At 45.5% G+C, this 288,358-nt stretch overlaps 5 protein-coding genes and 1 non-coding gene across 13 annotated transcripts in view; 3 read left to right on the top strand and 3 right to left on the bottom strand.

Moving 5' to 3' along the window:
- The window catches only part of POLR1A (RNA polymerase I subunit A), a 78,124-nt gene extending 18,210 nt beyond the window's left edge, over positions 1-59,914 (bottom strand). Inside the window, exons 1-22 of the mRNA XM_060117017.1 lie at positions 59,741-59,914; positions 52,471-52,675; positions 51,235-51,384; positions 49,689-49,796; positions 47,840-47,925; positions 47,349-47,452; positions 42,698-42,784; positions 41,056-41,161; positions 40,638-40,800; positions 37,435-37,605; positions 37,179-37,301; positions 34,307-34,537; positions 27,250-27,504; positions 22,421-22,612; positions 10,411-10,560; positions 9,067-9,250; positions 6,637-6,719; positions 6,359-6,517; positions 4,256-4,354; positions 3,098-3,250; positions 1,728-1,810; positions 1-35 (exon numbers count right to left, since the gene is read on the bottom strand). The exon at positions 1-35 is cut by the window's left edge and continues 131 nt beyond it. Of these exons, the coding sequence (XP_059973000.1) occupies positions 1-35; positions 1,728-1,810; positions 3,098-3,250; positions 4,256-4,354; positions 6,359-6,517; positions 6,637-6,719; positions 9,067-9,250; positions 10,411-10,560; positions 22,421-22,612; positions 27,250-27,504; positions 34,307-34,537; positions 37,179-37,301; positions 37,435-37,605; positions 40,638-40,800; positions 41,056-41,161; positions 42,698-42,784; positions 47,349-47,452; positions 47,840-47,925; positions 49,689-49,796; positions 51,235-51,384; positions 52,471-52,675; positions 59,741-59,817 (3,004 nt within the window). The 5' untranslated portion in view covers positions 59,818-59,914. The remainder of the gene's footprint in view (positions 36-1,727; positions 1,811-3,097; positions 3,251-4,255; positions 4,355-6,358; positions 6,518-6,636; positions 6,720-9,066; positions 9,251-10,410; positions 10,561-22,420; positions 22,613-27,249; positions 27,505-34,306; positions 34,538-37,178; positions 37,302-37,434; positions 37,606-40,637; positions 40,801-41,055; positions 41,162-42,697; positions 42,785-47,348; positions 47,453-47,839; positions 47,926-49,688; positions 49,797-51,234; positions 51,385-52,470; positions 52,676-59,740) is intronic.
- A 337-nt stretch (positions 59,915-60,251) lies between these two features.
- Positions 60,252-92,033, top strand: PTCD3 (pentatricopeptide repeat domain 3). The gene is made up of 24 exons (XM_060117981.1): positions 60,252-60,387; positions 62,171-62,223; positions 62,333-62,369; positions 66,277-66,322; positions 71,229-71,297; positions 71,795-71,899; positions 73,452-73,575; positions 75,412-75,527; positions 76,056-76,126; positions 77,461-77,548; positions 77,932-77,992; positions 78,232-78,317; positions 79,341-79,485; positions 80,161-80,211; positions 82,365-82,454; positions 82,712-82,740; positions 83,638-83,744; positions 84,883-84,961; positions 85,060-85,150; positions 86,679-86,764; positions 87,224-87,372; positions 89,090-89,131; positions 89,553-89,711; positions 90,004-92,033. Exons 1-24 carry the CDS (start codon positions 60,284-60,286, stop codon positions 90,068-90,070), a joined length of 2,055 nt encoding a protein of 684 aa, XP_059973964.1. The 5' UTR covers positions 60,252-60,283; the 3' UTR covers positions 90,071-92,033.
- On the top strand, positions 88,516-88,651 carry LOC132502276 (small nucleolar RNA SNORD94). Its single transcript, XR_009534468.1, has one exon. It is a non-coding gene; the product is annotated as a small nucleolar RNA SNORD94 (small nucleolar RNA).
- A 3,512-nt stretch (positions 92,034-95,545) lies between the features above and the next one.
- Positions 95,546-141,635, bottom strand: IMMT (inner membrane mitochondrial protein). 3 transcript variants are annotated; one of them, XM_060117978.1, is made up of 14 exons: positions 141,470-141,635; positions 126,090-126,163; positions 125,060-125,249; positions 122,912-123,023; positions 120,683-120,820; positions 120,284-120,391; positions 115,487-115,623; positions 110,826-110,929; positions 108,004-108,139; positions 107,341-107,470; positions 101,463-101,686; positions 98,626-98,757; positions 97,518-97,647; positions 95,546-96,486 (listed from the first exon to the last, which is right to left on the bottom strand). In XM_060117978.1, exons 1-14 carry the CDS (start codon positions 141,512-141,514, stop codon positions 95,873-95,875), a joined length of 2,274 nt encoding a protein of 757 aa, XP_059973961.1. In that variant the 5' UTR covers positions 141,515-141,635; the 3' UTR covers positions 95,546-95,872. The 3 variants fall into 3 exon arrangements, with proteins under 3 accessions (XP_059973961.1, XP_059973962.1, XP_059973963.1); XM_060117979.1 differs by having other exon boundaries at positions 120,683-120,787; XM_060117980.1 differs by having other exon boundaries at positions 120,683-120,784.
- Positions 141,393-155,383, top strand: MRPL35 (mitochondrial ribosomal protein L35). 2 transcript variants are annotated; one of them, XR_009534402.1, is made up of 4 exons: positions 141,393-141,541; positions 151,293-151,482; positions 152,366-152,510; positions 155,038-155,383. XR_009534402.1 is itself a non-coding variant. In XM_060117982.1 (4 exons), the coding sequence occupies exons 1-4, from the start codon at positions 145,532-145,534 to the stop codon at positions 155,224-155,226; spliced, it is 567 nt and encodes a 188-aa protein (XP_059973965.1). In that variant the 5' UTR covers positions 145,489-145,531; the 3' UTR covers positions 155,227-155,383. The 2 variants fall into 2 exon arrangements, 1 of the variants encoding a protein (XP_059973965.1); XM_060117982.1 differs by lacking the exon at positions 141,393-141,541 and adding an exon at positions 145,489-145,574.
- Positions 155,384-158,554: 3,171 nt separating this feature from the next.
- Positions 158,555-271,694, bottom strand: REEP1 (receptor accessory protein 1). Of its 5 annotated transcripts, XM_060117985.1 has the most exons (9): positions 271,577-271,694; positions 218,223-218,295; positions 202,739-202,815; positions 194,721-194,841; positions 192,112-192,225; positions 174,771-174,948; positions 169,935-169,970; positions 163,601-163,752; positions 158,555-161,627 (listed from the first exon to the last, which is right to left on the bottom strand). In XM_060117985.1, exons 1-9 carry the CDS (start codon positions 271,606-271,608, stop codon positions 161,556-161,558), a joined length of 855 nt encoding a protein of 284 aa, XP_059973968.1. In that variant the 5' UTR covers positions 271,609-271,694; the 3' UTR covers positions 158,555-161,555. The 5 variants fall into 5 exon arrangements, 3 of the variants coding, with proteins under 3 accessions (XP_059973968.1, XP_059973966.1, XP_059973967.1); XR_009534403.1 differs by lacking the exons at positions 163,601-163,752; positions 169,935-169,970 and having other exon boundaries at positions 158,555-160,647; positions 161,560-161,627; XR_009534404.1 differs by lacking the exons at positions 163,601-163,752; positions 169,935-169,970 and having other exon boundaries at positions 158,555-160,513; positions 161,560-161,627.
- Between the last annotated feature and the right edge of the window lie 16,664 nt (positions 271,695-288,358).

Raw genomic sequence — 288,358 nt, 5'->3', positions numbered from 1 at the left:
GGACGACCAGCCCCTCCAGGTGCTTGATGATGCACCTGCACAGGGACCACTGGCTCAGCGCCCACCAGGGAAGCCCCCAGGACAGGCTGGCTCCCGTGCCCCAGGCTCTGAGCTACAGCGCCTCGCGGCCAGGGCCTGCAGCCACGTGTCTGAGGAGGTTGGCTGCCCCGCTCGACCCCGGCTCCTATCTCCAGCCCCAGCTGCTGGGACCACTGCCTGCTCTGTCGCGCCCTGGCACGGCAGGGCTCCCCAGGGACCAGTGTCCTTAGACCCAGGAGGCAGGCAAAGCAGCGGGGCTGTCTTCCCCGTCCAATGCTTCTCTCACCCCATTAGTCCAGAGACTGTCAGGGACAAAGCGGACCTTAGGAACTAAATGCTGACGTGATAGCCCTACCCCGGTGCCTTTTCTCCTCAGTGCTCCCAGCGGTCAGCTGCCGCCCTCAACCTGCCCCCTCTGCTGCCCTGGTGCTGGCCTGAGCTTACTTCTCTGGCCACCCTGCCTTGGTTTCTCCTCCTGCCACCTTCAGAGGGGGTTTCCTAGGAGCCACTGTTCCCCTGAGCTCCAAGGACAGAGCTCGCCACTGTCTTCTTGGCACCCAGCCCAGGGCCTGGCAAGGTTGCAGCTGAGCACCCATGTCCCCTTTGCTGAAGGTGCTGAGGTGCCAGGCACCGCACAGGGCTGCAGCTCTCAGCACCAGCCACGGCCCCGGAGGCTGCATCTCCAGGCCTCTCCCTGGAACGTGTCCCCTTGCTTATCCTGCCGCTGCCCCCCACGCCAGCCACACTTTCTCTCTCCCCTTGGCAGCGTCCTGCTTTCTGTCCCCCAGGCCACTGTGCTGCCACTCAGGCCTGACGCCTCCTGCCTCTTGTTCATTTCAGCCGGTTGCCCCACGTCTTTGCCGCGTCGGCTTCTCCCTTTCCACCGCCACCCACATGGGGCAGCCTTCCAACCCACGGCCCCTCCTGCCTGAAGGAAGGCTCTCGCCCCTTCTGCCATGACCCCCCACCGGCAGAGGCGCCCTGCGGACCTCTGTGCCCTTTGCCCCCGTGGCTGCCGCTCCTCATTCCAGCCGGGATCCCTGACGCCCTCCTCTTCCCGCCCCCACCCCCAGACTTCCGTGATCACTCGATTCCTAGCTTTTTCTACACTCCACAGGTATCCTTGAATGATTTAAGAGGAGGGAGGTGGGGCGTCACCCCTGCTCACAGGTTGATCTGGCCCTGTAATCCACGCCGGATGCAGGAACTCAGGGCGCCCCAGCCCAGACCTGCTTGTTTAATTTCCTCTCTGGGAGGAAAGGGAACACGTAGCTTCTCTGACTGGCCTGTTTGGGCAGGTGGGAGGTTGAAGCTTAAAACTGAGACTGGCCGGGCTCTGAGTGCTGGACTCAAGGGGCCTGGAATCCTCTCTGCCCCAACCGCAGAGCCCTCCCGGGGGGGAGGACCAGTTCATCACCACCCAGGACCTTTCCCCCAGGGAAAGGCGCACACGTGGACGCACGGGCCCTTCCTATAAACCTCTGAGCTCACACTTCACCGATCCTCTAGGAGGGGAAGGATATCTGCTATTTTCTGTCTTGGGCCACCCATGGACATTTCTTTCTAGAAGTTTTTTCATCCAAAGGGATCTTCAGTGAATTGTCGATGAAAATGTGAAAAAACTGACAGAGGTGAACGGACCTGCGACGCTGACGCCACCTGAAGGTGGCAGAACAGGTGCGCTTTACCTTTGGAGGTAGCCGGAGCGGCTGGTCTTCACGGCGGTGTCCACCAGGCCCTCTCGCCCGGCCATGCAGTGGAAGAAGAACTCCTGTGGGAGAAGCGGGGACCCAGGTCCCCGGGGTGGCGGTGAGGACAGTGTGCTTCCTAAAGGGTGGCCCAAGCCGGTGCCCCCGGCGGCTCTGACGTCTCCCACGGCCCCAGGGACTCCTGCCGTCCCCTGGGGTCGCCTCTGTCTTATGCTGCCCGAGCGCAGAGGGACAAACGGAACAGGAGTGACAGCTCCCATTCCCAGGAGTCCGTCCTCAGAGCCATGTCCCACACCCCACACGCACCCCACTTTCCAAACAGAAATGGCACTGGTACCTCACCACGCAGTGTCTTCCAAAATTCCACAACGAGAAACGGGTTTATAACAGTCATCGGCAAACACGTACACGCACACACACACGTGCCGATAAAGATAACATGACCCGAGCTAAAACTCTATGAAACGACCCCACCCCTCACTCGGATGCTTTCTTTACCACCCTACCCTGCTTCGCGCCATGAAGTCAATCCTTTCAGGACCCACGAAGGGGTCGCCGCCACCAGAGTTCAGAACGCTCCGGTCTACGTCAGCTCCCCACCCCCCTTTGCCAGAGGCCACGGATGACCACCGAAGAGTCCGTGTGGGACTGCGGGAGGAGCCCTGGGAGCGGCTGGTGGCCCCGACACAAAGCGTCGGCCCCGTCCACAACCTGGACTTAGCTGTCTGACCACGAGAGGCGGCCTTGCAGAGCCGCACTAGACCAGGGAACAGAAGGTACTAACCGTCGAAAAGCCATTTCTGCCAAGTGTGAAGAGAAAGCCTTTCTCTTAAGGGAGAGTTGTGCTGCTGACTGAGGAAAAACTAGACGTTTGCTACAGCTGGTCAATTTTCCCAAGGTCAAGGAGGAGCCAGGGGAGGTTCTCTTAGGGAAGCTTTGTGAAATAAATCCCTGTGACGCTCCTTTTGGCCACACAGAGCAAACCGATGAGGGGCCTCCCCGTCCCCAGCTGCCCTCAGATGCAGGGAAGAACCAGTCGAGAAAGGACACACAGCAGAAAGAGGGAGAGCTGGGACTGATCTCATTCACCTTCCCATTCATCAGCAATCCTTCCCGAGCACCCACGATGCGCTAGGCACCGGGCTGGGCTCTGGCATTATGATGGCAAACAGGACATGGCTGCGTCCTTTTGGTCCTTGCAGGTCCCAGGGTCTAGTGGTAAGCGGGGATAGCCTGGCACTTATTACTTGGCTGTCTTTGCTTAAAGCTGCTGGTGAGGGTCATAGGCCTCTTACTGTTGAGCTTAAGAGATGAAGATAACAGCCCAAAGGAAAAACCAAAATACATACAGGAGGCTTGATGCCGGTGAGGAATCTGCCAGTGACGAAGCCGCCAGCCCTGGGGGTGAACTCATAAGGCTCGAAGCAGGGCAGTGACTTGCCAGATGCCATCAGCGGGGGTCTCCGACCTTCCAGTTCGATCTGGCCCAGCAGGCACGAGATCTGGGAGAAAGGAAACCCAAAGGCAACTGAAGACCCACATGCTCGTTAAATGATGGTCTGTCCCAGCAGGGGATGGGGGGCCTGCTCTTCCAGAAAAACTGCATGGGATCCAAGTTCCTGACGGCCAACCTAGACTGCTAAACGAGCCAAGAGAGCTGACCTTTCAGGAAGATGACTATGCCTTCCTTTCCATGACGGCGACTTTCGCATTTGGACTCAGTTGAAATGGACGGTGTTTGTAAAAGCAGCCGTGTTTCAGGAGCATCACGTGTTATACTTGGACAGGACCCCCAGGTCCTAACAGGGAAACTGAGACTAGCAGAAAAAGTAGCTTACTGTGATCTTTAACATTCTCAGGTCAAAAGAGAATAAAACTGCCTATTAATGTTCTTGGGGGGAAAAGAGCAGTGAGTCTGGATTTTACTTAGTCAAAAGGGCTTCCCGACGGCCTCCGGCCTTTTAAGCCCATTCCTATTGCTCTCTGCTCACCAGATAATGAGCTGGTCCTTAAGACCCTCTCAAGGTCGTCAAGATTTTTTTTTAAAGTTGCTAAAGTTTGTGAAAATGCTGTGATAGCACTGCAGTAATTGGAGGAGGTAACAAGCCAAAAATTAAAGGTTAAGAAACCTCTAGGACAATGCCTATAATGTAATACTAAATGAAAAAAGCAGATCATGCAAAATTTCAGGATCTCAGCTAAGATCATAAATACACACACACTGCGTTTATATATAATGTGACTGTGTATAATAATACAGTATGTAAGTTTACAATATGTATCTGTCTGATACACATCAGTATCTGGATACTTGTATGGGTATCTGTCTATAACACTTCACAGTGGTTAGCGCCTGCACTGATTTCGACATACTTTTGTATTTTTCAGCACTTGACACATTTTGTACGGAATGCGGATCCTTTTAAAAATAGAAACAAATCTGAAAAGTGCCCCCTGCAACTACCCCACCCTTCCGCAAACCAGCCAGCACCCGCCCTGGCTCACACCTGCATGGTATTCACAGTTGAACCTTTGGCTCCAGACTGCACCATCATCTGCAAGTTGTTCTCTGGGAACTGTCTGTGCAGGCCGAAAGGCATGCATGCCTGCAGATGGAACACACACACTGGTCAGTGACTCACCCTCTTGGGAATCCCAGGTTCAGAAGGTAAATCCAGGATGCAGGAGCCAACACAGACTATTTATCTAGAGAGAAGCGCAAGATCCCACGCGAGGTAAGAAGTCTCATCCAGGGCCTCCCTGGTGGCGCAGTGGTTGAGAGTCCGCCTGCCGATGCAGGGGATACGGGTTCGTGCCCCGATCTGGGAGGATCCCATATGCCGCGGAGCGGCTGGGCCCGTGAGCCATGGCCGCTGGGCCTGCGCATCCGGAGCCTGTGCTCCGCAACGGGAGAGGCCACAGCAGTGAGAGGCCCGCATACCGCAAAAAGAAAAAAAAAAAAAAAAAAAAAAAGAAGTCTCATCCAGCATCAACCCTTCGGCTAGAAGCCCCAGAGAGAAGTCTAAAGGATGGCCCAGTACAGCAGAAACTTAGACAACATTTTAAATCAACTATACTCCAAAATAAACTAAAAAAAAAAAAAAAAAAAAAAAAAAAGAGGATGGCCCAGGGCGCTGCGTTCTCTTGACACCTCTGCCAGGAAGCCGGAAAGGAGATACAGGGGGGCGAGCATCTCCAGTTTGTGATTCTGAAAAGCAGCTGGTTAAAAATAAAACCTAAGGTGGTGCCCTTGGGAACCTGTCCAGCAGAACAAGGCCTGGCCCTGGACAGTAGCAATGATGACCAATGTCTGTGTCACATTCACGTTTCCCAACATGCTGCCCAAGTACCAAGCAGGAGGCTCACCTTGGCTCCTGGGCCAGCGGAAGCGGGCAAAGCCCCCAGGGGGACCAGGGAGATGCTGAGGTGGGGGGAGCTCTGAGTCTATCTAAGCTTCTGCCTAGGGTTGCAGAGACCCAGCCCCACACAGGAGAGGCAGAGTGGATGGGAAGAGATGGAGGAACAAGAAATAATCCTAAGATGCTTCTGAGACAATGCCCCACCTGCAGCATCCCCAGTCAGCCCTAGAAGCTGAGCCTCCTGGTTTTCACGCGGTGCTGGAGGGCTCCTCTGAACCACGCCTCTCAAGGACGGAACTGTACCAACAAGGTCTGCATTCTTGGCAGCTGAGGGGATGCTGGCAGCCAGTCAGAGGACTCCAGGAGCAAACACTGACTTCTGTTGGGCACTGGCCATGCCTCCCTCCCTCCTCCTCAGGTGGGGCCTCAAGGCCCAGGAGGCAGGGTGAGGGCCAGGTGGGTTCCTTCAAGCCGCAGGATTGGGAGCCCCAGCTCTGGGCTGAGAAGGCGAGAGAACGGGGTCTGCCATCCTGGCTTGTGCGGGGACGTCCCTCTCCTTTCTCAGCTGCGCAGGAAGGGGCTTTGGAGGACTGGCAGGGCGCTCACCTGCTCTTCCCATCCCCACCCCCCTGGGGGAGGACACCTGGCTCAGACCGTTCACATCACACAAGATATCACAGCAAGTCCGCGGCAGAGCCGGGACTCGAACCCAGGCCTTCACCCCTGGGTCCCCCATACAAGCAGCCCTGGTGGTTCTGATCCTTCATTCTGCCCCTCCATCCTGCAGTGGCCCCTGGGAAAGATTTCTTCCATCCCCTTTAATGCAGTTACCCCAAAATACAAACATTTAAATTGAAAAATAGTGGGGAATAGTGGTCCAGTAGTTAGGACTTGGTGTTTTCACTGCCAAGGACCTGGGTTCAATCCCTGGTCAGGGAACTAAGACCCTACAAGCTGTGCGTGGTCAAAAAAACAAAAAAACAAATAAACAAAAAAGGAAAAAAGAAAAATAGTGCAATGCCTTCTTTCTCAGCATTCATCAAAGACCCTTCCAGACCCCAACGGGGTGAGGGAATGAAGCCCTTGGCTTTTCAAAACGATCAGTTCTACTCGCCCCACCTCACGTCTCACCTAGTCAGCTATTAAACAGCCAAATTGCTCCAAAGAGCCCAGAGTGAGAATCAAAATGTAATTTTTTTAAAAACCAGCATTCAAAACGGTGGTGGTAAGTGCACACACTGCTGGACGAACCTTGTTAATTTCATTGCTGTAATGGTTCACTTCCTCCTTGAACTTCAGATCAATCATGTTAAAATCCCTCTGGTCTTTGCCCAGATGGGCATCCTGCCACTTCCCTCGGACCTCATCACACGATGCCACTTCTGGAAGGTTTAACGCAGCCCTGACAGCCTAGAATGAGAAAAGGAAAACGTCGAAGGCTGCAGCCAAGTGAGGAGGGTGTGGGCTTCATCTCGTTGGAGCCCAGCCAACCCTCTGCGGCAGGCAGTAGCCACCCAGGCCCTCCTCACCCGGGGTCCACAGTGGGTGGACTCTTCAATGATCCTGTGTCTCCTGACATCTGCCTTCGGCTTGACCAAAATGTCTTCCACGCCTGTGAAGTGAAATAGACAAGCTTGGATGCGACTCGGCCTGACTTCTCACCAGGCCGTGAACTTGGTGAGGTCAGGGCACGGAGCACGGTGCCACGGATGAGGGAGCACCTGAATAACCATGGTGACATTCCTAACACCATTAAGAGACTGCTACCATCTCTTAAGGGCTTACCATTTTACAAATGACAAAACTAAGGCTCGAACTTGAGCCCAGAGTTACAGAGGCAGAAAGTAAATCCAAGCCCACGTCCCAGACTTGTGCTCTTAGCCACCAGCTATACTCCTTCCATTCAATAAAAACATGTTGGATGGATGGGCTAGAGGTGAAGATGACGTTTTGGGTGAAAAACTGAGTTTGAGGAAAGAAGAGAGGGAGGGAGAGGACATCCTAGTTTTGACTCCCAGAAGTCACACTTCGTAGGGACCAGCCTATATGGTTGTGAGAATGTGTGTGCAGGCACACACACAGACATGCTCAAGCCTGGGTGACGGGGACCACCACCGCAGGGTCCCCTTCATTGCACTGGAAGGAGGAAAGCCTGGGTCACTTCAGTTAAGCCTGTCCTTTTGGCTTCAAAGGGCTGAGGAATTCCTCACCTTGGGCAAGAAGTCTTCCCACTCTCTCTTTCAATGAACTATCTTCTGTCTACATCTGAGAGCTACTGGACTCCAAAGTCCCTCTGCCAACGTCTGAGTGGGAAGGGGGACAAACGCTGCAGTGTTCCAAAGCTGGGCTAAGACGGCTGGGACTCCCACATGCAAAGTCCCGGAAGCTTGAAAGCCTCTAAAGAACTTGTGTGAGCAGGAGGGGAAAGAAACTGTCCCTCTGTGAGGAAGCCACAACCAGGAAAGTGGGCCCTTCCATGGGGTCAGCTCCAGACCGCCTTGCTGTCCCTCCAGTGACCTCCGGCTGCGAGTGCTAGAAGGCACCATGGCTAGCCCGGCTTCCCCTCCGAGCTCGACGCCCAGCTTGGCCCTGCGCCCTCTCAGTCTCTCGGCACCAGGTGGTCTTTGCACTTTGGCCAATTTCTCCTCGTACCATGTGCTAAGCAGAGCTGCTTATTAGGTTTGGTCCTCGTCACTGTCTGGGTGTGGCATCTTCCTGCACTTTTCGCTTTTAAAGATATTTGTTCAAGGGTGTTCATCCCAGCAATATCGTGAAAACCAGGAAAGAGCTTAAATGTCTAATAACAGGAACTGGTTAAATAAGCTATGGTACATCTACACAAGTAGAAGAGTCTGTAGCCACAGACCTGAGGATGTCGGTTTATATTTGCTCACCCAAGAGGGCATTTATAAAACACATCTGCAAATGGAGGGTGGGGAGCAGGTTACAGAACACTAGGTAGTGTAGGATCCCCTTTTTTCTGACTGTATTTGCACTTGGAAAGTCTAGAAAGACATACATCAAATCGACATTGGTGGTTATCTCTGGCAGTTGAATGCTGGGTGATTTTAAATTATTTTCACACCTGTACTACATTATTTTGACTTGTCCACAATTAATATAAATTATACAATTATGCAGGCCCCGCTGCAGGCCGACGAGCAAACTCCAGCTGCGGCAGGCCCCACGTCTACACGCCAGCCAGTCCACGGACACAGGGTCTCAGCCCCACCGCTGCTGGTCTCGTCGGCTGGACGATTCCCATGCTCACTGGGGCTCCTGCTCAGCACGCAGCCCGTCATCCATTCCTCACAGGAAACTGCCGAAGGGCTCGGACTCCGCTCTGTGCACCTGGAGACACGCTGCCCTGAATGAGCTCGGGGCACAGAAAGTATCTGCACACTTGTTTTCTCTACCGAAGGCAACTTCCTAAACAGCGGGCTCTCATTTCCAGGGAGGAAGCCCGGGAGTTCCTCTTTCTATCTTAGGATCACCTGACAGGTCTGCCCCAGCATGGTGTTTCCAACCTCACCTGCTGCATCGGGAGGTGCAAGCAGTCCTGACAACAGGGAGGACCCTAGATGGAGTGCGGAGGAGTCTGCACTGGAGGATTCTGGAAGGGCACTTGCAAGAGAGAACGGAGGTGAGTGTGACTGTGAACACATCGGTCTCAGGGACCGGAAACCAGAGAGGGTGGGGCTGAGAAAGAGACAGAGTGGACATGGAGATGGGGGTGCAGGGGGGTGTCCTTCTCTGCTATGTGAAGAAACATGGGGTTGGGGGGCGGGGGAAGCACTGAGAAGGAGCAAGGCTGTGAAGTGTCGCTGGTGGCCGAGTGAGGACGCCTTTGTGGAAGGAGCCCGGCTGTTCCCCCGGAGGCTGCTAGGAGAGCCGGGGAGACGTGCTGGTGGGCATGCTGGCCAGGGGAGGGGGCCCCAGGGCCACCTGCCCACACTCACCCAAAGTGAAGCCTCTGTAGAGCTGCAGGTAGGCGGTGAAGAGGCGGGCCAGGCAGGTGAGGACCTTGCCGCTGGTCTCCCCACCGTAGATCTCGTAGCAGCAGTGCACCAGGCCGTAGGCGGAGCTCCCGTAGTGCGCCTTGTCCAGCACCCCGCAGAGCAGTTCCCCTTCCCTGATGACCACCTGCAGAGGGACGGCCGCCAACGCTGGTCTGGAGGCAACGCCTCCTGTGTGAGGCCCCCAAGCCCACCCCATCTCGTGTCTTGTTAACCTTACTGTAACCTGCCTCAAGCCCTTGATGCAAAGTACACACACACACACACACACGACATTTCAGTGTGTTCTTATGCCCCCTGCTCCCTCCACCATCTGTACTGACTTAAAGTCAAGGATCTGGGCTTCCCTGGTGGCACAGTGGTTGAGAATCCACCTGCCGATGCAGGGGACACGGGTTCGTGCCCCGGTATGGGAAGATCCCACATGCCGTGGAGTGGCTGGGCGGGAGAGGCCACAACAGTGACAGGCCCGCGTACCACACACACACAAAAAAAGTCAAGGATCCTTGACAAAAACCTTGCGGCTGGAAATGAGAACACCTAGCGTCTCAACTTCATAACCGTGACCTTGGCCCAGGTACTCCCTTCCTTGTACCCTGGGAATAAGAAAAACACCACCTTTTAATATCATTTAAGGCCTGAATTTGCACTTCTGTAAAGTTGGGTTCAAGCCTTAGAAGCTAATTCAAGGTGCCACACACGTTAGCATATAATCTAGGAAGGGAGAGAAGATGGGCAGCTTGGGTTCCAAATGCAGGCGTGTTAATGCGTGTTAGACACCGTGACAAGGCACTTGTGAGCCGGGGCCCTGGGGATGCTCCCCCACCAAGAGCACACAGAGGCCTTGGCCATCTTTAGCCTGTTGCTCTCCTGCAGCAGCACTGTGCCCCCCCCCCAACCCCGTGTGGCTGCCCCCGAGGCCTGGTTCCTAAGCACGGAGCTGGGAGGTGTGAAACCTCACAGCAGCGTAATGATCTTCAGCCTGTCAGGGGTCTCAGGGGAAAACACAGGGTCTGCATTTCCAAGCTTTGCTGAGTCAAGTTCAGAGGCCTTCTGCCAGAGAAGCCTTGCCGTGCTGGTTATGAGTTTTACACTGAGAGTCAGATGCTAAGGGTCCACTCTGACTCTTTCCAAAACCGAAGTCGACACAGTTTGGGCACAACTCCTTCCCCTCAGGCACGACTCCTCTTTCTGTGCATGTGTCTCCATTTCTCTGTCTTAATTTTAAATCAAGCTGCCTAAACCCGGGACTAGAAGTCTCCAACCCATACAGCTGGGCAGCCGTACCTGGGACTCGCACATGGAGTCGGGGTTAAAGCCGGGGACAGGCCGAGGAGACTCCTTCACCCAGGCCTTCCCGCCAATCTTCGCCTTTCCTGACAAGTTCAGTGGGACGTGATCCTCTGGGATTATGTTGATGAGCAGCGTGGACACAACCTGGAAAGAAAAAAAGAAGACAAAGCTGATGGCGGGAAGAAAAGCTGAGCTGTTCCCTTTTGGGACCTCCTGTCCCTCTTCGTCCTGAAAGGCAGACAACTCCATTCTGATGAGCTGTAGGTGAAGCAGAAAACAACAAGCAAAAAAACCCCACCACCAACAAAAAAGGGACAGCTTCTTGTCTGTGGGACAAGATCTCAGTTTTTACTTTTCTGCTTACATGACTTAGGAGGGAGTTTAGGATTGGAAACAAACACATACCACTAAGAACTTCACTTCTTCTTAGAGTGAACAATCCCCTAGACTTGAAATTAAGTTCTGGAATAGACCAAAGGAAGAAAAGGAAAATAAACTGCTGTGGGATCACAGTAGAGAAAGATTTAAATTTGTATGTGGTTAAAAAAAAAAAAAAAAAAAAAAAGGAAAACAAAGACAGCAGGGTTGAGAGAGATGACGGGGCTCGTAACACTGCCCTCTGCCAGGGAAAGGCAGCTGTGAGCCCCAGGACTGAGGCAAAGGTCCAAGAACACTCGTCAGAGGCATCCTTCTCTCATTTTCAGGCCACATCAAAACAGATGACAATTATCACATACAGTTAGTAATGTCCTCCCACAGAACAGTGCTGACTTTCTGGTGGGCACCAAAGAGGAAAGGATATACAGACTAAGAATCCAGAGTTTTCCCTCTGAAGAGCTTCACAGAGGAGGCCCGAGGTATGTGACTGAGAAGCAGGCTGCAGTGAAGCTTTGGGGATAAGGGGGTGTCCCAGGGTCCACTCCATCACTGATGGGTCGTGGGCTGGGGGGCAAAGGGTTATGTTCTCTTAGCCTTAGCATTGCTCACGTGTAGCACAGAGATGAGATCCGTTCATTCATTCAGCAATTATACATCGAGGGCTTACTTTGAGCCAGGCGCTGGGGGCGTCATGAATAAAACAGTCTCTGCCCTCAGTGGAGCCTCCAATCCCGAGTGGATCCACACTTTGGAGGAAAATAAAGCTGGGAAGGAGGACCCAGAGCAGAGCAGGGGGAGAGAGTACCTGGGATTTTACGTAAGATAGGCAGGGAAAGCCTCACCACGAAGGAGAAGGGAGCCCTGCAGAGATCAGATCATGCGTTTTGGGCAGAAGGCTTTTCGTCTGAGTGAGAAGGAAAGGTAACTGGAAAGTTTTGATCAAAGGAGTGACGTGCTCAGACTTAACTTGTAGCAGGATCACCTGTTCCAAATCCATTCCTGGTCTGGACTTTGAAGCTAAATAAATGCTGCAAAGAATAAGCCTCCCAAGTGAGACTGATAAGAAGGATTGGCACTTTAGAAGCAGCTATTAAGGCATCCTGAGTGGGGAGCACATGGGACGTGTGTGAGGTCTCAACTTCGCCTATCACAGGGCGCGCTGGCGATGTGATTGCTCGGCCACCCAAGGGCTCCCACACAATTCACTTCTACACAGCTAATACCAGAAATAAATTGATTTGACTGGGATTAATTATGGCTACTGAAAGGCCGGGGAGTCCTTCCCCTGCCCAATTGGGCCCATCAGTATGGCCATCCACTCAATACACGACTGCCAGCAGGAGGCCAAGAGAGACGATTTCGCAAACAGCTGCTCCACAGGGAAGCCACATGGGGACAGCCATACCTGGGGATGACCACGGGTCAGCTCCACAGAGGCCAAGAGCACGCATTCCCAAAGACGCGGCAGGCTGGGGGCAGGCAGACCGGTCCGACAGGCCCAGGGCTGAGGAGGGGCTGGGAGCCATCAGCTGGCATCAACAGCTCTTTGTGTGCCTGTGCCCCACAAAGAAGTATCTATATGTGCACAATGGGGTCGGGGCAGCTACGAGAGCAGCTGTCTTTTCACGCGTGTGCTCTGGGAACCAGGGACAACTGGCAACAGCATCGTTAAAGAGAGCAGACAACAGTCCTTGTTACCCCTCAGAAAATGAGCAGGAAGGTCACGGCCCCCGCTCTTCACAAGGCTGGCACCGCCAGGAGAGGGGGTGAGGAGCAAAGGCAGGAGGGTGACTTCCCTGGGATGCTGACCACAGCTGCACCTCAACCACAGTGCCCCATGCCTAGTGGGGACCGCCAGCTGGGCACAGTCAGGATGGAAAATCTGAGAGAAAGGTAACGTATGTATCCAACCATTCTAAGGACAGGGAGATGTGACCTGCCACCTAATCTGTAAAATCAAGGGGGCAGTAAAAGCATTTGACAATCTCAATACCCTTTCACGATAAAAACACTCAACAGACTAGGAATAGGAAGGAACATCATCAACCTAATAAAGGGGAGGCATCAATGAAAAACCTACATCTACCATTTTCAGTGAGCAAAGACGACGCTTTCTGCCTAAGATCAGGAACAAGAAAAGAATGTGTGCTCCTGCCACTCTATTCAACAGAGGTTCTAGCCAGGGCAATCAGGCATGGAAAGAATAAAGCTGCTTTCAGATTGGAGAGTAAGAATGAAAACTACCTCTAATTGCAGATGACATAACCTTATGCAGAGAGAACCCGAAGGAATCCACAAAAAATTATTAGAGCTACTAAATGACTTCAGCAAAGCTAAAGGATATAAGATCAACATTCAAAAATCAACCGTAGGGCTTCTCTGGTGGTGCAGTGGTTAAGAATCCGCCTGCCAATGCAGGGGACATGGGTTCGAGCCCTGGTCTGGGAAGATCCCACATGCCACAGAGCAACTAAGCCCGTGTGCCACAACTACTGAGCCTGCGCTCTAGAACCCGCGAGCCACAACTACTAAGCCTGCGTACCGCAACTACTGAAGCCTGCACGCTTAGAGCCCATGCTCTGCAACAAGAGAAGCCACCGCAATGAGAAGCCCGCGCACTGAAACGAAGAGCAGTCCCCGCTCGCTGCAACTAGAGGAAGCCCGTGCGCAGCAACAGAGACCCAACACTGCCAAAAATAAACAAACAAATAAATTTGTTTTTTAAAAAATCAACCATATTTCTACACATCAACAATGAACCACCTGAAAATGAAATTAGGAAAACAATTCCATGTACAATAACATCAGGAAGAATAAAATACTCAAGAATAAATTTAACCAAAGAAGTCCAAAACTTGTAAGTGGAAAACAATAACATACTATTTAAAGAAATTAAAGAAGATCTAAGCAAATGGAGAGACATCATGGATTGGAAGACTTCATACTGTTAAGGTGGCAACACTCCCCAAACTGATCTACAGATTCAATGCAATCCCTAATAAAATTCCAACTGCCAGTTTTACATAAGTGACAAGCTGACCCTACAATTCATATGGAAATGCAAGGCACCCCAAAGAGCCAAAACAATCTTGAAAAAGAACAAAGCTGGAGGACTCACATTTCCAGATTTTAAAACTTATTTCAAAACTACAGTAATTAGGACATGATATTGGCATAAAAACAGACATATTGATTAAGAGACTAGAAATGAGAGTCTAAAAATAAACCCATACATCTGTGGTTAACTGACTTTTAACAAGGGTGCTAAGAACATTCAATGGAGAAAGAATAGTCTTGTCAACAAATGGTGCCGAGACAACTGCATCTACTGGCAAAAGAAGGAAGCTGGACCCCTACCTCACACCACATAGAAAAATTAACTCAAAATGGATCAAAGACCGACATGTAAGGGCTAAAACCATAAAACTCTTAGATGGAAACACAGCTGTAAATCTGTGCACCCTTGGATTAGGCAACAGGTTCTCAGGTGTGACACCCAAAGCACAGGCAACGGAAGAAAAAGTCAATAAATAGGACGTCATCAACAGTAATATGTGTGTGTTGAAGGGCACTATCCAGAAAGTGAAAAAAACCACCCAGAGGATGGTACAAAATATCTGTGTGTCATATATGTGATACAGATCTAATAGTCACAATATATAAAGAACTGTCAGAACTCAACAATTAAAAAGACGAACAACCCAATTAATAAATGGGCAGAGGGCTTGAATAGACGTATCTCCAAAGAAGATATTATAAATGGCCAGGAAGCATATGAAAAGATGCTCAATAGTTTTAATCATTAGGGAAAGGCAAATGAAAACCACAACGAAACACCACTTTGCACCCACTAAGATGGTTATTTAAAAAACAAAAGACAAATAAGTGCTAGAGTGTGGATGTGCAGAAATTGGAACCCTCATACATTGCTGGTGGAAACGTAAAATTGTATAGCTGCTTTGGAAAAACGTTTGGTAGTTCCTCAAAAATGTTAAACACAGAATTACCATATGACCCAGCAATTTCACTCTTAGCTATATATTCAAGAGAACTGAAAGTACACATTCATATAAAAACTGGTGCATGAATACTCAATGCAGCCTTATTTATAACAGCTGAAAAGTGGAAACGAGCCAAATATTCCATTTATCAGCTGACAAATGAATAAACAAAATGTGGTATAACCATACAATGGAATATTATTCAATCATGAAAAGGAATGAGGTACTGTTCACGCTACGACATGGATGAATCTTGAAGACATTATGTTAAGTAAAAGTACCAAGCCACAAAAGCGTACCTAACTTGTATGATACTGTGTATATGAAATGTCCAAAACAGGCAAATCAACAGAGACAGAAAGTGATTGCCAGGGAATGGGGGAAGGAGGAATCAGGGGTGACTGCCAATAGGTACTGAGCTTCTTTTGGGGGTTATGGAAATGTTCTGGAATTAGCAGTGATGACTGTACAACATAAAGAATACACCGAAAAAAAAACCCACGGAATTATATACTTACCAAAAATGGTAACTTTTCTGTTAAGTATGAATTACATTTCAATAAAAAAAACAAGGATGCCAGACAAGATGATTTGAGGTCCTTACCTACACTAATATTCTAGAAGTGCATAATTTACTTTCTGGTCATAAACTATGCTAGGGAGGAAAGATCATACCTGCAACATTCTTTTAAACTGTGAAGGGAGGCAAAATCTACAAGAATTATAATTATTTATTATTTAAATTATTTATATGAAGCCTGTATTGAACTTTAAAAAATGTTCTAAAAATTAAATGGACTTCTTTTTTAAAAATGTTTTGAAATGTGTATACCCTTTAAGCCAGCAATCACAATTCTAGGAATTCATTTAAAATATATACCAACGAAAAGTACACTAGTATAGATATAAGTGGGTGTCCACCACAGCACTGTTCAGAATAGTAAAAAACAGGTAACAATCTACACGTCTGCCAATAGGAAATTCCCTGGCGGTCCAGAGGTTAGGACTCAGCGTTCTCACTGCCGGGGCCCTGGATTCGATCCCTGGTCAAGGAACTAAGATCCCATAAGCCACTCAACGTGGCCCAAAACAAAACAAAAAAACCACAACAACAAAACAACTGGACACTCATTAAATGTCTGCCAATAGAGAGACAGTTAAATCAATTATATATATCCACATTATTGGGTACAACACAGAATGGGTTAAGAAGAATGAAGTCAATCTACACGTACAGACAGAATGAACCCCACGATACATCATTAAGTGAACTAAATATGTCACAAAGCAATTACAAGAAAGGTTCTGTCAACCTAGCACATGAAAACAGTTAAATAAACTTCATGCTATATTTGGAGTGTGTTAGGGTGGTTCAAATTAAAAATACAAACTGCCTGAAATAATGGGATTCCCTTTGGAGGACCTGGTGGCTCAATTAAAGTAAGCCGTCTTACAGACCAGTTAAAATTGAGGTCGACGTGGCTGAGGATGAGGTAAGTGCATGCCTCAGGCACCAGAATATCATGGATAAAGAAGTGGTCTTAAATACAAGCTCAAAATTGAATGTCAAAATTAATCATGGTTCACGGTTCTCCTGAGTAGGTATAATATGATTCCATTTTTATTTCTTTCCTATGACAGTATGCACATACATGAAAAATGGGATTGGACAGAGAGGAAATTTTCCCTTTTTCCTTTCATATTACTGTCTCTTTATTTATTTATTTTTATAAATTTATCTATTTAATTTATTTATTATTTTTGGTTGCATTGGGTCTTCGTTGCTGCCGCAGGCTTTCTCTGGTTGCGGAGAGCGGGGGCTACCCTATGTTGGGGCGTGCGGGCTTCTCATTGCAGTGGCTTCTCTTGTTGCGGAGCACGGGCTCTAGGCACGTGGGCTTCAGTAGCTGTGGCTCGCGGGCTCTAGAGCGCAGGCTCAGTAGTTGTGGCGAACAGGCTTAGCTGCTCCGCAGCATGTGGGATCTTCCCGGACCAGGGCTCGAAGTCGTGTCCCCTGCATTGGCAGGTGGATTCTTAACCACTGCGCCACCAAGGAAGCCATACTGTCTCTTTATTTAACAAGAAACTTCTACAGTTAAAAAGAATTTAAAGGGCAGAGATCTAATAAATGAAATCAGCAAGGTTGCTGAATCAAGGACAATATACAAAAATTAATTGTATTTCTATATACCAACCATAAACAATTAGGAAATTTAAAACATAATATCATCTATAATAGCAATACCTAGGAATGAATCTAATGAAAGATGAGCAAGACTTTTATGTCATCAAAAGACATACTGTGTTCATAATTTGGAAGATTCAACACTGGAATGTAATCTCAGAAGAACTCCTGGCAGGTACTTTTTTGCAGAAGTATACAAGATGACTTTGAAATTTATATGGAAATTCACAGGGCCAAGAATATTCAAGATAGTCATGAAGAAGAAGAAAGCTGGAAACTTTTACTATCGAAAATCAAAACTTACTATAAAGCTACAATAATTAAGACAGTGTGGTATTGGTGCAATGGGATCAAACTAATCAATGGACCTGAAATGAGTCCAGGAGTGGACCTACACATACACAATTAGTTGATTTACAACACAGGAGATACAACACAGGAGCAGAGGAAAAACAGTGGTCTTTTCACCAATGATGTTGTGTCAACTGGATAGTCCTATGGGAAGGAAATGAATCCTGACCCCTTCCTCACATCCACAACACCCACAAAATGCAACTCCAGGCAGACAGGAGACCTAAGCATGAATGGGCAAACCATAAAGCTGCTTAACAACGATACAGGGAAATACCTTAATGACCTTGGGGCAGCCAAGTAGTTTTTATACAGGACTAGCCATAAAAGGCAAAGCCTGGTGAATTATATTTCACAAAGAACTTCTGATCATCAGAAAACAGCATTAAGTGAAAGGGCAAAAAGGCCAGCCATCAAGCAGAAGGTATTTGTAATACATATATCTGGCAATGGACTTACACTAGAATATATTTCTAAAACTCTTACCTAGTAATAAGAGAATGGCATAGACTAAAAAAAAAGCAAAAGACTTAACAGGCACTTCACAAAAGGTGAGATCCCAGTGGCCATAAGCATATGAAGAGGTGCTTAACCTCAGTTGTCATTAAGGAAATGTAAACTAAAACCACAATAAGACACCACTACACACCCATTTCAATGGCTAAATTTACACCCATGGGGGAAAAGACAAAAAATAAAAAACACCCAAACGAAATGGGACAATAATATGAAGTTCTGCTGAGAATAAGGAGTAACCGGAACTCTCATGCCCTGCTGGTGGAGGTGTAAATTGCTACAAGCACTTTGGAAAACTGTTTATTAAACTATTTATTAGAGCTGAAGGTAGATCTTATGACTCAGCAATTTGATTCCTTGGCATTTACCCATCAAAATGCATATATATGCTCAACAAAAGACATGTACAAGAATGTCATAGTAGCCCTATCTGTAACAGCCAAATGAAGACAATCGAAGACAACCCAAATGTCCATCAACGGTAAAATGGACAAATATACAATGGTATATTCATATAATATAACACCACACATCAACAGAAGTGAACAAACTACGACCACATGTGATGACATGAGTGACTCACACAAAGATATGATTTACTCTATGATCCCATTTATGTAAAGTTCAAGAAAAGACAAAACTTACCTATAGTGTTAGAAGTCAGGTGAGTGGCTACCTTTGGGGAGGGGCAGAAATTGAGAGGGGCCTGGAAGGGTCTTCTGGGGGTGTTGGTGATATTCTACTTTCTGATCTAGGTGACGACTTATGTATTCACTTTGTGAACACTCATTGAGCTATATGCTCGAGATCTGCAGTGACGGGCAAATCTTCTTCCTTTACATGCTCATTTTCAACAAATGGTGAGAGACCTCCGATTCTTAGGTGGAAAGAAAACCACTCAAGAGGCTGTATAAAATGCCCTGGAGAAATAGCCTAAGACTTAATTTTCTAGGGCAGTACAAATAAATTTCCCAAGCTAAGTTCCTTATTTCCTGATTCAAAACATGGCTTCTCTCTGTAGAATCAGACTGAGTCACTAACAAATTCTTGCGCAGTGCGGTCACTCTTCCCCTTTTCATCTATTTGCAAAGAAATAACAGCTTGTACCAACCTCTCAAAAAACACTGAAAAATCTCAACTGCAACAGAAATAAAACCTGGGCCTATTTTCCAATTCTATTTCATTATAAAGTAAGCATAGGCCAGAAATGTTAAACAGTGAAAAGGAAATTATTCCTAACACAAACCAAATTACTCTATCACTTTGATCTTTTTTATGTCAAAGTTTTTGCCCATATACATTTTTAACATGTTCCAACTGTGATTACACATAGAACTGTGTAGTCTATTTCTTCTTTCAACATTATGTCAGAGAATTTTCCAGACAGTTACATAACTTTTTAAAACCACTATTTTAAACAACTACATAATATCTTAACAAATGGATATCCCACAATTTACTTAGCCCCAGGGCTGAGTATCTAGGTTTTTCTAATTTCCACCACTATAAACCACGATGTCATGGACTGCTTTTTTCAAGTTATCTTTTACTATACTTCAGATGATTTCCTTAGGCTGGATTCTCAGACTGAAGGGAATGAACATATTCGTAGCTCTAGATATACAGTCTTTGTCCACCATTTGGTTCTATTTTGAACTCACTGCTTATGTTTAAACAAAATCCTAATAATAAATTCTGGACACTTACTTAAGAATTAAAATCCCTTTATGTCCAAGATAACTTGAGATGACTTACAAAATAAAGACACACACAAAAGAAATAATAAAAAGAATATAAGTGGACAAATACATATAACCAGCTAAACTGGGGGCTAGCAAACTACAGCCTACAGGCCGTATCTGGCCCACCATCTGTTTTTGTAAATAAAGTTAAATTGCATCGCAGTCACGCTCATTCATTTAAGCCTTGTCTATGTCTGCTTTCACGTTACAATGGCAGAGCTGAGTAGTTGTAACTCAGAGACTGTATGACCAACAAAGCCTAAAATATTTTCTCTCTGGATGTTACAGAAAAAGCTCACCAATCCCTGAACTAAACTTAACTGCAAAATTCCCCATCTATTCTGTTAAATAAACTTCTGTTTCTGGCCAGGATAGAATAATGGTGACCTGGGTTCACATCCACTAGAAACAAAAACAATAACAACAAAAGCAGACATGAACATGAAACATGAGTATAAAACAAAGGTTTTCAATACAGGGACCTTAGGAAATGAAGGACAGGGATCAGCAAGGATACAGTACACTTGAACTATCTGTCACCTGAACCTAACTGATACTTACAGCGCACTCCATCCAACAACAGAGGAATACGTGTTACTTTTAAGGACACACAGATCATTTACCAAGACAGACTGTATTTGAAGTCATAAAACAAATCTCAATAAATTGAAAAGGATTCAAGTTATCCAAGGTATGCTCTCTGGCCACAGTGGAATTAAATTTGCAATCAGTAATACAGACATCTGGAAAACCCCTAAATATTTGGAAACTAAATCATGTACTTCTCAATAACTCAGGGGTCAAAAAAAGAGAAATTCTGAAGTGCATGTAAATGAAAATACAACATGCTTAGGGGAAATTTTATATATAAAATGCCAATATTAAAAGAAGGAAAAAAGTTTCAAATCAGTGACTTCTGTTTCAACCTTAAGTAACTAAAAAAGAAAAGCAAATCAACCCCAAAGTAAACAGAAGAAAGGAAATAAAGATCAAGGTGAAATCAATGAAACAGAAAACAGAAAACTAGAGAAAGTCAATAATAGCTGGTTCCCTGTGAATAATAAAACTGACAGACCTCTAAGCAAACTGAGCAGGAAAAAGAGAGAAGACACAAATTACCACTATCAGAAATGAGACAGGGGCCCCACCTTCAGATTCTACAAATAGAAAAGGAAAGTAAAGGAATATGATGAATAACTTTACGCCTATAAATTCAATAACTTAGATGAAATTCCTTGAAAAGACAAAGCAGTAAGGTTCCTCCAAGAAGAGATAATCTAAATAGCCCTATATGTATTAGAGAAATAGAAATTTTAGTTAAACAAACCTTCCTAAAGAGAAAACTCCAGGTCCAGATGGCTTCACTGGTGAATTCCACCAAACATTTAAGGAAAAAATAATATCAATACTACACAAACCCTGGGGACTTCCCTGGTGGCGCAGTGGTTAAGAATCCGCCTGCCAGGGGCTTCCCTGGTGGCACAGTGGTTGAGAGTCCGCCTGCCGATGCAGGGGACGCGGGTTCGTGCCCCGGTCCGGGAAGATCCCATATGTCGCGGAGCGGCTGGGCCCGTGAGCCATGGCCGCTGAGCCTGCGCGTCCGGAGCCTGTGCTCCACAACGGGAGAGGCCACAACAGTGAGAGGCCCGTGTACCGCAAAAAAAAAAAAAAAAAAAAAATCCGCCTGCCAATGTAGGGGACACGGGTTCGAGCCCTGGTCCGGGAAGGTCCCACATGCCGTGAAGCAACTAAGCCCGCAAGCCACAACTACTGAGCCTGCAAGCTACAACTACTGAGCCTATGTGCCACAACTACCGAAGCCCGCGTGCCTAGAGCCCGTGCTCCGCAGCAAGAGAGGCCACTGCAATGAGAAGCCCGCGCACTGCAACGAAGAGTAGCCCCCACTCGCCGCAACTAGAGAAAGCCCGTGTGCAGCAATGAAGACCCAACGCAGCCAAAAATAAATAAATAAATTTATTTAAAAAAATACTATACAAACTCTTACAGAAAACGGAAGAAGAGTAAATACTTCCCAACTCATCCTATGAAGCCAAGGTTACCCTGATACCAAAACCAGGCAAACAAATGACAAGAAAACCACCTATCAAAATCCCTCATGTACACAGAGGCAAAAAATTCTACACCAAAGTTTAGCAAATACTACCTCATAACCAAGTAAGGTTTATCTCAGGAATACAAGTTGGCTTAGTAACTAAAAAGCAGTCAAGTCCCAGGTCCGCAGATTTAAAGAACTGCAGAGCTGGGAGAGACCTTAGGGCTCATCAACCTGAACCCTTTTGTGTTACAAATGAAGAACTGAGGCTGAGAGGGCCGAGATCACATAACTGATTAAGTATAGTATGACGGTCTGGGTGTTAGAAAGTTCTGGGTTTGAATCCCAACTCTGGCTCCTATGGACTTGGGCATGTAACAGCTTCTCCAAACTTCATTATCCTCATCTGCTAAATGGTGATAATGATGGTTTCTGCAGCGCAGGTTGGTTGTGAGGGTTAAGTAAGATAACATACTTGAAGCACCCCCAACAAACCTTAACTACTGCTCCCATCAGCACCACCGCCTATTACCACCGTATCTGGATTCTGAGGACACTGAGTTTAAGTTAGAAGCAAAGGACAGAAACTACGCAGCTTACGCACAGCAGACACTCCCTTGAAACCATCTACACACAAAAACCCCATCAAAGAGAGAGTCAGACTATTGTTTGATTTGCCATTTCTGTTTCTGGCCTGGGCTCTCCTGGGAACAAGAACCTCTTTACTGAGTGGCCTGTTTCCGTTTTTTATAGCCACCATTTGTTTTCTCCCAATTACCTGCTTTCCTGTCCACAGCGGACAGGGCTTCAGGATGGCAGGAGGAAACAGCTTCACACGCCCCACTCTGTCTGTGAGTCCTCGGTACACCAGCTCCATATACTGCTCCCGGCTGAAAAAGCAGCCTCGAATGGTCATGTTGGCACCCGAAACCATGTGATCTTGGATCAGCCCTGCCAATGGCTGGCCATCCTACAAACCAAAACAGATAAGAGGAGAACAAAGGAAAAACTGAAGTCGCATTCTAATTCCTAATCCTGTGCTTGGGAGCTGCCCGCTAGCAACGGCCCTCCTTTACATCCCCGTACTGTCCTGTCTGTGAGCCGCACCAGGCCGGTGCTTGGGCTTCCCATCTTGAGAGCAAACTGCCTACCGGAGCACATGACCAGGGCTTCCTGACCAGCTCCCACCTTTGCCTTTTGCCCACTGTTCTGTATCAAAACTGCTGCAAATTCATCCAGGCCCCCTAGCCTTCTCTCTCCATAATCCTATCTGTTTCTAGTTACTCCAGCATATTTCTGGCATTTGTGCATAAATTTAGTCTGGCTGCTGTTAGCTGTGTCCTTGTTTTTATATTTTGGTTTTACGCTTTGGTATTTTTCACACATTTCTGGCCTGGTTCTCCTCTAAATCAGTCATCCATTCAACAAATATTTATTGAGAGCCTACTGTATGCCTAGGCACTGGGTTAGACCTTTAATCTACTCCAGTGGCCCAAGCAGACACGATCCTTCATGATGAGAAAGAGCTAGACAGTAAACAAATGACTGGACGGATCCAGTATCACAAGGAGTTTTAAATACGGGAGGAAAACAACAGGATGGGTCATCACGTAGATTTGGGGTGAGGAGGATGGTCAGGAACGGTGTCTCTGGGGGGCAGTACTGCAGCCTGGCCTGAGGAGTGACTTGGAGCGGGCCAGCACAGGGAGGGTGGGGTTTGGGCCGAGGCTCCTCAAGAGGGTTGTGGAAGGCTTTGACGTGTGTGACTGCACAAGGAAAGAATGCCTGCTGTCAGCATCTCTTCATAATGCAGCACGTATCCATGGTAGGCTGTTATTCACCAGATGTCAAAACAAGGGCCTTTATAAAGGCCTCAGTTGGGTGGGTACATTCATCTTTCCACAGCCTTTCTGATCCCCAGTCTCCTGAACCCTATCTGCAGGTCTGCCCTCATGGCAACATAAGGCACACTAAAGTAAAAATAGCTGTGCCCGCTGACATTCTCTAAGAAGCAGTTTTTGCAACCTTTTCACTGTTTATGGGAACTTGAGAAAAATCTGTGCCTCGGATCTACAGATTGTTATCATTTGCTGATTTGTTAAATACTGCCCAATATTATGTCCATGTTTCATAACTAAGGAACTCACAAATGCAGCCATGGAGAAGCGCCAGGAATTTAACCACATGCACTGATTCAAAGGCTAAAAAGGATGCTTGTCAAACAGTCTCAATACTGTGGCAACGGGCTTTATGTAAACGCAAAGATAATTATTACAGATGAGCTGAATAGGTGGTGCAGATGGAAGGCGAGATCAGATGGGGCACGCAGCCCTTCTTACGAAGCCTCTGAGTTATGAACGTGAATAAAAAAATTACACTCTGTGTCTTAGTCCAAAGACAAGGTCTTATTTTGCTTAGAGGAAAAACCCAAAACAGTATTAGGCATTTGACTCATCCCACAGTCTTTGGGGGCAGATATAGATTTTCCCTTTTGCTTTTTTCCTTTAAAGAACATAATTATCAGTTATGGGATCTAGTCAGTGCCTCTCTCCATCCAGACTTTTCCATGACTAGAAAATTACCTTAATGGCTAAACTGCTTTCAGTGCAATAATCATGAATTCTAGGGAGGAATACTGATTAAAGCAATTTACTAAGGGTCTACTTATAGTTCTGAATTTCCTAAATCTGCTTAGGATCAGAAAGACCATCTCTGAATCAAAAACCCAGGTGATTGTCAGCTATCCTATTCCACCTAATATCACAGCAAAATGACAATACAATTGATGTCTTTGGTCAGGATGCTTTGAGAATTAGGGTATTCTGTGACTTGAATTTCGTAGCTAAGTCACAGTCTGGAAATTATGTCTCAAGCCTTGTTTAAAAAACTTCCATGAAGCATTGGCCCTCAGTAGATACAACAAACTGAAGAAAAAAATAAGAATCCACACAGAAACATGTAAATGAAAAGTGTAACTGTTTTCTTGGAAAAGAAACAGCTAGAGTTCCATTCGTCTCCCATTTTAAGTAAGAAGACAACCTCCAACCCTGTTAAACACATATAACCAACAATAAAATGAACTTAAATCGGGTACTATGGTTAGTCAAGGAAGAGAACCTAGAAATAGAGAAGAAATAGAATAATGAACAAAGGGAAACAGAAACAAAGGGAAATAAAGACACGCCAAGAAAAATTACCCAAAAGTGGCTTAGGAAAACCAGCTCTTGTCCTTTTAGGACTTTGCCAACAAAGTACATGTTTCACTTTTATAACCATTAGCAAAAAAATAACGATTCCACCTCCGCATTCACACTGAGGACTAAACAAAATTTATCAAGAATCAAAAGCTCTTTACCTCTGACAAAAGAAATTGTCTGAGGGAAATCCCTGGCAGTCCAGTGGTTAGGACTCTGCATTTTCACTGCTGAGGACGCTGGTTCAATCCCTGGTTGGGGAACTAAGATCCCAACAAACCGCACAGGCTGGCCAAAAAAAAAAAAAAAATTTTGTCTGAAAGTAAAGTGAACCCTCAGGTCATCCCCTAGAAGTGTTTTGTTTGTTTGTTTGTTTTTTGTTTTTACTCTTTAAGAATTCAGTTTATTGATATAAGCTTATTTTTCTGTGTCCTCCCTGTCTCCTGACCTAAAACTCATAGGCAGGTGAGCATATGAGGAGGCACATCTGGATCTTAAATAGTCCAGCCCGTCGCAGGACATGCTGTAAGCAATGAGGTCACCGATTCTACCTTATTCGATCAAAATCAAGTATAGCACATTCAAATTCACTGGCCTGAGAACTTCGGAGCACCCCAACTCCCCATGCGGCTAAAGCGCAGAGGTCACTCTGCCGGCAAAAAATGAACCATCTGCTGCTCGCTGGTAGTGTCCCCCGTGGTGAAATGTGACACTCCCTTTAGAGAGCCAGAAGGCCGGTTCAGTCCTGGGAGCCACTCACGGCCACGTGCCCTCACCCAGGCCCAGCCTCGCCTGTCAACGGGGCTAATCACACACGAGGCTGAGCACACAGGCTTGGGGGATCAACGGTGCTGGGTTCAAGTCCCAGCTTCGTCACTGGCTGGCAAGTCACTGACCGGTGTTTCCTCATCTGAAAATTGCACCCACCTCCTAGGGCTGGTGTGAGGACTAAGTGAGGATGTTTGCCAACTGCTCAGAGCAGTGCCTGAGGCCCAGGGAGTGCTCAGCAGACGGTGGCTTTTGTTGCCACCACCATAGCTACCACGGATATTATTTACACAAAAAGACAAAAACCCGATTTTCAAATTAGTCGAATTATTTCCTTCTAATTATTTCTTCTTTTTCTTCTAATTATTAGTAAAATTATTACTAATGACTAATAAAATTATTAGTAAAAATGAATCAAATTATTTCTTCTAATTTCTGGGGGACCTGAGTGGGCCCCTAAACCCCTCCTACCTATTGTCAGGCCCATCACTAATCAACAGTCAGCTAAGGTGGGTGGAGAAGGCAAAGAAAGTTCTATACAAATAACTGAGTCCAGGATGAAGCCACAGTGGTGTGTCTGGTAGGCAACGAGGCTGGGACGCTAGGACCCTGGCCGCCTGCCTGATTCCCCAGGTGGGACTGACAGGGGAAGAGAAGTTCCCAGGAGGAGAGGTTACTAATCGATGAGGGACGTCTCCGAGCAGCCTCTGGTGCTTCCTGGGTGCAGAGGTCTCCCTCTCTGCTGTGGAAGAGCAGCAGGGCCCGCACAAGAACAAGCCACAGGGATCTGGGAGATCCTGGCCCTTCCTCCTCCTCCTCAGCTCTGTGTCCTGCGGTAAGTTACACCATTTATTTTTTTTTTTTTGCTGCGCCGCGCTGCATGTGAGATCTTAGTTCCCCGACCAGAGATGCAACCTGCGCCTGTTGCAATGCAAGCAAGGAGTCTTAACCACTGGACCGACAGGGAATTCCCTACACCATTTCTTCAGGTGTCAATGTGGACGTTAGTAGTACCTACCCCAAGGAGTGTGGGGAGGAGGAAAGGAGAGGCCTCCAACGTGCTTCGTAGTGTCTGACACTGAAAAAGTGTTGGGCATTATTATTACTACTCCACACTGCAGCCCAAATGAATGATCTGTCATTGTGAATCACTGTGACGCAAACAGCTTATAAAGGAAGGGATTCACAGAGGAGATTCCTCGTGGGCTGGAGGGGAATTTCATCTGGACCCTTGGGGTTAAGGTGTCTCTTAAAACTCCTGCTTGTCCAGACTCAAAGGATCAGAGTCATCTGTGGACCTTGGGGACCCTCACAGCTGGGATGCTAATGCTTGTCAGAGGCTAGTAAGTTGTAGAATCCAAACAGACTGGAAGACAAGACCTATTAGGCAGCTACTAAACTCAGCGTTCTGGGATGACTGTTACAGCTTCTTTCCTGCCACCTTAAGGGGCAGCAAGAGAGAACCCTTTCCCTGCCTCTAGCCACTAGAGAGCTGAAGACCCCACCCGGAAGAAGCCAAGACCTTCTGTTCCACATGCCCCTGCCCTAGAGCCACCCACTGACTCCAGGAGCTGGCAAGGGCCCGGACCTGGACTGCCAAGTTGTGCTGGCGATGACCATGGAACGGCCTCAAGGTCAGACCTACCTTGGGAACAAGGTACTGCTGGTCCGTGCAGGCCAGGACGTAGGCCTCGGCCCGGCCCAGTTCACTCTGAGGGAAGTGGGCGTTCATCTCGTCTCCATCAAAGTCGGCGTTGTAGGCCTTGCAGTTAGCGTAGTGGAGCCGCAGGACTTTCTCCTCGGGCAGGATGCGGGCGCGATGCGCCTGGATGGAGGGCCTGTGCAGGGTGGGCTGTCGGTTCAGGAGGAGAATGTCCCCATTCTTCACGTGTCGGCATACCTGGGGGCAGAGGAGAGAACAGGGGAGCAGCGGTGACTTCGGCAACATCGCTACTATTCCAAGGGCTCACCTTGGCCTGGGCTGAGTGTGCCTTCTGTCTGTCTCAGGTTTTATTCAACTAAATAAAAGGAGAACTTTTAGTCTGGACTGAAACCCTAGAAGTCTTTGAGACATAGCTACTAAGCCCCTCTGGTACTCTGAGAAATAGCTGCTAGCCCAGCATAGTCCTGTCCTGGCTCTGGGCACAGAGGCATAAGCCAACGAGGCTACAGGTCCCTGTCCAGTAATCTCTGTCTTCTTCAGAGATGCATGACCTTTCCGGAGTTTGAAGTCCTCTGCGAATTAATCTGAAGAAAGAAATAGACGCATCTGAAGACAGCATATCTACATATAACCATAAAACTCCTGGTCTGCCAGATCCTCTAGAATCCTCGCCAGGGTCGCATCTGAGTACGTTATTCGAAATGTGAATTCCACGTTTTAGAAATACTTGTCCAACCTCATCCAGCAGAGCCAGGACTGAAACACAGGGTTCCTGATTCCCAGTTCAATGCTCTCTGCAAATGTTTGATTGCACTTAAAAATTAATAAGTTTAAATTGCATGGTCTTCTGGGAAAGCAATTGCACAATAGATTTTAAAACATTTAAAACTTATTTCCTTTTGGCCTTTCAGAACAAAAAAGGTGTCAATGCAAGGTTCTAAGAACGTGTCTGTTTATGCAGCAGTGTTAACAGTGGCAAGAACTGGGAAAAACCTGGCTGCCCCACAGAAGGGGCATTGGTGGCTAAATCATGGTATGTACTATGGAATATTATGTAATGATGAATAAGGATGACTTAGCCCTCTAACAGTCCTGAAGCGATGGCAATAATGTATTCCAGTAAAAGAAAAACAATCCAGGTGCCACCTAAGGTGATAGGAGGAGGCAATTTAAAACCCAACCCAGGGGATTCCCCTGGTGGTCCAGTGGTTAAAAGACTCCCAGGCTTTCAGTGCAGGGTGCGTGGGTTCTTAGGGAACTAAGATCCCACATGCCATGCAGCACAGCCAAAAAACAAAAAATAAATAAAACCCAACCCAACTCTATGGGTTTATATACACGAGGGAAAAGGGTACTTAGATCCTCACTGAGCTGTTTCTATGCTCTCCTTGAGGCAGGGACACACGGGAGGAAGGGTAAGGCACAGATCATCACCTTTATCTTTATACGTCTTAGTGATGTTCGTGTTACAACGAGCGTGTACTACTTCTATGAAATTTCTTTAAAAGATCTTCAACTATTTCTAAAGAAAGCAAGAAAAACTGCACAAGTGATGCTTACTGTGGGGGAAAATACAGAAAATACAAACTTAAAGTAGAGAATGAAAACCACAAGTAACTTTACTCCTTAAAGACAACCGGCGCTCACGCTTTTTTGTTCCTTACCAACATCAATAAGCCACTGGTCACGTCCTCCTGACAGAACACCTCCTCCCACAAAGCTGACTTTAGTATAAGGCCCTTAATCTTATGCTATATTAATTACTGGGCTTCCCAAATGATGAACAGAGACGCCACTTTAAAAAACAAATGCATGGGAATTCCCTGGCGGTCCAGTGGTTAGGACTCCACGCTCTCACTGTGGGGGTCTGGGTTCAAGCCCTGGTCGGGGAACTAAGACCCCATAAGCCTTGTGGCACGGCCAAAAAAATTTAAAAAATAATAAAATAAAAATAAAAAAACAAATGAATGAGGCAACTGCTACCCCAATCATTCTGCAGGCTGCCCTTAGCAGCCCAGGGGAATTATGGAGACTCAGTGAGGCCTCCCCCAACCCCAAGTCTCCCCTAAGTTATCCAGCAGACAACTGGTTGGGGGGAAACAAATTACTCCAAGTCTGGTTTCTTCTTATGTCGTCCACATTATGAAGTTGCATGAGAAAGCTGGCTACAGAAAGAGGCTAGAGGTCAACAAGAGATGCTCCCCACCCACCTCCCTGCATCCCTGTTCGGCTGGGCTGAAAGTGTCCTCCAACTCAGGGAAGCAGGGAGCAAACCCCTCAAAGTCTAAAAGGCAGTCCTAAAAGCAGCTAGCGGGGAGGCAGTCTTTCTGCTCCCCAAGGAATTCAAACCCGTCATTCCGGGCTTCCCTGGTGGCACAGTGGTTGAGAGTCCGCCTGCCGATGCAGGGGACACGGGTTCATGCCCCAGTCCAGGAGGATCCCACATGCCGCGGAGCGGCTGGGCCCGTGAGCCGTGGCCGCTGGGCCTGTGCGTCCGGAGCCTGTGCTCTGCGACAGGAGAGGCCACAACAGTGAGATGCCCGTGTACCACAAAAACAAACAAACAAACAAACAAAAAACCCATCCTCCCCCCACCCCCATGTCCGTGTTTCCAAGGAGACCTGGATTCTGAGGATTCCCATGAGTGGCTGCCTAGGGCACTTCACGGAGCCTGAACTGACTTCCAAGGTCTATTTCTTTAGCTTCTCAAGGAGGAAACTGCCGGGACCTGTGGCTTGGGTCCCAAACCCCGGGCTCGCCTCGGATCTGAGTCTCGAAAATTCGAGACATCCTCCAGCGTGAGCAAACCCCACAGCTGGGAAGGCTCGCAGGCCTGGCCAGCAGGCACCAGCCAATCCAAACAGAAGCCCTGGAGCACAGGGCGCTCCCCTCGCCAACCCAAACCTGAGGCCCTTCCTTTCTCTTGTCTCTAAATAAATACCGCAGCAAAAATTAGTGTGCCCCAGTGCCCAGGTCAGAGTTCCCAGGGGCAGAGCCAGAGCCAAAGGGCTGCTCCTGGCTGACTGCTGGGCCGGGAAATGAGGCTTGGCCGTCCTGGCCACTTCCGACTCCATTTACAAGGCCCAGGAGAAGCGGCAGAGACTTCACCCCTCCCAGGGGAAATGGCTTCTTCCACTCACCCCTCCCCCTCCTCATCTAACCTGCAGTTTATCCTTTCCTGGACCTGGGTCTGTCCCTCCCGGTCACATCACCCGGCCCTCTGGCCCAGGTCCTGATCTATATGGAACACATTAACCAAAAAATTACTTTACAAATTACAAATGAATTGTAAATGCACACGTATCTGACTACATATATAAACATTACATACGGCATCACTGAGATTTTTGGAAACTAAAGATAATCACCTTTAGACCCAATATAGGTCCCAATATAAGGACCACTTTTGTTTCATAAGTTCCCTTCCTGTCTTTGCCCCAGGGCCACATCCTCAGGTCAAATGTGGCCCTCACACCTCAGAGCCTCCTGCACCTCATCCTGGACCCGTCCAGTCCACAGGGGTTTCCCAAGTGCCTCCTACATGCTGGGTGCTGGGGTGAGTGGAGGGCCGAACACCCTGCCCCGTCCTCACGGGGTTTAGGAACTCGAGGTCAGACAGATGGGGGTACCTGGAGTGACAACATAACGCAATGAGGATTGGGGGGGTGAGGTGGGACACACGGTGGGGGGGGACCCTATTCATGTTGTAAAAGTGGCAAACTGCAGGCCACCTGCTTTTGCAACTAGAGTTTTTTGGAACACAGCCGTGCCCATTCGCCTTGTACTGCCGTGGCGGCTTTCACGCTACATAGGCGGGGCTGAGCTGCTGCAACAGAGACCGTGTGGCCCGCAAAGCCTAAGATATTTACTAGCTGGCCCTTGGCTGAAAAAGGTTGTGGACCCCTGCCCTAGCGGAACGAAGGCTTTGCAGAATGACAAGCGGGCCACGGCTGGGGAGTGTTGGGGAGGACCAGGGACGGCAAGTTCAAGGCCTGACGGGGAGAAAGAGGCCACGTCGATGGGACGCCGAGAGGTGGGGCTGGGAGACAAGGCAGGGATGGTGCGCTCGGGATGTGAACCTAGGGTAGGCGACAGGCAACTGGGCCAACCTCACTCCATCTCCCGGCTGCTGAGAACTCATTTCCATCGCTTCCCGCGAGCTGACCTGAGTGTGCAGTGAGGCCCACCTGCCCTCTCCTAAGCCCACCCCCAGCCCCACAGACGTAACAAGGCCACGGGAAGGAAGCTCCCCTGTGCGTCTGCCCATCCGCACTCCCCACTAATGTCAGAAACCCCCGTATCCTTTTGCTTTTGCTCCAGTCATGGATGAAGCTACTGCTTCGCTGCCTCATCACAAAGGCCCTGAAGCCCAGTCCCCCCGCACTTTGTTCAAAGGGCTCTCCTGGGTCACACGTGACCTTCATGTGGACAAATCTGCATCTTCCTTCCGTTTCCTCACTCTTCTGAAACTTCATATTTAACTCCACGAACACCTACTAAGTGCCTCTGGGAGATGCAAAGACACTCTGGGGCTGGTCTTGACCAGGAAGAACCCCCCCAGCACAGGTGGGAGACAGATGCAGATACCCAGAGTGAGCCCTCTCTCCCTCGGCGTCCTCCCCTACCTGCCTCCCGCTTCCACGGGTCCCCCCCCACCCCCACATCTTCTCTCTGTTGTACTTTGTGCTCAAAGAGTTTAACTCTGATAATTTCATTTCTTTCTTCTTTTTTTTTTTTTTTTCACTGCACCACATGACTTGTGGGATCTTAGTTTCCCGACCAGGGATGGAACCCGTGCCCCCCCGCAGTAGAAGCTCGGCGTCCTAACCACTGGACTGGCAGGGAATTCCTGATAATTTCATTTCTTAACTCTATGCCCCCTAACCTAAGTGCCACATTTCTACCTTTCACAGGAGACTAGCTAGCCCTTAGATTCTCCACCATGACCTCAGTTCAGAAGGACCCAGACACACCTCCTTCCAGGGCACTGGAAACCACGCTTCCTTCTCACCTTCTCTCTTTTTTTTTTTTTTTTTTTTTTGTGGTACGCGGGCCTCTCACTGTTGTGGCCTCTCCCGTTGCGGAGCACAGGCTCCGGACGCGCAGGCTCAGTGGCCATGGCTCACGGGCCCAGCCGCTCCGCGGCATGTGGGATCTTCCCAGACCGGGGCACGAACCCGTGTCCCCTGCATCGGCAGGCGGACTCTCAACCACTGCGCCACCAGGGAAGCCCTCACCTTCTCTCTTTTACAGCCTTGACACCCAGCCTACAGCCAAGCCCCCCTACTTCAAGGTCCCCTTGAAACATACCCTGCTTTCACCCTCGGTTCCCCTGCAGCCCCCAGGCTGGCCCTCAACTGCCTCCTGATGACTCCAAACTCGCCCTGCACGCCCACCCTGCCCACAGCCCTCTTTTCTTCTCCAGCTTCATGTGGGTAAAGTCACCGTCCCCCGTCGCTGTTCCCTTGTGTCCACCACGCCACTCAGCAGCGGTGACACATTTATGGTCTCATTCCCTGGGGGTGCCCCTACCAGGCCGTCCACCCCAAGACAGCAGGATCTCATGCACGGTGCCTGGCAGAGTGCAGCACGGCACCACCGGACCCCGCTCTGCTCTCTTCTCTCAATTTTTTTCTCAAACTGTCCTACTGTGAGACTGTTTCACATGCTCGACTTGAGTTAGTACGAAGATTACCAGTGTTTGCCTTGCTTCACCATAAATTATGAAAAACACACCTTGATTTCTCCTGCATCTTTCTCACAGCTCCTAGCAAAACACTAGGCACTTAAAAATGGCAGAATAATCCTGTGAGCCTGAACACAAATCTCACTTAATGCACAAGAGAAAAAACAAAACAGGTGACTAGATGCGTGTCTGCATGTGCCCCCTGCCACCAAACCAGAAAACGCATGGCCTGTTCCTACTGCTTGACCTCGGGACAGCGGTGAGATGGAGAGGAAGCAAGAGGACAGGCCGCGGTGAAGAGCAGTGGGGACCAATGGTCACCGTGACAAGGCTTCCTCTCCCCCTCTGTCCTCCAACCAAAGTTCCTTCAAGGACCAACGGTCCTCTGTAGAGCTCAAACCCACCAAAAAGAAAACCTAGTCGGCCACTGGGTCTGAATGTATCAGAGGGCAAGAGGAGGTCTAACAAGCGTGCAAGTGGGTGTGGAAGACACAGTCATCCCCTGACTCTGGGCAGTCACCATAAATTAATCCCAAATCTAGCCCATTTCACTCTAGCAACTTCCGCCACTGTTGCCTGGTTAGGCATTATTTGCTATACCCCTCCCAGCAGGAATGGCTATTATCTGACACAGACACAAGTGATGTCACCCACCCATCTGTCCTCAGCAGACATTGCTAATCCATCATAGACTCTTCCCGGTGAAGCCCAGATAAAGCCTCAGGATCCCTTAACACAGTACTACAGGCGAGAACTAGCAGCCCCCCGAGAGTGAAGTATCAGATGAGACCTGTCAGTTGTCAGTTATCAGACACAGAATGTTCCCTTCCTTTAGGGCAGTTCTCATACTTTAGCATGCAGAGGAACCCTCTGCAGAGCTTATTAATATACAGATTCCTAGGTTCCATTCCCAGAGAGACTAATTCAGGGGTGGGGGGAGGGAGAGGGGAAGGAACGAATGTGCGTTTCCTACCAGCCCCGGGGATGCTGCTGCTCTGAGGACCACCCTTTGAGCAGCCCTGTTCAAGGGCAGCAAATCACCACGGAGTTATAATTAAAGAGCGTTTTTCAAGCCCCGACATGTACCCAGAATTGCGCTGCACTCATGGGACGGCCAAATGAAGTTTTGTTTTTGTTTTTTGTTTTTTGTTTTTCCGGTACGTGGGCCTCACACTTCCGTGGCCTCTCCCGCTGCGGAGCACAGGCTCCGGACGCGCAGGCTCAGTGGCCATGGCTCACGGGCCCAGCCGCTCCGCGGCACGCAGGATCCTCCCGGACCGGGGCACGAACCCGCGTCCCCCGCATCAGCAGGTGGACTCCCAATCACTGCGCCACCAGGGAAGCCCTACTCACAATTTTTGTCCCCTGGGGCTTAGGTGCCCCCATGGCTGGTGTCAGGAGCTGTTTGGCCACGGCCTCCCGCTGGGTTAGGTTCGAGGCGCTCAGGGCCGTGCGGCTACCATCCTCGTTGATGACCATGGAGGCTCCTGGGTGCACGCTGGGGCCGTTGATGACCGCCTGCCTCAGTTCCTGAACGTTCCAGGGGGTGACTGGCTGAGGGTAGGTCAGCTTTGTGGCAAACACCTGGAAACAAGGAGTGGATGTGAAAATTCAGGGTGGGCAGAAAGGTTACACGGACCCCCAGATCCGACTCAACAGGCTGTGTTACTTTTTCCCTAAGATGCAAAGGTACTCTCTGAGCCAAGGTCATCCTTCAGCAAGTAAAGCAGCATCCTCCCTGTCTTTTCCACATTTTTCCAGACCCGCTCCCTTAAGGAAAGAGATTGGGTCTCCTTTTCTAGCAGAGTCTGCTCGAAGAGAGTAATCTGAGTGTTGCAGTTCACACAGTAAATTTTTTTAACCCATTTAAAAATTTCACCATTTCCTGGTCTTCCAATACACTCATTTAGTCCCAAAAGACAGAAAATAGCATGCAACGCTAGCTTGAGAGAGACGGCAGGTACCCGCCCTCAAGTACCATCTTCTCCCGCCAACATTTCCCCCACGCCTCCAGCAGCCATCTCTAATTGATGGTGGCCCATGCCCTGAGCCCAGACATGCCATCCAAATCTCTTTACTTGGCCTGAGATGAAACTGATTTGGTCTCCTGATACATGAGAAAACTCAGTGCTCCATTTGACACACTGGACCTGCACCACACTCCAAGAAAAATGAATTCCCTGGTTAAGCGAGTTCTGAGCTACTGAATATGAAAACCCTTTGATGCTTCAAAAGGCACGTATTAAGTACATGAGCAACTCTGAGAAGTCCCAGGTAAAGGAACTTGCTAAATGCTGGCCAGGTCTCGACGTGAGTGGCTCTGTGTGAGGCCCTCCCCGCCCTGTGGCCCACTCCACTTCTGCCACTGCACTGACCACTGCCTGACAGAGTGTATATGTACAGACTGTGCCCGACTTAGGACTTGGGGGGGGCTTTACAATGGTGCAAAAGCAACACGTGTTCAGTAGAAACTGTACTCCCCATTTTGAACTTACGTCTCTTCCTGGGCTACTGAAACGTTGTATGATACTCTCCTGAAGCAGGGCGGGGCAGCAAGCTGCAGCTGGCAGTCAGCCCCGTGATCACGAGGGTAAATAACCCATACACTCAGAGCCGTCCTGTTGTTCACTTTCAGGACAGTATTCAATAACTTAACAAGAGATATTCAACACTTCGTTATAAAATAGGCTTTGCATTAGATGATTTTGCCCAACGGTAGGCTAACACAAGTGTTCTGAGCGCATTTAAGGTAGGTTAGACCTAAGCTATGCTGTTCAGTAGGTTAGGTCCGTTAAATGCATTTTTGACCCACGGCATTTTCAACTTACGATGGGGTTTACGGGGATATAACCCCATCCTAAGTCGAGGCAGATCTATACTTGTGTATCTGTTGATGCGTCTCCACTGCTGGAATGTAAGCCTCACAGGGGACTTGCTAAGTCTGCGTGGCCCCCTGCTGGGTCTCTAGCTTACGTCCCAGACTTGGCCTCTTCTGCTTCTGCTAACACCTGTCCACAAGGCTAGGTGGGAAGGGCGGGCCACAGGGGACCAAGAGGCAGTTCACACACCCTGCTTCTCGCGGCTGTCCTGCGAGTAAATACCCCCGGCCACCACGGCCCTGAGGCTTGGGGCAGGCTGGAGACAGGCAGCGGGGGAAATTCAGAGTCCTTCCATTACCAAACGGACCCGGATCCAAGAAAGAGAGGACCTGGGAAGGGGGAAAAGGAGCAACACTAAAGGTCCCTCCCACAGTCGGGGACCCTGGAGTCACCATGAGGCCAAAGCCAAAAGGGGCAGCCCCTGCCCTCTGTCCAAAGAGAGCAACGAAGAGGTCTCCTGCCAGGGCCTCGGACTCAGGAACCTCCCAATGCCTTTTCCCTGCCACCCGACCCAGCTTCCAGATGCAAAGACCCCTGGGTTCCCAGGAGGCCATGGGCACCGGACTGGGCGTTCTCGGACTCTTGTCCCCTCCCACAAGAGCCCTTGCCCAGGAAGCCCACGTGTGCCCGAGGGAGGAGGCGGCAGCAGGTGGAAGGCCATCGGAACACCTGGGCTCTTCTCTCTGCTCCTCACCGGTCCTCCCCGGAGGGCGGCAGGGGGGCCGTGCACGAGGCAAGGAGCCTCTCCATGGAGGGAAGTAAACCATCTTCTATTACTGACCTCAAGGCCCATTAAGGAGGAAGCCGATTAAGGGGCCGCTGCTAACGAGCACCACAGCTTGACGTGGTGGGGGAGTGAGAAAAGGAGGCTGGCTCCTCGAGGAAACACTAATGGGTGGATGGGGCGAACCGCCTACCCCTGCAGATCTGGGAGGATGGGCGATGCCCGCTCTCTGGGGCTCCTCCGCGGCCTGACTCCTGATGCCGGCAAGTACATGGGACGGAGACCGCCCCCCGCTTCCCTCCTCCTCATCTCTGTCATGTATTCAATCTCACTAGGAAGGCTTAAAGATTAGGCCAAGACAGGAAAAGAAGCTAGGTGGGAGGGATGTGCACCCCGCCATCTGCTCCCTGGTGGCCCAGGAGGTGGGTCTTCCTTGTGGGTAGAGGGTATTTGGAGACCTGGCAGGGAGTGAGAGCAACGCCACCCCACGGCCCCAGGGTCCCCTCCGAACAGCTCGTCCGGGAAGAGGCAGAGGCTGTCCCCACCCAGGCCACTGCAGTCGGCCACATGCCTTCTCCCCAGCCCTCCTCGCCACTCCCATCCGCCACCTGACAGCACACACCATGGGAATTCCAATTTCATTGGTGTTGATGTACATGTCCGGGCAGATGACTGAGCGGGCTGCATAGTCGACTCGCTTTCCCATCATGTGCTTCCGGAATAAACCATCCTTCTTCTCCAGGATCTTTATGGGGAAAAAAGTCCACAGAAAGCATTTAAAAAAAAAATCAAGTATGTTTATCATTTTCTTCCTTCAAGACAACATGTTTACTATTTAACCCCTTTGGCTAGCAATGGGGATCCAACTCACTGCTCACCTGTCTTATGCCGGGGTACTTTTCCATCATTAATTTGTCCATCTCACTATCAAACACAATATTGACGTGGCTCTGAAGGCGAATCCAAATGTTGTAAAGTTTGTCTGTGAGGGACTGGCCTGGAAGTAGACTCAAAAAGGACCGGTCCATAGCGATCGAAGGGTCTTTTTCCTGGCCAAGACACAACCAAGAAAACAGGCGTGATGGAAGAACATCAAAAAGGCCAGGCCTGGTTCCATTTTTCTTTCTTACTAGAGCTCTGACAAATGATGAGCTCTGGAGTTTGCCTTTATGTCTTCTTTTTTGCGGTACACGGGCCTCTCACTGTTGTGGCCTCTCCTGTTGCGGAGCACAGACTCCGGACGCGCAGGCTCAGCGACCATGGCTCACGGGCCCAGCCGCTCTGCGGCATGTGAGATCTTCCCAAACCGGGGCACGAACCCGTGTCCCCTGCATTGGCAGGCGGACTCTCAACCACTGCGCCACCAGGGAAGCCCACCTTTATGTTTTTTGAACTTGACAGATCAGTGGCAAAAGTGCTCCTAAATCTCTCTTGTCCATATGCATCAACAAAACGTCAGCCCCACTACCTATTTACCAGCCCGTATCTTTCTGGGAGTAAAATGAACTCAAATTTCTAAGAAGTCTCCTTCCTTTCCTTTTAAATTGACACACAATTATTATCTCACAGTTTCTGAGAGTCAGAAATCTGGGCACAGCTTAACTGGGTTCTCTGCTTCAAAGTCTCCCCCCAGGCCACAATAAAGGAGTCAGCCAGGGCTAGGGTCTCATCTAAAGATTCAACTGGGGGAGGACCCACTTCTAAGCAGACACGGCTGTTGGCAGGATTCAGTTCCTTGAGGACTACTGGACCAAGGGCCTCAGTTTCTAGTTGGTTGTTGGCCAGAAGCCACCTTCAATTATTTGCTGCATGGGCTTCTCCAACACGGTAGCGTATTCCCTCAAAGTGTGCAAGCCAAGAAGGTAATGGATGTATATGTGCTAGCAGCAGCTGAAGTCCCTTAGTATCTAACTCTTAAGGCAACCCTAGAAATTCTTCCCGTATCAATACTCTTCTCATGTAGCTCTGTTATCCTGCGAGGTAACTGAACCTCATATGGAGTTTCAGCTTTATTTATGGTTTTGGAAAAACTTAATCCAAAGCACTCATAAAAATGCAGGTGAAGTAATTTCTTAAAAGGAAAAATGTTTGCCTTATGATTTCCTGTGCCATCAATTACGATGAAGGCTATGTCAAGTTACTGGCTGATCTCCAGGCCTCAGTGAAATTTTTTTTTTTTTTTGGCGGTACGCGGGCCTCTCACTGTTGCGGCCTCTCCCGTTGCGGAGCACAGGCTCCCGACGCGCAGGCTCAGCGGCCATGGCTCACGGGCCCAGCCGCTCCGCGGCGTGTGGGATCTTCCCGGACCGGGGCACGAACCCGTGTCCCCTGCATCGGCAGGCGGACTCTCAACCCCTGCGCCACCAGGGAAGCCCGCAGTGAAATATGTAACCAAATCCTTTCAGTATGTCTGTCCCTGGCTCGGCCTCTTCCTCTCCTCCCACACCTGCCCAGGTGACAGGCCTTAAGGCAGTAAGCTGCCCTAGAGCACCACCTACTGACACCGTCTGGTCTCATGGCGGGGCTGGGTACGACACAGGAGAGAGACATACGGTCCTTTGTCCCAGTGCGGGTCAGATGAGAGAAGAAAGCTGCCAGCATTGAGGGGAGGGAAAGCGGAGGGTAGGGGAAGACCCAGCAAACGAGAATGTCTTGGAACCCATTAGTGATAAAGTGGGCTTGTCCTCAATCCTGAGGAACAGAAGGGTCTTCTCCATTACAGAGAGGACAGGCCTATTTTCTGTTCTGGCAGAAGGAGCCTCACAGGGCGAGATGGTCACCTACAGGATGACAGAGGCCCTGTCAGACTAACTCACCTCTTACGGCATCACCTGACTCAGGGCCACGTGACTGCTTGTGAAATGAGCGCGACCCTGTCTCACTTGTATATGCTCAGTGCCTGGAGCGGCGCTAGCCCACCCACACAAGGCATTCACGATTCGTGAGAGGGCCGCCACGGGAATGGGATGTTGGGCGCAAGCGTGGGAAGAAACAACACACCCTATTAATCAGATGGAAGGAGGGCGCTGTGACTTCAGGTAGCAAGGACCTCAGGAATCAGAGAGGACACTGTGCATTTCTGCAGAGATTTAGCTTTTTCTCTTGGACAAAAGGCTGCCCTAGTTTCAAGGGATGTCAACGTAAAATCCTTAGCCCTGGTCACTGGAACCGGCTCTCCTAAGGCCTTCTCTCTGAAACTGAACTAGGACCTGCAGATGGCAGATTTCGCTAATACTGAGGATTTTTAAAAGCACATTTGCCCCAGCAGATCAGAACACTTAAGCAAAACCAAAGAAACCCCAAGCAGAAAGGCCAAGTAACCCAGAGCATGGGTGTCCGGGACAGACAGTGGCGCCACCTGGTGACAGGCCTGTCCCAGCAGGGGAAGGGAGCCTGGAAGCCCTGACTATGTACTCAAGGCTGAGACAGTCCTTCCTATTTACATCCAGAGAGCATCTTAGAGCTGGGAAGGAGGTCAGTGATCTCAGCAAACTTCCTGAGCACCTGACTCATCTTTATACCCACCGAGGACCTGGCCCACTGAAGGGGCTCGGGTAATGTCTGCTGAAACAGGAAAACTGAATTCAGCTCCGCCATTTACTGGAGAGGAAGCTGAGGCCCCAAATCTGACAGTCCTATTCTGGGAAATTCCTACAAATGACAACACTGCGTTCCTGACCCCAATGCTGGAGACTTTCCTGAGCCAAAACCGGAGCTGGGTGGCATGGGCTCTGGTACCATAACCCAGGAGGGACATTCTTAGAGCTGAGGGCAGCAGACCGGTCTTTCTAGAGCTGCCAGGGAGAGCAGGTGGCCCAGAACACACCACATCTAAAATCCCACCCCAGACCACACGCATTTTATAGTGGAGACAAGAGCAAGAAGTTAAAGCCACTCAACCAAGGTCACCCCGGGCGTGATCGCTGGGGCCACGCGCAGACCCATGCTTTCCCCCAGACCTCGCCTGGTCCTCCCAAACCCACGGCTCACACACAGCTGTACAGAACTGCTAACAGGCATCTCCCAGGACCCAGAGCGTAGGGAGTCAGAACTACGACGTCGGCTCCAGGGCGGCCCTGACCTCATCTGCGGCGGGCGCCGTCACCTCACTCGGCAGCTCCTGTTCTTGGGCCATCAAGGCCAGAAGCTTTCGGATCAGAACCACGTCCTTCATGACAGCCTGCAGGTTCACCGTCTGGCCGTTGGTGAACATCTGGTCCCCGAGGCGGCTGACAGGGCGATACCTGTAGGAGGACGCGTGGTATCAGTGGACGCTCAGCATGAAGGGCGTGTGCCTCAGCCTCTCACCCACCCCTACGTCACCACCGCACTCAGGAAGAAGGGAAAGGAAAATGCTCCTACCGCCTGCCACCTGGCAGTGGAACAGATGCGCTACTTCTCAGGGCCCGTGACCCTTCCATCATCCTCTCCCAGAGGTCATTATTCAACTGTTCCAGAAACCTCTGTCAGGTGAAATAAAGCCAATGAAAGGGCATTACCTTGAGGGTGGCACCACCAAGAAATCCAGAAAGAACATACTGGGATTGAATCTGGACTCCATGCCAACGTCTTCCAGTCCCAGAAAAAGGTAATTCAGAAAGAATCCTGTGTTTGAAATAAACCAAAAGGATCATTTAAATCTATATGTAAGAGCATGGAAGGATGACCACGGAAATTTTACTGAGTGGAAAAAAAAAAAATCCCTGAATGCAGGACAATATGTAGAGTAAGATCACATGTGTCTTTATAAAAACTAATGCCCCCAAAAAAACAGTCTCTGGGTGCTGTGAGCCTACACACAGGGGAGATGATGGGTTTAAAGACGGGTGCTACAAGGATGACAGTGCTTAGCCCAGGGGCTGAGATGGGCAAGGATGGGAAACAAAAACTTTCACGTGCTTCTGGTTACATTCCCGGATCATCAGACTCACGCGCACGCGTGCACACACACACTTATTACTTTGGTATTTATAAGAAAACGTATTTGAAATAAACAAACAAAAATCAAATAAAAAAACAGTTAGTCTTCTGGGCTTCCCTGGTGGCGCAGTGGTTGAGAGTCCGCCTGCCGATGCAGGGGATACGGGTTCGTGCCCCGGTCTGGGAAGATCCCACATGCCGCGGAGAGGCTGGGCCCGTGAGCCATGGCCGCTGGGCCTGTGCGTCCGGAGCCTGTGCTCCGCAATGGGGGAGACCACAACAGTGAGAGGCCCGCGTACAGCAAAAAAAAAAAAAAAAAAAAAAAAAAAACAGTTAGTCTTCTTAAGATGGGTGGGATGGGGGGGTAGGTCCAAGAGGGAGGGGATATATGTACACATATAGCTGTTTCAATTCATTGTACAGCAGAAACTAACACAACATTGTAAAGCAACTATACCCCAATTAAAAAAATAATAACAACAACAACAACAAAAGGAAACAAAATAAAAAGCCCTCCACATAGATGCTACCAAGATCGTCTATGGATCAAAGCTGTGTTTCAAGTTTTCTGGTAACCCAAAAAAAAGCTACAGAGAGAATGAATAAAACATGTCAGGGCCAAGAACACTCATACTAACTTGAGTGCTATTTTTTTTCTGACATCACTTATCCCTTTAGCATGATTTTCATTTTTAAGTGCTTGTCATTACACAGCAGTTACATTCAGTGTTCCAGAACACACTCTCAGAGGGTGGGTGAGCTGTGGGCTTTTCTTATAAATTCAAACACTAATGGAAGACTTTCCTATTTGTAGGGAATTAAAATGTATGAGAATCCTAATTTAATAAAAACAGAGTTCATTTTTTGATTCACAAAAGGAATTCCCATAGAAACCTTAAAAAAAAAAACCAACTTTTATTTATAGGCATTTAAAATAAAGTGACTTACACTGAACCTTCGAGACATATATCAAACTGTATTAAGCGATGCCCACCTGCAGCTGTCATTTAATGACCGGGCTCAGTTACAGTAACTGTCAAGTTCATGCCTTCCCCACACTATAAGGTATCAACAACAATGTACCCTGAAGCCTGCCCCAAATCTACTGTTTGATTTCAGGAGAGATCTACAAGAATCACAATTTTGAAAACATAAAAATAAAAAGGCAGGGCAAATGAGTCCAGGAAAGCAAAGGGCCATTTCTTTAGGCTGGTACAGCACCTTCATTCTTCCAAAGAGCCGTGAGATGTTCTTGAGCACTGGTGGGTGTCAAGTATCCTCGTTTTCCCATCTGATCTTCCTCAATTCCTGGAGCCGAAGAGGGGAATCAGAGCACAGTAAGTTAATTACAGGCACTCCCTCCTTAATGGGATTTATCAATTCTTTTCCCCACCCTGCCAAGCCTGCAATCTGACCACAAAAATCAATCTCTAGGACAGCATACTCTCTGCTCTGAATTTTTTCCCCTTTAATCTAATTTCTAAAGTAATGAAAACCATATAACTAGTGTATGAAATCTAAAAAAGTAGAGTCAAAGGGGAAAAAAAAATCACCCACGATTTCATCGTGTTAACACTATTACCACTTTTATATATTCTTTTCTGGTCCTTTGGTTTATACAGTTTTAGATCATTATAATCTCAGGTGTGGATTTATTTTGTACTACTTTGCTCATTTAGTGTCATCTTGTGAGCATTTCTGCATGTTGCCCTATAGCTTTTGCCCTATAGTCTCACCATCATTTTTTTGTTGTTGCTAACCCAGACTAAAACCTAGTCCTTTATCTCTATTTTGTCTATTTTCCCTAGAGATGTCACTGTTCCAGAAAATAAATATTCTTGGAGTGGAGGTAGTCTCTCTCTTCCTAGTGGGATGTCTTCTTGGCTCCTTTCCCAAACTTGGCATTGAGACCGAGACCCAAGAACACACGCACGGTGCCCACCCACTTCATGGGGCTGACAGGGTTGGCGAAGAGGATAACGGAGGCCAAAATGGTGAAGGACTTTCGAGTTGTGGTGATCGTGGAGCAGGTCAGGGGACCAAAATACACAACTGTCATGAAGATGAAGCTCCGGCCCAGGGCCCTAGTCAGACCAATCACCATCATTTTTTTTTTTTTTTTCTTTTTTTTTTTTTTTTGCGGTATGCGGGCCTCTCACTGTTGTGGCCTCTCCCGTTGCGGAGCACAGGCTCCGGATGCGCAGGCCCAGCGGCCATGGCTCACGGGCCCAGCCGCTCCACGGCATATGGGATCCTCCCAGACCGGGGCACGAACCCGTATCCCCTGCATCGGCAGGCGGACTCTTAACCACTGCGCCACCAGGGAGGCCCAATCACCATCATTTTTAATGGCTGCATGATATCCCTCTGAGAGGATGTTTCCTGAGTGACTGAACCACACTGTAATAGTTGGATATCTGAGTTGATCCCAATCTTTTTACTATTATAAGTTACACTGTGATAAACAGCTTTATGCACATGGCTTTTTTTTTTTTTTTTTGCGGTACGCGGGCCTCTCACTGTTGTGGCCTCTCCCTGTTGCGGAGCACAGGCTCTGGACGCGCAGGTTCAGCGGCCATGGCTCATGGGCCCAGCCGCTCCGCGGCATGTGGGATCTTCCCGGATCGGGGCACGAACCCTTGTTCCCTGCATCGGCAGGCGGACCCTCAACCACTGCGCCACCAGGGAAGCCCTACTCTCCTGCTTTTTTCCACATCTGTAAAATCCAGCTTCATTCCACCTCCAATTCTCTAGTTGGTTTCTTTACCAGCTGCAGAAGACACGTCACTGAAAGTTTCTAGAGAAATCTGTAACTTGGAGAACAACTAATAGATGTACCGTAATTTAATTACTCTCTATTAACAGGCACTGAAGTCATTTCCAATTTTAAACGACTTAATACTGTGGGCATGCCTAATTTTTAGGATAAAATCATTAAAGTGGAATTGCTAGGTCAAGAGTTTACACGTCTAAAATTTTGATTCCTATAAAAGGAAAACATTTCAACCCATTAATGCAACCGAAGGAAGTGTGGAGAATGCGTTGAAGACAGGCTCTGACCCTCAGGGATACACCACAGAGTGAGAAAGCTACGTGCGTTCAGTGGGGAGAAAAGACCCCACTAACCTAAAGAATCATTTTGCGGGCACTTCTGGAAAGAAGCCCTCTCTTACTAAACTGGCTTGATGAGTTGAGGAAGATGAGCTGCATCCGGCAGAGCTCTCCAGCTCCTGACCCAGAGCTGCCAGGGCAGGAAGTGACCCCACCACAGTTTAGTCACAGACGAAAGCAGACTGGGGTTGTTCACTCACTGGGTTTGAGTCAGAAGAGACCTGTGGGATGCCACCTCCTCACATGGACCGCACCCTTCCTAACGGGACACTTTTGCAGCCTGCAAAAAATGAAATCTGCCTCGATGGGACCTCAGAACGGCCCTAATGTGTGTTTCGCTTAGCTCTAAGAGCTGCCATGTCAAAAACAAATGTCGGGAAGTCAAATAACTTGGGGAAGACAAGATCACAGTGGGCGGAGTACCTGGCTTTAAGAAGTCTCATTTGAAAATGCGATCATCTTGGGGCCTGAGGAACACTCTGGGGTGAACGTGAATTTCACAAGCTTATGGCGCCCCTCATGGGATAACCAGTGCGTGGGGATCACTGAGGCACAGGCCTCACTGCTTGGCCCCCTTCGAATCCAGGAACACGGCCAGACCCTTGTCCTAATGCTCACCTGCCTCCACATCACCTCCCCCTGGAGTTACTGACCTGCATCACCCGCAGCCTCCCCCAAGAGCAGAGGCCACAAGGTCAGGTCTCCACTTTGGCACTGGACCCGGCCAGAGGCCGGGTCCTGGGCACGAGGCTGAGTGCCCAACAGGTAAATGTCTGCTAAATACTAAAAACCCAATCCAGAAACTATCGAAGACTACAGCTGACTTGTTTCTAATGCACAGAATTTTGGGTGGCACCATCATATTCTCATAGCTGCAGTGAAGATTACTTCAAAGAATGGATTTGACAAAGGCTACCTAACTTTTAGATATTTGCCCCAAAGAAATAGTTATCCTCTAGATTTCTGACCATCTTTGTTCTCAATCTATGAACATTTTCTAAGGTGCCCTAAGGGCTAGAGCAGCAGTTTCCAACCTTAAAAATTATTTTAAGGGCTATATATAGGGTAGAAAAATCCACCCTCGTGGTTGTTTACGGTTAACCATTAAACAGGCTTTCTAAATGCACTGTGGTATACTGGATTGGATCCTGGAACATAAAAAGGGCATTACTGGATAAACTGGTGAAATTCAAATAAAGTCTGTCGTTCAGCTAATAGTGCACCAATGTTAATTTCTTAGTTTTGAGAAATGCGCCATGGTCACCTAAGATGTTACGTTAGGGCAAAGTGAGTAGAGAGGACACGGTAACTCTCTGTACCATGTCTGCAACCCTTCTGTACGTCTAACATTAGTCTAAAGTAGAAGGTTTATTTAAAAAGTAATAAGAAACGCCTTTGCTATTGCTATGGCCTCAATGTTTGTATTCCCTCAAGTTTCATGTGTTGAAATCCTAACCCCCCACATGGTGGTGTGTTAGGAGGTCGGACCTTTGGGAGGTGATTAGGGCACGAAGGTGGAACTCTCGTGACTGGGACTGGTGCCCTTATGAAAAGACCCCAACAGAGCTCCCTTATCTCCTTCCACCATGTGAGGTTACAGGGAGTAGTTGGCTGTCATTGAGGAAGTGGGCCCCCACCAGACACCGAATGTGCCAGCACCACAACCTTGGCCTTCCCAGCCTCCAGAACTGTGAGAAATACATGTCTGTTGTTTATAAACACCACTCGGTTTACGGTAGTTTTGTTACAGTGGCCCAAACGGGTAAGGCAGTTACCTACTCCAGGCCTTGCCATAGTCCTCAATGCAAAAGACAGATTATGCAACTCCAGGAAGAGAACTTATTTCCTTGCCTATTCTGTGTTCTTGAACTCTGGAGTAAGGTTTAGAAACAACATGCTACAGACTTTCGCCCATGAAATGAAATTTCCTCAACTCTGGGCAAGAAGTTTTATCGTTGCCTCTACATAGAGTTGGAAACCCAAGGTCCAAGAAGTGACCTTCTCTAACCCCTCAGAATAAGAAGCAGAGTGAGGTGTCCATCCCAGGTGATGCTTTTCCCACCCTGGCACATTGACTGCATAACAAAAAACGAACGGTCAATATCTACAGAGCACGGAAGACATAGCAGGCACTGGTCTCAGTACTTCAAATGGAACACCTTATTTAATCTTCACTTCCAAAGAAAAAACAAAAAGCATCTTTAAACAAACTTACAACTACAAAAATGAAAAAGCAGGAGTACCAAGTGTCTCAAGTTTGTTCCCAGGTTCCCCCAAGGGCAGAGCAGAGCTACTCCAGGGGTCTCAGAGGACAGTCAGAAGCAGCCTGCAGGAGGCGCTAACATTCTTTGGCTGCTCATGGCTTTTCTTGAAAATTCACCTACATTTTACTTCAAAAGAAATCCACATTTGTTCGACAACAAAATAGTGTGAAATACTGGCCAGGTAAATTTCTTAACTTCTTCCTCAAAAATCTTTCAGAACACCAACCACCTGTGGCAAGAGGTGTGTCATTCAGCCTGTGAGGAGCTGCCTCGCCCTGCAGCCCAGCCATCCGTTCTGCGCGAGAGGCCGGGGCTGGAAGCTCGCCAGGATGCCCGCCGGCCCTAGAGCCTGGACACCTACCATCTGCTGGCCCAGCACAAAGGTGCAGCTGAGAAACACGTGGCGCAGGGGACCAGGGATCCCCAAGGCTCGGGACACGTCTGATGGCCACACGTGAAAGACATGCCGATGGCCTCCTAGGGCCCGGCCTGCTTACCCTGGGGCTCAGTGTCCTTCTGGTCAGCTTTCCTGTGCACCATGGCCGGATACGTGATTGTCAGTTTGCTGTTGTGCTCCTTTCGGACAACTGACCGCCCGGTTCTAGACATGAGGACAGTTTTGAGGAGAGAAAAAAAACCAAACAATGTGAAATCTAAAATACGACACAAATGAACACATCTATGAAACAGAAGCAGACTCACAGATATAGAGAACAGGCTTGTGGTTGCCAAGGGGAATGGCAGGTGGGGGAGGGAAGGATTGGGAGTCTGGGATTAGCAGACGCAAACTATTATGTATAGGATGGGTAAACAGCACAGGGAACTATATTCAATAACCTGTGATAAACCATAATGGAAAAACTATGAAAAGGAATATATATATATGTATAACTGAATCACTTTGCTATATAGCAGAAGTTTATACAACATTGTAAATCAACTACACTATAATAAAATTTAAAAAAACAACAGAGGGGAAGGTACTCACTTGCAGTGAGGACATCGCTTAGCAGTCATATGTGTCTTCCAGAAGAAAGCAACGAGTTTGCTCCTGCTCTCACAGACATTTTTTACCTATTAAAAAAAAGCAAGGAAACTCAGAATGCCATTCTGAAGACAATCCAGTAGGTATTCATTTTGTGGTTTTCACCTTTTTGAAAAACCAGAGGAAGTCACCCCTTTCTTAAAATTTCCCACAGAACCGTAATATAGCAAAATGCTACCAATCACTGAGCGACTTCTTTCCTTAAGTTTCTTCATTCATAATATGGGAATGAGAATAACAATCACCTTACCAAGCTGTTACTAAGATAAAGACATCATGAATGCAGCGGGGGGGCTTGGAATACAGTAAGGATCAATAAATGTTACTTTAATTTAAAACCAACCTGGACTTCCCTGGTGACACAGTGGTTGGGAATCTGCCTGCCAGTGCAGGGGACACAGGTTTGAGCCCTGGTCCAGGAGGATCCCACATGCTATGGAGCAACTAAGCCTGTGCGCCACAACTGCTGAACCTGCGCTCTAGAGCCCGCGTGCCACGACTGCTGAAGCCCGCATGCCTGGAGCCTGTGCTCCGCAGCAGGAGAAGCCACCGCAATGAGAAGCCCGCGCACCGCAATGAAGAGTGGCCCTCACTCGCCGCAACTGGAGGAGGCCCACATGCAGCAACAAAGACCCAACGCAGCCAAAAGTAAAAAATAAATAAATTAAAAATAAATAAACAAATAAATAAAACAAACCTCTCTGGGGACTTCCCTGGTGGTCCAGTGGCTAAGGTTCCGTGCTCCCAATGCAGGGGGCCCAGGTTCGATCCCTCGCCAGGGATCTAGATCCCACATGCCACGACTAAGAGTCTGCATACCACAACGAAGACTCCGCATGCCGCAGCTAAAGATCCTGCATGCCACAACTAAAGATCTCACATGCCACTACGATGATCCCACATGCCGCAACTAAGACCCGGCACAGGGAGATCAGCTCTGTGCTTTGTGACCGCCTGGAGGGGTGGGATGGGGAGGGTGGGAGGGAGGGAGATGCATGAGGGAAGGGATGTGGGAACAGATGTATATGTATGACTGATTCACTTTGTTATAAAGCAGAAACTAATAAAAAAAATAATAAATAAATAAAAGTAATACGTAAAAAAAAAAAAAGACCCGGCACAGCCAAATAAATACATAAATATTAAAAAGAAAGAAAGAAACCCCTCTGGATGCAGCGGCTGCTTCCCTTGAATGGACCTCAAAGTTCCGAGGGAAGGCACATCCACAGCTAAGCTACACTAGTGGTTCTGAACTGGCTGCAAATGAGACCCACCCGGGGGCGGCTTTCGTACCCTCCCCTGGGGCCCTACCCTAGACCAATTAAATCAGAATCTCTGGTGTGAAACTTGGGCATGAGGTGCATCAGATCTCAAGATGAGCCCTGCAGGTTGATTACCTAGACCATTCATTCCCTGAAGAAATGAACCCTTACACGGGTGCGCTGTGGGGATAGGGAGGCAGCCGTCATTTAGCAGCGTTGGAAGGAGAAAGAAGCACAGGGCACGGGCCTTATTCTCCAGGCGAGACCGTAAGCCAGAGCCTAAGCCTCACTGGGTGCTGTACCCAAGCCACTGATTTCACCTAACCTTCTCCTCAGTCCTACAGGCAGGCATCAAAGATGAGGACCCGGTGGCTCAGGGACGGTTATGTAACTTACAAGGTCAGAGGCCTCACGAGCAGCAGAGCTCGGATTCAAACTCTGGGAAGCTAAAGGAGACGCAATGCGGAGGCAACTGTGATAATTATGCTAAAAACCGAGTGTTTGGGAAACAGAGAGACAGGGTAACTCACATGTGCGCCGTGGGATCCCAGGAGGTTGTTCTGTAGGATTTTGGTTGTGTATCGTTCTAACTCTGCCTGAATTTCGAAGGCAGTAGCATCAGCATTTTCTTCCAGAAACTGGAAAACAAAGAAAAAAACTGTATGATCAAAGTAAAGCAAGTGTATTATGAGCAGCACCAGGGGGCAGCCTCTCCGAGGATGGGAGAGTTTTGTTTGAGGGGAGAGAAGGACACCGCATGGCTGCTGTGGGGCATTTTCAAAACAGGCTGGCCACACTGCTGCTAAAAAAAAATACAAATTTAGACTATTCTGCTTCCAGTCGTGGTCGGCTAGATTATTCGGACCAAACCGAAAAGCGAAAAGAACCAAGATAGGATAAGATATGTTAAAAAATGTCAAGCTCCGAAGAACTGACAGGACAGTGAGGGAGACCCAAGGCCAAACTGAAGGGAAACTGGGAAAATCCACATCAAAGAGCACAGGGGCCGTGGCTGCTCCGAGGCAGGGATGCCGCACCGCACAGCTCTGGGGCAACCCTCAGGGTAGCTGTGTCCCTCCGGGGGAAGATGCTGACAGACTTGTGATGCTCCCTGGAGCTGCACAACATGTTAGCCTGGCCTTGGAAACATTCCACAATCCAAAAAGTTTGAACTTTTCATTCTGAAGGTCTTAAATGATAAAGCGGAGAGAAAGGAAAGCTTAGAGTTAGTGCAAGGACAGGAATCTAACAGGATATCTTCCTGCCATATCGCACCCCACAGACACGGGAGGCTGGGGACCCTAAGGGCTATGTCCTTGGGAACTAGACCAGCCCTGGAACAGAACCACCTGGCTTCCCATAGCCTGCAGTGCAGTCCAGCCTTGAACATGGACTACGATGGTCCCAGGCCACCAAGCATATGGCAAAAGCAATGAGAACCCTCCTCTGGAGGAAGGCAGCCAGCACCCCAGACCTCAAATTATTCCTACAAAGAATGTGCTAAGTACAATGACAAACTGTCAAAAATAAGCACATAAGGAGGATAAAGAGAGGGAGCTCCTGGAGACCAGGACAATATCTTCATTAAGATATCTATTTATTTATTTATGGCTGTGCTGGGTCTTCACTGCTGCGCGCGGGGCTTTCTCTAGTTGCGGCGAGCGGGGGCTACTCTTCACTGCGGTGCGTGGGCTTCTCATTGCAGTGGCTTCTCTTGTTGTGAAGCACAGGCTCTAGGCGTGAGGGCTTCAGTCGTGGTGGCACAAGGGCTCTAGAGCAAAGGCTCAGTAGCTGTGGCGCACGGGCTTAGTTGCTCCGTGGCATGTGGGATCTTCCCGGACCAGAGCTCGAACCTGCGTCTCCTGCATTGGCAGGCAGATTCTTAACCACTCTGCCACCAGGGAAGTCCTTTAATTATTCTTATGGCTTCATGTTTTCACACCTAGCTATTTGTACCCAGTCACAAGACTTAAAGCTCAAGCATTCTGGTGACTATTCTTAGGGGCCACACACAAATAGCTCTTGTACCCACCACTCTGGCTTGCCTGATTGCCATGACAACCACTACCCACTTACCCTGTACAGAATTCTCTCCAGCTCGTACACTGCTTGTAGGGCCCCGACTTCCAGAACCCTCAGCTGGCAGAGCAGCAGGTGAACCACAGACCGGGGGCAAGTCAGCATGTGACAGTTTAAACAGGAACCCCGGAGCAGCAGGTAGAGTTTCTGAAGAGAGGGAATAAAAGAGACAGGATATTAGAACGTGACATAGCAGTCAACGTGATTTTCAGCGTAATAAATACTTACGATTTTTGTTTTCTGTTGTCAGTTTACTCCTTCAAGAATTCCACTTCACCCTATGTACCCGGAAAGCCCTTCCTCACCTTAAGAACTCGATAAATATTCCTCTATATTTTCTCTTATGGTTTCATTTTAATCCATTAACACTAGAAATCTACTTTGGGTCTGAGGTCGGGAACTACCTTTATTTTATTTAAATACTAAATGTAGTACTCATTTAAATACTGAAAACTTTAAAAAAAATATTTATTTATTTAGGCTACACCAGGTCTTAGGGGCAGGTGGGATCTAGTTCCTTGACCAGGGTTCAAACCGGGGCCCCCTGCATTGGGAATGCAGAGTCTTACCCACTGGACCACCAGGGAAGTCCTAAATATTGAAAACGTTTAATTAAAATGTTTCATTTAAAATAATGTTTCAAATGCTTAGTATTTAACTAAGACAATTCTCTTCCCCTAATACCATTAACAGACAAAAATCATGTCCACGTACACTATCATCTGTGTTGCTTAAAACAAATCCCAGAGGCTGGGTTAACTGATGTAAGAAGCCAAAAGTGTTCAAGTAGGACTGAACCGTAACTTCATTCTCAGCTCAGTTCTGGGCCTTCTGGAGCTCTGCTCTTCCGGCCACTAAGCAAGAGCCTACAAATCCACCTGAAGGGCTCTATTGCCAGGGAAGCCCCACCCACATTTCTGAAAGACATAAAGCCCTTAGAACAAAAGGTCTAGGGACGGATCTGAACGCTTTCCCCTAGGTGTAAACAGAATCCAGCTGTGGCTCTTCTCAATGGGAATCAAACTGAAGTTCCTTTAGGTAGGGCTAGAGGCCAAGTTGAATGTACTGAATTTCGCTTCTCAAGGTTTTAAATTGCCAAGTAAAGAGAGCTTTCACTCAAAGTGTCGGGAGCTGACCTCCCGAGACACCTGCCCTGGGGAGAGGGGTGGCACTCACCAATCTCACCCGCACCCTGAGACCCACGCGGCCAGGGTGGCCCAGGCCAGAACGTACCTCGAAGAGGAGAGGGTTGTACACAGTGAGTGGGAGCTCGATGTGGCCCAGGTGCCCGGAGCAGTTGCTGAAGTCCTGCACGCAGGTGGAGCACACCTCTTTGGAGTCTGCGGGGCCCAGAGCTAGATCGTACAGGCCGTTCACCGATGGGTTTCCCAGGCTATCTAGGTACCGAGGGTTTGTAATGGACTTAACGCTTAATTTCCTAGGGAGATAAAAAAAAAAGACCAGGTGAGACAAGGTTACCCAACTTCTAGGACATTTCCTCTTCGGCACTTGCAAAGGGATGGTATAATGTCTGTGTCTTCAGACGTGCAGAAGGCTCCAGAGGGCAGACTCGGTGTCTGCCTCGCTCCCCGCTGCAGCTCAGCACTTAGCCCAGAGCCTGCACTCAACAGGTGCTCAATGAATACGTGCTGAACGAAGAGCAGTGAGGGGTAACATCTTTAAAATCCAGATTTAGTGCAAATCTTGCGCTAACCGAACACACTGGCCGACTGTATTATACAAAGAAGTACCGACTTACACACCAAACGCGTCTTAGGCAGCATTTAGTCTGACTTGAACCCTCTGAGATGGGCATCACTACATGCGTTTTTCAGAGGAGGAAACAGGCTCAGAGTGGTTAGTGATTTAATTCAGGTGACAAAGCCCAGAATGGTGGGGGTGTGGTGAGATATGGACCAGACCTAACGCCAAACCCACAGAGTTCAAGAAAGGGAATAATCCCAGTATGTAGGAATAGTGAATTGAGAAAAGTTAAACATAAATATGCAAACCTTTGAGAAGTATAACCTGCTTTACTAAAGGTTTCATTGCAGTATTTTCTGTTTGGTTGAAAACAGGCTCCCACAGGACACCTAAGTACTTTTACCAAAATTACGTTCATGCCAAGTTTGTTTTTAAACTTTTTTTTTTTTGTAAATTAGAAAATAAAGATAATGAAATCCAAATCTCACAATGTAGAGAAAACCGCTAACAGACTTCTTTCTATGGATACATTTTAAAAAACTGTAACTGGGATCATTTGCTATTTCTAGCATTGCCTTTTTTATTTTCATCGAGCATTAAGTGTTTTCAGGTCACTAAAAATTCTTTGGAAAGATTCTGTAATTAAGAATTACCAGGGGGCTTCCCCGGTGGCGCAGTGGTTGAGAACCTGCCTGCCAATGCAGGGGACGCGGGTTCGAGCCAGTCTGGGAAGATCCCACATGCCGCGGAGCAACTAGCCCCGTGAGTCACAATTACTGAGCCTGCGCGTCTGGAGCCTGTGATCCGCAGCAGGAGAGGCCGCGATAGTGAGAGGCCCGCGCACCGTGATGAGGAGTGGCCCCCGCTTGCCACAACTAGAAAAAGCCCTCGCACAGAAACGAAGAGCCAACACAGCCATAAACAAACAAACAAATAAACAAACAAACAAATAAATAAAAAAAAATTTTTAAAGAATTACCAGGGACTCCCCTGGTGGCGCAGTGGTTAAGAATCCGCCTGCTAATGCAGGGGACATGGGTTCCAGCCCTGGTCCGGGAAGATCCCACATGCCGCGGAGCAGCTAAGCCCGTGTGCCACAACTACTGAGCCTGCATTCTAGAGCCCGAGAGCCACAACTACTGAAGCCCACGCGCCTACAACCCAAGCTCTGCAGCAAAAGAAGCCACAGCAATGAGAAGCCTGCGCACCACAACGAAGACCCAACCCAAAAATAAAGAAAGAAAGAAAGAATTACCAAATCTTTCATTATATGTCAATTAATATAATTCATTTAGCCAAACTCCACTATAAGTAAGCTCATGCCACCTATCTGCATAAAGATTTTTGCATAGCATAATTCAAACTTTTAACTATTTCCTAAAAATATAATTAGTTCCTTGGTGAAGGGAAATCCTTGAATCAAAGGGGGCAAACTGTTTTGTTTTGTCTTCTGGTCTCCTGCGTGGCTTGCAGGATCTTAGTTCCCCGACCAGGAATTGAACCCAGGGCCCCTGCAGTGGAAGCTTGGAGTCCTAACCACCGGACTGCCAGGGAAGTCCCAGGGCACTGTTTTGAAGCTTTTGATATATTCTGCCATATTGCATTCCAGAAAAGATGTGCTAACAGTAAGTAGACTGCCTGTCCTAACCAACACTGAGTCTTAGCACTTAAAAACTTTCCAAATTTAAGGTGAAACAATGCTACCCACTGTGACATTAAATTTTTAACAGAAATTAGGATATATCTTTTTTTTAATTTTTAAAAAAATTTTATTGGAGTATAGTTGCTTTACAATGTTGCATTACTTTCTGCTGTACAGCAAAGTGAATCAGCATCCTACCCACCCCCTTCCCTGTCACGTTAATTAATCTTCTATTATGTTTTGTTTTAAAGGCCATTTTGGTCCTTTATTTAATTAAAAAAATTAAATTTAACTCACTTTTAAGTTAAAATCTTAACTTTTTTATTATTGGCTACATGCGCTCCTTACATATGAGGACATTAATCTTCCTAGCTTGTGATGTCTTTTGTCATTTTTTACGGGCGCAAGTTTATAAATTCTTCAAACAGCTCTGTTGAGCTGTAACTCACGTACCATACAATGCGTCCATTTGAAGTATACACTCGGAGTTTTTTAGTATATCCACAGAGTTGTGCAACCATCACCACAATATCATTTTCGTCCCCAGTAAAGGAATCCCTGGCAGTCACTCTCCATCCGTCTCTACCTCCCTCACAGTCCTATGCAATGACTAATCTAACTTTTTGCCTCCAGAGACTTGTCCATCTGGACATTTCACATAAATGAAATCATATGCTATGTGGTCTCTTAGAGCAGGCTTCTTTTACCTCGCATGTTTTCAAGGTTCATCCATGTTGTAGCCTGTATCTGTATTTCATTTTTTTATAGCCAAAAAATATTCTATTGCATGGATACGCCATATTTTACTGGATTAGTTTTACACTTTGGCTACTATAAATAATGCTGACAGGAACATATGCATACAAGTTTTTTTTTTTTAATTACAAATGCATTGGAAATTTCCTGGGTACTCTTCTTTTTTAAAATTAATTAATTAATTTTTATTTTTGTCTGCATTGGGTCTTCGTTTCTGCGCGCAAGCTTCCTCTAGTTGCGGTGAGCAGGGGCTACTCTTCGTTGCAGTGTGCGGGCTTACTGCGGTGGCTTCTCTTGTTGCAGAGCACGGGCTTTAGGCACGCAGGCTTCAGTAGATGCGGCGTGTGGGCTCAGCAGTTGCAGCACGCCAGCTCTAGAGAGCAGGCTCAGTAGTTGTGGCGCATGGGCTTAGTTGCTCCGTGGCGTGTGGGATCTTCCCAGACCAGGGCTTGAACCCGTGTCCCCTGCATTGGCAGGCAGGTTCTTAACCACTGAGCCACCAGGGAAGTCCTGTACACAAGTTTCTGTGTGAATATATTTTTTTCATTTCTCATGGATATATACCTAGGAATGAAAGTGCTGAGTCATATGGTAACTCTATGTTTAACTTTTTGAGGAACTGCCAGACTGTTTTCCAAAGTGGCTGCACCATTTTACAGTCCCACCAGCAGAACACCAAGGCTCTAACTTCTCCACATTCTTGCCAACACATTTTATGATCTGACTTTTTGATTCTAGCCATCCTAGTGGGTGTGACGTAGTATCTCACTGTGGTTTTGATAACTAATGAGGTTGAACACATCTTTGTGTACCTATTGGCCATCTATATATCCTCTTTGGAGAAATGTCTATTCAAATCCTTTACCTGTTTTGTAATTGGGTCGTTTGCTGTTTTATTATTGAGTTGTAACAGTGCTTTGTATATTCAGTATACAAGTCCTTTGTCAGATACATGATTTGCAGATATTTCTTCCAATGCATCTTTTCACTTTCTTGATGATATTGTTTGCATAATTTAAAATTTTTTAATGAGTTAAACTCACTGCTGCTTTCTTCCACCACCTTTGGGCTAAGTCTTTCTCCTTCGAAGTTGGATAAATATTCATCTACATTTCCTTCTCATTCACTTTACACTAAGCTCTAAAACTTAACTGGGGGCTTCCCTGGTGGTGCAGTGGTTGAGAGTCCGCCTGCCGATGCAGGGGACACGGGTTCGTGCCCCGGTCCGGGAAGATCCCACATGCCGCAGAGCGGCTGGGCCCCTGAGCCATGGCCGCTGAGCCTGCGCGTCCGGAGCCTGTGCTCCGCAACGGGAGAGGCCACAGCAGTGAGAGGCCCGTGTACCGCAAAAAACAAAAAACAAAAAAACAAAACTTAATTGGAATTATAAACAAGGAAAACATTTATTGCATAAGGCAAACACAAATTAATTAGGTCTGGGTGCAAAGACTTGTACCACTAGATCCTCTTTCTATCATGTTCTGTAAGTTGGTACTTCACTTCCTTTGCCTGGAGCCTACAGTGATGGAAAAAGAGTAGGCAGGTGGGGCCAGCACACACCTGTGTCAACTGGCAGAAGAACTGTGTCCTGTGCTTGTCAAGGCAACACAAATAGCTCACATCCAAAACTGAATGTATTTTTTTTCTTTTTTTTTGTCTTCATCCTAAGTCTTTCTATGTGGTAAGGAGCAAAGTTCCTTTCTCTAGCTGGGGAGGAGGAGAAAACTCCTCTAATCATTGCAGGAATGGGATGCAATGGGAAGAGCAATCAGCAAGGATTCCACTGGAGAGAAAAGAGTTTAAGACTAGCAAACGTGGGTTTGAGGACGAACGTTGCTGCCTCCTAGAGTCATTTTATTCTCTGGACAGGAATGTCCTCTCCTGTAACTGCAGACACCAACACAAATGGTTGCACTAAGGACTGGTAGTACCAAGCGCTGAACAGATAGCTCCCCCATCCACCCGTGAGTGCACTTAACAAATATCTACTGAGTGCTTATTATGTGCCAGACACACCTTTAGATGCTGGGAAAACAGATAAGAATCCCTGTGCTCATGGGCCTTACATCCTATTGAAGGCAGGCAGACAAAAGCCATGATAAATAAGCACACAGTCTACTGGATGGCAGAACATTCTATGAAGAAAAGTAAAGCAGAAAAGGGGAAGGACAATAGAGTGGGCCAGTGGCTGGGGGAACCCATATTGAGAAGGTTATACTGAACAAAAGCCTGAAGGAGATGAGGGAGTGAGCCATGCGGTCACCTTTACAGGGGAAGAAGCAGGGAGTGCAAAGGCCCTGAGGTAGATGTGTGACTATGGTGCTCCGGGAACAGCAAGGAGGCCAGGGTGAGTACAGAGGTAAGTTCAGAGAAGTAGCAGGGGCCAGAATGACCTTTCCAAGGCATTTTAAGGACTTGGCTTTTACTCCAAGTGACCTAGGAAGCTATTAGAACTTAACACAATAAAAGGTAGAATAATGATTGATATTTGTCAACCCCAGACTCAAATAGGTCTACAATGCTAGTAATGGGTATAAATTTGCTTATGCATTTCCCTGTCTAAAAACTCCGCAATTAACTTGTAAATATTCAATTATTTTGCTTTTGGATGAAATAGTATGTATGGCTAGTGATGATATAATTGAAATTTCTGGGCCAGCATACCATTGTAGCTCAGTTTATTCATCCAGTCATTCGACCAGAGGTGAGGATAAAAGAAAGGAATGAGGAAGCTCCAGGCTAGTGGAGAGAGGCGGAAATATAAACAAGCAAAAAAAGGAACTGAGGCACCATAACAGACAGCTGTACTAGGTGTGGAAAGACCTCAGAAAATGAGGGAGGTTGAGCTGAGCCTTAAGAGGGGGAGAGATGCTCTCCAGGTGTCTGCTGGGGGTTGGGGGCAAGAGCAGAGAAGCAGATCCCTCTGGCAGAGAGGACAGTGCATGCAGAGGAAATAGCTTGAGGTAAGGCCCAGACGTTGAAACCTGATGGCACTTCATGGAATGTGCAAGTGGTTTAGTAGGGCTGGCGAAGGGATGATGCTTTAGCAAAAATCAGCACTGGCCTGATCATGGGTAAACTTGTAGGCTAAGCTAAGAAAGTATCATTTACCTGAGGGAAATGCAAAGCCTCTGGAGGGTTTTAAGTGTGAGTAGCATGATCACATCTGCACTTTGGAAGAATAATTTTAACAGTAATGTAAAGCATGCACTGGACTGTTGTAAGGGCGGGGGAGGCAGAAGAAAAAGACAATTCAAACAAGAGATAAGGGTCTGATCTAAGATAGTAACAGGAGTGTTGAAAAGGAGGTTATAGAAGGAATAGACAAGTAGGTGACTCACAGTAAGAGCCCAATAAGTAAATGAGATGTCAGGAGAAATAGGTCTAGTATATTTGTCTTGTCACAAAATATTGACCATTTTGCACTAGACTAGGTACACCATTTTGGAGGGGCAAGTTCCCTCTCCCTTTAGGGGAAGTAGTTGTTGAGTTTTTGGTATAGGAGTTTAAGAACTCGGTGTGAAATTCAAATAGAGATGTCCAAAAAACAGCTGAAAAAAATGAGTCTGAAAAATCAGGAAACGAAAATTGATCTGGAGATTTAAATTTGAGAGTACCACTCATCATAGTGGTGAAATTGTCTAGGGAGGACATTTAGGACAAGAAAAGCAGCATGTGTGACCAGAATAGAATCTCAAGGAACAGCAAAATTTAAGTAAAAGAGGAATCAGCTAAGGAGCCTGGGACGAATTCGAATATAAACCACGAATGCAAGGACCTTGTTCACCAATGTGTCACGAATGCTTAGCTTAGTGCCTGGCAAAAACTGGATGATGGATAAATGTTTGTGGGTTGATAAAGGGAAGAAAGAAGTAGTACTTGTCACAGAAATAAAAGAACCTGAAAACAATAAATAAGGTGCTGGAAAAGAGAAAGACTGTCAAATGCTACGGTGATCAAAATGAAGACTGAAGATGGCCCCTTTGATTTAGTAATTAGGCAGAGAATATAAGCGGTCCTAGCAGGGAGAAGTTGTCGCATGAATTAAGTCTCGAACGATCATCATTTTATAGACAAGAGGAGACGAACCATGAGCTTAATAAACCACGTCAGAGACATTATAGTAACTACACAAACGCAGGCTAATTAACGAGGAAACTGGCGGATGATAACGCTGCAATCTGGGTACCCCCACCTTCCCAAGGGCAAACTCTTCCCCAGCCCCACTGGGTTCCAGGCAGTGCTCACTAGCCCAGGACGTTCCCGGAACTACGGGTCCCAGCAGGCCATGCGCCAGACAGCCATGGACTCTGAGGAGAAACTGGGCGCCAGACCTTCTGGGAACGGTAGTTTGTGGCCCCCAACCCAAGAAGCTCTGCACGCTTCCCACCAACTCCTTACTTGAGCTCTTCGGCCGAATACATCCCGAAGGAAATGCCCTGCAGCCGCCGCCAGGGCATGTTCTTTGAGCCCAACATCCTCCAGGTCAGTTCCGAGCTCTGGCACCCAGAGAGAAATTCCAGTCACCACGGGTATATCTTTAACGCTGCCCCCGGCCCGCAGCCACCATGTGATTTATACTGCGCTTGCGCGCGCGAGAAAGGCTCGCGGGAAGATTTATGTGGACGATAACATTTCCGATCTAGGGGGGGAAGGAAATAATTTCAAGACTCTCACTCGTATTTTATTTTGAAAATAATAGAATACATATAAGACATTAAAATAATATTTTAGGAACTATCTTTGAGGCAAATTAGGTGTACTGAGCCTTTAACTTCCGAAGCAAAATCTTTCAAACCATGGGACTGTAACCTCCTATGTTATGATTGCTTTCGTCTCGTTCCGTTTCAGCCAATAGCCGAGCTATTCCACGCCCACCCCCCCCCACCCCCGCCTTAAGGTGGAGGGCATGCTTTCCCCGCATGCTCTGCGAAGACGCCAAAAATGGCGGCCGTATATTCGGCACGCTGGCTGAGGGTCCGCCGCGGGCTTTGCCTGCCGCTGACGGGTCGGCGGGCAGGTCTCTGCGGACGGGCCCCCAGTAGCAGGTAAGAGAAGCTTGGAGAATCCATGAGAGAGACCGCAGGATCACCTGGGCCATTTGTATCCCCTTTATCCCCGGAGAGCTAGGGAACTAGGTACGGTGGAGTGGAAGGCGCGTGCGTGCGCTCGCAGCTGCGTGCCCCGGAAAGCTAGCACGCGGAGTCCGCGTACTTGTAGAAGGGCTCCAAACGCGCTGGTTAGGGGGATATTTATTGCTGGGGCTCGCCTACCCCGGGGTTAGAACTCTTGGCAAGATTTAGGATCCTGCTGTTGTGGATCTTGCATTCTAGTAAGTGCGGCTATTGGCAACCCCTCCCCAAGTTTTAAAAGAAAGAAAAAATGTATCTGCTTTTACCCGTTTTCACCCACCGGGAGGAAGGGGGGAAAATGAGGTTTTCCCAAATTAAAGGCAGTTTACGAGTTCCACTGTATGCTGGATGTTGTGGGGATGTTTGGCCAAAGAAATTGTCCAGGGGTTCATAAAAACAGGAAAGTCTAAAAGATCTGAACACAATCTGAATAGGATTGCTGTGATTGTTAAAACTTGGCGCATGTATCATTTGTGTAGTTTTTTTCACTAGGTACAAACTGGCGTTGTGGAAGTATGAGAGGCAGGAATTTGTTGTGAAAATTTGGCAATAACCTAATTTTGGATTCGATGTTTGCCATTTCCTTTGTGAAGTGATAGTAGACAAATTCCCTTATGTGTAAACTGGAGCTAGTAATAGCCATCAGAAAATGGTGAGTAATAAGTGAGGTGTTTAATTTACAATATACATCTTATATGTAACATCTTCCCTCCTCAATCCTCACAAAAGAGAAGACCTGGTACTGCAGAAGCCTAAATGCTGCTGTTCAATCCCAGTCCTTTTCCCGGTGGTGCCCAGTGTTGTTGTTTTTCTACCCATTTCCTTTGATTTGGCAGCAGCATCTCTCCCTCAGCCTTCACCCACAAGACAAGAGTGGTGTACGTGACATACATGTCACGAGAAACAGCATGATTTGATCTGAAGTTGATCCCTAACAGAGAGGTATTGTTTTAAGATGATGCCCGAGACCAGATACTAGTAGAGGAATTAATTCTTCATTTAATCACATCTTGACAATTTTCTGAATGGTACCAATGCTATTTAGGAAGGAAATACTTAACAAGGTAGAGTACATTATCTGCGTGGTATATTGACTCTATTATTTAGCATGATCAGAACGTTTTAAAACTCATTCATAGGTCAGTGATTCTATATTTTGGGTTAAAAAAATAATATAAATTGTTCCAAGTTTAAATTAGGACACATACATTTGGTACATTCCTGATTGTTGAAGGAAGTGGAATGAAAGGCTGTGGTGATTTTAGTTTCATAATTTGTCAAAATTGCTTTAAGTGGGATAATTTTTTATTGTCATCAGGGCATCATCCATGTAAAATCAGGAGCTCATTACATCATCCCTTTTAGCCTCAGTGTTTTGGGTTCTCAAAGGTGAAAGTTCCTTATATTTCAGATAAGCTGCTCAAATGTTACTAAATTTTTCCTTTTTTCCCTGATTTTATTTAATGAGATGGCCTGATTTAAAAATTTTTTGGCAATATGATGTCTGTATCTGGTACGTATTTTGTAATCATTTTGAGCTTGCCATTGAGACCATGTCTTCTCAGCATACGTTGACATGAATTATCCAGTTGGTTTGATCCGTGATAATTGGAAAATTTTGGCTGAGTTGCACATAAGTGGAGGTGAGGTGGGAAGTTCATTAATGAGTATTAGCTTTAGGGCTTTTATTTTTTTGTAGATGTTATTCTGGAAGTGCAGCCGTCCCAGAGGTTGAAGGAGCTGGTGCAACAGGTATATAAAAACATATGGAAATAACTCCATTTTTATATTAATGCGTTATACTTCTTTATAGCAGTAGTATTGGGAAACTGATTCACTTTGTTATGTTTTTCACATTAAGGGACTGAAGAAGTGGTCATTCCAAAAAAGAAAACTTGGTGAGTATTCCATCAGTGTTCATTCAGCAAGTGGTTAAGTGCTTATTACGAGCAAAACATTGTTAGGTAAGATGCTAGTGATGGGACTAGCAATGGGAGAGCATCCTTGGGGAGGGAAGCATGGAGGAGAGAAAAGCTTAGGGCTCTGCAAGAACATAGAAGAGGAAGGTAGAGAGTAGTGAGGGAATGCGGAATGAGATTTACTTAAGAGTTAAAAGACCTTCTGAACTAAATTTGGGTTAGTGTTTACATAGTGATGGTCAATTATGAGCATCATTATTAGAGTAATTCTTTTTTATACAGGAAGTTTTCACATTGTTGGGAGATTTAAAAAAATATTATCTTTATGGTCTTTACTGAGGTAAGATAAAACAAATGGTGCACACTGCAGAATTTAGCTTTTTTAACTCACTTGGTAGATCCTTGAACAAATTGCCTTATATAGTAAACATTTGTTGAATATATAAGAACTAAAACTTACAAAAGTTTGTATAGTAATGATATTATTGAATGCATTTAAAGATCCTTCAAAAAGCCAGGTGTTTTTTTGAGTATGACCTGAAGATTTAGGCTCATTTAAAAAAAAAAACTTTCTTAAGTTACTAAAGTAATTAATGGTTATTAACCATTAATGGTTAATTAGTATTGTTCAGGGGGATAGATTGAACATGCAGAAAGGAAATAGAATTACCAACAATCACTGTACTCAGAGGCAAGTTACCTAATCTGTCTGCACCATAGTAGAATGTGGGTAATACAGTGCCTGCCTCAGGATTAAATGAGCATTTGAACAGTTCCTGCCACATAATCAGATCTCAATAGGTGATACCTATTAAAGTTCTGGGATATAACATTTGAAGTTGTACGTATGCATTTAGTTTAGCAGAATTGATTTGTTAGATGTACCATTCTGTACTCTGTTTTAAATTTTGAATGATTACATAGTATTTTATTATATGGTTATATTCAGGGTCATTTTTGTCTTCCCTGGACTGAGAATCAGAACCAAGATAAGAGTAGGAATATACATATCGTGAATGAGGCATTTCTTGAATGACATTCCAGTCCAGTGCACTTTACCAACTCATTGTGCCTCTATTCCTGACAAAGGTACCACAGGGAATACAAGAGAGGGAGTGTATTGAGGGTGTGTTCAGATGGACTACCGTCTAGTTGAGTTGTGTGCATATTTTATACTTTATATCTTACACCCACTTTACATGTGTACATAACTGTTTGCACATGACTAGGGGCTACACGGGATATGATGGAATGAAGAGTGGTTGTATTGCAGTAATCAAGGTGAGTTTTATTGAAAACACAGTTTAGCTGTACCGTAAAATGGGTCAGATGATTTTATTGGCATCAGAATCACCAGGGAATTTTGTTTAAAATACATATTCCTGCAGGTAATTCTTATAAACCCTAAAGTATAAGCCCCACAGATACAGAAACAGTAAGGTAGGGTGGGACATGATCATGATCTGTCTGGTGGTAGTAGGAGACCAGGCAGGCCTGTGAAAAATGCTCTATTAGAATAGGAGAAATAAGGTAGTTGATAGAGAGCACACTGAGGCCTATTTATTTACAGCCCATGAGGTAAGAATGGTTTTTACTTTTTTTTTTTTTTTTGCGGTACGCGGGCCTCTCACCGTTGTGGTCTCTCCCGTTGCGGAGCACAGGCTCCGGACGCGCAGGCTCAGTGGCCATGGCTCATGGGCCCAGCCGCTCCGCAGCATGTGGGATCTTCCCGGACCGGGGCACGAACCTGTGTCCCCTGCATTGGCAGGCGGACTCTCAACCACTGCGCCACCAGGGAAGCCCTACATTTTTTATAGTTGAAAGAAGACGACTGTTTCATGACACATGAAAATTACGTGAAATTCAGATTTCAGTGTCAGTTAAAATTTTTTTTGGAACACAGCCTCACTCATTTGTTAACTTACTGTGCCTACTTTTATGCTCCAAAGGCAGAGCTGGGTAGTTGCAACAGTCCTCATGGCCCATAAAGCCGAAAATACTTACTGTCTGTCCCTTTACAGACAAAGCGATTGAGCCTCTGCTTTCCAGGCTCAGGAGTTTGTGCTTTTAGACCTAGAAGAAGCCATAAATACTACAAATTCCTGTTGCCTTATTTGAGAGATGAAGCATCTTTTAAGGCTGTCAAGATGCTTTTAAGGCATCTTTCCCAGATCACAGATGCCATAGAAGACTAACAAATTGTAGAGAGTCACTGTGTTGATATAGGAATGTGACAGGATAGAGTATTCTGAGCACACTAATCTGGATGGTGTAGTTACTGTAGAGAGAGCAGGGAGCCCAATTATGATCAGTGCATAGGTAGCTGGGCTCATTAAAGGAATGGATGTTAAAACTTATCAGATTGGCCAGAAGAGGATGTGGAGAAATGGATGCTCAGATACATTTGTTGCTTGGGCAGTCAGTTGGAACAACACTTGGAAGGGAAAGTTGGCGGAACCACGACCTAAAATGTGCACACCTTATCGGTTAGCCATTCGGGAGGAACCCCAGAGAGACATGGATGACAATGTTCTTTACAACTTGGGAATAATAACAAGTTGAAGTAGCCCAAATGCCCATATGTAAGGGGATAAGAAAAAGCAGTTATCATACAATATAACATTTAAGGAATTAATTAGATTTACACATCGTAACATGGATAATACAGTCAAAGTTATGGAAGCACGTATCCAGAATGACAGTATATGTTTTCAATTTAGTTTTATGGTGGTATGTGTGTAAAAGTACCCTTTAAAGTTCTGGAAGTATAAACACCAAACTTACAGTAGAGGAGGAGGGGGTCACAAAATGACACCAGATATAATAGTCTAGTTTTTTTTTTTTTTTAAGTATAATGTATTCATTGAGGTTATTTTTAGTGAGTGACCTGAATGTTCATAATTTTTCACTTACATTTGTTCAATATGTTGTAAAGATGTACTCACTTGATACGACTAAAATATGCTAACGTAGGAGTTAGCTAGGGAATACTGAGAGACGAAAGGATATCTTTCTCGCTGAAATTACGTAAGTGTGATTTTAGAAAATCCAGTAGATGTTGTGTATGTCAGGGAATTAGTCTTGACATAGTATAAAATTTCCTATGTGTTTTCTTTTTTTCAAATGACTTAAATTATGAGTGTATGTTTAAACTTTATTTAGAAAAATACATTTGGTTTATTAAGTTTATTCTTATTTCCCTTTTTGAAATGAAACACATAAAATCTAGCACAAGTAAAAATACATTTGAAACCAAATTATTTTGTTTGTCAGTTATTCCAGTGAAACCTCCTCTTTTCAGTAGTTAGTGAATGTCTGTACCCATAGTCACAGTGGGTGGCTGGCCTGAACTTCTATAAAGGTTATATAGTTGAGAGATTCTAAACTCAAATCATCTGGGAATTCAGTAAGAATGAATGTGACAGTTCTCCATAAAACCTGGGGGTCCTGATTCAAAAGTCCAGAGTGCAGCTTGTGATTTATTCTTATATGTAGCTGAATTAAGAGCCACCAGTTTGGATAATAAAGGCAAGAATATTACAGAAAGCTACAGTAAGAATGCATAGGAAAATGGGTAGGAGGAGGTAAGATCCAGGTTAGACAGTTTTATGAGATGAAGGTGAAAATTGCTAGCCCTGGGTGATGGTTATAGGGACCAGGCCAGAGAGCGTAGCATGGAACGTGTACTAACCACCTTTGGGCAAGAGAACTAAACAGTTTTCTCATTTTCTAACTTATTATTCTAGTGGTCTTGAGAGATCAGAACTGGCTTTACTTGTGACCTGAACTTTGTTGTTGGCCAGTCCATTCTGAGAGTAGGATCACTTGTTCGCTGTGTGAGTGTGAAAAGCCCTCATGAGGGTTAACTTGTGATTCTCATTCTTAGGGATAAAGTGGCTGTTCTTCAGGCTCTTGCATCCACAGTACACAGGGTAAGTAGGAATTTTAGGTTTTTGTGTCTAACTCAGCTAATAAATGTAATGTTCATATCTGCATGATTCACAATTAAACTGATGTAGATCTAGAGAGTTTCTTAGAAATATCTAGTTCAGTCCCTTCATGTGACAAATGAGAAAACTAAAGCTTTTAAAGTGATTGGCCCAGGGCTACTTAGGATATTAAAGCCCTGACTTAGTACCATGTCTTTTTTCTGCAAATTCAGTGTTTTTATACTAGGCCAGTGATTTTTAAACTTAACCTCCTGAAGAGCTTGTTGAAATGCATGTTCCTGGGGAACGGTTTGCGTGTGATACTCCAATGCAAGTGATCTGTAGACCAACTTGGAGAACAGTGTACCCACCATGCTGGAAGTAATTCGGTGATTAAGAATCTGGGTCCTGGAGCCAAATGTTTTGTTTCATCTTTATCAAAAAGTTACCTTTTCTCTTGATGCTTCTGTTTCCTTATCTGTAAAATGGGGATTTAATTATAGCACCAAACCTTGAGGTTTGGGTGAGAATTAAATAAGTTAGTACACGTGAAAGGGTTTAGGACAGTGCCTAACACAAAGGACATGCTCAGTAAGTGCTGGCTATTCCATTATTGCTCCAGCTATCTTGGTGATTTATTTGTGAATAATTTGCTCTCTTGACAGTTCAAGAATAGAGTCTAGTCTTGATAGATAAACTGAAACCCTGGTAAATGCCTTAGAAATGGAACTTTCTGATTGATTGTATTTTTCATTAGCTGCAAACTGTACTTTCAATTTCAGCTGTGGGGGAAACATCTAAAGTAATTAAGTCCTTTCTTTTTGCTGCAATGTCTGTGTGGATTCTGACCCTCCCTGAGACCGTTATCACAGATTTCCAGAATTTTTCTTCTATTGTAGATGTGAAACTTATAGGCTGTCGGGCCAAATATGCACTGATATACCCTAGCAGTATCTCAGGACGGGTTTTAAAATACTGCATCTCCACACTAGCAAGACATTGAGATTTTCAGCTCACTTATCCATAAATAGGCACCTGAAATGTAAACTCGTGAAATAGGCCTCTGAGACTGTTCTCAGTTTTTTTTACTGAGAATGGCCCAGGGCCCCTTCAAGTCAAAGAAGTTATAGAATTATGTGTGGAGTTGTCTGACTTGTCTGGGTTTGGGCACTTAAAATCCAAGGGATAGTCATTCATTCATTCAGTAACCACACATTCTGCCCTTAACTGTGCTTACCAGGCACTGTGCTGGTTGTAGAATTAAGACAGAGTCCTTGCATAGTTTCTAGAGAGGGAGGCTGAAGGAGCACTGAGGAGAGGGTGCATAACGCAGACTGCGAAAGGACTTCCAGAAGACCGTTCCCCAGAAGAGCTGGTATCGGATCGATGCTTGGAAGATGAGAAGCCAGGATAGTGGGAAAGAGCATTCCTAGCAGGGGCAGCACCAGGAGCAGAGGCAGAGAGGCACAGAATGAGGAGGTTGTATGGGGGAAGCAGGACTTTGAGGGGTGGAGCAGTGAGAGGTGAGGCAAGGGCATGAGTGCTGGGGCTTCTGATTTTTGTTCAAGTCCCCTGAAAGACTTTACGCAGCGGTGTGACATAATCAGTCAAATTTTAGAAAAGACAGCAATGTGGATACGGGAAACCTTTCCTCTCAAAAGTATAATAATGATCTTAACGTGTCCAAAACCCAGCCCCTTTCTCACACAGTCTCTGCCATCTCATTAACGGCAGCTCCATGCTTCTAGTTGCTTCTCTTTTTCATGTGCTGCACTTCAGTAAATCCTCTGTTTCTTCCATCAAAATATTTGTGTACGGAGTCCCAAAGACCACGCCCAGGTTCAGTGGTTTGCTAGGAGGATTCACAGGACTCAGCATATGGTCCTACAGCTATGTTTTATTACAGCGAAAGGACACAAAGCAAAATCAGTAAGAGAAGAAGGCACGTGGGGTGAAGTCCAAAGGAAACCAGGAGAAAGCTTCCAAGAGGGTCCTCCAGCAGAGTTGTCACAACACGTGGAAAAGTCTACCAGGAAAGCTCGTTGGAGACTCAGTGCCCAGAGTCTCTGCCTGGCACATACCCAAACTCCACAGTCCCAGAAGGAAAGCGGGAGTTCAGCATAAACCACATAGTACAGTTTAGACGAGTACTGGGAATGGTGGGGACCCTCCAGAATCCAAGTTCCCAGATGCCCACCAGGCCTTGTAAGCAGCCCTTTCTAAGAATAGCGACTTCAAGCCTGGTAACTTCTTTTCCTGCACAGCATCCAAATCCTGAGCCCTTGTCATCACCAGGATCACCTTGGTCATCCAGGCCACCGTCATCTCTTACCATCTTGGATTAGTTACGACAGTCTCTGTCTTCTTCACCTCCTCTGCCCGCTACAGACTGTTCTCAATCAAGCAGCCGCAGTGGCCTGCTACAATGTTGAACCACATCGGTCTTCTACTCAGAATTCATGTGTCTTCTCATTTATCATAAAATGGCTTCTCATTTGTCATAATTCACATAAAAGCTGAAGTCCGTCCGAGGGCACCTGAGGCCCTACGTGTTCAGCCACCACCCCCACTGCCACTCTGACCACATCTCCTACCACCTTCCATGCTAGCTCTGTTCTACGTGGCCTCCTGGCTAATCCTCACTTTCTTAGTAGGCCCGGGTCGGCCTCAGGGCGTTAATGTCTGCTGTTTATTCTGCCTGGAGTATTTTTCCCTGAGATAGCCACATAATTTCCTCCTTCATCTCTTTAAGCCTTTTCATGGAGGCCTTCCTCAACCACACGATTTAAAATTGTATGTTTCGGGGACTTCCCTGGTGGCACAGTGGTTAAGAATCCACCTGCCAATGCAGGGGACAGGGGTTCGAGCCCTGGTCCGGGAAGATCCCACATGCCGCAGAGCAAGTAAGCCCGTGCACCACAACTACTGAGCCTGTGTGCCACAACTGCTGAAGCCCATGCGCCTAGAGTCTGTGCTCTGCAGCAAGAGAAGCCACTGCAATGAGAAGCCCGTGCACCACAACAAAGAGTAGCCCCTGCTCGCCACAACTAGAGAAAGCCTGTGTGCAGCAATGAAGACCCAGCACAGCCAAAAATAAATAAATAAATTTTAAAAAAAGAATAAATAAATAAATGTATGGTTCTTTTCTCTGATAGTTCGTTCTCCCTCCTTCCCTCCCTTCCTTCCTTTCTTTCTCATAGCACTTATTGCCTTTAAAATTACTATGTTTTATTTATTTTTGTTTTCTGGAGATTTTTTTTCCCCACTAAATTGTGAGCTCTATGGAGGATAAGATTTTATTGTCTCCTTGGTAGCTAGAATAATGCCTGGCACATACGAGGTGCTCAGTAAATACGGAATGAATGAATAAGGAAGGTAGTGAACTAAGGCAGTGGTAGTGGAGATAGGGGACGGTGGAGTAGGTAGGGGACGTTAAGGAGCTCGAGTTGATGACACCTGGTGACACGTTAGTTGAATGGAAGTAGTAGGAGAGGATCTTTGTCTTGGATTGCAGAGAGCTCGGTACCATTCACTGAGATAGAGAAGACAGGAGGGAGAAGTAGCTCTGTCAGGGAAGTTCAGCTGGGGATAAATTTAGTGTGAGGCATCTGAGCTGCAGGGTCAGAGTAGAGAAGTTGTTTCTCAGAAACCATGAAGGGCTTGGAAATCATCGAGGGAGGAAAATGTAGGAAACAAATAGAAAGAGTAAGTCTAGTAAGGGAAGTCCAGCATGTCACAAAACTAGGGGCCCCGGGCTTCCCTGGTGGCGCAGTGGTTGAGAGTCCGCCTGCCGATGCAGGGGACACGGGTTCGTGCCCCTATCCTGGAAGATCCCACATGCCGCGGAGCGGCTGGGCCCGCGAGCCATGGCCGCGGAGCCTGTGTGTCTGGAGCCTGTGCTCCGCAACGGGAGAGGCCACAGCAGTGAGAGGCCCGCGTACAGCAAAAAAAAAAAAAAAAAAAAAAACTAGGGGCCCCAACCAAACAGGTATTTGATAAGGATGGTGGACAGGACAGAGGCAAGCAACAGCTGGTGATCAGGGAGGAACAGTCCAGGGCAGCTGCCCTAGAACTGCTTCCTCTGGTTGCCGTTACACACCCACCACGTGTTGGTAGAGAGTGGTACAGCCAGATGAAAGGATCCTCAGATGAGTGTAAAGAGAATACAGCGTCAGGTGTCAGGAAGCGAGGGCCCCAAAGAGCACTGCCTCCGCGCCCTGGGTATGAGCATCCTTCCTGTGAGAGCCGCAGGGAGGCTCTCCCCTGGAGAATCCAGGTCAGTACGACAAGGCATCAAGGGGACAGAAGAGACTGAGGATGTAAGCAGAGTTTTTCCTGTGGAACAAAGTTGCCAGAGGCCCAGGGAAGGGGGCTCCAAGGGGTAGGAGAAGACTAGAAGAAGTCATTGGAGGGCCGTTCTGAGTGAGCCTCTGGTGGTGCTGGAGGGTTCGTTTTGCTCAGGGTTCCGCCTAGAACAACGTAGAGAAGTACAGAACCTTGGGCAACAGGACGTGGGAGAAGCTGCTGTCCCTGCCTCCTGAGAGGGCCCGGGAACTCCTGTCCTCCATTTGCAGGAAACCTTAGTGCAGGAAGCTGTTGCCCAGGCTGGTTTAATTCAGAAGCTCTTGACCTTGAGTTTAAAACAGCAATTGTCCGTGGTGATAGCAGCCTTCAATTAAAAAGCAGTCATGGGGGTTTGAGCCATTGTTTGCTTTAAGTTGTGCCTAATTACAACCAACTCTACAGAGCCGCGGGTACAGTGTAGGTATTGGTGTCTGCAAACATACATATTTCTGCTTCTGTGATACATGTATAGTTAAAACTTTGCAGAGTTTTTAGTCATCACCAAAACCCGCAAGGTCCTCTTAATAAAAATGTAGCTAAAGAGACTTCTGTGTCTTCTCCGCAGGATGGTACAGCTGCCCCTTACGCATTTCAAGATGATCCTTATCTCATACCAACATCCTCTATGGAATCTGTGAGTATTTTTATGAAACTTTTCTAATACTACGTTTTATCTTGTTGGTTTGGGTACAAGAGTACATGTATAACTTAGCTTAGTTGTAAAAACTTTTGAAAAGTTTACAGATGCTGATAGATAAATTGGTAGATTTTCTGAATCTTTTACTACTTTTATCAAAAAGTTTTAGAGATTGGCTGTGGAGAGGGTATTTGGTTTGGGTTTTTAATACTTAGGACTCTTTCCCACTGTAGGGCAATCCACTCGGTTTAAGCACATTGCTTTTATATACCTCAAGCTGTATATAAGATGTGACCTGAAATTATGTCACACTCAGCAGAGGTAGATAAGTAATACTTATGTAGTTTAACTTCTAATTGGGATTCTGTGTATCACTGTATTCTCTTTTTTTTTTTAGGGGGGCAAAATAATTTTTGCTGAGGGTGTGACTTTGATCTCTTGAGTTTAAATTACAGGTAATATCAACTTATATCTAAATCTTTTTCTTTATATAGCATTCATTTTTGTTGGCAAAGAAGTCCGGGGAGAATGCAGCAAAGTTTATTATTAATTCATATCCCAAATATTTTCAGAAAGACATAGCTGAACCTCATATACCGGTAAGGAGAGGTAATTGGAATTTTCAGATAATACTGTGTAATTGTAACTTAAACTAAGTTTTCATGGCTAATATTTAAGTAGCCATTTGAATGCCTACAGTATTTGGGTGAAAAGTCTTTTAATGTTTATGGTTATCTTTGCTTACAATACTAACCTTTATTAAACTATATGTATTTGCTCTGCATTTTATTTTCCCCATTTGGCTTCTGTGACACCAGACTCTTAGATCTTTACCTCTGTGACTGTTCCTTTTTAGTTTCCCTCAGTAGCTTTTCTATCTACTCCTTAAGCCTTGGTGTCTTTTTCTTAGGGTTCCATGCTCAGTCATTTTCTCTTTTTTCTGTCTGGAATCTTCCTGCTTCAGTGACCCTTATACTCCATTTGGCATTCTTGTATATCTGACCTAGGTATCTCTACTTTGAACTCCAGATTGTATTTCCAGCTACCTCTGTTCTGTAGTCATGAGGAGCGTGCAGGGCCTGCTGTGTGTTAGACATCGTGCTTAGCGTGTCATACAGTGGTGAGCGAAACATGGGCTCTGCCCTCCTGAGTTTATTAGTGGAAATAGTAACTCAGACTCATTATGTCTAAAACTGCTCCCTCTCACGTCTCCCTACTTTCCAAAGCACGCACGCACACACCCAGACACACCCTCTTGTGCTTCTCAAGCAGCGACTCTTGGGGACAAATTAGGTAGTCGGTGTGATTGTGTCCATAAAAATATTAGAATCCTGAACTAAGACAGCGGCAGCAGTGGAATGATCATTTCTTGGCCATCCTTTGCCCGTTAAGTTTCTGACTAACAGTTCCTCTTCTATGTTTAGCTCACTTCTGCTTAAAGCCGTCCGTGGATCCCCTGCCCCCATGGCGGGCAGCATTCCCATACCTCTGAGACCTCTTACGTCATTTATCATTCACGCTGTATCATAATTATTTCCTTATTTGCTTTCTCTATTAGATTGTGAGCATCTTGAGGGTAGAGAATGACTTCCGTCTGTTTATCCCCAGTGTCTAGCTTAGTGCCTGGCATCAAGTCGTAGGCCTTCAGTAAATATTTGGGTAAATTGGTGAGTGAGGTAAAATCAGCATACCTTGGTAGTACTAAACGTTTAGAGTAAAAGAAGTATCAAGGATGAAAGGTTTCTGTCTTTGCCAACTGGGTGTCCTGTGGCACCTTTAACCAAGATTGGGAGGAAAGTAGGAAGGATGGTTTTAGCAAGGGATAAATAAGTTCACCTTGAAATTGGGAAGTTTGGTTGGAAATCTGATTCTTCAGATATGGATTAAATATTTATGTGTGGGTGCTTTTAAATTCTCCACCCCGAGCTAGAAGATCTCTAAGTAATCTTGTTTTGGAGACTGGAGAGGTTTTTTTTTAAATAAGTTATATTCCCTGCAGAGGTATTCTTGTTAAAAAAAATACTATCTGGTGCATGAAGCATGAACCGGAGCTGTGAGGTCTCATTTTGGTTGGCGATCCAAGTCTTGTCCTACTCAGCTACCTTTCATGTTGCCCTGTTCGCAATAACTTCAGCCATCTTGTTTTCCTAGTGTTTTATGCCTGAGTACTTTGAACCTCAGATTGAAGATATAAGTGAGGCTGCTCTGCAGGAACGAATCAAGCTCAGAAAAGTCAAAGCTTCTGTGGACATGTTTGATCAGCTCTTGCAAGCAGGTGACTGAGTTCATTTGAAGCCTCTCTGGGAACATGGGCTTGGACGTGGGCCACAGTGACGTATGTGATCCAGATAAGTTATGAGTATAAGTTACAAGTGCTGTGCTCCTTCCTCTGCTCAGTGGCTATGTTTGTGTTTTTTATAGTTTAATATGTCCTATTTCATGCTCTGCCTGAGCATCATTTTAAAACTGTGGGTGGGGTAGAGTTGCAACTTTGTTAGCATGTTGTCCTCTTGTGCTGTATCAGAGGTAGACAAATTATACAGCCATTCTTCCTTAGCTTCTGTTTTTAACATCAGGTGTGTACATACTCTATTCACATTTCCTATATTCTTAATGTTTGGAAGGCATAAAGCAGACAAAAAAGAAATATTTGAAAAGGAAGGAGCGCTAAGCTGCGGGCTCAGAGGTTTGGATAGGTTCTGGCACCAGTTAGCACTGTGGCCTTGAAAAAGTCACTTCTGTCAAATCCTGCGGCTCTCTGGATTTGATCTGGATGAACCTCCAGGGGTGTAGGTCTAGGTGCCAGGGCGTGTAAGCTGTCATGAGAATGTACCTATAGTGACATGGAAGGCAGCAGCATTAAGTTTTAGAATCCCGAGTGCTGTTCAGTGATTTAGGAGGAAAATCAGCCAAACATGCAAGAGATAGAAACTGGACTGAATCACTCAATACAGTCTTAAACACAACAAGAAACATTTGCAGAAAGCTGTGTTTGATTTGAGAATTTTGGTGTGTAGCCTTGTTAAAAGCTTTGGGTGTACAGATGAATTGCTGATGCAGGTTATCATTTAGGGAGGCTTTTCCCTCTGCTTGTTGAGTACTATAAACATCTTAGTACGAAGACTTGTCTTCCTTTGTTTTACACACTGTGTGGGGTAGGCACATGCAGATGTTCAGTAAGCATTACTAAAGACAGTGTGTCAAACCCATAACACTCGACTCATTCAGAGTAATGGAATGAGGCAACATACTGGGAGAGGAAACAAAGTTTTATTATCAAGGCCCTAATAAGTGCCATACACTTTGCTAGGCATTTAATTATAGAACACCTTATGAGTTGGTGTGCTTATCGTCATTTTATAAAGGAAACTGATTACAGGTAATCTTTAGGGTTACACAGCTTTGAGATGGTAAGACCCAGTCAACTTACACTCCATCTCCGGTGTCCCGTCCACCCTGCCATGCTGTCTTTTCTGGGCTTTTAAGTTTCCTGCTGGGCATTTGTATTATCAGTATATTTTCTTTAGAAAAATGCAGTTAGTTTTCTTTCAAAGCACTAAATGATGTTTCATACTTCTTCCTGTTCGCTTTTCTCCCCCTTCGTAAGAGTCAAGATGGGAACATAATGTTTTGAGCAATAATTTTTTAAAGGCTACTATAATTAGGCATTTATGCTAGTATTTCTAGGCAAGTATTTCAGTGAGGGCCTGGGTCCAAGTGGAATAGTTCTGCTTTCATTTGTAAAAATGGAACTGGCCCCGGGGGACAATGTGGCAATCATTTGCAGAGGGTTCAGTTTGAAGATGATAGAACCGTGAGATAATTTCTCCGGGGATATGAGTACGTAAAATAAATGAGCACAGGGTCAAACTTGATCTTGTATTTTATCTTTCCTGTCACACAGCACTGTTAGGGATTGTGTCCTGTCTGCATCACTCCAAGTGTTTAAGCTGATGTGGAGTGCACACACATCCATCAAGAAAGTGGTGGATGAGACTGAATATGTAGCCAGGAAGGCCACAGCTCACAGAAAAAGTGAAGAATTTTAATCTAATAGGCTTTAGTTCTTTGATGCTTCAAAGTTTCTTTCCCTTTTTTCTCCTACCCACAGGAACCACCGTATCTCTGGAAACAACCAACAGTCTCTTGGATTTATTATGTTACTATGGTAACCAAGAGCCCTCAACTAATTATAATTTTCAACAACGTGAACAAGCAGAAGAGTTGGTAATGGCTTTGGCAGTGATTTTTAAAGTTTCTTTTGGTAGTAAAACCTCCTCAGAGTAAGGCAGGTTCTTGTGCCATGTGTTAGGGTCGAAGAGATTTGTTCTGAGGTGTGTTGTGGCATAGTACGTAGCCTGGACAGAAATGTGGAGCAGGAGACGGATTTTAACAATTGTTTTGCCCTGCTTCCCTCCTTAAAAATACTTTGACCTTGCCTGCCACATGCAGCAAACCTTTGACCAGACACGTTCGGACAGGCCCCTTTGTTGTTGTTACTTAAAGTGGTAGTATGATGTGTAAGGGATGGGGTGGGGAACCCCTGGTTCCAGCCCCCTCAAAAATTCATACGTAGGTGGGCAGAGAGGAGTGAGCATACTCTACACTTCAGAAATTAATATTTCTTAATAAACACTGGGTTTCCTTTTTGCCTTCTACTGGATCTGTATTTCCTTTGCTTTTCTGAAGTTTCCTCAGAGAATGCATTCCATTGTCATATTTTGTTTTATATCTGTTGGTGATGGTTCATTTCAGGAAGAAGCCACAGAGGGAAATAACGAGAAACCTAAGAAGAAGGCTGGTCATCAGCTTGGAGTTACTTGGAAGTATGTTACAGTGTGATTAGAACTTTGTGTTATGGCTCCGTACAGTGCGTGGAATGTTCCCCATCAGCCCCTGAAGAAGATACGATCCTGGAATATTCTAAAATGCAGTTTGTTTTCAGTGTGCAGTGTAAATGTCTCAGTTGGTTTTCACATGTGTTTGGACCGTTTTTCATTAGATCTTTGCCTCCAACCAGCAGCACAAGGTTGACACCTGACTTCTATTTTTCCATCTAACTCCATGCAACCTTCATGGTATGGTTCTTTTGGTAGTTTCATCAGTAGTCCTACCTTGCAATATATACCTCTAATTCTAAAAGATTCACAATTTTTTATTATGTTAGAATACACATATGCTAGAGCATAGTTCTAGGTTCAGACTAGTGGCCAGCAAACAGAAGTATTCACTTCCGAACAAAAGGTGAATATCACTTAACATTTCAGAATTAAATTAACTGAGTAGAAGCATCTAAATAAAAGAAAGGTATCTCATATGGATGTCTGAAAAAGGGAAGCTACCATTAATATCTGAAGTGTTTTTTGAAGTGATAAAATGAATAGAATCAAAAATTAAATTTTTTCAGTAGATATTGATAATTTCTCATAGTGGTTAAGAGCATTGACTGTGGAGTACCATTGTGGCCCAAATCCTGGTTCTGTCTGATTTCCAGGACATATTGGTAACAGGGAGAATCAAGGTACAGCATGATTTGTATAACACAGCACATTGATAGGCTAGAATAGGACAAAGGAATCTAGAGACACCGCTTGTCTGTGGTTGCCTCTGAGGGGGAATTGTATCCGGTTGAAAGAGGGTGGGGAAACGTCACTAGGTACCCTGCTGTGCAGTTTGCTTTTTGCTTAATACCTTGAGTATATATCACACCTTTTAAGTCCTGGTTCTGCCTGTAAAGCCTTGGACAACTTAAGGTCTTTGAGCGTCAGTTTTTCCTGTTTTCAAAATGATCATAGGGGCTCCCCTGGTGGCGCAGTGGTTGAGAGTCTGCCTGCCAATGCAGGGGACACAGGTTCGTGCCCCGGTCCGGGAAGATCCCACATGCCGTGGAGCGGCTGGGCCCATGAGCCATGGCAGCTGGGCCTGCGCGTCTGGAGCCTGTGCTCTGCAACGGGAGAGGCCACAACAGTGAGAGGCCCGTGTACCGCAAAAAAAAAAAAAAAAAAAAAAGATGATAACCATGTCTTCCTCTCTGGGGGGCAAGAATTACTTGAAATTATATGCATAAAATGCTTAGCACGGCGCCTGGAACATGGTGAGTTGGTGGCTATTACTGGTTTTTTCTGTTTTCTCTGGTTCACATTTACTTTCTTGTGTCTAGAGCAAAAAACAACGCTGAGAGAATCTTCGCGCTCATGCCAGAGAAAAACGCACACTCCTACTGCACAATGATCCGAGGAATGGTGAAGGTAATGTTTGTTTTATATATCTTTATCTTCCCCTAAATCAGCGCTTCTCAGCCTCAGAACTGTTCACAGTTGGGCCAGATAACCTGCTGTTGTGGAGCTGTCCAGTGCCTTGAAGGGCATTGAGGAGCCGCTCCTGTACACTGCATGCCGGTGGTCCATCCATCCCGCCCCAGCTGGGACACCCAGAATGTCTCCAAGCATTATTCAGTGTCTCCTGGGAAGCGGCGTTGCCCCAGTAGAGAACCACTGCACGGAGGATACGTTTCTTGAGAATGGGACCATGTCTGTTTACTGCGTGCTCCCAAACCCTAGAGCAGTCGAACGCACATATTTCTTAAATGAACACATCTGATGATCCTTCACTTTCACTTTCCCTTTTCCAGCACCGAGCTCCTACGCAGGCATTGAACTTGTTCACTGAACTATTAAACAACAGACTTCGTGGTGAGTGTGTTTGGAGAATTCCCCTCTGTCCTTCCTTCTCTTTCCTTCTCTCCGGCATCTATAAAATCTCAGGATTTTACTTCAGTCATTTATTCATTCTTAATCTTTTCCTGTGGTATTGGTGATTGAAGCAGGAGTCCAGAGCCAGAGAAAAGAGTAGTTTTGTAGACGTGTGCATGACCACTTTGCCTTTAATCTTCAACCCCAAATTTTGTTAAAGTAGTTTTCTTCTTTTATAGCTGATGTACACACCTTCAATTCATTGCTTGAAGCAACAGCATCCGTGGTGAATGATAAATTTGAAGAAAAATGGAATAATATGTTGGTGAGGAGGAACTCTCACTTTGTCTTCTAATAGGCCTAAACTATTCTTTGCTAGGAGTACGTGGGTTGGAGACAGCATTCGCTGAGCATCTTCATGGCAGTCACTGTGCTGGGCGCTCAGCTCATGATGACCTGTTCACACCCTTCCAGCAACCCTGTAGTGTACGTAGGTGTATCTGACATGTGACCCAAGCATACAGTTCGAATCCAGGAAGACCTGGATTGCTTTATTCACTTATTTCTCATAATGGTTTTTTCATTAAAATGAGACACATTTATTGATAAAATTTATTAGCTAAGTTTTAAAAAATTGACGGGCTTCCCTGGTGGCACAATGGTTAAGAATCCGCCTGCCAATGCAGGGGACACAGGTTCGAGCCCTGGTCCAGGAAGATCCCACGTGCTGCAGAGCAACTAAGCCCGTGCGCCACAACAACTGAGCCTGTTCTCTAGAACCCTTGAGCCACAACTGCTGAGTCCACGTGCCACAACTACTGAAGCCCGTGTGCCTAGAGCCTGTGCTCCGCAACAAGAGAAGCCACTGCAATGAGAAGCCCGTGCACCACAACGAAGAGTAGCCCCCACTTTCCAAAACTAAAGAAAGCCCACGGCAGCAACAAAGACCCAATGCAGCAGAAAATAAAATAATTTTTTAAAAAGATTAAAATCACTGGATTGAAGTGACAGGCATAGAAACCGTGTTATACCATACTGCGCATGTAAAAAAGGAAAAACCGCAATCCATTCTAGTCTGCTCTCTTGCTTCAGTCTCAAACTCACTAGGCCGCTAAAGACAGTTGGACACCTTGATCACGTGGGTCAGGGTAACTGATGGAGGGGCTTCTGTAAGGGGCAGAGTTACTGGTCCTGCTAGTTACTAGATAACTCTGAAATTGGGGATGTGTTTATTAATCTACTTTAAACATAGGCAGAGAGCCCAAGTCTTTTTTAGTATGTTACATTAGTTTATTGGATAAATTAGCTACCAGGCATAAAAAATACTTCCTGCTTTTGATTCAACTAGGACCTGCTGAAACAAATGGTTGCACAGAACGTGAAACCCAATCTACAGACTTTTAATACTATTCTGAAATGTCTCCGACGATTTCATGCAATTGGAAAATTGCCAGCCTTACAGACCTTACGGGAAATGAAAGCCATTGGAATAGGTGAGGATGTGTCCTGGTGTCCCTCACTGAAGACAGTGTTGACCAGAGGTTTCAGGTCCAGACAAGCAATAAGGAGACTGTAAACTCTTTTGCTGTTTACATAGTATGTTGGGAATTTCCTTTGCACCATTTGGCACATTTTAATTACGTGTATTTGCTATGATGGGAGCTCTTTTATCATCTTTGTGTTGTTTATAGGAAGTTACATTCTTTTAGTATTATAGGTACTTTTTTATGGATTTCTTAATTCTAGGGAGAATTGTTCTCCTACAGTTGGCTGGTTTTAAACTCGTGACATTATCTAGCATAACTAAGTATTTGAACCCAATTGTGTGCTAGTGTGTTGTATATTTTTTAGTAATTACTTTATTGAAGGATGTTTTGGGAATCGATTCACTTTAGTATGCTTTAGTTTTCTTAAATGAAACTCATTGTGCATTGGCTGTGATAGGTGTCTGGACTTTATAAGAGGGATTCAATCTCTGTGACACCTTTCCACCTTTACGTTAATCATATGAGCTAGCAAATGTCTTTGTTCAGAGGAACAGAAATGTATCTTTTACTTAAATACCAACATTAATATGTTTTTAGTTCAGTGTGCCTCAGTAAGCTGTATTTTGTATAGCTGTGTTTGACTTATTTTATTTTTTTCCTCTATGTACCTGGTAATACAAGAACCCTCGCTTGCAACGTACCACTATATTATTCAGGTGTTTTATCAACATGGTATGTATGTCATTATGCTACTAATATGTAGTTCTAATTATGTATGTAGTTCTACATAATTCTAATTATGTAGGAATTAGGCTAACTTCACTGCTTATGAATTAAGACTAGACAGTTCACAAGATAACATTGTCTACAGCCTGAGCAAAACGTTATTCTTGAGGGGAGTAACATCTAGTTTGTGATGTGAAACTTGAGCTGGAGGGGAGGGAGGTCATTAAGTATACCCCCCCCCAGGTGGGGCTTCCCTGGTGGCACAGTTGTTAAGAACCCGCCTGCCAATGCAGGGGACACGGGTTCGAGCCCTGGTCCGGGAAGGTCCCACATGCCACGGGGCAACTAGGCCCGTGCGCCACAACTACTGAGCCTGTGCTCTAGAGCCCGCGAGCTACAACTACTGAACCCATGCACCTAGAGCCCGAGCTCCGCAACAAGAGAAGCCACCGCAATGAGAAGCCCACGCACCACAACGAAGAGTAGCACCCGCTCGCCGCAACTAGAGAAAGCCCATGCACAGCAACAAAGATCCAATGCAGCCAGAAATAATTAATTAATTAATTTTTTAAAAAAGAAAGGATGGTGTGCAGTTTTGGTCAGGAGAAACTAGAAACTAGTCTGGAGTTCCTTTGCTCTCCAGAGCTGTGCTGTCCAATACAGTAGCCACTTAGCCACACATGGCTATGAAATTAAAATTAAATAAAATTAAAAATTCCTTCATGGCATTAGTGCTCAGTAGCCACTTGTAGCTGCTGGCTGCATGTTCAGCGATGCAGGTACAGAACATCTCCATCCTTGCAGGTGGCTGCTGGATGGCGCTGCTCCACAGTAACCTTAACTTTGTTTTGCAACCTCACAGGAGAGCCTTGAGGCTGTTTGTCACCTGGTTTTAGGTCAGCTGTGCTCTACTGAATGGACTTGGGAGCAAGGCACACCTGAGTTGAAATTTCACCTCCGCCATTTACCACCTGTGTCAGAAGGAACTGGATCCCTTCCCTGAGTGATGCCATCATGGTGTAATGATGAAATGAATTGTGCACAGTGTCCTGTGCTGGGAAGGCAGGTTGCAGGCACTCACAGTCTGTTGGTTCCTGTCCATTTGCCCCAACCTGAGAAAGAACCTCTGGGTTCAGAAATGACAGTTCTAGGCCTTCTGTCCTGTGGTAGAATTTATGTGTGAAAACAACAGAAAACCTTGATTGTCTGTTTCGGAGGGCTAGTTTTACAAAATTCACATTGTCACCTATCAGGAAGGAAGGGCAGTTAACTGGCTTTATCTTGAAAACAGGTAAACAGTTTCCATGGTAATCCTGTCTTCCAAAATTTTACTCAACTTTGGTGTCATTTTGCTGAAACTATTATTTCTGACCCCAAAGCCTATTTCATTTCTCCTCAACATCACATATCACTTTGGTTCTGTTGCTAACTAAAGTCATTGGTACTTGTGCTTCCTAAGTAATACCCTGGGCCGTGGGGGGAGGAATGTTGGTATGTCTGAGGGATATAAATTGGCTGCCTGTAATAATAATTTCTAGGAATTTACCCAAAGGAGAAAGCCTAAAATAATGAAGAAATGATACATATAAAATAGGTTATTATAAAACTAACAGAATAATTAGGATTGCTAACAAATGAAAACATGCTTGAGGGACTTCAAAAGTACTGTGCTGTCGTGGAAGGTATATTATCACTTGCACATGGATAAGGTGGGGAAGGGATGTGGATTAATAATGTGAAACGTTTAACTGGAAATGTCATAGGTGCATTTTAATGCTACAGTTTTCTTTTTCTTGGCTCTCACCCTGGTTATATTTAAAAGGAGCACCAATGTTTATTAGCAAAAACGTGTTTGTTTTCTAAGTATGCAGGCTTAGAGAGGGTCTGTCTGTCCCCGTTTCAATGCAAGTCGACCTTGTGAGGAGCCTAAGAAGGAAGGGTGGAGTCTCTGTTGGGAGCCCCTGTCACTGTCCCAGGTCTGGGGGAGAGCTGCACTCTGTGCAGGGGGTGCACTCGTTGCTCGAGCAGGGATGTGCCCGGCCAGCTCCGTGCCTTGGGTGGAGGAAGGAGAAATGTGGCCTTAGGACTAGTTCCGCACACCCGGTGGTTGTACAGGAAGTGGACTCATGAGAAAACCCAGTTGCCTTCTTGTTCTGCAGAAAGCCCTTCAAAAGGATCGTCCCTCATCATCTATGACATCATGAACGAATTAATGGGAAAGAAATTTTCTCCAAAGGACCCGGATGATGGTATGTACAGAAATTGCTTGTATAAGACAGAGAGCCCTGTTTTCCTGACTGCCGGGTATTAGAGCCTTGTGACGAGGAGACAGGGTTTAATTTAGCTTAGTAATTTTGGGGAGCTGTATGCTTCCTCTCCTGAGTTTTTATGCCGTTAGGTTTGTCTTACACGTTACCAGTTTTGTTGCCAGGATTTTTATTAATGTTACTGACTTGAAAACGTTTTATCCATAGTAACCAAGGCTCTTGTGAACTTTGATTTTCAGATATGTTTTTTCAGTCAGCCATGAGGGTTGTAAGTACAATTTCTTGCTTAACTTTTGTTTTCCTTTTTTCTTTTATCCATCTCCTAAATTCATCATTGGGGAGGTGGGGGGATTCTCCCTGATTCTTTCACTTCCTGACTCTTACTTATATTCATGTCTTTAGTTCTAATTTTTCATTCCTCTAAAATCTCTACAAAATCACAACATTCCTGCCCTGTGTTTATTGTATACATTTTCTTTTTTCATACCTTTCTTCAGAAAGTAAGGTTTGAAAGTAAGGTTTCAGAGTATTTCATATTTGCCTATTGGTAACTTTAAATTGATGGTTTTTAAGTTTGGTTTTTCATCTTACCATGCTAATCATAGGAAAAATTTTCAAGCAGTTTCAGAATGAATTAGCATATCCTATTCCCTAAGGATAATTGCTTTACATTTTAGTGTGTGTCCTTCCAGGTTTTCTCCTTTGGTTATTCAAACATGCACATCCAGACTCATTTCCGTGTTATCTTGTTTGTTCACAGCAGTACAGTTATTTCACAGGAGGGAAGGACTTCTCCTGTGGGTGGGTTTTGGAGTTATTTCGTAGGTTTTTGGCCAGTATAGTGATGCTGGAGTGAGCACTCCAGCTGTCTTGTGCATGGCAACCAGGTGTTTTCATATAGTTACTAAATATAGGTATAATTACTAGAGTAAGGTTATTTTATTTTAAATTTCATAGAACTTGGTGATTTGTTTTGATTCCTCCATCCCCCCCATTTTCTTGTAATTCATTTGCTGTCAACCAATAATAATGTTAAATCAGCATAGATGTTTCCGCAGGTAACTGTACTTATTTTCTTGATATAATGAGCTCTTTATGTAATGAGCCACTGTTTGGCTGATAAGGATCGCAGAATGATGCTTATTTACTACTTGTAAATTTTCAGTGCTCATCTCTCAGAGATCTAGAACTTGCTTACCGTGTCCATGACCTTTTAAACACTGGAGACAACCGGAAATTCATTGGACCCGATCATCGGCGTAATTTCTACTAGTAAGTGTATTGGAAATGTATCCTTTTGCATTAACGGAGCACCTGTATGCAACCAGTAGTTGGTTCTGCAAGTGGGAGGCTGTTGGCGGTCTGATTTTAGGCAGCTTGACCCTGACTTTACGATGTAAGTTAATTGAACACTTGAAGAGTCAAGCAGTGGTAAAACTGATTTGTCAGACTGAGATGTCTGCTGTATATCTTTTAAGCTGTTTTTATTTGTGACACTGTGGGGTTTTTTGTTGTTGCTTCTGTTTTTTTCACCACACAGCATGTAGGATGTTAGTTCCCTGACCAGGGATCTATCCCACAACCCCTGCAGTGGAAGCGTGGAGTCTTAACCACTGGACTGCCGGGGACGTCCCTGTAACACTTTAAATCCATATATCTTTTCCCTATAAACCCTCCTATTTTATGTTTTTGAATTCATAGGAGGGTGGGTCCCTAAAGATTTCATCGCAGCCTCATTTGTTTTTTTTTTTTTTTTTTTTTTTTTTTCTTTTTGCGGTATGCGGGCCTCTCACTGTTGTGGCCTCTCCCGTTGCGGAGCACAGGCTCCGGATGCGCAGGCCCAGCGGCCATGGCTCACGGGCCCAGCCGCTCCGCGGCATATGGGATCCTCCCAGACCGGGGCACGAACCCGTATCCCCTGCATCGGCAGGCGGACTCTTAACCACTGCGCCACCAGGGAGGCCCATTTGTTTTTGAAGATGAAGCTGTTGGAGCCCAAAGAGACTCCTTAAATGGGTTTGCTTTTAAGCAGAGAAAAACAAGAACTTAAGGAGGCAGCCTGTTTATAGGTGTGTGATGGTTCTCTTCTGTGTGGTCCAAATCCTGGCTTTACGTTGAACGCTTTTAAAATGAATAGGATATCCACCTTCTCCTCACCATGAGCTGAGAGTATAACCAGGAGGGGGCATCAGTGACCGGTTGAGGATTAGAAGTTGTTAACTGGGAAGTCCAGAAAGCACAGTTAGCAGCACCTCCTGGGTCAAGCATTGGCCTGTGTAACTTGAAACTGTGTGTAACTTATTGTCTTTAAATTCTGTGTAATGTGTCATCATATGACTGTGCTGTAATTTAATCATTCCCCTATTAAGCACGGATTTTAAACTAAACATGCTTTCTTTCACCATTACAGTTCCAAGTTCTTTGGTTTGCTTTGTCTAATGGAACAAATTGATGTCACCTTGAAGTGGTATAAGGACCTGATACCTTCAGTAAGATGATTCAGTACTTACTATTTATCATTGTAGATGTTTGTGGGTGTCTTTGCTGAGTAATACTTGAAAAACGTATTTGTATTTTTCTGAATCAGGTATTCTTTCCACATTCCCAAACACTGATAGATCTTCTCCAAGCATTAGATGTGGCCAATCGGCTAGAATTGATTCCTCAGATCTGGAAAGGTCAGTTTCAGCTTATGTGTCCCGACCCATCTCATTTTGTCTTATGCTTTGATTAACAAGCATGTTAACACTGTTAGGGAAAAAAACTTCCTTTTTTTTTTTTTTATTACTACTCTTTATGTTTTGGCTTTGTTTGGGTCTTCCTTGCTGTGCGCGGGCTTTCTCTAGTTGCAGCAAGGCGGGGCTGCTCTTCGTTGCGGTGCGTGGTCTTCTCATTGCAGTGGCTTCTCTTGTGGAGCATGGGCTCTAGGCACGCGGGCTTCAGTAGTTGTGGTATGTGGGCTCAGTAGTTGTGGCTCGCGGGCTCTAGAGCACAGGCTCAGTAGTTGTGGTGCACGAGCATAGCTGCTCCATGGCATGTGAGATCTTCCCGGACCAGGGCTCAAACCTGTGTCGCCTACATTGGCAGGCAGATTCTTAACCACTGTGCCACCAGGGAAGTCCCCAAAACTTCCATTTTTGACTAAATTGAATGCAGTAGTTGAGGTCTACTTCAGGGTCATTTGTTCATGTTACATATTGGATTGTATGAGTGACAGTGTAGTGGAAAAGACCTAAATTGGTTCCTTTGTGACAAGAAAAGGCTAGGTTTTGTGCACTTGTGTGACATCAGTGTTAATTACCTGGGACACCAAAAATATCAACCCCCGAAGCCTGTGCTGTTCATTCCTCTGTACCATGTTGCATCACTGTGCTTCAGTAGCTAACCAGGGGCTTCTCTGGTGGCGCAGTGGTTAAGAATCCGCCTGCCAGTGCAGGGGACATGGGTTCAATCCCTGGTCCGGGAAGATCCCACATGTCATGGAGCAGCTAAGCCCGTGCGCCACAACTGTTGAGCCTGCGCTCTAGAGCCCGTGAGCCACAACTGCTGAAGCCCGAGCACCTAGAGTCCATGCTCCGCGACAAGAGAAGCCACTGCAATGAGAAGCCCACGCGCGGCAACAAAGACCCAACGCAGCCAAAAATTTAAAAATAAAAAAAATAAAAAAAAATAAAAAAAAAAAAGCTAACCAGTCAGTGATACTCAGGTTTCTAAGAAACAGCCATGACTGTGGGTTTGTGTGTGTGGTTATGTGTGTATATTGGCTGCAGAAGATGCTGTATCTCATCCACTAGGTGACTGATCATAAAATCAGTTTCTGTCTGCCTCAAGTTGCCTTGAGACGGAGACTATAGCCCTGCCCTCCTACCTTACAAGGCTGCTCTAATGATAGTGTACAAGGACTATTGACGATTCCCACGTGCCGTAAAACCGCGCAGAGCTGGTGGCTGCTGGAGTGTGGTGCACGTGCCATGCTGACGCTTGCCTGGGAGCACGTTACCGGTGCTGGCTTTCACTGCTCATTTGTCCTTTCCTACCATGAATCATCCTGCTAGTTTTCTGGAATCCTGGAATACATGTCAGCAGTGTATGTTCACCCCTCCAAAAAAATACGGGTGACTGCTGACAGTGGACAAAGGTCAGCCAAAGAGTCTTGGCTTTACATGCCAGTGATCACTTCTCACTCTGTTCTTTTTTTGTTTCAAGATAGTAAAGAATATGGTCATACTTTTCGCCGTGACCTAAAAGAAGAGATTCTGATGCTCATGGCGAGGGATCGGCACCCACCAGAGGTAGGCTTGTGTTGACGCTCAGGCTTTGCTGTCGTTATCAGATGTACACTAACCAGTGTATCCTCTAATGCCGATAGCCGGTGAGGGTTCTTTCCATGGTTTTGCCTTTCACTGTGGAGAATTCTGCCATCTAAAGTCACTCCTATTCCTCTAGTCCAGAGCAAGCAGCGTGAAAATGGATCCTCTCAATCCTGACAATTGATAGCAGCTTGCCTTCTTTTAAATTGCTCTCTAAAAACAAAACCGTAGTTGGATTTGAAATATGTGGCTGATCCCATTATTACCCCAGGGCAGAGTGCTTTGCTTTTTTTTTTTTTTTAAATACTGTGTGCTGTACGTGTGATGTGTTCCAACAGTAAAATGCATTGCTTAAAAAATTTAATGGTCCTATGGAGTCTCCTGAACTTAAATTCTCATAAAACCAGTTGGGCATTTCTGCTGATTCTCGGAGCATCTCAGCTGCAGGTGGCGTTTGCTGACTGTGCTGCAGATATCAAATCGACTTACGAAAGCCAGGATGCCAGACAGACGGCTCCCAGTTGGCTGGCCAGCTCTCTGAACAACACAGCTGTCCTCTTCTTAAGGGCCGGGAGAACCCAGGAAGCCTGGTGAGTACAATACATGCCACACGTGTCACTGGAAGCACCTGTACTTGGATCTCAGAGAACTTGTACCCTGGTCATTAGAGTTTCTCTAATTTGGCCGTATACTGTGTAGTTTATCAGGAGACAAACGAGTTTTCTACGTACTGAGTTTTCTATAGGAATTTCCAAATACCAACTAAAAAAGCAGACTCGGGGAAGAGGAGCCAGTATACCTGATGTGTTTAAGAGAAGGCGAGGTTCCGCGGGCTCATTCTCTTTCCGTGTTTGTGTTCTGTATTCGTGGGCAAGTCACTTCTCCGTTCACTAAAGTAGAACAAAGTGATCGGAGAATCTTAATTTTGAAAATGGTTTTGGTCATTTGGTTTATTCAAGTCCTCTCACGGATGCTTCTCCCCCCCCCACCCCCCAGCTTAAAATGTGGGCTCTGTACTGGGACTTCCGGAAACTGGCATTTTACCAGTTTACTAAACCTGGCCTTGACTAGAACCCGTCTTCGGTTTGTGCCACTGTATTCTAGTGCTGTGTGTTCGTCAGCACTTCACTCACATACTAATTTCTGGTGTTTAACTGTGAATAGAGACCTTATGCGTTGTCTTTTTTCCAAAAGCGGAGAAGTCAGTGAAAGAGTCCTTGCTAGGGCCTCCCTGGTGGCGCAAGTGGTTAGGGGTCCGCCTGCCGATGCAGGGGATACGGGTTCGTGCCCCGGTCTGGGAGGATCCCATATGCCGCGGAGCGGCTGGGCCCGTGAGCCATGGCCGCTGGGCCTGCGCGTCCGGAGCCTGTGCTCCGCAACGGGAGAGGCCACAACAGTGAGAGGCCCACATACCGCAAAAAGAAAAAAAAAAAGAGTCCTTGCTAGGGGCGTCACAGTTGGGTGGGTCCAATGTGTATTGTTTTGGATATAACCGTGTGTTGCTGTTAAGAGCCAGTGACGGGGGTTGTTGTGCCTGGCTGTTCACTAGAAAGGACCTTACTTTGAACAGGATGGGCAGTCCACGGTGTGGGTGTTCGCTCTCTCCAGGAAAGGCCGCTAAAGGCTTTGCTGCCTCCTCTGATCGTAACTGGTGGCGAATCACACAGCTGCTGACAAACATCTGATGCTTGGACTCGCCGACTAGGGCAGGTTGACACACGCTTGTTATGAATCAGGCTGTGATGATTGGCGCAGGGGTACGGACCTCAGCTGATCATGGGAGCTGAGTGTATGTGTTTCTCCTTCGTCCTGCGTGTGGCAGGATGACGGCCAGCACTTACACGAGACTGATGCCTTAATCTGAGCCTGCTCTTCATAACGTTTTAGGACACACTGAACTCACAACGGATTGTAAGAGAAGAGAGATCAAATTGTATTTGCGTCCCTCTCTTCCCACTGCCCACATAATAGCATACATTCCCTCCCTGGGGGGACTGAAGTGATCCTCTGGAGGAGGATGTACCCCAGCAATCCTCAACACTGGCAACAAAGCAGATTTGCCTTTGACATTTGTAATGTAATGTGCATCTGTGCAGTGTGGGAAGAGGGGGGTGAGGCACCTGGGGTGATTCCGATGGGAAGACGGGGCTGGGAGCTGGTGGAGCTCACACACGTGTCTTCAGGAGCTTCCGCTCTGGTTGTTCGGAAGGACACTTGGTCTCTGAGTCCAGGAGAAAAGCTATGGTCATTCGATTGCCTTCTGTTCTATGAGTATTCATAATCTTTTTCCTATCTCATCTTGAACAGGAAAATGCTGGGGCTTTTCAGGAAACATAAGAAGATCCCTAGGTAAGTTCAAGTTAACAGGGCTGCCTGGGGACTCCTGGATTAGCCACATGCGTTTAACTCTTATTGGGGGAAGGGGGTTGGAATTTCCTCACATACGTCAGCCATGGCAATTGGGCACTTTTCTGTTGGGCAAGTAGGTGATCGGTCACTCCTACCATCTGAGGCATCCTGAGGCAAGCACTGTTTTTTTAATCTGTGCTCAGTGATCACAGCACGCTGGGGATACACTGGCTAGATCCTCAGTGAAGGCATAATGAACCAGTGTTCATTATCTATTTGGCCCTTTAAAGATAGACTCCATGTAACTGTCTGCAAAGCTACTGTTGGGGACTTTATGACTGATCTTTATAAGATACTAGGTTTTGTATGTAAATCTTTGAGGGGTTTAGCTGGGGAATGTTGACATTTTTGCCTTTTACAGGAATGAGTTGCTGAACGAGTTTATGGACAGTGCAAAAGCATCCGGCAGCCCTGCCCAGGCCATTGAGATAGTGAAGCTGGCAGGTGCCTTCAGCTTACCTATTTGTGAGAGCCTCACCCAGAGATTAATGGCTGACTTCCCCCTCAGCCAGGAGCAGAAGTAAGTGGCTCCTGTATCGTCACCATCAGGGAAAGTTATGAAAGTGGAGCAGACCATTTGTCTGTCTGCCCGTTCAGATGTTGGCAGCTTTCCACCCCCTGGATTTCCTTTCCTTGCAGAAAGTCAGGCTGTACTGGTTTAATGATATTTTTCGTTTGTCATAAAAGTCAGGGAGGCCTATAGGTTTATTTGCTGGTTGGAACCTTTTCCTTTGTTGCTATAGTGCCGCTGCAGAGTCCCCCAGCCCCAAGCCCGAGTTGCAGTGTAACCCTCCCATTTATTTTTCTTACAGGAAAGCCCTGGGAGACCTAACTGCATTGACCAGTGACAGTGACAGTGACGTCAGCGAAGGCAAATAAAAGTGGTCGAATCGGGAGCTCCTGTGGCCTAGCGTGGCTGTTGTGATTACACTTGAGAACTGAGATGTTAGTATTTAATTGTAATGTGAAGAAAACAGGAGAATACAGATGTGGTGAACCTTGGTAACAACGCTTACTTATTTACGTTTACTTCCTGAACTAAACCATCCATGCCAGGGTTACCACGTGAACAGAAGGGGCACTGGACACACGTCGTGATGTTCTTAAGCTCTGCACAACTGCAGTGTTTGTCAGCTGATGTCAGTGTGGTTTGCCCCTCCCCCATTGGGGACTGTAGCCTTTGTTGGCTGATGCTATGACCTGACACTTCCTCCAACTCAGAAAGCGTCTAAAGGAAGTTTTTTGTGTTTTTTTTTTTTTTGTGGCACGCGGGCCTCTCACTGTTGTGGCCTCTCCCGTTGCGGAGCACAGGCTCCGGACGCACAGGCTCAGCGGCCATGGCTCACGGGCCCAGCTGCTCCGCGGCATGTGGGATCCTCCTGGACCGGGGCATGAACCCGTGTCCCCTGCCTCGGCAGGCGGACTCTCAACCACTGCGCCGCCAGGGAAGCCCTTCAGGAACTTTTTGTACAATTACATCACATTTGATACTGGGTCAGTAGTAGCCAAGTTCAGGGATATTTATATGTGGGAAATTATTAATCTCAGAAATGATTAAACAACGTCAGGAGTTTAGGCTGCACAGCTGGGAATATGAAGACTGTAAATAAATACTGTAACTAAGGTACATATGTATGCATTTCCATTATTTTTATAAAATAGCCCATAGTCTCCCACTAGGCTTGGGGCTTGCACAAGAGTGTTTCATCTCTCCCTTTCTCTCTGTGAGTGCTGGCACCTTCTTCAGTTGTGCTGTACTTAACGTGGTCTAAATGTATGTGATGACAAGAGGATTGAAGTGTCTTCTTGACATGATTGTGTATTGCTGGTAATCGAGTAGGTCAAGAACCTCTCCTCCAGCCTCTCATGACTTGCAAGTGGTATGGGAAGCAAACAGGAACTTGTGAGGCTTGCAGGAGCTTCACAAGGGTTTCTAGCGCAGGCTGCTTAGCTCATAATCTGATTGCCAGATTTACCCAGGCATCCCAGGAGTTCTCCTCGGATGAACAACTTCATCCTTACCCTGCCGGGGTTGCCATTTATGGGCTACTGTATTGTACATGTGTCTGTGACATGTGCCTGTCCCCATCTCCATTTTCTATCCTCTGGCCAGGACCCAGTCATACATCCTCAGAAACCTAAGTATTGACTCATGTTTTCTCCTAGATCACCAGAATTTAAGACATCTAAGTGAGAGAGGGCAGGGGAAATGACAACAACTAGCTACTTAAGTATTCATGTGCATCGCCCCAGTAGCCCCTTGACATAGCAAATGAGCAAAAGGGATAGGTAGGGCAGATTAGCCTCTGATCTTGCCTTAAAATCTGCACAGGGAACATGGCTGCGTGGAAGCTTCTGTAAACTCGGCCCCTCCCTTTCCCTCTGGTTCATCAGCACCTGGAAATGGCTGATTCTCCTGGGCTGAGTATGCATTCAGTGCAGTCCTTACAGATGCAGAAGAACACTTCCATTGCCGGGGAATCCTGCCAGAGAACAGTCCTCAGCATCGTGCTGTGCAGCTATGCCGTTGATGGGGAAAAGGTCCATCTGGGCGGATGGCACATGAATTCGTAGTGGACTTTCCAAGTGGGTGATGATGTGGCCATGTGGTCTTAACTCTGTGCTACAGACATTCCAGATTCCTATTCTGGCCAAAATAACTGCTTCCAGCTTTTCAGAAAAAAATTAAGGAAGGCCTGTAGCATTGGTCTCCATTCTCTCTTTAGCCTCTAATAGTATAAGGTGTTCTGTTTTTCTATGCCAAAGATAATAACCCATCATCAATTTTGGTTTTGGTTCAATAGAACATTTGAGTACTCTTAATAAAATGGATTGTCATACATCTTTCAGACTGCAGGGTTTGAAATCCGTTTTTGCAGATGATGACTAGAATATTTTAATGAAATGGACTAGAAAATTAAGTACATTGCATATGTTAAAGTTGTGTGACATTCTTACAGCACCACAGATATATGCATATTGATAAACACATATAAGTGTACCTGATGGCAATGTAAATTATTTTACTGCTGGTAAAAGGACGTGCTGTGAGATAGCGGTCACCAGGAGTGCGGATGGGCAGGGCAAGGTTTACAGAATCATTCAGATTAGATCTCAGTGGTAGAGTGGCAGTTTACCCGAGAAACAGGCATATTTTATTCGGGTGATTAAGGCAGTGTGCTAGGACATGGAGTGAGCAAATGTAAGGTACACAGAGCGGGGGTGGAGGCGTCTCCAGCCTGGCCCGGGAGGGAGCCTAACCTGTAAAAGAATGTCGTCTAGGGCCTTCCCTGGACGAAGTAACCATCATCTGTACGATCACCTTCAACATCAAGATACTGTCCTTGGACTTCCCTGGTGGCTGGCACAGTGGTTAAGAATCCGCCTGCCAATGCAGGGGACATGGGTTCGAGCCCTGGTCCGGGAAGATCCTACATGCTGTGGAGCAACTCAGCCCGTGTGCCACAAGTACTGAGCCCGTGAGCCACAACTACTGAAGCCCATGCACCTAGAGCCCATGCTCCACAACGAGAAGCCACCGCAATGAGAAGACCGCGCACCACAAGGAAGAGTAGCCCCCGCTCGCCGCAACTAGAGAAAGCCCGCGCGCAGCAACAAAGACCCAACAGCAGCCAAAAATCAATAAGTAAAATAAGTTTATTAAAAAAAAAAGTTGTCTAGCCGACCTGCATAGCTGTGGACTTTATAGAAGATTTTAGAAGGAACACTGGAGATCAAACGCAAGTGTACAGAGCTCAGCAAGACTTTACTCTTGAAAACAGAACGTCCAAGAGAAGTGAAGGTCCCAATAGAAGTCATCCCCAGGAAAACCTAAGCTTTGCCGATACCAGCGCCATTTTTTCCCACGACAGCAACGCCTTTGCTGGCTTGTGCCCCACAGTCCCTCCAGAGCCCCTCCTCTTTCTTCCTGAGACCCCAGGGCAGCATCCGTACAGCTAACCCAGACCAACCAGTGAAACCGTGGCACCACCCCCTGTGGAAAACGGTGGCGTAGCCAGGCAAAGCCCCTCCTCCTCAGCGCTCCCTCTGCTTTCTCAGATCCCCCAGCCCCTGAATGCATCCGCAGGGAGGAAACCAGGGGAGCTCAGGAGAGCCCTGGTTCAGGTAAATGGTGCCCACTGGACCCGATGAGTGATTGATTGGCCTGAAATGTAATCACTTTATTTCCCGTTTTTGTTAAATTATCTGTTCTTCTGCACTGAGTTCAAATTACTTTAGAAGTGGTGGGACAACTAATTTGGGACTTGGAGACTGCTTTTACGCAGAACCTGTTAAGAAAGCAGAGGGTTTAAGTCAATACTAAGGAACACAGAAGTACCGTGCCTTAAAAAAAGAAAACTGCCTAAGTTTACATTTTACTTTATTGATTTAGAAACTTTAAACAACATTAAGGCAAAGATCAGAGTTTCAATGATTCCACCTCCTTGAAGGTAGAACTGAGAGCCCACGTAAAGGCTCTTTAGGCCCAAGTGAAGGCCCTTTTCACCTAAGGGGCTGCTGAGTGATAGCTCAGGAAGATGTGACTCTTACTGGGCATGAGGAAGAAAAATCAGGGTCTGGACAAGCAGAGTCCCCTTTCAACATCACCTTGTTTCTCAATATGCAGTGAGGGTTGGGGAGGTTTGCTAAAGGAATACTAAAATTGAAAGCCAGTGGCTTTTGTTATTTTGATTTGGAGAGCTAAAATAAACCGCTCAGTATTGCCTGCTTCCTGTGAGCTCAGATAATCACATCCAAAGGAAGTTATTCCTGGGCTCCTAGAGAAATTTATTTCCTTCTAGTCTGTAATGTTTTACACATTTCCTGAGTAAAATAAAAATTATGAACACTTCTAACATGACAAATAAGTTAGTCAGCTTTGCAAGTTAATGTATTCTACAATTTCATGCTATTCCAAAGGGAAGAAAGGCTTAGTTTAGAACAGCCTCATTATCTTCTAGTCAAAGCTTAATGGCCCACAGGTGCCGAGAGTACCTCTACCTGCAGAGGTTAAGGACATCACACAAAGTGTGTGTTTCAGTCAGAGAAACTAGATGTGTTGAATTAAGAATCCACTTAGGAGGAACATAAGGACCGTTAATAATGCCAAATGAACCACTGGGTCCCCAAATCAAAGGACAACGTCAGGCGCCGTGCAGACCTGAATGTAACAATCAGGAGCCGGGATACGCCTGCAGAAGTACATAGACAACCCTCTCATGATTTCCAGATATGCTGCTCAGATAAAAATGCCTCTTCAATAATCTGTTTATGAACACATAAACCTCAACAAAAAGGACTTCCCTGGTGGCGCAGTGGTTAAGAATCCTCCTGCCAATGCAGGGGACATGGGTTCGAGCCCTGGTCCGGGAGATCCCACATGCCACAGAGCAACTAAGCCTGTGCGCCACAACTGCTGAGCCTGCGATCCACAATTACTGAGCCCACGCGCCTAGAGCCCATGCTCCGCAACAAGAGAAGCCACTGCAATGAGAAGCCTGCGTACTGCAACAAAGACCCAATGCAGCCAAAAATAAAATAAATTTATAAAAAAGAAAAAAAACCTCAGCAGAAAAACATGATTTTGAAAAAATATGTTGACGGTAACTTCATGAAGTAAAAAATGAAAGGTGAAACACTGGTTAATGTTTACCCAATATGGCAACTGTTGTAATCTTCAGAGAAGTGAACCACGTAAGCAAGTTCTCTGGGTTTTACAGCAATCCAGTTCAAATATACCACAAAATTATTGAACCCCTTTAAGATTCCAGGCTCACCACCCCCACTTCAATGGAGAGATTCACAGTCCACATACCAGAAAGGAGCAAGGCCAACTACCAGTGTTCCAGAACTGGGAGCCATGAACTTTTCTGAGGGCTGTGGAATTAATTTGTGGGTAGAGAAGACACCAACATTTTTCTAATGCCACAGACCAGAACACAGTACATCACAAGTAGAAAGGAGAAGCAATGGTTCCAGAAACTGTTTCATGTGTACATGCATATAAGGGTGTGTGCGGGTGTATTGGATCCCAGTATAAAATATTATTTTTCCCTGTGGTAGCAATCGTAGTTTGGGATACAGACTATTTCTAGTGCCTTTGAATCACTGGAATGATGTATCTCCAATTATAAATGTATTGGCATTTTGGCTTATACTTACATCACTCTTGAGTTTGACCAGCAGGAATCAGTTCACTAGGACCTTGGAGGCCAAGAACAGGCCTAGGGCTTCTGAAACCCGGTTCACAGCCTGGAAACTGAGCGCCCAGGAGTTGCTACTTCTGCTTCTCAAGGAAATTTTCCATATACACAACAAACTAGAAGTGATACTTTTTGAAAAGGGATAAGCTACTCAGTTTTCAATTTCTGTTTTATTCAGTTTGCTCCAAGGGCAAAACCAATAGCAACAGTGACCACAAACATGATTCTGATTGGCTCACAAGCCTGATCAGTAAAACCTGAAAAACAGAAAATGTTACACAAGTTGCAAATAAAGTGCTCCTGGAGTTGAGTGACATGACAGCGAAAAGGAACAGTATAAATGCGACAGGTGTTAACGTTTAGGACAGTACCTGCCACCTGCTCATTTCTGGGCAATTCTGAGACCTTGTTGCCAAGCCTTCATGTATTACTGCCGATCTCCGTTGACATGAGATGTGACAAGACTCTTCCTAGACCTTTACTCTTGCTGCACTTGAGTGGTTCCTATTCCTACGGCGCTGGCGTATGCTGTCAGGATCTCCACTATCTGCTTAGTTTCTAGGGTCATTCGGGCTTCCTTCAGCCAGTCCTGTGCCACTCGTCGGGACTCCCCTTTCAGCTGATTGACAAACTTTGCCGCCAGCTCCAGGTCACCATGCTCAATGCAATAGGAGGCATATGACAGTAACTTAAATGTGTCTGTATCCTCGGGGCAGAGCTCTGCTGGTGGCTTCAGCTGCTGCGGTGGGAACAGCAGCAGGGACTGTAAGTAGGAGAGGAAGTACTGGTATAAGCTATTCCTGGTCTCATCGATCATGGCTACCCTGTGGGCCAGTTTTTGGATGGCATAGAAACGGACTCTAAGGGTCTCTTCACTGTACACCCCACGGGTCAGGGACTCTGGAGGGAGGGCTGCGCTTAGAGCCTGGGCAAATTCACTATCGGAACAGCTGACTTTGATGGCCTCCACTGCGCTACCCAGGGGAACAGTGGGCAGGTCTGCAGATGCCGTCTTCATGCGGTACTTTAATGCCTCCACCGAGAGCCAGAGCTGGTGGGCTTTTCTGGCCTCCTCTTCAGCAACTGCGTGACCTATTAAAAAAAAAAGGCAAAGACAGACTTTTTTCTCCACCTGACTATGTCCTCGTACACAGAGAGAACTGGTACACCTTCCACAGAAGTGGAAGACGGGGCTGGAGAGAGCCTCTGCCAAGCCCATCCCACCACTTATTTATGGTGCGTTCTTTCCTAGCTGGCCTCTTCACAAGAGGCAACAAGGCACGACATCATCTGCTGAGGACTTGTTTTTACTGTAGCCGTGGAGAAAGCTGGGAGGGTGGATGTGCACAGATGAGTCTCCCTTCTTTCTTCCTGTGACATCTAGGAGATGCAGGGTATCTAATTCAGATACATTTATCTTTAGAAATGTTTGAGAAAGAAATGTGTTATTTAAATTAAGCCAAGACTTACATTAAGGCCATCAGAAGCTTTACTTTCTACAAAGAAACGGACTACTGGATCTTGAAATTTCCTGAGTACTTAGCTTATTGCTATGCTTATCTGACAAAAAAGATTCCATCACATCCCACAGAAACCCATTTTATTAATAAAATCCTCACTGTCAGGACATTTCCCTTCCAGTGTGGCACATGGAGGCCTCAGCATAACTACCATCCATTTGGTGGGTGGAACCAGCAAATCACCACCATCCATTTGGTGGGTGGAACCAGCAAACCACCACCTCCAGGTAACCCTCCAACGGCAGAGCCTGGAGGGCGAACATGCAGCACACTGACCTTTTTCTCCACTCAGGGCACGTGAGACCCAACCAGAGTGTGTTGGGTAAACTGCCTTGTGATCTCATGCCGGTCACATAAGGAGTAAAACTTGAAGTTACTTAGGTTTAATTTTTAGATCCTTTTAAATTTCTTCGCACAACTCTCTATACTACAAACTTATCAAATCTGGGGCTAATTGTCTAAGAAATGAATAAAAGTTATTAGAGGGCCTTCGGCATCTTGATTCCCTAATGTCAATGCATGTATACCATTATCCTTATAGCAAGAATTTACCCTAAGAAGTAGGGCTGAAGGAAATTAGCTGTAAGAGGTCCACGTGCTTACTCTGAACAGCCTGCTCGATTCCTCTCAGTCTGGCATAGGCAGTGTTTATATCCAGAGTATAGCTGTCAACTTGCTCTTGACTGAGCCGACGAAACTGTATTTCTTGTTCCGCGAGTTTCTCAGACAGGTCCTGCAATGGTAAATAGTGCACAGAGAGGAGTGATGCTACCACGGTGCATGTCACTTATCGGGCCACTGAGTCTTCCAGTAGCTGTTGCCTCCAAAAGTAAAGAGGGCCTTTAACATCTCAAAACTGGTGTCATGAAACTCCTACATTAGGTGTAAGGTTTCAAAAGCTTCCTAAAGCATAGGTGATGTTTCATCTTCTACAAATTTACTGGTGGAACCTAATATTAGAGGAAGAAGACCAGGAGGGGAAGAAAGAAGTCTATCAAAATGAGAAAATGACAACTTTAGAAAATAAAGTAACTGTATGGCCACCCAGACATTAAATTGTATTCAATATCTTCCACTTTAAGAGTTCATTTTTCTCAAGATGCTCATCAAAGAGAATTCAAAGTCATATAACTTTTCATACTGGTATACATTTCAGTTTTCTGGAGGACTTCCTTACTTGGAAAACCTCATTCCCTTCTTGTGAGACAAAATAATACATTAATATATTATAAATGGCTTGCCGAGTAGAAACTAATTATGATTCAAGGTATCCTGATGGCTTGCTGTGGTTTCCAAACTTAACCTCTCCGGGATGTTTCCTCAAATATAAAAATCTCAGAACTACCACATAATCCACAAGAGTTTGTGGAGATAAAGCAGGTGATACATGTGTCAAGTATTATTACCTGCATTCCGGAAACCCCCTGAACCAACCTTCCTTAAAGCTTTGAAGGCTCCGAATGACTAGGACATAAATACAAAACACATCTGATCAGTAACACACAGGCACACCTTTATGTAAAAAGGAGCAGATGTGAAATATACAAAAGTCCCCCTCCAGCAAGGATAGGCACCATTAGAAATCTGTCCCCATTCTTCCACTCTCAGACTGAATGACATGGAGCACATCAGAAGGAAAGCAGAGACTGTTTATAACGTAAAGGGGAAAAGGAGGCTGAAGGGGAGACGATGCTTTACGACAGGTCCTCACCTGCTCAAACTCGTGTTTCAGTTCCTGTTCTTGGACCCTAAGGACATCTCGTAAGTGGTCGGTGTGGGCAGCAGCCTGGCGGCGAAGCTGGGTTCTCATTTCATTCTCCATGGCATCTCTGACTTCCTCCACCTGTGAGGCCAAGCACAGTGATGAGGAATTCTCAATTCTCCACATACGCTTCTAGCAAAAGAGAAAGACCAGTAACCATGATGATGGCAGCTTCCACGTCCAGAACCCCTTATGATGAGCCGTGCATGGGAACACATTCTTATTTTGAATTCTCATACGAATCAGAAAGCTGAATGTTGGAAGGTGACTCAGACAATGTCGCAAGGCTGTGGCGAAATCAGATTTCAAACAGGGGTCTCTCTAACCCCCAGACTTGAGTTTCTTCCATATCACCAGGCTGCCTCCTGTACAAAGCAAACACTGTCATTTCCTGCATCACATGCTCCCCTGAGAATCAAGAAATCCGAGACCACAGAAATAACTACAAAGACTTGGGATCAAACACAGCTTCACCGCAACCATCTGTGTGACCTTAGGGAAATTATTCATCTTCTAAGTCTCCATTTTCTTGTCTGTGAATAATAATGCCTACCCTGCAGAACTGTTAGGAAAAGGAACAAATATCTGACAGTTACTGAACACAGTTTCTCTCAACAAAGAAAGCTCCTCTGAAACTGCTTATTTTAGTATGAATTTAGATTCAACACAGGCCAAATCAAGCCAAAACTATGAAAAGCCTATAATGTCTGGCCTAACAATTAGCCATGGGTCATATTACAAATTATTTAATACTAATTACCTGGAAATCATAACTTCCTTTTTCTCAGCAACAATATAGTTAATAAATGAACCCATTCAGTCAGTGCATAAATATTTATGAAGTGCCAGCCCTGTGCCAGGCAGTGCCTACTATAAGCTTGGATGCAGTGGTGCTCAAGGCAGACAAACTTCTTGCTCTTTTGCAGTATACATTTCAAGAGAGGAATCAGTGACAGGCAAAATGGACATCTCAGACTGTGGTACTTGTTTTTAAGAAAATAAATAGGACAATATGAGAGAAAGTAATATAGAGACTCTACTTTAGATTGAAGGGAACAAGACAGGGCTACACCAGGGCAAAAGATGTGGTCAAGGCACCAAAACAACACCAAAAAAACCCAAGGTACCTGGTACATTAGGGAAATAAGGGAAGTAAGGGAAGCCTGGCTCACAGCAAACAGGAATGAGATCAAGGGGCTTCTTTGGTATAAGTTAAGAATTTGGATTTTATATTAAATACAGTCGGCAGTCAGTGGAGAACTTTCAGCAGCATAGTGTCTGATAGGAATACATTTTATAAGGACCACTTGCCTGTGTAAATAGACATAGAAAGATGGGTATGCAAACAGGGACCCTGTTAAGATGATACTCTGAACTAAGGTGGTGGTGACTGAAAGAGAGAAAAGTGGAGCGTTGAGGGATTTATTCTGAATGCAGAGCTGGTAGACTCTGTCAATGGTCTGGATGCAAAAACTGATGGAGGAACAACTGAGCGTGATTTCTAGCTTGATCAACTGAGTGGATGGAGGTTTATTTAGACAGAAACAGCTGAGGGGCTGGGAGACAGTTTGGAGAGAATCAAGAAATTTGTTTTGAACATGTTGAGTTTGAAATGACTACTGAAAATCCAGGTGAAGACACCAAGTCAGCTGCTGGACAGCCCTTGAAGCCAAGGCAGAGGTCAGAGCCAGCAATATAAGTGTCAGTAATAGACGGTATTTAAACTTCAAGGCCACAGGACTAGCGAAGAGCACCTAGAGGCAGCTTAGATGGATAAAAGGGTTCAGAACAATGCCAGTGCACGCCGATATCTGAAGGCTAAGCAAAGGCAGCAAGGCGGGGGAAAGGCCAGCAAGTGGGGGGTCTGGCAGCCTAGGGAAGAAAGAGCTTCAAGGAGGAGGAAGTGGACTTCCCTGGTGGCGCAGTGGTTAGGCATAGGCCTGCCAGTGCAGGGGACATGGGTTCAATCCCTGGTCCGCGAAGATCCCACATACCGCGGAGAACTAAGCCCGTGCGCCACAACTACTGAGCCCGTGCGCCTAGAGCCCGTGCTCCGCAACAAGAGAGGCCGCCACAATGAGAAGCCTGCGCACTGCAACGAAGACCCAACGCAACCAAAAATAAATAAATTAATTAATTTTTTTAAAAAAGGAGGAGGGAATGGTCAACCGTGCAGCTGAGAAAACGCGAAGGTAGGATGAGTAGTCGGGTTCCCAACTCAGCCTGTAGACATCTATTTAATACATGATGTGCTCAGACAGAAGACTACAGCTATTTCATCCATGCTTCACCACTAACTACTTAGAAACGCTTGCAGAGAGGGGTCCAGTGGTTGGGGCTCAGCACTTCCACTGCAGGGGGCGTGGGTTCAATTCCTGGTCAGGGAACCAGATCCCGCAGGCCATGTGTTGCAGCCAAAGAAACCCCAAATAAACAAACAAAGAAACAAAAAAAAACACTTGAGGAGAAAAATATACTGGGAATCCAACAGACTCTTTCAGCACTGCTTAAGCGGACAGAGGCTCCACTGGGAAAAGGCAAGCTAGATAATCCTGGATGCCAGCAGCTACTTTCTGACACTCCTGCATCAGCTCAACATAAAGGCTCTCTGCTAGACCAATCCTTCCCCAGAAGTTCTGACTAGAACAAGGGCCAAAGTTCCATTCAAGACGGGGGTTGGCCCGACTTACAGCTGGTACGTTAAAGTCAGTGACTGATGGATTACCTCTAGAAGCAAACAAGTTAGATTCACTTTAAACATGAGGCAGTTTTGCTCCTTTCTTTACCTTTCTGTCCTGTTCAGCCTGTATCTCACTTCTATGATGTTCTAATGCTTTTGCCACTGCAGAGTCAAACGCCCGCTTCTCCTCCAGCTTCTGTTTCTCCAAGGCTAAGGCAATGTGCTGCTTCTCCGTGGCTTTCTGTTCGGCCAGCGCTCTGTTCAGCTGGTCGATGCGGCGATGCGCGTGAGCAATCAGGGAGTTTAGGTCGTCGGTGGACAGCCTGTCAGCTAAACAAAACCACATGAAAATGTTAATGATTTCACCAAAATCATACATCTACAAGGTAACTTGCCTCAACTGATTGTAATTTAAACAGCTAGGAAGAAAAGCCAAGAGGAGCTGACATTTAAAAAGAGATGTAGAGGCTGCCGTGTAATCAGAACTTCACAGCTCATGGCCAGCAACTAAGCGTTTTCAATCCCAAGCAAAATAATTCAGGGAGGCCTCCAGGTATAGAATCTGTTTTTTTCCAGGAACCCAAATTAGCAGTACTTCCAATCTGAACTGATTATAAATTGGCTTTATAACTCACCATAATTTTGCCTCTAAGGACAAAGCTTACAAATAAATACAAAGCTTACAAATGTACTCACTTCTACATTTCCTGCGAAAACTTGAATCAAATCCAAATTCTCTCAGACTTTTCCCTCATAAGAGTTCTCTACTTTTTCTTACACAGATATTATTATCCAGGACAGTGATCTGCAGCCAGAGGTGTCCATCAGAAGCACTTGTAGAGCTTTTAAAAATAATCATACCCAAAGATTCTGATTCTGATGTTTTTTTTTTTCTTTCCCCAATCTCACACTCCAGAAGTGTTCTGATATATTACCACAGGTTAAGAATTATGGCTCTAACAGCAAAATAAAGAATATGGGAAATACTATGATAAACAACTCAATTCCACAATACGCAGATTGAAAAGCAAAAAAACGAAGTGAGGATGAGAGATTTATTGACCAAATTCACCATGTGTAGCTCCTCTGGATACTGATTTGAACAAAACAACTAAAAAAACTCATTCTATAAAGTGATTAGGGATATTTGAACACTTAAGAGATATATCTGATGACATTAAGGAATTACTGTGGACTGGGACAATGGTATGGTGATCACATTTTTTAAAAAACATACTGAAAGTTTTTACAAGCTGAAGAATATAATGTTTGGGATCTGCTTCAACACAAGTTGAGGGAATAAATGAGACAAAAGCAGGCATGTGTCGGTAACTGCTAAAGCTGGGCGACGGGGAAACAGGAGTTCATTATAGTTTTCTTATTTTTAACGTTTCAAATTTTACAAAATAAAAACTTAAAAATGTAAATACATATATATCTATATATCTATACAGGTTTCCAATCACATAGTGAAAACATTTTTGTTCCTGAGAGCACACGGATGACAAAAATATACAAATCAGATTTATCACATGCAACGTAATTCTACTTTAGATTAATTTAGATGGTTTAGTATAAGAATCATAGGCAAAAAAGTAAGACTTGAGTCTTTTAAGACTCAAAACAGAAGTCTTTAAACATAAAATACACATAATTACTCACCTAGGTCAGAAATACCTACAAAGAAAAAGAATAAGTTTGAAAAAAAGTAAGTACATGTTTCAGTTATTAATCATTAAATAGGAATATCCAAAAGAAGGAACCAGAAGCTAGTAGTAGAAAAAGCATATTTTAGTAGTGGAAAGCAAAATGATGAGTTTATTTCCTGAATTTTTTTTAAAGGATCAGAAAATATATAAATCAAGGTAAATTCTAACATTTCAGAAAACAAGAGAGTCAATGATATTAAAGTAGTCTTGGTTTCTGGGGACTCATCTCCAACTACTTTTGTAAAGCAATCAACTTAGTTAGTTTTTACATGGAAACTACAATTCTTGTTTATCCCATTTGCATCAGTTTGTAGACTATTTCACGAAGTCACAGTCCTGGCTGTGTTCTCAATACCACGCCTCTCTTAACACTGCAAATACTTAAGAAATTAATTTTTCTTCTTTGGAAATTTGAAAACAGTGAACTCACATTAAATTTGTGCTTAATGTGTGCAAATTAAACTAAGAATTATGACTCCCTGACGTGGCAGTAAGGAAAAAAAAAACATTCTAGAGTTTGGATGATGCTCCCCACCATGACCACAAGTACCACTGCGTGAAGCCCTGACAGGAGGGGACCCGCAGCCGGTCTCCTGCCTCTCAGAATAAGCTTCTTAACATCCTGGGTATGACCCCTGGATTCAACAAGTTCAAAGACAAGTATGTTTCATCCAAAATGGCTCTAAAAGTTCAACTACTTAATCTGGTATTCAACCAAAGACACAGGGATCTGTCCCAATGCTGCAGGAAAAACTGGCAAAAGATGGACAAGGTTAAGAGATAATAGGTCAGTCTCAACATGGCACGCAAGTATGGCGACATATACTAGTCTATTAGCAATAAAGGAAATACTGACAACCTACAAATTGCACCTCATTCTCTCATCCTGGCAACACCCATGTGCACACCTTCTAGCGGCTCCTCCTCCCTCCTCCCACAGTGGTATCCATTATCTGAATAGTGTTTTTCATTCATTTTGTTATACTTCACATATGCACGCATCCTTAAACAATACAGACTTTCATTTTACATGTTCTTAAGCTTCATGTAAGTGGTATCCTATTTTACATATTCTTCTGCAACTTTTTGCTTTTCCTTAACATTTATGTTCAAGAGAAATGGTCTGGGTCATTCATCTGCACTGACATATGTGTGGTATTTAAGTGTCTTTGATTCTTCTGCTCTTACAAAAACAGTGCTGCTATAAACATTTTAATGAATCTTCCTGAGCACCTGTGTGAGTCTTCCTGAGCTCAGACCTAGGAACTGAACCGTTGGATCGGGAGTATATACGTTGTCAACTTCACTAGATACAAGTTATGGTTCAACAAACCAGTTGCTGGGAATTCCCTGGCAGTCCAGTGGTTAGGACTCGGCGCTTTCACTGACAGGGGCCTGGATTCGATCCCTGGTTGGGGAGCTAAGATCCCACAAGACGCACAGGTGCAGCCAGAAACAAAACAAAACGATTGGTGAATGATCGCTTCTAAGTCTCTGTCCTATTCCTCATTTTCAGTGCCCTTGGCATACACACTGGGTGATCCCTATCACTTTGCCCTCAGATACTACAGCAGCTTTGAATAGCTTCCTTACCCTGAAGCATCCCTCCCTACGTCAAGCTCACCCTCAAGCTCATAAAAATGAATTTTCCTACTTATGGTAATCACATCATTCCTCTTCTCAAAAGCTCAAAAGGGGGTCCTGTGCTGCCAATACAAATCGATCAGCCAGAGAACAGTGAGGCTAATAGGTAAGAATGAGATCCTGGCCCTAGCCCCAAACGTGGACAAACTACTTAAGCCCTCTGTGTCTCAGTTTTCTCATCTATAGAACGGGCATAATAATAAAACTTACCTCAAAGGACTGTTATGAACTTTAAAAAAGTTACTACATGTGAAGCACTCAGAACACAGTGCTAGACATAAAATAATGCTCAACAATGTTAGCTAAATATTGTTACGTTTGCCACTGTGCTCAGCTCTGGAGAACACAGAAAAAGTACTAGACAGATGAGTATCACCAGGATACTTATAACTTAGGGAAATAAGACTAAGAGAAAAATAACTGGTAACACAAGTCAGTACTAATGAGCTTAGTCTAGGTCTTAAAAGAGTTCAGATTTCAGAAGTGAGAACATATATTGAGGGCTGAGGTAATCATGGAATAAGTCACTATCTCCAGAGGGACACAAGCAATCAGTAGCACTGGCAGGAAAACTCTGCAGCTATAGGCATGGCTGGAAGGGAAAACCGTCAGCAGGTGCCACTTGTACCTTTCAATCTATTTTAAAAAGAAGAAATTAAATGGAGGTCGCCTTCCTCCCTCTAAAAAATAATCCAAAGATTACACTGCAGAGGATTTTCCCTTTCTATGTGATACGTTTCTTTAATGCTGGGTTTTTCAACCTTGGTACTACTGACATTCTGGGCCAGATAATCATTAGTTGGAGGGGCTGTTCTGTGCACTGTAGGATGCTGAGCAGCGTCTCTGGCCTCTGCCCTACATGCCAGTACAACCCCCCAACGTGACAAGTCTGTCCCCAGACATTGCCAAATATTCTCTGGGGTCAAAAATGCCCTGAGCTGAGAACACCTGCTTTAATGTTTTCATGCTTTACAATGGGCATTTTTCTCATCAGCCAAAAAAATTTTTTAAATTTTTTATTTTATTTTTTTTTTATCTTGGCCGCACCACGCAGCTTGCAGGATCTCAGTTCCCTGACCAGGGATGGAAGCTGCACCCTCGGCAGTGAAAACACGGAGTCCTAACCACAGGACCAACAACGAATTCCCCCTAACCCAGGTCTCCAAATTTTTTAAGCTAAAAACTTCACAGGCTGGCATGGAAAAATGAGTAGGATTTAGCCTACTGGGAAGACCAAAGACAAGTATTTTAGGTGAGAGAATGCAAATTTCTAGGGACGGCACTCATAACTAACTCTCCACAGGCAAAGCCTGACCTGCCCTTTCAACCTTATTTACTTTACTACAGCCAACCTAGCCTCCCTACTATCTACCAACGTCAGGTTTAAGCCAAGGAGCTTACATCCAATGGACAGAGATACACACACGACCAACAAAAACCAGTGAGTATTTCAGAGGGATTAAGAAAAGGTAACGTGGTAGAGTGGCTTGTGGAGGAGGATGTCTCTGGGATAATCACATCTGTCTCAGTTGTAACCTCAGTGAAGCCCAGCCCTTGAAAGATGCTGGTGAGGGAAACGGTACACATGTGGCTGAAGCAGGCCTGCTCAAGGACACACTGTCCACACTGTCCCCTCTGCTGCTAGTCAGTTAAACAAGTTTAACCAACAACGTTCAGATAAGACTGACTCACGGTTCCCACACTAAACTCTGTGTGATTCTCCATTTAATCCTCTCTTACAAGTCTTGCTTTTATTTTTTGCTTTGACAAGCATCTGGTATCTATCTCCCTCTTAAGTGAGTCAGCTACATTAAAAAAACTACCTACGTATCTGAGTTAATAACAGCCTTGACTCTACTTCTTGCCATGACATCTCCTTGGGTGGCTATGATGCTGTTAAAATTCCTGCACTGTCCTTATTACCTGAGCTCCTTAGACCAGCCACGGTTCTGTGATGCAGCCTTGACGCCTTCACCCCAGAGAGGTCTGTAATGCCAGTTCTTCAGGTGCTACCTGATGTCCAGTTTCTAACAGACACTGGCATTTGAGAAGTACTGTATTGATTTTGTTGAGCCTGGTAATCCCCGTGGTTCTTATTACGCTCACAGAGCTTCAAGGAAAGGTGACTGGTCCCTGCAGTTACAACGTGTAACTGTTGAGTCATCCAAGTTCCATGCAGTCTGACCTACTGGCAAGTTGAAGGCCACACAGCAGATTTCCTTTCCACCCAGCAGCCCTGGGTGAGTTCTCAACCAGCGTTGCCACAGAGCAGTCGTAAGGTGTGCCGTAAGTAATTCATTATGGATGTTTTGAAAGTCACAAAGGTTTTGAATAAGTTTACATATATAGAATATGCTAACAGAGTCAGGGTTATGTCACTTCACTCACTTAGACTCCAAATTACACTGGCTGGAACTTGCGTCCACCATGGCTAAACCAGGTATGTCACCTGTCACAGGTGCGACTGAAATAAAATGCTGAAAACACGATACTGCGTATCAGATGAGGTATGCATGCCAGAGGGGTTTAGACTAGAGAATGGAGCTGAAGCAAGTTTAGATCAGTTGATCAGTTGTTAAGAAAAAAAAAAAAAAAAAAAAGGGAAAGTACCAACACGTCAGCTGTACTTACTTTTCCCTTTCCACCCTGGCAAGACCTCCGGAGTAATACTGTCCAGTTCTCGTTTAAAGTCATCCTGGGCTTGGACTACCAGCTCATGATACTGAGACACGACCTTAGCCTCAGACTGAGCTGCTTTAACCTGAACAGACACAAGGGGTATGTGGTTAAAATGACCAAAAAGTACCATAAACATTCCAAAATATTCGAAGTCATAGTCATTGATTTATTTACATTTGGTTGTGACTGTGTAAGCAATATCTAGAAAGAGATCTCAAGCTCAGAAAAAGGAATGTAAGTCTTGTCTTTGTTTCCTTCTAATTCTATTCAAGTGCCGTGGGCAGGCCCTGTCCCATCTCACTGTGTCCCTGTCCCTCTTTCTCTGGGTCACGGGAAATTACCCATACACATCACAAATGCAGACTTGTGAGATTTCCGTAAGTGGTAATGACCACGAGCAACTATTTACCTATTATAAAAAGTATCAACAATACTGAAGAATCCACTTTGTGTCCAAAGCAAGTTTTTAAGATTAGTTACAACTAATATTCTTTTCAAGGGAAAAGAGAGAAAGATGATAGGAATCTTACTACTTTCCAGAATTCTTAAAAATCCTTTGACAGAACAATTACATTTAAAAATAAAAAATACTTGTACAAGATCTAAGAAACACACCTTTTGGACCACATTATCCAGATCAACTATCATGTTGTGAAGTTTCCCCTCTGCAGCAGTTATATAAGATTTGGCCCCAGCAACCTCTTCTTTCTTTGCATTTTCAATGACACTTTTCATCTTCTCTAACTCTTCTCTGGAAACCAATATAACAAAACAAAGGTTTAGTATTAGTCCTTATCAACTTTATTAAAGAATATGACAAACAATTGTTAAGTCTATGAAAAATTTAATTTGGAAAAAACTACTCAGTGCTTTTTCAGTCAACAGGCAGAGAACCTTTCCTCACCAACAACTGAAAACACCTTGGTGAGAAGCCAGATTTATAGAGTGAACCGGACGAGCAGCATGGTGTACAGGAGAACACACAGGCTTCAGAACCAGAGAGACTTGGATTCAGCTCCCAGACCGGACTCTCCTTTGCTGCTCACCCTTATACAGGGAGTAGAGGTAATTCATGCTAAGTACCTTGCACAGTGCCTGCTACATCAGGAGCACTCAATAAATGGCAGCTTTTGCAAGGATTAGTTGACTCCCCTGCCAGTGAGAGCTTGAGAAAAGCAAAGGCAAGGGAGGAGGCCTAAGAGCTAAGCAAATAGCTGGGTCTTCAGGAGCCCTCACGATTCAGGCTGGATGGACTATGGTCTACCCAACCACAAAACACAGAACTCAGAGCCCGGACTCATGGGCTACTGATGTGAGCATAATGCCTTCAATCTCCTAAAAGATATGCTGGCTTTATTAGAAGGCTTCTCTTTCTCTAAATATTTTGTTAAGAAGACAGCAAAATTTTGAATGACAAATATTGACTGGGTGGGCCAAAAGCTTTGTTCGGTTTTTTCCGTAAGATGGCTTTAGTAGCACTTAAACAATTTTGTTAGATTGTATGTGACAGCTGTCGTATCAGCACGCATTTAAAAAAAGAATTATCAAAATCGGTGAATTTTTTGTGTGGCCATTTTAATATTGAAGGTGGAAGAAAAACAGCAACATTTTCCGCGTATTATACTTTATTTCAAGAAAGGTAAAAAAGCAACTGAAACGCACAAAAAGATTTGTGCAGTGTATGGAGAAGGTGCTGTGACTGATTGAACATGTCAAAAGTGGTTTGCGAAGTTTCGTGCTGGAGATTTCTTGCTGGACGATGCTCCATGGTCAGGTAGACCAGTTGAAGTCGATAGTGATCAAACTGAAACAATAACTGAGAAAAATCTATGTTACACCACATGGGAGATAGCCGACATACTCAAAATATCCAAATCAAGCACTGAAAATCATTTGCCCCAGCCTGGTTATGTGAATCGCTTCGATGTTTGGGTTCCACGTAAGTTAAGCGGAAAAAAACCTTCTTGACCATATTTCCGCCTGCGATTCTCTACTGAAATGTAATGAAAACATTCCATTTTTAAAACAAATTTGTGATGGGCAATGAAAAGTGGATACTGTACAATAATGTGGAATGGAAGAGATCATGGGGCAAGAGAAATTCACCACCACCAACCACACCAAAGACCGGTCTTCATCCAAAGAAGGTGATGTGTTTATGGTGGGACGGGAAGGGAGTCCTCTATTATGAGCTCCTTCCGGAAAACCAAACGATTAATTCCAACAAGTACTGTTGCCAATCAGATCAACTGAAAGTGGCATTCGACGAAAAGCGTCCAGAATTAGTCAACAGAAAACACGTTATCTTCCATCAGGATAACGCAAGACTGCACGTCTGATGCCCAGGCAAAAACTGTTACAGCTTGGCTGGGAAGTTCTGATTCATCCACCGTATTCACCACACATGGATTGCACCTTCGGATTTTCATTTATTTTGGTCTTTACATAATTCTTTTAATGGAAAACATTTCAATTCCCGGGAAGACTGTAAAAGGCACCTCGAACAGTTCTTTGCTCAAAAAGATAAAAAGTTTTGGGAAGATGGAATTATGAAGTTGCCTGAAAAAGGGCAGAAGGCGGTGGAACAAAAGGGTGAAACATTGTTCAATAAAGTTCTTGGAGAAAATGAAAAATATGTTTTTCATTTTTACCTAAAAAACCGAAGGCACTTTTTGGCCCACCCAATAACAATTCCATAATGTTGATTAGAGCTCTTTATTCAAATGTAGGTTCCCATTGTCAGAGGCTGATCTTGTACTTGGTTTGCTTGCTTGATTCTAGTTTTAGCCAACTTCCAGGAAAGGTCAAGGTGGCATAAAACTAGACTCATTATACGCTAACTACTTTGGTAGTTAAGGCAAAGAGACTGTGACATACTTTAATTTCTAATAAAACTGCTCAAGCCATCCCAGAAAAATCTTGAAACGATGGCAGAGCCTCAGTAAATCTGTAGAATACATATCACCTAAATAATAATCCAAAGAAAAACTTGATTTTTTTTTTTTTTTTTGCAGTACGCGGGCCTCTCGCTGTTGTGGCCTCTCCCGTTGCGGAGCACAGGCTCCGGACGCGCAGGCTCAACGGCCATGGCTCACAGGACCAGCCGCTCCGCGGCATGTGGGATCTTCCCGGACTGGGGCACGAACCCGTGTCCCCTGCATCGGCAGGCAGACTCTCAACCACTGAGCCAGCAGGGAAGCCCGAAAAACTTGATGTTTATACAAAATCTTTTATATAGTCTGCCAAGTTTATTTTGGCTGGATTGTATATCAATATTTTATTCCCTCTCTCCCTTTTAAGCTTCCGTGCTCCTATCACCAATACAGTACAGGCGGAGAGGGGATGGAAGGGTTTCTCTGCCTCCTCTTTCTATGCAGACAGTACAAAGAAAGTCACCAGGAGGCCCTAATTACTTGTTAAAGTCCATGAGTAATTACTTGGCTTTGAGAAGGGCATCGGCAGCCTCATCTACTGCCTTTCTGCGTTCCTTCAGTGCACCCTCCACTGTGCGCCACTGAGCTGACTTCTTGTCACCTGCAATCTAAACAAAAAGTTTTAATTATGTAAACACGAATAACTGCTATTATTGTCACAATAACAAGACTAAATGCAGAAAGTAGTGACATGAAAGTCAAAGGTAAGAAGTTATATACATTTCTCTGGAAGAGGAACTCTTAATCTAATGTTCACGGACAGGCTCAAAGAAATCCATGAACCATCTCCCATCAACCACCCGCACCAAAACTGTAAAAGACTGTGCTCCAGCGCACAAGCATTCTCTAAGGAGACAGGATATTTTTTTATCAGAGTCTCCAAAGGAGATATGAAGCAGAAAAGATTAGTAAGAACAGTAAATTGTCATGAATTGTTTGTTGATTAAATCATTCTTCAATGAAGCACTGGTGCTTAAAATTTTCTTATTTGCAGGCCCACTGAAATCACAGTAAGAATAAGCAGAAAGCTTTCACATTTGTAGGGTCCTTACTCCTCCAAAACATCACCCTAATAAATGACCCTTCATAATTTTTAAGGAGAAAATCAACTACTGTCAAGAACCCCACTCCACCTTGAGCTGACTTCTACAGAATGTGAATTTTATCTTATATATGTATATATGCCTCCCTTGACAATTCCTTAGGCAGGTCTAACGTGTTTTGCTCCAGCACTGGAACTGACTGCTACTTCTTCAACTGAGCAGAGTTGGCTAATACTTAGGGGATACATCATACCAAAACCAAAAACCACCTCTAACACTATAATCACACTCAGTGCAGCAAGACGCTCACACAAGAGAGGTGTAAGAAAGCCGATCACTGAAGGCGTGGCATACGCGAGTCCAGCTTGCATCCCCCTCTCACTTTGCATCATATAAACAATGAGCGGAATGTTATTTGAACTGTTTCAACTCTTTAAAACTATTTTTAAATTAGTTATTAACTATTTTAAATGAATTTTTTTCCCTCCCTTTTCTTTTGCCAAGTACATATAGTTTAAAGTAGTATATTATGTGTAGATATGAAGCAAAAACCACCTTATGGCTTCTCTTCAAAGTACAGTTGACCTTTTAACAACACAGGTTTGAACTGCGTTGGTCCGCTTATACAAAGATTTTTTTCAACACAGTACTACACAATCTGCAGTTGGCTGGATCCACAGATGCAGGAGGGCCAACTACGGGACTTGAGCATCTGTGAATTTTGGTATCCGTGGCAGATACTGAGGGGTAATTATATACTATGCTAGGACCTTAGAGAGGAATAGGAACATACTAAATTACCAAAGAATGAATTTTTTTTTTTTTTTTTTGCGGTACGCGGGCCTCTCACTGCTGTGGCCTCTCCTGCTGTGGAGCACAGGCTCTGGACGCGCAGGCTCAGCGGCCATGGCTCACGGGCCCAGCCGCTCCGCGGCATGTGGGATCTTCCCGGACCGGGGCACGAACCCGTGTCCTCTGCATTGGCAGGTGGACTCTCAACCACTGCGCCACCAGGGAAGGCCAAAATGAAATATTTTTTATCAAAGAAAAAAAATGACTGAATTGGTTCAATAATTATATTTCAAGTCACCCAAAGAGGGCCACTACAGGGGCTGCTGCACACCTAAAACATGAGTGCAATCTCAGTGCAGCGTCCTGGGCCTTGGATGCCCAACCCGTATCTTCCCTTGTTAGAAACAGAAGTGGTTTTGCCTCTGCAGCCCTAGGCCTGCTACTTTAAGGTGAATAGGGCTCAGCAAAAGTAATGCCTCTGGTTTGGGTCATTCACAAGCAATTCTCCACATTATGTTCCTACTGACATCTAGTGTGATCTCGATTTTAAAGGTACATCCATTATCAATGGAAAGTTTAAACAACCAAGTTCCTTAAGGCAGGATGAACCCTGCCACCGGACCACTGTGGCCGTCTGAGGAAGCCTCTCAGGGTAACATTTTTAAATGCTTAAAATGAAACTATTGGATTGCAGAGAAGCCCAATTACACTGAAATATGGTCATAAAATATACATCTTTAAATTTTGTGAAATAGAAACCAAGATCTAGTAGGAGAACTAATAAATACCCTAATCCAGAAGTAGTGATGGGTATAAATGATATTTCAAGAGATCTGTAAGTACCATAATGTAATATGAAAATACCTGTGCTTTCTCTTGGTAATAAAGTTATGGATACTACTAACACTACTACTTTTTTTTTTTTTTTTTTTGCGGTACGCGGGCCTCTCACTGTTGTGGCCTCTCCCATTGCGGAGCACAGGCTCCGGACGCGCAGGCTCAGCGGCCATGGCTCACGGGCCCAGCCGCTCCGCGGCATGTGGGATCTTCCCGGCCCGGGGCACGAACCCGCGTCCCCTGCATCGGCAGGCGGACTCTCAACCACTGCGCCACCAAGGAAGCCCATGACTACTACTTTTGTTGTCACTCTTCGTAACTGAAGGAGAAGCTTGTGAGGTTAGGGAAAATAAAGATGTTTTCCATGCAAGTTCAGCGAGCCCCTGAATTCCATCCACAGACCCAACTCTAGCTTAAGAACCCCCGCTTTTAGAAGAAATCGTTGGTACTTCTTTTCTATCTTTGTATCTCACTTTTCTAATTTTTATGTTCTACGTAGATTGTTGCAAAGTGACAAAACCAATTAATTTCATGGTGTGGATCATCAAGTTGAAGATTCAGTGAACTGCCACTTTAGCCATCTTGCAAAATAAAATACATCAAAAAATGTTGCTGGTTTGGGCCATATCAGTATCCTGTACAAAAAATTTTCCAAGACTTTATCATATGCTGTTACAAGACCCTGGTATTGTATTAAGATAACTCTTCATAACTAACCCAAACAGACTCATGAATCATGTAAATGTCAATGACATATCTGGGGGCCAAAACAGGTATTCCTGTTTATAGAGGTCCAAGGATAAGCTGTCCTGTAAAACAGACATCGGATTCCCCTATGATCAAGCCTGGTCCAACTGTTTACAATGCTTTGAGAAATTAACTCAGTATATATTACAGAACAAGCCCATGTGCACCTACAGCTTCTTTTACTACAAACAACAGAGTTGGGATCAATTTTTAACACTTCAAAACTTGTGTTCAATACGTTTTTCTGATTATTTTGTTAACACCAGCTAATACTCCCTAATCTGGTTAACTGTGCTACTATGAAGTATCCTTTAGTTGTAACATCTTTATTGTAAACGATCTCATACTGTCTAATCCACCTGCACTACATGTTATGTGTTCAGTGGGAAGAGGAAATACCCTCTTATGCAGCCTTCCACCAAAGCAGTACCATGGACATCTAAAGCTTCTAATCACTGTCCTTCTGAAAGAACCTACTTGGGTTTGAACTCAACTTCCTGATATCATGCAACTTCCAGTCTTCTCTATACATGTGTATAACCAGCATAGTAAATATTTTCTGTGTGGTTTCTACTTTCCTGACTGAACTCTGACTAAGATTTAAATTTTTCTTGTGGACTTTGAACAAAACAGAATTTTCTTTTAATTTTTCAAAGGGTGTAGTTTCTTGACTGTTTGCAACAGAGGTCTAATTTAACTCCTTCGTGATGCACATACATACAACGAAAGCAATCTGAAGTGTATTTAAATTTTTTAAAAACCACAGTCATGGTGGCAAAGTAACTTTACAGATCATGCATGATCCTGATTCCTGAGATTTATAGGTTCTCTATTTCATTTTATTCTTTAAATGACTTGGTGTCAAGATACATTTTTATATACCGAATAACTGAATAATTATAAAGGAAATTTATTGAGTCCCGGTATTACATTTTTTAATAAATTTATTTATTTATCCATTTGGTTTTGGCTGTATTGGGCCTTCGCTGCTGTGCACAGTCTTTCTCTAGTTGCGGCAAGTGGGGGCTACTCTTTGTTGCAGTGCGCGGGCTTCTCGCTGTGGTGGATACTTTCGTTGGGAGCAAGGGCTCTAGGTGGATGGGTTTCAGTAGTTGTGGCACATGGGCTCAGTAGTTGTGGCTCACGGGCTCTAGAGTGCAGGCTTAGTAGTTGTTGCACATGGGCTTAGTTGCTCCACGGCATGTGGGATCTTCCCGGACCAGGGCTCGAACCCGGGTCTCCTGCACTGGCAGGCAGGTTCTTAACCACTGCACCACCAGGGAAGCCCCGAGTCCCAGTATTACATTTTAATTAGTGTAATTACTTTATTCTTTGAAGTGTCCAATGTAAGTTAAATAATCAACATAAGCATTTAAAGTAGCTGGTGTTTTGGGGTACCTGGGATCTCTGTATTATTCTTTTAACTGTGTGTCAATCTAAAAGTATCTCACAAAAAAAGTTTATTTTAAAAAATGGCTGGTGATTTTAAAGCAAAAGAAAAAAGGCAAACAACAAATACAGTCAAGCACTATTAAGATATGAAAGCAAATCTGAACTAATTCTTATACCACATCACCGTTGTGAGATAAAGCACTATATATAAAATTCATTAACAAGAACACCTGAAATTTTTTTTTTCATTTTTGTTTGTTTTTCTAAAAAGACAATCATTCTAGTTCATTTTCGCTTAGTGAGAGAAAGCCCAACTTAGAAGGAAGAAATCATGTCTAATATTCTTTGGCCCACCTCAGAATCGTCCATGGCTGTTTTCAGTATGTTGGCGTGGGCAGTGACAGCCTGGACCGCAGCATTCTGAGCCACAATAGCCTGCTGAGTAATGCAAGCAGTTTGGCTCAGAGTATCTTCTAAGCTCTTGGCTAGTGCTGAAGTTAAAAAAAAAAAAAAAGTTAAAAACTAGATCCCTCCTGCCAAATGACTTTAATCTTTCCCTCTTCACCTGTTGAGTCTTGCATTGTATTTCCCCCTCAAAACAAACAAAATACAGATTTAGCGAATCAAAATTTCACTTAAAAGTATGATAAAATATTAATAATTACTGAATCCAGATGGTGAATCTATGTGGGTTCATTACACTATTTTTACTTTTATGTATATCTGAATTTTTTCAAAATTAAACATGTTTTGGGTTTTCTATATGAAAGGGAAAATCGCAATAGGAAAGGCATATATATAAAAGGATTGAAGATCACTTAAATAAGCCAGCATATAGTTTAAGAAACAATCAAAAAAATTTTGTGAAAGCGATTATAACTACAGTGAACAGCAAAAGGATAAACATGAAGATATAAAATAGGACATCAAAATCACAAAATGTGGGGGAGGGGAATAAGAAAATGTAGCTCTTTTACAATGTGCTTGAGCTTATATGACTACCAGTCTAAAGCAAGCAGATATAGCAACGGGTTAACACACTTGAAAACAAGGGTAACCACAAATCAAAACACGCTACAGGTTCACAAAAACCAAAAAGAAAGGAATTCAAGCATAATACAAATGAAAACCATCACACCACAAAAGGAAAAACAAAAAGAAGAAAGGAACAAAGAAGACATTAACTGGATAACAAGACTTTAAATGGCAAAAAATACATACCTGTCAATAATTACCTTAAATGTCAATAGACTAAATGCTCCAATCAAAAGACACAGAGTGGCAGATTAGATAATAAAACAAGAACCTACAATATGCTGCCTACAAAAGACCCATGTTCGGGTGAAAGACACATACAGACTGAAAGTGAGGGGGTGGAAAAAGATATTTCATGCAAATGGAAACAATAAGAAAGCAGGGGCAGCAATACTCGTACCAGAAAAAATACATTTTAAAATAAAGGCCATGGAGAAAGACAAAGAAGAAAGACAAAGATGAACACTATATAATGATAAAAGGATCCATACAAGAAGAGGATATTACACTCATTAACTTATGTGCACTCAATATAGGAGCATCTAAACACATAAATACTAACAGACATACAGGGAGAAACTGATGGGAATACATTAATATTAAGAGACTAACATCCCACTGACATCAACAGACAGATCTTTCAGACAAAACATTAACAAGGCAAAAGAGATCCTAAATGACACAATAAAACAGTTAGCCTTAATTGCTATCTACAGCGACACTACATCCAAAAAACCAGAATACACATTCTTTTCACGCACGCATGGAACATTCTCTAGGACAGACCACAAACTAGGACGCAAAACAAGCCCAACAAATTGAGGATAAGTAATTAAAGATAGTAATTATTTCAAGCATCTTTTCCAACCATAAAGGCATGAAACTAGAAATCAACCACAGAAAGAAAAATGAGAAAAAACCTATTACATAGGGACTAAACAACATGCTACTAAAAAACCAATAATAGGTCAACGAGGAAATGAAAGAGAAATCAAACAATACCTCGAGACAAACAACAATGAAAACACAGCCATACAAAAATCTATGGGAGGCAAGAAAAGCAGTCCTAGGAAGGACGTTCATAGCAATAAAGGCCTTCCTCAAACACACATAAATAAGACTCAAATAAATAACCTAACCTGCCACCTAAAGGAATTAGAGGGCTCCCCTGGTGGCGCAGTGGTTGAGAGTCCGCCTGCCGAGGCAGGGGACACGGGTTCGCGCCCCGGTCCGGGAAGATCCCACATGTCGCGGAGCGGCTGGGCCCGTGAGCCATGGCCGCTGGGCCTGCGCGTCTGGAGCCTGTGCTCCGCAGAGGGAGAGGCCACAGCAGTGAGAGGCCCGTGTACCGCAAAAAAAAAAAAAAAAAGAATTAGAAAAAGAAGAACAAACAAAACCTAAATTCAGCAGGAGGAAGGAAATACTAAAGATTAGAGATGAAATAAATAACACAGAGATTTAAAAAATGGGAAAAAAATCAAAGCAAGAGCTGGTTTTTGAAAGGGTAAACGAAATAGACAAACCTCTATCCAGGCTCACCAAGAAGAAGAGAGGACTCAAATAAACAAAATAAGAAATGAAAGAGGAGAAATAATAACTGATACCACAGAAATACAAAAGAAATCATTAAGAAGAAAATACTATGAACAGTTATATGCCAACAAAGTGGAAACCTTGAAGAAATGGACACGTTTCTAGAAACATACAGCCTGCCAAAACTGAATCAAGAAAAAACATAATTTGTACAGACCAATCACTAGAAGTGAAATAGAATCTATAATTTAAAAAAACTCCCTGCAAACAAAAATCCAGGATCAGATGGCTTCAATGGGGAATTCTACAATATACAAAGAACTTATACCTATCCTTCTCATTCTTCCAAAAGATTGAAGAGGAGGGAACACTCCCAAGGTCATTCTATAAGCCAATATCACCCTGATACCAAAACCAGACAAAGACACTACCAAAAAAAGGGAAAATTACAGGCCAATATCTTTGATGGAGATGTCAAAATCGTCAACAAAATATTACCAAACCAAATACAACAACATATAAAAGGGATCATATACCATGATCAAGTTGGATTCATTCCAGGGTCACAAGGTTGGTTCAACATATGCAAATCCATCACTGTGATACACCACAGCAACAAAAGAAAAGACAAAAACCACATGATCATCTCGATAGATGCGGAAAAAGCATTTGATAAAATTCGACACCGCTTCATGATAAAAAACTCTCACCAATGTGGGAGAACATAATAATAAAAGCCATTTATGGCAAACCCACAGCCAATATAATACTCAACAGTGAAAAGCTGAAAGCCTTCCCACTAAATTGTGGAACAAGACAAGGATGCCCACTCTCACCACTTCTATTCAACATAGTACTGGATAGTCCTAGCCATAGGAATCAGACAAGAAAAAGAAATAAAAAGTATCCAAATTGGAAGGGAAGAGGTAAAATTGTCATTATATGCAGATGACATGACACTCTATATAGAAAACCCTAAAGATTCCACACAAAAACTAGTAGAACTGATAAATGAATTCAGCAAGGTGACAGGATACAAGATTAATATAAAGAAATCTGTTGCATTTCTTTACACTAACAATGAAACATCAGAGAGAAAGTAAAGAAACAATTCCCATTTAAAGTCACACCAAAAAATAAAATACCTACAAATAAACCTAACCAAGGAGTTGAAAGACCGATACACTGATAAAGGAAACTGAAGATGATTCTAAGAAATGGAAAGATATCCCATGTTCTTAGACTGGAAGAATTAATATTGTTAAAATGTCCACAGTGCTCAAAGCAATCTACAGATTTAATGCAATTCCTACCAAAATACCCATGACATTATTCACAGAACTAGAACAAATAATCCTAAAATTTATATGGAACCAGAAAAGACCCAGAATTGCCAAAACAATCCTGAGGAAAAAGAACAAAGTTGGAAAGATAACCCTCCCAGACTTCAGGCAACACTACAAAGCTCAGTAATCAAGACAGTGTGGTACTGAAAGAAAACGAGACACACGGATCAACGGAACAGAATAAAGAGCCCCAAAATAAACCCACACAGCTAAGACCAAAAACCAAATCCAAGTAATCAAACGAATGCCCTCCATCTGTGCTCATTCTGGCCCTTCTACTCTGTACACAATTCTAACAAACGTGCCTCCTAGGAGAAGGACAGAGCCAGCGAGTTGAAGGAAAACAAGAACCACTCATGACCAAAAAAAAAAAAAAAAAAAAAAAAACAGAAAAACGTGATGGAGACAAAAAACAAAAAAAACAAAAAACTATAAACAGCTGTCCTAAGAATTTAAAACTAACATCTCTTGGTCCAGCAAAAAGCTACATGCACACTACCTCCAGGGACATCAATATATTGCAGCACAGTACAATAAATTATGTTCCAGGTACCTCGTTTAAGACAGGAAAATACATTTTTAGATAACTAATATCTGTGGTTTTTTTGGCCCTGTGGCAGGCGGGCTCTTAGTTCCCCGACCAGGGATCACACCTGGGCCCTTGGCTCAGAGTCCTAACCACTGGACTGCCAGGAAGTCCCACTAACATCTTTCTTTAAGCCATCAAAAAACCTAACGTAAAATTGAAACTTAAAAAGGAATATGCTTCGGTTAGGTGGAAACCAGCAATGTGTGGAACATTCCATCCCCCAATGATGTCAGATAAGGGGGTGGCTAGACTGAGTCCAGAGGCCAGGTAATAAACCAGAGTGGGAGCCATTCCAACCTGCACAAATAAATGTATGAGTGTTAACAGTTAGAAGATTCTTAGGCAAGTGGCCAAAACATAAACACTTTCTGTTCCGCAGAGTATAAAGAATCCTCAGCACTAACCATGATAAGAACAAAAGGACACAGTACGCGAATCACTTGAATCTATGTGTATTAGAATAGCCCTTGTCACCTGGGTAAAAGTTTAGATGGAGAGAACACAAATGATGAAATAACGATGGTGAACAGAGCAACACCACTAAAGAAACCACAAAGAGCTGACAGATGAGAAACCTGTGTGACAGCTGAAGGAGCGAGCAACCGAGAGAGACGACCCAAGTGCTTAAGGAGCGTCAGGTTTACATACACTCAATCTTAGCTTGTTCTTGCTTCTCCTGTTGTGCAAGCCGAGCTGCAACTTCTTCAGGTGGCCGCTCCCTTACGGAAGCGGAGGATGCTTCCTCCTGCAGTAAAACTAAATGAGAGGAAATCAAATTTCAGCACAGAATGTCAACAGCTAATGGGGACCTAAAAACACCATCATCTGTGCCTGCTAGATGTGTCAACTTGAGGGCATTTCTGTCATAAAGCTTCTAAAACCACAGCATCACTCAGTGATTCCAACATGAAGAAATAAAGGGTCAGCTCTTAAACCCCTTGTTTTCAAAGATTTATTTAGACTTTGAAATTTAGGGAATGCCTAGACATTGCATAGTTCTGATGAGCATATCATTTACATAACCACAAATACAGATAATGTAAGTACCTGAAGTTGCAGGCTTGGGTTTTCCTTCACCAGTTTCGGGGTGACCAGTTTCTGTAGATTCCTCATGCTGAACCATAGGCGCTGGGACGGACAGTGTGTCACCTGCTGCAGAAATAATTTGAGCTGCCTCTGTAGGAGCTACAAATATATGTTACAGTTTCCTGGGTTAACAGAAGAAACACACAGGAATCCACTACTACGACCTCCCACTTCACACCTGACTCCTTAAAGACACAAATACATGTGCTGCCACTACTCAAACACACAGCCAGGGGAGCTGTCCGCTGCACAAACCCACACACAATGAGCAATGGCTGGGAAAGCACAAGAGAAAAGAGTCTGGTCAGCATCCACCTGCGTTTTAACCGTTACTGTCAGGCAGGCCTTCTAATAACAGTACTAAATGGTACTAAATCTTAACATGAGAAGGGGACATAAGATTTACATAACGTGGACAAATAATAACAAATGAGAAAAGAGCCTGTAATGAAGAAGGTAGATAAAAGAAGGTAACCAAAAACTATTTTTTAATTGCTTTGAAGAGTGGTAGAGATGAAAGAGGTGTGGGCAAGAACAGGATGGCAACTTTAAACACAGAGAAGCAAAGTTCACAGTTTAGATGGTGAGTGAGTAAAGGACAGGGCTCAGTTAAAAAAATTACTTCAGGGCTTCCCTTGTGGCGCAGTGGTTGAGAGTCCACCTGCCAATGCAGGGGACACGGGTTCGTGCCCCAGTCCAGGAGGATCCCACATGCCGCAGAGCGGCTGGGCCCGTGAGCCATGGCTGCTGAGCCTGCGCGTCCGAAGCCTGTGCTCCGCAATGGGAGAGGCCACAGCAGTGAGAGGCCCAGGTACCACAAAAAAAAAAAAAAAAAAAAAAAAAAATTACTTCATAGATATATTTTTAAAGAAAAGAAAGTTGAAAAATCAAGAGCTTATAAATTATAAATAAACGTGTTGATGGAAGAGAAATGAGTAATTCTGAAGGTGGAATAGATGGTGGGGTGGGGAGTAACAAAATGGAGAAAAAATTTTTTTAATAAACTGAAGGTCCCATTTAAGAGTTAAAGTTGGATTGTCACAAAGCCCATTAACTGGTCTCCTTGCTCTGTCCGTGGTTCCTTTATCTATTCTCCACAGTAGCCAGTAATCTTATTAAAAGTCAGCTATCAACCCCGACTCATAATCCTCCCAACAACTTCCCATCTTACTCAGACTAGAAAACAAAACTCCTATGATGGCCTCCAAAGACGGCCACTATGGGCTTTCTGCTCCCTCTCTACTGTTGCTATTATTCTGCTCTTACTCTACCCCGGTTTCATTCGCTCCTGGCTAGAATACGCCAAGGCTTTGCTCTAGCTAATCCTTCTGCCTGGATGCTCTTCCCCACCAGCCCTTTACATGACTGATCCCTCATCTCTTTCCAGTCTCTGCCCAAATGACACCTTCCAGAGGAAACTTTGCTTACCCACTCCATTTAAAATTGCAATATTCCCTCCCACACTTATCACTGTATGACATCCTATACATAATTTACTTGTATATTTATATGCGACTTCCCTCCCCTCATCCCACTAAGGAATCTTCACAGCATCTGTGTGTTTGTTTTTACTGTTTTGTTCACTGCTATAACCCCAGTGCCTAAAAGACACCCAGCACTTGGCACACAGTAGATACTCAGTATTTACTGAGTGAAAGTCAGGTGATTTAATCAAGGCCAGAAGTGAAAGGAGAAACATAATAAATTCAAATGCATGCAGACCAGGTTAGAACTAGGCAGTGCTATAAATTAGTGTGGGATTACAATCATCAAGGGGAAAAAAATCTGCAGATCAAAACTAGATCAAGACACTTCATCACTAACAAAGAAGAGAGAAGAAAGAGTTGGTGAACAGGCAGAAAAAAGAGGTGTGGAAAGAGAACAAATCTTAAAATCTAAAGAGAGGGAAAGCTAGGAGTCAGAGAAAAGGAAAAAGTAACAGAAAAATAAGTGTGCTGCAGGCAAGACAATTTTAGTTAGCATTACTTAGTAGCTGTTCATAATAAAGCCCAATTTCATATCCCACTCAACGCTTAAAATGAGAGCCAAGATGACAGGTGAGAACACTCCCTTCCCAAGGTGAGGGAAGAGTCTTTCATGGGGACGGGCCCCCTCTTGACCATGGGTACAAATACATGAAAACAATTCATTTACCTATAATTTTAAAAGAATGATTCTAAATATAGGTACCTGTTGTTGAAGCTGAAGTGTCTCCCTTTTGTTTTTGGAGTTGTGAAGCAGGCTGTTTAGATTCTTTCATTGCCTCAGGTACACTAGAGGTTTTTAGTGGACCAGACTGAATCTTGGAAATGAAAAACATTTAAGATTTCAGATATGATAGCGTTCTTAAAAACAGGCAGCACAAAGTATCTTGTATTATTTTAAAAGTCAAGTTTTTCAGGCTTTTAACATAAAGGTATCAACAATTTACAACAATGTATTTTATTTTTTAATTTTTTTAACTTCTTTATTGGAGTATAATTGCTTTACAATGGTGTGTTAGTTTTCGCTATATGACAAAGTGAATCAGCTACATATATACATATATCCCCATATCCCCTCCCTCTTGCGTCTCCCTCCCACCCTCCCTATCCCACCCCTCTAGGTGGTCACAAAGCACCGAGCTGATCTCCCTGTGCTAGGCAGCTGCTTCCCACTAGCTATCTATTTTACATTTGGTAGTGTATATATGTCCATGCCACTCTTTCACTTCGTCCCAGCTTACCCTTCCCCCTCCCCGGGTTCTCAAGTCCATTCTCTACGTCTGCATCTTTATTCCTGTCCTGCTCCTAGGTTCATCGGAACCATTTTTTTTTAAGATTCCATATATATATGTGTTAGCATATGGTATTTGTTTCTCTCTTTCTGACTTACTTCACTCTGTATGACAGACTCTAGGTCCATCCACCTCACTACAAATAACTCAATTTCGTTTCTTATTATTGCTGAGTAATATTCCATTGTATATATGTGCCAAAACAATGTATTTTATTAACCATAGTAAGAGAAGCCATCATACTAGAAAAACGCAGTCCAAAAATGTCATTCCAAATGACTAGTCTATATTTTAATAGTAACAAAGACTTCTCTTAGGGCAACTAATAAAGTACATGATATATGACCTTCCCTTTAAACACCATTCCTTTTATATACACAACACTGAGAAGGCCATTTCCATTCGCATTCTAAATCCAGTTAAGGTGTCTTCTAAATAAATTCAGTTAGAAACAAATGTTTTTTTAGAAGGCTCTGAGTAAAAATGAAAATTCATCTTTTTTCTCTTTAATCTCCAAGATTCCCGTACGTGCACACCAAGATATATGATCTAATTGTGAGTAATGCCTGTTTTTCTCTTTCTCAATAACCACCTGCCTTAAGTTTAAGGCACCACTCATTAACAGGACTGCCAGGTGATGTGCCACAGAAAATTACTGAATAACAGAAATATTTTCATTTACCACCTATGTTGTCCCCCTTTTTGCCAGAACTTGGCAATGGGACTCAGATATCCCTAAGATGACTACTCAAACATAATAGAAATGGTTCTGAATTTCGTCACTACCAGAAATCAGAAATATATCCATTTTCTTACTATTAAAATTTTGTTATTTTTTAACTCATGAAATGCATGCTCACTATACAACAAGCAAAATAACACACATCAAGATACATCATTGTTTTAGTTCGCCCCTTCAGCTCCTTCCAGCACTCTCAGGGAGCCACTGCTAATGCCCTGAAATCTATCCTTCCACCCATGAGCTCAGGCATATACATATACAATTTTTCACTTCTTTAAACAAACTAAAATAGTTAATTTTATAATATACAAATTATCATGTAACCTTTTTTTCATTTAACAACATATTACGGACATTCGCTTCCGGTCAAGAAATTCTTTTTAGTTGAATAACATCCTAATTTAATTGTATAGCCTAATGGAGTGGCAAATCCCATAATTTGGTCAATAATCCCCTACTTATGGACATTCAAGTTGTGTCCTGATTTTTGTTAAGCATTCTTGTCCACAGACAACTGAAAAGCACTAGAGTGTGATGTCTGCAGGATAGCTGCCAGAAGAGGGAGTGCTGGGTCAGAGGGCTTGTATATTTTTAAGATATCACTTTAGCCTTGTGTGCCACATAATTATTTTCTATACGATGTGGACTCAATGAGAGCACTTATGCGACTCCAAAGGGATAAAAATCCAGCTCTACATAATATTACTTCAATTTTTTAAAAAATGAAAACATATACCTGGCAAAATATTTTCAAGATGAAAACAACGTGCTTTTCAAAGTATTCTCTAGGATAAACTGAAATTGTGCTTAAAACTCTTACCGGCTTCTTTGGCAATGGAACAGTATACGGTGGGGAACCAAGAACCATCTCAAAGAGTTTGTCTGAGTAAGGTATGGTTTTCTCTACATTTTTCCGGAAATGGGAATCCCATTTGGCATACAGGATAGTGCCACCAATACCGCCACCAACAAACAAGATGCCAGCTCCAGCAATTTTGCTAGGAGACAACCTAAGTGAAAGAAATAGGAAACACATTTTTATTTTTTGGCTCTCCTAATGTAAGAGTCTCAAAGACCTCAAGCCTCCATTTCTCTACCACTGATTCAGATCACAGCAGCCCAGTTTATCACCACAGCTGCACATCACCTTTCCCTGATTTGTTTTTTAATATGTTCACAACAAAAAATAATATTTCTTTATGGATAATTTTTTAACACAGTAATATCTAGGATAGGAAGAATGAAGCAATTTGCCCTTTAACACCTAAAACTTAGCATGTTCAGGGACTTCCCTGGTGGTCCAGTGGTTAAGAGTCCGCCTTCCAATGCAGGGGGTGCAGGTTTGATCCCTGGTCAGGGAGCTAAGATCCCACATGCCTCCTAGACTTTAAAAATGGTCCACATCAAAAAAAAAAAAAAAAAAAAAACCTTGGCATGTTCACAATCATGAGGTTTCCTTTGAACCCAAAAAACAAGTATCACTGATTTTCAACAGTCCTCTCCCTTAAACATTTCCGTAAATACAATAAAACAAATGTCAAGTAGAACAAATACTTTTTAAGTTCCAACGTGCTGAGTTCTGGATGTATATCTATTTGCTATAAAGAGGTGTGGGGGGGTCTACCTTGGATGCCATCCAGTCACCAAAGAACCAAAAGGAGCACTATAACAAATTTTCACCTACAAATAAATAATGCTCCAAAGATACTACGGCAAAGCTCCAGTGTTTGTACCCCTTAAAAAAAAAAGATTTTAAGCAGATGTTCTCATATCCAAAGAACGAACACACACACACACCCCTCAGCATACAGTTAAAAGCCTATTTATTTACAGGGAGACATGCTACATACCGAGAACTGCCTGGAGTGGAGTATCTACGGCATGGTCGCAATGGACGGAGTACAAACTTCCCACAAAGACAACTCTAAAGAAGAAGGAGAAAACACCACAAACAATAGAGTTAAAAGAATCTGGGAGGACTTTAGGGTTGGGAACTCATTAGTAGTACTTTTATTACAAATACAAACGTCTTCATTAAACAAAAATTTATTTTACTTTCAGAAACCAACTTACCTTACCATGAAATATATTTACAAACCCTTAAAAACAGTGATGCTTCCTACGCCCCAAGGCTCATATAAAACTACTTTTAAGGTTTCAAAAAAAGGGACTATGAGACCATGATCAATTAGCATTTTTTTAAATTGAGGTATAGTTGATGAACGGTATAAGTTTCAGGTGTACAACATAGTGATTCACAATTTTTAAAGGTTATATTCTTTTTTTTTTTTTTTTTTTTTGCGGTATGTGGGCCTCTCACTGCTGTGGCCTCTCCCGTTGTGGAGCACAGGTTCCAGACACGCAGGCTCAGCGGCCATGGCTCACAGGCCCAGCCGCTCCGCGGCATGTGGGATCCTCCCGGACCGGGGCGCGAACCCGTGTCCCCTGCATCGGCAGGCGGACTCTCAACCACTGCGCCACCAGGGAAGTCCTAAAGGTTATATTCTATTTATAGTTATTATAAAATACTGGCTATACTTCCTGTGTTGTACAATATATCCTTGTAGCTTATTTATTTTACAAATGGCAGTTTGTATCTCTTAATCCCCTACCCCTGTCTTGCCTCTCCCCACTTCCCTCTCCCCACTGGTAAGCATTGATTTGTTCTCTGTATCTGTGAGTCTGTTTCTGTTATATTCACTAGTTTGTTGTATTTTTTAGATTCCACGTATAACTGATATCATACAGTACTTGTCTTTGTCTAATTTATTTCACTTAGCATAATGCCCTCCGAGTCCATCCGTGTTGCTCAAATGGCAAAATTTCATTCTTGTTTATGGCTGAGTAGTATTCCATTTTACACACACACACACACACACACACACACACACACACACACACACACACACACACACACACCCCTTCTTCATCCGCTCATCTGTTGATGGACACTTAGGTTGCTTCCATCTCTTGGCTATTGTAAATACTGCTGCTGTAACACTGGGGTGTCAATTAGCACTTTTAATGTTATGTACGCTAATTATTTCTTAGAGACAATTTGCCATGTTTTCTTTTTTATAAATTTATTTATTTTATTTATTTATTTTTGGCCGCATTGGGTCTTCGTTGCTGCGTGCAGGCTTTCTCTAGCTGCGGCGAGCGGGGGCTACTCTTCATTGTGGTGGCTTCTCTTGTTGCGGAGCACGGACTCTAGGCACACAGGCTTCAGTAGTTGTGGCACGCAGGCTCTAGAGCGCAGGATTAGTAGTTGTGGTGCACGGGCTTAGTTGCTCCGCGGCATGTGGGATCTTCCCAGACCAGGGCTTGAACCCGTGTCCCCTGCGTTGGCAGGCAGGCAGGTTTTTAACCGCTGCGCCACCAGGGAAGCACCATGTTTTCTTAATTGGCAAGAAAAAACAAAACAAAGTATAAAATATCTATTTTCACTCTGTAAATGCAGACATCTGAAAAATCACCTACAGAGTCTAGCAAACAACACTGCACTATAAGATACATATGAATCCACTCAGGGCAGAGATCCAACCTTAGCTTAATCTACGCAGAAAACCAAGTTTCCCATCTCTACAGTGATTTTGTAACTAGTCAATTCCAATAGGCATTCATCTAAATCTAAAAGTTCATTTTGGTTTCTCCTAATGTATAATTAGACTAAAAGTCAATAGTTTTAAGAAAAAAAACTAACTTTACTAATGTCATAAATGTTCATGTAAATACTTATCTCCATATAAGTTGTCTACCTTTACACAAAAGCAAATGATCAAGACAATGCTGTGTGATTTGTTTTAATCAAAGTAAAGTACATAACATCAAATGTTTCTTAACAAAATGTAGATCCCTTAAATAAAACAAATAAATGGGCATCTAAATACTATTTGGGGAGGGTTTTGATAAACTTAACGTCATTCATAGCTATCAATTTCAAATTTCAAACTTATTGTATCCAGAAATAAAATCTTTCTTTATACCAAGTAGGAAATCAAAGAGCAGCAAGGGAAAAAAAAAATGCTTTCTCTAGGTTCCTTGATGAAACTGCATCTAAGGAGTAACAGAAAAACACAAACTTCCTCTTAAAAGTATCTTAAATTGTAAGAAAATATATCACATGATCAGAGAGCACATGAAATTACTCTAGAATTATAGTTGCATTTACATTCTATTTGCCAAAGCCTAGAGGTAAACATCAAATTAACATATTAATACATTTGGGGGAGGAAAAACTATGTTTTACAATGTGTAAAGCAGCTATAATTGGTATTTTAAAAGTATTTCAATTATTACCTTTAGTGTAGAATTCTCAACTGAAATTACAAGAAAAGGGTGTTTTCCTACTGTTCTATAAAGCAGGTAGCATGACATTTCAAACAGAATTGCATCTACTTTCATATATCAACAACTCCATTTTGTTCACTTAGAGACGAAATACTAGGAAACCATTAAAGTTGCGTTTTGTTTAAGAAAGCATTTTTTTTACCTCAGTGGGTATAAAAAGGTATTCAAGTCAAAAATTAAGGCACTGTTAACGGTGGATAATTAGCTAACTGGAATGTCAAGCAGCAAACATAATAATGGAGACTTGATTCTGTGTTAATAGAGCCAAATTCAACACTAGAGTTTGAGAACACCCTAATTCACAGCAATATATATTTTTTAACCTGCTCCTTTATCCATCTTCTACTTTTACCTTGCCCCTCTTCCCTCCCTTTGACAGATATATTTGATGTGATTTTAAGTTTATAGTTCCTAGCATTAAGTAAATTTAAAATCTGAAATTCAAAATCAAAATTCAAAATGTTTCGTTACATACGGAGTGAAGTCTCCCTCATGCTCTGTCTTCCAGCCACTTAGATTCCCTCTCCATAGGCAATCAGCGCTGTTTCTTATATATTCAGATATTTTGTGATGGAGAATTCCGGGCACGCCCCCTTTACACAAATTATACCATAACATACACCCAGTCCTGTACTAAAGTTCACTCAACAATATACACTTGAGCTCATTCTATATCAGCACATGAAAACCTTCCTACTGGATGTGAGTGATTCAGTACTCCACTGTATGGTTGGTTGTACGGCTGTTAGCATAACTGATGCCATCTTAGGCCCACACAGTTCCTCCTGTCCTTCCACAGACCCTGCCCAGGATGGTACTGTGTGGTAAATCACTTCTCTGTCATCAAAGGCTTTGTAGTTAACAGATATTGTTTCATAATCATTAGGACCAGGGGGCCTCTATGCTCTGTTAGTCCCCAAACATTGAAGACCTTTGCTGACATATTCCCCTACCCATGAGACCAGTTACCCACTCAATCATCTTGACTTAGGAATGCACGTCCTGTTCCCAAGCACATACCCCTGTACTCTAGGTTAACTATAAAATTGTCCCAATAGCCCCTCAGACATGCGGAGTGCAGCTGTGAACACTTCTGGATCATTGCCTGCCGGATCCCACCCTGTAAGTTACCCTATAATAAAGTGATCTGTTGATTATGTGGAGCTGCCTGCCTTGTGTTTTGGTCTCAAGACGCTCTCAGTTTGGTGGGTACATTTCATTCTCTCTGACCTCCAACAGTTGTCACTTAATATATTTAACCAGCCTCTTTTTGATGGTGACTGAGGTTTTTGTTTAAACTTTTATTATAATAAACAATGAGAAACATACATCATTTGGGGTCAATTTCTAAAAGTATTCCTAAAAGTAAAATCTGAAAAATTTACTGTAAATTTTGCTGTATTAGGGGCGTCCCTAGTGGCACAGTGGTTAAGAGTCCGCCAGCCAGTGCAGGGGATGGGGGTTCCCATAGCCTCTCCAACAGCCTTGCAGTGCAGTTTTAATCGCAGTTTCTTTTGTTATGACTGTGCATCTTTTAATATATTTATTATCTATTTTACTTCCTTTTCTATGAACTATCAGAGTGTATCCTTTGACCACTTTTAAATAAGATTTATTATCTTTATGTTCTAAGTGTTCTTCACATATGAAGAAAAATTAGCCATGTCCCTGCTACTTGCAAATGGTTTTATCCAGTTTGTGATACTTTTATAGCCAAAAGTGTCCATCTTTTATGATTTCCAGGTTTTCTCCTATTCTTAGAAAGCCACCCTCTGATGATAAAATAAGTCTTCCATGGTTTTACTCTCATGGTTTCATCTTTTTTATATTTAAATCTTTGAATCCAGTGTGAAGTATATGGCATGGATTCAACTTTATTTTTTCCTAAATGTCTATTCAGTTGTCCCTAAATCGTAGACTGAATAATCCATTTTTTCCCCAACAATTTGAAATGCCACCTTAAAATATACTCAATTCCTTGATGCATTTAGATTTCCTAATTTGTTCCACTGTTCCACCTATTCACACACTTCTATTCACAGACTAACACCACAATGTTTTAACTACTGCATGTTAGAATTAGGTTTTAACCTGGTAGAGCTAGTCCTCTCTTCTAGTACTATTCTTTTTCAGAATTTTTCTGGATATTCTTGCTTTTGCTTTTGTTTTTGAAAGCTGAGCTTTGAATTAAACAACTGTAAAATGCACCAACTGTAATATGCACCCTGATTTAAGAAGGGATAAAATGTGAAAAAAATGTATCTTTTATGACCAAAAAATAGTAGCAATAAAAGGTTTAACACTTGGGACTTCCCTGGTGGCGCAGGGGTTAAGAATCCACCTGCCAATGCAGGGGACATGGGTTTGATCCCTGGTCCAGAAAGATCCCACATGCTGCGGAGCAACTAAGTCCATGCACCACAACTACTGAGCCTGTGCTCTAGAGCCCACGAGCCACAACTACTGACCCCACGCGCTGCAACTACTGAAGCCCGCACACCTAGAGCCCACGCTCCGCAACGAGAAGGCACCGCAATGAGAAGCCTGCGCACCATAACAAAGAGTAGCCTCCACTCGCCGCAACTAGAGAAAGCCCACACACAGCAATGAAGACCCAACGTAGCCGAAAAATTAATTTAAAAAAAGTTTCATACTTCTGTACAAAAAAAGAAAATTGATTGTATCCTGACGCAAATAAACAGTTTTTTATCTGAAATAGTGGCTCCTGGTTTAAAATTTTAAGTATCCTATTCATTAGGCTACCGTCATAGTCTATGTTGCCTTTCATATTCCAAACAGAGCTTTAAGAGTCAAAATATTTAAGTTTTTTATGGTTTTATCACCCAAGTATGAATCCCTAGATACAAAGTTTAGTCTTGCCTATTAAAAAAAATATGGATATCTTCTAAGTCTATTAATCCATAGGTCTTTTACTCTATAGGTGTTCCCTCCAGTAATTATTCTGTTGAAGAAATCTGCTTGTTCAACCTGCAGAATTTTCCACAGACTGGATTTTGTTCAAGGTTCAGTTTAACACGTTCCTGTCCTCTGTATTTCCTGAAAGCTGGAGCTGGAACCAGACACTTGATCAGACTCAGGTTTACTCTCTTTGGCAAGACTTTAGGGGGTGGTGTTTTCTTTCATTGGGAGGTACACAACGTCTGCTTGCCTCTCTTTTTGTGCTGTTATCAACTGTGCTTATGTACAATGTCTAGATCCATTAATTTATTGGAAGTTGCAAAAAGTGGTCTCTAATTCTATTTTTCATTTATAATTTGACGTATTTTATAAAGAGATGCTTCCCCTCGTCTACAATTTGATTACTCAGTAGTGCAGTTCACAGAGGAAAGGAGGGTAAATGGCTGATTCTTTGTATCCTTTTATCCAGTTATCCTCTAATGATGAACAACTGTGCGGTTTTTTGGTTTTCACTTATTAATTGTGACAGATTGTATTTTCCAAAAACTGCCATATTTCACATCCTACATGCTTTTATAGAACCTTGCCACTTCCCCAGAACCTTGCAAGCTCATGAGACCCCAAGAACCTCCTAATGGAACCTCCTTAGAAATGAAAGATATTTACTTATATGTTATTTCCTTATAAGTATATACAATACAATTTTTATCTGTATAATAATAAATATTATTTACCGTAGAAGAATAAATAAAGACTAGGTTTGGGGTGATCTGTTTTACAGCTATAACCAAACAGATGCTTGTACCTGGAAATAGGATGCTACTATAAAACATAAAGCACGTGTTAATGACTTTGGGACTGGGGGGTGGGGAGTGAAAGTTGGAAGGGCCTTGAGGAGACTCTTAGCAGAAGCCTAATGGCCTTCATAGAAGCTGTTTTGGTGAGGGCTTAAGAAAAGTGAGAAAAATATTTTTGGAACCTGGAGGAAAAAGGGATCTTTGTATGTAGTGGCAGAAGTTTATCAAAATTGTCACCCGTGGTAAGACATGGAAAATAGAAAATTAGGCATAGCTATACCTAATGAACTGATGGATTTAGCTAAAGACAGTACTAAGCAGAACATTCACAAGTGCCAACTGCTTCCTTTTAGCAGAGTATAAGGATAGAGCCGAGCTTCTGAAACACAAACAAACCAAAAACAACTGTTTAGCTTTCAAGCAAAATCTGAAGGAAATATAAAGGAGCCAGTACTTGGTGGGTTACAAAATAAGACTGTATCTCGTTCTCAGCCTCTCCAGTTAGCAGCGATCCTTTAAGACCTCAGAAAGATCTCAGGAGGTGCTCCTCACAGAACTCTTTATACTGAGAAAAGGCCCACTAAGGATCTTAAGAGTATGCGTCCCATATTCTTTTTATTAAACAACAGGGCAACTGAGAATCTTAGGGGTTTGGGACCACAGCACCCTCACAGGGAGCCCAAAATTGGAGAAGAGCTTATTCTGATCAGATTTGTGGGTGTGGCTCTTGTCTAATGGAGAACACCCCAGTAAGACCCACAAGGAACCCACAAAGTCATTAAGATGAAAAACAGGCCGGCCTGGATTTAAAGGTAAAGAGTATAAAACAAATAGAGGTTTGGGGCCTCTAGAACTTCTACAGACAGAAAGCAGTCTGAGAAAACGATTCAGCTGCCAACAGGCAGCATATCTGGAAAAGGAAGGATGGGGCTTCCCTGGTAGTGCAGTTGTTAAGAATCCGCCTGCCGGTGCAGGAGACATGGGCTCGAGCCCTGGTCCGGGAAGATCCCACATGCTGCGGAGCAACTAAGCCCGTGTGCCACAACTACTGAGCCTGTGCTCTAGAGCCCGCAAGGCACAACTACTGAGCCCACGTGCTGCAACTACTGAGCCCGCGCACCTGGAGCCCGTGCTCCGCAACAAGAGAAGCCGCCACAATGAGAAGCCCGCGCACCACAGTGAAGAGTAGCCCCCGCTCACAGCAACTAGAGAAAGTCTGAGCGCAGCAACCAAGACCCAGCACAGCCAAAAATTAATTAATTCATTCATTCATTTAAAAAAAAGGAAAGGAAGGATGATTCAAAGGGTGAAACCTGAAGCCCCGAAGGTAGAACCAAGAGCTATGGAGAGGGACTTCCCTGGCGGTCCAGTGGTTAATACTAAGCGCTTCCACGGCAGGGGGCTCGGGTTCGGGGAACTAAGATCCCACATGCCGCGCAGTGCAGCCAAAAAAAAAGAAGAGCTATGGAGAAACATTCCCAAACAGGAGGACTAAGTCCTAATTAAGCAAGCAGCAACATGTGCCAGTCAGATTTGACATTTGCTATGAACAGTGACTACTGTGTGCCTCTTTGGGTGGGAGTGTCACACTACATTGTGCGTAGGGTATATGGGGAACAGATAACTTGTCTCTTTAGTTCACAGGTCTTTAGACTGAAAGGAAAAGCACGTAAGGAACTGTACCCAACACACCACATTCAAGATGTCTTACCTGCAAAGGGATCTGATTTGATGGCCAAGATCCTGGTCCGTCAGTCTAAGCCTGACGCTGTGATGGGATGAGGTTTTGGAGGGTTACGAGGAAGGCTGTGAATGCATTGACATGTGGGAGGAATGCAAGCTGTTGTGGCTACAAGGCAGACTGTATTGCCCCAAACTGACTACAACAGTATTTCCTGTAACACATGCTCTTCCAGAAACGTGCTGCTCCTCCAGCAAACTGAGCCCTTCCCTGGAACAAGGGCACGCCTCAGTCACTAATGTACTAACAGAGGGCAGTGAAGGTGAGGCTCTGTGACTTCTGAGACCGAGACATAACGGGGACACGGTTTCTGCCTGGCTCCGCCTCTCATCACACTGGCTCTTGGAACACAGCCGCCAAACTGGGAGGAAACCCAGACACACACGTAGGTGTTCCAGCCAACAGTCCCAGCTGCAGCCAGTATCAACTGCCGGACACGGGAGGGAGGGAGCCTTTGAGATGACTCTAGCCCCAGCCACGGCCTGACTTACAGCCTCACGAGGGACACAAAATGCCCAGCTGAGGCCAGGAAGCCCCCAGAAGTGAGGGAGGCAGTCAATAAATCCTTTACCCCCAGCTCAAGGTGCCTTAGCAAACCAAAACAGGACCTCTATCAACTCACGGATTTAAACCCTTGGGATGAACTTACACCAGTTGCAATTGTTATCCTTTTGAAAACTCAAATTGTCCCATTTTTGGCTAATGGATGCTACTTCAAGTTTATTAGATATTATTTTATATTACGTTAATTAAATATATATATATATATTTAAGTCTAGCTCTGTATATATCAGGCCATCTGCAACTGCCTGGTGTTAAGTGTTTTGTTTTGTTTTTTTCTCTGTGTGGTAAAATTCGCTTATAAAATTGACCACTTTAAAGTGTACATTTCAGTGGCATTTAGTACATCCACAATGCTGTACAACCATCACCGCTATCTAGTTCCAGAACAGTTTCATCACTCCAAAAGTAAATTCCTGTACCAACTAAGCAGTCTCCCCATTTTCCCTTCTCCCCAGCTCCTGTCAGCCACTATCTACTTTCTGGCTCTTCATTGGCAGGTGGATTCTTAACCACTGCACCACCAGGGAAGCCCCAAAACATTTTTTAATTTTGTGAAATCCAATTTATCTTGTGTCTTTTGGTGTCACATGTAAGAAACCACTGCCAAATCCAAGGTCTACCTTCAGAACTCTCTTTCTTAAGCACCAAACTAAACTCTCTCTTTATTTATATAAACTAAATGTCCTAACTTTAACACACAAAATATTGGACACTTCTTAGTTCTGGAATACCTTTTTATTAATAATAACCAACAATGTAGAAAAGACAATACTGTTTCAAAACAATTTGCCTTGACCTATAGCCTTATAATAAATGTTATAAGGTTAGCATTGCTGCTTCCAACCTATAGAAACATGATTTTAACAAACAAAACCCAAAAAAGCGAGTTAAAACACACAATTCCCATGTAATGTTCTTGCAAAGACCACTGATTCCGTAGCTCTTCCAAATTAAAGTGAACATATAAAAAGAAACCACAATCCTGGCAACAGAGACTATAATACAAGTCCCCTCATATGAACCCTATCTGGAGGGTGCAGGTTTCCCTTCTAGATGTGGCTGTTTGCTGTAACTGACACTTTGGTTTTGAGATTTGTCATAAGGATTCCTCCCACACAAACAAACAAAAGGTATCCAGAAGTTAATGGCAAGTTCTACATTTGAATTACAGATTAATATCCAGCAACTCTTTCTATAGTTGACTAAAAATATTTTATAGGAATCATGCATTAAGGTTAAAAATATATCACATACACAAATCCAATTAAGTCTGGCATGAAAGCAGTTATTATTTCCCAGTAAAAACATATTCTATAGGAGAAAAAGTGCTCTTCAGTTATGACAAGGAAATAGCAAATATTCATCAGTATGGCAAAAACAGGAAGGTGATATTTCTCCAGTTTTCTCTGCATATATGTGTGAAAATATATATTACCTATATACTCTCAATCTTCTGTTCTAAGTTATGATGTAAAATGTATTTCAAAATGGTTTGAAAGCAGTTGGTCCAGAGAAATGAAAATGAAGAATAATAAAAAAGGATTCTGGACTTCCCTGGTGGCGCAGTGGTTAAGAATCTGCCTGCCAATGCAGGAGATATGGGTTCCAGCCCTGGCCGGGAAGATCCCACATGCCACGGAGTAATTAAGCCCCGGAGCCACAAATACTGAGCCCACGTGCCACAAGTACTGAAGCCCAAGCACCTAGAGCCTGTGCTCCGTAACAAGAGAAGCCACTGCAATGACAAGCCCACGCACCGCAACGAAGAGTAGCCCCCGCTCGCAGCAACTAGAGAAGAGCCTGTGTGCAGCAATGAGGACTCAACACAGCCAAAAATTTAAACAATAAATTTATTTAAAAAAAGATTCTAATATGCATAGAAGCAAACAGGCTGCATCATATACTAAACTACTTTCTACCACGTGTACCTCACTACCTACATCTATTATTGAGTAACAGTGTTTTATAACCCTAATGAAAAGAAAGAATTCCAGAAGATGACAGCTAAAAATGTCCACACACAAGTTCAGTCCTAAACTAGCCCTGCTATCAAACTTGGTCTTAGTTAAATAAGCTACCTTAGTCAATCCTCAAAAATGTTTCTTTCTCTTTTTCAAAATTATAAGCAGATAAGATCAACGCACATGCAGATGACCACTCCCAAATTTGTAGTCTGGGAGAGGGCCAGGCTAGGCTGAAAGCCCAGGTCCTCCAAACCCAATGCCCACCTCAAAAAAGGCTGGGCCTGGCCATGCAGTCCTGGGACTAAAAGAAGACAGATGGTGTTAGGTCTGGGAAGTAAAGTGAGGAAGAATCAGAGCTCTGAAGCTCATTTCTGGGAAAGAAAGAAAGAGCAATTCATTTCTGCTCAATACCCACATGTAAGGAATTTAAGGATGATTAAGTCCAGACACCGAGGATAAGCTAGATGCCAGCCGTGATGGTAAATTTTATATGTCAACTTGGAGGGTGTTTTTGGATGAAATTAACATTTGAATCAGTGAACTATGAATAAAGCAGGTTGCCTTCCATAATGTGGGTGGGCCTCAGCCAGTCAATGGAAGACCTGAATAGAACAAAAAGACCCGTCTCCCCAAGCCAAGAGGGGATTCTCCGGCAGACTGCCTTCAGACTGCAACTGCACCATCGGCTCTCCTGGGTCTCCAGTTTGCCAGCCTTCAGACTGAAAATGCACCACAAGCTCCTCTGGGTCTGTGCATATCAAGCCTGCCAGCCTCCACAACTGCATGGGCCAACTCCTTATAGTAAATCTTTCTAGCTACATGCACATCCTATCGGTTCTGTTTCTCTGGAGAGGTTCTAAAACCTATGGAGGTTTAAGTTTAAGGGAGGTCACATCCACTTACAGAAATTAAGAAAAATTCACAGAACACATGTATTCTTTCATTCAAACATGTCATTCTTTCATTCAAACATGTCACAAATGAGACATCTTTATTTACTGAGCATCTATTAGGAGCTGGGACTATTGTGAGTACTGATATGGATACAGTCCCTTTGAGGAGCTTCCATTTTAATGTGGAAAATACACAATAAATACACAGTATGTCAGGTGGTGGTAGGAGCTACAAAGTAAAACCAAGTAGGGTAAGGGTAAGTTCAGAGTGGTGCAAAGGAGAGAGTGGGCAGAGGTCTGTTTTAGAGAGGGAAGGCCTCTCTGAAGGGAAGGTGATAGCTGAGAAAATATCTGAAGGGAGGGAGAGCTAAGCAAAGATGTGTGGGAGAACTTCAGGGTAAATAGCAAATGAAAAGGCAGTGAGAAGAAGAGAATGAGGCCGAGTAGAAAAATAAGATATGCAAAGAGCCAGATCATGGAGGGCCCAGTGGGCACATTAAAGAGTTTAGATTTTACTCTGATGAGACGGGATGCCACGGGAGGGCATGACATGGTCTGTATGCTCTTTTAAAGGCCTTTGTTAACAACTAGGTGAAGAACTGACTCTAGGAGGGCAACAGTAAAAGCCAGAAGACATTTAAGAAGATGGTGTGTGGTGTGGGGCCTCCCTGGTGGCGCAGTGGTTGAGAGTCCGCCTGCCGATGCAGGGGACACGGGTTCGTGCCCCGGTCCGGGAAGATCCCACATGCCGCGGAGCGGCTGGGCCCGTGAGCCATGGCCGCTGGGCCTGTGCGTCCGGAGCCTGTGCTCCGCAACGGGAGAGGCCACAACAGTGAGAGGCCCGCGTACCGTGGAAAAAAAAAAAAAGAAGATGGTGTGATGGAGTGGAAAGGATTTTGACAAAATCAAACAAGAATTTAGAAATTTGAGTACAAAGTTCAAAAGCAGAGACTAGACAATCATCTGCTTAGCGATTAAAATCCTGAGAATTGATGTAATCCCAGTAAGAGAGCACATAAAGAGATGGGATAGTATCACTACATGCCTCTTAGAATGGCCAAAATCCCCAACACTGACCACAACCAAATGCTGGTGAGGATGTGGAGCAACAATAACTCTCATTCACTGCTGTTGGGAATGCAAAATCATACAGCCATTTTGGAAGATAGACTGGCAGTTTCTTACAAAACAAAACATATTCTCACCATATGATCCAGCATATGTGCTCCCTGGTATTTACACAAAGGAGCTGAAAATGTACATCCACGTAAAGACCTGCACTGAAAAGTTTACTGCATCTTTATTCTTAACTGCCAAACCTTGGAGGCAACCAAGATGTCCTTCAGTAGGTGAATGGATAAATAAACTGTGGTATAGCCAGACAATGGAATATTATTCAGCACTAAAAAGAAATGATCCATCAGGCCGTGAAAAGACATGGAGGAACCTTAAATATACTAAGTGAAAGAAACCAATCTGAAAAGGCTACATTCTGTATGATTCCATCTATATGACATTCTGAAAAAAGCAAAACTATGGGGACAGTAAAGAGATTGGTGGTTGCCAGGAGGTGGGGGTAGCCAAGTGATGAACAGGTGGAGCACAGAGGATTTCTAGGACAGTGAAAATACTCTATTTGATACCATAGTGATGGATACATATCATCATACATGTGTCTTAATCCACAGAGCGTACAACATCAAAAGTGAACGCTAGTGTCAACAATGGATGTTGGGTGATTATGTCAATGTAGGTTCATCAATTGTAACAAATGTAACACTCCGGTGGCAGATGTTAATACAGGAGGAGGCTATGCATCCCTCAGGCACAGGGTATATGGGGAATGCCCTCCCGTTTGCTGTGAATCTAAAACTGCTCTGAAAAAATGTCTTAAAAGGAAAGGGAAAGGGGGAGAGGGAGAGGGGAAAAGTTCATTGGGGTACTAGAGTTACTAAAGGTACAAGAAGAAGTCGACTCAAGGGAAAATAAAAGAGATGACGGGTAAAATGGTACCCAAGATACTACATGAGAAGAGCAAAAAGAGTTTCACAACGCAACAGGAGCAAATACTATAGAACGAATGAGGAGATAAGAAGAATAAACCAATGAATTTTTCAAGATAGCAGTTTTAGGAAGGTAAGAAATCTTGGTTGCAGGCTAGAAAAGGGTTCATATTTTAATATGAAGTTTTAACCAGTTTTCTCCTAATTTCCTAATTGGGATCCCATTAAGTGGGAAATATTTTGATAAAGGCAAGGAAGGAAAAAGTAATTTTGGACTTCAGGGCAGACAGAGACAGATCAATAACAACCACGATGTAACAAGCCTGGGCCTGAAAGGAGGGCTCCACCGGCTTCACCAGTTCTGCCCTGAAAGGCAGTTACGCTTCCTCCAACCTCCTAGCCCCGCTTGTGCAGTATGATAGGCCAGATTCTAAGTCGGCTTCCATGATCTCTGCCCCCTGCCGTTAAGCCCATGATTAGAGTCTTATGGCAAAAGGGATTTTGCAGATGTAATCAGGTTTCTCATCAGTTGACTTGAATTAATCAAAAGGGAGTTACCCAGGTGGGCCTGGCCTAAGCACATAAGCCGTTTAAATCTGGGTCTGGAGATCAGAAACAGGGAAGAGAGATTTTGAAGTCTGAGAGACAAGCTCCTGGTAGCCTGCAAGAAAGTAAACATCTGTGTTATTAACTGCCTCTGAGGACCTTGCAGCAAGGACCTTCAGACGGCCCCCAGGAAGGGTGAGGTGAGAGCTAGCAAGCAAACAGGGACTTCAGCCCTCCAGCTGCAAGGGACTGAATTCTGCCAACAAACTGAAGGTGCTTAGAAGAGAAGCTCCAAATGAGAACCACAGCAGGGAAAACACTTTGTATCCTTGTGTGACAGCGAGCAGAGAACCCCCACCATTCATGTCCAGAAACAGTAAGATAATAAATGTGTTGTTTTAAGCTACTTAATCTGTGGCACCTGTTATAAAGCAATAGAAAACTAACACCACCCCACACTTTCCTACAGAAGAGGCTGCTTCTCCTACCCTGGAAACTAAAGGGAAGATAAGCAAACTTGAAAAAAAAAAAAAAAAGCTTGACTTTTATTTCTAACTCACTGTGTCCAGGGATTTTGCTCAATTGCTTGAGTCACAGTACCTGTTTTGCAAATACCACATTTTGCCAAAATACCAATTTTCTTTAAATTGTGAGCAATGGGAATAGGTTTCCTTTTTTATTTTTAATTTCAGAAAATTACTTTGATAATTATGCAGAAATAAAAATAACCGCGTGCCTGGGCTCCTTGAATGTCTGCCAAAGTTGTCCCAGCACCTAAAGACACAGATCCTCAGGCTAATCTCAGAAATGAGCACAAGGTCATGACGCCTAACCTTCCTCGAGTACTAGGTGTGCTAGCTTCATAAATTACAATCTTTCATTTTTGTTCAGAGTAAGAATAGCTCAAGAAGTGTTCTCCGCTACGAAAAGAAAGGCAGCCCCTCCTTACTAATTACAACCTTGACCCCCTAAAACGCGGACTCTAGCAGTCCAGGCACCTCCTTATTAAGATGCAACAAGCCAAGGCTATGCATGTCCTGCTGGGAACTGCAGTTTTCCCCCGTCGACCTTCAACCACTGGCTGCGCGAAACCTATCAAGCGCCCCACCGGCGACCCGGGCGCCAGCAGCCTCAATTGGTCCTAGACTGGGTCAGCACGGGGCTCATTGGATGGCATGTCCCCGAAGCCGTGCCTCCCGTCCTACGCCCGCCTCCCCGCCACCTTCTCTTCTCCACGCCCCATCCCTATTCAGCAATAACCCTCAAGTCATCCCAGTCCATCGAACTAACGAATTAACTGCCTCAAGGGCTCACCCGGGACTCTCGCGATAAGGGCGGCCCTGAGACACGCCTCTGTCCCCGGGCCTAGGCAGAGCCAAAGCCTCCCTTATTTTCCGCCGGTTGCCGGGAATCAGTTTCACTACGCGCTCTCTCCCGGCGCCCGCGTCCTCACCTGGGCGGTGGAGGTCACGCCGGATAACTGACAGGCTCGCAGCATCTCTGCGGGGCTGACCGCGCTGCAGGTGTAAGTGAGAGCTAGGGCGGCGGCGCAAGTAGGAAACCTTGCGTCCGTGCGTGCTTGCGTCCGTGCCGCCTCTCCGCGCCGGGCGTACCGGAAGGGCCTCCAACGCCACTGCGCACGCGCAGCTCCCTCTCGCTGTCCGGGCCGCTGGGAGAGGGTGGGCCCTGCTTAGGAGGAAAGGGCGATTTCTCCTTCCGGGTCGCGCTCGGGGTTCTTGGCTGTTACCCCAAGCTCGGGTTACTGGGTGATTGAGAGGGTTAGCAGTGCGACTGGAGCTCGGGCTCTGGTCCGCGCGGAAACCGGGTAGGTGTGACTCCGGAGAATTCAAGCGAGAAAGCATCTCAGCTGTTTCTGTCAGCTGGATATTTCATAGAAAGTAGTGGATTTGCCCAAAGTTACGTAAACAACGGTGTTGTCTCGGTTTGCGCGTTCTGTTCGTTTGGCAGCCCTTCTTCCGGGAGTCATCCTGCTTGTGGGAGACGGGGTGAAAGAACACTGGGGAGATCTTTGTGCAGAATGTGTCGTTCACGAAACTAATAAACAGCACAGCAGGAATAGACACCCTGATTCTTCGGGTTCCACAGCTTCTACTCCTTCCATATTAAACCACACCGCTTTCTTCACCAAGTTTTTATTTTAGAAAGATAATTTTGGTCGCAATCTGTGGAATGGATGGGAAGATGAGGTCAGTGCAGAAACACTGTTCAAAGTATTCCTCTGAGTCTGTAATCAAGGTAACACACGTTAAATGCTGAACACCGTATTCAATGCTATTAGTACTAATTATGATCTTACCGTCAATATATCGTAGAAACTAAATAACTTGTGTGTCTCTTGCGTTTGCAAAGTACTTTCAAGTCTTAACTAGGTACTCTATTGTAGTATGGTGTTCTCCCTAGAGGTACACAATGCTACTAAATCCCATTTGTAAAGTAGAGAAATAGGTTTGAAAATTATCTAAAATGAAATAATTACTTATGTTTATATAGGTTCAGTGCTTTTCAGGGTACTTTTGTAATTACATTACACTCTGTATTGCATATCGCCATCACTTAACAGCCTCCAGAGCAGTCTCCCATTTTTTTTGGAATTTTAATTATTGAGCTGCAGTCCCCCTGCCCCCCATCTCATCCCTGCCCGCTGCTGTCATGTTGGGTGATGACTTTTCAGAAACCTTGGCCATAAACCTTTCAAGGCCAGTGAACATTTTCAGTCTCTTCCAGCCATGTATATACCTTGAGCCTGAACATCATTAGCAACTTCTCCAGCTTCAAGATTTCAAACTCCAAAATTAATTTCTGTAGTTTGCTGACCTCTCGTTTAACCAAGTCCTTAATCCTCATCTTCCAAGTGCGGTTTAAGATTTTTTTTTTTTTTTTTTGCTTTTGCTTTAAAATGGACTCTCCTAAAATAACTCAGAAGTTTAAATCACTCCCTTGTTCAAAAACATGCCATATGGCAGTGACTCCCACTGCCAATTCAAAGACCCTTAAGAAATGTCTCAGAGTACTTTTCCAGGCTGTGTGCATGTTTTATGGTTCAAAGTGGCCACCATAGATGGGAGATCAAGGTAGCAACAATAGCGGTTCAAGCTCATCACCCACTTGTCTACCCTAAAACTCGGAGAAACTGAAATATAACCAACTCAGTGGTTCTCAGAGTGTGGTATGGGACCCGTGGTGAGCCTGAGACCCTTCCAGAGGGTCCATAAAATCAAAACAACCTTCATATGGGACTTCCCTTGTGGTCCAGTGGTTAAGAATCCTCCTTCCAATGCAAGGGACGTGAATTTGATCCCTGGTTGGGGCACTAAGATCCCACATGCCACGGGGCAACTGAACCCGTGTGCGCTCTAGAGCCTGCACGCCACAACTAGAGAGCCCACGGGCCGCAGCTAAAAGATCCTGCTTGCCACAAAGAACATCCCGCGTGCTGCAACTAAGATCCGACACAGCCAAATAAATAAATATATTTTAAAAAATCAAAACAACCTTTGTAATATTAAGATATTATTTGCTGTTTTTACTCATTATACATAATTGTAGAGTTTTCCCAGAGACTGCATGACAAGTGATACCACAACAAATTGAATGCATAAGCAAATTTCAGAATCCAGCTTTCTATTAAGCCAGACCTTACAGAGATTTGCAAAAAGGTTAAACAATGCCACTCTTCTCGCTAATTTTTTTTAAATTTTGAAATAGTTATTTTTCATAAAAATATCTGTGTCAATATGTAATAGGTCTTTTGGTTTTTTTTTTTGCTGCACCACGCCAGCATGCAGGATCTTAGTTCCCCTATCAGGATCAAACCTGTGCCCCTGCAGTGGAAGCACAGATTCTTAACCACTGGACTGCCAGAGAAGTCCTTATAATTGTCGTTTTAAAATGAATTAATAAGTGCAATGGCAGAATACTTATCGCCCAGTAGGTCCACATTCTCCTAATCCCTGGAACCTGTGAATATGTTACCTTACATGACAAAAAAGAACTTTGCAGGTGTGATTAAGAATCTTGAGATGGAGAGACTATTCTGAATTATCTGTGTGGACCCAATGTAATCACAAGGGTCCTTAGGAGTGACGGGGGAAAGCAGGAGGGTCAGAATCAGAGAAGGAGGTGTGAAAATGGAAGCAGAAATCAGAGTGATGTGATTCTTGGCTTTGAAGATGGAAGGAGGCAAGAAGCCTCTAAAAGCTGGAAAACACAATGAAAGAAACTCTTCTCTAGAGCCTCCAGAAGGAACACAGCCCTGGATACCTTGATTTTAGCCTTGTGAAACCCATTTTGGACTTCTGACCTACAGAACTATACGATAATAAACTTGTGTTGTTTTAAGCCACCTAATTTGAGTTCATTCGTTATAGCAACGATAGGAAACTAGTACAATACGTATTTAACTTTTTTCTCCATTTTACTTTCCAATATAATACATTCTAATAGATATAATCCATATAATTACAAGCTCTTTGAGATCCACAATTTTTAAGCATGTAGAGAGGTTCCAAGACCAAAAAGTTTGAAAACCACTGCTCTAAATAAATCCTGTGTCTCTCTGTCTTGGCTTCCTCTCTTCTCACCTTAGCTCTTGATGCTCTTACTGCCAACCTTGCCCTCGTTAAAAAATCCTCCCCATTCTTTAAGATCCATGGTATACTCTATCTCCTTGTCCCTGATCACCCCAACCAGGAGCCTTCCCTCCTTAACTTTGAACTGCCCCGTCAGTCATTTATCTGCTTATTATGGTCTGTAGTTGTCTCCTTATTAAATGTGAACTCCTTGAGACTCAGTGTTTGACCCTTACCCATTTCAACCAGTAAATAGTGCCATATATTGTATATGCGTCAAGTATCTTAGACTACAAGGATGGGAGAGAGGTTTGCTGTTTATTTTCTGTTTGAATGAACATTGTTTAAAAATGTATGATCACTAATTTTCAGGAATAAGATAAGGTATGTAGATTGTTCAGGAAGAGTTGAGGTGCTGTTCTACCAAATAACAGTGCTACTGATTAGAGAGAGAAAAAAAAGTGTGTGTGTGTGTCTGATGTCCTCGGGATACTTACATTCATTTGATTAGAGTTGGCATTCAATTTTTTTAAAAAGTTCTAATAATGTTGCTATTTCCTGTTAATTTAGCCCAACGTATCCCAGCTTTGGAAGGATACATTTTATTCTTTCAAACTAATTTAATGAAGTGCACAAAAAGAAATTGTTTCAAATATGCTGGTACTTAAATACATCTTTCAGTCAAATGCTCAGTAAGAATTTATTGAGAGCCTACAATATGCCAGGCAGTATTCTATAGGCACTTGTTTTACAGCGGTGAAGGACAGCCTGGCATAAAGAAGATACTCAATAAAGGTAGACTTCAACGTTCCTTTATTCATGTTTTTAACTCCCTTCCCCGACTCCGCCCAGGTTACTTTTCCTAAGTGCCCTCTTGCTCTGAAGCTTTTAGACCCAATTCGGCTGCCGTAAGGCAAGGCGGCAAGATGGCGGCGTCCGCTTTCGCGTGTACTGTGAGAGCAGCCTCAGGTCAGTGGGCAGCGAGGAGCTCGATTCATGCCTTCACAGAAGGGGGGACTGGCGCGGGATGGAGTGGGCGTTTAGCGTGGAGGTTAGCAGGAAAAAAAAAAAAAAAAAAAAAAGAAGGGAGGGGGATCGTTATATGAGGCCAGAGGTTTGTTCCGAATTTCCTCCGGGGCGACCTGTGTTCGGCCGCCAGCACCGGAGATCTCCGAGATTCTTGGAGCCTCGCGAACCGGGGTGTCCCGCAGTTTTGGCTTCCTTACCGGCTCCTAGCCATTCCGCCTTCCCTAGAAAACAAACCAGAAGGGCCGGGGTGGGGGGCGAGGAAGACAGGAAAGTCCCACCGAGGCTAGGATCCGCCACTCACGAGCTTTGACCTTGAAAAGCTATTTAATATCTCTGAACTTAAGATTCTACGGCTCTAAAATAGGGATGACACTGTCCACCTGAGGACTAAATGAGATCGAGCACGTAAAGCGCCTCGTGTAGTACCCGGCATGTGGTAAGCGTGGCTGTATGAAATGCACACAACGTGCAGGGAGTGCGGCTGCTTGCTTCACTCAGTGGCGCCCCTAGGGCAGCCTTAAGGACTTCTTGACAGAGAGATGACGGAAGTGAAGGGTTGCCTTCACTGTAGGGACTTCTGCAAAAGTTAAAGATCATTCACATAAGATACGATGATCGGTAAATTACGTACACACAAAATAGGATAAAATTCTGTGGACCAAGACTAGAAAGAAAAAAGTGTCAAGTTTCCAGCTGTTACAGAAGAGCTGGTTTATGTGGGGTATTTTTCAATTGTGAAATATAACATATAAAGAAAAATGTATATAGCATACATGACTACCTTAACAAATAACTCTCTGGCAAACATGGGGTATAACTAACACCCAGGCCAGGACATAGAGCAGTACCAGGAGCCTTCACCTCTGTGTGCCTCTTCAACCAAAATTGCCCCTTTCCACCAAACATAAACACTGTCCTCACTTTTATTATTACCTTGTCTTTTTTTCTGTAATAGTTTTAAGATCTATATGTGCATCTGTAAGCAATATATTGTTCAGTTTTGCCTGTTTTTTTACATTCCATGAATGGAATCACATAGTATGTACTCTTGTGTCTTCTTTTTCTTTGTGAAATTCATTCATTTTACACGTAGCTGTCATGCTTTCTCATTGCTATAGAATGGTCTCTTATGGGACTACCCTACAATTCTGCATTTTACTATTGATGGGCATTTGGGTGTTCCCACTTTGGGGCGGTTAGGTACAAAGCTGATTGGCCTTGTGTCATGGTGCATGAGTGCAAGAGTTTCTCTATGGTGTGTGTGCATGTTTATACATATAAAACTAGCTGTGGGGGCTTCCCTGGTGGCGCAGTGGTTGAGAGTCCGCCTGCCGATTCAGGGGACACGGGTTCGTGTCCCGGTCCGGGAAGATCCCACGTGCCGCGGAGCGGCTGGGCCCGTGAGCCATGGCCGCTGAGCCTGCACGTCCGGAGCCTGTGCTCCGCAACGGGAGAGGCCGCAACGGTGAGAGGCCCGCGTACCACAAAAACAAACAAACAAAAAAACTAGCTGTGGAATTGCTGCGTCAGAGAATATGTATATATTCTGCATTGCCTGATGCTGCCAAAGTGATGCGCTTATTTAAAGTCACCCAGCACTGTATGCTCCATATCCTCGTCAACAGTTGGTATGGTTAGACCTATACATTTTTTCAATCTGGTGAGTATTTAGTGGCGTCTCGTTGTGGTTTGAATAGCATTTCCGTGATTAGTAATGAGCCTGAATACCTTTCTACATGTGTAATTAACCATTTGAATTTCTTTTGTGAAATACTCAAATATTTTGCCCATTTTTCTGTTGAATTGTCTTACTGATTTATAGTAGTTCTTTATGTATGTTGGATGTGTGTCTTTTCTCATTTAAATGTGTTTCCAATATATTCTCCCACTCTGGCTTGCCTTTTTAGTTTGTTTAAAGTATCTTTTGATGAACAATTCTTATTTTCATCAATTTGGATGTATTGTCCTTGTTTTTTAACAATTGATGATGTAGGCAGGTATTAACTCACTATGGTATTTAGATTCCATTGAAAACATTTAAAAGAGTGATGGGACAGCTTGTTTTTAAATGTCAGTTTTAGAAATATACTGGAAATTATATCCTTTTTAAACTGTTTAAAATTTTAGATATTACTTGAAATTTTGTGAAAGGGTACGTAATTTTTCAAAATTCATTTAGAGGGTATGGGATCAAAAGAAACCTTGAAGACCACTAGTTTAGACACTGTCACACTCACCTCCCCCTACCCCCACGTTCCGTTGATTCCTGCCACAGGGGGGCTATTTGTAATTCCCCAAACAGAGCTCCCCAAACGTACTACGTACTACGTATTCCATTTTTGGCCTCCTGTTTCCACTACCCCCTCTCTTACTCCTTCGAAACTGGTTTTGTTTCACCTCCTTTATGAAAACATCAGTGTTCTCCATACAAGAGGGTGTTTAAGAGAAAGCCTGTCTGTACTAAAATTCCCACAGAGGGCAGAAGACTGAAGGAGCAGTTAATCACTGCCCTTGATTTGTGAGCTGCCTTCGGTTAACACGGTCTAAGTTGGACTTTGGTTTTACAAGCTAAATCACAGTGTTGGTCCAGGAGAGGGTATGGTGGATAAAGCCCCCCGAGTCATTTTCCCAGAAACTGCTCTCAAGCCACAGTCACCCTTCCTGTTGTTCCAGGAAGCATTTTTTTCTAACCTCAGTTGGTTTATCCCTGGTTTCATTTTGTTAATTTTGGTCTGTCTCACTTTGAGTCTAGATAGTGTATCTTTTCACAAATATGTTAATAAGCCATGGTTCCCAGCTTGTTTTTTAATGCAGATTTGCTAAACATGCCTTGTACAGCTTCAGGACCTTCATATAAGTTGGGGAAAACTAAGAGTCAATTAGGGAGTCAGGAAGACACTTCCACCAGGAGAACAGCAATCAACTAATTTGAGTACAGTTTCCAATCAGCTTGGAATTTACCTAATTTATTGTCCTGCCCACATTTCTATATTTATTTAGAATATCAGAAACCTTTTCACCTGCCTTCCTAAAGTCAGGATACACTGTCTAGATATTCTCATGATTTCTCAGGCTGGTGACTACATCAAAAAGTGAAATGAAGTTCTTTTCAAGGAACAGTTCACTCGCGGTTGACGAAAAAAAATTTTTTTTTCTGTGCATTTCTATTTATCCATTCTAACATTTTTTTTTTCCTACAGATAAGCCTGTAGTTTGCCCAGTTATTTCTGGACTCCCATCTGCTCACCTCCTTCAGGGGCAGTTTCCAAGAACTTCTGAGAGTTTTGTTGTGTTTTTTAATTGAGATATATCAAGCTCTGATGATCTGTGAAAATTGGGACATTTTGTTGTCTACAGTCCTCCTATTCACTTAATCTTTCAAAGTTTACCTCCTGGCTTGTAATCATGTCTGCAAATAGTTTCAGTTCTTTGAGATACAAATTATTTATACTTGGAGATTTGAAGGGATTGAACCTGGGCCACATCAGTGGAAGCCCAGAATCCTAACCACTAGGTCATTGGGTGACTGGAAATTGTTATCTCTGGTGGAGAAGAGAAAAGCAAAATAAGGGTTTTGCTCAGTAGTTGTGGCTCGCGGGCTTAGCTGCCCTGCAGCATGTGGGATCTTACCGGACCAGGGCACGAACCTACGTCCCCTGCATTGATTGGCAGGCGAATTCTCAACCGCTGCGCCACCAGGTAAGTCCTGTGGAGCTTTTATTTAAACCAACTATTGAGGTATAATTTACATACCATGAAATTACCTGTTTTGTGCGTACAGTTTTTTTTTTATTTATTTTGTTTTTGGCTGCGTTGGGTCTTTGTTGCTGTGCGTGGACTTTCTTAGTTGCGGCGAGCAGGGGCTACTCTTTGTTGCAGTGCCCGGGCTTCTCACTGCAGTGGCTTCTCTTGTTGCGGAGCACGGGCTCTAGGCACGCGGGCTCAGTAGATGTGGCTCACGGGCTCTAGAGCGCAGGCTCAGTAGTTGTGGTGCACAGGCTTAGTTGCTCCTTGGCATGTGGGATCTTCCCAGACCGGGGCCCGAACCCGTGTCCCCTGCATTGGCAGGCGGATTCCCAACTACTGCGCCACCTGGGAGGCCCTGTGTGTACAGTTTGATGTAGTGAGTTGTGCAGCTATCACCACAATCCTCTTTTCAGACATTTCCATCATCTTGTGGAGTTTTATCAACGTGCACATTCTTTTTTTATTATTTTTTTTAAAATTTTTATTGGAGTATAGTTGATTTACAATGTTGTGCTATTTTCTGCTGTACAGCAAATCAGTTATACATATACATATGTCCACTCTGTTTTAGATTCTTTTCCCGTATAGGTGTTTACAGAATGCTGAGTAGAGCTCCCTGTGCTGTGCAGCAGGCCCTTGTTGATTATTTATATATAGTGTGTGTATATGTCAATCCCAATCTCCCAGTTTATCCTTCTCCCCCGTCCCCCCGATAACCAGAGATTGTTTTCTATATCTGTGACTCTGTTTCTCTTAACATGCACATTCTCGAGTCCCACACTAGCCTCGCTCAGAATCTACAAGTGGAGTCAGAGCTCTGTGAGTGATTCTGCTTTGCAGCCGTGGACTCTGAGCCTGGCGATAGCGTGAAGGATTGATAAGGAGAACTCTGCGCTCAGTCCGCACATCTAGGCCCTCCGTGATCTGCCTTCTGAGCGGCCACCTCGTTACCCGCTACTCCCCGGGCATCTCCGATAGGCTGGCAAACAGTGCTCGGCCTCTGTGGCAGGTCCAGTCCCCGCTCCGACGTGGATTTGTTTCGGCTTCCTTGCCTTTGCATACGTTATTCATGCTACCTGGACTCTGTGCCTCCTCCTCTCACGGCCTGTGCATTTTCTAGAGGGAAGCTCAAGTACCTCCTCTGTTTTCCTTACGAATCCTCCTCCTGCCACCTGCTGTGTCTCTGCCTTGCTGTTCCCGACGTGCAGGAGTTTTGTGTGTTCACAGTGTAAGAGCTGGCGGTGGGAATTCACATTGCGTGTCTTTTGTCCCCTACTGTTTGTTTGTTTGTTTTTGTGATATGCGGGCCTCTCACTGTTGTGGCCTCTCCCGTTGTGGAGCACAGGCTCCGGACGTGCAGGCTCAGCAGCCATGGCTCACGGGCCCAGCCGCTCCACGGCATGTGGGATCTTCCCGGACCGGGGCACGAACCCGTGTCCCCTGCATCGGCAGGCGGACTCTCAACCACTGCGCCACCAGGGAAGCCCTGTCCCCTACTGTTGAACGTAGAACTAGGACACGTCAGACTGGACTGTGATGATGGTTGCACAACTCTCTAAATTTACCAAAAAGCATTGGATTGTACATAAATGGGTAATTTTGTGATGTGTAAGCTATACCTCAATAAGGATTAAAAAGCTCCACAGGTGAGTCTGATCCTCAGGACCCATTAATTATGTATAATACTTGGTCGCTTCGGTACATTACTTCGTTTTAAATATCTGGATGCATAATTTTGTTTTTGTTTTGGCCACGCCCCGCAGCTTGCGGGATCTTAATTTCCCGACCAGGGATCAAACCCAGGCCCCGGCTGTGAAAGCGCCGAGCTCTAATCACTGGACTGCCAGGGAATTCCCTGGGTGTGTATTTTGGAGTGTCATATTAAGTATGTATGCTTCTCTCTCTCTCCAGGACTCTTACGGCCCCTGAGTATTTTGGCCTCTTCAGCCTATCGAAACTGCTCCAAGAATGCCTGTCTGAGTTCTGCACTGGCTTCCCGACATTTCAGTCGTATTCAGACACTGGTTGTGTCCCCTGCTCCCAGACTGATCACATCTGTCAGAAACCTGACATGTGGGCAGACTGCCACAGTCCTCGATAGGTTGAGTATATTTCAGTAAACATGATGCTTGGACAAAACTTCTAAAATCGTCATGCCTGCAACATCTTAGATGATATTCTTTGCCGGTTTATTATATAGACTTTGCCTGAAGGATGGGAGAATATACCTGCCAGCATCAGGGATGACTGACTACACAGGGCCCACTTCTGATGTTCTAAGATGTGGTTTCCTGGGTGGAAGCTGTCAGCCAGAGTCGGGGGGTGAACAAGATGCTCAGCTTGCAAGGCTCGGCCGCATGTGGTGCTCATTTCAGTCAGCAGATATTTAGTTAAGCGCTCCTGGGTGCCCAGCACCATACTTGGCAAAAACGATACGGAGATAAAAATAAGTTGAAGTCCTCAAGGAGTTTATATCTAGTGGCAGATGGATAAGGAATCAGGTGATTAAAATATAGCAGGATAGGGCTTCCCTGGTGGCGCAGGGGTTGAGAGTCCACCTGCCGATGCAGGGGACACGGATTCGTGCCCCGGTCGGTCCGGGAAGATCCCACCTGCCGCGGAGCGGCTGGGCCCGTGAGCCATGGCCGCTGAGCCTGCGCGTCTGTAGCCTGTGCTCCGCAACGGGAGAGGCCACAACAGTGAGAGGCCCGTGTACCGCAAAAAAGAAAGAAAAAGAAAAAAAAATATATATATATAGCAGGATAAATTCTCTCCTAGGGATTGAGGGGGTAGGTTATGGAGGACTTGCAAATTGATGATAGTTGCCATTCTTATGTGTAGTGTCACGGATCATCAGGAGTAACAATGTCTATTGAAAGTGAGCTCTATTCCAGTGGAGCTGCTGCTTTCACTTCTAAGTACAGAAGTGGATTCTATCCTTCAATGTCTTGTTGCTGAGTTAAAATTTTTTCAATATATTTTAGAGTGGTCCCCTTGCTCCCACACGTCCTGAAGCCACCAGTCAGAACTGTAACATACTACAGTTCAAGAAAAGGCAAGAGAAAGACTGTGAAAGCTGCCATCTATAGGTTTCTTCGACTTCATTCTGGCCTGTGGCTAAGGAGGAAGGTGAGTCTTCACACGGTTACTTGCTTAGAAAAGGAGTGTGAGGTTAGATTAAACTGAAGCAGAAGTCAGCCTGTTCCTTGACTCATCTTCCCCCCATCCTACCAGCAGCTTTTACAGTGCTGTGCTGAAGTCCTGGCTTGGCAGGCATCTCTTCATGTCAGTGAATACATGTGAAGAAAACATTTTTAACTATTCATATAACAAAATATTATTCACAATGGCGAAAGTCTTCAGTGCAGGACAGGTTCATCCCAGGTCTCTTACATGTCTGTCTTGTCTGATGATTACCAGAATCCCTTTGAAGCCCCCGATCTGTAAATAACCTGTGGGGAGGCTCTGTTTAAGCCCAGAGCATTAAAACAGCGGAGCGGACTTCAGCAAGGACTTAGTCCCGTGGTGCAGATTTGGGACCGAATAGCTTCTAGCCTACCTTGGATTGGGTTCTCCAGGTGGCTTAATCTTGAAGTTTTTCTTTGTTGGTGTGTATGATTGGTGATCATATCAGACAGAACTCCAATATTTATTCTGGCCATGGACCATGGCCTCTAGAGGGGGACTCTGTTATAAACAATCCTAAATTTGTAGACAAATAAGTTAAGTGGAACTCTCAGCTCACTTCTCCATTGGAATACTGTGGTAGTTAGTTTCCTGCACTAGTCAGTAGAAGCTCATGTAATCCATCAGTAGCTGAACTAAGTAATTCAGCAGATAGTTATGAATTTTGGGCCACTGGAAATGTTTCCTCCCCTTTGTTATACTAATTATCTCCAGGTCCTCATCTGGCCCTAGATAAAATAAAATGGGCGGTTTTCCTTGCCTTCCTTTCCACGTCCCTTTTACTGGGCCCTGAAACCCTCACACTGTTATAAATGACCTGATGGAATTCTCCAATCATAATACCTAGTCCCTGCTCCAGGCCCCCAAAAGTATTCCATATGCAGAATGGCCTGCTTCATCAAAATCTAATTTTAAGAAGAAAACAAAAATCTGGGTGGGTTAATTTACACTAATGTATAAAAACAGAAAGTATTTTCTGCAACACAGTTTCATCCAGGTGTCCCTAATCTTTATAGCTTATTCCCTCCTTCCATTTCTGAACTTGTAGATTGTCTAAAAAGTCTCAAGCATTTTCACAGTGGTTACATTCCACAGAATAATCTTCAAAGGAGATTATTCTGCTGTTGATGGGCAGGACAGCAAACTAGCTGTTTGTATGTCAGAGATCCACAGGGACCCAGATTGGCTTGCAAACTAGAAAACTGTTACACAAATATGGGGATTTTTCTTTGAATCTTTCAACTTAGAATTGTAAGTAATGAGAAGTAACCATCTAATCTCTGGCATTTTAAAGCCAGAACTCTGAAATGACCCTTCCTTATTTCTAAGCATCACTGTACTATAGAAGTTGCTGGTCACAGTGATGACACTAAGGCATGTCAGAAACCCCAAGGCACCTTCCCAGCAAAGAGCTGTGGTTTTGTTCAGTTAGTGTGCTGCCCTAAAGAGCCCTTGGTTTGAAAGGACCCAGATGCTCTTACCAATAGCTGTGTTTCTAGTCTCACCTCTCCTATAAATTACTGTAGCCAAGCATTAACCTGGGGGCAACTAAGGTCTCTTCTAGTTTAAACAGGCTATGATTGGGAATTCCCTGGTGGTCCGGTGGTTAGGACTTCACGCGTTCCCTGCCAAGGACCTGGGTTCAGTCCCTGGTTGGGGAACTAAGATCCCACAAGCTGTGCAGAACGGCCAAAAGAAAAAAAAAATAAACAGGCTATGATTATAGTTTTATATTCGATCTAATTATCTACTTCTTCAAAACTTAATTCTTCAGAATTAATAATGCATGGATTATTCCTTCACCACTCCCAATAATAGTTTTCCTGCAGTCATTATTCCTTAGAAAAGTACTTACTGTAGAAATTGGTCCCCCCAGTGTGTGACAAGAATAAATGACACAGTATACTTGAGAACTCTGCTTCTCAGCCTTTGTAATACTTAGGCCCCCTTAAATGAACATAAGTGTCACCAACTAGCCAGTACCCCCTTCATCATCCTCCACTTCAGGAAGACAGCAGTGTAGTGGTTAAGAACTCTTATTAATTCTCTGACCTCCTCTGCTGCTTAACTGCTCTAATTGTTTCTCTTTTATCTGTAAAAAGAGAATAATAGTATGCTATTGTTGAAGATTGTTGAAGAGGTAATAAGGTAATGCATATAAAGTCAGCTGTTACAATTATATATCACTACCCTGTACTTCACCAGCGTCCATGATTTATTTAGCTTTATTTGCTGTGGCTTTAAACAATCTTTTTAAAACTCTTAAATTATTAATCTTCCTTTTTCAAACTACACACGATTTCTCTGTCTAACCCCACACTGAGAATCACATTTTCCTGAAAAACGTACCAGCCCCTATGAAAGTTTAGTCTTTGTTTCCAGCGGGCCTATGAACCATGAGAGGTTAACATATCTGTTGTTTCCTATATAATATAATGTTTTAAATTGTCTTTGTAATATTATCTAACAGGCTGGTTATAAGAAAAAATTATGGAAGAAGACGGTTGCAAGAAAAAGACGCTTGAGGGAATTTGTCTTCTGCAATAAAACCCAAAGTAAGCTCTTAGATAAAATGACAACTTCTTTCTGGAAGAGGCGAAACTGGTATGCTGATGACCTTTATCAGAAGTATCATGACCGAACAAACCTGAAAGTATAGATCAGAAGTTTTGTGATTTCCCAGTTATTGAATGTGTATCTTTGTGTATATGATGTCTTTGCAAAGATGAAATAGTATAAGACATGATGTAAGTTGTACCAACTGATACGGAAACATGTAGTACCAACATTAAACTTACCAATGTTTTAAAACTTAATGGATTAAACATTCCCAGATTTGTTCAGAGAAATAGAAATTTTAAATTTTGATTATTTTTAACAAATGGTAATGGCTTAAATGGTTGTTCCAGTTAGGCTTATTTAGTTGCAAGGAATCTCCAGTTAGGACAAACGTAAGAAGACCGTAAAGCTAACAAGTTAGCTCAAGCAGTGTGACATTATCTTAAGGATATGTGCCTGGGAACGCAGGAACACCTCACACCCCCATCTCCCACCCAGAACTAACCCCCAGGCCTCAGGAAGAGCAGAAATTGCATGGTGATACTGGATCTGAGGCACCTCCAGGGGTCTCAGCAGCAGAAGTGGTGGATCTTTAGGCTTGGGGTCTGCCATGCACGGGGCTCAGTTCTTTTTACATCATCACTGGCTCCATTCTCTTTCCTCACCAACTTCTCTGATTCACAGCTTTTGTTTACGCTTAGTGTCTGCTTCCCATAATAATGCTAGCGTGCACCTTTGAGGTACTTTTCTACATCGTGACCCTCAGCTCCTATCTCCAGTCTCTAACTAACTGCAAAGAGACTCTAACTGGGTCAGTTTGTCCTTTTACACCAGGTCTCATCAGGGGTCACCGACCAGTGTAGGGACTGGCTGTTCTGAGGTCAGGAGCCCACCCTGGCCCATTTGATTGGGCTAGCAGGTCCACGTGGAGCAAAAAATAGTTATGTGAGCAGTTTCCCTCAGAGGTGAGCCTGGGGTGCTAACCCGTCTGGTCTACTAGGTTCACTGCATTCATAGCAGTTCTCACTTCGTTTATTGGAACAGGATTTTTATTGAGAGAAGAGTAAACGAAATAGCCTTTCAGTATGCCCATTCGTGAAGCTAAAGAGGCTGTATAAGTGTAGACAAAAACTTTTTAACCAAGAGTTATATTTTATAAAAGTTCATTTATCCACTTGAGATTTCATACTTTTAATTGTGAGGGTAAACTTTTTCCAAAATTTTCCAGAGACACATTGTAGAATCTAAAGGGGAAAAGTAATCTCAGTCATTTTTAGAAACGATGCAGAAGTTAAGCATTGTTCACATGAAGAGGGTCAGGTAAGCGGCATTGAGGAAAATGCAGCTTTTCAGGATGCTTATGGTCTAGGGCAGTGGTTCTCCGCTCTCCCGTCAGAATCATCTGGGAAGCATCTTCAAAGAGCCGAGCATTTTGACTGGTTGAAAAACCATTATTAAATACAATTATGCCTCAATTACTGCTTCAGATCCTTTAATATAATAGTTGGTGATGATAAGATGCAGTTCCTCTATTAACAGATTAAGATAAAAGATAACCAAATTGGAATTCTGTGGCATGTCAGACTAGGATTATTGGAGGAACTCCTTGCAGCCAGTGTGTGTTCACTAAAAGGAAAAAGGGTGACGAGAGTGTTCTAAAACTCCCAAGGCCAAGTGTGTGTCTGTCTATGGGGCCAGTTTCTAAAGAACAGACATTTGATTTGAGACGAGAATCTCAAGCGCCTGACGCATGGAATGGCTCTCTTGTTTTGATGGGTTTTCACTTCCTCCTGCTTCTGGGGTAGCAGAAGCCAGTCCCTCACAAGGCCTCCACATCACTTCTCACCTGCCTGGCTCCTTACCTCTTCCACTCACCCCTGGAAGCGGGATGGATCTGGTGCCCGAAGAAGCTGAGGAGGAGGAGCCTTTTCTACCACCTCCGTGACTTCTTAGTGCAATGTGGACAACAGGGTCTCTGGGCCTCAGAGCACCTTGGTTTCCCCTCTAGGCCAGGGGCAGGAGAGGTAGAGACAAGGGCTGGCTAAGGCCCCAGCAGCCAGAGATGGACTGAAGTGGAAGGGCTGACAGGCCCATGATTTAGGGGAAAGGGAATTTTCATACATGTAATTTTTGTTTTATGGGTAGCAGGGCTTATCATCTACAGTGACTGTATAGTTTGACAACAAAACATCTTATTACATTAAAGGGTCTATCTAAATGACATTCAAGTATATGTAAAAGTGGAATTTATTTAACACCTACTACGTCCCAGCACGTATCCACAAGACGGCTAACCCTCATACCAACCTTGCAAGGGAGATATTATCTGTCCCTAGTTTAGACTTGCAGAAACTGAAGCTCACAGAAGGTTAAATACGTTACCCAAAATACAACTAGTAGTCACAGAAACCGGGTCCGTCTCCTTGGAATCCTGTGCATTTCCCCAAGTCTTCTAACAACATATGAAAATTCACATCAAAATCAACAAGTGACTGTAATCTAGCACCATAAATACTAAATACTTCTTTATGACACTGAACCAAGTCAGCTTTTAAATTTTATAACTTTGCTTTTCTGTTATTTGTCAGCTCCTAACCTGGTTAATACCAGTTCTGTTGACATTGGACTTGGCTCAGGACATGATTAACGAGTGGATTTTCAGCCTTCCTCTGCATCTCTCCTTTCTTTCAGTCCCTCTGTATCGTCGTCTTTACCTGCTGCTGCTATGCTTTACAGTCCATGTGTCAAACACATAGGACTATAAAGGCAAAGAAAATGAGTGTTTCATTGTGACGTTTCAGAATTTGAGTTTCCAAGTCTTTTGGGGTTTTTTTCGTTTTTGTTTTTGGCCGCACCACGTGGCACGTGGGACCTTCCCTGACCAGGGATCAAACCCGCGCCCCCTGCAGTGGAAGCACGGAGTCTTAACCCCCGGGCCGCCAGGGAAGTCCGTGTACGTGTTTATATCTTAAAGGCCAGGGCTGCAGTGGCATTAAGGGCATCCATAACTCCCGGTGCGTCTCCATGTGCCCCGCCCTCTTCTGACCTGCATCCCTTCTCCCGCATTTGCAGATGAGGACACTGGTTCCTAGAAGGAAAGCAACAGACCAAAGGTCTGTCTGCAGAATTAAAACTGCCTTGCAGATGAACTACCCTGTTTTCACAGCTACCTAGTTTCCACTGGTGACCTTTAAAAATGTAAGACAAACATAGTACCAGATTCATATTTACATGATCAACTGGTTCTCAAAGCACAGATATCAATTAATTGTTTTCTCTTTGCAACAATTCTGTGCAGTAGGCACGGAGCCAAGTCACCAGGCACCAGGCCAGTTAGCACTCGGCTCCTCATCCTTACTGACGAATACGTTGTGGTTTTTTTTTAAGTATTTTCTCTTTCCTCATAAGCCCAACATGACAAAGATGTCTTTTAAAAGAAAAATGTTAAGACTTTATTCAAGATATATATCAGGCATTATAACAAAACAGCAGAACTTCAACCTTTGGAATACTGTAATTTTTACATCCCTTTGATGCACAGTTCAGTATACTATTTGATTACAGATCATTCTATGGGGATTACAGAAATAAACCAAGGGCAAGTGTACACAGTCACAGTCCAGAATGCCAGCTCTCTGAGTGTGTGCCGTTTGTGAATGAAGCACACATCCTTTACCATTTCCAATACTGTGCAAGGTGAACAACTGGGAAGGTACTCAGTGGTGGTCGTGGTTGACAAGCACTGTTATCACAGACACATGGACAGTATACTACAGAGGACACACATTTCAGAGGCCAGCGAAGTGAGCAAGCTATTCACACAAAGCCAGGAGGGATTATGCCTAACTCTCCAGTTTATAAGTACAATACCACGTCTCATCCTTCTCAGAAACGGAACAGGTGCTCAATAGCAAAGAACCGAAAATTACTACATGAAAAGTACAGACTTTCCAGCTAGCATTTTGTAAACAGCCTGTGTCTGTAAATCAGCCAATTAAAAACATTCAGTTTTATCCTCTAGACAGAACTCCACATCACTACGTGTACACTTTGAGGCATTCACATTTTACGCCAGTCCACACAAATATACAGCTTGTTGGATAAGTAAACATGTTTTGCCAGAAATATGACAGCTGCTCTCCGTTGTACAGTGAGTGTTTTTAAGAGAGAATCCAACTCCCTAACCAACACTTGAAGGAAAAAGTTACATTAAGACAGCAGTTTGGATACCTTTATATTTTTTAAATCTTAAATGAGAAATAATACAGCATGTCTGAGAATAGAGTGCTTCAAACTTGTTTTTGGCATAGTTGAGTGCAAACTTCATAGCCCATACTTGTCAGAACTCTCCATTGTAAAATGGTGAAAATATAGCTGTTCACAATAGGATTTTAATCTCTGCTGCTAAAGGCATTTATTATTTTGGCAAAAAAAATTGCTAAAAAGCTGCTTAAGAAGTTAAGCTTTTTTTTGCTTTTGTTTCTGATAATTCTGGGTACTCCCAATGACAGGTAAATACATTTTAAAGCATATATCTTTCCTCTGTCTGAAACTTCGGTGAGCTTGAAGAAAACAGGCTTTCTGTCTTCCCTCAGGGGTTTAGGTATTGGTGGGTATGGGGCTCAGACAATGAACAGACAGCCTCTGTTTGCCCTCTGAACCACAAATTTGCTTTTAGGTTTATTTTCCTAAATCCTTTTGTAAATTACAAAGTCACCTTTAGAGGCATTGTGGGGAAAAGGGATTTAAATATGCACATCTGGTAACAAGCAACTTCAAGTAAAACCCTCTCGGAGGTGGCTAAGATCCAGCCAGTGTCACCAGCAGACTGATGTATGTTTGCGTAGCTCAGTCTTTAACTGGGCCTGTTTATAGCTGATGGACGGTAGGTTCTATGAGGTACATAACACTCTCTAGTGTTCAGGGCCTATCTATGAACAAACACAATCCAAGTATTATAAGTAACTGGGTTGTGACCACTGCATGCATCACACTGAAAGGAAACACCAACTCTAAGCGTAAGTATACGAGTCCTACATTTAGGCTCAGCTCTACCAGGGGAGAACAGCTGCCTCAGACCAAAATGCTATTTAAACCAGATTCTTCTTTTCAGATAAAATTCTCAATCTAAGCAGGGGGTCCCCTCAGACAGTGATTTGTTCTCTTCCTAAGCGATGCGGGCTTGTATGAAGTACGAGTGCCCGTGAGCGCGTGACATCTCTCTCGTTCACGTTCCGCACAGGCCAGGGAGGGGACAGAGGGCGTGGGCCAGAGGTGCCCGTGAGCCGGGGAGCAAGTCACATCCATGAAGGTCTCAACCTACGCAGCCTTTCTAGAACCCAGCGTTTGGATCGTTACCCAGGTGTCAGATGTACTTCACCGCGTATCTGAAACAAAGCATGATTGTAGGGTTGCTTTTTTTGTTGGGGTGGATGGGTTGGTTTTCGCTTAGTGTTTCCTGAGACGAGGCGCTCCCACTGTGGGCTCCTCTACCTGGGGAAATCGGTCACGGCGCTGGGTCCTAGTATGGAGACACAGTCATCGTCAAGCACTTTTGAACCACTCAGAATGATTCCTTACAACAGCTCTGTAAGTCTACATGCCCGAGAGAAGGGCAAGGCTCCTACCTAAGACAATGATAAATCCCCTGTAAGGATTCAGAAGCTCCTAATCCTGGATCTGTGGGAGAGACAAGCTTCCTGTGACGTTTCTCTTATTCTAGGCTGTTCCCCTGACTTCGTCACACTCACACCTGTCACTAAAATGTTGCCTCTCTTTATTCTAAACTTCTCTGGTCTGTTGACTAACTGTCTGAAGAATATGGACCATCGCCCTGCAGGAAAAGGGATGTTGTACTCGAGTCGTATTTGGAAGCTTCATAAGCACATCTGAGACATCCTCTAGCATCAAAATGATTTTTTACACTCCTGCTTTTGCAGTTTTCTTACACATCAGAACCTCTGGCAGCCCTTGCAAGTCCACTATATTAAGCCAAAAGCCGTAAATATGTACATCGTAGTCCAAAGTACTAGTACCAAGAACAAAAAAAAGTTAAAAAGAAAATTGCTTTGTTTGCATATACAGGACTGAAAATGAAGTATGCAACCAAGAAATTACAAATGTGCATCCCAGCAGTGGGGGTGATTCTCTTCTATTTCTAAAACACTGCTGTCTGTACGCCGGTCCAGTTGTGGAAAACTGCTGACCCCCGGCACACTACCTTTCCCCTTAGCCTCTCCCCAGCAAAAGAAAGAAAAGGAGGGGGGAAGAGAAACCCTTAGAAGTGGAACAGGGGAGAGAGGAAGGGCCATGTCCGGGGCTGCACGCGCAGTACACCAGCTTGCGGGTTTCTATGTTATGAGTGAATAAGTAGCTCTTTAAGGCAGAGAAGAAACATTCTGTGGATCCAGAGCTGTAGGCTCATCTCACTCACGTGGTTTCAGTGGCCGAGGATGAGGTACTTTTCTTACTAAAGCGAGATCGGAGGATTCTAGGCGGTGCCTGGTAGAGGAAACAGAAAAAGGACCCCTCAATTTGGCATAGCACGGAAGCTTTCGAGGACAGCACCCGGCTGGGTTTGTGTTGAGACTCCAGCTCCTTTGGTCAAATGCACGCGTGTGTGAAGAGGCTGGTGCGGCTGGGGGCCCACTCGGAGTGTCCACAGTAGGAATCGGAGTCACAGCCCAGGCATCCCCATGAAGCTGAGCCAGTTGAGGAGCCCGGCGCCTCCCTCTTCAGGTTCCCCTAAGGCCCTGGATCTCCCAAGTGAATGGCTGCACAGAAGGATGACACATCTTGTTTCTGCCTTGAGAGCAAAATGATCTTACCAAGTGACTCAGCAGAAAGACCTCCCCATGTCTTCCCTTGGGAACCAGCCTCGTGTTACTTGGTACGTGCTTAAAATTTCCATCACCAAATTTCCAGTCCTCTTTCTGGAGGTGAAATCCCTTCACGCACAGCAGATCACACAACAGAGGAAACACTACCTTTAAGTATGAAGGGTTCCACCTCATCTTCCCTACAAATGACTATCAAGGGACCTCCCCTTCCATGGGACACACAAATCACAGGGGAAGTTACTATCACAGTAAAAGAAAAGGGAAATATTTTCTAGCATAGCACTCAAGGGGGTTCACAACTGGCCCCAACTCTCTGTACTCGGCTTCGTTTTCTACTCTGCCCTTTCATACCTCCATCCCTTCTGAGCAGAGGTCCTTCCTCCCTTCTCTGTCCAAAGTCACTCCTGAGCCCCACCCACATGGCCCACTCACAGCCAGGATCAGCTCCTTGGTTCTCACACTGTTTAGCACGTGACAGGGCGTCAGAGGACTTTGCGCCCACAGGGGAGCGTGCCTGCTCTGTGCACTGTGTCCCCTGCCACACTGTGACTTCCTGGGAGCAGGGCCGAGTTCACCACCATTTCCCAGCAAGGAGCTTGGTGCCCAGCGGGCACACGGAAGGGAGGCAGAAGAGAAAGAAGCAGGAACGGAAGGCTCTGGCCTTCCACACCCTGAGTCCTCACGCTACACCGTTGCGACTAGGAAACGTTTACCAGCCACCTCTGGACACAGTAAGAAAAGAATCGGTGAAACCTCTGTTTTAGGGATCTGCCTCAAGCAGTTTAACCATAAACAGTAAAGCAGCTTGTGCAGCTGTATAAAAACAAAAGCAAAAAGGCACAAAGCCTCAGGACCTAGAATGGTTCTGGCACCTTCCCTGCCCTCCGGGAAGGAGGTCAGCCTTTCCATGCACTGCCTCACCTGAGGCTCACAAGGGTCTCTGCTCTGTGGGCAGGGGGACTCCCAACTTGCCTCAGATGGGCTCTCAGGCCGCAGTGTTCAGGGGGAGGGGAAGGGGAGAGATGTGACGGGACAGAGAGGAAGACTCTGGGGTCCCCCGATTCTGCGGGCCCTGCACCTGAGCCCAATGCTGGTGACCCTGCACAGAGCAAGACCCTGAGGCTCTAGGCTTGGCCCTCCATCTGCATCTACAACTGGCAAGAGTACACAGATCAAGTGTATTGTTTGGTCATTTTGAAGGGCTGTGCCCCTTCTATAACATTTTATGAACATCTGTGTTGTACCAGGCACTACGCTGTGTCCTGAAGATACAGGGATGAACACGCTTTATATAAAGACTTGTCATATAACACATTCTGAGTTTTTCTTCCTCCAAAACACTCATTTGGTTGCTTTTCATTCACACATCACCTTAGGTTGGTAGTTGGGTTTTCTGTTTGTTTTTTTAATCCCTAGGCACTATCTCACCTCTCCTATTTTCAAATACAAGTAGTAGGGTCTTTTTTACCCCTTGGCAAGTAGCTGGACGCTACCTAGTTGGCTTGTCCTGCCTGTTTGATGGAGGGAGGTCTCCCCGCCCCAGGCACTCAGGAGATGTTGGGTGCCGCCAGTTCTCCAGGGCAGAGCCCTTTGTGCAAACACACGCTCCACCCCGCAGCCCCCAACACCGTGTACCTCCAGGGGGAACTCCGTCCTTCGAGGCGCTTTATACTTGTACATGAAATCCAGCAGGTCTTCCTCCTCCTCATCGGAAAACGCCAATGGGTTTTGGACCTGGTGAGGCTCCCAGGCCTTCACACCACCCTCATTCACATCCCCCTCAACCACTGAATGTCCATTTACAATCTATGCAGAGGAGACAAAGTACAGCGAGGGGGGATCAGTGTAGAAAGGAGCGGAGAAGGGCACGCAAGGTCAAAGTCAGGCACACAGCACAGCAAGCCAGGCCGGTTAGGAGAGCCGAGGCCCCGGTATCCGCCAGCGATACTGCAGAGGATCCAGGATCACTGCAACTGTGAGACTGGTCAGGCGCTGTGCAGGGGAACGAGCACAGGCTTCAGAATCTACTGACAAGCTACCAGGGGAGGTGGGGACAGCGCTGCCTTAACTGAGACACGTCTAACCCTGCAGCTTAGAGCTGTGAGGTCATACCAGAGGAATGCTCCGGGAAAGAATCTCTAGAAAAGATGGTGGCAGTGACCTCTGGAGAGGAATAGCACAGTTTTCTATAACACAAACCAGCAATGCTGACAGTGCCTTAATTACACTTGCACTTTCAGCTCCAAGCATTCTTTAAGAGGCAGGATGTAAAATGCCAGGAAGCCTTCAGAGAGAACCTTAAGCAAAGCTATGTAGATTGTTCATTTCAAAGGCCAAGTCCTAGAGAAGCAAAGGAGCCTAGCAGCAGTCTTCCCCTCAGAAAACGACAGCAGGATTCCTGTTTTGGTTTGCCGTGACTAATCCACAGGGAAAGCACCAGAATGGATTCATGTCACTGAGTGCACGGTATTTTCGCTATGTTCAATGCTGAGCATATTCCATGTCATCTGGCCATGTGGTCCTATCTCAGTCGAGATATAAAATACTTCCTGCCCATACCCAGTTTATCTGACACCCAGAGACACTTCTTTCTAGGCTTCGTATATTGTTTTTACCTAGAATCACAGAATGCCCAGCCAGGGGGCCCTCAGATCACCTGGTCCAACCACCCCCAGGCCTGCAGATAAAAAACAGAGCTCTTTCTGGGACACCCTGCTACTTCTCCCAAAAACATTTTCAGCCACAAAATGTGTTCTATCAAAAGGGGAATAACAGCACCCGGTGTGGGCTTAGTAAAGCTAACAGCAGAAGCGTAATCTTGAGCCGCTCTCCCGGTCATTGCTGCTATACTCCCAACAGCCGGCAGGAGGCAGCACGAGAGCAGGGCTGCCTTAACCACGGATTTCAAAGCTGAATTGTAGGCTGGGAGCAACCTGCTCAGACAGCACCCGAGTGAGAGCCAAGCTCGAGATCATTAAACTTCCTTTGCGCTTTTTGCTCCAGTGCATCCCCCAGCCTGTCTCCTCCGGGTTTAGGTTCCCTCTGGTCCCTTCCCCTGGCCAAATCAGCTGCATCCTTAGGACCGAGGAACATGAAGGCTGGCAACTCCAGGGAGCCCTCCCTGAAGGCTCCGGTCCTGCCTGCCTCTCGACTCCCAGCGGGGCTTGGGATGTGTACCACATGGCTTGTGCTGCGCGCCCTGGTTCTCCTGTCCGTCAGTCTCACTGCCTCAGCCCCACAGAAAGCATCCTGAGCTATGGCTGATCCTCCTGGGCCCCTTGGAGCACCTGACCCCGGGGTTGTACCCACAGTGGCTGCCCGTCCACTAACCGAGGTGGAGACCTGACATCGTCTCAGAGGGCTTGGCTCTTGTCCCAAATCAGAACTCGACACCTATCACAAGGACATTCCTTCTGGACACCGGACAGGAGGAAAAAGAGACAGGCCAGCCCAGGCCCGAAAGCTCTCAGACCAGGCCAGAAACTGCAGAAGCAGCCTGGCCAGCTCCGGCCGCCCCAGCACAGAACCCCACATCCTGAGAACGGGCTAGGGGGCTGGTTTGAGTCTGTGCCTCTGCACACGTGGTTCCCTCTGAATCTGGGGCCAGGGCTTTCTCTGTACTGATCACTCTGGGGTTCAGAGGGCAGCCCAGAGTCACCAGAACATCCTCAGGCATCGAACAATTCAGGCTGCTCACGTGGTCTGGATTCACTGAGACTGAGCGATGAACTCACACATTACCAAAATAATAATAGTAATAAAACAACAACAGTGACTATCTCAGGACTGAAACAAAAATGGCTTTGAGTTTGTTCTCCACTGCATCCTTGAGCATGGACTAAACGGTAGAAAAGAAGTGACCCTCTGGCCCACTAGAAGTGATGGATCAAGGGGAACCCAGATATCCAGGCAGGAATAGAAAACAATCATTCAACTCAGCAGAGGTGGGGGAGCCAAGGGGGTTAGTGTGGGGGCAGCTCGGGGGCTAGAAGTAGCTTCGCATGGAAGCCACAGAGAGAACCTGCTAAAAAGAGAAGAATCCTACTGCTTGCTGTGTTCATGGAGGGGTTTTGCCAAGAATGTTGTTTGTAATGTTCTGCCTGACTCTCGGGACCCGTGAGAATAACCACTGTGGACAAGCTGAGCCTCTGAGCCTCCGGTTGGCTACCGTGTTGTGACACTGAATCTCTTAGCTGCGTTTCCCTCTTTGCACTGGCTGCCAGGAAGCCCAGCATCTTGGACAGTCTGTGACCTTGTGACATGCGCTTAAACTTTTCTTCCCACTCCGACTCCATCTTACCTGCCTATTCCCTTTCTCTCAAGCTTCCTTTTTCTTAGTTGGTTCAATGTATCATCTGTATTTCCACAACCAGACTTATAAATCCTTTGTGGAACAGGGAGGCGTATAAATGAAGATCTAAACCCCACAGAAACTGGTCCCACCAAGAGGGGCACCAGGATGAAGATGCGTGGCTGGGCAGAAAATTCGATGGCGGGCCTCCTCAGCACTCCTCTCCCTGTAGATCCAAATAGAATTGTGACTGAATAGGTTCTCACCCGAAAGGGTGCTGCTGCCCACATCTTAATACTCTGATGGCTCCTGAAGACAACTTGTATGAGGGGCATCTCATGCCAGGTCATGGCCACAACCACCTCCAAATCTCAAGGAACGGCAGCCAAGGCCTTGAGCCCACAGAGCTGACCATGGTGCCCGAGGCTGCGTGGCCTCCAGGAAAGGACAGGGGTCGCTCTTATTTTCCACAGCAGGGGAGTGGGTGTGTGGCCTTGACGGACGTTCTGTATTAGCAAACGAGTCTACAGCAGGCTAGGAAGCAGCTGCACCTCTTCTCTCCGTGGAGAGGCCAGGGAGGGAGAAACTCCCAGCCCTCCAAGGCCGAGCTGATCCTTCTGCAGGAGCCCCGGGCCCCCCCATCCCATCAGTGCAGCAAACACCCCGGTTAGCAAACACTCCCCCGCAGCACACGTTAGCGGGAGCCGTTAATGAAAGTCAGCAAAGGCATCTGGATGCGAGCACGCCCATCTGGAACACTCACATCAGCGTCCCCGACAGCCACCGAGGAGAAAGAAGAGAATATTCTGTTAGGGAAGGACCTCTGGGGGTGAGACTCACACACACGTGTGAGTGTTCATGCACACACACAGGTATACACACCCGGACACACGCTCACTCTCTGCCCGCGCTCCAAACCTCTGACGGCTCCGGCTGCTGAGGAAAGAAACTGCCGGGGGGCCACCCTCAAGAAAGATGCAATTCTCTCTTTCTTTTAATAGAGAGGATAAAAAGAGACGACTCTGATTTTTATATGCCCCGTACACTCGATTTTTTTAAAAAAAAAAAGGAAAAAAAACCCCCACCTCTATGACTAATTTCAAGCAGTAATAGAATTCCGTTTTCAGCTCTATATAACATCAAGGCAGGCAGAGAGAAAAGAGGGGAGAAAGGGCGGTAGGTATGAGCGGGAGAGAGAGAGAATTAACAGAAGCACAGAAAAAGAGAGACAGATGTGCAGGAGACAACAGGAAACGATTAACAGATGGGCAGGAACGGAGCGAATGTTCTCCTGGGGCCTGAGACGCACAGACGGAAATCATTTCGGGGGACCAGGAGGGCCCCTCTGACCGAAGCGTCTGTGACCCCCTGAAATCCTCTCTCCCAGCATCACTGCCCCAGCCCCGGGTGTGAGACCCACCTCCCCCGACACCATCTGCTGACACTTCACACTCGGCACCCTTCACCCGCAGAAAACGGGTCAGAGCTGGAAGGGCCCCAGGGGCATCGAGCTCAAACCACCACCGCCCCCCCCCCCACTTTACAGAGGAGGAGACTGAGGCCTGGAGAACCAAGGGGTTTTCCCCCCATCCCAGAGGGAAATGGTGTGGACAAATCACTAGCTGGTTCCCCGCAAGAAGACCTTAGGGAGACGGAGAAGAACTCCAGGGCCCTGGGTGTCAAGAGGGCCAAGAAAGGCAGGGCTGGGGCAAAGGCTCCCAGATCACAACCCTGAGCAGGGCCACCCCAGCCGGAGGCCGCCACCGAGCCCCACCTGCTGTCCCCAAGAAGCCCCCATCCCCGCAGCTCCCAGGAAGACCGAACTCTACTCAGTTCCCACAGTCAGCTGTAATTCTGTTTAAACGTACTGGAAAGGCAGCCTCTGATCATGAAACCGCCAGGTGTCATGGGGAGGGCGAGGGCTTCCCCATGCAGAGAGCAGCACAGAAGAGGCGCACGAGGCAAGATCGGAGAAGGCGGCTCTCCTCTCCCTGGGGCCCCTCCTCTCCCCGGGGCCCCTCCCCTCCTCAGTGCCCCTCGTCTCCCTGGCCCCCAAGTGACAAGGTCCCGGAAGGAGAGGCCTTCTGAATGGCTCATGGAATTTACAAACTCAAAACTGTAAAGGGTGACTAGATAGAAATACCCATAATTGCCTGGGACGCTGTGGTTGTTTCCCACAAACGAGTACGTCCACCAGGCGCGAGTCTTGGCCGCTCGTGCCGGAAACAGCTGCGGGCAGCCCCTCCGTTTCTTTTATTCTTGCTGAGCATATAGACACTCCTCCGTTCCGGCACGATGCTGGTCTCCGCAGCCCTGCTCAGGACTCCTTGGACCATCTGTTCTCATTAGGTTTCTGGCCTCCAAACCCCCCATGTCTTCTACAGACCTCTGAAGACCTTAGCATTGAAAAGTCTTAAAACTGAAGAAGTAAAGGGAAAACAGGACCCTTCTCCCTCCACCGATCTGGGAGGCACGAGCCACGTCTCAGTGGCACCGGGGCTGGGGGTACAGGCAACAAGGGCACCAGGCGTGCCTCTCTCCTCCCCTCAGACCAGCCAGCAGCTGCAGGCCAGGGGCGGCCCCTCTCGCCTTCTGAGCCAAAGGCATCTCCTTCGTGCGGGGGGGAGCAAAGGGGGCTGGGTTAGCCCAGCACCATCTCTGGCCCCTCGCGTGTCTAGGTAAGGTCAGGGAAAGCGCAGGAGCAGGTCAGGACAGAACCATGTGGCTGAGCTATCCCCCACACCCAGGGGCCTGCCGGGCTGGGGAGAGCCCAGGCCCCTGCCCTCCCTGAGGTCCCCTGGCTCTAACAGTAATCACCATCACCACCCTCCACAAAGTCCTTTCACAGGCATTTTCACAACAGCACAGTGAAGTGGGGAAGCGGGGATCTTTCTCTCTATTCGAAGCAAATCAAGGCTTAGGGTGGTTAGGTGATTCGCACATAGGTACACAGCTGGTAAGTGGCAAAGCAGGACCAGGGCTCCCTTGGCTGCACAAGGACCGAAACCCCTGGGGCTCCATCACTTCAGAGGAGCTGGGTAAGTGCCTGGGTCCTCATCACCCAGAGCACAAGGAACTATGACCCTGGGATGGTTTTAAAATAGATCCACACATTCTTTGATGCTCCTCCCTTCAAGAGGTGAGATGAATTCCCCTCCCCTTGAGTGTGGGCTGGACTTAATGACTCACTTCCGGCAAACAGAATAAGGCAGAAGTGGTGGTGTGTGACTTCTGACCAGGTCCTAAAAGGTACTGTGGCTTCCTGCTTGCCCTCTCTCTCCTGCATCGCTCACTCTGGGTGAAGCCAGCTGCCATGTCGTAAGGATGCTCAACCAGCCCCAGAGAGGCCCATGTGGTGAGGATCTGAAGCCTCCGGCCAACAGTCACAAGACAGCCATCTTCAGTCAAGCCTTCAGATAGCTGCAGCCCTGGCCGACATCCTGACCAGAACTCCTGAGAGTCCCTGAGTCAGACCACCCAGTTAAGCCGCTCCCAAATGTCTAGCCTGGCTTCGCTGTAGGGTAATACACGTTTGCTGTTTCAAGGAGGTAACCTCCTGACTCCACCCGCCAGACCCTGCAGCTGAAAGGGAGCCCCCAGGTCTGACACCAGGTCATGGTTAGAGCCTCCTCCCGAGGCGACTCCCGCACGCTGCAGAGATGCTGGCTGTCTACTCACCTTTCCGGGTCCTGCAGGTGAAGCAGCAGGTACACACTGTGGGGATGGGGGCACCATCAGTGATAGCCCCTAGTTGACAGGAACCGGCCCCAGGCAAACTGGGAGGTCCCAGGGAGGTGTGGGGACCCCAGTGTGTTCAATACAGGGGTCCCAGGAAGGTGGGTCTCTGTAGAGACACCGAGGTGGGGGAGGGGATCATTCCAGATCCAGCTTCCTCTCTGGTGCTAGAAAATGACCTTGCCTGGCCCACAGAGGTCAGTCCTTGTGTCCTGCAGCCCAAGGGAAGGCAGGGGATGATGTCAAAGTTTCCCCTGAGAGGGCTTCCCTGGTGGCGCAGTGGTTGAGAGTCCGCCTGCCGATGCAGGGGACGCGGGTTCGTGCCCCGGTCCGGGAGGATCCCACGTGCCGCGGAGCGGCTGGGCCCGTGAGCCATGGCCGCTGGGCCTGCGCGTCCGGAGCCTGTGCTCCGCAACGGGAGAGGCCACAACAGTGAGAGGCCCGCGAACCGCAAAAAAAAAAAAAAAAAAAAAAAAAGTTTCCTCTGAGAAGTAACTCCAACTGTGCCCGCCCAGATGCCCTTCCTCTCTCTGTCTCCCAGTTCAGAATGACCTGCAGGAAACTGACCGCTGAACCCTCAGAGTGCTCACACGGCTAATTGGCTGCTACCTTACACAGTCCATTGGTCTTGGTGCACATCTGGGCCTTGGTATACAGTAGGTGCTCACTAAATACAGGCTGTCTCCAAGTTCATGGAAGGCAAGGATCATTTTTTCAAGTCCCTTGTACCCTTCCTGGGGTTCAGTGCCAGACTTTCAATAAATGGTATCTGACAAAACGCCTCCCAGTCCATTCTGCAGGGTGGGCAATGCAAACTGCATAGTGTTATTTTACACCAATGGGCCTATGTTTTTATTTTACATAAATTGTTATATATCTTGTTCCATTTTGTACTTTTTTCACTAGGCCTCGTGTTTTCAAACTCTACCTATATGTACACTGAAACTGTTGCTTCCAGCGCTGCACACAACTCCACGGGGGGCAGCCACTGCGTCTTGCCCAGCCTCTCCCAGCCTGCCTGCAACAGGTGCCACCTGCCAGGGCTTGCAAATAACCTTGATTGCTCTCCTCACGAGCCTAAGATGTAGGTGGGATAGGGATTCTTGTGCCTTTTCTCCAGAGGAAACCTGAACTGAATTGAGTTTGTTTTCTGTTCATTTTCTGTGCCAAGGTCAAATCCTCTGATAGCAAGCCGCCTGGGGTATCATTCTGAGGAAGGTTCTGAGGCTGAATCTAGGCCCAGAGGGAACAAGTGTGGTGACTGCTTGTTGACGTCTGCCTCGCTGTGTTGCATTTACCGTCTCTGCACAGGCCCAGGGTCACTCAGCCAGGATGGAAGCCCAGACTGGGGGCCGTTTCCCCGACCCGACCATGCCTGGCGTCTGAGGCTGGGCGCTGGGAGGGCACACAAAGCTGGGCCTCCTTTGGCTGACTTTCTCCCAGGTACCCGGACCCTCCACTCTGGGGTTACGACAGCCCCAGAGCCTCTGATCTGGGTGCTTTAGCCCCACGCCCAGACCCTGGGCCATCTTTCATTGGTCTTTCTTTCTGAGATGACTTTTATTTTAGTCCCAGAACAGCCAGGGCGAGGGCCAATGGTCCCTGCCCTCCCTGCTAGGTCAGCACCTCCCTTGCCGGCCCCCTGAAATCACAGGCGCCACGGCCAAGGGCAGGCAGTGAGGAGAACAGGTCGTGTGGCAGCACAGCAGGCTCTCTGGTTCTCTGTGAACTCCACCTGCTTGGCCTGCACACCTGCAACCAGAGCGTTGCCCCTGCCCCCAGGGGGCGGCAGGGTCAGAACCAAACAAATCAGCCCAAATCCGCTTCCATCTAGTGATTCTCTGGGAAGATGTTCAAAGCCCAGGGGATGCCTCCCATCGCCCTTTTTTTTTTTTTTCCCGTATTGAAGGATACTTGACTTACAATATTATATCAGTTTCAGGTGTACAGGTGCAGTAATTCAATGTTTTTATAGATCATATCCGTATACAGATACTATAAATAATAATGGCTATATTCCTGTGCTGTGCACTGCAGCCTTATAGCCTATCGATTTGATAGCTGGTGGTTTGTAGCTCTTGATCCTCTCCACCCATTTTACCCCTCCCCGCCACCACTCTCCCCTCCGGCAACCACCGGTCTGTTCTCAGTATCTCTGAGTCTGTTTCTGTTTTGTTATATTCATTCGTTTGTTTCATGTGTTAGATTCCACATATAAATGAAAACATACAGTATTTGTCTTTCTCTGTCTGACTTATTTCACTAAGCATAATACCCTCAGGTCCATCCATGTTGTCACAAATGGCAAAATTTCATTCCTTTTTGTGGCTGAGTAATATCCATCACCTTTTAGAGCCTACCAAACCTCTCTCTTTCCTAGTTCTGAAGCTGCCACGAATAATCCACCAAGGGGAGGTGTAGTCAGGAGGCCTGGATGCCAGTCCTGTGTGGCCTTGGCACGGTGTGTGACCTCTCTGAGCCTACTTCCTCTGCTTCGTTCACCTCTATAATGACAATATAGACTCTAAGAGGGAAAGGGACTGTAGGGCCACCTAGGCCCACTTCCTAGCCAAAGTAGGAGTCCCTCCCTAGAGCTTTGGTTTATGACTATTTGACTTTGATTTGGGCCCTTCCAATGTCAGGCATCTCACTACCTCACAAGGCAGCCCATTTCTGTCCTGGATACTTTCATATCATAAAGTGCTTTCGTAGGTGAGTTAGATATCAACAAGAAGAACAATAATAGCAGCAGCTACTACCTGAGTGCCAGGCACGACCCAAAGCACCTTTACATGGATTCTTTTGGTTGAATCCTCACGACAACCCTACAAACGGGGCTTGTCATTCCGTGTTTAGATAAAGAATCTGCGGTGCAGAGAGAATAAACAGCTTGCCCAGGCCACAAAGCTGGTAAGTGGCTGCCCCCTCGGAACTTGACCCCACTGGTTCTAGCTCTGCGCACTGAGCCTCACAGAATTGGGGCCCTTTTGCTTCCAATGACAGCTTTCATTTGAGGCTTCATAGCCGGTAAGCTGACCGAGGGTGGAGGCGATACCTAATGGCATTTCACATCCCTATTTCTGCGACAGCGCCCGGGAGGTCAGAAGCTGTAGATGCCCGAGGAAACCTGATGGCCAGCAGGTGAGCGGAGAGAAGGCACTGGCCTAGGAGTCAGGGGGCCGCAGGAGAATGCCACCAGCGGGCAACCCTGGTGACAGCTCCCTTCCCTGGGCCTTTGTCTCTTCACTGGTAAAACCAGAGGATTAGACTGAGTGATCCCCAAGGTCCCCTCCTGCCTGGCCTTTTGGGATTCCATACTAAGTTCCCCTGGCACAGGGACAGGGTTCCCCTACCTGAGGTGGACCTCACCCCCATGGCCAAGCCTCCACCTCCCCAGCGCTGCTAGGGTTAAAATCTCTCCTTTCCAACAGAAGAGCCACATTCTTCAATCCTGGGGCCGGGGGTAGAGAGGCCATTCCCGAGAGGGTTGGAACCTGGCAGACTCTGGGCCGGGCCCCGAGCCGTTCCCCTTTCCCTGGAGGGGAGCGTGGGTTGTCATTCCCAGGGCAGTGGTGAGGCTCCCTCTTTCCCATCCACGTCTTAGACCCTCAAGTCAGGTGGGGCCTGGAAGGACCCCAGGCGCAGGACTGAGATGCCCCTGTAGGCTGCACCTCACATCACACAGTCGAGGTCTAGGTGGCCTGGAGGTCCCTGTTTATACATTTAAGGGCAGGCTAGCCACCTGCACACGTCACAGCCAGAGATTCCAATAGTGGCCCCATTTCAGCCCCCAGGCTCCAGTTCCCAGCAAGGTGGAGGGGCGGAGGTGATGATCCAGAACGATCCCGGGCAGCCCCTGCCCCATCCACCTTCTGCTGGCAGCTGCAGCGCTCAGCTCCCGAAAGCCAAGCCCCTGTAATCTTCCCAAGGAACAGTCTGGGAAGCCCTGAGTCCTGGCCCAACTCCCTAGCCCCGTAATCCCTGCCCCTACGTTCCACAAGCCCGAAACCCACTGAGGGACCAGACGTCAGCGGGTCCCAGATGTGGCGGCAACCTCAACAGCCTCACATACCAGGGGCTCACCCTGGACCCACTGAACCCCCTGGCGGGGGCGGCCAGGACTCTGCACTTTTAAACAAAGTTCCAGGCCAGTCCTGGCCCAGGTACCCCTCTACCGGGGTAGACGTCGAGGTAGAGGTGTGGTTTCCGTAAAGCCCTGGCCTCCACAGGAATTAGCCCTCAGAGCTAGTGTGGCCTTTGCATGTGGTGGCCGAGGTTATGCGTGGAGCATGGGGGCTCAGGGAGGGGAGGAGATGGTAGAGTGAGAGAGAGGACAGGAAATACCGTGCAGGGAAAAGGGATACCGTGCTGAAAGCCCTGGCCGGGCGGGAGGAGACACTCGGGTGCTCACGACAGGTAAGCCCTCCTGGGAGTGCGGGGTCAGAGAAGAAGAACACAGAGAAAGCTGCCTTGGGCCTGTCGCCTCTAGGCTTGGTCCAGGTACTACTACTCAACCCCCCCACCCCACCCCCAGATAATCAGATGGAGGAGATGGGGCCCTCTGGTGCCGGTGACCTAACCCTGCCCCCATCGGTCCCCAAGGCCAGCCCTCTGTCCTGGCCCAAGGGCTTCTCTGCTCCTTGACTGGCCTGGCGCCGTCTGATGGACGTCTGTATGGGTGGCGAGTCCTTGGGGCAAGGGCCCTAGGGGGGCCTGGGCCTCTCTCCACGAAAGCAAGGCCTACGAGGTAGAAAAGAGGGGGAGGGAAGTGACACCTACCTGAGCCGCCAGCGCTCTCAGAAGCACTCCTGGACATCTTAGGCTGGCCATGCTTGCCGCTGGCCCGCCCGGGCCCCGGTGGCGGGGGGCCTGAGGGAGCGGGGGCGCCGTCTCCCCTGATGGTGGAGAGGTCCTGCATGCTGAAGCTCCGGAGTCTCTCTGATAAGGCACCCTGTCCCTGGACACAACACAGGACGGGGCACACGTCAGAGGCCTGCCCCACAGACCAGGGCAGCCGTGGCGGGCGAACGCAACCGAGGCCAAGAGGGGGCTCTGACGGTCAGCGAGGTGGAGACCAGTGCCCTGGTACACTCTGCAGAGGGGCAGCTGCCTGGTGTACTTGCAGGGAACACTGAGGGGGTCCAGGCCCTGATGTTCTAGGGCCTCCTGTGGGCCCAGGAATTGTTCTTCTGGCTCCAGGCTCCTTCCTCTCCTTCAGATGCCCCCCACGATAAGCCAGAGCCTCAGCCAGACTCAGGGCCGAGGAAACGACTGCTGCCTTCGGTTCCTACTCTCCAGGGCTTGTCTGCGGCTTCTCAGGCTTTACATAAATAAAAATCCTTCAAGAGATACATTTTGCTCAGTTCCCAGGACACAAGAATCTGGCTAGAACATCAGAACTTAATAATCTATGTGCTCAGTCCTTACTCTTTTCAAAGGAAATAAAATGCAGACAGTATTTTTTAAATGTATGACAACAGCCATTTCTGTTATCTGTTCACATGACTGTACATGAGTCACACTGACTGCCAGTGTCACATTTGAGCTTCACAAAATACCCAAAGGTAATGAATCGGGAAGGAAAACGATTATATTAAAAAAACACACACGCGCAACAAAACACTGTTGACTGTAACCATTTCTTATTCTCAAGGAGCCACGGACACTGTCTCAGGGGGAAACTGTTCTTTTGTTTAGGAAAAGCAAGATCAATCCATGATACATATGAAAGGGAAGGGCCTCGCTGTCTGGATGAGACACTCTGTCAACGTGAAAGGATTCTAAGGAAGGCACAGGGATGATAGCATTGCTTTAGGTGTGCTTCGGGGGCTGGAGGGGGAGACTCGTGTCTGGGGGAGAAGGAAACCTGAGGGCGGAGGGGCTGGTAAGAAGACGTGGATTACTGAGAACTGGGCTGGGATTTGGAGCAAGAGGTGACAGGCAAGTAACCACTAGGCAAATTGATAAACTTGGGTATCTTCAGAAACACTCGTGGGCACGCAGACTTCCCATAGGTACGTGGGATGCATGGATGGGGGGGTGGAGGTATTTTATTTGAATAATGAAGGAAAGCCTCTAGTTCTAGAGGGCTAGAGGACGTGGGGACCACAGGCACCGCAGATAGAACAGAGCCAACCAATCAGCACAAAATCATCGAGAGCAGCTAACAAGGGCTCTGGGCTGGGGGGTGGGATTGATGAAACCAACAAGGGCCATGACAGCATTAGTTAAGAGGCTTTCAGGGACGGCAGAAGGGTTTCGAGATTTTTTTTCCACTTTACTTAAATAGCAATGAAAATGAGCCAACAAAGCACAGTAATTCACTGAAGTAACTTCAGCAAAAGAGTCAGTTAGCTAAAGGAGCAAACGCAGAATGAGTTCATTAGAGGCAACGGGGAAAACAAAGGAGCTTGCAGACAGTTTTAGAAAAAATGTCAGAATGAAACAAAGATGCATTAAAATATGAAAATGATAAGTTCTCAACCTACCAAAGATATTTAAAAAACCAGGTCTCCAGGGAACTAACAACAGCAGAAAGAAAACTATTTAAATAATCAAATATATATACAGGACTTCCCTGGTGGCACAGTGGTTAAGAATCCACCTGCCAATGCAGGGGACACGGGTTCGATCCCTGGTCTGGGAAGATCCCACATGTCGCGGAGCAACTAAGCCTGTGTGCCACAACTACTGAGCCCACACCCCACAACTACTGAAGCCTGTGCGCCCTAGAGCCCACGTGCCGCAACTACTGAGCCTGCGTGCTGCAACAACTGAAGCCCGTGCGCCTAGAGCCCATGCTCAGCAACAAGGGGAGCTGCCGCGATGAGAAGCCTGTGCGCCGCAACGAAGAGTAGCCCCTGCTCACTGCAACTAGAGAAAGCCCACGTGCAACAACGAAGACCCAACACAGCCAAAAATAAAAATAAATTTTAAAATAAATAATAAAATAAAAAGAAATATATATATATATATATATATATATATATATATATATATATATATATATATATACACAACTAGAATTCTAAATCCAGGCAAAGGGGTGTTTGGAGGGCATTATGTGAGAAAGGCAGAAATCTCCCTGGTTGCCTCAGATACAGCTCCTGAACAATGGTGGGCAAGGGGTTTGAGGCTTCACCTTCTAGACCTAACAGCTGGATGGTCTTTGCCAAGAAAATGAGGGGGGAGACCAGCTCCCCCATATAATCCCCTCCAAATCCATCAGCCAATGACCCATGATTATTCTACTCAGAAACATTCAAGACGACATCTAGGAACTTCCCTAGTGGTCCAGTGATTAAGACTCTGTGCTTCCACAATAGGGGGCACGGGTTCAATCCCTGGTCGGGGAACTAAGATCCCACATGCTGCAGGGGGCAGCCAAAAAAAAAAAAAAAAAGGATCACTTCTGGGCAAAAAAACTAGGAGGGGGGGCTTCCCTGGTGGCGCAGTGGTTGAGAGTCCGCCTGCCGATGCAGGGGACACGGGTTCGTGCCCCGGTCCGGGAGGATCCCACATGCCGCGGAGCGGCTGGGCCTGTGAGCCATGGCCGCTGAGCCTGCGCATCCGGAGCCTGTGCTCCGCAATGGGAGAGGCCACAACAGTGAGAGGCCCGCGTACCGCAAAAAAAAAAAAAAACACCACTAGGAGGGTCTTCATGATTCTAAGTCCAAGTAAATGGTGGCAGACTAACTCCTTCCCTGGGTCTGCCAGCTCTTACAAAGGCTCAGCAATGTATCTGAGGAAAAGAGGCAGCGGGCATCACACATGTCCATGACCATTTCAGCAAAGCACTCAGTTCCAGTCCCAGAAGCCAGCCGGCCTGCTCCAGTATCACCAGCATCATGAAGACTGGAAGTGGCAGAGGTTAGGAAAGAAAAGGAGATAGTGATAGCTCAGTATCGACTGAGTCCTGTCTCAGAAGAAACCACGGCAGCATGGATACAGGCTCTTGAAAACAAATCAGCCCGTCCCCATCAGAACAACCTGAGATAGTTCAAATCTATAATAGAGCCCTTTCATCTGTAACCCTCTCAGCCCTGCTCAGTCTCCACTCCAAACCTCGTCTCCATTCACTTTCCACAAACCTTATTCCACCAGCCAATTCAGCTCTGCTCCAAGAACCTTCGTTTTCTTATTCTGGGAACAGCCAAGAGTGGTTCTCTGGTATTCTGCAAAACTGGGTTCCTTATTTTTGGGAAAATAAATTTGGACTCCCTACATTTGGAAAAGCTTAAAAACATATTCTATAATTCGGTGAGCCACATATTAAAAGCTTTGAGAAGTCATAGTGTTTTGGGTTGTTTGACTCAGCATATCCCAAATGTATTTGACCACAGTGGGATAGACTGTTAGTTGACCATCCAAAAGTCATTCCCAATTCCGTTCTCGAAATGGTGAGAAAAAAAACAGATTTCCCAAAGTCCCTCCTAGCTATTATGCATGGCCATGGGATGCAGTTCTGGCCAATGGGAGGTAAGCGGAAATCTGCTAAGGGATTTCTGGGAAAGATATTTTCTCTCTCTCTCACATGCAGAAGGAGAAAAGCCTGACCCTGCTCCCTGCTTTCCGCCTTTGACTGTGGGAACTGCCACCTTGTGACAAGGAGACTCACAGAGACATCCACCCGGAGCCTTGGCATCACTAAGTCACTGGAATACTGACAGTGCCCACTGACTCCTAGACTTCTTGTGAATAATTATCATCAGTTACAAGACATACCCTTTTTCACCTCTGAAAACTGGGGAGGGTCTTACGATTGCTGTTGCCTTGTCCTTGTTGTCACTGCCTGCACACGAATGCACTTGGTTGTTATTCCCAAAGGCATGACCAGACAATGGAAACTCCTGACTGTTCCCTGTTAACAAACCATTTAAGACCCAACTGGGACGTCCCTGGTGGCACAGTGGTTAAGACTCCGCCCTTCCAATGCAGGGGGCTTGGGTTCAATCCCTGGTCAGGGAACTAAGATCCCACACGCCGTGCGGTGCAGCCAAAAGATTAAAAAAAAAAAAAAAAAAGACCCGCTGGAAGAAGGAATCTGAGTCTAGGTTGCCTAAAACACGTTCTACTGACACCTTCTAGTAAGATGAAGAAAGTGGCAACATCAGAACTGGCAGAATGGGTATCAGCAGCATGGATGAAAATCTCAGACAAAAGCTCTGCATCACCAACGCTCTAGAAAGCACAGAGAGTGATGTGGCCTCATCATAAACGGATACTGACGAACGGAGTTGAAAAGCGATTCAGAAGAATCAGATTCTGAAAGTGAAGGTCAGAAGGACTTCAATTTATTGTGCCTATATACTTTATTGCATATACAAAAGTGACACACAGAAAAATCTATGTCTAAAGACTCCAAAAGAGTCTTTTTAATAAGTAGAAGTAGATGGGACTTCCCTGGTGGTCCAGTGGTTAAGAATCTACCTTCCAATGCAGGGGATATGAATTTGATCCCTGGTTGGGGAACTAAGATCCCACATGCCACGGGGCAGCTGAGCCCATGTGCACTCTAGAGCCCAGCCTCATGGGACCAGAAAGGAACACATCCACAGCCTTCCATGAAAACTAATCTCCTACTTGTATTGTCAAACTCTGACCTCTTTATTCCCCACAGTATTATAAGCATGGTCTACCCAGTTTTGTTGTGGCTGCTTGTTTACATGCTGTTTGTTGTAACAGACTCACCTTGCTTTTTTTCTGGGCACATCAACAACATATGGCCCAGTGGCTCTCTCAGCTGGGCTCCTAGAGCCCCAGAAATCCCACAGAAGTATCTTGGGGGCAAGGGAGGGAAATCTATTCCTGATTACTTTAATCTTTCCTTTTTCCTGGCTAAAACTCTTAGAAAATTGGACTTTAAGAAGTAAACTGTGGGGACTTCCCTGGTGGCACAGTGGTTAAGAATCCACCTGCCAATGCAGGGGACACGGGTTCGAGCCCTGGTCCGGGAAGATCCCACATGCCGCAGAGCAACTAAGCCCATGCACCACAACTACTGAGCCTGCGCTCTAGCGTCTGTGTGCCGCAACTACTGAGCCCACGTGCTGCAACTACTGAAGCCCATGCACTTAGAGCCTGTGCTCCGCAACAAGAGAAGCCACCACAACGAGAAGCCCGCGCACCACGACGAAGAGTAGCCCCCGCTCACTGCAACCAGAGAAAGCCTGTGTGCAGGAACAAAGACCCAACGCAGCCAAAAATAAATAATAAAAGTAAATTTTAAAAAAAGTAAACTGTGTCACTGAATTTTCTACTAATCTGAGATCTTTTTTGTATTTCAATTTTAATTTTATTGATGTAGTTTTTTCATTTATATTTAATTACTACATTTTTCTAATTTTATAGATGGATTCAAGATATAAACCTTAGGGACTTATATGTACTTTTATGTACATATTTATATGTATATGTACTGTAAATATTTTTTTTAATTTTTACAGTTAATTTTTATTGGAGTACAGTTGATTTACAGTGTTGTGAATCTGAGAACTTTAATTCCTCATCCTTCCCCCAATTTGTAAGGAATAAGAAATCCATGTAGCTAACACACAGCAAATTTTCTACATTTTGATGCTTTTCTTAATCAGAGGAGGGAGTGTGTTCCTGGGAAAACCCAGACCTTTAAAAAGCTGATATTCTAAGTAAAACAATTTACCACTAAAAGAATACCTGCCATCAGGGCCCACAGAACCCCGATTCAACAGTTACTAAGTTTGGTTGCAAGCCCTTGACGAGGTCTTCTTTTCCAGAGGGTCACACAGGGGAAGGGACACCAGTAACAGGGACACAGTGACAGGAGGGGGCTCCAGCAGAGCACAAAGTTTAGCCCACCTCACCTCACATGGTTTCTACTGCCTGCAACTGATAACAATGAGAATAAAGACAAAAGGCTTTAGTGAGTCAGGCAACTGATAACAAAGCCGCCAGCATAACCACATTTCCCACTGGCCATTCAAGTATTTGAAAAAAAAAAAAAGGGTTAGTACTTCCTTCTAAATTCCCACAGGGTTCCCACCTTGCTAAAACAGTGAACCTCTACCGCTATACATGCTCCACATCGAGGCCAAGCAGGCTCCTTCTCAACATGCTGGATGAAGGCAAGGGCCTCGTCTGTGACATAGAATTGGATTAACAAACAAAAGAGAGAGAAAGAATCCTTCCCACCATAGCATCAATCGTCAAATTCAATTCATTCTCCAGGCATGAAACAAACAAACCAAAAAACCAAATAAGTTAATTGCATGTTAGATGCTACCAAATCAACACAATAAGAGGCTCTGGGAGGAGGCTGACTGGGCCTCGGCTCTGGGATTAAAGCACATGTACACACACAGCTGTCGGGAGGAGAGACACCTGGCTCCGATCCAGACCATGGGCCGATGGACACAGGTGGCTGCTGGCCTCCATCCCCAAAGGGATCAGTCTGGAGTTAGTCACATCTCTCAGCGGGGTTACCTGCCCTTCTCTGAGGTCCAAAGAGGAGACAAAAGGAAAGAGTCGAGCCACCTGATAAAGGGGAAAAGAAAAAAAAAAAGCCATGGGCACCAAAACCTACAAAATGGGTTGACGGGCGCCACGCTCCCCTGGCCTCCTACATTCACTCACTGACTTCTTCATTCCCTCTTTCGCAGCCAAGGCTGATGGAGTGATCCTGAAGCGCTGAGTGAAGCCCCGCAGGGGAAACAAACATGAAGAGGAAACATGACACGGTTCCTACTCGCAAGGTTCTCACAGTCTGGCTAAGGCATCGCAAGACACAAACGCGTACAAGACAGCAAATGACAGACGACAAAACATACGACAGGAGCTCAGGGGACGGAGAGAGCACTGTTGGCTAGAATACCCGGGGAGGCCTCGTCCAAGGGCTCAGACTTGAGCGAGGCAAGGGCTGCACCATCAGAAAGACAGGGGAAGGACACTGTGGCCAGAGAGTGGTTGGAGCCAAGGTGTGAGAGTGGAAAACCCGGGTGCATTTGGGAAACTGAGATTGAGCCAGTCTGAGCAGAAGAGGCTTGGGTGCTGGTGACGAGTGGGAGATCAGTCTGGAAAAACTGTATTTTGCCTAAACTTGGCCTTCGATGAGAGCTCCACTGAAGGTTTCTGGGTAGTGAGCAAAGTGAAGCCAGTGGGGTTTTAGAGTCGTGAGAACATTCTGGACACACTGCGTGGCACACATGGAGAACGGCCCCTGGTATCTGCTCTGCCTTCCTTCCTCAGGTTGGAGCTGGGCACGTGGATGTCTGCAATAAAGACCGGAAGTGCCCTTAACGGGAGATGAAGTGCAAAAATGAACAATAACTGGTGAGGGAAGGCCCGTTGGCAACACCGGCCAACACCTCAGGCCAGGCTGGATCTGAGGTGCTGACAGCAGCTGCTGAGGAGATGAGGACCTGGATCTGGGAAGTGAGACACGGCTGTGCAGGACAATGCCAGCAGGCAGATGAGCAGAGTCCCTGTAAAGCACAGCAGGGCCGGGTCATCTGAGTCAGGCCAGCACCCAGGTGATGGGGTTTGGGGGTCACCGGGAAGGACTCCACACGCAGCAGCTGTCCAGCCCTCATGTGTAGAAGGCCACCAGCGAGACCCAGCTGGAAGCTCTGCTTGGTCCAGGCTTCCTCCTTGGAGAGGCCAGGCCCTGAGGGGAGGTTAAAGTGGTGGCAGATCTCTCTTCAAGGAGTAGGAGTGGGGTAGGGGACCCAAAGGTGGGGCATCCACAAGACAAATTTGCTCAGTGAAAAGTGGAGCTACATTTACAACTTCCCACTTTATCACAGTGATAATGCTTTGTTTATTTGTTTTGCTTTTCGATATCCTAATTTCTTTTTTTCTTTTTACTGAAGTACAGTTGATTTACAATGTTATATTAGGACACAGTGATAAAGCTTTAAAGAAACTATCTTTAGTCTCTGAAGGTAACTTGCGACCCACCACCTGCATTTAAGCGTGGCCCCAGCCTTGCCTCAAGGCAAAGTGGGAGCCTGCCTTGGGGGCAGTTGCTGGCTGTCTTTTGCATATGGATGTACCTTCTTAACTCCTAGAGGTGCTCCAGATAAAATGGTCAGAAGAGCAGGCAGACAACCTTAAAAGTACCCTGGGCTGGGACTCAATTCTCAGGGGCTGACAGGCATCTCTCAGGCTCTCAGCCATGGGGCCTCAGGGCCTTGGGGGTGTGATCCAAGCAGAATGTGGTCAGGAACTGTCAGTTTAGTGTGAGCTCGGCATCTAACAGCAGCATGACCTTGGGTAGCCGCTCAGCACTGGGATCTCGGTGTCCTCCCCTGTGAGGTAAGTGGCACCTAAGGCTCCTTCCTGTCCTAACAACCCACAGGTTGACATTCCTCTCCCTCTCGGTGGGGTTTGGGGCAGGGGCTCACGTGTTATACAGACGCTGCCATTCAGACACTGCTCACCTCAAGGCTGAACAAGGAGGCGGAAGTTGGGCCCAGAGCAATGAGGGACCTGAAGCCCAGGGTGGGCGAGTGCCTTGCCCAGGGCCACACAGCACAGGCAAGGTGGACAGGGAGGGATGAGGGCACAGGCAACGCCCCAACTGTGCCCAAGCTACCGCACCACAGAGAAAAGACGGGAAAGATCCACACAGGCAGGAGACAGCCTCCTCTCCGCAAGTCTGGACTGTAAATAACTTCCCAAGGCCAGCATCGGACTTGTTTCTCTTATTGGTTCAACCGTGAGTGAAGATCATGATCAACCTTACAGAGCAAACGGACACAGGAGAAGTGACTGACAGGTGCCTCGGCATGAGCTCTACCTCCTGGGAAGTCTCTACGGACATCGACTCATGACTGGTGTGTGGCAAAAACCATTATCATGCCCATTTTGCAGGTGAAGAGGCTGAGGCTCATAGAGGTGCAACAGCACGTGGGGGAGCTGGTTTTTTTTTTTTTTTTGGCCAGGCCGCGTGGCAGGTGGGATCTTAATTCCCCGACCAGGGATCGAACGTGCACCCGCTTCATTGGAAGCACAGAATCTTAACCACTGGACTGCCAGGGAAGTCCTGGAGCTGGGATGTTTTCAACCTGGGTCTGCATATTTCTAAAGCCCACACGTGTTGCTAAGCATTGCTCTCCCGGCTGTGACAGCTAAAAATATGAACAGCCATCCTTCATTCCTTTACCATGTACTGTGCACCTAGTAGGGGTGCAGATAAGACATGGATATAAATGACTACAAGAGGGCCACTGGGGTGCCATGAAGTGAGAGAGCAGTTCCACCAGGAATCTAAGAAGGCTGCTGTGAAGGAGGTGGCTCTTGACCTTGAAAGGTGGACAGGATTTCAAACAGGTGGGAACAGGGGCAGATGAACTAGCATCAGTAGAGGCAGGAAAGAGAAAATTCTAGAAACAGCAGTTGCTATTTCTAGGACAGCACTGAAGGTGGCGCTGTAAGTACAGTATACAAGAACCAGAAAGGTCAGGAGAGACTAGACAGGAAGGCTGGGATCAGGGCCAAACGCACAGGCCTCAAACAGTAAGGGAGAGTGGCAGTGATCCCTTGAGTGGCTACTGCAATAGTCCAAGCTAGAAGGGAGGGTGCCTGGAAGAGGGCCTGGAAGGAAGGAAGGAATGGGTATCAAACGGGTAGGACTTGAAGAGTCAATCGGAGGAAGGAGGAACTCAAAGATGACTGAGATCTGGAGCTTGGGGTCCAGAGAGGATGGTGATTCTGTCATCATCAGAAATCTGGGACACAAGAGGAGGGACACATTTAGAGTCAGAGAGATGCTGACTGAAGGTACCAGGAGACAGGGAGGAGATGTTCAGAGAACCAGAAATGCTGGACTTGAGACCTGGGAGAGGAACCAGGAGCATCATGTGGTGACAGCTGAAGGTGAGGGAAAGGATGAGTGGCTCTGGGATGGAGAGGAGAGCAAGGCGGGGCCCTGGAGAATTCCCCCCAATACTGAGGAAGAGACGGGAGGAGGGAGGGAGAGACAGGAGACAGGAGTCAGGGAGGAGGAGGCGACCAGGAAGGAAGGTGCATTGCCACAGCCAAGTGCTTTCTCCGACCTCCTGGGTTCAACCAGGCTCTTCTCAGAGGTCAGGCAGGCAGGTGGGCTTCTCTCTTTCCACTGGGACCCTCGATGCATCCAGCTACATATGATCTCCACAGGCAAACTTGTAACAGAGATTTCGTAAGTAATATCAGACCAGCAACTCCGCGTTGAGTGCCAGCCCTTCTGCTGACTTGTGAGACTGAGTCTCTTGTTTGTTTCAATCCACCTCACCATCTATGGAGCGGAGTAAGGGGAGGTGACATTCCAAGTAGAAACATCGGTAGGAAGACAGGGTGTTGAGGAACAGAGGCGAGTGTGGTAGAACCTCAGTGGACGAGGCTTGCTTGGTGCTGCTTCAGGTTGTTTTGGAAATAAGCTCCAGTGCAAGCTGATTTGCCTGGGAGGGAAGTATTCCCTACCCTCTACTTAAATTTTTTCAGCAGTTGTCCATAACAGTTTATGTAATCTTGGTGTTTAAATGGTTGCCATGGTGAACTTTAAATATTAATTTTAGGTCACACAGTCCTAGCGCAGAGGCTGGGAAATGTTCCTCTGAGGGGTGAAGGGAAGCACGAAACTTCCTAGAGTCCTCAGCCACTTAGATTCAGCAGACGTAAGTGTGCGAAGCCAGACAAGGGAGACACAGGGATCCAAAAGGGATGGCAGTCTTCTCTTCTTCCTTGGAAATACACTCAAAGCATGAGTGGATACAGGGGGGTTTTATAAAAAGAAAAGTAACACCCTGCCCTCTGATTAATCGTAAACAGGTAGTTTTTGCTTTTGTCTATTGTGGGTTTTTTTTTTGGCAAGAAAAAAAACCAAAGGCAAAGGCAAACAACTCCAGTCTGGTCAGAAGCCCCAAATCACTAGGCTTATGAACTTTCCAGAATGAGCTTCTGGTTCCAAGAATAAAGTTCCATGTTGTTTGAAAGCAGGATTTTTATTCAAGCAAGAGGTTTAGATAAAGCAATGATGGATAAAAAATAAGGATCAGAGGGAGAGGACATTTTTTTAAAACTATTTATGCTGAACTGTTTAAAGAGTTTGTTTTTAAAGCAAAATAGAGTGGGAATTTTTTTTTTTTTTTTTTTTGCAGTACGCGGGCCTCTCACTGTTGTGGCCTCTCCCGTTGCGGAGCACAGGCTCCGGACGCGCAGGCCCAGCGGCCATGGCTCACGGGCCCAGCCGCTCCGCGGCATGTGGGATCTTCCCAGACCTGGGCACGAACCCGTGTCCCCTGCATCGGCAGGCGGACTCTCAACCACTGCGCCACCAGGGAAGCCCGGAATTTTTTTTTTTAATGAGTGGGAAAACACTATAATTTATCTCTCTGTGATTGTGCTTAGATGTTCAGATGCTAGGGCTATAACCAAGGCTTGGCTATACCCTGGTGGCCACTGACCATAACTGCAGGCAAAGTACCTGAGCTTTGGCTGGCAAGTCAGCAAAGTGGAGGTCATGCTGTCCGGGCAGAAGATGAAGAAACGAAAGATCCACCATGGGCAACGCTGTGGGCTGAGTCTCCATCTCTGGGATTAAAGCACGTGAACCTCATATACAGAGGCCCCAAAGGGCTAAGTGGGTAAGGGAGGGGCCCTTGTCAATGCAGAGCACCGCAGGCAAGAAGATGGAAAGAAGGCAAAGGAGAACCCAAGAGGCTTAACAGAAGGCTTGGGACAGTGCTGCCCAAGAGAACTTTCTGCGATGGTGCGAACGTTCTATCCCTGTGCCAGCCACCAGCCACACCAGCTGCTGAGGACTTGAAAGGGGGTGAGTGAAGACTGAGGAATTGAATATTAAAATTTACTTAATTTCAATTAATTTAAATTTAAATAGCCACACGTGGCAAGTGGCTACCATTTTGGGCAGAGCAGGATTGGAGGCATCAAAAAGTTTATTCTTCAGGGCTCCCCTGGTGGCGCAGTGGTTGAGAGTCCGCCTGCCGATGCAGGGGACATGGGTTCGTGCCCTGTTCCGGGAAGATCCCACATGCCGCGGAGCGGCTGGGCCCGTGAGCCATGGCCACTGAGCCTGCGCATCCGGAGCCTGTGCTCCGCAATGGGAGAGGCCACGGCAGTGAGAGGCCCACGTACCACAAAAAAAAAAAAAAAAAGTTTACTCTTCAGATCAATCAACAAGGTTTAATGGGTGCAAAACACCAGACAAGTTAGCAAAGTTTGGTTTTTGGTTTGGGGTTTTTTCTAAGCAAGAAACAAAGGAAGAGAATCTATAGTCACTCATGGCCAGAAGCTCACAATCTAACAGGAAATACTAGATTCTAGGGGGGAAAAATCCCACACACAATCTGGGGAAGAAGCATCCCTAATTCACAGAATGCCGGCTTTACTTAGACAAGCTGTCTTAAACAGGTGACTTTAATAACACCACTGGCAGCACTGAAACTGTTCTAGGGATAGAATCTCCAGGGAAAGTAAAAGCGCATTATTTTTCAAGTTATGAGACAGGTAAAAAGCAAGGTTGGTTTACCAGGCCTGAGAAGTGGGCGGGTGGAAGAGACCTAGGATATGGTTCACATGTCAAGGGGGGGGGTTTTGAAGATTCTTTTTATGTGGACCATTTTTCAAGTCCTTATTGAATTTATTACAATATTGCTTTTTTTAAATGTTTTTATTTCTTTGGCCATGAGGCATGTGGGATCTTAGTTCCCCGACCAGGGATCGAACCCACACCCCCTGCATTGGAAGGTGTAGTCTTAACCACTTGACCGCCAGGGAAGTCAGTTTTAAAACTACCTGACAGTTTTAAGTAACTTTTAAGTAAGTTGGGTTTTTTTTTTTTCTTTTTTTGCGGTACGCGGGCCTCCTACTGTTGTGGCCTCTCCCATTGCAGAGCACAGTCTCCGGACGCGCAGGCTCAGCGGCCATGGCTCACGGGCCCAGCCGCTCCGCAGCATGTGGGATCTTCCCGGACCGGGGCACGAACCCGTGTCCCCTGCAGACTCTCAACCACTGCGCCACCAGGAAAGCCCTACCTGACAGTTTTAAAACTCTTGATCAATTGGTTTTTCTCACTATTGTTTCTCTTCCCATGAGAATGTGTTTTGCTTAACTAATGCGTTTCTAGAGCATTCATTTTAAAAAGAGAGAGATTTCCAATTCTAGTCTTAAAAAGACATGGGGCTCAGTTTTCCCTCTGGGTGGAATTACTGGCTGGGAAACAGCTAATATCTAAGCTCAGAGCCAGCCAAGAGACTAGGGACACTTAGAAAGAAGGTACTAGCGATGTGTGTCCCCTAGGAAGGAGATAGAGCAGCTTTTGCTGAAAGAAAAAACGCATCACTACTTCCCGGGGACAAGGATTAGACCTTGGGGAAAACTGGGGCGTGGGCTGGGGGTTAATAGGCCTGGGGAGAAATTTCCAATGTGTAATTTTTTTTGTTTTAGCTTTTCTATTCTAAGATAAAATATTAACATTAATAACAACTTATATTTGTACAATGATATGGTTTACAAAGCTTCTTCACACTTCATGATGATCCAAAAACCCTGCAAACATTCATTTTTTTAGAGAAAGGGCTCAGGGTTCAAGGTTATAAGGAAAAAAAGGATTAACTAAAAGTGTAGGCAGAAGATCTTTCATTCTTCTGGTTAAGTTCTGCAGTTTCCTCCTGGGGAGCCATCAAAGGATGAAAATTGAGCAGATGAGGAAGGAGTGACCCCCCTCATCCGGTCACCTGGTCCCAGCCTCCCTTCAGTCTGTCTGAACTCAGAGAGAGGCTCTCAGTCACCTCACCCTCTCTCCTGCAACTGTTTGGCTAAATGCAGTGGATATGTACAGTGAGAACTGATTTGTAGCTTGAGGGTGTTTTCTGGGAGGAGACAGGCAGGGTCCAAGAGATGTAAAATGGAGCCATGAGTAGGGCGACCATAAACCCCGGTTTTCTTGGAACAGACCTAGTTTCTTCCTGTTGTCCCAGCATAATAATTACAGCACCCTTTCACTCTCAGATGTGTCCTGTTTGAACATTATATGGTCACCCTAGCCACTGTGACTGGGCAGTGTCTTTTTTTCACAAAATTGCTTTGATTGTTCCCCTGGGGTAATCGACAAGGTCGTTCTGGACTCAGCTTTCTCATTCTCAAGGTTAAGGCTTCTAAGGAGCTAAATCTGCATCCCAGGAATGTTTAAGAAGTTAACTGTTTTAACCCTAATCACCTCTGGTGTATGGTTCTGGATGGGCCCTCAGGCAGTGACCTGTAAAGAGTTGGCTGTTTATTTTATTTATTTATTTTTTAAAATATATTTATTTATTTTGTTTATTTATTTTTGGCTGCGTTGGGTCTTTGTTGCTGCACGCAGGCTTTCTCTAGTTGCGGTGAACGGGGACTTCTCTTCGTTGCACTGCAAGGGCTTCTCATTGAGCTGGCTGGAACCCATGTCCCCTGCATTGGCAGGCAGATTCTTAACCACTGAGCCACCAGGGAAGTCCGAGTTGGTTGTTTAAAAATCATCTGGGGAACTTGTTAAAAATAGAGATTCAAGGGCTCACTGCCTGAGATTCTGATTCAGCACATCTGAGAATCTGTTTAAAAATGAAAAACAAAGCCTCCCAGGTGGTTTGGTTACTAAAGCCAGATTTGAACCCAGTGGGGACTTATCATCCTTTGGCCGCGGCGTGGAGTGGTCCATTGTTACTATGGAAACCACTGATCTATCCCTCAGCCAGGTTGAATTTTACTTCTTCTTTTTCTTTTCTTTTTTTTTTTTTTTTTTTAAAGAAGATGTTGGGGGTAGGAGTTTTTATTTATTTATTTATTTTTGCTGTGTTGCATCTTCATTTCTGTGCGAGGGCTTTCTCTAGTTGTGGCAAGCGGGGGCCACTCTTCATCGCGGTGCGCGGGCCTCTCACTATCGCGGCCTCTTGTTGCGGAGCACAGGCTCCAGACGCGCAGGCTCAGTAGTCGTGGCTCATGGGCCTAGTTGCTCCGCGGCATGTGGGATCCTCCCAGACCAGGGCTCGAACCCGTGTCCCCTGCATTAGCAGGCAGATTCTCAACCACTGCGCCACCAGAGAAGCCACTTCTTTTCTTTTTTAAAGTACACATCTGTTTCAAAAATAGAGGGCATTATTTTGGGGGAAGAATAGTGTTTTCTCTCTCAAGATATTTAGAGAGGAAAAGCAAAGCCCCCACAAGGCAGAAAATTTTCTTGTCTGAAACCAAATTCAGCAGGAAGCAGGCGTCCCTCACTACTGCAGCCCAACTAGAAAGAACTAATGAGCAGTTATTTTCTGAGGCAAGTTTCAGACTATCTAGAGCTTCCTTCATGTTAGTTGTAAGGTGCCCGGCTGGAGGCCTAGGCTCACGGGCTTCCCGGTGGTCAGAGGGACTGGTGGTGACTGGCCAAGACGGTATCAAGACTCAGGAGGCTCCAGCTTGAGGCAGACATGGAAAAGGACGGCCCTACAGGATTACCATAAGAATATAATTTACACACATGGCTGAGTGGCCTGGTGACCCGTACTGAGCCACACTGATAAATATACCACACTGATGCTCTGCAACTGAGCTGAGAAAAGAGCAGTAACCTATATTCCTTCAGGTGCAGAAGCAAAGAAGATGGGGTGGAGAGAAGGCCTGGGAGGCTTCCGTAGCTTTATGTGTCAAAGTTAGCCCGATGAATTCAGAATTTAGCAATTCTGAGTTCTCTTCTTTCAGCTTAAACACAAAAGCCTAAAACGATTGCATCTCAAACAGAAGGATATTAGAATTCACTGCTCTTTGTAAATCCTGATACATCTCCTCCAGATACCAAAGCGGAATTTCCCCTCCAATGATACTCAATGGGATTCATCACTTTGCCAGCTACTATTGTACCTAAGGTGGACAGGGACCCTCCAGGTACCAGCGGAACACTTCACTATGGTTCTGTGTTACAGAAGCACCTGGTCCTTCTCTGAAATAGGAATCACTCCCCTTTGGTTCTCCTGTCTCCCCGCCAGCCTTTGTCTGCAGAACTCCTTGACTTTATGTGGAAGGTGCTTTTCAAACTCCCAGCCCCGTGTGCTAAGTTTTTCTCCCAGTAATGCTCCTAAAGTTCCTCTCTCTGGTTCAGGGCCCAGAAAACCCAGCTCAGTCCCCCGACCCAACTGGCTATCAACACCCTCCATCCCACCATCCACCGGGAGCCCATGGAGCACGAAGATCTGTATTAATCGTCCTCTCCCAAACCCTTTCACAGCTCTACCCTCTCTTTCCCCCAAACCCTCACATCGCCACCCAGGACTCATAGCTTCCCTTTGCTAATACAGCTCACCTCCCAACCATTGTATCTCTCCAGACGTAAGCATAACTGCCTTTCCTCCACCCTCAGCCAACTGTAGACCCCTACTCTACCTGTAGATTTGGAGGAAGGTGTTGTCACCAGGAAACACTAGGGCAATCTGCTGAATTTACTCTGAGAGTAAACATCTACCAATTTGATTTTTCAGGGCTGAGCACATAACGAGAAACTGACAAAACACAAGGAGAATGTGATGGGAGAGGAAGCTGGGAAGGAACACGGAGGGCCTTTGAACAGGGCTGGGTGGAAAAAAGAAGGAAGGAATTGCTTATATCACAATATCCCACAAGACCAGTATTTATTTCAAGCCTCCTCTATCTCTAGTTACTGCTGCTACACATATCATTGTCCTCCACGTTTGAACCACTCAACTTATTCTAGGACCCTGGGTTCCTTCCCCTGGATCTGTGGGGCCATGTGAGCATGGAGTGCACCCACTCACTCAGGTAATAAGTCTCTGCACCTGTCTATTTAGGTGACTCTCCCAGCGCACCCTGGGAAATTGCAGAGAAGAGCTCCCTCTCCTCCCCTTCTCTGTTCTCTGCATCCAAGGATTACACTCCAAGTACTTTAGAGGTTCTTAACAGGAGACCCACAGATGAGTTTCAGGGGCTCTGGGAACCCCTCAATATTGCATAAATCATTTGTGTGTGGCGGTGTGCAGTTTTCTGGGGGCAAGATTCACCCTTTTTCCCCTCAGATTTTCAATGGGACCCCAAAAAGGATGAGGAACCTGATTGGTCCTTAGCCTGTCTCTGGGCAAGTTACAACCATGGTGGTCAGGTCCCAGCATGGTACCTTGGAAGCAGCCATCACCGCCGCCGTGGCCGCCACGTTCAAGCCTCGCTTCCCAAAGTGCACAAGGGCATCATAACTTCGGTCTTTTGCTTGGACCAGGCAATCATCGATTTCCTGTCAAAGGAAAACAGAGGCACACTGAGTTGGAAAGCTCAAATAAATCTCTGTTTTTTCTCCCTTCTCCTGAGCGCTGAGCTTGGGGGCTTGCCCAATCACTGATTCTCTCTGGCATTGCCACTAACTGGCTGTCAGACCTGGGCAAGGACTTACCCTCTATTCACGGTTCTGCCTTCTGAAAAATGAGGACCCTGGTAGCACCTAACTTGTGGAGCAAGGTGAGGATTACATGCGATCATTCCAGGAAAGCACCTGACACAGTGGCTGGTTTCAATAACCAAGAACCATTGTCATCTTCCTTATCTCAAGGAGGTCAGGCCCCAGCAGCTCTGAAATTCTGTTATTCCATAGCTATTTCATACAATATCCAAATCCCTCCCCATGTATATATCGATGGGAGGGATTAGGACATAGAAAGAAATAGGTGTTATTTTTGTTGACAGAGAAGATCATTTTACAGATAACAAAATAAAAACAGAAATTAGAAGTCATCCAGCATCATACCACAAGGTAAAGGTGAGATGGGAAAGAGGACTGACATCTACTTCAGGGACCAAGACCAAGTAAGATATTGGTTTAGTTCAAATTTGAATCAACGTTGGCTCATTCTTTTCGTTTGTTTGGTTTGGGTTGTTGTTGTCACTGTTTTAAGAAAACAGCTGTTTTGTAATCACAGGAGCTCATTGCAGAGTTCAGTCAATGACACTTGGCCTCCATTTCATTTGAGGTTCAGCACATCGGTGCACTTCCTTCGCTTTGAGGTATGCAGGTGGGCAGTCAACCCCCTGCCTTGTCCTTGTTTAAGTTTCTTCAGGAAGTCACAACACTAAGTTTCCATTGTGACCCCTGGCTGACTCCAGAAGTGATTCTTGGCAGCTCTTAAGAGTCAGTCACCTTCGTTTCAATGGAAATTACACTGGCAGCTTCAGGGTAAGTCCAGTGTTTGGAGAAAGGGAAGCAGGAAGAATAGAGATTTGATAACCAGGTCGAGACAGGGATTACCCTTCCTCAAAATCCACCCTCTGAGATGGGAAGTGTGTCCTAGTTCCTAAACGGATTCTCAGAAACGTCTACAGTAGCCTGCTCATCCAACCGATATACTCAAAGGCTTCCCCTGGAAGTCCAAAGTATCCAACTTTCAGAAGCAAGAGAAATGAATATATCAAGCCACCAACAGTGCTCCTAATTCACACTGTAGAATCCTACCACACAATCAGTTTAGAAAGTCATATAATATCATTAATGAATTATACAATATTGGATCCAGTAATTTCACTCCTGAGAATTTATTCTAAGATAAGAAGTCAACAGAAGGAACTATATATATACTGTGTGTGGTGATTGTCGTGGGTCATTAGGAAGACCAAGTGAAAAAGGATGATATGCCATGGTGTCTAAGATCTCAGAAGATAAATATTGCATCTGCTCAGCTTTTTTGTTGCTGCTTTTTGATTTGGAGTGTTTTTTTTTTTTTAATGTACGCTTAAAATTTTATTTTAAAGAAACGTTTCACAGACTGGATTGAACTTAAAAAAGGAGCTACCAAACAAATTAATAAGACAGAGGTCATGTTTTGTTTTAGTGGTCTCGGCATCTATTACTGTATGAAATCTTAAGAAAATAATGGAATAATCCATTGAAAGCAAATCCGGCAAATTAGGTTCAGTGGAGATGTTAAACAAAAAATAATTTTATAGACAGTGACATTATCTTATAAGTAGCTTAAATTTCTTTTCAGGAGGTGTAAGTTGTAATTCCTCCTTGAATCCTTAGTTATTGTTGACCCCTTCCTGCAATTTCTCCCTATCTTATTTTTTCCATCTCTGACAATAGACAAACCTACATTTTCATTTCAAGGATGTATGTGAAGTACTGTGAAGCGAAACAAACACAAAAGATAAATAGCATGAAACAAATTATTATGACTATTCTCAACACTTCCTGACTGATAATTACTAAAGTAGCAGGTATTTCATTGGTAGCATACATTTTATCATTGAACAATAAAGCAAACGTACTAGAAATTTATTATATTCCAGTCTCTGTTAGTAGCTATCTGGGTACAAGTTCAAATCATTTAATCTCTCTAGGTTTCAACCTTCCAGTTTATGTTAAATTTTTAAAGTATTTTAATAGTCTGTGTAAAAATCCTATCTGCAAAAGGATAGGGGCTGAGCCTGATAAAAGGAAGGAAATTCAGTCTGGGGAGTTGAATTATGAGTGAATCTTTTCTGTTTTTTGTTTCAATGTATGGAACTGTTTTACAATAAATAATGATGAATAATATCCTTTTGAGAATTTCACCATTATTTCTAAGCAGGTCATAAAAATAGACTTAAAAAAGAAAGATTAGAAGGAACAAATGTTGGAGGGGGGAAATAAGAGTCAATTAAGAGTCTCCTGCAATAAAACAACCTGCCTTTTTTTTTTAATCACTTAAAAATTTTTTTTCACTCGCTGGAAGGCGTGCAAGGCAGAGCAACATAAATTACCTTTTCTTTTGAAGACAGCGTGGGATGTACAAACTTCCTATAGAGGAGGCTGGAGCCTTTTGTGTAGGGGGACAGCAGCCAGGCTACAAATGCTATTTTTAGTTCATAATAGAATGGAAACCTGGAGAGAGATGAGAAAATACACATTCCATTAGGTTCCATTAGGTTCTCTGAGCCTTTGAAACATGAGACCTGGGGGCATAGACACCTCTCCTGCCTGCACACGGCCGACTGGCCCCCAGATTCCCATGAAGGTGTATGCACACACAAGCACATCCAAGGCACAAGCCCAAGGCCTCTTGAAAGCCAGTTCATTTTTTTTTTTTTCCCTCTTTGGCCATATGGCTCAGCTTGTGGGATCTTAGTTCCCCAACCAGGGATGGAACCTGGACCCTCAGTAGTGAAAGCACTGAGTCCTAACCACTGGACTGCCAGGGAATTCCCAAAGCTGGTTCGTGTTTTCTTTTGTTGTCAAGCAAGCCAGGGACCTGGGGTCTCTCCAGCAATCACCCTATGACCATGCTTGACAACAGCTGGAGCCTCCTTCCGAGCTCTGCTCATTTCGGCTGGAGCCGGGGCTCCTGTAGGCCCAGATGCCACAACCAGCCATGCCCAATTTCCCAGTCATTCACTCTTCACTGGAGGCCAAGAAGGCACAAACACAGGATTTACAGTAGGGATTTACAGTAGGGCGGAGCTGACAAAGAATCGCCAGACTGAGAATGAAAGCCTCCCCTCCTGGCTATCTTCTTAGTCTCCAAAAAGGCAGGGATAGGAGCCCAATTCTTGACAGGAAAGAGGATGCTACTCACCCTGCTCAAATCAACAGCAGGCTGGCGGGGAGGAGGGAAGGCATCAACTAGGAGTTTGGGGTTAATATATACACACACTACTATATATAAAATAGATACCAACAATGACCTACTGTATAACACAGGGAACTATACTTAACATTTTGTAATAACCCATAAGAGAAAAGAATCTGAAAAAAATTATATATATATATAACTGAATCACTTTGCTTACACCTGAAACAAACACATCGTTGTAAATCAACCACACTTCAATTAAAAAATTAAATTTAATTAAAAAAACCAACAGCAGGCAAAAAGGTCTTGATCTTTTTGGTGCCAAAAGAAAGAAGAGTTCAGGGTACAGGTAACATACGATTCTGAAGTTTAAAGTCCTGCATGCCATTTGTTTATGCATCCCATAAACACTCACCCGGCATCCATAGGTGGCAGCTGGTGCTGAGCACCAAGGAGACAGTGGGAAGCAAAGAAGACCTGACCCCTGCTCTCTTGGAGCTTCCAGTCTAGCGGGAAACATACAAGGTTCTGGCGTCCTTAGAACTGGTAGTCCAGTCAAGGAAACAGACATTGCTCAAATCATCACAATTAATATAGAATAGCAACCTGAGACAAGTGCCATCACGGGCCTCTGCTAACCCATGTGGTGCCTCTGCACGTGTGAGAAAAAGCCAAGTCCTTCAGCTGGATGCAGTCCTGCGAGCACATGGCTCGCAAACAGGGCTTCATCCGAATTTCAGCTCCACTCACCTCCTTGGCCAGATATCTTGTGCTATGAACGACCTGTGCAGCCATACTTGGCAGGCCGGATATGTATTAACCATATTTTTACATTTTCTGTACTCTGATGCTTTGACATCTTGGGACCTTGCTGACTCTGGAGAGACTGCCTCTCCCATGGAAACCACAACACAGTCTCTTGCCCACACTTCCTGCCTCTGCTTCCTGATCAGCCCCGTGCTTCCCCATGTGGCTCTGCACAGCGGGCTGTACCTCTAGGGATCTGTGAATATAACGAACTTATTCCTTCATGAGAGTCATTTCTGTGTCTGCATGTCTTACCAGACCTGAAAACAAAGTCTGGGTACCATTAAAACAGATGCGATGAGGGAAAGTGACACCTGGGCTAGTCTGAGGAATCAGAAAAGTAAACCCTTCCAGGCATCCTCCCTGATAAGAGAGCCAAAGCAAAGAGCGATTTCTAGCAAGTCGTTTCAGAGCCCTTTAACTCTCACATCACTCCAGTCAGCGGCTCCACCCCCTCCTCCGTTCCTCATCCTAGTCCACTGCCTTCTGCTTCTGGCAGGCCCTTCCTGAATATTCCCTTAGCAACTAAAGGACACTTTCATGTCAAGATTGCTTAATGTTTCACAGCCAGAAAAGAGAAGGAGCTGAAAGAACAGATGTGTGCTTCTCCCACAATTGAACACTCTGGTGATGAACAATGAAGGAAGTTTTGTCTGGAAAACAAGTATTTGTCAGCCCCAAGGGACAAATGAACCAGCAAAGCTCAGGCATCAACCCAAGATTCACGGATAATCCCAGGGGGTTCTGTCACACTGCTGCTCTTTTGTTTATTATGTAAAAGACGGGTGTTTTAAAAAATAGGTCATGCATGCACATAGTTTAAAAAATTCTAGAAGTCCAAAAGAGTATATAGCAGAGTCTCCTTCCCATCCTGGATGCTTTTCCAAAAGCATAAACATCATCAGTTTCTTATGCATCCTTCCAGAAGTGGACTAGGGCTAAGATATACAATTGTGTGGGTATATATGACTCCCGTGATGTCCCCCATGCTCACCTAGTGGCATTCTCTGCACCCCCTCCTACACCTTGCTTCCCCCTACTGCACACACACGATTAACAGTACACTTTGGGGATTTTTTTTTTTTTTTTTGGCTGCGCCACGTGGCTTGCGGGATCTTAGTTTCCCAACCAGGGATCGAACCCAGGCCCTGGCAGTGAAAGCGCGGAGTCCTAACCACTGGACCGCCAGGGAATTCCCCAGGCCTAACTCTTCTTTTTTTTTTTTTTTTTTGAATTTTTGAATTTTATTGCATTTTTTTTTATACAGCAGGTTCTTATTATTCACTCTTCTTAATGGCTGTGTATGGGGGCATGAGCATCTACCCAGACCCCCATGAATGGATATTTACAAAGGTTACAATCTTTGGCTTCTACAACAGAGCTGCAGTGAATCTCCTGGAGCGTGCTTCTTTACATACCTATGCCAACGTGCCTTTAGGAAAATGCCCAGAAGTGGAATTTCTGCGGGCATCTGATTTCCAGATAGAGGTTGTACTTCTGTGCAAACGTAGGTGGTACAAGAGTCTGATTCCCCACAGTCACACCCTCACAGTGTAGGAACAACTGTAAGAGCCTGCCCCAGGCTGGGCGGGGGTGTGGGGGGGTGAACATTAGATCCTGAGCAATCCTTCTGGGCTGCCAGAGACCCTTTATTCTCTGGCCAGCGTGCTACTGAGCCTCCTGTTCATCAGGATCTTTCCCGTGTGCCCCATCCATGCTGACGCAGCCTTTGAACACCTTCCTGCCTCCTAACCTTCTGGCTTCACCTCCCAAATCTTCTCTTGTCAGGCTGGCAAAGCATCTCCAATGACCAACTGGGGTAGCAGACTTCACTTGGTGGTCTCCAGACCACCAAGATACCTCCCTCCCTGGCATCTCTAGACCAGGACACAGAGGGCTCTGTTGTATTCCCCTGTCCGCCTTGGGTGATGGGGCTTCCTTTGAAGCGAAATCAACTAGTTACAGAAGAATCACAATGGAATGGGTTTGTTCCTTGGGCAGAAAGCTGACATGAATATCCAGAGAAGAAAAAAGGAAGAGGTTACAGCCTTCTAATTCTCGACCTTTCCAGGACTTTGGTTAAAAGTAGGCTCCTTTAGAGTCTTAGTAGCAAAACTCGAATCTCAAGACTGCCTCCTACTGTTAGCAATCACTACGTTTTCTTTCCATTTCTCTCCTCAAGCTTTTTTCCTGCCCCACTTTCAACTCAAAGATAACAACTAGCTTATTGATTGATTCATTCAGTTTGGAAAATTCTGTTGAAAAGCTATGAGGTGAAAGGTCTGTGCTAAGCAGTACAGGGAAACCAAAGCTAGGTTAGGCATGGCCTCGCCCTTAGGGGTTTATCATCTAGCAGGAGAGCGGAAACCAATAGGTGACCCCATAATGTGCACTGTGATATGGAACAATGTCTTAGTGAGGATCAAGAGCCTTGCTTCTCTCCAAATCTCCATCTGCTGCCCACAAACATCCACTTCATAATTCTTACTATGTACCTGGCATCAGCTCAACCTTGGTAGGCCCAGAGCAAATCTCTCAAAAGTCTCTACACATGACTCTCTGGTGGGTGAGGGCCCTCTCCCCTTTGCAGATTCATGTGAGGAAATGAGCTTAGGACTGAGTGGGCCTCAAGTTTTAGTCTAAGTTGCCAGTGACTGCCGGTAAGGCATGCGGGCCACCTGAGGAGGTCCCTGGGGATGCCAGCTGCCCCTTGGTATCAAAAGAAGCTGAGAGCTACTGCTGAAATCTAAAGCCTCACGCCACAGGACATAAGTGGGAAACCTCCCTACCTCTCTACTGTGGAATGAGATATCCTGGGTAGGAGTAAAGACTGTGTATCTTAGCCAGGACAGGAAAGGAAGGGAAGAGTATGGACGGAGGGAGGCTAGACAGACAGAGAGACAGAAAGACAGACACACACACACAAACACACACGACAGCGGAGAAAAGAATCCTGCCCCTAAGCCACCAACATAGAAGAATAGAGGACAAGAAGAGGCACCTACTTACTTTTTAGTGTATTGTTTCAATTTTATTTTGTCATGTGTATTTTATAGTTTTTAAAAAATTAAATGAAATCACTTACACAAACTGTGAAAAAAGCCACCATCCTATCTCTTCTGTGACCATACACAGTTGCTGTTTTCATCAACATAGAAAGTTTTTAGAAGTTACCAATGAAGAGGGAACTGCCCTGGTGGAGGGGTGGAGAGAGCAGGATGGGGATGAGTGAAGAGTGACGGGAAGCGCATACACATGAGGGGTGACCTCCCATCCTGGAAGTAAACAAAAGTTAAAGAGGCTTCTAGGAAGCCAGAAGGTGCAGGACTACCCCGCCCCCTTTCAATTATAAACAGAGCTCAGAGCAGCTGAGTTGGTGTCCATTCCCTGAAAGGGAAAGAGGGCCCTGTGTCTGATGGGTCTATCCCGTGTCCATTCCCAGGGTGAGAGGGAGGGTGGAGAGGAAGGACTCTCCTAGGAGGAGACCAGGATCTGTAATACCTGGAGGTTGGCAGGAAAAGAGAAAGCAGGCTGAGGGTGTGTCCAGGCTGTGAACCGAGGCAGGCAGGGAAGGGCCCCAACGAACCATTCCCTGCAGAAGCAGAGCCCACGGTGCCCGGAGAGAGGCAAGGGACCCTCACTTTCTACCCAGACAAACAGTCTGGACAGCGCCAGTTCAGAGGCACCAACGAGGGACCAGATGAGGCCTCCACGTGGGTCAGGAAGAGAGGGGGATTCTACCCATACCTGTACACATGCTCCAAATACCCTAGTTATCAGATGCCTTCCTGTGGCATGCAGCACATGACCTTGATCCTATGGCCTTCCTCCCCATGTTACCCACAAATATGTTACCTTATGTAGCAAAGGGATTCTACAGATGTAATTAGGGTAATTAATCAGCTGATTTTAAGATAGGGAGATTATACTTGATTACTGAGGTGGGTCTAATCTAATTCCCTGAGACTTTAAAAGCAAATGCAGAGATCTTTCTCTGGCTGGTAACAGAAGAAGATGGAGGTGACATGCCATTGTTGGCTTGAAGATGACAGAGTGGCACACGTCAAGGAAATGGGGACCTCAGTCCTACAGCCACAAGGAACTGAATTCTGCCAACAACCTGAATGAGCCTGGAAGTGGAATCTCCCCAGAGCCTCCAGATAAGAGCCTAGGCTGACCCACATCCTGGTTTTGGCCTCGTGAGTTCCTCAGCAGAGTTCTCAGTTGACTCTACCTGGACTTCTAACCCACAGAAACTGTGAAATAATAAATTTGTATTGTTTTAAGCTGCTAAATTTGTGGTAATCTGTTACTGCAGCAACAGAAAAGTAATACACTGGGACTTCCCTGGTGGTCCAGTGGTTAAGAATCCACCTTCCAATGCAGAGGACGTGGCTTCGATCCCTGGTCGGGGAATTAAGATCCCACATGCCATGGAGCAACAAAGCCCACGCACCACAACTACTGAGCCCACGCACCACAAACTACAGAGCCCACACACCACAACTAGAGAGAAGCCCACACGCCTCAGCGAAAGATCCCACATGCTGCAATGAAGATCCCGCAACCAAGACCCGACGCAGCCAAAAATAAATAAATAAATAAATAAATAAACACACAAAAATTTAATTAAAAAAAAAAGTAATACATCTCCCAAAATCAAAATCAAATCAATCCCAGAAACAGTTGTTGAGCACTTATTAGGCATGAGACTAAAATTCCAGGGCCATGGATAAAACATATTCTAGCTACCAGGGAGCAGCATATCCATCATCAGGCAGGACTTCCACCCAGGAAAGAGTAGCAAGGCTGAAATGCCAGAAACCCCCGGGAAAGAGCTCATGAGACTAACGCTCTCCCTGCTTTGTTCATGATAAGGGACAGGAGGACAGCAGGAGGCCACCTGGCACCAGATAGAAGGAGGGCATCATTAAGAAGGCTGCACGACATGAAGTGCTGGCCATGCTCTTTAATCGACTATACAACCCTCACTGGGTCTGGCCTGTTCTCCTCATCTCTGCAGGACAGACAGGAACCTCCCCACTGTAGCTCTGCACAAAATGAGGTCCACCTCCTAGTGCCAGCCTCTGAGGTCTGGGGAAGACCAAAAAATGGCTCAGTAGAGTTCCGTCTCCAGTCCTGGAGTCTCAGCCCCGTCTTCAGTCTGTTGTTTATCTGGGCACAGGACAGGGCAGAATGGCACAAGCATACTGAATTAGGTAATCCAGATTCTTTCCTTCCAGCTTCAGGCCATAATAGCTGAGACATCTATCTCTCCCAGTAGAGATGAAAGCCAGGCTCCATCAGGGGAAAAACTACACACTGAGGTCATTAAGGCCACTGACCCAAGACAGGATTCAGTGAAGTAGTGTTCAGAGAAGTGGATGTCTTTGATCTAGGACATCCCAGAGGGTAAGTCCAGGCTAATCCTTTTTGGGGTAAGAACTTTTTTTTTCCCCCAAAATGGAAATATCTTTATTATTTTCCCTGATGAAACCTGATCATGGTAAAACATTCATACGACACAGCAAATGTGAAACTGACCCCATGATCCCAAGTTGCGGAAATAACCTTTGCTAACAGACAAGTATTTTCCACACTATTTTTAGTACACATTCACATGTGCACAAACTCAGACCCTTTAGATACAAACAGGATACTGTATATTATTCACAGCCTCTTTCAGCTAAGACACAATATATGAATACAAACACCAAGCTTATGATTTTCACTTGGTCCATTGCTGTAATAGCTGCATTGTTCATGAGAGAGAAAAAGCTGTCCATCAAAAGGGGACTGATTAAATAAATTATGATCTATCTATACCATGAAATTCTATGTGGCCTTTAAAAAAGTAGGTAGATCTATTTATGCTTACGTCAAAGTATTTCAAAAATAAATTTAAGAAACAAAATGAGAACTGTTAGGTATACTACAGTACTATTGTTTTAAAAAAAGGAAAAGTATGTGTATATGTGTGTACGTATACACACACATACATTTTTTAAAAGTATATACAATTGTGAAAAGCAGTAATGGTGAGAGTGAATGGTGTAGGGGAGAAACTTAGTTTTATTGCACACTTTTGTGTACTGTTTTTCTCCTTTTTATTTTTTTTAACATAAGAATGCTTCTTTACCAACTCCATTAATTGAGGAATTGTATTTATCTTGCCCATCATTATATCATTGTAAGAACAATACCTGCTCTTATATGGTCATTCAATAAATATTTACTTGAAGAACAATTTTACAGACTAATTGATTTGAAATGTTCCAGTTAGCATTCCTGCACCTGCTTCTCTGTGCTAATAAGGTTTGAGACTGCTTTCAGACCTTCCCACCTCTCCCTGACACTTGGCAACATCTTTCCTGGAAAAGTCCCAATTCCTGGAGTACTTACCAACAAAGGAAGATGTCGGTGAATGTCTCTGCTGTGGTGAAAAGTGCAAATATAATCCAGTACATCATCCATTTGACCTGTTGAAGGAGAAAGCAACAAAGCTAGCAGAAAAGGTCAAGGATGAATGGCTGCCAACTTGAAGAGAACAGGCCCCGACAGTGGATGCTGAGACGTGTCCAGGCAGAGTGGCCTGCATTGGTAACCTCTTTTCCTATCTTTCCCCAGGTTGGTCCAGTTCTACTCCAAACCTCAGGGCTGGGGGCAAACAGGCTGTTTCCACAACTGACCCAGGCTCAAGCTCTAAGTAGACTTTAGGTGGCCTTCAATAGCCCTCAGGTGAGCCAGGGAGACCTGAAGACCAGCAGTGACTCAGGTTTCAGTCAGGTCATTTGCCCAGGACTAACACCAGGTGAATAAAGTTTTCAAGCCTCCACAGAGACACACCTTGGAATAAACTTTAACCTGGCCAGACTCTCTGATACGGAATGATGGTAATTCTCACTGGTCATTTAAAAACCCTTCCAGGGACTTCCCTGGTGGTCCAGTGGTTAGGACTCCATGCTTCCACTGCAGGGGGCGTGGGTTCAGTCCCTAATCAGGGAACTAAGATCCCGCATACCATGGTGTGGCAAAAAAATGAAAACAAAAACAAACAAAAAAAACCCTTCCATGTGGGAAAGCCCCATAGTCCCTCCCAGAAACTGGATCTTTTCTTTTAATCTCCCCCATGTGACCATCCTTTTCCATTTCTATTGTCTCTCTTCCCCAATTGAGACCTTGGTCCCCTCTCTCCTGAACTACTGCAGGGGTCTCCTGACTGCTTCCCTGTCTCTTGGCTTTCCCTCACCAATCCATTCTACAAACTATCCCCATACTAATCTCCCCCAAAGCATGAACTCAACCTGTTAATCCTCCATTTAAAATCTTCTAGCCTGCAGCATAAAGTCCAAATTCCTTAGTCTGCTCCTTCTGGCTTTTGGAAATGGTGGGGTAGTTTGTATTGGACTAATCCTCTTGCCAATAATGATAATAAACTCTGAACAAAATATTTTATTTTATTTATTGATTGATTGATTGCCTGCCGGCCGCGCCACACCACACAGCTTATAGGATCTTACTTTCCCGACCAGGGGTCAAACCCGCACCCTCAGCAGTGAAACTGCAGAGTCTTAACCACTGGGTCGCCAGGGAATTCCCTGAACAAAATATTTTAAGACAACTGTTTGAAGGCTAGAAAAGCTATCAAAAGCTGGCAGAAACTGGAAAGGATCCAACTCTTGAAATAAGGGGACCACACCAGAGTAAATCCATGTTGATGCAGTTAAGGAAACTCCCTAGCTGGCAAATCATGGGGCAGATAGAACTCCAGAAGAAACCCATTGTCTCATTTGCCTGAGGAAGTGGAAAATAAAGAGTTTGAGACTGCCAATGATGCTGGAAACTGAAAAGGAAAAATCCCCAGTAAGAGGGAAGCCATAAGGGGGTAGGCCCCCAAATCCACATATAAATTCCTTTCAGTTTCTTGGCTGGCTCCTGAATTGCACAGAATCAGGTAATATTCCAAGGTGACTGAGTAAAATACAGCTGGAAAACTGAGAGTTGAACAGAGATTCAGTTTCTGCCCTCTGGAGGAGAAATAGAGCTTGGAGTTCAAGTTCTGCCAAATTAGAGGAGCTTGGTAAACTTTTGGGAATTTCCAGTGAAACACCTAAAAGGCCATACCTAAGGAATAAAAATTATACTCTAGGACTAAGAGATTAGCTCTAGGACGAAGAGCAAAACTGAAATACACCTGCCTCAATAAAACATAAAACCTAGCTGCCACAAGGTCAAGATGATCTGTCAGAATTTAACTGTCTGTGAGAACAAAAATTAATGTTCTTCACAAGAAGGCAATGCAGATCTAGAGTCCTATGATGTATCATACATAACAGTCCAATAAACAAGAAAAGCTATATATATGAAGAAACAGGAAAACATACTCCATGGTTAAGAGAAAAACTGGTCAACAGAAACAGATCCATATTTGACCTAGATTTTATAATTAGCAAAGACTTTAAAAAGTATAAATGTGTGTTGAGACAACTAGATATTCACAGGTGAAAGAATGAAGATGGACTTCTACCTCACACCATATACAAAAAATGAACTTAAAATGGATTAGAGACCTAAATGTAAGAACTTTTACAAGAAAACACAGGAGTAAATTTTTGTGACCTTGGATTAAACAATGTTTTCTTAGATGTGACATCAAAAACACAAGCAATGAAGGAAGAAAATAGATAAATTAGACTTTGTCAAAATTTAAAACTTTTGTACTTCAAAGGATACCATCAAGAAAGTGAAAAAACCCACAAAATGGGAAAAAATATTTGCAAATCAATATCTGATACAGTATTTGTATCCAAATAATAAAGAACTCATAAAACTCAATAATAAAAAGACAAAATCCAACTTAAAATGTGCCAAGGGCCCATATCTTTTAGAAAATGAATCAATAATTAATAAATCCAATACCCATTTATGATAAAAACTCTCAGCAAAGGAATAGAGGGGAACCTCCTCAACTTGACAAAGAACATCTACAAAAAACCCTACAGCTAACATCACACTTAATGGTGTGAAATGAGATGCTTTCCCACTAAGATCAGAAATAAGACGAAGAGGTCCCCTCTTAACACTCCTACCCACTATCATACTGGGAGTCCTAGCTAATGCAATAAGACAAGAAATGAAATAAAAAGTATACAGACTGTGAAGAAAGGCATAAAACTGTCTTTTTTTCAGTTGGCATGACTGTCTATATAGAAAACCTAAAAGAACTGACAAAAACAAAACCAAAAAACCTGGAACTAATGAGCAATTATAGCAAGGTTTGAGGACACAAGGTTAATATATAAAATAATCATATAAAAATATAAAAACCAATTGCTTTCCTATATATCAACAAAGAACTGGAACTTGAAATTTAAAAGAAAAATACCATTTATATTAGCACCAAAAAAATTTAATTACTTAGGAATATACCTAACAAAATATTCAAAAGCTCTGTATGAGGAAAACCACAGTACTCCGATGAAAGAAATCAAAGAAGATTTAAATAAATGGAGAGATGTTATATGTTCATGGATAGGAAGACTCAATATTATCAAAATGTCAGTTCTTCCCAACTTGATCTATACATTCAATGTAATCCCAATTGAAATGCCAGCAAATTGTTTCGTGGACATTGACAGATTAATTCTAAAGTTTCTATGGAAGGGCAAAAGATCTGAATAGCCAGTGTGATACTGAAGAAGAACAAAGTCAGAGAACTGACACTATCTAACTTCAAGACTTACTATAAAGCTACAATAATCAAGACAGTGTGGTATTAGTGAAACTACAGATAAATATATCAGATAGACTAGACAAATAGAATAGAGCCCCAAAACAGACTACATAAATATAGTCAACTGATCTTTGACAAAGGAGCAAAGGCAAATTGATGGAGAAAAGATAGTCTTTTCAATAAATGGTGCTGTGAACAACTGGATATTTGCATTCAAAAAAAAACTGATAGATGTAGGCACTGATCTTACATCTTCCACAAAAATTACTCAAAATGGATCACAGACCTAAATGATAGATGCAAAATTATAAAATTTCTATAAGATAACACAGGAGAAAATCTAGGTGACCTGGAGCTTGTCAATGAATCTTAATACATCACCAAGAGTGTGACCCATGGAAGAAAAAAACTGATAAGTTAGACTTCATTAAAATAAAAAACTTCTGCTCTGCAAAAGACATTGTTAAGAGAATGAAAAGACAAGCCACAGACTGGGAGAAAATATTTGCAATACATATAACTGAAAAAGGACTTGTATCCAAAATATACAAAGAATACTTAAAAGTCAACAACAACAAAAATAACCCAATTTTTAAAGTGGCAAAAGATCTGAAAGACACCTCACCAAAGAAGATATACAGCAACTTATTAACAAATATTTTGTTATAAAAGCTAAATTTTTCTTCTGTCACCACTTAACAAGACACTTATCCTAGGAGAAAAAGGGTGGGTTCAATATTATTTTCTTTAAAAAGTAGAAATATGTTAAAGAATCTATAGGGAAAGGTAGATATAATGAGTGTAGGGATGGGAGATTTCAAGAGAAAGAAGGAAAATTTTTAAAAAGAACTAAACGATATCCTAGAACTGAAAAATACAATATCTGAAAAAAAATTTTTTTAATTATTGAATGGAATTTATAGCAGCTTGGACACAAAAAAAGATTTGTGAACTTGAAGACAAGACAATAGAGTCAACCAGGCTGAAGTCTAGATTGGAGGAGGGCAGGTGCGGAATGAAGAGTCTCAATACCTGTAGAACAGCATCAAGCAGTCTAACACATATGGAATAGGAACTCTAGAGGAGGGAAAAAAGAGAATTGGACAGAAAAATTATTTGAAGAAATATCGACTGAAAATTTCCAAAATTTGACCAAAATATCAGACCCACAAGACCATGGAATCCAATGAATTGAACCAAGATAAATATGAAGAAAACCACACCTAGCCACATCATAGTAAAACTGCTAAGAAGCAAAGAGAAAATCTTAAGCAAGGGAAAAAAGACATCACATACAGGGGAATGACAATAAGAATTATAACTGACTTTTTATCACAAACAATGAATACCAGAAGAAAATGGAATAACATCTTTAAAGTGCTAAAAGAAAATAAAAGTGTCAACCTATAATTCTATACCCAGCAAAAATATCTTTCAAACATGAAGGCAGCAGTTCTGGTGAAATCTCCATTGTCTTTGTGACTCTGAAACATGTGGCCCAATAGATTAATTAGAGGCCTTCTCTATTTAGAAAAATAAGACGGTCCCCTGGAAACAAGGCTGGCTTAGTCCATCAAAAGAAACTACTAAGATGCTACATGCTATCAAGGATATCTGCAGCAGAATGGGCTCCTTATCAGGGAGCAAACAAGATCTAGTCCAGCTGTAAAGTCCATGGCATACTGGGGCCCAAGATCCAGGAATTCCCAACACTGGCATCCAGATACACTGCCAGGAGCCTGAATTCCCTCTCTGGAGGCTTTTTCTTTTTAGTGTTCAAACCACACTCTAGTATCTTTGGTTAAAAACAAAGGAAAATGACAACAACAATAAAAAAATATTTTTCCCTGACACAACCCTTAGATACAAACTTCTCCAGTGGGTCACCTACACTTGCAGTCTCTACTTCCTCATCCCTCACTTACTCAGTGCACTGCATCCATTACATCAAAACTGCCCTCACTGGGGTCTTTGTAACATATTTCAAGGGGGTGTAAGGGACCCTTGTTCAGTTTTTCACTTGACTTGCTTGCCTTTTCAGCTAGATGTGAAACTATCACTTACTGAAAAGCTCTCGCAACACTACCTGATTTCCCTCTCAACTTTCTGGCTACTTCTCAGGCTCATCAATTCCTCCCCAGGGCTTTGTTCTTGGCATCCTCTTCTAACCCTAGACTAGACATTCTCCCTGAAGGAAGTTTTGCATTCTTCACCTAACACAGCCAATGAATCACCAAGTTCTGTCACTTTCACCCTCCTATTTCTCTTGAACTTATCTTTTCTCCATCCCTCTACCATTACTCCAGACCACCACCATCTCCTGCCTAGAACAAAACTACAGCCTTTTGATTGGTTTTTATACCTCTACCCACTTCCCAATCCGTCCTCCATATTCCAGTCAGAATGACCCAAATTTGATGATTCTCCTTCCTAGCTTAAAGCCTTCAATAGCTCCTTATTGTTGTTACAATAAGGCCCAAATTCCTTAACTTGGCTTACAAGTCCTTGCATAAACTGGACATTGATTACCTCCACCAAAAGCTCTCCTCCTCACACATACCTTCTCGAATTTTCCACTCCAACTATAACGAACCTCTTTCAGTTTCCTAATAGAGCATCTTCTTTTGCCTCCAGATTTCAGCCCTCAGATGTCAACTTAACTATCATTTCCTCCAGGAAGTGCCCAAAGTTTACGTATCCTCTCCTTTCTTCCTCCCATGGTATCACACATGTTCCCTGTCATAACACTTACCACTCTGCTTTCAAAGTACCTGTTTATTCTGATGTTTTTCTTCCTACATTGTAAGTTCCCTGAGAGTAGAGACCAGTTCTTCTTGCACATCATTATATCTTTTGTACCCAAAACAGTTCTTGGCACATAGTAGGTTCTAGGTGAATATGTTTTAAATGCCTGGATTAGAATATTGGGTGTTGTGAATGGAAAAGAAAGAACAGTCTCAAAAAGGTTGAGATGGAATATACTTCGGAAAATACTGGTCTAGGTGGCTTTTTTTTTTTTTTTCCCACGGCACGCGGGCCCCTCACTGCTGTGGCCTCTCCCGTTGCCTAGGTGGCTTTTTGAGAAGACAAAATTAGATAGCTTGCAAAGCAACAGATGCTCCCCATGAGATGGATGGCTAGGTATACACGGGATGAAAGGGACCTGATGAAGCCAGGGCATGAGTGACTGATAGTTATGGAGCCTCTCACACTAGCAAGAAAGTAAAGAAAGAGCCAATTTAGGGAGAAGAAGCTAAGCTCCATGAGGCAGAGGACAGTCTGGGGGTCCCAGAGGACATCCAAGAAGAAGGCCCAACAGGCCTCTGGAAAGGCAAAACTAAATCTCAGGAGGGAGGTTGAGGCTGAAGACAAAGGTGAGGGAGCCAAGGCAGAGAGGAGGCTGGAAGTGTTAGCCTAAAAGAAGTTTCCATCATGTACTCCTCCACTTTAAAACACTTCCATGCAGAAGGAAGGGTCTGAGAATGACTCACTGAGCCTAACAAGATAAATGAAATACTGGTGACTCATTCATGGAAACCATAAATAAATTACCTGGAAATGGTTTTCCCCACTAGGCCTTGGAGAAACCAAATATAAGTTATTTTTCCAAGATTTGAAATAGAACTTGCCAGGTTTGAGGGATTCTACCCCAAATTCCCTGCAAGATGAGGGGGAGCTTGGGTGGGCCAGCATCCAAAAAAAAGACAGAAAGTTATTGCTGATTTGCGAGGTTATCACTGGGGGCAACTCTGGAGTGGACAGTTGACAGCATAACTGGGAACTCCCTCTGGACTGGTCAAGCACAGGAATGAGAAGATAGGAGAGCAGTGGTAACCCCAGGCCATAATAAAGGGTGGGCAGCAGAGATTGTTGACCTTCCATGAGCCACAGAGGTGGGCTGAGACCCCACAGCCCATCAGACCCTGCTCCCAGGGCTCCTGGGAGCCTGCAAAAGGCCTCCCCCATGAGTTGTGGAGACAGCAAACTCAGCCACCTCTTAGCCTCGCCTCACCTTTAGCCTCCCCGATGCAGCCACACTAATATTTCTTGAGCCTCTCACATTCCCTCCTGCATCCGGGCCCTGCTTCAGCCTCAAGGGGAATTCCCCAGGCCAAATGACTGAGAAAGGACAAATGTGAGCCTGGTTGACAGATGAGTCTGCACCATCTGCTGGCACGAGCTCACAGTGGACAACTGTATAGTCAGGGGTGACCTGGAGAGAGTGGGGAAGGAAATTCCCTGCAGGCAGAACTCTGAGCAGCACAGTTAGCCTGGAAGAAGAACTGTCCTGAGGTAATACATTTATACTGTCACCAGGTTTATTAACTGTATTTTCTTATTTTCTGTAGTCCTGATGCTGTGACATCTGGGGTCCTGCTGACTGGAGAGAGACTGCCCCCTCTAGGACTAGCTAATTCTTGAGACATTCTTGCCCCAGAGCAAACATGCAAACTGACCCATCCAGGATCCATACTCCAAACTACCTCCTTTATGGAGCTCTCGTAGGTTGAGCCAATACTTCCCAGCCCTAATCATCCCAGGACCTGGTACCAGGTAACTAGAGGCAGCCCCCACACCCCCGAGCCTGCTGAAATTATTCCAACTAGCCAGTTCTAAGCTGGCTTACTCTGCCTTGCCTTGCCTTTCCCACAGAAACCATGATAAAGGTCACTGCCCACATTTTCCCCTCTAACTCCTCACTGACCCTGGTGCTTCTCCATGTGGCCCTGCCTGGTGTGCTGTGCCTCCTACTTCCAGGGAACTGTGAGTAAAAGCTTCTTCCTCCATGAGCCATTTCTGTGTCTGCATGCCTTACCATACCTGATTAAAACAAATCTGGGATATATTTTAAAACACCAGGTAAGAATTTGGATAGAGGATGAGGTACTTGGAAGGGAGAAGACTGAGCGATTGGTGTTGAGGTGGTTTGGAAATTATATGAATGGGCCCACAGAACGCAAATATTTGTGATTCTTGCTAATGCTCACCAGAAGGTCCTGATGGCAGAGGAGGCTCTTGGTAATCAGGTGGATGAGATGACCAGCGCTATGGATGTCTATGAGCCTTTTACCTCAGCATGATATTGCATGTTCAATGGGCTCATGGACCAGTGGTCATGTAGACAGAGGGAACACATGGGCTCAGCAATGTTCATCCCTCTCACCAAGGGCGACCTGGCCAGGACCCTGCTCAGACAACAAGTTGCCAGCAGTAGTGACTAAGTATCTCTAGGACAGTACCATATCTTAAGGCACCAGCCAGCATCCTGGGAGCAGGCTCATCATAACAAGCCGCTTCCTTCATAGAAAGGGCAGCATAGACTCTTTTCTGGAATATTCATTTATTGGGTATGTGGACTTGCTTTTCCCACTGCCACGTTTCTGGCAGCCATACAGCAAGCTGTGGACTCAGTGAGTGCCCTTTTCATTTTGAGGTATCCCAACATTGCTTCTGACCAAGGGCCCTCTTCTACAGCAAAAGAAATATGACAGTAGGCTGATGTTTTGGGGAACCCCTGATCTAATCATGTACCCTAGTGCCCTGAGGCAGCTGGCCTTATACAATGCTACAGGAGCTTTGGAGAGTTCCAGAAAAGAACCAGGTGGGAGTCAGCGTTCTGTGAGGTGATATGCTGTCCTAGAGGATGCAGTTTCCTCTCTGAACTAGTGACCAACACTAGGTACTGCACCTTAGCCAGAATCTAAAGGTTCAGGAACCAAGGAAATGAGGGTGGTGTTTCTTATGATTAAGCCTAACGCGAGCTCCTTGTAACTCAAAGTGTGGTTCATGGGCTGGTACCACTGGAAACTCCTAGGAGCTTGTAGAATCTCAGGCCCTACTCCAGAGCTAATGGATCCGAATCTGCATTTTAATAAAACTCTCTATTTATTCATATGCATGCTAAAGTTTGAGAATCACTGGTCTAACCCACTCACAACACTTCTGCTTCTCATCCTCAAACCTCTGAGCTCTGCTTTTTAATAATTTTAGTACTCGAAAGATGAATGCTTCCATGAGGGATATAAAATGGTTCTGATGAAGTGGAAGCAGAGACTAGAAGGTCACCTAGCCATTTCAAGACCACCATGCCGGGCCTCCCTGGTGGCGCAGTGGTTAAGAGTCCGCCTGCCGATGCAGGGGATACGGGTTCGTGCCCCGGTCTGGGAGGATCCCATATGCCGCGGAGCGGCTGGGCCCGTGAGCCATGGCCGCTGGGCCTGCGCATCCGGAGCCTGTGCTCCGCAACGGGAGAGGCCACAACAGTGAGAGGCCCGCATACCGCAAAAAGAAAAAAAAAAAAAAAAAAAAAGACCACCATGCCACGAGGAAATAGATAATAAAGGGACTCATGGGCTTTCATGGGGTGACTGATCCTGCTTATCAAGGGGAACTAGAGTTGCTACTACACAATGTGGCAGGAAGGAGGGTGGATGGAATTTAGGGGTCCTCTAGGGGATCCCCTAGTATTGTCTTATTCAGAGGTAAAGTCAATGGATCACTACTACAACCCTACAGAGGTAAGACTACTAAGGCCTCAGGAATGAAGATTTAGGCCACACACTTGGAGAAGAAGCCACACTGAAGGCACAGGGGAGCACTGATTGGATGGTGGAAGAGGGAAGTAATAGGAAAAGTTGTGAAAGACTTTGGAATGGGTGTCCTGTGGGATGCTAGGTGCTGTCCAGAGCAGCCTTCCGAGTTATCTTAATTCTGCAGGTGTCTTGTTTTACAATGTCTTTGAGCTATTTTGCAACTTTGTAAGTTACAGAAAACTGATGACAATGCAAATAATTTAGTCTATACATGTGCCAAAGAATTTTGTCCAATGGAAGTACAATTGGGTCCAATGGCCCTGCTTCCCAAGAAATCAGGTGAATATCTATGAACAAATTCATTTAGTCATTCCTCAATGCTTATATATATATATATATGTTCTTTGGAGTCTCCTTTGAACTGTTTTTTAACACCTTACTGGTTCCCTCATTACTTAATGAGTTAAGTAAAATTTTCAACATGTGTTAATTTTATATTTGTACAAGAATCATTATTTTACCCTTTTAAAAATCATCTTTTAACAAAAGACATAAATACCAACTATGAAATCATGACCACTTGCCTAAATAAGGACTGCGCCTTCTATCCATTTTCTTCCTTTCTGTGTTAGGTATAGATTTAAATATTTTAACTAATTTTATTTTTATTTATTCTCCTTCTCCCCCTAATATAGTATATAGGGTGTATCAGTGATGGTTCACTTGACAATTTAATTTTTAGAGTATTGAATATTAAGGTTAGATCCTGTCAGAGCCAGAGGATACTGGATCTGGAGCTGGACTCAGATGAAGAATTGGATTTAGCAAGCATCAATAAATGAGTGGTAGAGAATTCTTGTTGGAAGGTTTATTTTCTTTTTCTTTTTGGCTGAGTTGGGTCTTCGTTGCTGTATGCGTGCTTTCTCTAGTAGCGGCAAGTGGGGGCTACTCTTCATTGCGGTGCGCGGGCTTCTCATTGCGGAGGCTTCTCTTGTTGTGGAGCACGGGCTCTAGGCACGTGGGCTTCAGTAGTTGTGGCTCGCGGGCTCTAGAGCACAGGCTCAGTAGTTGTGGCTCACGGGCTCTAGAGCACAGGCTCAGTAGCTGTAGCGCACGGGCTTAGTTGCTCCGCGGCATGTGGGATCTTCCCGGACCAGGGCTCGAACCCGTGTCCCCTGCGTTGGCAAGCGGATTCTTAACCACTGTGCCACCAGGGAAATCCCTGGAAGGTTTTTTTAAAAGCCAAAACCTGGGTAAAAAAGTGGACGTAGATGTTGTGCAGCCCAAGAAGTAACTGTAATATAGATCATTATATTATAAATATTTTCATATATATAATATAAAGGCATACCTCGTTTTACTGTGCTTTTGTTAATGCACTTTGCAGATATTGTGGGTTTTTGGAGTTTTTTTTTTTTTTTTTTTACAAACTGAAGGTCTGTGGTTAACAAGTCTATTGGTGCCATTTTCCCAAAAGCATTATTATTATTTTTTTTTTGCGGTACGTGGGCCTCTCACTGTTGTGGCCTCTCCCGTTGCAGAGCACAGGCTCCGGACGCGCAGGCTCAGCGGCCATGGCTCATGGGCCCAGCCGCTCCATGGCATGTGGGATCTTCCCGGACCCGGGGCACGAACCCGTGTCCCGTACATCGGCAGGCGGACTCTCAACCACTGCGCCACCAGGGAAGCCCAAGCATTATCTTTTAATAAAGGTGTGTATAGTGTTCTTTTTAGACATAATGCTATTGCATACTTAACAGACTACAGCATAATGTAAAAAAGTTTGTGTGACTCACTTTTTGGTGATATTCATTTTATTGTTGTGGTCTGAAACCAAACGTGCAATATCTCTGAGGGTGTGTGTGTGTGTGTGTGTGCATGCGTGCACATGTGTGTGTGCGCACGTGTATATGTATCTTTTTTTTAAACTACCAGCATCCAAAGCCTTCTCATTTGGAGGGTGTCTCCCAGCATGCAGGTCTTTACGGGAGGCAAGGCCTATTATCCTGGCTTGGAAAAATCAAATGCCCCTATCCAGGGTTTTGAATCTTCATGAAATGTTCCAAAGCCATGGGCAGCTGGCAGCCAGTTCCATGGTGGTGACCTGGGCAGCAGCTTCCTAACCAGACCCTTCCTGAGGTATAAGCTTGGCTGTCACCCAGCCTTCTCAGATCTTCCCCAATTTCTGAATATCTTTCCCCAGGCTTCTAGTTAATCCTACAAATTCCCATAAATTCCTTTCTGTTTAAGTTTTTGTCTCAAAACCTTGACTAGTGCAGTAAGTTTGGAAAGACATAAAAAGCTATGAATGTCAAGAGCGGTGTTTCTCAAATTGAGGATCTTGTTAAAGATGCCAATTTTTATTCAGGAGGTCTGGGTAGGGCTTGAAACCCTGCATTTCTAACTAGCTCCCGGGTGATATTGATAATGCCAGTCCACAGACCACACTTTGGGTGTTGAGAACAACAGCACTGAACGTGGGACTTCTCTGGTGGTCCAGTGGTAAAGAATCCGCCTACCAATGCAGGAGATGCGGGTTCGATCCCTGGTCAGAGAACTAAGATCCCACATGCTGAAGGGCAACTAAGCCCGTGCGCCACAACGACTGAGCCCGCACACCTCAACTAGAGAGCCCGTGTGCCGCCAACTACAGAGCCCATGTGCTCTGGAGCCCTCACGCCACAACTAGAGAGAAGCCCGCCCACCACAACAAAAAATCCCACGTGCCGCAACTAAGACCCAACACGGCCAAAAAAATAAAGAAAATAAATATTTTTTAAAAAAAGAAGCACTGAATGCTTGTAGAGAAGTGGCTGGAAAGTAGGGAGAGCAAGATCAAGAAAGTTCAACACTGCCTAATGGAGTTTGGACTTCATCCTGCAGGTAATAAGCAGCCATGAGAGGATCCAGGGGGAGTAAAATGAATAGATTTCCATTTTTCAAAGGCTTGTAGAAGTGATGTAGACAACAGAGCATGAGATGAGGGACAGGAGGTGGAGGAAGCAGTTAGCGGTACGGCAAGCAGAATAACAGTCCCTGCCCCCAAAATGTCCTCGTCCTAATCCCCAGAATCTGTGAGTATATTACATTATAAGACACATGAGACTTTGCAGTTATTAAGTTAAGGACTTTCAGATGGGAAGATTATCCTGGATTATCCAGGCAGACCCAATGTATTCACATGATCCTTACAAGTGGAGAACCTTTCCTGGCTGCGCTCAGAGGGAGACAGGATTACGGAAGAACGGTGGGAGACGCGATGCTGCTGGTTCTGACTATGGAGAAGGAGGCTCGAGCCTAGGGATGCAGGTGGCCTCCAGGAACTGGAAAAGGCAAGGAAATGGACTCTCCCCTACAGCCTCCCAAAGGAGGCTTGATTTCAACCCAGTGAGACCCATCCAACTTCTGACCTCCAGAACTGTGAGATAATACATTTGTGGGGTTTTTTGGTTTTTTTTTTTTCATCGTGCAGCTTGTGGGATCTTAGATCCCCGACCAGGGATTGAACCTGTGCCTCCTGCAGTGGAAGCCTGGAGTTCTAACCACTAGACCACCAGGGAAGTCCCGCATTTGTGTTCTTTTAAGCCACTAAATTCATGGTCATTTGTTACCGTGGCAATAAAAAAAATCGAATACAGGAGGCCACTGTGGCATTCCAGGAAACGATGATGAGAGCCTCACTGAAGAGACAGGCAGCACAGAGGGAGAGACCTGGTTTGAAAGATTTTAAGGAGGATACAAAGGAAGGGTTACAGTCACCACCTGGGCGTCTGGGTGGGGACGGGTGGTGAGGAAGGGACAGGAGTTAAAGGAAGTTTCCAGGTTTCCCTCTTGGACAAATGGGTCTGTTGGTCAAAAGGAGTGTGAATGCGCGTGGGAGAAAGCACGTGAGCATGCACGCAAGTGTGTGAGGTGAGCGCATGTGAAAAAGCGCAGGAAAAGGAGGCAGGTCTCCCGTAATACCACCGGGTGCCTTGCTTCCAGTTCCATTTTTACCGAGAAACTGTCTAATCTTAGCTCTCAAGCGTTCCCTCCTGGGAAAGGCACGTGCTCACCGCCAACACGAACAGCTGCTCCGCTTGTCAGTTATATTTTTCCTTTTAAATTAATGAGTGCCGTTCTAGTCATAAGCCAGGCTCCTGTGAGTTTAGATAGAGCAAAACAATTCACCAGGGTTTGCTCTCTCCCGGATGAGCGGACAGCGTTGAGTTTCTACCCCTGCAAATCGGAGGATCAGACCTTGAACTGCGGTGACCCCTGCTTTGCTTCCTTTCCTGGCACAGTGTCCCCCCCCTCCCCAGGCTGGAAGCAGTCAGGGAAAGGGAGACCTGGAGGAGGCTGCCCAGTGCTTTCCCCTGGGCCGAGCCCATTAGGAATCATGAAGTTCTGTGCTTGCAACTTAACAGCTATTTATAGTTCACACTCTGAGATGCGTTCACAGACACATGCTGGGGACCCAGCCTCCACAGGAGAACACGCCCCGTCTGGATCCCCTGCTTCGTAGCAAATGCAAGCCAGGCAAGCAGTTCTAAGAAACTCAGAGAGTGGGTGTAGGCAGCTCTGGTTGAGCTGATCTGGAGGAGGCTGGTTTCATCCTAAAGACATCCTGGGAAAGCTGAGAACTTCCAAACCTGCTTTGAATGATTTCTTTGCCTGTGCCTAACTTGCCAAGTGACCTCTTCTGAGTAAAAGCAGAGCAAAGACTCTTTGTCCCTCACAACACTAGGCACTAGGATTGTTGAGATCCACCCACTGCTCAGATGAGGAAACCGAGGCTCCTGGAAGTGAAGATTCTTGTCAAGCATTGTGCCAATCAGACATCAGAGCCAGGGCTTGATGTCAGTCTCTTGATGACAAAATCTGTATCTTTTGTACTTCGACCTGGGATACTGTCCTCCCTGGGGAGGGACACTCCTCCCTCCCCAGCCACCCCCCACAGGTCTTCATCAATCAAGGTGTGGTCTGATGGTTCTCCTGCCCAGAGGTGCCCAGCACATTTAGGGCTGTGACTGGGGCACCCAAGTCACCCAACAGTAATACAATCCTCCAACCAGTAAGGACTCCGAATCCCCTGCCCGTGTGTTCAGCTCTCTGCGAGGTGCAGTGGGAAACAGTCACAGGAGGATGGTAACTCCTGCCCTCTAAAAGCTTATAAAGCAACAGGGCTTAAACTGTGGGGTGTTCAAATCACAGCACCGGCATGGGGATCCGAATTGCTAGGCAGGGTCTGCTGGGCTTTAGGACCTGTGCTCCTGCCTCCAATGCCAGACGGTCTCCCAGTAACGCTGCTTTCCAGTCCAGACAAGGAAACTGAGGCTCAGAGAGATGACATCACTCTTCCAAGGCCATCGAGTGGCCTGTGGCCACTGGGGGCCTCCAATTCCAGGTGCCATTTCCCCTTGCCAGGCCTCCCCGCTCTGCTCACTTCCACACTCTAGGTCTAAAGAGGAGGTCTAGCCGGGAGAGGACTCCTGGGTCACACCCAGCAGGTCGCTGTACTGCGCTGCTTCCCAGCACCCACCAAAGAGGGCATCTGCGCCCCGCCCCTGCACTGCTCGCCCAGATTCCCCCATTGGACCCCATCACCACCACCACCCCGCCCCCAAAAAGTGCTACTTACATATTCTTTAATGTCCTTCGATTTCACAGCCTTGTAGGAAGAATACGCAGGGTAAAGGGTGCCAAATATTAGCCTGGAGGGGAGAGAGGGGAAGAAAGAGAAATGTGATTTTCATTCATCCTATTTGGTGGAAAGTGTCATCTTCGATGCAAGAAGCATCCTCCAAGCTACAGAAAATGCTGCTGTGAGACTTGATTAATTTTTCTGAGTGCCCTGAAGATTTTCTGCTCATGGCTGGGACATGCTTGGGAACCTCTATGCCCTGTTACAGCTCCACACCGACCTCCTTCAATCTGTCATTTGGCAACACAGCAGGGTGGTTTGAGGTCATGAAGCCAAAAATGGGGCCACCCTCTGGAAAGGCCGAAATTATATCTGGGGAGCAAGATACGACAGCTAAGGGGACAAACGAGTAGTCTGAAAGGAAGCAAGAAATTTAAGAAAGAGAGGGATGGCCACAGCGCCAAAGACACAGGCAGCTTGGGGAAGCCCACTGGATTCCGTCACAAGCCAGCTCAGAGAGGGGGGTCTCCCCAACAGCCCCATGCTGTCCCGCCCCCTAAGCAGTATTCTCAGATACCAGGGAGAGTCTTCCTTCTTCTGTGAGCCTTTCCTGACCTCAGCACCCCCTGAAGATTAGGTTCCTCTCCTGTTCTTCACTGCCACTCCCTGGATAGTCCCCTTTCTTAGCCCTTATCCATACCACGTGCAATGGTTTATTCAATGTCTGTCTCTCCTACAAGACTTGTAAGTTCCACAAAGTCGAGGATGGTGTCTATCTTGCTCATGTAACCACACCCCCTGGGCCTGGTAAGTGCTCAGTAAATATATGTTCACTCTGGGTAGTTTCAGAGGGCAGTGAAGCAAAGGCCAGAGCCATCCAGGGGACACTCGTGACCTTGGGACTGAGGTCTCAGCAGCAAGGGGATGCCAGACAGCACTGGTCTGATTCAGCAAAGCCTCGGGCACAACACCACAGGCTCCAGAGAAATAAACACACCGTCCTTTGGCACAGATGCCCTGCTTATTAGCCACATCTGCCAGGGTGGTGTCCAGCCCCTGCCCTGAGGCAGTGTGTGAGCAGCAGAAGAGGCGGGTGGAAAATGCATCTCGACCCAGTGGCCCACAGATCTGCTCCTCTGTGAACCCCGATGGCCAACAACATCTCCTGAGCGGTCACAGAGGTGGGAAGCACAGGCACCCAGCCCAGGGAGGCCAGTGCTCCGTCCGTCTGCCGGACTCGCCTGTGAAGTGGCTGCCAGCATCCCCCCACCTGGTTCCCTTTTGACAGCACAGGGACAGCAGACGAATTTGCTTTCCAGTCTCTAAAAGCTCTGAAACACTGACGTGTAAGGGAGCAGACTCAGTATTTCACTGCCCAGGGGAGGGAGAATGGGATGAAAATGGCGAGTTCTTCTAAATCTATTTTGGAGCAAAGAAGTAACAAACGAAGCAGGCCCAAGCCAAAGGGGCTTGGGACTTATGTCCATTCAGACTGAGTCCCCCTGACAAGGCCCTTCTCCTTCCTGGCCTCCCAGACCCTCTTCCCTCAGCTCCGGACCCTAAGGCCAGCAGCTGTCCCCCAGTGAGCCGGGCTCGCAAGCTCACAATCTGTGACTTCCTGCTGTCTGGCTCTTCTGCCTGAATTTTAGTGCATGATCTTCCCACAACCCTTTCCCCCCCCCCATAAAGTCTCACTAATCCTTTAAGACCCATCTCAAAAGAGCCACTTCTGTGAGTCTTTGATCACTTGTCCCTCAGAATTTTCTTGACACTTAAGTCTATTACAGTCCTTATGTAGTAGTTTTAATTTTTAAAAAAATTAAAAATAATGCTATTAATATCACTGATTACCCACTAATGCCAGGCACTGCTCTACAGCCTGTATATTCTCTCAACACCCATACGGGATAAGAATTCTTACTACTCCATTTTACAGACTAGGGACTAGGACACTGAGGCCCAAAGAGACACAACAGCCAGGAGGCCGAGCTGGGATGTGAGCTGGGTAGCCTGACGACAGGCTTACTGTCTTCTCCCAGGGCTGCCTGGGCTGGTTGAGTCAGACCATCCAGGCCTGGGTGATTAGTGGGGTCCCTGGCACCTCACACAGCCCTTGCCCAAGTGGGTGCCGGACACATGTCTGATGGGTGAATAAATGTCAAACGATTGCAATCTCTCTCCAAGGAACCAGCCCACTTGAGAGATTCACATGACTCTCTCTACAAGGTCAAGAGGAAAGCGGTAAAATTCTTAGAAAGATCTAATGCTGCTTAAGAGCTCAAGGTCGGCTCAAGAGCGGGAAGGGAAGGCTTGAGTGCCATTCTCTAGGGGGGAGACGGGGTTCTCTGCTAACACACTCCTCCCAGTTTTCTGTGAACGGAGGCTTGCCCGGCGCCTCAGAGCCGCAGAGCTCTGCACCCACCCTCCCTCTGCCCCCTGCCATTTCCTGCTACCCAGAAGGCCCCTCCCCAACTTACCGCCTCCATCTATCTGCCTGCTGCATTCCTCTTATCTTTGCCCTAATTCCTCCTACTGCTCCAAATTAGGGGCCTTCAGCCGGGTTGCCTCTCCCACCTCCTCCACAGCTGCAGGGGAGGGACCATGAGCCTCATGTGAATTCTACCCTCTAAGGCAGTGGTTCCCAACTGGGGGTGATTTAGCTGCCTGGGGGACGTCTGGGCAATGTCTGGAAACTGGTTGTCACAGCTGAGAGAAAGCTATTGGTATCTAGTGGGTGGAGGCCAGGGATGCTGCTAAACACGCTACAACATACAGGACAGCCCCAATAAAGCATGATCTAGTCCACAGCATCAGAAGTGCCAAGGCGGAGGAATCTTGGTCTAGGGTGATGTTTCCCGGTCCTTGGGTCCTGGGCCCTTCACCCAACCATCACGGGCAATCTGCCCCAAGAGTTTTTTAAAAGCGCCCAGAGTCCCAGGCAGACAGCAAATGTAGTCCAAAATGGCAAAGACCATACACCTACCCCATTGGCCAATGTAACTCTGAAGCTACTTATCAACTTTTTTTTTTTTTGCGGTACGCGGGCTTCTCACTGCTGTGGCCTCTCCCGCCGTGGAGCACAGGCTCTGGACACGCAGGTCCAGCGGCCATGGCTCACGGGCCCAACCGCTCCGCGGCACACGGGATCCTCCCGGACCGGGGCACGAACCCACGTCCCCTGCATCAGCAGGCGGACTCCCAACCACTGAGCCACCAGGGAAGCCCAAACTACTTATCAACTTCTGACCAAGGAACAGAGGTGTTGCTCACAGGAATTAACGGTTAACTGTGGCACCAGTTATAGTCACCGAGAAGGACTGCCCACCATTTCCTGGAGCCTGGAGTGACTGGAGGGGAGCAACTGTTGGCCTAGGGCTCAGCTACAAGCTGTGGCACCACCGCTAACAACTGGGGCCAAGACTTTCGTAAACCATGGAAATAACAGTATCTTCCACAGTCTTCTCAGGCATCTTAGTGTTGGGCCAACAATTCCCAAGGCCAAATTATCTTGAAAATTAAAAAAAATCAGTACTAGCAATATTTTTTTCTGAAATTAATTTTTAAATGTAAAACAACAGGCTTATTCGTACAGTTGTTCATGTTATGATAAAACAAATTGAATTTAAGAAATGGCACACCATAAGAGCAGAAAGTAAGATCTACCCCAGCTTGGAGAGGTCTCTGTAGTGTAGTGAATAGGGTATGGGGCTTCGAGGTTGTCTGAGAGACAGAGAGAATTCAAATTACGGCTCATGCTATGGTAATATGGTGATTTGGCATAGGTTGCAAGCTCTCTCAATCTCAATCTCAATCTCAATTTCTTTATGTGTAAAAAGGGGAAAAACAATAACTATATCATGGTTTGTTGTATGGATTAAATGAGCCTGAAGGAAAAAAAAAAGAAAAAAAAGAAATGGTACACCACACAGGGGCTTTCAGAATACTGAATTTCTTGACCTGGATGGTAGTTATGCAGAGTTTTGCTTTATAATCACAAATGTATATTAAACTGTACACATATGTTCTATGTACTTTTCTGTAGTACGTTATATATAATTTTTATTAAATAATGTGCCATATTAAAAAAAAGAATTTTCTAACAAATGCTGGAGAAGGTGTGGAGAAAAGGGAACCCTCCTACACTGTTGGTGGGAATGTAAATTGCTACAGCCACTATGGAGAACAGTATAGAGGTTCCTCAAAAAACTAAAAATTGAGTTGCCATATGATCCAACAATCCTACTCCTATGCGTATATCTGGACAAAACTATAATTCGAAAAGTTACACGCACCCCTATGTTCATAGCAGCACTATTTACAATAGCCAAGACACGGAAGCAACCTAAATTGTCCATTGACAGATGAATGAATAAAGAAGATATGGCACATATATGCAATGGAATACTACTCAGCCATAAAAAAGAATGAAATAATGCCATTTGCAGCAACATGGATGGACCTAAAGATTATCATACTAAGTGAAGTAAGTCCGAAAAAGAAAAACAAATACCGTATGATATCACTTGTATGTGGAATCTAAAATATGACACAAATGAACTTATTTACAAAACAGAAACAACTTACAGTCATAGAGAACAGATTTGTGGTTGCCAAGGGGGAGAGGAGGTAGGGGAGGGATAGACTGGGAGCTTAGGATTAGTAGACGCAAACTATTATAATATATATAGAACGGATAAACAACAAGGTCCTACTGCATAGCACAGGGCACTATATTCAATATCCTGGGATAAACCATAATGGAAAAGAATATGAAAAAGTATATATATATATAATACACATATTATATATATATATGTATGTATCTGAGTCACTTTGCTGTTCACCAGAAACTAACACAACATTGTAAATCAACTATACTTCAATAAAAAATATTAAAAAAATGAATTTTCACAAAAGGTCTTCCAAGTCATGAAGGTACATTGTTTCCTCTGAACATTAAAAGGTATTAAAATTTACACTGATTACATTTTGTGCTTTTTGTTCTTAATAACATAAAAATATAGAATTTCTTTTTTTTTTCTTTTTGAAGATGGTAAGGCAGACTTTATCGACATAAGTATAGGGATCACTGCAAAGGGATTTTACAGGGGGTTGGGGAGAAAGACCAGGCTCAACTCCAAATACAGCATGGGCGAGTGGGAATTTATAGCCAAGGAGCACGGTGGGGGTCAGTGGATGGAAAATTACTAAGAGGAAACATCAGGGATGAGGGGTATTCTGGCTAAACCAATCTAACAGATTCTTGCTGAAGACAAGCCAGGGTGATCAGACATCACTGGGCGGGGAAGCGGGGTGGAGGATAAAGAACCTGATCAGACATCTTGGGTGATCAGATATGGGGGCAGGGGGGAGGTTCTTGCTAAAACCAGATTTTACAACAAACTACAGGGATGGGCCTAGGAGACGGTTCAGGAACCTGACGAAAGTTTGGTCAAGCAAAGAATTTTTGTCAGTCTCCCTCTTGTTCAAGGAAAGGAAAGACATTCTTCTTTCCTCTGAATAATACAAGTCCATTTCCTCACTCAGTTGTCTTTTGTTCATTACAGACCGGCTGAATCATCTACTTGGTAGTACAGGATGTTTGCTGGGTGGTGCTAGCAGTCAGGCATTTAATGAGGGGAGTTGTTATTCCTTTCCAAGTGAATAATATGCTCTTTTCTTTCAGCTTGAATGACAAGATACCTGCTCTAAGTAGGGCCTAGGGGCTTCTCTTCATTCTCTAGTTAATCTCCAAGGAGTTAAAATTTCCTAAGAAGAGAGATGGGAGGTCTGTTGAAAGCCTGACCGAGCCCCACCTAGGGCTGGGCTCACCAAGCTCAAGAACAGCAGCCACTGGAAGTGGAGGGTCCCAGAGGGTGAGCCTGCGCCCGATTCCGTCTCAGCCGAGTCTACAGGTTCCCCTAAACACTCGGTCGCCCCTGCTTCTGCCAGCTCCACCATTTTCCAGCCCTGCTGGGGCCCCAGGGCTGGCAGCGATGCACGCTCAGCATTGACGCAAAAGATATACAATTTCTAATTACTGTCCTCTGTAGGTTTTTTCCTCACAGTTTATGAATCAATTTTGATTTATTTCTCTGAGATTTAATTTCCAAGACCATTTTTACTCTCTAACAGAAGGGTACTCCTTGGTTCTTGGGCTCCTTTTGGCATTCCAATAAATATGCTACAATTTTTAATATGGGAAAACTTAAAACGTGAGAGATATATTTGAAGTCTCCCATATACTCTTTCCTCATACATTTCTCTCTCTCCTTCCCCCAAATAAGCACCATCTTGAATTGGGTGCTTATCATTCTCACCATGTTTTTATCAACTACATAAGCCATGCCTAAAAACAAAAAAACTATTTATATCTATTTAAACATTATATAAATGGAATCACACTATATGTATTCCACTGAAATACTTTCACTCAAACTTGTTTTTGAAATTTTTAAAAAGATGTTTATTTATTTTATTTATTTTTTTAGGCTGTGTCAGGTCTTAGTTGAAGCACGCAGGAGCTTTCATTGTGGCGTGCGGGCTTCTCTCTAGATGTGGCGCATGGGTTTTCTCTCTCTAGTTGTGATGTGTGGGCTTCTCTCTAGTGTGGCGTGTGGGTTTTTCGTTCTCTAGTTGTGGTGCGCAAGCTCCAGTGCATGTGAGACCTGTAGTTTGCAGCACGCAGGATCTCTTGTTGAGGCGTGCGAGCTCAGAAGTTGTGGCGTGCGAGTTCAGAAGTTGTGGTACGCGGGCTTAGTTGTCCCGTGGTACATTGGATCTTAGTTCCCCAACCAGGGATCGAACCCATATCCTATGCATTGGAAGGCAGATTCTTTACCACTGGACCACCAGAGAAGTCCCTAAGTTTTTTTTTTTTTTTTTTTTTTTGGCCACGCTGCGCGGCTTACAGGATCTTAGTTCCCTGACCATAGATTGAACCCACACCCTCAGCAGTGAAAGCACAGAGTCCTAACCACTGGACCACCAGGGGATTCCCAGTTTTTGAATTTTTTTTAAATTAGTTAAGCGTATATGTATATAATCGGAAAATATACAGTTGACCCTTGAATAATGTGAAGGTTAGGGATGCCAAACCCCTGCACAGTCAAAAATCCATGTATAACTTTTGATTCCCCCCAAACTTTACTATGAATAGCCTACTGATGACCAGAAGCCTTACCAATACCATAAAAAATAAACACATATTTTGTATGTATTACATACTGTATTCTTATAATAAAGTAAGCTAGAGGAAAGAAAATGTTATTAAGAAAATTGTAAGGAAGAGAAAATACATTTAGAGTACTGTACTGTGTTTATCAATACCATAAGTTTATGTCATCTGTTTACAAGATGAATCATCTGTCAGTACCTACATCAATATTGTCTTATATGATACAAAACACTGTAGATGTTATGTGTATTACTAACACTAGGCATCAAAAATGAAAAGGTAATATGAAAAAGAAATTCATATTTATTTACAGGTATAATGATTTGTACATTGATAATGAAGAAGCAGCAATGTGACTGTTTTATGGTAGCCCAGTGTGATAGACAGAATTGCTTCACGGTGGCCTAGCCTATACACTAATGAATGAATTGTTAGACAGTTGATATGGCATACAGTATTACATTAATATGCTTTTTTAAAAATTTTATTTATTTTTGGCTGCATCGGGTCTTTGCTGCTTCACACGGGCTTTCTCTAGCTGCACTGAGCGGGGGCTACTCTTCGTTGTGGTGGGAGGGCTTCTCATTGCAGTGGCTTCTCTTGTCGTGGAGCACGGGCTCTAGGCGTGCGGGTTTCAGTATTGTGGCACGCAGGCTCTGTAGTTGTGGCTCGTGGGCTCTACAGTGCAGGCTCAGTAGTTGTGGTGCACGGGCTTAGCTGCTCCGCGGCATGTGGGATCTTCCCTGACCAGGGATCGAACCCGTGTCCCCTGCATTGGCAGGAGGATTCTTAACCACTGCACCACCAGGGAACTCCAACAGTAATATTCTTAATACAGGATTGGAAACATTGTTACATTAAAAAAACCCACTTATCTGTGATGATAGGGTGATACATAATTTCTCCAATTATGAGAGAGAGAGGCATACTGCATGATAATGTAATTCTTTGAAAGCAAAGTTATAAAACGGTAAGAAAACTAACACATTATTAATTTATATTAAATATCACACCTTATTTGAGGATAGACTACTATCTACATATATTTTATGCGTTCATGACATACCTTTTTGTTAACTTTTTCAATATTTCTAGGCTACATGGTTTGTGAGTTTTTTCAAATTGTTGCAAATCCCCCCAAATTTTCCAATATATTTATTGAAAAAAATTTGCATATAAGTGGACCTGTGCACTTCAAACCCATGTTGTTCAAGTGTCAACTGTAGTTCATATTTTTATATTAGAAGTGTGTATTAAATTTTTTTTTTTTTTTTTTTTTTTTTTTTTACTGAAGGGGTGTGCTACAAAAAAAAAGTTTGGGGATAATAGTCACAGTTCATTGAACCAGCCTTTCATTAATAGATGTTTAAGTTTTTTCCTGTAATGATTTTAAATACGTATACAAATTCTTTTTTTTTGACATTCGTTTTTTCGAAAGGTGAAGCTTAATTTAGGTCCCCTTGAATGTGGGCCAGACTTGGTGATTCACCTCCAAAGAACAGACTAAGGTGGAAATGGCAGTGTGTGACTTCTGAGACTATGTCATACAAGACACTGTGGTTTCACCCCTCTCAGATTACTTTCTGTGCAGGACATCAGCTACCATGTTGCAAGGACACACAATCAGCCCTGGAGAGGAAGTGAATCTCTCATCAAAATCCAGCGCCAACATGCCTGTCAAGTGAGGGAGTCATCTGGGATGTGGATCCTTCAACTCTAGTGAAGCCCTCAGATAACTGCAGCCCCCATATAGCTTAATCACAGCCTAATGAAAAAAGCTTGAGCTGAACCATCCTGTTGAAGTTTCCTCAAATTCCTGACCCACAGAAGCCATGTGAGATAAAAAATGTTTACTGTAGGTTTAACCAGCTAACTTTTTAGGTATTTTGCTGTATAGCAATAGATATCTCATATGCTTCTTAGTTTTTATTGTTAGAAATACTGCTGTAAAGAAATCTGTATGTGTGTTTGTGTGTATTTACATATTGGCACTCTCGTATGAATATATTTGTGGGATAAATTTCTGGATATGGAATTATGGAGTCAAGGGGTTTATACCCTAAACATTTTGATATTCTTTGACACATTTTCTTCCCCAAAGTGAATAATTTATGCCTCCTTTAGCCAGTTTTTGAAATTTTGATCCAGGTTGAGACTTGTCTTTCTAGATCATTTTTAAGCTCTGTATACTATTTCATTATATGAATATATTATGGCTTATTTATTCATTCTATTGATGCATATTTCTAAGTTGTCACTATTACAGACAGGGCTGGAACAAACATTCTTATACATGTCTCCCTGGGCACATGTGAGACTTTCTCTAAGGTTTACGCACAGTGTGGAACTGCTGGGTCACAGGGCATAGCACCTTCCTCCAGACAATGCAAAACCACTCCCCAGAGAGGCTGTACCAGTTTCTACTCTTGCCTGCAGTGTAAATGAATTCTGATGCTCCCCATTCTTGCCAAATTAATATAGTCAGATTTAAAAATTTTTGCCAGTCTGATTGACGTGAAACAGTATATCATGTTTGTTTTAATTTGCATTTCCTCAATTACAAGTGAAGTTGATCAACATTTTATGCCTTTTGGCCATTTGGCCCCCTTAACTGAATTATTTATATCCCTTCCGTCTCCCCCCCACCCCATTAGGTTATTCATCTTTTTCTTACTGATTTTTAGGACTTCTTTGTGAATTCTGGGTATAAATTATGCCTTGAACATATGCAATGCAAACATCTTTTCCCAATCAAAAGCTCTTTTAACTTTGCTGTGGTGTCTTCTGCTGTACAGAAGTTTTAAATTTTATATGATAAATGCATCAATCTTTTCTTTTATAGCTTGTTTTTTTTATATATATTGTTGAGGAAATCTGGTCACATACATCTTCTCGTAAAAGGGTTTAATGTTTGCTTTTTCACTATTAGGTTTTCATTCATCTGGAACTTATCTTTATGCATGTTATGAGTTAGGGATTCAACTTTATTCTTTTCTGTACAGATCCCAACTGTCCCAATAACATTTACTGAATTCTTTCCTACTGATTTTCAATTCTACCATCACTTGTAACGTTTTCTAACATGTATAGGTATTATTTCAGCTCTCCATTGTTACCCTGGTCTACCGACTAGCCATGCACCTATACCACAGTGTATTAATTTCCATAGCTTTATAATAAATCCTGATATTCTTAAAACGGTCTTGCCTATTCTTAGCCTTGTTTTTCTATATGAATTTCATGACAGCTTGTCAAGTTCCATGAAAAACCTTATCTGCATTTTGATTGCGAGTACACTGAAGTTACAGGTTTACTTGGGAAGAATCACCATCTTTATCAGGTTTCCTCTTCATGAACACGGTCTCTTCCACTGAGTCCTCTTTGATGTCTTTTCATGATATGCTATAAATTTCTCTATAAATATCCTGGGCATGTTTCACTTTCTTTATTCTTAAGTACTTCAGGGGGGGTTTTGGTGGTATTGTGCATTTTTAAAATTAGATTTTCTTGGGACTTCCCTGGTGGTCCAGTGGTTAAGAATCCGCCTTCCAGTGCAGGGGATGTGGGTTTGATCCCTGGTCAGGGAACTAAGATCCCACATGCCGTGGGGCAACTAAGCCCGCACGCCGCAAGTACTGAGCTTGCGCGCCACAATGAAAGATCCCACATGCGGCAACTAAGACTTGATGTAGCCATAAATAAATAAATAAATATTAAAAAATAAAAAGTAAATTTAAAAAATAAATTAGATTTTCTCTTGGTTATTAATGGTATACAGGAATGCTTTTGGTTTTCCATGTTGATCTCAGAACAACTTGCTGCAATCAAAAGCATCTGGAGTCCCAAAGGCATTACACTCCATGGAAGAAGCCAAACCCCAAAGCCAACATGCTGTATGATTCCATTTATATGTTATCCAGAAAAAGGAAAGTTTATAGGGACCAAAAACAGATCAGTGGTTGCCAGGACTAGAGACGGTGGGAGGGCTAACTACAAAGGAGAGTGAAAGAATTTTGGAAAATTATGGAACTTTCCTGCATGTTGATTATGGTGGTGGCTACATAACTGTATGCATGTATCAAAACTCAGAATTCAAGCTCACACTTAAAACGCTCATACTGAAAAGGGTAAATTTTACTAATTACATCTCAATAAGCTTGACCTTAAAAAGAAAAAGCATTTGGAAGAATCCACACTCACAAGTATAAGCATGTGTGTGTGTATAGTTGTCTCCAAAAGTGCATAAAGCCGACCAGGCATTAGCCTCCAAGCTCCGAGACAACTTCCTGATATCAGGGGTCCATGTGTGACAAAACAAGGATTCACAAAAAACATAATACACCTCCTGTTAATACTATAGCTCTGAAAGGACTGTCTTAGATGCACTATGGGCCTGGGTTCTACAAGCCTGACCTTTACTGTGCTGCTGCAGGGAGCATCCTTACACACAGTCGTTATTCAGAAACTTAAGCTGGGCAGCTTCTCAGGCTGGGTGCACAGCTCAAGGTTCCCATGGCACAGCAAGCCACCTAGGCTTTGGTTGCCATGGGTCCCAACCCTTGGGCCTCTGCTTCTGCTTACCCACAGTGACCTCCTAAAAGGCTAGAGGGGGAAAACAGGAAAACAGCAAAACCGGCCCACTGTGCCTTTTGGCTCCGTGGAGATTATATTACTATGATTTATAAGCTACTACTTATTTATTGAGTGTTCATTATGTACAACGAACTGTGCAAACTTCTTTATAAGCATCATCACTTTTCATCTTCATATGGCCCCATGAGACAGAAATTGTTTTCCTTATAATATAGCTGAGGAAACTGGAGTTTAGTTAAATCAAATAATTGAGTTTCACAACTGTTCGGGGGAGGGGGTCAGACTCAAGCCCAGATCTATCGGACTCTACTGCCCATGACATACTGCCTTCTTTATTGACCTCAGTGCATGGCTCAGAGCCTGCAGTGGCCCCTGAATGAATGAATGAGGACCAGGAGAGAGGGAGGAAGAATGTTGCCTGCTTCCCTGCCCAAGAGAATTCCACTCTGGCCCTGCATTATATATTTGCTGACGCCAGGTGACAGTATAATTACAGGGTTCCAAGCACACAAACGAGCTTCTCTCTCCGCCCAAGCTGATCTCAGCAGAACAGAAACAAACCACGTCCTTCTTTCTCACCTTGACCCAGGATTCTGCTGACCCCTGTCTGTAGACTCTTTTCAGTGTGTTTCAAACCCTACTCCTCTCTGCAGACTTGGGACAACGATCACATACAAAACTCCTCCTGGGGGAACCGCCCTCACAAACATCTCATTCACTTATTTGCTCCTTTGATCCACACCACAACCCTCTGAGATAACTGGGGTTCTTTCTGCAGTTAATGAAAAACTGAGGTTCAGAGTGGTTCAGGGACCTGCCAAAGGCCCCTTCCCTATCTAACAAGACTCAAACCCAGGCTTCCTGCCCTCAAGTCCAGGACCATTCTACAGCCCACATCGCCCTAGCACAGAGAGGGGTTTATTGCTTATGTAAGGCTGTGTGCAATGTGTCTGTGGCAAAAATCCGAATTTGAAATTCGGATTTACGCCCGAATCCAATGTAGAAAAGCACAAAACAGAACAAACGTGCTACAAACTTTCAGTTCATGCTGTTAAGCGTTAAACTCTCAAATCCAATTTAGAAAAGCACAAAACAGAACATGCTGCAAATTTTCAATTCATGTTGTTAAGCGTTAAACTCTGCAATCCAACCCACTTATATCCTGCTCAAGTATCAGTTTGAATATTTTTTTTAAATCTAAATTGCAGAGATTTCTATTCTTAAGAAATCCAGAGGCTGAGCTTTGGCATTGGACCTGAGTCTGAATCCAGCTCCATCACTGACTAGCTATGGGACTGTGAGTGTTTATGAACTCCTCTGAGCCAGTTTCCTTGAGTATAGAAAAGAAAAACACCTACATTCAACAGCCACTGCACAGATTAAACAAGGAGACCATCGGTAAGGATTTAACATCCCAGAGACACTGTAGAGGAATGACAAACCCTAGTTCCCTTTCCTTCTACAGAAATAGTCACTGCGAATGCCAATGCTTTTAGGCACAAAACAGTTTTCATCTAATCATTAAGTATTTGTTGAGCATCTACTATGTGCCCTGGGCCCTCTGGTAGGGAAGGCAGCCAGCAAACAGATAATTATACAAATAATTGATTAATGACAACTAATGTGTTGAGTATTGCTGAGTGTGTCTGGAAGGCAAGGAACCTGCTTTACAATGACTGTCCCGTGGCCACCCATCTGCCAGCCTGTGTTGCCTCCCAGGATCTGAGAACCAGACACCTGACCCTCAGCCAGAGGGTCCCCCGGTAGAGGGTTATGGTTTTCTCCTCCTGGTGGACTTTCTCTAAAGCCCCCTGCAAGGAATATACTTGGTGAGAGGAACGGACTGATGGGCCTTCCTGTGTGTACCATGAAAGGGGAGGTGGGGGAATAAGCCTGAGGGGTGCTTTGAGCTGGACTTGGTCTCTGTGGAGTACCTGTGGGATTTTCTGGGGACTTGTCTGCTCAGCTCATGCCCCTCCTGGCTCCCACGTGGCAGAGGCTGGTGTTACCCTGCCCGGCTTGGAGGTCTAAACAAGGTGCACGCGCCCATCCGAGGAGGGTGTCAAAGGGCTCCAGGGGAGGGAGGGGAACAGGACAAACCTTTACTGATGCCCACCAGGTGCTGCACCAGGCACTGACCCCCACAGCAGTCAGGTGAAGTCGAGACTACTATACCCTTTTTCCACAGGCAGTACCTGGGACTTAAGAGGTTATACTCATTCATTCAACAGATACTCCTTCAGTACACACTCTGTGCCAAATTCTGAATCTAACACAAGGTCACACAGCTGCTAAGTGGGTGAGCTGGATTCAAAGAGTCTTCGTGGCTTCAAACCCCTTGCTCTTTCCAATCCAAGTGATACCTCAAGAAGGCAAGAGATTTTATCCTCAGGGTGATCAGAAAGTGGTTGGAATGCCAGGTGTAGCAGAATAAGATAGTTAGCAGGGCAAAGCTGTGTGTACTAAATATTGAAGGAAAAGTCTATGATGATGGGCCCAAGAGCCTCCTCCATTAGACTGTGAGCTCTCTAAGGGTGGGGACTGGGCCTTCCCCATCTCAGCGTCTCCAGTGCTGGGCACAGAGTGGGTGAAACATGCAACAACATGGGTGAAATTCAAATGCATTATGCTAAGTGAAAGAAGCCAGACTCAAAAGGCTACCTGCTGCTTGACTTCCATTTATGTGACATTCTGAAAAAGATAAAACTATTAGAGATACAAACAGATGCATTGCCAGAGGCTGGGGTTGGGGGGAGAAGCTGACTTCAAAGGGGCATGGGGAAATTTTTGGACGTGATGGAACTGTCCTATATTTATACTGTGATAATGGTTCCATTTTTTTTTTTTTTTTTTTTTTTTAGTTATAGCATGAGGACTCCTTAGCTGCGGCATGCGGACTTTTAGTTGCAGCATGTATGCGGGATCTTGTTCCCTGACCAGGGATCGAACCTGGGCCCCTTGCATTGGGAGCATGGAGTCTTACTCACTGGACCACCAGGGAAGTCCCATGGTTATACGATTGTATGCATTTGTCAAAGCTCATAGAACTACACGATAAAAAGGGTAAATTTCACTGTATACAAATTATACTCTAATTTTTTTTAAATGGGGAGAAAAGAGAAAAAGAGAATGAACATAAAAAGCAGAGGTAGGTTTACAGTGAAGCTAATGAAGCTTAAGCTTCAAGACCCCTCAACTGCATGGGTCCTGGAAGGGGTCCTAGCAATGTGTTCATCAAATTTTTTATGACTTTTTCAGAGAAAGTGCCTTCCCTCCATTGTAAAAGCTTCAGGTTCCATGAAACCTAGATCTACTCCTGAATAAAACTACAAGAACAGATCAAAAAAAAGACGACAGGTGGGACCCTAGAGAAAGGCAAGACCTGGTTCCGGCAGAGAAAGAGGTAGGGAAGACATCCCATGGAGCAGAACCAGCATGGACACAAGTGCAGGAGTTTCCCAAGGTTCCCCATGACCACACGAGCACCAGGAACCTAGTGGTCCTATGCTTATGTTCACCACCCAAGTGCACGTGTCATGGTGTGATCTCCTCAGCCACGCCAAGCCATTCAAGGCAGGTAGACAGTTGTGACCTAACAGGATGTGAAAATTCTAGATGCTGGTGAGCTGGTGTAACAAGCTTTTATCATTCTTCTGGCTCCCCACACAGCAATGACCCCCACCACCTAGTGGAGGGAAGCTTTCACATTACATACCTGAAACTGAAAATGGTTGATGTTCACTTTTTTCTAGTCTCCCTTGCAGCAGGGATGTGGGCCTGTGGTAGACACACCTGCCCAGGTATGAACCCAGGTCCTTCCAACCCTCTCACTCAGCTATACTGAGGCGGCACCCTTCATCCTGACAATCCTGTGATACTAAGTGAACAAATACAGCCAAATGAGGCTGGTCTTGTGGGTGGAGTTACTGATTTCTTTATGGTTAAAGTCAGCCAAGTTAACTGAATAGAATGCAGCTCAGGGGCTTCCCTGGTGGCGCAGTGGTTAAGAATCTGCCTGCCAATGCAGGGGTCACGGGTTCGAGCCCTGGTCCGGGAAGATCCCACATGCCGCGGAGCCGCTGAGCTCATGCGCCACAACTACTGAGCCCGCGCGTCACAACTACTGAAGCCCACGCACCTAGAGCCCGCGAGCCACAACTACTGAGCCCGCATGCCATAACTACTGAAGCCTGCACTCTAGAGCCCGCGAGCCACAACTACTGAGCCCATGCGCTACAACTACTGAAGCCTGCGCACTTAGAGCCCGTGCTCTGCAATGAGAGAAGCCACCGCAATGAGAAGCCCGCACACCACAACGAAGAGTAGCCCCTGCTTGCCACAACTAGAGAAAGCTCACAGGCAGCAACAAGGACCCAACGCAGCCAAAAATAAATAAATAGATAAATAGATTAAAAAAAAAAAGAATGCAGCTCAGATTTTAAAATGGTTCTGTCTCTACGTATATGTATATATGTGTACATATGTGTATACGTATATATGTGTACATATGTATATATGTATAGGTGTATATATATACTTTAAAATCTAATTATATAGGTTAGATTAAAAAGTTCTGGAGATGGACTGCACAACAGCATGAATATACTTAAGATTACTGAACTTTAAACAACTTAAAAATGGTTAAGATGGTAAATTTTGTTATGCGTGTTTTACCACAATTAAAAATAATAAATGTATGATGTTTATGAATCCCCCCAAAAAATCTTTACACACTTGAAAATTTTATAAAAACAGAATATACTGAGACACTGGCTCATTTAATCCATAAATGGTTCGTTCTAACAAATTTAGAAGAAAACAAAATTTATAATTTTTCAGGTTACGTCTGCTCTGCTTCATGGTACAATGCTGTGTATTTAATTTCCTGAAATTGTCAAACAAAATAAAATTTACCAATTTTAGAAGGCACTGTACACCCATCCTAATTCATTATAAAGGATACAATGACACTTAAGATGAATGAAAATTAGCAAGCAAATCACATATGTATTTTTGAAATGGTTCTGGTTGTAGAGGGGGAAAAAAAAGCCTGTATATTTCATTCTAGCCAGAAGTTTCACCACTAAGTATGTTCCTGCTATTGATACCTTATATATATATATATATTTTTTTTTTATACCTTGATTCGCTCCAGAAAAGATCTGAGGTGACTTGGTGATAAACTGTGTGGCTCATAAGGAATTACCACGATCCCAGGCCACGGGCTTGTCAGCAGGAAGGGTGGAGCAGCTAACAAAATCACTGCTCTCATCTCACCCAAAGTGGGAGCGGCTAGAGGAAGGCAAGTCACATCCAGACCTGACTCACCTGCTCATGGAAGAACAGAGATTGTCTGCAGCAGGGATGTTTGGCCGGTGCCCAGAATATCTCCCTAATGAGAGCACAGAAGTCCGAGAAAAGAAAACAAAGTTGGAGAACAGCCAGGTTTCCTCCAGTGAGTGAAATTTAAATTTTGAGAGGAGGCTCTCCAGCACATGTCTCAATGGTGAGGGAGTTATGTTCATTATGAGGGACTGTTAGGGCACAAAGGCAGCTGATGGCTGCCAAAGAATGGGTCTGGCTGGGCGTTCTGAACCCACGCCCTCATCGGGAACACCGGTCCTACGGCTGAGGTAAGGAAGCCCACGGCTCCCCTGGGAGAAGGCCAGCGAGTGCCTTGCTGAGGCGCCGTGCTGGCTGCACACCTCCTGGGGACCCAGCCGTCAAGTGCAAATAGGCCCTGAGAGAGGAAGACGAGACCCTGGTGTGGGTAACAACATTTTAGTTTTGATGCTTGGAAAGGTAATCCTTGGTACTGCTCTAAAAGGTGTGGTGGAATACTGCTTATGAGTTAAGAAGTTGAAACACACTAAATAGTTTGCTTTGTTTGGAAAAGAAAGCTAATTCCTCTCAGCTACACAGAATGAGAACTACTTCTGGACATTTGTCCCATTTGCTTTTGCAGATCTGAAGAGAATGGATAAAACTAGGTCACTAAGGGGAGAAAAATTCCAACACAAAATAACAGAAAGAGCTGGTTTTGAGGATGGTGATATAAGAAATTTTGATTTCGATTCAGAATGAAAACAATACGCTTTCTTTCCATTTGTTGTGAACCCCAAATGGCCATGATCACAGGGCAGGCGTAAGGGAAAGTTCTGGTGAGGGATGGCCTGTCATCCAGGGAATCAACACCAAGGAGGACTGCTTCACATTTTGGAAAAAAGTTAACATCACATAATAAGCAGTGTCAATTACTGAGCGTGGCTCTAAGGAAGTAGGCATGATTCTAATCTCCATTTCTCACACTGAATATGAGGATCAGAGAATTCAAGTAATCAGGCTAAGGTCACACAGCAAGTCCGTGTCAGGGCTGAAACTAGAACGTGAGATTACAAAGCCTCGGTGCTAAACTGATATCTTGACTTTTTTGACGGCACAAAATCAGTAAAATATTTTGATCACATATTATCTGTATGATGACGAATCCTCAGGCTTTGCTGAGGAAATCTTTTTAAGTCATCATGAGGGCTGGTTCATGTAGAATGAGAATATCTAATACATAAGCCCACTTCCCAAGGCTCTTGCAAACGGTAACACGACTTGGGTTCTGCTGAAAGCAAATGAAAGCATGAGGGACCATGTGGATCCCACCACACTGTGAGTCTATGCCTCCTCCTCAGGATCCCCACCCCCTATCCCGGGGAGTGTGTGCCACACACCCTTCTGACACGCAGACCCAGTGCCTGCTCCGTGCCCAGCACTGCGCTGCAAACCACCCACCGGATCTCCTCCCATGCTCATGACATCCGGAGGCTTTCCCTGTCCACGGAGCTGGTCAGCGCCTGTGAACGGGGGATGTGGCCTGGCTGTAAAGTTGCTTGCACCCTTATCTGCCCATGGAAGGAGTGACAACCTTGGAGGCTTTGGGGCTCAGGGACCTCAGTGCTGGTCTGTGCTGCACCACGCACCGCATGACGGTCCTTAGACAAGCACCCAGGAGACTCACTGGTTTTATCTCCTCTGCACAACAGGGTATCCCCACAGGGGCTGGTAGTTCAGTCAAATGGTATGATACACAAGAAAATACTTTGAAAAGAAACGCTGCACAGATCTGTGAAAGGGAGATCTGTGGAGAGGACCGTGGTGTCCCACTACCAAGAGGGGTAAAGCAGGAGCCACCGTGGGAGTTATCCAGCCAGTCCTGGGTGAGGCTGGGTCAAGCCCTTGTGCCTATAAGACCCAGGAATGCCTCATGGCTGGGAGACCAAGGACAGCACTGCCTGCAAGCCCTTCCCTGGGGCCTGGGTGGGGAAGAGGCCACTAACATTTCCGACACGTATTTTTTTGGGAGGCGTGGGGAGAAAAGCCCCCTACCCTGACTTGTTGCTTCGTTCTGGCTGTGTGACACCAGAGAAATGCCTCTTCCCAGAAGGTTCTGGGGGTCTCAGAGGACACCTGAGGTCCAGCCTGCGCCCCTCCCAAAATAGAGAGGGAAAACTATGGACTACTTCACACCACTCCCTCTCCTTATGTGCATTTGACCCAGAAGGCTTCACTATGAACGGTACAGGTGGGCCCAAACTTCAGCACCAGTAGGATCTTACCTCGCACCCCTGCCCTGACTGGTCTGTGGAGAAATATGCCTGGACTGAGGCATCCCTGGAGGTATCCCTGGGGGACAGTCTATCCTTGGAGGTATCACTAAAGGAACCGGAAGCCTCTGATGTAGTGTGGGGTAGTTCTACGGCTCCTTTGCCATGGCAGCAGGTAGAGCAGGCAAGTTGCTTTTGAGGGTAGGTTGGTTAGTTGGTTGGTTGGTTGGTTGGTTTGGGGAGCAGTGGAATCCTAGCAACAGGAGGGGTTTGCAGCACACAGCGCCGGGTAGAGGTGGCTGGTCTGGGGAAAGATCTGTAACATCCAGCACCCAGGATGACATCTCTGGGTGCCTGTGGGCTGAAGCGGGGAGCAGCACAGGGGAAGGGCTCCCAGCTGGGCTTCAGGAACCACGGTTCTAGGCTCAGCTCTGATCCCAACCAGAGGGGTGATCTTGGGCCATCACACCATCTCTCCCCGGACCTCGGTCTCCTCATTCATCCATTCAGAAATCACTGACCTACTGACCTGGTACCTATTGTATGACCTGGTACAGCACATGTCCAGCACCACTCTGCTGCTGACGAGCCAGCAGTGAACAGATGGGGAGAGCACCCTGCTGAGTTCTGGGGCAGCCCCCTCCCCCAGCTCGGGCATTCTTTCATCCCGTGACTGCAGGCTGACCCAGCTCCAGCCCCGGCCTCTGTTCGGCCGCTTGCACCTCGTGGACACCGCTGAGCATGAACTGTCCCCTTGTCACCCCCTCCCCCCCCCCCCCCCCCCCGCTCCACTCTGCATCCTGAGATAGAGTGAGGATGTCAGCAAACACCCAAACAGCGGTGATAAGCAAACAAGCAAAGCTGCTACCAGGCCATCAGGACAGAGGTGGACAGTCACCCCTCGCCGTGGTAGATTCCTGGAAATTGCCACGGGAAGTAAAGCGGTCAAAAGGGGATCGTGTTTTTTGCTGTATCCCTTTGTCACCAGCAGATGGGAATCATGGGCCAGCAAGGCAGAGTGCTGACACAGCTTTCCTTTGGATGCATGGAAAACAAAGAATGGACGGACTGGGGTGGAAAACAGGAAGATACAGGTGCGTTTTAGTCTGCGGATGTGCAGGTGAGCAAGCGATGAGGCAACGCTGGGCTGACGAGAAATGACACCTTTCTTGATGGGGCGATTCCACTGCTCCAAAAACTGCCGTGGCTCCCTACTGCCCACAGAAAACTGCCTGCCTTGGCATTGAGGGCCTCTACCACCCGGCCAGGCCCGCCCCACCAGCCTCACGCACCTCTGCTAACGCCTGTGCACACGTCATGCGTTTCCGCCACTGTGCCCTGCCACCATTCTCTTGGCCTGGAAGGTTCTTCCCCACCTCTGTCTGCCAAAATCCTTTGCATTGCATGAGACACCTTGGCACTATTGATTGACATTTGGAGCCAGGTAATGCTTTGTCCGGGGTGGGGGGCTGTCCTGGGCATTGAAGGCTGTCCAGCAGTATCCCTGGGCTCTACCCACTAGATGCCAGTAGCATCCCCTCCATCCCGGTGTGACAATCAAAAACATCTCTAGATACTGCCAAATGTCCCCTGGGGGCAAAAGAGCCCCTGGTTGAGAACCACCATTTTACACCCAGATCCAGTGTTACTCTTTTCATGAAACCCTTCACTGAGCTTCTTAGAAGGAGGGTTATATCCTATACGTGTGCCTTCCACAGCCTTTGTAATATTCTATTAGCATTTAACATAGCCTCCTTTTAGCTTGATTTATGCGTGCTTATATCACCCCTCCTTATTAGCCCATAAATTCCCTGAGGACAAAGACCATCTTTTGTTCATCTTCCACAAGCCATTCGATACCTATTGGCCTAGTGAAACTCAACCACTGGGTTTAACTTGCCTACTGTTAACACAAACATAACTTGTTTATGTTACTTGTTTACGTTTATTGTAGAAAAAAGAATTAAGACAGAAAAGAATAAAACAGGGACTTCCCTGGCGGCCCAGTGGTTAAGACTCTGAGCGTCCACCGCAGGGGGCAAAGGTTCGATCCCTGGTCAGGGAACTAAGATACCGCCAAAAAAATAAAATAATAAAAATTAAAATCACCCAGAATCCCACCATCCAGCAATAACAGTAGTTAAAAAACTGCTATGCTGAATATGTCGCTCCATTACTAGTATACCAATAAAATAGTGGTACATGTCCCTCCAATCTTTTCTATGCAGGAAGAGTCCAGGGGAAGTATCTGCAGCAGAGGCAGCATTTCACAGCCAGACTGTCATGGCCACAAGGGGCCCTTAAGGTCACAGGGTCCACCCCCAGCAGACACCTGGATCTCCTAGGATGCTACTCCTGACTCTGTTGGAACCCCTGCCTGTGTGGGAACTTGCAATCACCCAAAGCAGTCTGGTCTACCTTGGACCCCTCTAAGGAGCTCTTTCTTCTGCTGACCTGAAACCTGCTACCTGGGAACTTCTATTCCTCGGTCCAGTCCAAACTCTACCTCTTTAGCCCAGCTGATCTACTCACTCAGTTTTCCACTGACAGGGTATCGATCCAGCCCTCCTTCCTTCCCTCCGAGGATATCCCCTCTCAAACACTGGGGTGGGCCCCAGCAGCCAGGTTCATACTACACGACCTCCCTCTGACCCTGAACAGGCAGGGTCTAGCTGCCAGGGTTTGGCACCAGGACTGTGAAACGTGAGTTAGCAGTTTCTGCTGGATACTTAGACTAAAGAGATACAAACTCAGGCGTGGGGACTGTCACTGTAGGCGCCCATGTTTGGCCCTATATGGATGAAAAGTAGAAACCTGGAGAGAGAGACAAAGTCAGAGAGAGCAGCACAGATGTACACACAGACACAGACACACGCAGAGAAGACGAAGCAGGTGTGGCCAGAGAAGCAGAGATGTGAGACCAGGGTCTGGGGGAGGGGGAGGAAGTGAGAACAGCAGGCTTCCCAACGGCATCCAGCCCAGGTGCTTGGACCCTATAGAGTCCAGCTGCAACGCCCTGCCTCTTTACAGTGATTCCCCTTTTTGGATCATGCTAAGTCCGGTTGGTTTTTATTACTTATTTATTTTTTAAAACAGTATTTATTTATTTATTTATTTATATTTTGTGGCTGCGTTGGGTCTTAGTTGCGGCATGTGGGAACTTTTGATGCGGCACGTGGGCTTCTCTCTAGTTGTGGCATGGGCTCAGTAGTTGTGGCGCGAGGGCTTAGCTGTCCCACAGCATGTGGAATCTTAGTTCCCCGACCAGGGATCGATCCCGCCTCTCCTGCGTTGGAAGGCAGAGTCTTAACCACTGGACCACCAGGGAAGTCCCCCAGTTGGTTTTTTTCTATCCTGGCTCATGTAAAAACAAAAACAAAAAAACAGAAAGGGAAAGCAGCCTTGACTAAGACACAGCCTCTGACAACGGATGCCTGAAAGTTCAGGTCCCCTTAACCTTCTTCTCTCCAACATGAACTCAAGTCCACTGGGGCTGACGGAGGCCTCTCTGGTGGGCTTTATGCACCCATGTGCACAAAGCCCTTCACACCTCCGTACCACCAACAAACCCAGTTATGATGGTACCAGAAGGTGAGGCTTTAGTTCCTGAGCTGAGAGCGCCAGAAATCCAGTTGAGCAGTACCTACCCAAAGTGTATGTTTGTGTAAGAATTCACATCACCCCAACTAAACACCAGCACCCACAGTGAGGGTCTAAGGCCGGAGAAGCTGGGAGCTGTCCAACTTCTCCAACTGGTTCCCTTTGAAGCCGCTTCTAAGCATCTCTCAGAGCAGACCTCAGCCCCAGCAGAAAGCACAACAGACGTTCCTAGCAGCGCATAGCCCTGTCCTCCCCAGGAGCAGATAATGGCAGCTGGCTTACAGTGCCCTCTCTTCCAGCCCTTGCCAGAGCCAGGAGAAAAGCCACCCCCGAATACCGAGGAGGGCAGAGGCTCTGGAGCAGACAGACAGATTCTCATCTCATCTCTACCACTTACTGGCTTAAGGACTCTGATTAAGCTGTTTAACTTCTCCAAGTTTCAGTTCCCTCATCTACAAAAATAAGAAATAACAACAGTTCCCATTGCAAGGATTAAATGAAACAAGAATTTTAAAGGGACCAGAGTATTAAAACAAGAGAGTTTTAATACTCACCAGGGGCTAGCTTCCCATCTCCCTTCTTGTTCATATTAAACAGTTTAATTAATTTTTTCAGTTTACTAAGTGACAATATAATGTCAGTTTAAAAACGTAATCTATGAGAGATCATCCTCAGCTGGAAAATAAATACTTGATTAGGACTCATTTTATTTTTTAAGTGTCCTCGAAATAGCACCAATTCCAAAAGTACGTCAGCAAAAATAAGCAATACCAGCAGAGTATACTTAATACTTCAACAGATGTACACGTGCAAGAGGCTGCAAGTACAGTTTCCAGGCAGGTCCGATTTCCTATCAGGCAAATGAATGACTTCTTGGAACCCACCTTTGCTCCTGGTCTTAACTGGCCAGGAGGCCCCATGCGGATGAATGCATAGTAGTAGAGACCTGCCCACACCGTGGTGGCAATAAATGCTTCATCCTCACTCCATTTTTCTTTAATGTCCAGTAGGCTTTATAAAGCCGACAGGCTTCCTGAAGCTTGAGTTCCTCACTAATGGATGTGTGGCCAATGCACTGCTGCCTGGAGCCCCCTAACCACAGGTCAGCAAGCAGCTTCTTTCCCTGCTTCGGAAAGCTGTGCAGGAGGCTCTGGAGTCTTGGAAAGGGCAGCTGTGCTGATAGCGCAGGCCCTTGTCACTGAAGGCCAAGGTCCAGGCCTCGGGCTGCAGAGCAACAGGCTTTTCTCCATCCACTCCAGGGCTCCTAACACAGCAAAAGTTGCCGCTCCCTCCAGATGGAAGGTATAGCCAATTAAGAGGCTATCAGTGCTTCATTTTTTTGCCTCTGTCTTCTTTAAGAATTTACAAACCCATTCATCAAAAACTGCAGATGGGAGTAGAGATTAGTACAATCTTCCTGGGAGGCAAGTTGCCCTTATCTCTCAAATCTTTACAGCTTTGCTACCCTCTGACCTAGTAATTGTACTCCTGGGAATCCATCCAAAAGAAATCATCAGAGGCAAACAAAGATTAAGGCACAAATACATTCCACGGCTTTTGATTATATAAGAAATTGAAAATAATATAGATGTCTAACAATTTAAAAAAAGGAATTTTTACAATTTTAAAAAGGTCACCAAAATCCTGTTTAGAAATCTTTTGGACACAAGGATATATTAATATATTAATGTTTATGGGAAAGGAAGATACACAGTATAACTCCAACCACACAAAATTTTTGTATTCAAAAAGTCTTAAGGATTCCTCCAGATGCATCTCTGTAATGGAATCATGAGTGGTTTTAAACTGTCTTCTTTATCCTTTCCTTTTCTCCCTCATCCTATTGCCCAGCATTTGATCCTTTATCCATCACTGTCATGATATAAAGATGCGTGGGACAGTCCCAGACATCCCCAAGTTCAAGTCTAGCTGGATGACACTCAGTCAGATCATCACACCCACAACTGCGCTCTGTGATCTGAGGCTGGGCTACTAAATTAGCAGAAGACGCTCCAGGAGATGTTAAAAGATGAGTAGGGGGGTTGGTAAATTGGAGAGGAAGGAGGGGACATTCCAGGAGGGGAGAAAACATGAGCAAACCCCAGAAACAGGAGTGAGCATTGTGGGTTTGGGGCTACAAGGTGCTCAGTGCAGCTGGGACCAGGCTAGCTGGGCATAGGCTGGGAGGGAGCTGTCACTCCCCAGAGCACCTTCTGCCAGGGTCACTCCAAAGGCTGAGGGGAGGAGGGAAAACTAAAGAGGAAAGTGGCAAAGCACGTGACTGAAAAGACAAGTAGGATGAACTCCATCTCCTCACACAGTGCTTGGCACCCAGAAGGTATGAATAAATGGGTGAATGAATGAATGAATGGCTCAGGGGCAGAGAGGACGTTAAAGAAGCAATTTACAGCCAAGACTGCTAGGAAACCAGTGAGTCGGCGTTCCCCCTCTTTGGAAGGTGGGTAAAAGATCCATTCATACATATGCCCCGTGGTCTCCCAGGACTCAACTAAATATTCCAGTAGAACGAAGGAACAACTCCTGTACAACCATTAGCAACCAAGCCTTAGATTACACAGGAAAGAAAGATGCGTGTCCCCAAATTCACCACGGCACCAACCAGATGAAGGTGAATCTACTCTGGTCAAGAGGAAGAAACACAGAAGCCACTGCAATGACTTTCCCTCCCCTCTGAGCCCAGAACCCATCCTTCAGGCTTGGAAGCCCAAACTCTGTTGCTTCATGTGTAATCACAGACTCAGGGGGAGTGGCTTTAAAGGCGACTGCCCCACCCCCAAAAGGAGAAAACGCACCGCGTCAATCCCTCTGCACCAACAAGCTCCTCCCCTCCCCGTGCCTCGGCCAACAAGGGTTCCTAACAATTAGTGCGCACAAACCCTCAGCGGGGCCCTGCAACGTTGCGGGACTGCTCCGTTCATTATGAAAGAAAAAACAAAAGCCATTTTCCCCCCACGGATCACACCAGTAACGATGAAAACAGTGCGCTCTGGAACAGACACTGGCACGGCCGCGCCGTGCGTTCGCCTTTCTCATAAGGACCACCCCCCCTCACGGTACGTACCAAGGACCCTGCCTCCAGCCAGAACTGATTCAACCAGCGCTGGCTCCCAGCTGGGCCTCTCAGATTTCCTCCCCAGGAATTTAGAATCAGAGCTGAGTGGTCTGCGGGTTACTGAAAATGAGGACTGTAAACTAGCAGCTCTGGGGTGGCCACGTCTGGCCAGATGCTCACCAGAGCAGAAATGGATGTCTGCAGAGACAAAACGAAGGATGGAACCCAGAGAAGCAGAGACAATATGTCATGCTAAGAGAGACAGACATGCTGTATAAGGGCAGAGCTGAGTCTCTTTTTTCAGCTCATCATTGTTACCTAAAACAGGCACATAGTAAGGAGGTGGATAGATGCTGGTTCAGTGAATTGAGAGGCAGAGGGCTGCCCTGATGGCGCAGCGGTTGAGAGTCCGCCTGCCGATTGCAGGGGACACGGGTTCGTGCCCCGGTCCGGGAAGATCCCACATGCCGCGGAGCAGCTGGACCTGTGAGCCGTGGCCGCTGAGCCTGCGCGTCCGGAGCCTGCGCTCCGCAACGGGAGAGGCCACAACAGTGAGAGGCCCGCGTACCGCAAAGAAAAAAAAAAAGAGAGAGGCAGAGACAGAGGGAGCAGCTCTCGGGGTTCTCTCCCTGCTCAGCTCCTGGTCTGGACACTCGCACCTCATATTCCAGGAGCTGCCCCAGCATCCTTCCCATAAATGTCCTCTCTTGCTTGAGCAGATCTAAAGCAGATTTCTGTTACTTGAAACCAAAGAGTCTCACTGAGACACCCCAAGACTGCCTGGGAGCCCTGCCCGCTTCGTCCCGCAGAGCATCCCTTACACTCCTGTGTGCACAGATCCGGCAAGCCCAGTGTCCACACCAGCCCCGCCACTCCCCTCCCCAGCCTCCTCCTCCTCCCCCAACCTCCAACAGCCCGTCAGCGTTTCCTCCTGGATCAGGTACCCCCACTCAAACCCAGTTTCCCTATGTCAGTGGCTCTTAAACGTGAGGGTGCATCAGAATTCCTCAGTGGGCTTGTTAAAGCACACATTGCTGGGCCACCCCCAGAGTGTCTTGAGTCTGTAGGTCTGAGGTAGGGCCCAAGTCTGCCTTTCTAGCAAGTTCCCAGGTAGTGCTGCTGCTGGTCCGGGGAACACACTGCGAAGACCACTGCCCCATTTCCATCTGAGATACCACCACCTGCCCTGTTCGGATAACCTCCTTCTCTCCCTTGGAACCCACACCTCAGGTCTTTTCCGCTGTAGTGACTCTTGCCCTCAGCCCTTTCTTACTCATCTCATGACACTGGCCCTTCTCCTTTCCCTCCTGGAGGACTGTGAGAACTTCTGACCTGCTTCCCTCCCCTTTGCTCTGACCCCAAATGGCCCACCTTGCACATCATGGCCAGATTCATCCTCAGGACACTCTCCTGCCATAACCTCTGGCTATTCTGAATAAAGCTGCTGTGAACATCTGAGTAAAGCCTTTGTGTGGACATAGGTTTTCATACCTCTTGGGTAAATACTTAGGAGTGAAGTTGCTGTGATAGATGATAAGTATGTTTAACTTAATAAGAAACTGCCAAACTGTTTTCTAAGGTGTCCGAACCATTTTGCATTCCCTCCCTGCTCGGAACCTCTCAATGACTCCATACAGAGTAGTAACCTTTTTCCAAAATCCTGGGCTCAGCTTTCCAGGATCCTGCAATCTGGCCCAACTTGCCGATCCAGCCAAACCCAACACACCACATGCGTTCTCACGTGGTCCTCATCATGTTCACCCTGCGTCCCGTTCCCTCTAAATCAAGTCCCACCTCTTCTGTGAGACTTTTCCCACCCACCCTCATCTAAAAGGCACAGAGGGGGCTTCCCTGGTGGCGCAGTGGTTGAGAGTCCGCCTGCCGATGCAGGGGACATGGGTTCATGCCCCGGTCCGGGAGGATCCCACATGCCACGGAGCGGCTGGGCCCGTGAGCCATGGCCGCTGAGCCTGCGCGTCTGGAGCCTGCGCGTCTGGAGCCTGTGCTCCGCAACGGGAGAGGCCACAACAGTGAGAGGCCCACGTAACGCAAAAAAATAAAAATAAAAAATAAAAGGCACAGAGGCCTCTCTTCCTGAAACACAGAATATACAAAAACAGTCAAGGAAAGACAATCTACTTCCTCATTTTCCCACCTTTGCTTGAAAAAGTGTGATCATAATAAAATATTCCCAGTTGGTCTGCATTGTTACCTAGTCTTTATCCAGTCATCAAAACAAAAAAAAAAGGACTGATGGATTTTTATGTAAAACAATCTACAGTTTCAATTCTAAAAAAAAAAAAAAAAAATCTACGGTACCACACTGGCAACATTTTTCCATACACTAGATAGAGACAAACAGTTACTATAACTTTATCAAATGAAGGAACAAAATCCATGTCCCTCCCTCTTGCTAAGGGTCATGTGATCTTCTGCAAACCGGTGGCTGGGAGTTCTCCTAACAGACCTCAAAGAACACTCATAGAAACAGCTATTTGTTCTTACTTGTGTTACTTATTCAGAGCCTAGGGCCAAGAACCATACAACAAAATTCTGATAGGGCCTCTCTCACTGCCGGTTAGCATGGGAATCAGCACTCCTTGTGTGAAAGCCATTCGATGACACATATCAAAAGCCTTTCAGAGACTCACAGCTGTTTATCCATAATTCCACTAGTATAAGGAAAAGATCTGAGAAACAAAGGTGACTACACCATTCCCTACAGTCAAATAGACAACACAGGCACACACAGAATCAGAAACAAATGAAATGTCTCACAGAGGCACGGCTCTCACATTCACAGATTTATTTCTTGTCATTCATGACAAAAAGGATGTACTATACAATTAATTGTGCTCAACTTACTAGAACGGATACAGCCATTAAAAATGATATTTACAAAATGTCTTAAACAGCACAGAACTGTTTAGAGCATCATGTTTAGGGGGAAAGTAGAATACAAAATTGTTACTATGTATAATCACAACTACATATTTTTACAAATTAAGTTCACAAGTGGAAAACTACCAGAGAGATTCTCTACAATGTTACCGGCAGTTGTGGTGAGCTGGGAGAAACAGTAATAACTTTTCCTTTCTATTGTTAGGTGTTTCCAATGAATGATGAGCTCATTTTTAAAAAATATATCTTAAAATAAATATAGAAACCAAACCGGGCACGGGTGTCAAGTGTTCCCTATCATATAGCTCAGAGAAAATCACCTGTTCTTGATAGAAACGTGTATCCGATTACAAGAACAAAAGGCAGACAAATGCAGAGAACGCAGGAAGGACCGGGCAGACCTTTGTTTCCAGCCAGTGCAGGCTGCGACGAATCTCTTAGATGCAAGATTCAAAGGCAAACAATGCACGTGGTGACAGCCCTGCTACTCAATTTGACAGGATTGCAGAAAAAAAGGGGAAAACACGTGTGATGTTGGAAAGGCACTTTCAAGTATGACCGAACACAGATCGTGGTGTTTTAAACGGTTGGCCATAGAGGAATAACATTTCTCCTCATGGTTCCAGAACCTCCCGGGTCCGCTTAACAAGTTCGCCCTGCTCGCCTGGAAGGGCAGGACTGCAGACAGCTGGTCTGGGGACCTGAACGGCAGCCCGAACTCTTGTCACTCACCAATGTAGCCCTCGGCTCTTGTCGTCCTCATCTGTAAAATGGGAGGGTCCTGGTAGAGATTCTTTCGGTTGTAAGTAACAGAAACTGACAAAGCTGGAGTAAGCAACAAAGGCAATTTGTGGGGAGGACACTGGGGTAGAGCCAGAACCTCAGGGCAGCTGGGCTTTGTTAGTGTCCAGAACCAGGGACTGAAGAGCCTGGGAAACCATGCAGTGTTTCTGGCACCTCTGTGTTTTCTGAACGTCTCCTGTTACTCTTCCTTCCCTGCTGGCCCACCTTCCACAGGCTCTTCATGGCAGAACACAGCCTGCACGCCTCCTCACGCTTACTTATGACGGCTCCTGCCTCTTGAATAATTGGTGTTTTAGCTCGGGCTACCGTAACAACATACTACAGACTGAGGGCTGAAACCACAGAAATTTATTCTCCCACAGTTCTGGAGGCTCAGAGTCCAAGATCAGGGTACTGGCATGGCTGGGTTCTGGTGAGGACTTACAGATGTCCGAGTTTCTCCCTGTGTCCTCCCATGGCAGAGACAGAGAAAGACAGAAGCAGAGACAGACAGAGAGAAAGGAGAGACAGGGCTCTCTGGTGTCTCCTCTTACAAGGGCACTAATCCCATCACGGGGGCTCCACCCCTGTGACCTCATCTAAACCTAATTATGTCCCAAAGGTCCCACCTCCAAATACCTTCGCATTGGAGGTTAAGGCTTCAACATATAAATTGGGGGGAAACACAATCCAGTCCATGGCAGCTGGCTACCTCTGAATCTCACTTCTATGTTGCCAAAAGAGGGAAAACAGAAGTGGTTCAGTCTGAGTCAGGTAGCCACCTCTGATCCAATCAGCCATAGCCAGGTGGAGAGGACAGGTCATCCAGCACAAACCTGGCTGCCTGGAGCCTATCCTGATCTCCAGGCCTGTCTGTACCTTGTCACCTGAATGAAAAGCCATAGAGCAGCAAGTCAAGAAGTATTCCTCTTGGTCAACATTTCCCACAAAACTAAACACTCGTGGAGGATAAAGGTCATGTCTCTCTGACCCACCACCACCTCTTCATGCCCACAACAGAAGCAGGCACACAGATGATGTTCAGTGCCTAGATGTTGCTTTTTTGGATAAATGGGGCTACACTTACTGAGAGAAGGATAAAGAGTCTGTGCTCCAAAGATATACACAGACGTATCATCACCTTCTCGGAGCCAGAGTATGCTTTCCACCCTAAAGGTCAAGAAGATTTCCCTTCTAGTCAACCTTTCTTCTTTTTAATCTTTCCCAGACAAAGAAAATGATCATCTATCATTGCACAGAAACTCCTCTATATGTATGTTGAGTAACAGCGATGCATAAAGTGTATAGAGCAGAAAAGGGAGCAAAAGACAGACTGTCTACCTTCAAGGACTGAGACCTGAGCCCAGGAGACAAGCCATCAACACTGGCAAAATTAAAAAAAAAAAACTATGAGTTAAGAAGTAAGAAAACACGTGAGATGTCTCAGGACAGCTGGGAAGGACGTTGCCCAGTGACTGGTGCTAGCGAGCTGAATGTGCTTTGCGGTTGCAGGGCAGAACACCCCCTTTAGTTTAAAATGGTCCAGGAAGAAAAAGTAGGCATTGAAGATGGGTGGGATAGAGCCTGGGGTGGGGGGCAGGGGTATGGCCTTCAGGAGTGCAGTAGCAGTGACTCAAGTCAAAGCATGGAAAACACATGACATGGGTGGGCATGGTCATGGGGAACAGTGAAAAATAAGGTCGTTTAGAAGTACTGATACATTATGGGGGGCCCTGAACATCAGTGTACAATTCTAGCCTGGATTATGGAATGAGTGTGAGCACTGGAAAGGAAACAGACAAGTGCCTGGAGCCTGCACAGGTCCTCTGAGGACAATCATGCCGGGCAGCCCTTGTTTCTTCTTACGACAGAGAGACCAGCAGGGGACTATAGGTTTTTCAAGGTGCTGCTATAACCAAGTCCCATAAACTTGATAAATAAAATAAAATAACAGAAATTTGTTCTCCCACAGCTCTGGAGGCTGGAAGTCTGAAATCAAGGTGTTAGCAGGCCCATGCTCCCTCCAAAGGCTCAAAGGGAGAATCTTTCGTTGTCTTTTCCTAGTTTCTAGTGGTTGCCAGCAATTCTTGGTGTTCCTTGGACTACAGAGGCATCGCTCCAAAATGCCTCAGTGGTCACATGGCATTCTTCCTGCATGTCTCAGTCTGTGTCCAAACTTCCTTCTTCTTATAAGGACACCAGTCACTGGATTAGAGCCAACCCCAAGCCAGTGTGAACTGATCCTAACTTGATTACATTTGCAAACACTCTATTCCCAAATAAGGTCACATTCTGAGGTCTTGGGTGGACATGAACCTTGGGGGACACTATTCATGTCAGTGCAGACACTGAGTAACTCTCACCCTTATGTGCTGGTTCCAGAAGCTAACAGCCATGTAAGCAACTGTTCCCTGATCCTGCATTGGAAGTGACTGGATGCACTGCTGTGACAGCTGTCACCAAAGAGGAGTCCCCTCTTCAGGACAAGGTGAAGCTAGATGACGTCCAAAAATCCTTCTGATTGTACACATGTGGGGTTCAAGGTCCTGGCAATTATTTCTGTTCTACTGATTTACCAATTCAGTCCTCCTTTTCCATTCCCACTGCCAAGACTCTGGTTCAACCCTTATTACTTCAAACTTGACATCGATATAACTGTCTTCACATCACTCCCCCCTTATAAAAACCTTCACTTGCTCACTCCTGCCTCAAAGCAAAGTCCTGTACTTTGACCTCAAACTGACCTTTCCTACCTGAACTCCCCAGACAGCATGACATGAATTCTCAACTCAAGCCAGTCTGGTCCTTCAAACACAACTGGCACATTCTCACCCCCTACACCTTACCCGATATCACCTGGCACGGGCCTCCCTCCCTGCAGAAGGGAATCCAAACTGCATTTGGAAGACCATTCATTCCTCTTTCACAGTGCTGGGGACCAGCCAGCCCAGCGCACAGTACTTTGGAATCTCCATGAGTTTTAGTGCATCCTTACTCTCTCACTGCCTTCCACTGCTCTTTTTTTTTTTAAATAAATTTATCTGTTTTATTTATTTATTTTTGGCTGTGTTGAGTCTTTGTTGCTGTGCGCGGCTTCCTCTAGTTGCAGAGAGCGGGGTCTACTCTTCGTTGCGGAGCACGGGCTCTAGGCGCGCGGGCTTCAGTAGTTGTGGCTCGCGGGCTCTAGAGCGCAGGCTCAGTCGTTGTAGTGCCTGGGCTCAGCTGCTCTGCGGCATGTGGGATCTTCCCTGACCAGGGCTTGAACCCATGTCCCCTGCATTGGCAGGCGGATTCTTAACCACTGGGCCAACAGGGAAGCCCCCGGCCTTCCACTGATAATGACAAAGGGGATGCAGCGACAGTGAAGCAAAGACAAAGCGAATGCTGTGAAATCAGACAGATCCAAGGGATCTAACAATGAAGAACTGGGCCAGTTCCTTAACCTTTCTAAACCTCAGACTGCTCATCTGTAAAATGGAAATACTACTACGTACCTATCCCATCAGACGACTGTCAAGATTAAGTGAAATAATGTACGCACACTGCCAATGCAACATCTGACATGGAGTATAAATAGGTGTCAATAAAAGTACTTCTTTGTATTACAGTAAAAGGGACCTAAGTTTTGCCTTTAGGTCTGGGAACAAAGCGCAGATCTGTGACCCTCCAGCACCGAGCAGCACACCGTCAACGACGACTCGGATGACCTACGTAGCAGGACCCCTGTGAGCATTTGGCTACCACCCCCACTTCATTTTATGAATGGGGAGACTGGTGTGTGGGGGTGGAGGCGGTTCCTGAGGGTGCTGCCTTTCCCTTCCTGGGTCTCCTGTCCTCAACAGCTCCTGACTGTAAATATCACAGACCCTGCAGGGCCCCTGAGACTTGAGAGAGGCTGAGAGGCTGTGAGAAGGTCTGCCTTGCTCAGAGCAGCTGGCACTTCTAGGAGATGTAAATGGTGGGATGGTGCGAACAACCAGGGAAACTGCATGCCAGGAGGTTCAGCCCGACCCCACTCGATTTTACAGAGAGGAAGAGGAGCTCTGAGAGAGAAGCCCAAGGTCACACAGCCCAGCAGGGGTAGAGCTGGGGCCAGAATCTACACTCCCAAGGCCCACCCAGGCCTGGGCCAGCTGGCACTGCCAGGAGCACCATGTTTCTCTGGGTCCAGCTCCACCACGAACTTGCTGGGGAACCTGGGGCAGGCTACCTAGCCCTCTGGGCTTCAGTTTTATCATTTGGGAAAGAAGTAGTAACGCCCGCCTTGTATGACTGCTGTGTTAATTACATCACAGAGCCTTACATGAGAAGTGCCGTGATGGAGAAGACTCCGTTTTGCCTCAGTGGTGGCCCAGCATGCAGCCCACAGTAGCGTTGTACTAAATATGAGATGACTGAGTGAACTTGCTGAATGAATGAATGAGGAACAGGATGGCACAATATCCGCCACATAGTAGGTACTCAGTCAAGTGTTTTCCATTATTGTGGATACTAATCCTTGGTGGATATTTGCCTTCATCTTGATACAGGATGGAGAGGCTCTCTGGGTCCTCTCCACAGCCCCATGTAGCCCCTGTGCTTCGGAAAAGCTGACCATATCCCCAGATTCAGGGTGGGTCTTGGCTGGTGTAAGTCATTCAACACATCCCATCCCCCTGCCATAGGGATTGGCTCAGGGACAGGTGTGTGACTAAAATCAGGAGAGCAAGATGCTTGCTAGGAGCTTCTGGGAAAGAAGCCTTCTTGTGCCCCATAGAAGATGCTCTCTTTTTTGGAGAGATGCCCTTTTCCTGCTAGATGCCAATGAGAAATTCACCCCCCCCCCCCCGCCAGAAGCTGCTGGCAATCATCTTGTGTCCTCAAGGGGAGCCAGCCTTAACATGAGTGCAGGGGAGAGACCAAGAGAACCTGCTGGACTGGTGCTGATCCTGGGTCACTGCCATTCTAGACTTTTAAGTTATGTGAACAAGCATGAGTTGTATTTTTTTTCTTGGAACCAAAAGAATTCTAACTGCTATACCTTTGAACCTCAAAAATGAAGAATCAAAAGGAGACCATTATTTCCAATAGTATCAGACAAGAGACTCTGACTTACCCTGCCATTGACAACAACTACAAATTCTGGATTTAAAGTCATTGTAAATTTTTTTACTAAGTGGTCAAGCTTGGTATCATCAATCATGGGACAGCCTGGCATTCTGTCCTCTTGACAGAAGGCAGGGGGAGGTGCACCTCATCATCTACACAATGTAGACACAATGATCTGAGTCTAATCACGAGGACAAGTCTGAGAAGTCCAGAACGTCTACATCACAGTCAGCCTAGACTCTTCATAAATTTGGGGGGCGGGGGGTGCAGGTGCTGTTCTATGTTGATCAAAAGACACGGCAGCCAGATTCAATGTATGAACTTTGACTGGATCCAAATAAAACAGGAAAAAATAAATAAAGGATTTTTGTTTAATTGGGGTTAATTTGAGTACGGACCACGTGTTGGATGAAGCTGTGGAATGAGAGTTGATTTTCTTAGGTATGGAATGATTGTTGATTGTACAGAACAGTGAATGGTTCCCAAAGCAAGATCCACAGACTCCTGGGAGACCCCAAAACCCTTTCCAGGGGTTGCTGGGACCCTGTCAGAGGGTTCATGAGCTTGAAACAATTTTAATAATAATACTAAAACATATGCCTTTTTCACTGTGTTGAACTTGCACTGATGGTGTAAGAACAATAAGGGGTAAAACCACTGCCTTTGCACGAATCAAGGCAACGGCACTAAACTTAACCAGTAGTCATTGTATCCTTCACCATCATGCAGTAGGAAAAAAAAAATGCCTGTTTCATTTAAGAATGTCATTGATGATATAGCAGAAATCATCAATTTTATTAAATCTTGACGCTGGAGTACAGGTGTTTTTAATATCTTGTGATGAAATGGGAAGCATGCATTAAGTACTGCTGCATACCAAGTATGATGATTGTCTTGAGGAAAAGCCCTTGTGTCGATTATCCACTGTTTTTCAGGGAACAATACAGTTACTTGAATGACTGACAAACAATGGTTATTCAGAGTTGGGTATCCGGCAAGCATGTTTTAGGAAATGGATGAAATGAGCCCATTTCTTCAAGAAAAACCAATAGTGTTTGTTGCCAATGATAATATTCAATTTCAAGCTAAAACTAGAATTTTGGAAAATTTTTATCCACTACCATGAAACTGACAGTGTCCCAACACTTAAAAGACTTTCCTGATGGGACTGATGGGGATAGTAATGAATGTGAATTTTTGATATTGTATAATGAAATGTGTCGGCATTTAGAAGATCTGCATTTCACTTGGTAAACCAATAGTTTCTAAATGATCAAAGTGTGATGTTACAAATTATGCATGGATAAAAGGTCCATGAATTTAAACTATGTGGAAGGAACAGAAGCCATAAAATATGACCAGTTTTGAAACAGAACTAAATAGAATTTCTAAAATAGAATAATTGAAAATTTAAAATCAATGAATATGTTCAGCAGTTGATTAGAGACAGCTAAGGAGACAAACATGAAGAAAATAATTAATAAAGTGGCAGAGACGGGCTTCCCTGGTGGCGCAGTGGTTGAGAGTCCGCCTGCCGATGCAGGGGACGCAGGTTCGTGCCCCGGTCCGGGAAGATCCCACATGCCGCGGAGCAGCTGGGCCCGTGAGCCATGGCCGCTGAGCCTGCACGTCTGGAGTCTGTGCTCCGCAACGGGAGAGGCCACAACAGTGAGAGGCCCGCGTACCGAGAAAAAAAAAAAAAAGTGGCAGAGACAAAAAAAGGAATCAGGGGCTTCCCGGGTGGCGCAGTGGTTGAGAGTCCGTCTGCCGATGCAGGGGACACGGGTTCGTGCCCCGGTCCGGGAAGATCCCACATGCTGCAGAGCGGCTAGGCCCGTGAGCCATGGCCGCTGAGCCTGCGCGTCCGGAGCCTGTGCTCCACAACGGGAGAGTCCACAACAGTGAGAGGCCTGCGTACCACAAAAAAAAAAAAAAAAAAAAAAAAGAAGGAATCGGAAATAAGAAATGAAGAGATATGGAAGACAGAGTAAACACCTAACGTATATCTAATGAGAGTACCAGAAAAAGAGGAAAAAAGGAATGGAGTGCAAAAGCAGTGTTGTTAACTATCAATAAATTTGAAAAATTACTAAGATGAATGAACTCCTAAACTAATATTAACTCAAGAAAATAGAGAAAATCTAAAATCATTAAAGAAATCCAATAGGTAGGTTAAATTTTTCCCACAGAAAAAACACCTGTCCCTGATAATTTTACTGGTAAGGTCACGTATTTTACACGGAAGAAAGAAATCCAATCTTACACAAACTATTCCAGGGTATAAAAAAGAGGATACATCCGCCCTCAACGTGGTTTATGAGGCTAGTATAATCTTTATACCCAAACCAGACAAGATAACACAGCTAATATCATGCACAAACATAGCTTGAAAAAAAAAAAAGACTACACTAAATATTAACAAACTGAATCTTAGGTTGTTCTAACAACAACAAAAACACAACTTTAGGAACAAATTTTGTTTATCCAGGAAGGTAAAATTGTTTCATGGCAAAACTAATTAATACAATTTGCCACTTAACAAATTAAAGGCCAGAAAAAATACCCCATTATCATCTCAATGGAAGCATTAGCTAAAATACAGTATCATTCATTATAAAAACTCTCAACAAACTAGGACGAGAAGAAAACTTAGTGATAAAGTATATTTCTGAAAACCCTACAGCAAGCACAATACTTTATGGAAAAATGTTGAAGCATTCCTTTTTAAACCAGAAAAAGACAAGAAGATCTGCCTTCACCACTTTTAGTCATCTTGTACTAGAGATCTTAACCAGGACAGTAAGAGTAAGGGAAAAAAAGGAATTACTGGAAAGACACAACACTATGCTATTCTCAGATGGCATGACTCTATCTGGAAAGCCCAAAAGAATGTATAGTGTGGCAAGGATGCATTGTTCTAACAAACAGGTGGAAGATGAAAATTTTAATAAGATACCAAATACACTGGCATCAACGAACATCAAGTAACTGGGAATAAATCTAACAAATGATGCACAAGACATTTACAGTAAAAATTATAAAATTATATTGAAAATCATTAAAGAAGATCTAAATTAATATAGATAGATGCCATGTATATGTATACATATATGTATATGGATTGGAACAGTCAATATCTTAAGAACATCAGTGTTATTCCAATCAGACTCCCAACAGATTTTTGAGTGAGTGAGGGTGTGTGTGTGCATCTGTGTTGTAATAGATAATTCTAGGTAATTCTAAACATGTATATGGAAGAGAAAGGGCTAAGGCACTTTTGAAGGTTGGGGGGACTTGCCAGGCCAGATTCTAAGAATTTTCATAAGGTTATGGTAATTAAAACAGTGGTACTGGGCTTCCCTGGTGGCGCAGTGGTTGAGAGTCCGCCTGCCGATGCAGGGGACACGGGTTCGTGTCCCGGTCCGGGAGGATCCCACACGCCGCAGAGCGGCTGGGCCTGTGAGCCATGGGGCCACTGAGCCTGCGCATCTGGAGCCTGTGCTCCGCAACGGGAGAGGCCACAACAGTGAGAGGCCCACATACCGAAAAAAAAAAAAAAAAAAAACAAAACAGTGGTACTGGTACAGGGCCAGAAAAACTGTTCAATGGAAGAGAATAAAGAGCCCAGAATAGACTTACACATCCAGGGAAACTTAATTTATGACAGGGCTGGACATTACAGATGTAAAGAGAAAGGACATACCTTATAATAAACGGTGCTAGGACAATTGGTTTTCCTTATGGAAAAAAAAATTCTGGAGTCCTACTCCACATCATATACCAAAATCATCTCAAAATGGATTAAGAAATTAAATGTGAATGAAAAAACTATAAAACTGCTAGCTAGGAGCAATATAGGAGAACAGCTTCATGATTTCAGAATACCTTCATGATTAGGTAAGGTTTTCCTAGGACACAAAAAGCATAAACTATAAATGAAAAAAACTGATAAATCCATTGCACTAATATTAAGAATTTCTGTTTATCAAAACACACCATAAAGAAAATGAAAAAATAAACCAGGGACTGGGAGAAAACATGTGTAATGCATAGTGACAGAGGATTAGCATCTAAAGTATTTAAAGAACTCCTACAAATCAGTAAGATAAGGACAAGAGAAAAACTGGCAAGACTTGAACAGGCTCTTCACAGGAGAGAGAACATGAATGGGCAATAAACATATGAAAAGATGCTCAATCTCATTAGTATTCAGGGAAATGCAAATTAACACTATAATGAGATTCCATTCTGTACCCACCAGACTGGCAAAACTTCTAAAGTGTGACAATAGCAAGTGATGGTAAAGACATGGTACAACTGAAATTGTATATGCTGCTGGAGAAAAATGATTTTGGATAGCAATTTATGACGGACAAAATGTGGAGGGGACTTGGCAGGCCAGATATCAAGAATTTTCATAAAAGTTATGGTAATTAAGACAGTGTGGCCCTGGTGCAGGGTCAGACAAATTGATTAACGGAACAGAATAAAGAGCCCAGAAACAGGCCCACACATCTACGAAACTTACGTTATTTGGTCAGGTGAAAGATGCATATACCCTATGCCTCAGCCATTCCATTCCTAAAGGAATTTGTGCACCAGTACACCAGGAATCACATATAACAATGTTCATTGCAGAAGTCTTTTCAAGAGCAAGAGAAAAACAAAAATTAAAAAGAGCGCAAACGTCTGTAAACAGTGGTATATTGATACAGTGAAGGTAATGTTCTATTTCTTAAACTGGTTGGTGAGAAAAAGAGTATTCATTGTATTATTATCCACTACTGTATACCCTAACCACTTCTTTGTAATCTTTTCTATTGATGCAATAATTAATTTTTACAGATCAAGGAAAGTCTGGAAATGGAGACAAAATAAGATGTTAGAACATCAGAGTTTTTTTTTTTTTTTTTTTTTTTTTGGCCGCACCGGATCAAACCTGCACCCTTGGCAGTGAAAGCGAGGAGTCCTAACCACTGGACCGCCAGGGGATTCCCCCAGAGTGTTCTTTCTTTAGGCTCTTCTTAACTCCCCTCAGCTTGGTGGCAGCCGGGCCAACAGCCATGGGTTTAATGGGCTGAATAATGGTCCCCAAAGATGTCCAGGTCCTAATCCCCAGAATCCATGAATATTACCTGATACAGCAAAAGAGATTTTGCAGATGTGATTAAATTAAGGATTTTGACATGGGAAGATTATCCTGGACTATCTAGGTGGGCCCTAAATGTAATCACAAATGTCCTTCTAAGAGAGAGGTAGAGGAAGATATAAAGACAGAAGAGAAGGCAATGTGACCATGGAAGCACAGACTGGAGAGATGCGGCCATAAGCCAACAGCCACCAGACACTCCAAAAGCAAAACATGGATTCTCCACGGAGCTTCCAGAATGAAACGCTTCTGCTAACACCTTGGTTTCAGCCCAAAAAAACTCATTTCAGACTTCAGGCCTCCAGATCTGTTAAGAGACTAAATTTCTGTTTTACGCCACTAACTTGGTGGTTCTCTCTTCCAGCAGCAATAGTAGACTACTACAGTGGATGAGGATGCTCAACTTTCCCCATCTCTCTGTCCCTGATTGTATTCATGCAGCACATCCTCTCCTCTGCCTCCTCTTCTTTCTCAACATTGGCTGCCACAGTGTCTCCCAGGCAGAGATACAGCAGTGGTTTAATCTCCTTTCATACATCAGATGTACCACTTCCCCTGTGAAAGGGCTCCTCCCTACAATTTCCAACCAAAGCCAGAAAAGTCATTCACACCCACCCACAAAATAACCACCCAACGGAAAGAACACTGGCCAGGCAGGAAGGACCCTGGAATCCAAGTCCAAGTTCCCCACTGACTGGCTATGAAAACTCAGAAACTTCTCAAAGATGCAACTGGAATTCATTCATCTCTCTAACCCTGGTGCCCAGTGTATGCTTGGCACAAAGCAAATGGTCAATAAATGGGCAGTTAATCAATGAATGAATCAATCAAGCAATGAATCAATCAATCTCGAACAAGGATAGAAGGCCGACCCGCTGAAAAACAGAATCTTTCCAACAACTCGTATCTCTCTTCCTCCACTATAATAAGGGAAAAGATTAAAATCCTAGAGTTTCAGAGTTGGAAGGTCTTAGGGTTGGAAGCCAGGGGCTCACTGCCTCACTCTAGCACCAATTACTAGAAAACTCTTCCTTCTATCATGACAAGAGCTTGTCTTCGAATCGCCCACTAGTCCTATTCCAGGCCTCTAACCACATAAAACAAACCTCTTTCTTCCACATCAAAACACTTTCAGAAATTGGAGACTTGGCCTCAAGTCCTGGCCTAGCCGATCATGTTACTGACCTTGATGAATGACCTAAAACTAAACCCTCATGCCCCATCTTCCTTGTCTGTCAACAAGAGCCTGAAATCACTAAGAGCCCCTCTAGCTCCAAGAAGCAGGGTGGAAAACATCACCCCCTTGGTGTTCAATCCCTCATCATTTCAAACTATCCATTGGGTTTTAATTTTTTTTTAAACTATCCATTTCAAACTATCCATTTTTTTAAAAAAACTATCCATCCATTTTAAAACTATCCATTTCAAACTATCCATTGGGTTTTAATTTTTAATACTTTATTTTTTACTTTTAGAATTGCTTCTTTTCCCGTGGGCCCATTCCTCTCCCTGCTCCAGCCCGGCACCTGCTATTTTCTTATATGTTCTTTACTTTTTCATTTTAGAAAGATTTATTCTAAGGTCTCTAAGTATTAATAGTTACTTTATATAAATAATGTACAATTAATATAGGTATGCTATTTACCTATTTGTTTATTTATTTCTGGAGGGCTAATCCTGTCTTGTAGCGTTTGTTAACTCCTGCTTAGGAGGGGTGTTTGTAATTCTGGAGTATGAATTCATGTGCTTTGGGGCTAATTCTGTATGACGTGTATTGAGAGCTCTTAGAGAGACTGGATTCATTTCTGTCACATGTCCCAGGAGTAATGCTGGCCCAAGACCAATGTTTATGTTAATCTCTCAGCTAAGGGTATGCAGCAGACCGTGCAGAATGTGTTAAACCCCAAATCCAGATGAGGACAGGTCCATAGATGGTTTCAAATTCCCAAGGGAGATTTTCCCTCCACCAAGAACCCTGGGCAAGACAGACAAGCTTCACTGTCATCTCTCAGTGCTTGGGGGTCTATGCTTTTACTCAGGATTATGCTGCAGAATCGCCCTTCCAGTCTGAACTTTATGCCAACGTTCAGCTCTGACTTAATACCCCACAGACTCAAGGCCCCTCTTTTCTCTACTGAGATATTAAAACCAAGTTAGGCCAGTTCTCTAGTGTGGTATATTAAAGATGGCTGCGAACTGTTTGCTACCCCACTCATGGAGAGGTAGTCTAATCCCCCGCTCTTCAAATCTAGGATGGCCTTAAGTGACTTGTTTGGCCAATAGAATGCAGCAGAAGTATCATCCTGGGACTTCTGAGACCAGCTCATAAAAAGTCTTGCAGTTTCTATTGATGCTTCTTGGACACCCATTCTTGCAGCTCTGAGCTACCATGTAAGAAACTTGACTATCCTGAGGCCTCCATGCTGGAGAAATCACACAGAAAGACCAAATGAAGAGGGCTTGCAACACACAAAAAGAAAGGGACAGCCAGGGCTTCCCTGGTGGCTCAGTGGTTAAGAATCTGCCTGCTAATGCAGGGGACACGGGTTTGAGCCCTGGTCCGGGAAGATCACACATGCCGCGGAGCAACTAAGCTCATGCGCCACAACCTACTGAGCCTGTGCTCTAGAGCCCGCGAGCCACAACTACTGAGCCCACATGCCACAACTACTGAAGCCCGCACGCCTAGAGCCCATGCTCCGCAACAAGAGAAGCCACTGCAATGAGAAGCCCGTGCGCTGCAACAAAGAGTAGCCCCCGCTCGCCGCAACTAGAGAAAGACTGCCTGCAGCAATGAAGACCCAACACAGCCAAAAATAAATAAATTAAAATAAATAAATTAAAAAAAAAAAAAGAAAGAGACAGCCAGTCTGCCACTGCCATTTGCATCATCCCAGTTGAGACCCAGACATCACGGAGCAGAAATGAGTTTTGTATTCGGTGTCCTGTCCAACTTCCTGACCACAGAGCCAGGAGAGATGATAACAAAACGGCTGTTGTTTTAAGCTAAATCTCAGGGTAGTCTGTCGTGCAGCTGCTACAGTACTGGTTACAGCCTTGCAAAATGATTCCCTCTCTGTTTTGTCTCCTGGCAAATTTACTTACTTAAAAGCTCTGCTATACTTTTAGGGGATCGCTATTATATTTCATGCAAAATTTTTAGAAAAATATTCAATTCAGTTTTATTAGGGAGGGGTTTCAGACTATATAGTTTTCTATATTGCCAGAAATAGAAATCAAATCTTTCACTTTACAGATGAGAAAACTGAGGCTTAGAGAGGTTAGGTTACTTGCCATGGTCACAAATCAAGGTTCTACAAACCTAGGTTTAAGAAAGGATCTTCTAACCCCAGAGGGAATACAAAGTCATCATTCGTATACATTTTAAACATGTTCTACGAGCTTAGAACTGCTGGGAAAAATGGCTGTGAACAAGATAAAAGTCTCAAAAGTCATGGAGATCAAATCCTAGTGGAGAGACAGACCAGAAACAAGCAAGCAAAAGAATTAGAAGCATAGTTTCAGGGAGGGACAAAAGCACAGAGGTGTGGGTGGGGTGTATCTTGGAGAAGGTGGTCAAAAGAGGCCTCTCCTGAATAGGTGACATGTAAGCAGAGACCTAAATGGATAGAGGGAAAGGCCATGCACGATCCAGGGCAGTGTGTTCAGGGCAGAGGAACAGCAAGTGCAAAGGCCCCTGGGTGGGACAAGCTTGTCGCCTTCTAGGAATAGTGAGCGTGATGGAACTGAGCAAGTGAGGGGGGAACAGTACAAGGTGAGGTCAGGGCAGTGGGCAGGGGCCAGGCCTTGCTGAGTCTTGTTGACAATGGTAAGGAGTCTGAATTTTATTTTTAGTGTGACGGGAGCTCTTTAGACAGTTTTTATTTTTTATTTTATTTTTTTATTTATTTATTTTTGCGGTACGCGGGCCTCTCACTGTTGTGGCCTCTCCCGTTGCGGAGCACAGGCTCTGGACGCGCAGGCTCAGCAGCCACAGCTCACGGGCCCAGCCGCTCCGCGGCATGTGGAACCTTCCCAGACCGGGGCACGAACCCATGTCCCCTGCATCGGCAGGCGGACTCTCAACCACTGCATCACCAGGGAAGCCCTTTATTTTATTTAATTTTTATTTGACAGTTTTTAAACTGCAGGGGAAAGCTAAGACCTACTTTATGGGTTTTTTTGGAAATTTTTTTCCTTTATTATATTTAATTAATTTATTTATTTATTGAAATATAGTTGATTTACAATGTTGTGTTACTTTCTGGTGTACAGCAAAGTGATTCAGTTATACATATATGTATATTTATCCTTTTTCATATGCTTTTCCATTATGGTTTATTACAGGATATTGAATATAGTTCCCCTGTGCTATACAGTACGTCCTTATTGTTTATCTATTTTATATTTAGTAGTTTGCATGTTAGCCCCAAACTCCTAACTTATCCATCCCCCACCCCCTTCCCCCTTTGGTAACCATAAGTTTGTTTTCTATGTAAGACCTATCGCACATTTTTTTCTTTTCTTTTTTTGGACGCGCCATGCAGGTTGCAGGATCTTAGTTCCCCGACCTGGGACTGAACCCAGGCCCACAGCAGTGAAAGCGCCGAGTCCTAACCACTGGACCACCCGGGAATTCCCCTATCTTACATTTTAAACAACGTAGACATTGGAGAGATGGGAGTAGAAGCAGGGAAAGCAATTAGGAGAGTTTTGAAATGGTCCAGGAGAGCAATAATTTGGGGTTGGAACAGGGTGGTGGCAGTGGAGGTGGGAGTTGGTGGGGCAGGGAGGGTTTGAAGGTAGGGTTGCGAGGACTCACAGACACTGCTGGATTCCGCAGCACACGGTGTCTGGCATGAAGCATTTACGGAGCCCACGGGGTCCTGTGACTTCCTCAGGAGGGACATCTAGGGGCCAGTGGTTCTTGGCCTCATGTGCTCACGAGAAAAAGTCCTTTCATGTTCCTGTAAGCCCACTGGGAGTCCCCAGCATGAGTCGGCTGTGTTTCACCAGCTTCTTTCTCACGGTGGGTTATAACCCACCCTCCTGAAGAGCATGAGCTGCTCACTGCAATATTCTGTCTGACAGGCATTGTCTTGGCGGTTTAAACCCCAGTTGTAGCAAAACTAAATGTTACATAGATCACAGTTCGGCAGCCCACTTGTGAAAGGTTCGTAGTTGAGCGCTGGGTTGGTGGAATCCAGTTAGGCTATTCAGAACTCATACGAAGTCAGGGTTGGGACCTCTCAGAATCAGAGGGATGAACCACAATCCAGCACAAATGGATGACTTGGCATTGAATTCCCATGTACAGCCAATAGTGGGAATATCAGGCAAGTCCATTTCTGTTCATTTCACAGGGGAGATGATGACACCCTGAATCCTGACTCAGTGCTTCTCAAGTTTCATGGGGATCTTGTCAAAATGCAGATTCACCAAGCCTTGGGTGGGGCCCCGGATTCTGCATTCCTAACTAGCTCCCGGTGATGCTGATGTCGTTGGTGCACAGACCACTCTCTGAATAGAGAGGTCCTGACTCATTCATGAGCCGACATACACTCACTGGGCACTGACTACCCATGAAGAGCGGAGAGGGAGACTAAGAAACAGATGTGGGAGGTAAAGGCACAAACCACCACGTCACAAGGTACAAAGTGACAATGCCACACTGGGGACCCAGGAACAGAAATCTTGCCTCAGTCAGGGGACCCTAGGGAGGTTTCTTGGAGGAAGGCAGATGGAGGCAAACATGGAGAGTGTAATGACAATCGTAGGGCACCTTCAAGGTCTTTATCCATGGAAGAGCATCAGTTCTCTACAACTGCTGATTTCTCCTCAAAATTAAGACTTCCTTTTTAAACTCAAAAACAAGATAAAGAAAAGAGGTCACGAGGAGAGGGAGAGATTTTTCTAGTATGAAGAGGTAAAGGAATGTGTTACGACTGTCCCAGTTGCAAGAAGAAGAAAAAAAGAAAACCATCTTACACCAACTTCAACAAAAAAGGACATTTAGGGCTTCCCTGGTGGCGCAGTGGTTGAGAATCTGCCTGCCCATGCAGGGGACACGGGTTCGAGCCCTGGTCTGGGAGGATCCCACATGGCGCGGAGCAATGGGGCCCGTGAGCCACAACGACGGAGCCTGCGCGGCTGGAGCCTGTGCTCCACAAGAGAGGCCGCCACAGTGAGAGGTCCGTGCACCGCGATGAAGAGTGGCCCCCGCTTGCCGCAACTAGAGAAAGCCCTCGCACAGAAACAAAGACGCAACACAGCACAAATAAATTAATTAATTAATAAACTCCTACCCACAACATCTTCTTAAAAAAAAAAAAAGGACATTTATAGGTTTGCAAAGCTGGTTAGGATTCATTCATTCAACATATGTGGTGGTCATTGGGGTTGTTCACAGATGTTTAGTAAGACTGCAATTCTCCACCCACTTGAATTCAGGCTTGGTTATATGATTTTCTTTGGCTGATGAAATGTGAGCAGAAGTGACACGTGTCACTTCCTGTTAGAGGTACTTAAGAGCTGGTGCGTGACTCTCCATTTTTCTTTCCCTACTCCAGTGAATCCTGGTGCCTTGTGCTGCAATGATAGCGCCCTAAGACAAAGAAGGCTCAGTCAGCCTGAGCCTCTGGTGATGACAACATGCAGGTTGCCTCTGCCAACCCACAGTGCACAGGCAGCATAAAGCAAGAAATCAACCTTTGTCATCTCCAGCCACCGGGCTTTGAGAGTTGTTATTGCAGCATAGCCCAGTCCATCCTCACCACTACAATAAATGCTTAATTAAAACAAGCACCATTCAAGGCCTTCATTCTAGGATATGGGACTGTTCAAGGCCTTAAACCAGGAGCTGCAGGAACCGGGGCCTGAGTCACCAGACTCAAGACTCTGGAGCCAGCTTCCGGCTCTCTGTGCCTGTATCTCATCTCTGTTTACCTCTGCTTTGCCATACTTCGCCCCTTTGGCCACCATCCCTTCTCCAATTGCCAGGCAGCCACCAGCAGCCCCACCTTCACATCTTTCCAGCTCTGGGTCCCATAGGCAAGGCTCTTCTCTCCCAGCTTCAAATCAAGACACCCTGGGGAAGGATCTAGGGGTTCCGTTTGGGCCACAGACCCACCTCTGGACCAATCTCTGTGCCCAAGGAAATGTGTCACTAGGCCTGAGTCCCTGCCCACCTCCGCGGTTGAGTGGAGGGAGATAGGATGGGGTATGGGACCAGAGGGGAATGGGAAATGCATTTGGAAGCCCAGAGTACCATCCACAGATCCCTAAAGGAGGTGAAAAGGATGTGAATGCACAAGTACGTGAGAGCAGCCAAGGTAGAATGGAACTGAGCTGCGACTGGTGAAGGGCAAAGGAAAAAGGGAAAACGTGGCTTATGTGCGATCACCCTAAGAGGAAAGAAGCAGACTGGGCAGCCACTGGCTGGACAGCTCCCTGTGCCGGTGTCAAGGAGGTATCCATGGCCTAGAACTGCCAGGTGACTGACAAAGCCTGGTGGGGGCAGGATGTCAGGAGCGGATGTTAACTCAGGTAAAGGATGCTCCTCCTGTCTACGAATTTAGGGAAGCTTGTTAAAACTCTGACAGTGGGACAGACCTTCTGTGACCAAGAACAGGCCAAGTTTGGGAGAGCAAATACTTTAAACTTTTAATTTTTTTTTTTTTGTGCGGTACGCAGGCCTCTCACTGCTGTGGCCTCTCCCGTTGCGGAGCACAGGCTCCGGACGCGCAGGCTCAGCGGCCATGGCTCACGGGCCCAGCCGCTCCACGGCATGTGGGATCTTCCCGGACTGGGCCACGAACCCGTGTCCCCTGCATCGGCAGGCGGACTCTCAAACACTGTGCCACCAGGGAAGCTCTAACTTTTTTTTTTTTTTGGCCACACCATGCGGTATGTGGGATCTTAGTTCCCCGACCAGGGATTGAACCAGCGCCCCCTGCAGCGGAAGCACGGGGTCTTGAACACTGGACCGCCAGGGAAGTCCTGGGGGACTCCTGGGGGAGCAAAGACTGAGCCAACACGTGTGCCCCCGTTACCATCATCCCTACATGAATAATTCAGGGGTCTCCTTCCCCACTGAGCCCAACTCAGCTTCATACTCCAACTCAAGACAGGTTCCAGGCAGCCTCCAATCAATTAAAAGAGATAAAACCTACTAGCCATCCTGGTCCAGGTACACATGCCATGCTTGAGGGCCTATAATACCAGATTTACTGTCAAGATTCCTTCAGACATCCCTACTGTGTGCCAGATACTTGGTCCTTTATATTTACCTTTTCTCTAAAATCAAAGGAAAGGCCCTGGGTGCGACTACAACAACCCAGAGGGAAAACAGTGTGCTTCTATGTGAAGATGGATGAGATCTGAACGTTCAGAACAAACCCATATGTATGTAACTATCCATCTTCCAATCCGTCAGGGTCTTCCCAAGGCCCTGAAGTGAGAGGAAAATATTCTCATGGCCCAAATGCAAACCCCCTCCTGTTGGTTCTCAGAAAAATTCCCAAAGACACCAAGAAGCCTGGTAACCGGTTGGGCATGTGCTCAGCTCATTGTTGGCAATAAAATTGCAAAGATAACATATACTCTGACTACTGCACGGCCAGGTCTACCCCATCCCCAAGCCTCTTGAAATCCCTTGGAAAATACACACACACACACACACACGCACACACACACGCATACACACACGCATACACACACACATACACACACACGACACACATACACAATACAAAATGGCAGCCTCACTAGGTGGCTACTGAGGGTCTGACCCGCCTTCTCTCATTCTTCCCAGGGCTCTTCCGCCCCCCAGACAATATACACTACAAAGAGGATAGCTCGCTTTAGAAGGAAGGGGAAAACTGAGCCATCAATAACCAGGTGAGACCCTCACTTGTCAGCTACCCTTCAAATAAGACACAGCAGGAAGAAGTGCACAAAAGCTACTTCCCAGCAGGCAGGCAGGATTAATAAACAAAGGCCAGGGCTGATGTTTTTCACTTCCTTGAAGATACTGCCCCTGTTTATAAATAAACACAGTGCATGTAGGCCGGCTGCGGGACTTGAGGGAAAGGAAAGGGCCCAGAGGAGCACTGGCTCTTGGAACTATTAAGACCTCCAAGATGATGCTGGCCAATAATACTGTATCATAGACCGGGAGCAGGGCCCCAGCGCAGGTGCAAGCTGCCCTTAGGATTCTGCAGGACTTGGACTAGAACCCAACATCTTTCCTCTCCCAATTCAACTGAAACAGTCACCCAGCTCCTACCCTGTACCACACCCAGTGCCAGGAAAGAAATCATCAACTAACCTGAACCCTCCATTAACAGGATCATTTTTCTGCATTCCGCTTTTTAAAGCAGGCCCCAAAGAAAGGTAAGTTTATGTTTAAGAGTGTATGGTTTTTTCTTTTTTCCATCTGTGTTGCAACAGTTGAGGAACCTCTTGAGGACAACCCACATTCCTTCCAGACTTCTCTACGTGTCCATCCCTGGCCCAGGGCACAGAGACTTCATGCTCTAAACAGTCCGAGGACTTAGCTAGATCTTCAGCTATCAACTCAAGACTGTTTTAAACATCAGACTCTACTTTCTAAAAACTAACATTTTTTAAAGATGTGCAATGTGGAAAAATGACATTTTTCGGCATGGCTATTGGTTACTTATGAATTAGGACTCTCTTTTTCCCCATGCAGTGAGTTGGAGTTTTGGTCTACTAATCCAGTAAGTGGTGGTGAAGCTCTGGATCCATTTAGCCAACATCCTGGGCCTCAGCCAAAATTCTGTCCAGAGACAATGAGGCAAAACCTGCTCCCTGGAATAAATGCTTCAAGATAGTGCATTCTCCCTAGAAGGCACAGAGCGACCTCTGTGTGCCCGCTCCAGTGCACAGTGTGAAATGCTTTCACACCTCGGCCTTGAGTTGTTTGAAAAGAAAACAAAGTATTTTAAAGGAGGCAAGCAGACCAGTCCTAAATGAGCTCCCATGTTCCATGCAGATACCAACCAGGTTTCAACAAGGCCAACCTTGCTACTGCACTAATATTTCTTCCTTAATTCTTCCTAAGCTAAGCCAAGGGAGTTAGGAGGAAGACAGCTGGCAAGAGAGCAGCGTCTCAAATTGGTTCCCATTCCAAGAGCTTTGCCCAGTGGGCACAAGCCTGTCCCGATGCCCACTAACCTCTGTCCCCAGGGGATAACACTGACCAGCTCCCCTGCTTATCCTAGGGCCTCTGATCCCACTCAACACAACCAACCTTTACTGAGTGCACTTGAAGGGCCAGGTGCTTCAAAAATGAGCCTTGGGAGGGGGCGAGAGGTGGGAGGGGGAAAAAAACTACCACCATTACCCTAAACATGCTCACAGCCCATGGCAACACAGTCACCATCACAGCTGGCTGTCCCCAGACACCATCAGCTTGTCTTGACGCCTCTGGTTGGAAGGAAGACGCTCCCTCCACATCCTCAGAGCACAGTGACAGGTCTTCCTTAAATGTTCTTTGATGAGACAGAGGCTTATGAAACCATGAAAAGATAGCTTATAGGAAAAGGGACCTGTGGACAAAATCACAGGACGCCATACTAGAGGTCTTGAAAGCTTGAAAGAGATCAGCTTAGGTCAAGGACGGGCAGAGGTGGACAGGGCACTGACCCAAAAATCCAGAGCCTGTGTTCTTCACCAGCTCATCTCGTGTCCTTGGGCAAAGCACACTCCTCTACAGTTTTACAGATGAGGGGAGGGCTGGCTCAGTGGTTTTTATTAGCAGTAAAACCCATATAGTTTCCAAATTATATTTTATATAGAACCCCAGTATATAAAACAAAGAAAAGGAATCGGGAGTGGGAACCCAGAGCCCGCCCACTCAGGTTGAGTGGCCTTCGGGGAAGCCAGTTGGAAAACTGCAGGAATAATGTCTGAAAGCCCCTTCCAGAGCTCTTACAACCTCTCTCAGAGGATGGGAGGGAACACTCGTTGACTGAATGTCCTCTGTGGTACTTGGCAATTTAGAAATCACGTATCATCGAAATCTTTGCAACAGTAAAGTGAGATTAACTAGGGCTTGTGAACAAGGATCTCCTGTGATCTGAGCTGTGAACTGGGATCTGTTGGCAAGAGGCAGAACTGGGATTTGAATCAAGGGTTTTCTGACTCCAAACATGGCATTTCTACTCTTTGCTAAGAGGTTTGTGGAAATTTGGGCTGATTCGATAATTTCCTTGCATGGTAAATATAAACATATGTGCATATATGCCTAGGGAAACACAGCGTGACAAATATACTTCTCAAATTTTTCATTAGCTATCTCTGTATGGAAATAATGTGGATGATTTTCCATCTCTTGATCTACATTTTCTAATTTTCCTATAGTGAACATGTATGATTTACGCAAAACAGGTGCTGCTTATTAAAATGGTTTTAACAACTCACATCTGACACATCCACGTTGGGTTTCTATACAGAATTAGGGGCTGAAGGGATAGGTCATATCTCTGACCTTTTGAAGTTGACAGTGGGAATGACACCCCCAAATCTCACAAATTCTCTCTTGGAACACAGGGTCCTGGGCTGACCTGAGGGGCAGTTCTCACGGTCACTTAAATACTCTGAAATGAAATTCTTCACTTCTGGGGAGTGTGGTTGTTTTAGAAAATAACTGCTAGTCCCTGAAACCCCACCCAAACACATGTTTCTCCCCTTCACCCCTCTTAGTTGTCTAGCATACAGGGGATGGGTGCTAATAAAATTAAAGACGGTCACATGGACCCCAGACCAGAAAGCCTGGCTGCTCAGTGTTCCAGCCCCAGCCCAGGAGGACCTGTAGGGAGTGAGTCCTCCAGCCTGGCCAACTCAACTCTCTGGCCCACCCTGAGGCCCCACCCCCACCCCCCAGAAGCCACCTGCAAATCTGATAATCACGGCACTACTTCAGGAGAAAAAAAAATACCACCCGGAAGGCAAGACAGGCCTTGATCAGGCAAGAGGCGGGGCCAGCCCTGCCAGCCACTTCCCTGGGTTATTCATGCCACCTCTGCCCGCAGGAATCTTCCAAACCTTTAACATGCTTCCTCTAGGTACAGCACAAATCCCCAGCAGGTGGCAACAGCTGTGGAGAGGCCCACAAGGAATGAATGACTTGGGGGCCGAGAGGGGCATACACTGGCCTTGGGAAGAAAGCCCATCATGGTGGCCAGGAGACAACGCTGAGAAGGGCTTCAGAAGGCTACCCTGACCGGCTTCTCTGAAAATCAGGAAACAAGGGTAGGAGACGGGAGGTGTTCCCAAACGTGGAAAGTGACGGCGCACAATCAGCCAGAGTCGGGAGCCCCTCTTTCTCAGACAAAGAAAAAGCCGGAATGGCACCACCGGCTCCCACACCCCAGAACAATTTCACCCCGGCTCCCCAAGCAGGTGGCACATCTGTCCTGCTTCAGGCAAGGATGGTTAGGAGAGGAGGGGAACTGGAATAGATGGCCGGGTCCACCTCCCAAGGAGAACAAATCCACGAGGGAAGGAGCTCTTCAAAGGTCCACGCGGCTCTGGGGTTTGACAGAGCACAACGCCCCCGCGCCCACCCGCAACGGCTTCACACAGGCCTCACCCCAGATGACTCTGCGCTCTCCCGCAAGGCCTGGCAGGTGTCATCGCCACCGTCAGTGTGGCCGGCTGTCACTTGGAAATTTCCCGTGAATTCCCGGAGATGCCCGTCTCTATCTCTCCTTCAAACCCTCCGCCCAAGGAATCAGACAAGGGGACGCGGGGCGGCCACCCCAAGATTCGGGCCTGTCCTCCAACGTCCCACTTGCCTAGGCCGCTGTCAATGTGAGAACCCTAAAAAGGAGGAGTATTTTTCAACCCCCTTAGGAGCCCTGCCTCCAGCTCTCCGCCCTTCTCCGCGTCCATCCCTCCAGGCAGCGCCCCAGGCTCTTCTGGGCTCTATCATTTTCACCTGACAAAAGCGTGGCGGCGGGGCGCGGCAACGGGCGACCCCAGGCCAACATTTCTTCCCATGGAGAGGGACACGTGTCCCCGCGGCGCGCTCACTCGGGGCCTCGGCCAAGCCCACCAAGCGGGGGAACAAAGCGGCCGGGCGCGGCTCGACGCGGACCCCAGCGAAGCCCCGTGCGCCCCAGCCCTCGCGGCCCCGCCCGCCGGGCCCCCGCGCCCGGGCCGGGCCCCGCAGGGCAGCAGCCGCGTTCTGTGCCGCCCGCTCGCCCGCGACCTCGGCAGCTACTGTACCTGCTAAATTTAGCGGCCGCCGGGTATTAATAGCCGGAACGACCGGGGCGGGCGCTGCAGGGGCACGCGCAGCCCGGGGGCCGGGGGCCGGAGAAGGAGGGGAAGGAAGGAAGGGACGCGGGGAAGAAGGCTACTTACACCACCAGCCTGGAGATGATCCACGCCACCATGGCGGGGGGCGGGCGGGCGCGGCCCGGCGGCGCGGTGCGTCTCGGCTGCTGGCGGCTGCGGCGCTCCGGGGCACGTCTGTCCGCGCACGGCCGCCGCCGCCAGACTGAACGCGCCCGCCGCCCTGCCCGGCGCTGGCGCGTCGGCGCAGCCGCGGCACGTTCCGGCGGCGGCGGCTGCCCCAGCCCCCCGGGGCACGGCGGGCCCGCGACGATTGGGCGGCGAGCCGGTCGGGCACCAGCGGGACCTGCCCCGCCCCGCTGGCCCCGGGCCCCAGGCTGAATTCGGGGAGGTTCCTCTGCGCGCCCCGGTGCCCCCCGCCACTCACAGGGGACCCTGAGGTGGTCCAGTTGGCAGGGCAGAGACCCGGGGGCCGCCCCACCATCTGTGCTCCAGTGGGGAAACTGAGGCCTGGATCTTGGGAATCTGTCTCCACCTGTTCTGATTGAGATCCAGTCATCCATCGCTCTGATATGGATACTGCTCTAGCCTAATAAGGGACTTCACTGTATCCAGATATGACCTCTCCAGTTGTCCCCCACAAGGCATTATCTGCATAAGAAACAAATCTGGGCCTGTGTCTCCCCTAGTTAAAATTCTAAAGAGTCCCTACAAGATCTTGCGCCTGCCTGCAAACTCATTGCCACCACCACGCCCCAGATATCCCTCTAGCCCTTTTCACTTCAGGAATTTTGGATTTGGACAAGTGCTGTTCCCTCTCCCCTGTTCATACACTCCATGCCTCAGATAAAGTTTATTGCCTAAGGAAAGCCCTTCCTAGATGGCTGCTCAGCATTTCTGTATCAAAGTGACTCAGGGGTACGATCTGGCTGGGAGGAAGCTAGAAGCTGGAATTGCCTAGTGCCAGTGCCCTGCGGAGCCATTTTGGAGCCTTAAGCAAAAGGGAAAATGTGCATCGTATGCCCGTTTTTTACGTGTTTTTTAAAATATTGCATTGAATGTGATTTATCTTGATTACTGCATTTTGTGGCACTCCCTTACATTCTGCCACCCAGGAGAGTGCTTCAATCTCCACAGCCTAGTCCTGGCCCTTATTATATAAGTGCTGCCTGGTACATTGTTTCCTTGTGCTCTTGAAAAGCTTTTGTCCATTGCTCCTGGCCTTGGTTGTTGCCTTCCTTGCCACATCCATGGTGCCCTCTCAGAGCACTCTCCTCCTTTGCTGATGCTATGTCATGTATAATTCAGGGTCAGATGCGAGGGGAAGTTCAGGGAAAGATCTAGCTCGAAGCCTCCTTTAAAGGAACCCTGCCCAAGACAGCTTCCTAGCACAGGCAAGGAGACCTCAGAGCTTGGCGGAAAGAGGCTGGAAATGTACCTTCAGAGGTAGTAGAGAGAGAGTGGGTGTGATACAGGCTGAAGAAAGACCTTGCCCACAATAAAGGGATAGCAGACAAAACATCCTCTGTGAGAAGGGGTCTCCAAAGAACCCATAAAATACGTAATACAGTTGTTGTTGTTGTTGTTGTTGTTGTTAATGCTGTTTTGACCCAGTTTTGAGGCCCATCAGGGACCGGTCAGTTTCCCTTCTTAGGCAGCCAAATAAGTCCACACCCCACCACCTGCTTTATCAGGCTCTCACACAGGCCACCATACGCCTGGCTTATCACCCCAGGGCCAGGTACCAGATGGCCGGGGACAGCTCCTACGCCCTTGAGCCCACTGAAATTATCCAAATTAGCCAATCCTGAACCTGTTTATCCTGCCTTGCTTTTTCCTTCCCGCAGAAACCACAATTTCCCTCTGTCGGTCTGCCTCGTAAGCCACCCCAGTGTTTACAGAGAGTGGCCCTACATGGCAGGCTGTGTTCTGTCCAGGGAACCGTGAGCAAAACAAGACTGTAAAAGCTTCTGCCTTCTCTCTCCCGATCCAGCCTCACCATACCTTCCCCAAGGTAATATGGTGAAGACAGTACCCGAGAAGAAAAAGCTTGGAATACCTACTAAGCAGACCAGGACAGTACCAAGAAAATAGGACCTTCTTCCATCCCCTCCCCCTAACCCCAGGTCAGAAAATGCTGTCAGTGATGCTGCGCGGGGGGTTGGGGGGGAGTTGGGGGAGGGGGAACCTGTGGTTCAAAGAAAGCCTTCGGGTGGGAAATTAGAGGAGAAACTGGTCATGTGCTAGTTCTGTGCTGGAGATGCCCCCATTCCTATGAATGAAATTCTTGGGTTTGACTATTGCACACAACTGGACATTTTCATGAATGAAATGAGACTGTTCATGGGCTTAAAATATCTGGAAGTCTTTCTGTTATCTGAAGAGGACCAGAAAACTAGTGGGACCAACCAGATTTCACTCAAGGGTTGGGGAAAGAACATATTCAACAGTGCAAAGCATTGACGGGCACAGAGCGGGGAAGAACAGAGGGAAGCAAGTTGCTTTTCTATTTCATTCTGTCTCTTTCAGGGTAACTGTTACACATATTCCATCTCTCCGTCATAGACCCCTTCCAGTTTGTCCTTGACCCTGGAAAACATCAGGCCAGGGAATGGATACAGCCTTCTAGACAATGCGACTCTTAAAGCCCTATCAGCTGGTTCCCTTTAAGTTCTTTTTCACGTGAACTGCTGTTCACGTGGATGCTTAGGATCTGTTTTCACCCTGTAAGCTTCCCCTTTCTTCTGGGAAGATCTCTCCATTTTGCATTGGGGAATGGTTGTATCCACACTCCAATCTCTTGTTTGTTTGTTTGTTTGTTTAACTGAAGTATAGTTGATTTATAACGTTGTGTTAATTTTCCAGTATTTTAAGTGTCCTTTTCTCACAGGTCCTTACTACCTCGATTGGCCATGGGTGAGCACTGGACATAAGCTAGACCAAAGTTCTCCCCTAGGATTTCTAAAGTTGAAAATAGGAAAAAGACACTTCCACTTTCAACCATTTATACGAAATTCCAGTCAAGACAAAACCTTTTGCTTTACAAATTCTAGCTGCTTGTACCTGAACTATCAATAGTAACAGAAAATACGTCAGTGTTGCCCAGATGCCAGGAATGGGGGAAGGGAATTGACTGCAAAAGGGCAAGAGGGAACTTTTGGGTGGTGAAAAAGTTCTATATCCTGATTGTGATGGTAATTACCAACCGTATACATTTGTCAAAACTCACCAAATTTTACCCTGAAATTGGCGAATTTTATTTTAGGTAATTATCTCTCAGTAAAGCTAATCTTTAAAATTAGAAAAAAAAAAGTTTATAATGTGCTATGTGAGGCTCAGTAGTTCTAGGAAGCCATGTTTTTTTATTAGTCTTTTCTTATTGATTGATTTAAAATTGTATATATTAAGAAAATAAGTCTTTCAGTCCACATTAAAAATGTTTTTTTTTCCAGTTTGTCGTTTTTTTCCTTCAGACATCGTTCATGGTATTTTTTTCTTTCCAAAGTGTTTGGGGCTTCCCTGGTGGCTCAGTGGTTAAGAATCCGCCTGCCAATGCAGGGGACATGGGTTCAAGCCCTGGTCCAGGAAGATCCCACATGCCGTGGAGCAACTAAGCCCGTGCACCACAACTACTGAGCCTGTGCTCTAGAGCCCGCGAGCCACAACTACTGAAGCCCGCGAGCCACAACTACTGAAGCCCACGTGCCACAACTACTGAAGCCCGTGCATCTAGAGCCCGAGCTCTGCAACAAGAGAAGCCACCACAATGAGAAGCCTGCTCACCGCAACGAAGAGTAGCCCCCGCTCGACACAAATAAAGAAAGCCCATGTGCAGCAACAAAGACCTAATGCAGCCAAAAATAAATTTAAAAGAGAAAATTTTGTAATTTAAAAATATTTTACATGTAGACCATGTAGTTTCTGCCGTGTCTGCGACTCATTCTTGGAGGACTGAGCCACCAGCCTCCTAAAAGAAATGTGACTACGCTGAGGCCATATGTAGGTGTTTTAGTTGACAGTCTCAGCTGAGCCCAGCCTTCAAGTCATGCCAGCCCAGGCACCAGATATGTGAACACAGGAGCCTTCAGATGTCTCTAGCCCCCAGTCATTAGAGTCACCCCCAGCCATTGGAGTCTTCCCAGCTGAGTTTCCATATATATTGGAGCAGAGACAAGCTATCCCACCGTGTCCAGTCCAAATTCCTGACCCCCAGGATACATAAGTGTAATAAAATTGTTGCTGTTTTTTGCCACTAGTTTGCGGTAGTTTGTTACATAGCAATAGACAGATGACCAGAACGCCAAGTAAAGCTCGAGGTGTAGTAGCAAAGTTGGGATTTGAACTCATCTTTCTGATTCTCCAGACCGTGAACTTTCTACTTCACCAGTGGTTCCTGGGAACCAGTGCCCGGCAATGATAGCATTTTCAGTGAGAAAAATCAAGGTAATATAGTGCATTTTTCATAAAGCTAATATATGCCATTGAAAAGACCGTCTCTTATTCTGAGATTGTCTTTTATACCTTTGGGGTTCTTAATATGTCCTTTCTTTTATGACATAATGGTGATAGCAATTAGTGGTTGTTATTTTACTAATGTCCTTCCTGGCAAAGTAAAAAGCTACCAAACTAATGTCATTCCCTTCAGTTCCTTTTTTTTTTTTTTTTAAGCTTCACTGGTATTTGAAATTCAGAAGTCCAGGGGCCACTGCTCAGTCCTATTCCCTGAGTATCACGGATTCAGAGGTAGATACACTGGAAACTTGACATTGTCGTAGGGGTTCGTGTTTTCTTTGGTTGTTCCCTCTTCCCTTATAGGACTAGCACATATGTTGGTTTATAATTTACACCCCACCTGTTTCCAAAAAGGATTCAAGGCAGCAAGACTGTTTTTCCCCTGGCATACCCCCAGATTCTTATAATGGTTACTGAGGCGGATGGGGCCCTTCCCTGGGTGCCGACACGATTCAAACAGCAGAAGTGGGTGGATGAGGGATGATCTTGTGCTATCTATTGCAGACATTGCCATTTGGCAGAGCTCAGCAGGGAAAGGCAGAGATTGAGACCAGGGCCCCCTGGCCCTCGTCCTGGCCCAGCCCCCAACTGTGGGCTGGCAGCGGCAGCTTCTTCTGTTTCCTGGCATGTGGTTCTTCAGATGTCCATCTTTAGGTTGTAAAGCTTTGACTTAGGCAATACCTCTTCCCTTCAGGTGACTGGCTGCTGTTGCCAGCCCTCTTTATAAATCATCACCTGTGGTGGGACCCAAAAACTTTGGGGGAGGCTAGTGCAGCAGAGGAATTAAAAGTCTGAGTTCTGGAGGAAGAGCGCCCAGATTGAACCCCAGTTCTGCCACTTACTAGGTACATCATGCCCTTGGGCAAGCTGCCTTACCTTTCTGTGCCTCTGTTTCCTCATATGTAAAGTGGGGATAATAATAATAGTACAAAGTTCATGAGGTGGTTGTGAGAAGTAAGCACTTAAAACAGGGCCTGGGAAAGGCAATTTAAAACCACAATGAGGGGACTTCCCTGGCGGTCCAGTGGTTAAGACTTCACCTCCAAATGCAGGGGGCGTGGGTTCGATCCCTGGTCAGGGAGCTAAAATCCCACATGCCTCATGGCCAAAAAACCAAAAAATAATACAGAAGCAATATTGTAACAGATTCAATAAAGACTTTAAAAATGGTCCACATCGGGCTTCCCTGGTGGCGCAGTGGTTGAGAGTCCGCCTGCCGATGCAGGGGACGCGGGTTCGTGCCCCAGTCCGGGAAGATCCCACATGCCACAGAGCGGCTGGGCCCGTGAGCCATGGCCGCTGAGCCTGCGCGTCCGGAGCCTGTGCTCCGCAACGGGAGAGGCCGCAACAGTGAGAGGCCTGCATATCGCAAAAAAAAAAAAAAAAAAGGTCCACATCGGGCTTCCCTGGTGGCACAGTGGTGGAGAATCCACCTGCCAATGCAGGGGACACGGGCTCAAGCCCTGGTCCGGGAAGATCCCACGTGCTGCGGAGCAACTAAGCCTATGCGCCACAACTACTGAGCCTGCACTCTGGAACCCGCGAGCCACAACTTCTGAGCCCGCATGCCCCAACTACTGAAGCCCGCGGGCCTCCACAACAAGAGAAGCCACTGCAGTGAGAAGCCGCGCACCACAATGAAGAGTAGCTCCCGCTCGCCTCAACTAGAGAAAGCCCGCGCACAGCAATGAAGACCCAATGCAGCCAATAATAAATATAAGTAAATAAATACGTTTTTAAAAAATGGTCCACATCAAAAAAATCTTTAAAAATAAAATAAAATAAAACCACAATGAGATAGCCCACCCATCCAGGAGAACAACTAAAATTAAAAAGAACAACAATACCAAATGCTGAAAGCAAATACTCAAAAGCAAGTGGAACTCTTGTACATTGTTGATGGGAATGAAAAATGACACAACCACTTTGGAAAACATGTTGGTTGTTTATAAAATGCCAAATGTTTTAAAAATTTCATTCATAAAATAAAATATACACATAAAGTACATAAATATGAGATGATGCATAAGTTTTTACAAAAAAAGAAATATATGTTTACCAAATGGCCTAATATACATTTACCTCCTGGGTATTTTACCTAGGAGAAATAAAAACATATGATCACACAGACTTGTAAACAAATGCTCACAGTAGCATGATTTATAATAGCTAAAATTGTAAACAACCCAAATGGCCATCAACAGGTGAATGGATAAACAAAATGTGGTGTAGCCATACAATGAAATACTACTCAGTTATAAAAAGGTATGATCTACTGACACATGCAATAACATGGATGAATCTCAAAAAACTTTATGCTGAGAAAAAGAAATAAAACCAGCAACAAAAGAATACATACTGTGTTATTCATTTATAGGAAATGCTAGGGAAGACAAAACTAATCTACATTGACAGAAAGCAGATTGATATTTGTACAGGGTGGAGAGAGAAGATTGACTGGGGGAGAGCACAACAGAAATGTTCTCTCTACGAATATTGTGATGGATGTGGCCTAGTATATGTATTTTTTAAAACACAACAAACCATACACTTAAAATGTATGAATGTTATTATATGGAAATTATACCTCAGTAAATCGATTTTTTAAAACCTACCTATTTGTATATAATATGATGCTCTAGCTGAAACTTGGGCTAAGGAAGGGAAGACGGTCGTAAAGCTGGAGAGAGTGTGAACGAGGTAGAACCCATGAGCGTGAGCTGAAACCCACAAGATTGGACAGGAAGCTGTGTCAGTCACTCACCACCTCCAACCCTGATGAAGGGTATCCTGCAGGAGAAGCTGGCATTCTTTGTCACGGACCCTAGCACACACCTGGCTCAGCAGTCAGGGAAACTGAAGGAAAAAGCAGGGCCTGGTGGAGCACTGCAGGCCTGGATGCTGTCCCAGCCACCAAGGTGAGCAGAGAAGCAACAATGTGCAATAAAAGCAACTGCCCTGACTTTCCATGTGTGAGAAGTAATATGGCTGCTGCTTCAGCTCTGTTCTCCAGATCTCATGAAAAGTCTCTTGTGGCCCAATTCCGCAGGAACATACAGGGAAGGAAATTCTGGGAAATGCAGTTCAGGCCAGCCAAACTGACACATTACAAAGCCACCCCAAGTTTGCAGTTTCATGACTTAAAGCTGGTAGGTAGTTATGTAAGTGTTCTTACATTATTCTCTCTATTTGTTGTGTGCCTGAAATATCTGACGATAGTTTAAATGTTCCTCACAGCTGGGGAATTGTAATCATGTTGGTTATACCTGCCCCTGACCTCTACAGTGTATACATTTAGAATCGTAGATGTGGCCACTGAGACTCCAAGTCACCCAGCCAGCAAAGGGCAGCACTGGGACCCAGGACTGCCTTCCATGCCCTTTCCTCTAGATCAGGCTGCCTTCAGCAAACGAGTAACTTAAAGAGGTGGCTGCTACAGTGTACTATCTTTTTACCTAATTTTCTTGTTTGACATCTGTCTCTTGTCACTAAAATATCAACTCCATGAAAATAGGGATATTTCTTCATTTTGTTCCCTGCTGTATCCTCAGAACCCAGGACAGTGACTGGCACACAGCAGGTGCTCAATAAGTGTTTGTTGAATGAATGAATAAATGTTCTAAGAGAATTATGTTTCTCACATCACACAAGAGCTTTGAATACATTCTTGTTTAAACCAACAAGACACCCTCCACACACACCCTCCAGCCTAAGGCTTCTAAAGTAGCAGCCAATATTCCAGAATCATCATGGTCAGCCTACAGCATTGACTTATGGTCCATCTTCATAAAAAAAAAAAAAAGAACAAATCCTAAGGAATTCACTGGCCTCATTGAGAAGGGCCCAACATCCTGAAGACTGAGTCAGAAGGACTGAGTTGTGTGTCTGAATTGTGTGATTCCAGTGGTGCTCAACTATTGAGCATGAAGACCTAGCCCCTATGACTGCCCACCAGGATGCCCCGGAGAGCCTCCTACTGTTTTATGAATCCCGATGCATCAACTAAGAGAGCTAGGCTGTGCCACAGTAACAAACAACCCCAAACGCTCCATGGCTTATCGCACAAAGTTACTTCTCTCTCATGCCGCGTGACCATCACAGGTTGGCTACTCCACAAGTCTTCACTTAGGGACCGAGGTTGACAGAACAGCCACCCCTGAAATGTGGCTTGGGACGGGGTACCCCGGAGAGTCTCACACTGATGATTAGATTCTCTAGCCCCAGAGTGATGAATACCCCCTAAGCTCACATCTCATTAACCCTTTTCTCATGGTCCCACCTTACCACAGAGTAGCTAAGAAGTGCAATGCTATCACAGGGCTCAAAGAAAGAAGCTAGAAATAGTCATCACTACCACATCAGGACCGACCCCCCTCCATGTGCCAAAACCTACTCAGTTCCCCCCTCCCCAATAATGCCCAGGCTTCTACTATTCTCTTAGCTATTAGAAGGCAAAGCTGATCTAGTGTCCTATTCCCTCTGGATCCTGCACTCTGCTCTCCATGGTGATGTCTGACTAAATTGATCAATTAATTTGGATTCTGTTAATGAGTGCTAATGTTTCACATAGCAGGTTTCTGTAGACCGAACCGTGTTCCCCCCAAATTAATATGTTAAAGTCCTACCCCCTAATGTGATATATTCAGATATGGGACCTTTAGGAGGTAATTAGATTTAGATGAGGTCATGAGGGTGGGGTGTTCATATGGGATTAGTGCTCTTATAAAAAGACATACCACCTGGAGGGGTGGGATAGGGAGGGTAGGAGGGAGACGCAAGAGGGAGGGGATATGGGAACATATGTATATGTATAACTGATTCACTTTGTTATAAAGCAGAAACTAATACACCATTGTTAAGCAATTATACTCCAATAAAGATGTAAAAAAAAATAAATAAAAATAAAATAAATATGTCATGAAAAAAAAAAAAGAGATACCAGAGAGTTTGTTCTCTCTCTCTATCTCCCATGTGAGGACACAGCAAGAGGGTGACCAGCTGCAAGCCAGGAAGAGAGCTCTCACCAGGGACTGAATCAGCTGGCACATTAATCTTGGACTTAACCTCTGGAACTGTGAGAAATAAATTCCTGTTGTTTAAGCCACCTAGTCTATGGAATTTCTGTTATAGCAGCCCAAGCTTCGAGGTCTTCAAGGTCTTCAAGGTAAGAGCCCAGCATTTTAAAAAGGGCTACCTGGAGACAAAAACTTCAACCCAGGCATGGAGGGAACCTCTTTGGGGGTAACAGTTCAGGGTCCATGGGACCTCTGAGGCCCCTGAACTCATCCCACACAAGTTTAGATACTAACACATGCCTGGTAAGATACATGCTAGACAAGCAATGTAGATTAAGCAATGTGGACTGTACTGAGAGTCAGAATTTTCAGACTTCTGCCTGCGCAACCAGTGAGCCAATGACCTTGGAACAAATTACAACCTGTCTGAGCTTCAGGTTTTTGTTTTCCACCAGGAAAGTAGGGGGAATCATCTTTTCCCTGCTTACCTGATAAGATTGTTATGAGGCTCAAATGAAACTGCCCCATAAAGTCTTTAATATGATTCCAATTATTCCCATGAGATGTTTATTCAGTCCTAGAATGGAAAGGAAAACAAGATCACAGATGGACATAAAGGTGTGCAAAGGGCCAACTATTCCCATCAAAGACTTTCTGACTGCTGAGGACTCCCAGAGGCTGAGGGATATTCACCAACACCCAACTTGGTACAGGCATACCAAGCCCCAAGTACTGATTCTCTGAGATGAGAACCGTGATGCCCACACCCACAGCCCAGACTCCCCACAGCTCAGCTGTGGAAGAGTGGGGTTTGGATCCACAGCACATTCCCTCTTGCAGGTGGATCTTAATATTGCTTCCCCCACTGCTGGCTTTCTCTCTATGGCACACCACATAGCAGCATCCACCTAGTACTTATCCTGGCTGTGTTCAATGTCAGAAGACCCTTTTCTTGTCACCCTGGACTCTTATACATCATATAAGATCCTGTCTGGAGCAAACCTGATCACTCCCTACTTTGTTTCTCCTGAAGTTTTGTTCACACCTAGCAGGGAATAGTGAAATGTTTTGTATTTCATTACACATCTTTCAATCCCAACAGACTGGGAGATTCAAGAGAACATAGGCCTGGCTTATCCATCCATGGTTTTTGGCTCCTTGGCTCATGACCCAATGGTAGGCATGTGGCAGATGTTACATATAAGCTTGTTGAATGAATGAATGAATCAATCAATCAAAAATACTAGACAAACTCCCAGGCTATGCCTGCTTTACCAGAGCTGTATTTCTCTTACTGTGCCTCTCTGATATTTGTGTCTGCATGGAGGTGGTAGCCACACAGAGGGCTGAAGACAGATGGCCCAGCAGCCCCCAGACTTCTATCCTCCCAAGTTGGCAGTCCCAGAAGACAAAGAATCTCTATTCCCTCGTATCCAACCCAGAGAAGAGGCTGATTGCTCTTCTCACCACATCCCCAGCTTCTACCCAACCTCTTTAGCTTCCTGACATCTTTCAAGAGTGTTAACAGTCTCACTGATGACCATCTAAAGAGTTCATTTACTACTTCACAAAGCTGTTATAGATTGAATGTTTGTGTGTTGTGTCACGCCCTGCCCCCCTGTCACCCACCACAAATTCATATGTCAGAAGCTAATCCCCAGTGTGTTGGTATTTGGAGGTGGGGCCTTTGGGACGTGATTAGATCATGAGGGTGGAGTCTTCATGAATGGGATTAGTGCCCTCAGAAAAGAGCTCCCTCACCTCACCCTTTCTACCAAGTGAGGGCACAGCAAAGTGACTGCTGACTATGAACTAGGAAGTGGGTTCTCATGAGACATGGAATCTGCTGGCATCTTGATCTTGGACTTTCCAGCCTCCAGAACTATGAGAGATAAATGTTTGTCAGTTAAGCCACCCAGTCTGGTATTTTTTATCCCCCTAAATTTACTTATTTATTTTTGGCTGCGTTGGGTCTTCGTTGCTGCGCGTGGGCTTTCTCTAGTTGCGGTGAGTGGAGGCTACTCTTCTTGCAGTGCGCTGGCTTCTCATTGCATTGGCTTCTTTTGTTGCAGAGCACGGGCTCTAGGCATGCAGGTTTCAGTACTTGTGACTTGCGGGCTCTGGAGCGCAGGCTCAGTGGTTGTGGCACATGGGCTTAGTTGCTCCATGGCATATGGGATCTTCCCGGACCAGGGCTCAAACTTGTGTCCCCTGCATTGGCAGCCAGATTCCCAACCACTGCACCACCAGGGAAGTCCCATAGTCTATGGTATTTTGTTGTAGTAACCCAAATGGACTAAGACAGCTGGGCTGGACAAGTGCTGAGCAGAGATTACTGCCTACCCCTTTTTTCCCAAAGGTCCAGGATCCTCTGGGCAAGGGCCTAGAGAGAGTTGATTAGATTTCAGGGTAATGTCCCACTGAGAAATGTGAAGGAAGTTCACACTTCCCTGCAATGCCATTGTTCTAGAAGACCTGGCTGACGTGTCCGGAAAAACAAGTAGCTCTCACTCCACACGTGAGAACTGTGCAGATTACACAAGCAGAGAATTTCCAGACCAGAAGAAACCTGGTTCACCCATCTGACTTCAGGAAACATAAAATTTAGGCTATCCAGGAAAGAAGAGTCTATCTCAGTAGAAAAAACAACAACAACAATAATGATGATAATGATAAACTATTGCTTTCGGAACATCAGTTTCTTATCCACAAAATGGTGATCTCCCACAGGGTTATTTACAAGATAATTAAATTAAATGAAGTCACACATATGAAGCAAGTACCAGGTAGACACAAAGGAAGCACTCCCTAAATTTCTCCTGCCTCCCTGTCGCAACCAGCCTTTTTCTCACCGAATTAGAGAATGAAAGTCCATAAATGATCAATGTTGTTGTTTTTTTTTGCCACACTGCTCATCTTGCGGGATCTTAGTTCCCTGACCAGGGATTGAACCCAGGCCCTCAGCAGAGAAAGCACGGAGTCCTAACCACTGGACCACCAGGGAATTACCCATAAATAATAACTTAAATGGAGACACACACACCCTCACACCCCCATTTATTCTGGATATTTACATTCTTTACATTCCATGACCAGGTACTATTATTTTAACCAAATAATCTTTTGCTTTTATATTTTAATTGCTTTAGTTGAAAACAGTTACTTCAAGTACAAGACCAACATTAATAATTTGAGCTAGCTGAGTGTGTGAAACTTGAAATCCTGGCCTCTGTGGTTAGTTTAATTTTCAGTTTGCCTTCTCTGATTGGTAGACTGGAGAGATTTCTTTCTAGTTATTTTAATTCAGAATTAATTAAAGTCTTTTCTTTTGCTCTCCAGGCAGAAGCAGGTTCTGTAGAAGCTGGGTGAATTGTTACCATAAACTCTAATTAATCCACCCAGAGCCACGCTATTGTGATGAGCGCTGGCTAGCCATGGCACGGGAGAGCGATGCTTGTGGGACACTTGGATTTGGAGGTGGGAAGCATTTCAACTCAGAGCCAGGACTACAAGAAAAGGCTGCTTTGTCTGTTCTTACTGTTGAGCTCATTAACGTGGATTACCGTCAGGACAACCGAGCCCCAAATGACAAACTCAGCGGTGCTGCAAGAGCCCTTCAAAAGTCTGCTGTAGAAGCAGGCCTGTACTTCCCCATGGAAACTGATGCTCGGTCCAGAACAGCACTGCCCTCTCTGAGTAGCCCACAATGCTGCTGAGCATTCCAGCCTGAGTTCTGGACCCCAGGACGCTGTGTAGGAGGTAGGGAGACCCTGGTGATGCAATGCTTCTCTTTTCCAGGGTACAGGTTGCTGCTGTTGACCCCAGAAACTCTGTGTAAATGTTTGGTGGGTTTTTTTGTTTGTTTGTTTTTATTTTTGTTTGTTTTTTTTTTTGCTTTTTTGGCCGAGGCTCGCAGCCTGTGGGATCTTAGTTGCCTGACCAGGGATGGAACGTGATGTGTTCCCGCAGTGGAAGTGCGGAGTCTTAACCACTGGACTGCCGGGGAAGTCCCTAAATGCTGTTTTATGTGTGTGCACGCGTGCATCATTTTGGGCAGTGGATCCAAAGCTTTCCCGGGACTCTCAGAGCTGTCACTGACACCTCACCTTTCCCCCCGCCCCGACAAAGGTCAGAAGCCCTTGTCTTAGTCCAGACCTTAGAAGGTCTGGCTCCACCTCACCTTCTGTTCTGCTTCTCCTGAGGACTCTCATGGCAGCACAAGGCACCACACACAGACCCCCTCCCCATACTCCCCACTTGAGGTGGGGGGGTCCTGAGGTCAAAGACTCCCTCAGCCACCTAGAAGTCTTCCCTAGAGCCGCTGCCTGGGACCTCTTGTTGCTTCTTTACATTTAGGAACATGTCCAAAACACCCCGACGGCCAGCATCATGTTCAAGTGCGAATTCCCAGCCCCTCCCAGTCAAACTTTTCTGGGAGAGGGCAGGACTGCCATATTCCCCAGGCACAGTGCCTGGGGCCCACGAAAATGTTTTAATTACTTTTAAAATGAGAAGAAACGTAGTCTAGCCTGGATTCGGTTGTTTGTACCAACATCGTGGTAAAATATAACGTTTAGCATTTTGTTTATGGAGGAAGGTAGACCTGCCCAGGGCCCGTGAAAATCAAATGATAACCCTGAGGGGCGGGGCCTGAAACCTGCATTCTAACCCACTGGCCAAGTGATGCTGATGCACCAACCATGCACCACGGTTTTGCCACATGCATTTAGGTGGCAGCGGTCGGGTGGGGGGGGGGGCAGAATGGGGGGCTGAGGGAGGTCTTGGAGGGGGTCTCTGAGCAGACAGACACCAACAGACTGTGGCTCGTTTTAGAGTGTGGCATAGCTAACTGTACAACCTTCCAGGACAGGGGTAAGGAGCACCCCCCAGAGGGGAGGAGAGAAGCCTGACCTTCAGAGAGCAGCTGGGGTGACGGAGAGGGGCAGGGGAGGGAGGCAAATAGGAGGGGAAAGGACGGGTAGAGCCCCTCCCTCTGCAGAGCCCAGATGCCAGCCACTCCCTCCTCTCCGCCCTCAGCCGGCCCCCTTGGCCCAGACCCTTAGCTGAGTTCTCAATTTCCCTGAACCCGGGAGCTGCAACTACTGATCCCACGTGCTCTGGAGCCCACGTGCCGCAACTAGAGAAGCCTCAGCGCCGCAAGTGAAGAGCCCAGTTGCCGTAACTAAGACCCAACGCAGCCAAATAAATAAATAAATGTTAAAAAAAAAAAAAAAAAAAGGAACCAGTCCTGCTCACACCTTGATTTCAGACTTCTAGCCTCCAGAACCATTGGAGAATAAACTTGAGTTGTCTTAGGCTACCTAGTTTGTGGTAACTTTTTACGGCTGTCCTAGGAAACTGATACAGGCAGCTGCCTTCAGAATCTCTGGGGAGGTGCTTTTGTTTTCTCCCTGTTCTCTGGAGGCTGGGCTCTTCCCGCATCCCTGGCAGGGCTTGGAGTGGGAATCACAGTCATGTGAGCAAAGCGTACAGGGCCATGGGTTTGTAACAGCCAGCCACAGGGACACCCTGTGAAAATAGCCCTGTGCAAAGTCTAGGCTAAGGCCCAGGGCTAGGAGGCAGTCCTCAGCGCAGTTGCTCCCTCTCTAAGTAGAGATGATAAAATGAGCCAGTGTGGAGGTAATATTAGTGAACGAGCAGAATGTTACTAAAAACAGGCAAGGCTGGGTGCTGGGGAGACAACAAGGAGGCAAAAGCACGTGGAGGTTATGGTCCAGTTCTTATTAATAATGTAATGTTGAAAACTACCATTTACTGAGCACTTAGCATGCCAGGCAGCACGCCACGCACTTTACAATGTCTCGTTTTAGCCTCACATCAGGCCATTGGATGTAAATAATGTGCCCAAGGTCAAAAAGCTAGTAGGTAGCAGAGAAGGGCAGATAAGACATGTGGCCATAAAAAGAAAGGAAGAGACAACGGAGCTGAAGGACATGATTTAGCAGGAGAAGCAACACCCAGTGTAGAAAAACCTGTAAAATAGTGACAAAATTAATTCCAACCTCATGGGTTGTTCTGAAGCCTGAGAGGCTAATGTTTCAAAGGATTTTTTTCTTAAGCATCTAGCGTAGTGTAAGCTCTCAGTAAATGTTAGTTATTCTAATTATTATTAAAATGGGTAGGGCAGAGAGCCAGAACCTTCCAGATGGAAAGATTATCTAAGGAAAAGTAGAGATGCAGGAGTGGGTATATTTTATTCTGGAGCCAGGTGTTTACACTGAGCATGAAGATGAAGAAAACAGACATACGTGTGGCTCAATAAAATAAAAGGCATTGGGAAAGCAGTCTGTGGTCTCCTGAGCTGGAGGGTCCTTACAGTTGCTGGGGGACAGGTGGGTAGAAGGCAGCTGTTACAGGTGCCAGGCCCTTCCCTACCTCCCCCACCCTGGGCCAAACTGTTGAACTATTTTGCCCCCAGGACTTCATCATGGGATTCTGTCTGAAAAAGGGACTCTGATTCCGAGCGTTGCCCCTCCGAGTCCTGTGATGTGCAAACATCACGTCACCTCTCTGAGCCTCCGTGTCCCCACTGTGAGCTGGGGATAATACTAGCAGCTCTCTTGCGGGGTGGTCATTCAGTGCATGTCAAGAGCACGGAACAACGTTGACACCTAGCACTAGCAAAACCAAAAGGATTCTGCTGCCACCTTACAGAGGAGGAAACTGCTGACCAGAGACAGGAAGTGACTCCTTGAGGTTGCCATGCTGGCTAGTAGCAAAGCCAAGCCAAACCAACCTTTGACATGTGGGATCCACTCCCGTAACCCGGACCTATGCTTCCTCTACGCACTGGGCTAAGGGCCTCACACATATAACTCACTTAAGCTCATGACAACAATCCCAAGAGGGGAAGTGTAAAATTCTCCCATCTTACAGATAAGGAAACTGAGGCCCCAAACTCTCTTTTTTTTTAATTCTACTAAATCAATGATTATCCTCAACATCATTTCGAAAAGGAAACGTAGTAGTTGCTTATACACAGACATTTCTAACTGGAGGCCCGAAACTCTTGTCTGAGGGCTCAGAGCTGGTTAGTGGCAGGGTGAGGATGCAAACCCAGGCGGCGTGGCACCAGGCTATTAACTTTGCCTCAACCAAGTGACATATCCGTTTGTAATCAGGAGGGCTGGGATATAATTTCAGGGGCAGAGGGAGCTGGCTTGCTGGGCTGTGAGTGGGACAGGCAGACTTGGGGGTGACTTTGTGAAGCAGCCTACTGGGGACAGTGTCTTTCATGACCAAAGCCCCCTTGCCCTTCCTTACCCAGGTGCCCTTTACCCTGAGCTTCCTTCGTGCCCTGGCT

This window comes from Mesoplodon densirostris, chromosome 14 (assembly GCF_025265405.1).
Source record: "Mesoplodon densirostris isolate mMesDen1 chromosome 14, mMesDen1 primary haplotype, whole genome shotgun sequence".
NCBI classification, from domain to species: domain Eukaryota; kingdom Metazoa; phylum Chordata; class Mammalia; order Artiodactyla; family Ziphiidae; genus Mesoplodon; species Mesoplodon densirostris.
This window is presented reverse-complemented; position numbering and strand designations above follow the sequence as displayed.

Bases quoted from the DNA above. Each gene is read 5' to 3' on its own strand.
- PTCD3 (XM_060117981.1), top strand. From the start codon at position 60,284: ATGGCGGCCGTATATTCGGCACGCTGGCTGAGGGTCCGCCGCGGGCTT. The intron at 77,549-77,931 runs GTAATGTTTGTT...TCCCTTTTCCAG, and splicing joins TGATCCGAGGAATGGTGAAG to CACCGAGCTCCTACGCAGGC. The intron at 85,151-86,678 runs GTCAGTTTCAGC...TTTTGTTTCAAG, and splicing joins GATTCCTCAGATCTGGAAAG to ATAGTAAAGAATATGGTCAT.
- IMMT (XM_060117978.1), bottom strand. From the start codon at position 141,514: ATGCTGCGAGCCTGTCAGTTATCCGGCGTGACCTCCACCGCCCAG. The intron at 110,930-115,486 runs GTGGGCCAAAGA...CTTTTTGTTTAG, and splicing joins CAGCCATGGACGATTCTGAG to ATTGCAGGTGACAAGAAGTC. The intron at 108,140-110,825 runs GTAATTACTCAT...ATTGGTTTCCAG, and splicing joins GATGCCCTTCTCAAAGCCAA to AGAAGAGTTAGAGAAGATGA.
- MRPL35 (XM_060117982.1), top strand. From the start codon at position 145,532: ATGGCGGCGTCCGCTTTCGCGTGTACTGTGAGAGCAGCCTCAG. The intron at 145,575-151,292 runs GTCAGTGGGCAG...CTCTCTCTCCAG, and splicing joins TACTGTGAGAGCAGCCTCAG to GACTCTTACGGCCCCTGAGT. The intron at 152,511-155,037 runs GTGAGTCTTCAC...ATTATCTAACAG, and splicing joins GCCTGTGGCTAAGGAGGAAG to GCTGGTTATAAGAAAAAATT.
- REEP1 (XM_060117985.1), bottom strand. From the start codon at position 271,608: ATGGTGGCGTGGATCATCTCCAGGCTGGTGGT. The intron at 192,226-194,720 runs GTAATTTATGTT...TTCCTTTGACAG, and splicing joins CGCTGTCTTCAAAAGAAAAG to GAAATCGATGATTGCCTGGT. The intron at 161,628-163,600 runs GTACACGGTGTT...TTCCTCTACCAG, and splicing joins GGACGGAGTTCCCCCTGGAG to GCACCGCCTAGAATCCTCCG.